The sequence below is a fragment of the Globicephala melas genome, chromosome 13 (assembly GCF_963455315.2).
Source record: "Globicephala melas chromosome 13, mGloMel1.2, whole genome shotgun sequence".
NCBI classification, from domain to species: Eukaryota; Metazoa; Chordata; class Mammalia; order Artiodactyla; family Delphinidae; genus Globicephala; species Globicephala melas.
Genome location: NC_083326.1, coordinates 17,521,098 through 17,761,535, shown reverse-complemented (window position 1 = coordinate 17,761,535; position 240,438 = coordinate 17,521,098). Strand labels below are relative to the sequence as shown.

Sequence of the window (240,438 nt, the reverse complement as noted above, 5' to 3'; positions counted from 1 at the left end):
GTAGACTGATTCCTCCCACTTTTTTTTTTTTATGCTTTAGCTATTCTAGTTTCTTTGCCTTTTTATATAAATTTTAGAATAATCTTGTCTATAGCTACAAAAACAAATCTTGCTGGGATTTTGATAGGAAGTACATTGAGACAGTATATCAGTTTGGGGAGAACTGTCTTTTTCCAAATTTTTTTATGGTGATAAAATACACCTAACATGAAATTTACTACCAATCATTTTTAAGTGAACGGTTTGGTGGTATGAAGTATATTCATATTGTTGTGCAACCATCACCATCTTCATTTCCAGAATTCTTTTAATCTTGCACAACTGAAATTCTGTACCCATGAAACCGTGACTCTCCATGACCTCCTCCCCCAGCCCCTGGAAACCAGCATTCTACTGTCTCTCTTTTCTTTTTCTTTTTTAAAAAATTTTAATCTCCCCTTTCCCCCACATCCAGACTCTGGTAACCACCATTTTGCTCTCTATTACTTTGAGTTTGGATTTTTTTTTTCTTTTAAATTCCATGTATACGTGAGACCATGTAATATTGGTCTTTCTGCGTCGCAAAGTTTCTGTGAAATGTTTTCATATATCACTTGGTGTAATGTCCTCCAGGTTCATTCATGTTATCACAACTGGCAGGATGTCCTTATTTTTTAAGACCGACTAATATTCCATTTTATACATTTACCGCATTTTCTTTATCCATTCACTCATTGATGGACATTTAGGTGGTTCTAAAACCTGTTGGTGAAGTCCCAACACGGACTACAGTTCTACAGTTCGGGTGAGAGGTGCTGGGGCTACAGAGGTTGACAGAATTAAGGTGAAAGGTTGGATGAAAATTGGAATGTTGGGGCAGACTCTCTGTGAAGTGGTTGTGTCTCCTTTACGTGAATGTACTCTGGGGATGGATTTTGTGTCTGTTTGGGGAAAGCTTCCCCTACCTCGCACTGTAAATCAGAAGGCAGGTGATTCTGCCCTTCAATATTGATTGACCAGGCTAAATGGGAACCAATAACATTGCCTGCCCCACACAGGCTGTTAATTGTAAACAGTATGGGAAGGAATTCCCTGGCGGTCCAGTGTTTAGTAGTGCTTCTACTGCCGGTGGCCCAGGTTCGATCCCTGGTCTGGGAACTAAGATTCTACAAGCCTCGTGGGGAAACCCCCCTCAAAAAAAAAAAAAAAAACAACCAGTATGGGATACCTGGTTGACAAAACATGTTATAAGACCGGTGTCTAGTTGGTTTATTTGAATTTTGGAGGTGCATATATTTCCTCATCTGGAAATATTGCTAGATCGTCTCCATAAAACCATTTGAAAGAAATCCTGGAATCTTTCCTCAGACTGGGGCTTATGGCAAAAGGCTGTGAGCACCACCTGTCAATGGCTGCTGAGCTTTTAGACCAGAGAATTGCCATTTAAGGGGCAATTACTAGCTTGCTATTGGACATTAATGGAAACTGCCCCAATGACTGAAGTACATAAAATAATCTTGAAACCTGAAATACACATGTTGTCTTGGGTGATGTTAAAGAAGCACTCTAATGGAGAAGACAGTGCCCAGAAGGGTTCCATTAGAAAATGGAACCGGTTTTGCAGGCACACGGCCCAGGGAAATGCAGAGAGGTGCACATGTGTTCACAAGCAGGTAGACTCTTTTGCCCTAGGACCGACTTTGGAACCACTTGAGGAATTGCTGAACCTGTAGTTACCTGGGCAGTGCCGTCTGAGTAGCTCTCTATTGACCAAAAAGGAGCTGTTTTGTTTATGGATGGCAGTTTCGAGGTGAGCAGACAGCATCGCGTTGGAAAGGCTACAACTCTGATTGGAAAAGATGAAAACATCAGCTTGGTGGGCTGAGTTACCTGCTGTGAGTCCCTAGATTTGGGTTTTCAAACCAACTCATAGGCAGCGGCTAACGTCCTGTCCATATGGCTGGGTAGAAGGGCAACAGAAAACTGGCCCATTAAAGAGACGCCTATAGGGGGCACGGCCCTGGGGAAATCACTATGGGAGTTTAAGGGGTATGTTAAAGTAGAGCATGTCACTGTTCATTAGAAGAACCTCCTTCTAGGATCAGAAGGTGATTGGAACCAGCAAGTGGATATCCTGGTGTGCCCACTTGAGGTGGCCACCTGAGTACCTGAAAAGAGTGGGTATGGGGGGCTGCAGCTCAAAGATGGGCTGAATCTAGACATTGTCCTCGTGTACCCTCTGGGGCACAAAATGCCAAGAACTTTTTTTTTAATCTGCCAACAAGAATGGCAGGGGCTGCAGATGGCTATGGGGCAGATTCCCCAGGGGGGAAGGCTCAACACAGAGCTGGTGTTTGGACTGATGCTGGTAGCCCTGGAAGGCTACAGATGGGTCTTGACAGGGATAGACATACTCTGGACTGAGCTTTGCATGCCCAGAGGTAGACGCAAATGCTCAAAATACTATGAAAGGACTGGACCAGAAGATATTGCATGAATTTGGACTTCCAAGTTACATTTCTTCAGATCAAAGAACACACTTTATACTAAACCCATAGTGTCCAATAAAATAAAATAAATTAAAAAATTTTTTTAATGGAAAAAAAAGTAAAAATAAGCCCATAGTGTCCAACGATGGGCAAGGAGCTATCACATCAGATGGATGTACCAGGTTGCGCACCATCCTCAGAGTAAAGGTCTAATAGAGAATTGGAACAGGCAATTGAAACGTTTGCAGTCTCAAATGGGGGTGGAGGGGCAGATTTACATGCCTTCATGAGTGTGTGCTGACACTTACCATAAGGAAAACCAAGAAAGGGTCCCCAGTAGGTAGATTTCTCCACTTTTCTGGGGGTTCCAGAGGCGAAGGGGTGGGGGAGAATGCTGCTATGCCTCTGCAGTTCTTTCCGTGGAAACAAGATGGTGGTACGACTACACTTTTCTCTTTTTTCTCCACATTGCCTCAACTTTCTTATTTTTGTGCCTGATGCAGTGGTCCCAAGCACCAAGGCTCCAGCTGTGGATGCTGGAATCAGGGATGATCCCCAAGCAAGAAACTGTAACTATACTTTTAAACCTTTACACCAGAATTCCTAAGAGACTGATGAGTGATTATGCCTTCACTCTACCTGACACAGTTGGGATTGATCATGAATGCAGCTGTATTGCCTAGTGGTTGGCAAAGCCTACTCGCTGTGTGCCTGTGTCACCCTGCCCTATATGATGGGTAGGAGTGGACTGAGAGGAGGATTTTGCTGGACTAGTGTTCGTGCCAGCAGTCCGGAACAGCAGAGTGCTAGGCTGAACATAATATCCTTTCCAATGGGGAAAAGTTTGAGTAAAAGTAAATCACAAATAGAAGAATTGGTAGGCAAGGGGAAAGGAATGAATAAACAGATGATGTGACAAGGAAAATCCAATGCTACATAAATGCCTTGAGCAAGAGATGATACAGTCTCTGAAGAGAGCTCAGTTAGAAGATGTCTGAATGGGTGAAGATCACTCCTGTTTTGGGAAACGCATAGAGTCGGATGGAAACTTGCAAACCTGAGTGGCGTTGCTTTGGGAGACATTTTGATTGAATGATATGCTAAGCTTGACCAGTTGTTGATGACTGAGTGAAACTCTAGCAAATGTGCTGCTATCTTTTGACTCTTATTTTTCAGGTTCTGTTTACTACTCACACCTCGATATGATGTAACACTGGCATCGTCTTAGCAGCAAGATTGCAGTACTGATATTGATGGTCAAATCTGTTGGGAAATTGAATTAAGAACCTCCTACTCCACACTGCCTCCTTCAAATGTTAGGCATATATTTGTTTTGTTGTAGAAGAGCTTTGGATGGATGGCCTTGCCCCAGGAGAAGGTCTGGCCTTTCCCGTTGGCTTCTTGGAGGTATTCTATCTCAGACCTGATAGAGGTGTCCTTTTTAGATGAGGGCTGGCCAAACTGGATTTTAAGGTGGTCATGCCAGAAAGACCAGTCATGTGATTTAGGTGGAAGTCTCCTGTCATGCATTATCAGCTGACCTGGACTCTGCCTTTAGCCACATGGGCAATCAATCAATCATGCCTAATAATGAAGCCCCAGTATAAACTCTGAATGCCAGAGGAGCTGCCCTGGTTGACAACACTCCATGGATACTGCCACACTCCAGTGCTGGGAGGGTCACATCTGGAGCTCTCCAGACTTTGCCCTGTGCACTTCGTCCCTTGGCTGACATTCATAAACCATAACCATGAGTAAAACAGATCTCAGTGAGCTCTCTGAGTCCTTCTAGCAAATTATCAAACCTGAGGGTGGCTTGGGAGACCCTCCTCCAAACTTGCAATTGATGTCAGAAGTCTTGGGGACTGTACCCTCAAATCTTGCAATCTGGCTAATTCTGGGCAATAAGTTAAGAAAGAAGGAAAACTCAGATCAATTCCTTTGTTTGTTTTTCTAAAAATAACTTCAAAAAGGAAAAGCAAGCAAACAAAAATACGTGCCTTATGCAAACCAAAACCATAATGAAATGTCACTTTACACCCAGTAGGGAGGCTATAATTAAAAAGACAAATGATAGCAACTGTTGGTAGGGATGTGGAGAAACTGGAACCCTTATATACGGTTGGTGGGGACCGTAAAATTGTGCAGCTGCTTTGTTAAAGTCTGGCAGTTCTGGTTAAACAGTTACTAGAAGATCCAGCAATTCCACTCCTAGGTATATACTCAAGAGAAATGAAAAACTTATACATGAATGTTTATGCTCACAGCAGCATTATTCATAGTAGCTAAAAAGTGGAAACAGGGCTTCCTTGGTGGCGCAGTGGTTGAGAGTCCGCCTGCCGATGCAGGGGACACGGATTCGTGCCCCGGTCCGGGCCCGTGAGCCATGGCCGCTGAGCCTGCGCGTCCGGAGCCTGTGCTCCGCAACTGGAGAGGCCACAACAGTGAGAGGCCCGCGCACCGCAAAAAAAAAAAAAAAAAAAAAGTGGAAACAACTTAGAGGTCCACCAATTGATGAGTGAATAAATGAAATGTGGTGTGTCCACAGAATGGAATATAATTTGGTCATAAAAAGCATGAAGTACTGATACATTGTACCACATGATGAACCTTGAAAACATTATGCTAAGTGCAAGAAACCAGACACAAAAGGCTACACATTCTATAATTCCATTTATATGAAATATGCAGGATAGGCAAATCTACAGAGACAGATTAGTGAGTGATTAGCTAGGGCCGGGCCAGGATGGGGAGGAACTGGGGAGTGACTGTGAACGGGTAAGGATTTGTGTGCGCCTTTGGGGGTGTAACTAAATGTTCCAAAATTGACAGTGGTGACAGTTGCACAACCCTGACTATACCAAAACCCATTACCTATGCACTTTAAACGGGCGAATTGTCTGGTGTGCAAATTAGATCTCAAAAAGCTTTTTATCTTTTTTAAACCCTGCCTTGGTAAAGGAGATGAACTCTGAGCTCAACGAAACTAAATGATCTGGGCGATTTTTAAAACTCCATGTTAAGGCTTTCCCGGTCCTCTGCAAAGCGAAAGTGGGCTGTTACCATTTTCTAAGTACGCCAAGAAAATACGAAATGGAGCCCGGGATTTCAGAGCTCGATCCCCTGCCTTCCATACACTAACGAGGTGACGAGATCCCGGAACCGGGGCTTAGAAGGCTCCGACCCGCCTCCTCCGGCCTCGGGCGGACGGCACCCGGAGCCAAGGCGCGGAGCGGCCCGGCCCCAGGAGCGCGGCTCGGGAAGGCCCGGCACCCGCTCTCCGCGGTCCTAAGCAGCACCCTCGCCACCAGCCGCGAGCGTCACCCAGGGCGCGCCGCGGGGCGCCACCCGGGCCCCGTCCGCTGCGCGCTCGAGGCAGCCCATCTCGCCGGCGGACGGTGCGGGACCCCGTCCCGACGCTGGGAGCTCGGGGACCCCCAAAGGACCGTCCGCTCAATCGGGCGGCAGCCGCCGCGACGCTCTAGCCACTGGAAGCCCCACCCCCCGCGGTCGCGCCCTTCGCAGGCTCCGCCTCTTCCCCTCCGGCCGCCGCCCCGCCCCGCGCCGCGAACCCAAACACCGGGCTCGCACTGCGCGCGGCCGCGCGTGATCGCCGGCGCAGCCGAGCCCTGTGCGCCTGTGCCTGCGCCGCCCGCCCCAGGCCCCGGCCTCGGCCGAGCGATGCTGCTGCTGGCGGCCGCCTTCCTCGTGGCGTTCGTGCTGCTGCTCTACATGGTGTCTCCGCTCATCAGCCCCAAGCCCCTCGCCCTGCCCGGGGCGCATGTGGTGGTGAGTGGCCTCCTGTTGCTGCGCCGCCGCTTCCCGGCCCGCTCGGTCGCCCCGAACCCCGGCGCGCCGGTCCGCGACTCAGGCCGGGCCGCCGACGTCCCCTTCTCCAAATGGAGGGTCACTTGCCGCCCTCCGCCCCTGCACTGTCTGTTCGGAGGGCCTCGGGGACCCGCCCTCCGCTGCCTCTGGCTCCTCCTGGGGCCGGAGAGCGGGGCGGCGCGGGCAGCGCCAGCGAGCTGGGTTCCCGCACTGCAGGGGCTCGGGAGGCTCTCGTTAATCCCCGGGGCATCCCTGGGATCTGGATATTTTTGTCCTCGGGTTTCCCGATGAGTCAACTGAAGAACAGAGAGGCTGAGAAACTTTGCCAAGGACACCGCGGTCGGTGGCTACGCCGGGCAAGGCGCGCGGTCCCGGCGGGGTCGCAAGGAGGCGGGCAGCGGGGAACCGGGTCCCAGCCTCCAGGACCCGCCGAGGCAGCTGGGAACTGGAAGGTGGCCTGTGCGAGTGACAGTTGCCAAAGGAATACAGGAAGTGACTCACCTGGCGGGGGGACGGGATTGCTCTAAACCCGGTGGGCTGGCAGTCCTGGCTAGCGGTGTTGAGTCGCTTCTGTACAGTCTACACTGCCTGTCTCTTGTGAGCTCAGCCTGGGGTCGACTGACTGCTGTCCCAGTGCAATCCTCTGCCGTCGTCTTGGAGTCAGAGGGATGAGCAGAACGACCTGGCTAGTTAGTGCTTTAGGAATGAAGGGGATGTGGATGGATTTGGTTTGTTTCTTACCAGAAGCTCATGTCTTCAAGGATCCCTTTTCTGCAGGTGGGGCACCTTTCTTAAACAGAGGGAATGCCTTCTTACCTGCGCCCAGCACGTCACATTTTGCTGTGGCTTTCTGGTCCGTTTTCTTACTTGATTTTCTCACAACCCCGGGGACATTGAGGCGGGAGGTTATGAATAAGCAAAATTTGTTACTAAGCTGGCAGTGCAAATCCTCCTGGTGCCAGAGGTGACATACGGGTGTCTCCGCTAAAATCCGAGCCTCTTCACTGAACTGGGATGGGATGGAATGGTCATTGCTTTTAGTGTGCTTTAAATCGGGACAGAGTTTGTGAATGGGAACATATATTTTCTTTAATTTCTCTCATAAAACTATTAGTGTTTTTCCAAATCCTGCTATTTCTGATGTGGAAGATAGAGGAGGAGGTGAGTGTAAATTCATTACAGAGGGAGAGAAGAGTAAAATTTTACAGTCATGCTAAAGTCTGAAAGTGTCACATCTGCAAGAAGACTTCTGCCTCAAAAGCGTGGCTTTAAAAGTTGGAATTTTCAGAAGTGGTGTTTGCAGAACATAACTTGTAAAAATGTAAAGTCAAAGCAGTAATGAAAAACTTCATTCAGTGTTTATAAGGGACTTTCAGTTGATGTTGACTCTGGTCCTACCAGCCCCATCATGCTTCTGCAGGCTGTAGATAAGATAATAAACACATCTCCTGGGGTAGATCCCGAAGAATTTCTTATTTTCACCATCCCGTTTTAATATGCCACTATAAATAATGTGAGGATGACATGAATAATACACATGATGTCACCATCTGTCTTCTTTTTTAATGTCATAAAAAGTGAAAGTGTAATTTTTTTTCTTGAGATTTGTTACAACTAGACCCAGTCGTGTTAGAAAAGGGGCCAATGTTTAGAATGTCTTGCTGATGGGGAAGCATGAGCAGGCTTAGGTCATAACTCGTTTTGTTTTTAGAGCAATTCTGATAAACTAGTGTTATCTCTCTAATTACAGTGGTAAACCTATTCAGCAAGTCTTACACAGTATATACTTATTTAAATCAGCTGTTTTTTTTTTTTTTTTTTTTTAAAAGCTGTTTAACTGACTTGTGAGAACTAGAAAATCAAGTCCTCCCTTTTGGAGAGATGGGTGGGAGCAGTTGTCCTTGCAGCAAAGCACCCCTTCTCTTGCACTCAGTAAGAGGTATATGGTGCAAATAAAGAGATAGTAACATTTAAAACAATATTTGCAATGAACAGTAAGAGGGAATGACAAAGAAAGGAATTAAACTGTTATCTTTAGGGTCTCACATCTCAATTTACCAGTGGCCGGGCAACTCAATACATATTTACCATTTTTCTCAGCCATTAGGAAAATCTCTTGTGTTTTCTTATACCAATCAAGAGTAACATAGTCTAGATGGACTTATGTATATTCTTAGATACCTTTTATGAATTAGCTGACTTGGCCTAGAAGGTCAGTTTCCCATGAACCCTGACCCAAAAGTTGAAGTCTTATTCTTGCTTTTATGGACAAATCTTATAAGGTTACCCCTGTCCTTGGCTGTGCAGGAATTTTACATAGCTTGCTTACCTATTACGGTCTAGAAAAAACGCCAGCAATAATCGGAATATCTACATGGCCCTTTAGAGCATATAAATTTTCTCAATAACCTCATCACTTCAGCTTCTATCAATTCACTGAATAACAAATAGTGAAATTTTACTTACAAGTTTTTTTTGTATTTTTTTTCAGGGAAATGGCATCGTACACCATTTTGCAAATTAATGTAGACAAGTATTTAGCAACTGCTTATGCAAAGTGCTGTGCTAGGAATGAGGGAGATAACTTGGACTTGGTGCTTGTTGTCGGGGAACTTAGAGTCTGGTAAGGGAGCTAAGGCAGGTACAGAAGTAACTGCATGAAGTAGAAAGTGACAGGCAAAGGACAGGACAGAGGGACAGAGTCCGGAAAAAATTCTTGGAGGAGGAGACATTGGAACTGGCCTCTGCGAGTTAGGTAGGATTTGGAAATGCAGCTGTGTGGGAGATGTTGAGTGGAGGGACCTCTAGGCAGCAGGAACAACATCATGAAACAGCTAAGGACATTTTTAGGGACCTTGCTAATTGCTATGGAATTGGAATATCTGGTGAAAATTCATAAGCCAAAACTACCCATGAAATATTTCAATAGCAAGGAGGTCCTCAGAGGCAACTGTTAGCTGGGGCAGCAGGTATATTTTTACAGTAACCGGTAGATAATTGGTTAATTTTCCCAAAGAAATCCCTTCATTAGTGAGAAGTCGAGGCTCAAGAGAAAGTAGGGGCGTCCCATGGACATAGGTGCATTGTGTAGGAGGATGTCATGATGATTTTAAAATCATGTGATCGATTGGTCAGAGATATTCTTTACAGCATGATTTATATCTAACAGTAAAATATTCGAAATAATCTAAATGTCTAACAATAGGGAAATAGTTAAATATTTTTTGATACGGCTGTTTAATGCAATATTGTAAAGCCTTTTAGTTTTTTAACCTCAGACATTACAAAATAATGTTTTTTAGAGTAGGATGCAGAAGCGTGTAAGGACAGATGCCCCTCTGACACTTGCTTTCTCCCCTCACCTGACAACTCCAGGCCCCCTACTCCCCTGGCCCATGTTATAAGATGTGTGTAGGGAAAATGACTAGAAAGGTAATGTTACATTCATATTATTAAATAAAATATATATTGAGTCCTTCCTGTATGCCAGGCACTGTACTAAGCGCTAGGGATACAGTGGGGAGCCAAGATAGAGTTGGTATTTTTATGGAGTTTACGGGGTGGTAATGGAAGAGATGGTTGTGAATCAAATAATCACACAAGTAAATGCATGGCTGTTTGGTTATGGAGTGATGTAAAGCAAAGAAAAAAGAGGATGCAATGCTGCAAAGTGGGTTGCGGTGGGGTAGAGGGGAGTCCATGAAGGCTTTCCTGAGGTAGTGAGGTAGAGCTGAGATTTAATGGGTGAATCGATGCCAGTTAGATGAAAAGAGGGGAGGAGAGCATTCCTGGAAGGGAAAATAGAATGTGCAAAGGCCCTGTGGTTGGAGAGAGCATAGAACCAAAAGACAGCTAGTATGGCTGAGCTATATTTGGTGAGGGTTAGACTAGTGCAAGAAGAAAAGCTTTACTTTTCAGTATTTCCATGTGATCATGTATTACTTTATAATAAGCAGTCATTTAAAATATCGTAAGTATATGCAAGTGATTATTCTTTTCATCTCCTGTAGAGCTGGTCATGCATAGGAGATGTGTAGTAAAGAAATGGTTCATTTGGGTTTGGACTCAAAGGCAGACTAGTGTTTTTTATTTTTACTTTTTATTTTATTGAAGTATAGTTGACTTACGATGTTAATTTCTGCTGTACAGCAAAATTTTTCATATTTTTTTCCATTACGGTTTATCACAGAATATTGAATATAGCTCCCTGTGCCATACAGTAGGGCCTTCTTGTTTATTCATTCTGTATATACTAGTTTGACCTGCTAATCCCAAACTCCCAATCCATTCCTCCCCCACCCCCCTCCCCCTTGGCAACCACAGGTCTGTTCTCTGTGTTTGTGAGTGTTTCTGTTTCATAGATAAGTTCATTTGTGTCATATTTTACATTCCACGTATAGCGATATCATAGGATGTTTGTCTTTCTCTGTCTGGCTTACTTCACTCTGTATGATAATCTCTGCGTCCCTCCATGTTGCTGCAAATGGCATTCTTTCTTTCTTTTTCATGGCCAAGTAGTATTCCATTGTATATACATACCACATCTTCATCCATTCATGGATGTTTAGGTTGTTTCCATGTCTTGGCTATTGTAAATAGTGCTGCTGTGAACATAGGGGTGCATGTGTCTTTTCGAATTATCAGACTAATGTACTGTTTATTAGCTAGATGTACAGGGCATTTCCCCCTCTCGTCCCCCCCCAGCCACAGTGAACTCAGAAAAATATCATAGGTGTGCAATTGATAGCTCAGTACTGGAAACAACGCAGGCCCGGCTGACAGTGTAATCTTTCCACGTCTGCACTTAAACTGCATTCATTAGGTCTGGGATGAAGATGCTACAATAGCTGAAGATTTAGTTCCTGTAGGTTGGGTTTTAGAGCCCATCATAGTTATTTTAAATAAACTTCCCACAGAAGGGAAATTTCAGGTGCTAAGATTTCTTAATTTCTGCTTTTTTAGGTTACAGGAGGCTCCAGTGGCATCGGAAAGTGCATTGCTATCGAGTGCTATAAACAAGGAGCTTTTATAACTCTGGTTGCACGAAATGAGGTAAGTCTTCTAGGTTCATTACTATTCACCTACTAATTCATCGTTACATTAGTCACAGAGGCTATGCGACCGTCACAGTGTTCACACCTGTGGGGAAATCGCTCATGTCTGTGGTTGGAGGTGTGATTCCTGAACCACTGGTTATTTCTTGTATTTGGGACAAAGACTTCTTGGCTGAAGTCAGGTTAGTTCCACAGATATTTTTTCAGTGCCAGCAACTCTTAGGCAACATCATGGACACTGCAGATCTAGGAGCGGCCAAAACCTAGTTAAGCACACACCTGGCCACAGGAAGCGCGGGGCCCGCCACCTCCCCGGAGGTGCCGACAGCAGCCATCGTGGGGCTCGTTCCTAAGTCCTGAAGGATGACGTGTAGGTGTTTCTCTATAATTTGCTTATGACATGAGCTCCATCTCTAGTGAAACCCAGACCCTGCAGGGGAATCTCACTCTTCCCCAGCAGTTTAGCAAAACATGTGTCTTTCTGTACCGAGTCAACACAAGGTCTGTTTTTCTTTCTTTCTTTTTGTTTTTCAAGTGTCTGTTATTCTTGCCAGAGCCCAGAGCAGTGACACTGTATTCCCACGAGCAGTCATGGCGTCCCCTTGCTCTATGCGCGGGGGAAGGACCACGGCTGTCCTGTCCAGTGCTGTCGTTCTGTGCTTGGCCTAATTGCTTGGGTCACAGTGGGTGCTCCAGACATCTTTGTTGGATGAAGAGATGAAGGGAGGGATGACGGAGAGAGTGGGTGCTCCAGGGCGCCATCGTTGATTGGGGGATTTGGCTTCACCTGTGAATAAGGAGGGCGGTAGTGTGGTGGCTGCCAGGTAGGGGTGCACAGCTGAGCGGGGCCCAGTGAGGAAGGCAGGTCACGGGGGGCCTGGGGGAGATGCGTAAATAATGACCCAGAATTAGGCTCGGGCGTCCATCATTTCTTTTAAAAATGAAGAAAGGCAGAATTAGCTACCTTTTATTTATCCCCTGACCCCTCCAACAATGCATCTGCTTTGACGTTGAAGCCACCTTCCATGACTGAAAACACGACTGTGAGAAAATGGCATTTTGTGAGATTTAAACAATGCTGATATCTGACAAAAGACAGATGAAAAACGAGGCAGGGAGGCCAGCATTTCAGGTGCTCAGAAGCTCTTTCTGTGGTCCTGGCATTGCTGGAGGTGAATGAGCCTTCTGGCACTGATAAAGTCTTTATTTTCGAGTGTAATTTTCTATTCTGATTTTGGCAAAGTCAGGTGGTGCACATCTTTATTAATAGAATAATATAATTTTATTATAGGCACATTCTTGTTTAGAAAACCCACGTGTCTTTCGGAAGGATTCCCCCCTTTTGTTCTTCTCTGCTATCATGATGTATTTAAATTTCAGCTTTTATAGCAAATTAAGGCACTGTAAACCGATCTCTGTCTTCTTGAAAATGACTAAAACAAGCAGAATTGAGACCTTGGAAGAATTACACAATTACATGGGTTAGCTTTGCTTGTCCTCAGAGTATCTTTGAAAGTATCCAGGCATAGGTTTACCTAGTCCGTCTAAAAACTGATTTTGACTATATTTGCTTTTCAGTAGAGGAGGAAAACGTTGGACGATCTCGTAGGAAAGCATTCTTGACATGGAATCACATGTACCCTTAAGTTTGGGAAGCACTGCATATCAGCGTGGTTGTTCTTGTTTCATATCTAAGTAACGTCAAATTAAAACATTTATTAGAATTGATAGGGTGACCTTAGCAATTAATACTGATAGTAGGGATTTTGAGGTTCATTAATTTTTATTATCTTTCTCTGCAGTGAATTTTAAAACTTGCCTTCACTTAGCCATAGCTTAGCATACTTTACAGCTATGTGTCCACCATAGCTCTGCAATATGGGTGCTGTCCTGCGTGTTTTTTGGCATTTAATAAATCCTTGTACAACTAATTGCTTTTTCTCTCCTTTTAAACAAACAAGTGGACAAATAGACAATCAGTAGAACTAATTGTTCTCTGTTACTTTCAGGACAAACTGTTGCAGGCAAAGAAAGAAATCGAAAAACACTCTATTAATGATAAACAGGTAAAAATCACTGCCCTCATGACGCATTTTCTATACTAATCAACACAGGTGTGCAGAGGAAGAGAAGAGGTACTTCAACTGTGAATAGTTCATTGAAAGCACGTAAGCTTTTCCTAATTAAAATACATATTAGGCTGTCTTTAAAAAGATGAAATTATTTGAATTGTCTAGGATTTCATGTTATTACCAAAAACAGTGTATAGACTCTAACACACATACACACACAAATGATCAAATAACAGAATGCTTTCCTAGAAAATGATTTCATTTCCATTATTTATTCAAATTAACTTAAGGGGAAGGAGGTATTAAATGTTTTTTTTGGTTGTGGAATTTTTTGATGAATAAAATGGTATGTATATATATACAATATGTATTTTAGTATAAAACATAATAATAAATTGATAGCCACACACTCATCACCAGCTTAAGAAATGGCATTTACCAGGGCCCCTGAAGGCTCCTCTGTTCCCCCCATCCGCCTCATCTTCCTGTCTCATTCCTAGAGGCAACCCCCAACTTGATTTTTGTGTTACTTCTTCCATTGCTCTTTAAAAATAATTTGTCCATAAATGCATGTGACACTGAGAAGAGTATTGTTTACTTCGGCTTCTTTTTGAACTTTATGGCATCATTCTTATTTTGATAGCTTTATTGCGATATAATTCACATACCATAAAGTTCACTGATTTAAGGTGTACAATTCAGTGGTTTTTAGCTTATCCACAAAGTTGCACAGTTATCACCAGAATCAATTGTAGAATACTTTCATCATCCCATAAAGGAAGTGTATATTCATTAACAGTCACTCCTTGTTCTCTCCCAACCCGCTCCTAGCCCTAGGCAATCACTAACCTACTTTCTCTCTCTAGGTTTATATAACATCATTCTTTGTGTACTCTCATGCAACTTTATTTCTTCACCTGATACTATTGTTCAAATTCCTCTCTGTTGCTGCATAAAGTAGTAGTTCATTCTTTTTTTTTTCCTGCTGTCTAGTGTTTTCTTGTATGTATAGACAACCTTCCATTCATCAGTTCTACTGTTGGGTGGCTACTTAGGTTGTTTCCAGTTTTTTTGTTAGTTTGCTTTGTTTCTTGCTATTACTAAAGTGTATCCCTTTGTGCACTTGTGCAAGAGTGGAACATACCTAGAAATGGAATTGCTGAGTTGAGTGTATGCATCACCAAAGTGTTTACACTCTCACCAGTAGTGGTCGTTGACTCTTTGCTAACACTTGGTATTGGCAGACTTTCTAATTTTTGCCTTTCTGATGAGTTTTAAGTGGTGTTTCACTGTAGTTTTAATTGCCTCTTTTCTTTCCACGAGAATATATTAGAGAACTTTGCATGTCAATATAAATGAGTCGGCCTCATCTTTTAAAACTGCTATGGCATAATATTGAGTACCCCAGAGTTTATTTAACCTGTTGCCTCTCGTTGGCTATTTGTATTTTGTTTTCTTTTGCATTCTATGCTGCACATAAAAATCCTCATCCACCTCTCTTTGTGCACCTATGTGAGTTTTTCTCTAGTACCGTGGCCTCTGCCTGTATCTCCTCTGAAGCCCACAAACATTAGAAAGCTGCCAGCTCAGCAAATCTCCCCAGTTTCCTGTTTTTTTAAATATCCCTGTAACTTCTGATAGAGAATGAAACATCAGAGCCACAGATCTGAAATGTCCTGGCTGAAGGCCAGTCACGCCTGCTGCTAGCGCCATCTCTGCTCTGGGCTTCTTCCTCATTATCCCCACTCCTTCATCTATCAGGAGGCTTCAGGTCATGTGGAAAGTTCTTGACTTGCACATCAAGGAAGGCGAAGATCATTGGGCTGGGCTGGGCAAGTGGGGGCCTGATCCTGCCGCTGGGCCCAGAGCTGGCTTGTTACTCCTCTTAGCAAAAGCAGTGCCCTGGGGGCATTCTTTTTCCTGGGAGTTTGTAAACATTTTTTTTGAAATGTTACTGACCTGTGGTATAGGTTTTATTCACAGTAAGTGATCTAATACCGTATGAAAAGGCATGTTTAAAATTAATTGTATGATTCCTACTCTCTTTTTTAAAATATGTCTTCTGTATGATGATGGGATAGAATTCAAGGACAAGCCCACTAGTCTGGAATATTCCAGGTTACGTTTGCGAAGGGGCTTGTTTCCTTTTCATGGGAATTTAGACCATTAGGATGGGGTTCCTTCTTGCATTAAATACAACTTCCTGCCTGATGTTATCAGTCCTAAGGCAACGGGGCTCTTTTTATCCAACCCTTTGGCCTCACTTCTCACATTGTGGCTTCTTAGAGCTGGAAGGGATCTGGCTCGTCGCTAGCCTGTGACGCTGTTACTGTACAGATGAGACCACTGCAAACGTCTTGGGTTCCGCTCAGCTGGTGAATGAAGGGACAGGATTGGAACCCCGGCTTCCCCAGTGCCGTGCCTGTTCTTCCCACCACAACACACGGCCTTGGACTTGCAACTGCACCTGGGTGCATATCGTGGGTGTGTGCTCCCTTCCGTACACACACGCTCTGTCTTCCACTTAGCTTGGCGGCCAGTCTCAACAGGGAGGAAACCATGGAAAGGCTGAGAAACTGCAAACACCCTTCTGCTTCTCTCAGTGACCTCCCTGGGAACATAGAACATTTCCTATGTCAGAGGCCTAAGCTCTGATTTGAAAACATTGTCTGAAAAGCAAAGTTAAAACGGTAGCTTGGGCTTCCCTGGTGGCGCAGTGGTTGAGAGTCTGCCTGCCGATGCAGGGGACACAGGTTCGTGCCCCGGTCCGGAAGATCCCACGTACCGTGGAGCGGCTGGGCCCGTGAGCCATGGCCGCTGGGCCTGCGAGTCCTGAGCCTGTGCTCCGCAACGGGAGAGGCCACAACAGTGAGAGGCCCGTGCACCGCAAAAAAAAAACAAAAACAAAATCAAAAAAAACAGTAGCTCACTGTCCCCATTAGTGTTCTTAATTTCTATTTCATAAATTTCTATCAAAGTAAGCACTGAGGGACTCCCCTGGTGGTCCAGTGGCTGAGACTCCACACTCCCAATGCAGGGGGCCCGGGTTCAATCCCTGGTGAGGGAACTAGATCCCACATGCATGCTGCGACTAAAAAAGATCCTGCATGCCGCAACTAAGACCCAGCACAGCCAAATAAATAAATAAATAGATAAATAAATACATACATTCCCCAAACAAAGTAAGCACCGAGATACATGCTTTTCCCCCCTTTTCCCCTCCCTCCCTCCCTTTTCAAAGACTAAATGGCTGAGCTCTTCCCACCATCCCTCTGTGCTGTGCATCCCTAAACATGGCCAGGTTTGTACTAGGTGGGCTTGGACTCAGCTTGGTGACCCCTCATCTAGAAAATCTGTAAATGGCAGTTCAGTCCAGAGTCAGGGACCTCAAGCAAACCTCAGAGTGAACCAAATGTGACTTGGTTTCCCCCCCGGCTCCCACAGGCCCAGATCTGCCCTTGGCCTAGTAAGATGATTCCACCAGCTTAGCCTCCCAGCGCGGCTGGTCTAAGGAGGCTTCTGGAAGTAGATCCTGTTGACTTATCTCTTTATTCCACCTACTGGTATTGAATCCCAAGAGGGCAGTGATAGCTCTGATACTGCTCTGATACTCTGATATTAAGTTTGCTATTATTTTTTGACCCCTTTATTGAGGTAGGATTTGTGTACAATGAACCACACCAATTTAAAGAGTTCAGTTGGATGGCTTTTGACGGATGTATCACTAAATGCTTGTGAAACCACCCCTGAAATCCAGACACAGAGCATTTCCATCACCCCTGGAGTTTGCCCTGCCCCTCTGCACCCCGTTTCTCCCTCTACTCCTGGGTGCACTTGGCTTGTGATGTACTTCCTGTCACTACAGGCTAGTTGCGTTTTAAGAGGAGAGTTTTTACATTTCTTTTCTCTTTCTAGCTTTAGTGAGGCATACGTAGACAAAAATTGTATATATTTAAGGTCTGCAACGTGACGATTTAATATATGTTTACACTGTGTAAGAGTGACCGCAGACAAGTGGATTAACACGGCCAACACCCCACGTAGTTACCGCTTTTGTGTGTGTGGTGAGAACACTCCAGATCTACTCTCTTAGCAGATTACAAGTCTACAGTACAGTATTAATAACAATAGTCACTATGCTGGGCATTTGATCCCCAGAACTTATTTATCTTCCACCTGAAAGTCTGTACCCTCCAGCCAGCATTTCTTAGAACATTCTTTTGAGTTTGCTCAAAAGAGTTTTTTTCAAGAAAGTGCACCCCTGACCCCATTTGTCTCTCCGAATTGCATTGTCAGCAGATTTCAAACCCTGCAATCTGTACCTCCAAAACTGGACTCCTTCTTTATTGGAAAAAAATTGCCTTTAATTTAAAAAAAAAAAAAGTTCTTTTGAAGGTAGTTTCAGACCCCTGCATAGCTTTGATTATTTTTTTCTCTGTCTAACAGGTGGTGCTTTGTATATCAGTTGATGTATCTCAAGACTACAGCCAAGTAGAGAATGTCATAAAACAAGTAAGAGGTTGGGTTAATTGGAATTAATCCGCTCGCCTTTCGATTGGTTTGCCATTTTGGTGTGTGGCTTGGAGTTGACATATCTTCCTTGTAGATTTAATAGTTTTATAGATTTTATTTATTGGCATTGATTGGCTACTAAGGGATTCTTTTCTTCTCTTTCTTAATGCCCACTCTGATACATTTTTCCAGGCACAGGAGAAACTGGGCCCAGTGGACATGCTTGTAAACTGTGCAGGAATGTCACTTGCAGGAAAATTTGAAGATCTTGAAGTTAGTACTTTTGAAGTAAGTAAACATTTGTTTTTTCCTCATTGGGGTAGCCCATGCACTAAAAGGGAGGACTCATTCCTGGCTAAAGGCTTTATGAATGAAACAGGTGAAATGCGTTCAGATTTAACAGAAGCTTTAGAAAACTAGAGGATGGACAAGATTTTAGTCACAGTGACCATCCAGCCTTAGAAATTTAGACAAGTCTCTGGACCTTGGTTTCCTCAGCTGTAAAATGGGAATGAAACCTCCAACCTGACACAGATTACTGCGTTGATTCACTGAGGTCATATCATCAAGAGAGCTCTTTGTACGCCAAGAGAGGCTGGATTTTCTTGTCAAGTATCAGTGTTTTGAACAATGAAAACCCAAAAAAAGTGAAGAGCAGACTCTAGAGTTTTGAAACCAAGAGACAAAGATAATGCGTCATATTCATATATTTTTTAAAAAGGTGAGCCAAAGAAACGCACATCAGATCTGAAGGCTTTCTTAGGTGCAAAACATGTTTTTCTTTTGTTGACATTGCATCAACCATCTCTTTCTTACTGGTCTCTAGAGCCTTCCTGCTAGCCATGGGTTTTGAATGATGTGCTCTGTGAAGTTAAAATGCATCCCCCTCTTACGGAAGAGGAGACTCCAAGAGCAGCGGTTTGGACATCTTGCTTCTGGCGGACTGTGGGAAAGCACCGTAAACTCTGTGATTAGGCGAGCTAGGCGAGTCCAGATGGAGAGGGAAGCAGAGGGATGCCGTAGCAGGGACTCTAGTGTCTTAAGGCTCCTTTATCAACTCGGCATAAAAGATAGTTGTCTTGACCTGTATGCCATTATCTCTAAGTATTGACAGGGAGATTTTGAAGATTTTCTCAACAGCTGTGTAAAAAATCAGTTGTGGGAAATAGTTGTAGTCTAGGTATGAAATGATGAGGGGAGAGACTTCAGAGGCGGCCAGCGAAAGAGAAGTATGTGTGCGTGCATGCATGCGTGTGTGCGTGCATGCGTGTGTGCGTGAAAGATGATATAAAGGGAGAATCAGCAGACTCACCTTGACCGGCTGTGGACGGCAAAGAGGATGGAGGTGTAGGTAGCTATGTGGCTGTAATAAATAAATGCATAGTTGTAAAGCTAAGACCTCGGGACGTGGGGTGTGTCCAGGGGCAGAAGGGGAGGGATTGTTTCCAGTTGTGGGTCTGATGGAAGTCCGAAGGTAATGGAGTGAATGATTTGTGGGGATTTATAACTGAGAAGAATAGAAGAAACTGAGAGTATAAGACCAGGTGACTGTGTGGGACTTCCTTGGCGGTCCAGTAGTTTAGACTCCGTGCTTCCACTGCAGGGGGTGCGGGTTCGATCCCTGGTCAGGGAACTGAGATCCTGCATGCCACTCGGTATGGCCAAAAAAAAAAAAACAGGTGACTGTGTGTGGGTATCAATGACAAGGAGAAAACGTGAAGCAGGTGAGATGAAGGAAGAAGTACAATTCATGTATAGAATATGAAGCATGCTGAAATATTTTAAAAAAAAGCACAAATCTAATCTTTTTTAAAAAACTCACTTTATTCTCAACCTTCAGTCTCCAGCACACTATCTCCTTCCTTCTGTCTGTCTGTCTCTCATTCTCTCTCACTTTCGTTTAGAAAAACAATCGATTTCTTTCCCACCCACACCAGTACCCACGCACACAGACTGTTTGTTGCTCTGTCCCCAGCAGCATGGGACAGTAGGAGCAAAGCTGGCCTTTGGCATCAGACTAAACCAGTTTTAAATCTTAGCACAACTGGTTTCAAGTCTAACCATTTACTAACTGTGATCTCAGGCAAACCGTTCTTCCTTCTGGCCTCAGGTTTTCCTCCATCCTCAGCCTGCATCTCTGTGAATGGGACCTACGGCGCCCAGGGCCATGAAGATGAAGTAGCATAATTCGGTGCATAACGCTCAGCTCAGGGTAGCTGTGTGTGAATATGAATGTCCTTTGTCTTTTATTCATTCAACCCACCAATATTCGAGAAAGCCTCTAGTGAATCGAGTGCCATTCTAGGGCCCGGGGATGCCGTGGTGAGCGGGAGGATAAAGGCTTGGCCCAGCTAGGGTGGGACAGACCAGGCGGGATCCAGCTTCTCAGCAGTGTGATTACAGATGCGTCAAGTAATGATTCTCGGGGGAGAGGACATGGGAAAGGAAGAGAGGAGGCTCTTTTACACATTGTGGAAGGTGACCCGAAGGGCAGGTGCAGAGACAGCAAGAAGGAGATCCAGTCCGGAGAGCCAGTGGCTGCAGGGGCCCCGAGGTGGGAAGAGCCGGGCAAACTCCAGGAGCTTGACCAGAGGCCAGGAGGCCAGAGCTTCCTGAGCCCTGGGCACGTGGGATGGGGCCACTGTGGATTTCAGCTGAAAACCTCTGAAGGGGTTGAAGCCAGGCTGGGGAGTAGTGAGATCTGCATTGCAGCCTTTAGAGGCTCCTTCTGCCTGCTGCGTCAGGAGACTGAGGACTGTCAGGGTGATTAAGACAAGGGTCGGCGGTGTTGGGAAGTGGATGCAGCTGCCGGCGTGGGTCACCGTGGAGTGGGGAGAGGTCAGCACGGCGCAGGGGCTTAAGCAGCTGACAGGGGATGTTGGAATTGGCCTCACCTCCGAAAGGACTGGGCTCTAAAGAGGAAGCCTGGTTAACCCCAAACCTGTTGCTCTATTCCAGTGACAGGGCCTCATTCCAGGGATGGTTTGCTGTGGGCCCCGCCGTCTCTGGCCATCGCCCCTCTACCCCTGGCTGCCCTGAGAGGAGGCAGGAGGCCACTGTGCTGCAGAGGGCGTCCCCTTCGCAGGCCATCACGTGCCCCTCTGCTCTCTCCCACCTCGGTCTGGTCACTTGCCTCGTTCTGGTCAAGTCCAAGTGTGGGCTTATCACCGACACCCCCTGTTAGAACACACACTACCACGTTTGATGCATTTTCTGAAGATAAGAGTTCCTTTTTCTTTAAGATGAATTCTATCTCAATTATGTTCTTTGGTTTGTTTGGAGTATTTTTCATTTTAATTTTGCTGACGTTCACATGCATGTAAATCGCAGGTACACAGTAGTTTGTGCTGTCGTGACTCATTGCCGGGAGACTTAAATTAAGCATGTCCTGTGTGGCTCCACGGGGAGAGGGCTCGTGGAAATGTGCTCCTGGATTCCCCTGGACTTTGGCCGGTGCCTTTTGCCCTCGCTGGTCTCGCTTTGTGTCCTTTCACTGTGATAAGCCTCAGTCGTGAGCACAGCCGTGTGCAGAGTCCCCTGAGACCTTGCAGCGAATCGCCCACGCTGGAGGTGGTCTTGGGGAATACCAACACTTCTCTTAATTTTCCTTTTCAGTGGTTTTCTCTGTGGGTTCTTGGAGGTGTATCTTGTTTTATCCACCTGTAGCTATCAATGAGAGCAGTTTTTGATGGGGATTACACTGCTGCTGTAGATCCATTTGGGGAGAACAGACATCTTAATAATGTTGAGTCTTCTAACCCTTACAACATAATATATATCTCCATTTATTTAGCTTAAGTTTTCTTTAATCTCTGTCAGCAGTGTTTTGTCATTTTCAGCATATGGGTCTTGCTCGTTGTTTTTCAGTATTTCATGTTTTTTGATGATAGTGTAAATGGTTTTTTTCATTTCAATTTCTGAGTGTTCATTGCTAATATAGAAAAATACAATTGATTTTTGTGTACTGATCGTGCAGTGTTGCTGAACTCCACTATTAATTCTAGCACTCATTGGACTTTCTACATCCAAGGTCGTGTCATCTGCAAGTGTTACTTCTTCATTCCCATCTGCATACCCTTATTCCATGGGCTGGAACTTGCAGTACAGTGTTGAATAGAAGTTGGTGAAAGCAGACATTCTTGTCGTGTTCCTGACCTTAGGGAGAAAGCACTCAGTCTTTTACTATTAAGTATGATGTTAGCTGTAGTTTGTTTTTGTTCTCTTTTTTAATTCTTTTTTTTTTGGCTGCACTTCACAGCTTACAGGATCTCAGTTCCCTGACCAGGGGTTGAACCCAGGGCCACAGCAGTGAAAGCCCAGAATCCTAACCACTAGGCCACCAGGGAACTCCCTGTTTTTTGTTTTTGGTAGATGCCCTTTATCAAGTTTAGTAGTTTATCCTAGTTTGCAGAGAGTTTTTATAAGGAATGAATGTTGAATTTTGTCAGATGCTTTTTCTGCATCTATTGGGATGATCACAGAGTTCTTTTTTAGTTTGTTAATACGGTGAATTACATTGACTAGTTTCCAAATGTTTCCAACCTTGCATTCCTGGGATAAACGCTGCTTGGTTGTGATTATTATTATCCTTTCTTTGTTCTTGAGGGATATTAGCTGTACTGTTTAGTAATGTTATTTTGTGATTTTTGTATAAGGGTCAGGGTGGCCTCATAGCATGAGTAGGGGAATATTCCCTCCTTTTCAATTCTCTGGAAGAATTTGTGTAGAATTGATTTATTCTTTTTTAAAGGTTTGCTAGAATTCACCAGTGAAGGCTGAGGTTTCCTTTGTGGGAAGGTTTCTAACTTTAGTTTCTTTAACAGATGAAGGGCTACATCTATATCTTTTTACCTGTTTCTTTTGGAGTGACCTTTGGTAGCTTGTCTCTTTTAAGGAATCTGTCCATTTCATCTACGTCGTCGAATGGACGAAAGTTATTCATCATATTCCCTTATTATTATTTTAACATCCGTAGAGTGTGTAGTGGTGTCACCCCTCTCATTTTTGTTATTGATGATTTGTGTTCCTTCTCTTTCCTACCAGTATGACTACAGATTTATCAGTTTTGTTGATCTTCTCAACAACCAGCTTTTGGCTTTATTGATTTTTCTATTGGTTTTTTTTTTGTTTTCTATTTCATTTATTTCCTTTTATTTTTATTACTTTTTCTTCTGCTTACTTTTGTTTTAAGTTGCTCTTCTTCTTATGATTTCTTCAGGCGGAAGCTGAGGTCATCCATTGAAGGCTTTTTCCCTTTTCTAACACAGACACTTAGTGCTGTGGGTTTCCACCTGAGTTCTGCGTTAGCGGCATCCTACAGATTTTGATAAGTTGTGTTTTCATTTTCATTCAGCTAAAAATATGGTATAATTTCCCTGTCCATTTTCACTTTGACCCTTGGATCATTTAGAAGTGTTACTTAGTTTTTAAATATTTGGGGGATTTTCCAGAAATCTTTCTCTTTTTGATTTCCAGTTGAATTCCATTGTGGTCAGCAAACATACTTTGTATGAGTTGAATCCTTTTGAATTTATTGAGACTTGCTTTATAGCCCAGAATATCGTTTATCTTGTAGCCATTCCCTGTGCACTTGAAAAGAATATATAGCGTCAGCCCCGCATATCCGAGGATACAGACAGCTGACTGTACCGTGCCATTTATATGAGGGACTTGAGCATTTGCAGGTTTTGGTATCGGGCGGGGGGGAGGTCCTGAAACCAATCGTCCATGGATACCGAGGGTTGGTGGTATTGTGCTGTTTTGGGTGGAGTGTTCGATCAGTGTCTATACATTGTTCAGGTCTCCTGTCTCCTTCCTGATTTGTGTCTGCTTGTTTGTCAATTATTGAAAGTGGGGTACTGAAATCTCTGATTATGACGGTGGGTGGGTTTGTCTGTGTGACTCTTTTAAACAGACTCAGTCCACATTCCTGTCCTCCAGCCCCACGCCTGCCCTCCTGCCCCCAGCGGTGCTCGGTGTGCTGCATGGGCCTTTGGGGGCTTCTGTGGTTTAACCTTGCTTTTTAGTTTATCTTCTCCTCACCTCGCATTCAGCTTTCTGCCAGGTTAGTTCTCACTCGTCATTCTTTTCAACGTCCGAAATGTCATTGCTGCGATTTTCTTTGCTCACGTGGATTCTTGCCTTGAAAAAGATCTCTATTGAGATTTTAGTGGGGTCTCTGAAGGGAGCTAAGGTTTACACATGGCTTCAGTATGCCTTCTTTTTTTGTCAAACCAATATAATGATATTAAAAAACATTTGGGGGGGAAAAATGGGAATCCCAGAATCCTAACATAGTCACTCACAATTTTCTACATTTCTTTGGTTTTGTACCTGTGCACATGTACTTTTATTTAATATTCCAAATAGTTGCAGTCACGGTGTAAATACCGTCTGCCCTCTGCTTTTCTTTCTTTCTTTTTTTTTTTTTTTGCGGTACGCGGGCCTCTCACTGTTGTGGCCTCTCCCGTTGCGGAGCACAGGCTCCAAACGCGCGGGCTCAGTGGCCATGGCTCACGGGCCCAGCCGCTCCGCGGCATGCGGGATCTTCCCGGACCGGGGCACGAACCCGTGTCCCCTGCATCGGCAGGCAGACTCTCAACCACTGCGCCACCAGGGAAGCCCTGCCCTCTGATTTTTTTAAACTAAGTATTTCCCCCTGGCCTGCTGGTGTTTCTGGTCATTGTTTCTAAAAGTTACTTAATGCTGTTGAGTTAACATTTCATGATGGACTTAAAGTTTGCCAGTGAAGTGTTTGGTTTCACATGGTGATAGATCTAGTATTTTTACAAGACTTTTAATATAGAAACATTGTAATGCAGTATCCTGAGACTTTCAGGTTGAAAATGTAAGGTTTTTAAGAGCTCCCAGGATGAGGGGAAAGTAGATCTTGGTGCCTCTGTGAGTCCTTACCCATCATAAGAGCCGACATTTATTGAGTAATTGCTGCAGGTCAGGGGCTGTGCCAGGCGCTTGCCTTGTGTTTCTTCTTTCAATCCTTGCTGCAGGCCTGTGAGATCACACCCATATTAACCCTGTTTTCACTGAGGAAATAAGTAGAGTGTCTGACTTTTCTGTTCATCATCAAATAGGCAGTAAATGGTAGAGCCCAGGCTTTACACCACAGTCGCTGCTGTCAACCCCGGTCCCCGTCTCTTTGCGGTCTTCCTGTCACTTAGAACTAATAGGGCTGGAAATACTTGAAGCTCTTTCCTCAAAACTGTTTCTCAGAAAGTGTTACCTGTAACATGCAGTGTACTTTTTATAAGGAGAAGACTAATTTTGACCGGTCTTCAGCAAAGATGTAAGTGCTGTCGTCGTGAGAATGTAAGGCTAGATTGAAATAGGCTCCCAGTGGTAGGTCCTGTGTGTCACGGTCACTTACAGGATCATTAGGCCTTCATTCGTTCAGCAGATCGGCTGAGCTCCCAGTCACTTGGGCTCCACTGACGAGCTCAGACTTGGTGAGAAGGCAGGACGCCCGTGGGATGCAGCCTTGGGGCGTTGACCTTGCTTAGTTCTCGTGGCCTCTTTGTTCCCTGCAGAGATTAATGAGCGTCAACTACCTGGGCAGCGTGTACCCCAGCCGAGCGGTGATCACCACCATGAAGGAACGCCGCGTGGGCAGGATTGTCTTCGTGTCCTCCCAGGCGGGGCAGTTGGGCTTATTTGGTTTCACAGCCTACTCTTCGTCCAAGTTTGCCATCAGGGGATTGGCGGAAGCTTTGCAGATGGAGGTAAGAGCTGTCTTCAGTCAGCCCAGCAATATATGTTCCCCTTTAGTCTGTAACTTCCTTACACGTGTCATTGTATTAAATTAGAGATTTGTAGATTTGGCATTAGTGAAGGAGAATTGACGCAACCCCTGAACTTTGCAGTTAACATGCTTTTCATTGCATAAAAATTTAATACACAGTTAGCACTACTAACATCTTCGTAGCATTACAGGCATACCTCAGAGATTTTGTGGGTTCGGTTCCGGATGCAATAAAGTGAATATCGCAATAAAGCGAGTCACATGAATTGTTTGGTTTCCCAGTGCATATAAAAGCCACGTTTACACAGTACTGTGGTCCATTAAGAGTGCATAGCATTATGTCTAAAGAAACAATGTACATTCATTCCTTAATTAAAAAATACTTTATTGCTAAAAAACGTTAACCATCATCTGAGCCTTCAGTGGGTCTTGGTAATAACATCGAAGATCACTGATCTCAGATCACCATAACAAATGTAATAATAATGAAAAAGTTTGCAATATCGGGAGAATTACCAAAATGTGTCTTAGAAACACGAAATGAGCAAATGCTGTTGGAAAAATGTTGCCAATAGACTTGCTCAGTGCAGGGTTGTCACAAACCTTCAACTTGTAAAAAATGCAATATCTGTAAAGCGCAGTAAAGCAAAGCATGATGAAGTGAGGTGTGCATTTACTGGCCTAATACTGTGTGAGTGTTTGTAAGATATTTTATTCTTTAACTTTTTGTTGTTGTTGTTCTTTAACATTTTTAAAGATACCCGTTTAACAAAAAAGGTCTGTCCTTTATGACTGACTAATAAAACTAACGTGTTTGAAGAAAGAGCTACTGTGTAGCTCTCAGTTTTTAGACAGATTCATTTAGCTTGATCTCAGTTTCCTTGTTTGTAAAAATGAGAAACTAAAAATTGCATTTGTCTTTCCTGATACTTATATTTTAATATCCTAAAGAAATATTGAATGTGAGTGCGTTTTATCTTCACAGTGAATAGAACATCTTGTGGAAGGAGGATGTGGTTAGGATTAGCATAAAATAAGCACTTGTCAGATGTGTATAACCTTCCTCCTCAGCTGCGTGAAGTAGACTTCTGCATTGTTGTCACATGGGGATGCTTAGAGAGCATCGCATGTATCTTTCCAAAATCACGTACTTTAAGGTAAAATTCTTTCTATTTCTATATACAGTTGACCTTGAACATCACACGTTTGAACTGCGCAGGCCCACTTATTTGTGGATTTCTTTCAATAAAGACTATAGTCCCTCATGATCTGAGGTTGGTTGAATCCGTGGATGCAGCTCTGTGGGTACGGAGGGCCTCCTGGAAAGTTATACGTGGAATTCGATTGTGCAGGGAGTCGGCGCCCCGACCTCCACATTGTTCAAGGGTCAGCTGTATACTGAAATATAACACTTAACACTTAGATTCTTAACATCATGATGTTAAGAAGCCCACAGGAAACTTCACTGTGGCCAGTCCTCTTATAGTAAGAGTGTGATTTGAGAATCCCATTTAATGATTAAGATCAAGGGTGGATAAATTTTTTTCCTGTAAAGGGCCAGAGAATAAATATTTTAGCCTTTGAGGGCTAGATGGTGCCTAATGCAGCTACTCACATCTCTTGGGATAGCAGGAAAGCAGCCTTGTGCAAGATTTAAATGAACGGGTGTGGCTATGTGCCAGTAAACACACAGGCAAAGGGCCATAGCTTGCTGAGCCCTGATTCAGAGAGCCCCCAGAAGAGCCCGTGACGGTACATGGCAGAGTGCCACGCTGCCCAGATATCGGATGAGCAATGCAGTGCAGACGTGTTCTCGGGTCAGTGACAGAATCCCGACCTGCCACTTAGGGACTGGTAGACTGTGCTGTTCTCATCCCAAAGGAACCAGCCACAAATTTCATTGTCATCAATGTCCTTGATACTCTTAATCAATGACAGGTCATTGTCATATATGCTTAGCCAATGGGCCACGTATGCCTGTGAAATTTCCAACAAGAACACCGGTATTTCTTTTGTAGTTTTTACGTTGAAAAGTCCCTTTATGAATAACCGTCTTATTTTTATAACAGTTTTGTGAAATATACGAGGCAGATGTTGTTATGTCACATTCTAGATAATAAAACTGAGTCTTCAGTAAAGCCATTGGGTTGCTCAGAGCCACGTCATTACTCTGTGACAGAAATAGTAACAAAGTCCATGCCTTCTCGTTCTGCCTTTTGGCTCCCTGTCTGCCTCTGTAACGTGTCTATAATTCAGGTCAGGGGTTGCCTCACCCCTTCACATCGGTCTCAGAAACCCAGTAGGAGAAGGAATAGTTTGGAATTGAAAGGTCTGTGCACGAGGGCTTTTTGTCCCCGAGTCTTGTCTTGCAGAACGACTTCAGGATTCACTCATTTAGGGCAAAGTGTATGATCCAGGCAGCCTGGTTTCCTTTCGGGTAGAAAGAAGATGTTGATAAAGCAGAGGGAAAAGACAGGAGCTGCTAGTCCAGACGAGTCCCTGAGGCCTCCTGATGACACGCGTGATTCACGGGCTGCAAGTGGCCGGTCTGGACTTGCTGGTCAGCTTGACTTCGCTCCGTATTTGGATTCCATTAAAAATGCCCTCACATAGGGCTTCCATGGTGGCGCAGTGGTTAAGAATCCGCTTACCAAGGCAGGGGGCACAGGTTCGAGCCCTGGTCCGGGAAGATCCCACATGCCGCGGAGCAGCCAAGCCCGTGTGCCACAGCTACTCAGCCCACGCGCCTAGAGCCTGTGCTCCGCAACAAGAGAAGCCACCGCAATGAGAAGCCCGTGCACCGCAGCTAAAGAAAGCCTGCACGCAGCAACGAAAACCCAACGCAGCCAAAAATAAATAAATAAATAAATAAATTAAAAAAAAAACAAAAACTAAACACGTACATGGAAAGTAGGTTTGAGGGGAAGTAAATTCAGTAATCAAAATCTAGTTTGTTCATAGCAGAACTTGCATCAAAACAATTGTTTCCTTACAAACTTATCCTGTTTTTGAAACCTGGATCATTTGGTCTGTTTGGCCAAGGTGATTTTTGTGTTTTTGTGAATGAAACCTTCTAGACTTAGTCAGACTCTAAGTGCTGTTTATCATTCTTTTTTGGTTTAATGAATTCTTAAGTCTTCCTCTCCACCTCAGCCCTTGACCCTCAGACTAAAGTTGGACCTAGAAATGTTTTACATACAATTACTAAATTTGAAAGAATGCTTTGTTGGCTTTTTTTTTTTTTTTTTTGGTCGTCCTTTTTTGACTCAGTCTTTTAGGTACAAATACATCATTTAAAGATTTTAGAAGTTGATCTTTTTGGAAAGCAGACTTCTGAGGTGGGGTGTAGCCAAAGATGTGGTAGCAGACACCAAGTAAAAGAAAACTAGGTGTCCCCCTTTCTATTTCCCTTGGCCTCATGCCCCGCCCCCCAGCCCTGTCTTTTCCCACCGTGGCCCACAAGTAAGCCGAGCTTTAGTTCTGGAGCTTCACGTCAACAGCTGTAATCCTTTCTCCAGCCCCCATGCCTTGGCTTTGGTGGAATGAGGAGCAGCACACCTTAGGTGAGATAGTTTTGGTAATAAGCCAGTTCTTGAGCACATAGGGCGTCTTTGTGATTGAGAACGAGGCCAGGTAGAAGGGAGGGAATGGTAACAGGATGGGACTAGGGCAGAGCAGTGGGGGAGACAGAATGGTCAGTGAGCAGAACAAGGAAACGCAGACAGGGGCTACGTAAATGGGAATCAGTGAAGTCCTGGCTTATACATTCTTAGCAGAAGTGGGCTTGAGGAGTCAGCACTCGTCTTAGCAAGAACCAGTGAAGCCAAATGAACCTCATTTCCTTTTCTGCCGGGGTTATGGGATCAGTCAGTTAAAGGAAGATTGTAGATATAGTTTATATAGATTTTAACAAATTATTGAACCAAGGGTTTCAGGGGACTGTAAGCTCCACGAGGGCACAGTAATAATGCAGTAAGTATTTGTTGGATAAATAAATACAGCGGTTAGGTTACTAGCCACTGGAGGTATCCAGCCATAGGTTGAGAGGGTCATTTGGCTCCATGATTGTAGGTAGGATACCAGTACCCAGAAAGGGATTGGACTGGTTTCTCCCAACCCTGACAATCTGTGCCCACCCCGGGAAAAAGCTGTTCTGGAAAGCTGTTTTAACCATTTGGAAGCTCAGCCATAACCTTGCCTTTGAGAAACACTGCTTTGACATCCTGTCTTATGTTAGCTTAGTACCACTGTCCTGGGTCATTGCCGGGGAGGGAGCAGTGCAGAAGCGACCGCGTCTGAGCAGTCAGCTTCAGGCTTTGGGTGGGCTGTCTAATTACTGCTTATTGGCTTTTCTTTTTTTGGTGGTGTTTCTCTCTGGTCTGTGCACAGCAAAGGGAGACAGTTTTTAAAGTCAGTATCTCAAAAACAAGTGGAAGAGGAATTGCTTGCTCATCAGCCTCACTGCCGGGCGAATCCCGAGCTATCGACGAGCACGGCCGGGCCTTGAAGCCGCAGGCCCCAGTGATGTTGAGTGAATGCACTCTCACGCCCTAGGTGCGCGGAACCGAACCAGCAGGGACACCGTCCTCTGCTCTTGCACTTCCTGGGCTGGCTGGCCAGGCTCTCCTGCCCGCGTGCTTCTCCTGCCCCTGTGGCTCCTCTGCAGCCCTGAGGACCGTGCTTCACAGAAGGAAGTAGGGAGAAAAAAAGCCAAATGTAACACAGGACCCTGGGATGCTCTCAGAGGCTGATACACGAGGAAGCAATATAATATTGTCACTTGCAGCTTCCTTAAGACGCACAGTGGTCTTCCTCACGACCAGCTGCCTGTCCGCTGCCAACTTCCTTAGGCGTTTCCGTGCGGCTAAACAGTGAGCCAGAAGCAAACAGAAGTCATGGCAGAGATTCTGATGGTTTAATCCATCCTGCTTAGCGTCCCTAAGCCTCAGGGCCAGATACGAGCGTGGAGCACGGGGTCAGTGGGAGAGGTGTGTCCTGTCCGACCAGCAGGAGAATCTTCTAGAATTGTCGGAGGTGTGTTTATGAGTGAGGAGACCCCGCAGTGAGGTAAACAAGCCTAGGATTCTGTTCCAGAGAGAGCCAGGGAGCTGGGAAGAGAAGCTGGGAAGGAGTTTGCACGTATAGATGTGGGATGAGATGGTTCACAGGTGAGGTTGTCCTGGTCTGACCTGGGGGATCCACGCGGGGGAGCGTCCTGTCTGCTGGCCTGGCGGAGGAAGTGACCCCTGAGCCCCTCATTGGCAGGGGAGTTCCTGAACCAGCACACTTCCCAGGGGATGGATATAATTCTAGACCTGGGTCTGGGGTGGCACAAGAAGGGCATTGGGGAAGGGATTTGAATGATCTCAATATATTTTGCAAATGAAATCCACATAACCAGGGTTTGAGAAGCAGCCGTGAAGGAAAACAAACCCCTCTTGTGGAAAACAAACTTGTTTTCCTTCCTGATGGCCGAGGAGTAGACCTGTCCCGTGGCCTTGGCCACCGAGCCCAAGTGGTGTGCGGTGGCAGGGAGGACGAGCGGATTTCCCCTTAGCATCATCTGCTCTCCTCACGGGCAGCTCCCAGGCCCCTGGTCAGCGGGAGTGGAAGAAACTTAGAAGGAGGCGAATCTCCCTAGCTCAGGGCCAGCTGTTTTCTGGAATCGAGGTTGGGTGAGCTTTTTGCCTTTACTTCTAAATGATCTTCAGGGCTAGGAGTTTCCTGATTCACCTGGTGGTAGTTCTCCTCTTACAGAATCACCCTGTTGGTCTCACCACCTTTTGAGAAAATCAGGGCCGTGTTTAGAACGTCTGCCTGGCAGCTAGTGCAGGTTGATAAGGGAGGATGCGAAATTGTATCTTGTTTACTGAAGGGGTCGATGTTGTCTCTGAAATGCAGGTGAAGCCGTATAATGTTTATGTCACAGTTGCCTACCCACCAGACACAGACACCCCCGGGTTTGCAGAAGAAAACAAAACCAAGGTAAGTATGCCTCTCTGTGCCCTGTTTCGAGTTTTGAACGTAGGAAACCCGTTTTCCCATTTTCTGTCTTTCCACCCTTCGGCCTGGGGGCATTTTCATCAGTCAGAAAATTGAGTTCCTTTCAATTTATGTGCTTGCAAGAGGCCTCCGAACTTTCTGGAACTTTCATTTAGAGTCTTGGAGGATGTAGCCCTATTTCCAAAGGCCATTTTTGCTAAGAATCTTCAAGCTTTAATTAATAAGGTGTTTGCTTTCTGATTGAGAGTACAGCTTGTATTTTAACTAACAAGATAATACTCTTTAAAAATAATATTTTCTCCCCTGGCCTTAAATACATTTAAACACCTGAAATGGTTGCCGATCCGTTGTCTCCACACGGGGGTCTAATGGGCGCCTAAGACTTAACATTTGCAAAACGAAACTTGCGATTCCCTCTCCTTCCCCCCTTATTATTTTCCATCTCATTACCCGGCGCCCGCCATTCCCCCAGCTGCTCAGGCTGGAAACTGCGAGGCCAGCCTTGATTCCTCCTCTCACACCACACATCCAGCTGACGTGCACATCCTCTGGGCTCTGTTCTCAGAATTTATCCCAAATCAGACTTTTTTTTTTTTTTTTAACTGCACGTGTCACTACCATCCCAGCAGTGAGAACCGCTGATGTTTTTGCCTGAACTTCTCTCATGGTCTTCAGCCTGGCCTGCCTGCTCCTTTTCTTACCCCGCTGGGGTCTGTTCTTCATAAAGTAGCTAGTGATCCTTTTAAAGCCCAAGTCAGGTCTTGTCACTCCCCTGGTCAAACCCCTCTTGTGTAAAAAAAAAAGCCAAAAAACAAAACTGAAAAAAAAAAAAAACCCAAAAGATCAAAACCTCCTGTACAGCACAGTCCTGTAGAATGTTCTAGAATGGTGGAAATGGTCCTGCGCGCTCCTGTATGGAAGTCACATTGTGGCTGTTGAACACTTGCAGTGCAGCTAGTGGGACCAAGACACTGGATTTCTAATTTTATTTCATTTTAAGTAATTTAAAGTTAGAATTAAATCGCACATGTTGGTGTTGGCTGTATATCAAAGAGTGCAGCTCCCCTAGCTCCCAGCGTGCCTGGAATAGAATCCAGAGGCCTCGAGCCTTTTGGGTCCCACACTGTCTGGACCTCGGCCACCTGTCCGCAGCATTTTCTCCTCTCCTTGGCCTTAGCCACACCGGAGCCCTGTCTGTTCCTTGAGCTTGCCTGGCCTGTTCGCACCTGCAGGCTTTGCTCTTGCCATCCTCTCTCTGGATATTCAAATGGATCTTCCTCCTGTGTTTCTTTCCATCTCTGTACAGCCTTCATCTTGGAGAGGACTTCCCTGACCCTCTGTTATCTCAAGTATCCCTCCCGTGAGATGTGAATCCTCTTCCCTGGCCTTATTTTTCTCTATAGTGTTCATCACCTCTGGACATTAACATTAATACAGTGACTGTCAGTCATCCTGAGCTGAATGCCAGCTCTGCACTTTGTTCAGATGAACCTGCCTTGACACGTGGTAGGCACTCTCTGAGCAAACAAAGTGGGGGAGAAAGGAATCAATCAGAACTTATCCCCTTGAACTTGGTATTGATGTGTTTTCCTCTCTTTTATAGTGATGCTTAGTAAGTGTGAATCTGCACAGCATAAAAATTGGCACTTATGCTCCATGGGCTGTATATTTGCAACAAGATGTTTATGATTTAGAAGCTTTTTCTCCTATTCATTTCTCTTTGGCGCTGCCTCTTAAAAATTACTACTATTTCAAAGAAGTAAATTTAAGCCAAATGAATAAGGGGAATCTGCTAAGCAGATTTGCAACATTTGATAAATGGTCTTTTAGGCAGAAGCCAAAGCTGACAAAGGACGGTGATTTCCCTGTGAAGATTTGATTTTGTTGTTAAATTGGGGTTTTTGTTTTTCCTCCACTAAAATGTCAGGCTGACTTCTTTGGGTAAATAAAATTCTACCTTGATCTGCGGGTCCCGTAGGGGGCGCCATAGTGCCTTTAAATCTCCTGAGTATCTGGCCACACATGGTTATGTTAGCCTGGGGGTCTGGAAGAATCAATGGTGGCACCTTCAAAAGGGCTTTTCTGTGACAAAGTGAGAGAGTGGCATGGACATATATACACTACCAAACGTAAAAGAGACAGCTAGTGGGAAGCAGCTGCATAGCACAGGGAGATCAGCTCGGTGCTTTCTGACCACCTAGAGGGGTGGGATAGGGAGGGTGGGAGGGAGGGAGACGCAAGAGAGAAGAGATATGGGCATATATGTATATGTATAGCTGACTCACTTTGTTATAAAGCAGAAACTAACACACCATTGTAAAGCAATTATACTCCAATAAAGATGTTAAAAAAAAAAGGGCTTTTCTGTTAATTTAGGTTCATCAAGAAACACTTGACTTTTATGAGCACTATGCTATTCTATTTTAAGAAAATATGTTCTGTTTTTTATTTTATTTTATTTTTTCCAGCCTACATGGTAAATAAAATTTATTGTTTCATGCCATTTAAGGCTTAAGTTTTGAAACTTCTAACTGGAACTCCCTTCTAAAGAATTTTTGAGCACATGTGTTGCATGTCGCTCCAAAGAAGATTTTTTAAAAATGAAAATAAAGACAGGGCAAGGTATTTTTTTTTCATTTTTTAAACTTAAGCTCTGATGGTCCTCATTGGAACTGAGACACATCCCACAGAGAGTAGCTGGGGTCTCCTTGTCTTGCTTCAGCTACGGGGCTGAATTTTGTACAGTAACCAGTAATCAGTAAACTGATTTGAAATCTAGATAGAGATAATTCTAAAAACAGGAATCAGTTCAAAGGCAGAAAACTGGAATTATGTATAAATTTGGGGAGGAGAGCTGTAAAATTATTTTTTAACTCGGGGGGCAGTAATAGTATGTCTATTTTTTTCACCTTTAGCCTTTGGAGACTCGTCTTATTTCAGAGACCACATCTGTTTGCAAACCAGAACAAGTGGCCAAACAAATTGTTAAAGATGCCATAGTAAGTAAAAACCTTGTTTCCTTTTATTAATAGTTAACAGTACTGTATTTCCAAAAAGGTATTTTTCTCAGGGCTTATTTCAAAATATAAATTATTGGGGTTTTGTGGTGAGTTAAATTCATCATATCTAATATTAGATTGTACTTTTCTTCCCTTGTTGATTCCATGTTGATTAGTAGGTTCTGGAAACTAGTAATATATCTTAATCTCAGGAACAGATTGATCAGTCTGAGAACTTCGGTTCTTTGAAAGGAAAATGAGACTTAACCTGTGATGTGTAAACGGTATGTACTATATACTGTGTGCGGCATGTTGTCCTCTTCTTTCCTGCAGTATTTTCAGTTTTAGATTATTTTAGGTGTCTTATTGCCAGATGTGTTGATGAAGGATTTTTCTTTCACCTTCCTGCTTCCCAGTATCCTTTTCCCAAATGTTTACTAATAAGAAAGTACCACAAGCCCACTGGGCCATCATCCTGTCAACTCAGCTAATGCACTTCCAGGCTACCGAGTTTATTCTGAGTCAGAAATGGTATTTTTAGAAACCAGGTGCTATTCTGTAGGACAGCGTATGTGCCGCAAGCTTTTTGGCAACATTCCCATTAACCCACATGCAGAAAAGTATACATGTACAGGGGATGTCTGTAAACCTTAGGACCCGTTGAATTTAGGAAATTTGGGGACGATTGGAACGAGAAGCGTCAGGAGGCTGGGCCTTGGCCTGGAAGGAACGTCCGTGCCGTTGCATGTTCAGGCTGAGCCGAGCAGAGTACAGGAAGCATCGAAGGCTATTAAAATATCTGCAGAAGTGGGGAGAACTTTGCCCTGATTGTGTTCAAAGGCATAGAAAGAGGGCACCAGCAGATTGGGCGGACTTTGTTTTTCCTGCTTATCTCAAGTCAAAGCAAACACACTCCATGTTTTTAATGATCCGAAGCAGCTCTTCGTATTTTGGCAGGATTCATTTAATCTGGCGGTTCTCACGCTTTTTCATCTCTTGACTCTAAAGTTGTCGACAGCCCCGGAGAACTTTTGTTTCCATGGGTTATATATTTGCCGTATCACAGATTGAAACTGCGCCATTTTAAAAATATGTATTCATTTAAAATAACAATGGTAAATCCATTATATTTTAATGAGCATTTTTTATAACAAAAATTATTTTTCAAAACAAAATGTAGTGAGAAGGGTGGTGTTGTTTTACATTTCACTGGTTCTTTAATGTCTGTGTTAGTAGAGGACAGCTGGATCCTCATAACTTCTGCATTCGGTCTGCTGTAACATGTTATTTTGAATGACGGATATAAAGTAGATCTGGCCTTACGGAGACATATAGTTGGAAGAGGAAGGAATATGTTATAGGCTTCTCAGAGAATTGTGCACATTCTTATTTATTTTTTGGGAGGGACATAAAACCTAAACTGGATGAATAGTAGTTTCTTAAAGGTTAGTTGCAATGTGAAATTGAAACTCTATCAATGAACTTCTTGTTCTCTGTTACATGTTACATTGGCCTGCCTTGCACTTCGAATGTTTTGTACCCTTTCATGGTTTTGTAACATTATGCATTAGTCATTTGGAAAATATGGATTCCTTGAGTTATCCAAAAAATGACATTCATTACTATCACTGCTGATCTTATTATAAAAGTCTTTCTGTATTGGGAAGCTGACAGTCTCAAAATGGCAGATGTACATTTTCCCAATTCTTAATTTTTCCTTGAAATCTCAGATCTGAACATTGATCACAAAAGCTGCCAGTTTTCCTGGAAGCGACAGTCCTTTCATTCATTTTCTGCCAAGTATCTTCCGGATACCCGTGTTTGAATAACCACAGATTGTCAGTCCATGGTTCTTGCATGTAAAAGTAGTGTTCTGCAGAGAAAGCAGGACCTTTCCTGAATGCGGGTGGAGGAGGGCTCTTCTTCCAGGCATCTGTCCCCTTCCATGTGGATTTGTCACAGAATATTAGGACATGTCCTCAAGGGTTGAGATTTAACAAAACGATTAATTTTACTGCTTTATCAAGGGCATTTTTAAGCAAAACTGACATTTCAAAATTTTTTGGAGATTTAAACAATTTCTGTTTTCTTTGTGTATTTATTTATCACTGCAAGTGTGTGTGGCAGTGGAGAGGCACCACCAGTGTGGTCTGTGCTAATGAGACAGCAGTTTTGCCTGTCAGTGCAAGTGTCACTGGGTGAAAAAGGCATTTCACGTCTTAGTATCATCATGACAATCGTGTTGTCCTCGTGGAAGGGTCTCAGGACACTCAGGGTCCATGGACCCACATTTTGAGAAGTGGCTGTTCAGCCATCCCAGCCCATCTGCTGAGGCCACGTTCGGCTCTGAGCTGCGACATGTGCTTTGTTACCCTCTCCTCCTACCTGAAGTGAACAGACACACGTCATTGTTTCCAATGTGACTGAGTTGATTCCTTCCCGTGTCGCTACTATTGCCTCTGTCTTTTCTTTTCCTTCTGTTTTAGCAAGGAAATTTCAACAGTTCCATCGGCTCAGATGGGTACATGCTCTCGTCCCTGACCTGTGGAATGGCTCCGGTAACTTCCATCACTGAAGGGCTCCAGCAGGTGAGCTGAGCTGTGCCTAGGCCTCCGGACCGATGGACACACAGACAGACAACAGGCGCCTCTCAGTGAACCTCAATGAGAAAAGGCTAAAGGAAGACATAGCAACTTTACATGAGGATGTGAAGAATTTTTATTGAAGTATCAACTTTTTTCTTCCTTTACCTGGGAGAAGTAAAAAGGAAGTAGGTTAAAGCTGTAACTTGAGGAATTTAGTCTGGGAAGAAGACTTTCATGCTGGGTACTGTGGATATAGAGAGAAAACACTGTCTCTGCTATTGGGGTGTTAATCTGGGTTCTCCTCTGAGAATCACTCATCTTCTGTGTTTGAAAAATGGAAATCTCTGTCACTAGGGGGATGGGGTGGACTTGCCTGAAAGTCCTGGAATATTAGACTGGAACAATTTGCTGTGGGTCAGGCCACAGAAGCTTAGGGAGATAAGTCAGGGATTCAACGCAATCCCTGCCCTCACGGAAATTATAGTTCATCCAGAACACACACAAAAGTTAACTGCTCCTTGATGAGCCGGGTGCCGTGTTTGCTACTGGAGCATCAGAGGTAAGGCAACCTCTCTGACCTCAGGGGGCTTGCAGTCTAGAGGGAGAGACTGATAAGAATGGTGAGGCTAGTACAGTGCAGCGTAATGAGAGTTATAACAGAGGAATTGCTCTAGAAAGACCAAGCCGAGGGTGACGGAGGGTAGGAGGAGGGCAGGGAGGGGTGGGAAGGCCACTGAGCAGGGGCTGCCCCCACTAGCGGGCAGTTTATGACAAAGAGCTACGCAAATGTGCAGTCGCTGTGCAGTCGACCACGTCCAGACGGAAAGTCCCCGGGACTTGGGTGTTGATTTTCCTCCCTCTTCTCTTCTCACTGTGATTCTCTCCTAAGAGTAGATGCTAGGGACTTCCCTGGCTGTCTAGTGGTTAAGACTCTGCTCTTCCGCTGCAGGGGGTGCGGGTTCGATCCCCGGTTGGGGAACTAAGATCCCGCGTGCCGTGAGGCCAGGAAAAGAAAAAAAGGACGAGCCACTACATTTCTTTTAGATGTTTTCCCTGGGCTGTGACTTTACGTCTGAAGTTCAGCACGTCCACAGGAAGACTTTATAGTATTTTCCCCAGCATCCTGCCCCCTGCCTTCTGTCAGCAGTTCTGTATTCCCTGCCCCTGTGATCAGTGTTCACGTTCACTTCCGAGACCAACCAGAAACGGGCGTGTCATCGCCCACCCAGCTTCTCCTGCCCCTCACATCGGGGCAGCTCTGTCCACCCGCCCTCTCGTCCTGGGTCGGCCCACTTTCCTGGCCCTGTCACTGCTCGTGCAGCTCAGACCGGGACACTCCGTGCCTGAGGCTCTGTGCGCCAGAGGTTGTGAACCGGGGAGCCACGCGCCTGTGAAACGTTCTGTTTGGTCCATCTGGTATGAGCCTGCGTGTGGAAATAGAATAGTTTCAAAATTAGATTTACATTCAAAGTCGAGATTTTGGACTTTTCTTGGAGACCCAGCAGCCCAGGGTCTGCATTCTCACCTGGCATCACCGGCTGGCACAGATGCACAGGACACAGACTCCCAGCCCCTGTGGCGCGGCCCTCTGACCTCCGGCCCTGTCACCCCCTCTTCCTTCTCCTCTTGCCCCTCCTCTTCTTTCTGCCACTTTGTCATTGTCCCTCCATCCCCACTTTCCTTCGACCAACTTCCAACCTTCCTTCAAGGCCTCACCTTAAACGTTGCTTTTTCCAGAAATCTCCGTGACTGGGTGAAATGCCTTGGACTCACCCCTATTTTAGCCTCTGATTATGCTGTAGTATAATTGCTTTTTTCTGTGTTTTTTTTTTTTCATTTCCTTAAGTTAAAAAAACAAAATTTGACTTCATTTATTTATTTATTTTGCGGTACGCGGGCCTCTCACTGCTGTGACCTCTCCGGTTGCGGAGCACAGGCTCCTGACGCGCAGACTCAGCGGCCATGGCTTAACGGGCCCAGCCACTCCGCGGCATGTGGGATCTTCCCGGACTGGGGCACGAACCCGTGTCCCCTGCATCGGCAGGCGGACTCCCAACCACTGCGCCACCAGGGAAGCCCTGACTTTATTTTTTAGAGCAGTTTGAGGGTTATAGAAAATGTGAGCGGGAATTAGTGAGTTGCTGCAGACCCTCTCTTCCCCTTCCCCCTCCCTATTATTAACATCTTGCCTTACTGTGGCCGCACTGTTACAATTGATGAGCCAGTATTGATACATTATTACCAACTGAAGTCCATAGTTTGCACTAGGGTTTATTCATGGCGTTATCCATCCATCCTGTGGGTTTTGACAAATGTAGAATGACACGTATCCACCATTGCAGTGTCATACAGGCTATTCACTGCCCTGACGTTCCCCTGTGTCCCCCTGTTCATCCCCCACCCCCCTTCTGAACCCCTGGCAACCCTTGATCTTTTTACTGTCTCCAGAGTTTTCCTTTTCCAGCTTCCCTTTGGTTTTTACATTTTTCAAAATTATCCTTGCTCACACTTCAGAGAATCAAATTGTTTTTAAGACTCATTATGAGAAACAGCAAACCCTCACCCCATATCCCACGTTTCACCTTTCTCAGGAGCAGTCAGGCTGTCCTCTTAGCTGGACCTTCTGACCTTCACCTCCTTATCTCTAGGCAGATACTTACGTGGCCGCTTCCACTTGATTTCTCAGTTCGGGATCAGGTACTAGCTCTGCTCTGAAGGATGAGGATGGAGCTCTCCTTTTTCCACCCTGTCCCACCTGCTCACACCCGCCTCTCCTCCATCCCCACCCTCCCTTTTTAGTGATATTGTGATTTTGGTTAGATCTGTATTGAGATAACCATCCTTAGGGCTATTTAAATGCCCTTCACAGCTGAGCTATGTAATGCACATAACTAATTTTCCTTTCTTATACAACCTTTTGTTTTCCCTGAAACTATTGTTGGCCTTTTTTATGTATTATTTCTGTGTATTATTCCTAATGACTGTCTTCATCTCCTCTCAGAAATATCAGATACTCTGTCAGTTTCACCACTGGAAGGAATGCCTCCTGGTGCCTTCTGACCTGCCTGTCAGGAGTGGCTGCCCCCAGTCAGGTGCTTAGCTGACCGCGGCCTCCCCTTCACGGTCATCCTGGGGAACCCGTCTGCCTCTCTTGGGTATTGGGTCCCCTGCCTTCTGCGTCACAGGACATTGCCTTTCTTTGTTGACACCGCTCTCTTTGGCTGTTTACCTCTTCTGGTAGCTTCCTAAAAAAAGGGTGCTGGGGAGGCAAATTTTTTGAGGCTTTGTGTATCTGAAACTATTTCTTTTTAAAATTTCCACTTACAGGTGTTGTAGTGAGAGTTCTTTAGTGGAAAGAGTGAAAATTAATGGATATGGTTAATTGCTGTCTTAACCCTGAAATAGTAATTGCCCTTTTTCAGTTGCTTGTCTGCCCTGGTACGGAGTGTGCGGTGGAGGCCAGCCCTGGGCTTTCTCACCACAGTGCTCTCAGCACCGAGTGTAGGGTCTGCCTTTTATGATCAGAACATAAACCTTAAACCAAAAAGCCTTGATTGTAGCTTGGATACTTGAGGTGCTGCGCTGGATCTACCCTAGCTCAGAGAACCCCAAGACTACTAAGAATCCCTATTTTGTTCTTTGTATAATTTGCATATGTTAACTGGACAAATGTTTTGTCGTTACCTGTCTGGCAGGCCCTGTGCTGCCCAGTGGCTCAGAGCAGACAACTTCTGTTCTCCGTGTTCTGCTGGCACTTACAAAGTTTTCATTATACGTACTCATCCCTGGAGCAGATTGGAAGATGCGTCTTAGAAACTATTTATCAGAGACATATCCTAAAATCCCTTGACATGGATGATTGTGTCGTCCTGTTGCATGAGCTCAAAGGTCTCTTTGTCTTGCAGGTAGTCACCATGGGCCTCTTCCGTACGATTGCTTTGTTTTACCTTGGAAGCTTCGACAGTATAGTTCGTCGCTGCATGATGCAGAGAGCGAAATCTGAAATTGCAGACAAAACTGCCTAATTCTTATCCCTTGGAAAAAGACTTTCTAAATAATTTGACCAGCTTGCTGCTAAACGGGACGCAGTTTTTGGCCTGCAGACATTCATGTCTTGCTTTCGAATCTGTGAGATTGGACCAGTGCTCTTCAGAAACCTGGCTGCAAGCAGGGGGATAGACGTTCAACTCCAGAGAATATTATTAATACTATGCAAATTGGGAGCAGGAGACCACTTGATTCTCCGAGGCGGAGAAGTGATGGTAAGGGAATTCATAGCGTGTGAGCAGGGTAAATGACAGGATTCCAGAGTGATCACTGAAAATTTTTTCTATTTATTCTTTTTTTTCCCTGGTAGAGATCAAGTCCAGAAATGTACTTTCCAAGCACTTTTTTTTAACCTTTCATGAGAGGCAGTTTATGGGTTCCTGGGGCCTTTTTCTTTTCTTTTTTCTTTTTTTTCTTTTTAACTTGGTGTATTTTATTCCAGATGCATTTTATACATTGCCGCTGTGTCTGAGTGCATAGTAACGTCCCTCACTTACTCTGTTGCTGGTGGACTCTCGTGGCTTCTCTCTCTTTGATCCCATAAAACTACAAGGGGGATGGGAGAGGGCAATGCAGTGGAACAAAGGAGATAAATATTTTCCAGTCGGAAAAAATAATGCTTTCTTGTCTTCTTTAGACTCAAATGCTTAGGGCACTGTTCATTTTTCATTCACTGGGAAAGGCAGGCTCCTAAAATGTTTTCTGAAGAGAAGTCAAATCTTAGAAGCTTAAAAGTTTACAATTTCTTCAATAGCCATGATGACCTGAAGCTCACCCATGCCATTGTAGTGTCTTATTCTTCCCATGTCTTCCTTTCCAATTTTGCTTATACTGCTATAATATTTTTGTAAAAAAAAAAAAGAGAAGACCAGTTTTTTTTGACTTGACTTTTTAAATTAATTAATGAATTTATTAAAGCAAATGAAAAAATTAGAAAGCGTGACCTTTGTCTCCTCGTAGCATATATGTAGCTTTTAAGAAAGGGTGATGATAGCATGTTTCAGTTTTATTCATTAAGAAATAACATGTAGGACGACAAGACCGATGTTGAAGATACTCGTTTTTGAAATAAAATGATCACCCTGTTCTTCCTATGACTCTCCCACTGACCCTGAGAACATCCTCTCTGTACCACATGTTAAGAAAGCCCAGCCATCACTCTCACCGTAGAGACCTGGGAATCCCGTTGGTCCCCTGAGTTTTGTTTCGAGATGCCAGGCTCCGTTGTCCATTGGTTGGATTTCCACAGCAAGTGCCTCTGTTGAGTTTTAGCCACCGCCACCTGCTTTGCTCTGTCATTGTATATGTTCCTCTGACTTGAGGGCAGTCACCTCCATTGTAACGCTGTGTCCCCTCCCCTCTGCATACACAGTAAGTTTATACATTACCACCTTCCAGTTCCTTTTGGGGAGGAAAGACCACTGCTTTTGAAGGAAGAAACTTTTTTTTATTGTTTAAAAAAAACAACACAAAAGGTTGTTTCGGTAACAGTACAAAACAATACAATTCTACAAAAGATTAAAGACCTAAAAATTATTGCAAATCTTTTTTGCTTTTGAGTTTTTGAACTCTTGACTTTAAAATGACTTAATTTTTACAAAGTAGGATGTCTAATGGCTTTAATCCATGGTGTCTTTTTAAAAGACATGAGAATGGCACATTTTCAAACACTGACAAAGACAGAAGAAATTATTATTTAATATATAAGGTGCTTGGGATGACTTCATTGCAGTTTATGGGAGTGGTTTGAACCCATAATGGTTTCATGAATCTTTCAGCCTTAGAGAGCCATCATCTGCAACGTTGAGTCATATCGGGCAGCCTCTGAAAGGGAGTAAAGGCTGTGTTCTCCTAATTCATGGATACAAATTAATAGCTGGGTGCTTCTCAATTTTATTCTTTTCTCATAAATGTTTCTCGAATGTTGGCACCTTCTACTGAAGGTCTATATTAAAATCTAGTCCCAGGTGATGCCTCATTTAATAAAATTAACTATTTTACAATAGTTATTTCAATATACATTTCTCAAGGTATCCTCAGAGAGAACACTGTGACTCCAGGTCACCTACTGCATTAACAAATTTGCAATGCCCTGTTCCACGGTGGGGAGATATCCCCAACCCAAATGAAGCTCAGGCATGAGAGCAGATCTGTGGAGGTTATAGTATCAGGGAATGGGGCTGCTTTGTCAGAGACGGCAAAGGTCTACATTCTTATAACCAAAAAGCTTTGAAAACTGAGGTGTTCCTTTTTTTCTCCCTAAATTTGGTGCCATAATTCATTTGGTAGCAAAACCTGACTTGAACTGACTTGAGATTATTATAGTTTTTATTTATGCCACTCCATGGGCTGTTCATTAATTTTGTCCGAAGAAATACCAATGAGTTTGACTTACAGGGATTGCCCCAGACTCTGTGGGGATGTTTTGTAATATCCAGTATATGCCCCATACTACCTTTTTAAATGCAAAAAAAAAAAAATGATGAATTCTGAAACACATCTGACCTGAAGGGCTTTGGATGAGGGATTGTAGACACTTAAGCAGCATCACATAACGATCTGGCTTCATCCAAACCATGAAAATATTACAAGGCAAATTCTATTTTTTATCCTTTTTGGCTCAATTCTTGTACAACCTTTTTTTATACCGACTTGCTTTTTGCTCAGGGGAAGAAGAGAAAGCCTGAGTCAGATTGTTAGGGAAACTACTGGCTTTTTTTTAAGGATTGCATTGATTCCACACTTTCTATTGTACCCAGGAGTGGGTATGTCTTACTTGTGGCAGAAGAAGTTCAATCATAATTCTGTTGAAATGTGGGTTCTCTCTGTGTGAGACATAGGTTATTATGTGAGTTTCAGTTCCAAGTGTCTGCCTCTGCTAGGTTGGGGTGTACTGTTTTATTATAATGTATTTGTGAGTATATTTATTTTAAAATGCTTAACGTTACTCAGCCTTAGAAATTCCAAAATATGTTCAAGGACCCTCTATCATTGAAAAAGGTGTAGAAACAATTCTCATTTATTTTTACAAAAACAAAGTCAAGAGAGTTGTTCTTTATGTTTTAAAATTTAACTTTCACACCTGAAAGGAGAAGAAACTAAAAATGCTGTTAGTGATGGTCCCTTTATACGAACCCATATATGTTTAATTATGTCTCTATTTGGATCTGTTAAGCCATATGTTGTTGATTCTTAGAAGTAAACATTTGAGAGACCATTTCTAATATTTAGATGACAAGAGCATTTTGATCACAGTTGCTTAGATGCAAAGAATTGTATGTCTTTGTCTTTCTAGAAGTCAATACCATAATAATTTTTTTTCTTACTGAATTGTATCATCAACAGATTTAATTTTATTACATCATATTCCACTTTAAACGTGTCTTAACTCACTTGAGGACACTTAAAAGATTCACACTTTTTGACATAAAATGTTTTGAATCTTTCTCATTTCCTTATCTTCTTAGTGACTCAGCTTTGAAAAAATACCTACTAACCATAACCTTCCATATTCTGGACTAAATCTTGTTTAGTTCAGACCAGTGATGGCAGATTTGGTATTTTGAAGAGGAGGTAATAGCTATTATATTTTACACTTGCTTGATATGACAACTCTAAAGACATTTTTAAACTGTTAAGAGTGCCTATGGCTATTTTGATATATATTAGAACCTGTGTTTGCTACTTTAGAAGCTTTTGTGGCAGAATTGTAACCTGATTTTCATATCTTGTATTTCTGAATCACAACAAGAAATAAATGGGGAACACGCTTTACAGATTCAAAAACTTCTTTTTTAGCAATGTCCATTTTTTTAAAGAGATGTTTAAACAAACACAAACCTCTTTCATAATGTTATCCTAACCTTGCATCTTAAACACTTGACAAGGCTTGATTTATATCACTTTTTTAGGAAGTAATATGATCACGGTAAGTATTTCGTATTCTGGGCCCTCGTTTCAAATGTGTTCAGTGTTTGTTTGACTCCAGTGTGGGATATATGAGTCAAAGAGTAAGAAATGTGGAATTTAATAAAATTTCTTAAGTAATTATGTTTCATACACAAATAAATTGATTTCCCATACTTTAAACCTTCATATTCCAACAATGAAATATCTCCTAGACTCTTGAAGGGCATAGAAGAGAGATACGGGAAAGGACACGCCTTAATATTTATTTCTCCGTCCTTAAATAGAAAAATTTTGGTCACATTGAGAAGAGATGCTTTGGATGTCTTGATTGGCAAACTTAACCTGTCTTTAAATTTGAGCAACTTATATATGTAAATGGCGTAGATATCACTTCTATAATTTTTTATGTTTGGACGTTTAAAAAGAGAAACATTTCCTGACCTCTGTTCCACTCCTGATTTTATACACCCCATTTTTCCTCCTTCAACATGTATTTATTGAGTGCCTGTGACGAGCTCGGTATCCAGGCGCCAGGGATATGACTTTGCATAAACAATCTGTCCCTCCCTCGTGGCAATTACATTTCTTATTTCCCTCCCCCCTTCATCCCTCTGAAGGCTCTTACAAGCCTTACGAGAGGAAGGGGAACCACTCCCCATTCCTTTCTTCAGGCCTCTGAATTTTATGCCACAATTATTTGAATGCCAGGCACTATTCTAGGCTGGGAATGCACAAAGGCAAATATGGTCCCTGCCCTCAAATAGTTTATAATCTAGGGAGAAAGACACACGTCAGAAATTACACGGTGATCCAACAATAGCTATGATTAAGGTATCATAACATTTGAAAACGTAACCCGTGCTAGTCACTGTTGTGAGTGCTTTGCATTTTACTCATTTAAATCATCCACTAACCCTACCAGTGGTACCTTTATATCCCAATGTTATAAATGAGGGCACAGGCACAGAGCGGGTGTAGTAACTAGGTTAGGGTCGCGGCTGCAAAGCGATGAAGCCAGGATCCACACCAGTTTTCTGTCTTCGAAGCTCCTAGCCTGCATACGAAACCTCTTCTAATGGCATAAGTGGAATCCTAGGACTGCCCAGGATAGTCGGGGATGATCTCACAGTGGAGAAAGTTGTTGAGGTAAACCTTGAGGAATGAGTATGAATTTGCCACAGGAAAGTCGGGTTCCTTTCAGGGAGATGAGCAGATGTGCAAAGGCAAAAGACACGTGAGATCTTGGCGTATTCCAGAAAGCACATAGAGGTGATGTGGCTACAAGAAGGGAAAGTGGAAGGATTGGGTGGGTGTCCAGGGGGTAGGCTTGGGCCACATCATCCCATGCGCAGGAGTTGAGATTTCGGCCTCTGAAGAGCTTTGAGCAGAAATATGAAATGGCAAGATTTAGAAAGATCATGGTTCCCTTTGAAATTCAGGCGTTGCTGAGCCCTTGCACCTTGGAATAAACATTTCTCATTACTTTGGAAAAAAACATATTAAGATAGAAGATAAACATATTGTTAAGGGTTGAATTGTGTGTCCTCAAAAGATGTTGATGTCCTAATCCCCAGTACCTGTGGATGTGACCTTATTTGGGAATGGGGTCTTCATAGATATAACCAAGTTAAGATGAGGTTATTAGGGTCTTAATCCAATGTGACTGGTGACCTCATAAAAATAGGAGAAAACAGACACACAGGGAGAATGCCACAGGAGGACGGTGGTACAGATCGGAGTGAAGCAGCTGCAAGCCAAAGATTGCCAGCCCCCAACAAAAGCTAGAAAGAGGTAAGGCAAGATTTCTCCCCAGAGCCTTCAGAGGAGCATGGCCCTACTGACACCTTGATTTTGGACTTTGAGCTTCCAGAACTGTGGGAGAATAAATTTCTGCTTTAAGCCACCCAGTTTGTGGTACTTTGTTACTGCAGCTCTAGATAACAAACATGTTAACCTTGATTTTTCTAAATGTGTTCATCAACAGTTAATGTCTGGGAGATACTGTGCTCTGTGCTAAAGCGTATAAGAGAATAAACATTAGTTATGGAACATAAGAATGTATATTCTTTGCCTGTTTCCCCTCAATACTATGGTGATTCATGTCAATCCAACAAGAGCAGTAAACATTTGAAACGTATAAGACAAGTTCCTAATCTCAGTTGATTCACTTTAAATGCCAAGTCATTAATTTGAATGGAAAAAATTGCCACGACTGAGTTTATTGTGCTTTCCTTTGTAAACCACACGTAAACGTTATTTGCTGGCTGTTAAACTTGCGCAACAGAATGACTTCCCTGCACTTCGTTGCTTGGTTTCAAAAGTTGTTGCTTGGGGCTTCCCTGGTGGTGCAGTGGTTGAGAGTCCGCCTGCCGATACAGGGGACACGGGTTCGTTTCCCGGTCCGGGAAGATCCCCACATGCCGTGGAGCGGCTGGGCCCGTGAGCCATGGCAGCTGAGCCTGTGCGTCCAGAGCCTGTGCTCTGCAATGGGAAAGGCCACAACAGTGAGAGGCCCGTGTATCGCAAAAAAAAAAAAAAAAAGTTGTTGCTTAATGATTCCAAACATTTTTTTGAGGCTTAGGACCCACCAAAAATTAGCCAGGTGGGTTTTTCAGTTAAACCAAGGCTTGTTGGTTTAGATTTGGTAAAAGAGTTTCCTGATGAGGACAAGGATGGTTTGAGAGCACACAGTGGATTACTTGGATGCGATCACACTTACAGAAGAGGGGCTCTGGAGCAGAAATGAGTCAGGAACAGTACTACTGTTAGTATTACTAGTAACTAATGCTAATAGGGAATTAGTATTATAATAATAACATTATTTTATAATGTTTGCCAACAACACGTGTAAACTGTCTTAAAGCATATGGCCCTATTTAACGAAAGAGTTTGTAGTATATAAGATACTTATGTCAATTATATCTCAATAAAGTTGGAAACAATAATGTAGAAGATACTTGAAATTGGAAATTAGTGTTTTGGATTGCTTATCTAGGCCTGTGGGATGTTATTTTTTAAGCAGTTTCTTTTTCTTTTATGCAGGCTATCTGCTTGTTTTTACTCTCCCTACTCAGTTCATTTTGTTGATGGATTTATTTTCACGTCAGTTTGCCTAAATGGTTTGGGGTCATGTTTTATATTTTTAACTCTTTCATCTTACCTATTAGTTGTCAGTTCCCTCTCAGTAAACACTGTATTTCTATCCTTGTTTTAAATAAAAATTTTAATAGTTGGGAAGATTTGATATATACCTATATTCAATATTAGTATTTATGTTCAGGTTAGAATAATGTCCTTTTGAATTTCATAAACTTTGGGAAGATTTATATTGGTGATGGATGAAGAGAACCTTCTGAATGATACTGTTAAACATCAACCAGTAGGTGGCAAAAACTGGCAATAAAAAGCTTTTTGTTTGGCAGATTGGAGAATAAAGAAGGGAAACACAGGCCTTTCAGACCCTTGGTACAATCTCCATTCCCTGCATCTTGTTCTTTTCTCTTCCTGGTGCCACCCTACTGCTAGAAGCCAGCCAGGCAAAACCACGAAAAGGACCATCCATTGGCTCTAAGTGGAAGACGTCTTGGGAAGTGAAAAGCCCACAGTGCCTACATTTTGAAGGTTATCGGAAGGTCTCTAGATTCGCACCTAGGACTCCTGACTCAGACCAGTGCTCCCTCCGCTAGCTCACCAATACTCACAGACAAATAGTTAAGTCACACACCTCCAAGGAATACTTGTCCTTACATTTTGGGTGGACTCTAATAAGCATGCAATCTGAATGGAGGAACAGTTTCACTCTTTTGATTGAAAGAGTATCCAGAACATTCCTAGGGAATATATGGCCTTAGTCAAGGAATAATGCAGACCTGTCTGGAGAATGTTTGGTTATGGTCAAGATGCCACTTAAGTGTGGAGGAATCTGTAAAGTGAGGCTCTGTGGAGTAAAGGAGAAAAAAAGGCAGCTTTCCTTTTTCTGGGAATGGGATATCTGTTTCCTTCTGGTCTCCCTCTTTGCAGAAGTACAGTCTTTTTTCCAGCTCTGGCCTCTCATTTCCTCACTGACATGCTAGGTCTCAAGCACTAAGGCTTTCAATTCCTCTTAAGTAATTTTGGGGGGTTAGGACAAGGTTCTGAGGAGATCCCTAAACCATGATGTGTGGCATTAACACGGGCTTCTGCTATTCTGTGAAAACATATATCCAGGTCAGTCTATACCCAGTGTCTCTCTCCAGGCCAGCACACCTCCCTGCCACTGCCATGGATAAAAGGGGACTTTGTTACAGCAGTTGGAAGGCGAGAAGGACCACCTTCCTTCATTCCCTCTTGCCTGGATAAGACATTTGTACCAGGCACCCATTCCTATATGCAAGAGGTTGGCATGTTGGCCGATTGTATTTGATAAAATGAAGAAATGAAAATAATTTGCCGTGCTTATTTTGCCACAGAATGAATGCTTTGATTTTAGACTAGGAAAGAGACAAAATATAGTGTGAGAACATATTTGTACACATGGCAGTACTCACTTGTCATGTTTCTATGACCTCAACAGGCCAGTGTCCCTATATGTTTGTACTTGAGTCCTATTAGGTGAGCCGCCGTGCTAATTTTTTCCTGGCACTTTATTTGTCAGACTCTTGGAGATAAAAATAAACACATGCAACTTGTTTGCCCTATGTGCTTTTCTCCTGGGAGCTATTCATCCTGGTGAATTTTTTATGAAAAATGTGTACATATGTATGTGTAATATATAGGTTTGTGTATGTATAGATAACTCGAGAAGGTGCGAACATCTAAGATTGGCTGCTAGGCGACCGCGGAGGCCTTTAGAAACCCACCCACCCTGGCTGGGGGTCTGCGGGCCTGAAAGTTGCCCTGTAGCCCCCAGTGGCGTCCAGCCCTCACCCAGTGCCGAAATTGTTAGGAGCAGAGGAAAAGCATTTACTTAACCACTCGAAAGGCCTTGGTATCCCTCACTAAGCCCTCGGCCGCGCCACTGAGAGCTCTGTGTGGCCTCGGTCACGCATGGTGTCTCCGGAGTGTATGTTGTGCGTGGACACCTAGGAAGCAGCTTGCACGTAAACACGATGCTTGGGGCTTCCCTCGCGGATGAACGTGCAGCGTCGCCTCTCTTGATGGGAGGGCAGCGCTGAGGCCCCTGGTAACACGATGTGTGGACACACACACACACACACACACACACACACGCACACACCGCGCGCGCGCACGGCTAGAAACGGTCGAAGTCCTTGGTAACACGATGTGTGGACGCGGACACACACACACACACACACACACCCCGCGCGCGCACGGCTAGGAAGGGTCGAAGCGATTCCCGGCGCTCTTCCAGCTCTTTTTTTGTCGGCGTCCCCCCCAGCTCCTGGCCCCGGCAGCGTGCGGCTCCCCGGGCGCCCCCGGCCCCTCGCGGGCCCCGGAGACTCCGAGCGCGCGCCGGGCCCGCCGCAGGCCCGACGAGGCCCCTGGCACACCCACCGCGCCGCGGCCGCGCGGGAGGCCTGCGCCGCCCGCGCCACCCACCGGCCGGGCCCAGCGGGCGGGCGCAGCGGGCGGGGGCCGTCCCGGGCGCTCCCTCCCCGGCCGCGGGCCTGCGCGCCATGAGTCCCCGGCGGGGCGCGCCACTCCCGGGCCGGCCGCGGCTCCTTTAACCCGGCAAGGGGAGCGGGGCGGAGGGGGCGGAGGGGGCGGCGGGGCGGCACCGAGGAGGGCTCTTTCTTTCTTCTTTTTTTGAATGAACCGTGTGACGTACGAACAGGAAACCAGTCGGTTCGAGAGGAGAATGAAGAGGCCAGGCCCCCCCGCGCCGCGCCCGCCCCCTTCCTCCTCGCGCCCGCCCCCGCCCCCGCCCGCCGCGCTCCCGCCCGTCGCTCTCGGTTTCCCCGCCGAGCCGCCGCCGCCGCCGCAGCCGCCAGCGAAGGTGCCGGGCGCCGGGCCCTCCCCGCCGGCGCGGCCGTCATCGCCCGGAGCGGGTGCGCGGCGGGAGCGCGGGGGAGGCGGGCGCCGCCAGCGCCGCCGCGCAGGACAGGAGGAGGAGAAAGGGTGCGCAGCCCGGAGGCGGGGTGCGCCGGTGGGGTGCAGCGGAAGAGGGGGTCCAGGGGGGAGAACTTCGTAGCAGTCATCCTTTTTAGGAAAAGAGGGAAAAAATAAAGCCCTCCCCCACCACGTCCTTCTCCCCAGCCCTCGCCGCACCACACACAGCGCGGGCTTCTCGCGCTCGGCACCGGCGGGCCGGGCGCGTCCAGCCTTCATTTATCAAGCAGCTTTTCGGAAAATGCATTCGCTGTTCGGAGTTTAATCAGAGGAGGATTCCTGCCCCCGTCCCCTGCTCGTCCACCGGCCCCCGGTCCCTGTCTCTCTCCTGTGGAGGCGTGAAGCGGTCCCGCGGACAGAGATCCATGTCTGTGCTCGCGCGTGTGTGTGCGCGTGTAAATTGCCGAGAGGGGGAAAATCACAGGACTTCTGCAAATACTGGACTGAAAATTGTAATTCATCTGCCGCCGCCGCTGCCTTTCTTTGCTCGTGCTCTTGAGATCTCCGGTTGGGATTCCTACGGATTGACATTTCTGTGAAGAAGTCTGGGAATCAAACTGGAAATTCTCCTAATTTTTACACCCTCCGCCCCCAACTCCTGATTCATTTGGAAGTTTCACAGCAGCTATCACTGGAGAGTTCTGAAGATTGATGGAATCTTTGCCTTATGCATTTGTTTTCACAGAAAAGGAAACTTGACAGAGGATCATGCTGTCCTGAAAAAATACAAGTAAGTTCTTTGCACAGGAAATGGGTTTCATGTAACTTTCAGTGGAAACAGTTGAGATTTTAACTTTAAGTGCATTTGAGTAAGTTTAATTTCCAGGCAGTTTATTATATTATTTTCAGGTGTGTAACTTGTAGTGTGTGTGCCCTGCTTTCACCCACTGTATAAAGGGAAATGCACCTGATTTTGACTGATTAGTTTTTTTAACCTTTCAGCATCACGGAGGAAGTAGACTGATATTAACAATAATTAATAATGTGCCTCATGAAATAAAGATCCGAAAGGAATTTAAATAAAAATTTCCTGCATCTCATGCCAAGAGGGAAACACCAGAATCAAGTGTTCCGCATGACTGAAGACACCCCCTCATCCAAGAATGCAAAGCACATCCAATAAAATAGCTGGATTATAACTATTCTTCTCTCGTGCGGGGCCGTGGGGCGGGAAGCGGGGGCGAGAGGTGCTGTTGGTACCCGGCTGCTTTTCCGTGGGGGAAGGATGGCGCACGCTGGGAGAACAGGGTATGATAACCGGGAGATAGTGATGAAGTACATCCACTATAAGCTGTCGCAGAGGGGCTACGAGTGGGATGCCGGAGTCGCGGGCGCCACGTCCCCGGGGGCCGCCCCCGCGCCGGGCATCTTCTCCTCCCAGCCTGGGAGCACCCCAGCGCCATCCAGGACCTCCCCGCCGCCGCCCCAGACCGCTCCCGCCGCCCCCGCCGGGGGGCCTGCGCTCAGCCCCGTGCCACCTGTGGTCCACCTGACCCTGCGCCAGGCCGGTGATGATTTTTCTCGTCGCTACCGCCGCGACTTCGCCGAGATGTCCAGCCAGCTGCACCTGACGCCCTTCACCGCGAGGGGACGCTTTGCCACGGTGGTGGAGGAGCTCTTCAGGGATGGAGTGAACTGGGGGAGGATCGTGGCCTTCTTTGAGTTCGGTGGGGTCATGTGTGTGGAGAGCGTCAACCGGGAGATGTCCCCCCTGGTGGACAACATCGCCCTGTGGATGACTGAGTACCTGAACCGACACCTGCACACCTGGATCCAGGATAACGGAGGCTGGGTAGGTGCATGTCTGATTGAATGTGAGTCTGGGCTGGACCTCTCGGGTCTGTGATGCGGAGGTTGGAGTCTGGGTGGGCTACTGGGCCAAGGGAGACCGATGAGCCAATGAAATAATATCAGGGTTGTGGCCTCCCTCCCTCTTTCCCTGTACAGAGGTCTCCCTGCCAACCCAACTGTGATCATTGCTTCCCGGCAAAATTGTTTCCCTTGCTTGCCAGACATTGAGGTTCAAAGATCCAGCCTTTGCTGTTCAGTAGGATCTTGGGGTAAATGGCATCCCTTCAGGGTTTCTCAAACTGGGGGTCCAAGGATCCCCCTCATCACGGTACCTGGCCTGAGTAGCCTGTTGAAATGGGACATTTCAGGGACAACTCATAAACTAGATGCCAGGCTGGGCCCTGGCAATCCGCATCAGAAATAAGCTCCCCTGGGGGTTTCTTCTTTGTACTAAAATTTGAGAACCATCCAGTTGGAAGAGCAGACTCCCCCAGGGGACCAAGGGCATGCCTTTTCTGACTCACTTGGTAAGATCTACCCAAAGAGGAAAACCAGTGTAGCCCCTTTCCCTGGAACACCTGGATGTTTGTAAAGAGGTGAGCTGTGACAGAATTTGCGTTGGCTGCGTACCTTGTGTTCTATTTCTATAACTTGTGTGCGATTTTGAGGTTCACTGGAATTTTAGTATCTTCTACTTTTCACCACCTAGAATCCGCGTGATTTGGTGGTCCCCTCTGCTGGCAAAACTTGCATCTAGAGTATCTATATAAAGTGTAGAAGAATTGATTCGTAGCTGTGGATTCTCATGCTCTGGCTTTAGTTGAAGTGATTGATGCCTGTATTTTTGAAGAACATCTGTGAACTGTTTTTTTTCTGGTCCTGTTGTGCTAGATAGAGCCTCTATCATGTCGCCATAAAGTTCTTTTTGTGTGTGTGGTTCTTTGGGGGAGGGGTACAGATCCTAAGACTGAAGAAGTGTAATTGACATCTACACTTTATATCTGAAGTGATTAATTTGTGAAAAAGTGCAAGAGGAATTAATTCTTGTCTTTTAATCTGAAGAGCTGTCTTTGAAAAAGGATACAATTCGTGCTTCCTTTCACAGTCTCCAGGGAGAATTACTAATGTTATTATTTTATAGGACCTAACAGGAGCAAAAAGCTTAGAAGTCACTACAGGTGTATTCGATTTCAAGAAGCACGTTACATACTTTATTTACTACAGTTTACAAAGTGTGCTAATGGTAAGGGGCCAAAAAGAGAAAAGCCCAAGAAAAGTAGATGACTGACATGAACATCTGATCCCACTTGACCAAAGTTGACAAAATATTGATGCCACTGTTCAGTGTTTAAAAGTAAAACATCCCCGTTTAATCTCTAAAATTTAAATGCTTTTTGTGAATTGTTTGTTTTTCGAGATCTCATATTATCAGATCTTTAGTAATTCTTGAAGAATTCAGTGAAGTGTGTAAAGAATAGTTTTGTTAAATGTTTGGTTAAGTAGGTGGTTTTATTTTTAACCACCATAACCAAAGAGGTAGGGACTTCCAGACGCCCAAAGGATCATTTTAAGACCAAAGTAGAACTAATATAACAGTTTGACTATTACATATTTTTGTGAAAATAATTTAAAAAATTTTCTTTCTAGTTGAAAGAAATCCATGGTGGTAACTGTCATGTGTCAAGTAATTTAGTAAAAAGATGGGAAATGGAGACATATGTTTATGATAGAAATTAAGATATAATCTTGATCTTTATTGTCGAGTTGTGGTATATTAACATCTCATAGAGTTGAATTTTCTTTTTAAGTGAAGGCTCACCTTTTCCTCCTTTCCAAATAGAGTTTTCTCAGTAGAGCCTATCTTTGTGGTCAACAGGTATCTGAGGTTGATAAATGTGGAGGCTACATTTTATGATGCCAAACCACAATGACGTACCGTAGAACATGATAAACTTTTTTTGGACAAAACCTCTTATAGTAAAAATAAATCATATAGAAGCACAAATAGCTGATGGTAAAATGTGTAGCTTTCAGGACAACCTATAGATGGATGACTAGGAAAGCAGAGGACTTTGGCACAAAAAAAAAAAGTATATATCAGGAAATGCAATCATAAGTGTCCACTTTGGAATCATAAAAGTGGTAGTACTCGAGAGCCTGACGCACTTCTCCTTTCAAAGGTGCATCATGAACCTACATTTTCATTTTGAGCACTTGGCATACAGACAGATTTTCCTCCAAATCTGCATCAATCAGTGTTGCATCTCTAATAATATGTTGCGTCTTGCAGTGTAAAGGACTCAGTAAGGATGGTAAAATTTCAGAAGAGAGCTAGCACATTCTTTTAACGTTGGACAATGTTGTACTTGTACTGTTTACAGGGCTTGGTGGATCAGCTCATCTACTGAATCTATTCTTACGGGGGCTTTAGATTCTAAGTCACATTTTTTTTCTTTGCTGCTGCTACTTCTGAGGCCGAGGAAACACAGTTTGCATTCCATGTTCCATAACTTGGAGAAAGCAGGGCCTTGGATGATAGGTGTCTGAGAGATGGTCCTAGAAGTCTACAAATTATATAAAGACTAAAGAAGAGTTGGCGGTGGAGTGGAGTATGGCTTTATTCCTAAGTCTGAATAAGGCTTCCAGAGGGAGGCAGGTCTAGATGTCTGAGACCCTGCCACTCCAAGTGTGGCTCAGGGACCAGCAGCCTGGGCGTCACCTGGGAGCTTCTTAGAGATGCAGAGTCTCAGGTCCCGCCCCAGAGCTTCTGAGTCAGAATCTGTGGTTCGCACGTCTACAGGTGTTTGTGTGCACGTGAGAGTTAGAGATGCTGGCTGCCCTCACCGACCATCGATTCTCGTGGACGCCTTTTAGGAAAAACGGCAATCTGGGATGGATGCTACAGTGTACCTTTCCAGTGGCCCCGTGGGTCCATAATATTACCTAGGATGCTGAATATTTCCCATGTGTCCGCTAGAGTGATCTGACCCTTGGAAGAAATAGACTGGAATGCAAGAGAGACAGGAGAGAAATTGTTATAAGCTCCATCCTCTCAAGAATGTTTTGCGTGGTAGCTATACAATTTGTGTTGGCATTACAGACCCCATGAAAGTAAGATAGCTTTTCTACTCCAGTTAAAGACAGGAAATTTAGCTCTTTTAATAGCTCCGTTTGGTATTATTTGATCCCCTTGTAACACAGTTCAAATTCTGTAAATGAGTTTAGGGGCCCTGAGACCGCTTCATGACCAAGGGGCTCTTGCAAGCAGAGGGTTGAGATTGGGGGAAGTTGATGGTGAATGAACATTGATCGCGCCCTCTGAACTGAGAAATGTGACAACATTTCGCTTCATGTCTTAGGAGAGAGTGAGATGTTTGACAGCTGCAAGAATGACATGCCGTAACGTGGATATTGGATTCATTCTGTTGATGACATGGTGGTGCGACTTCTTTTGTGTGTTTGTCATTTGGTCTTTGTGGTTTAGGAAGACAGGAACTTACTTCTCCACATCCAGTAGAGGTTGGCTTCCTTTTTATTAGTTGGTCAGCAAGCAGTTTCTCTTTTCTGTACATAGTCCACATCCACCCAAACGTTTGATTAACTGGAAAGCAATACTCTTCTCAGGCCAGTGTACAAAATACATGAAAAAACATCAGTTTTCTAGTGGCTGAGTTTCAGCTGCTTATAGCTAATTTTGGCAACAAAATGATAGGATTAAAAATAGCCTGAAGATGATCCAGTCTTAAATAATATATTTAATGATGAACTTTCCTTGGGAAAGTGCATCTCCCTGCCTGCTAAGAATCACATGACCCCTTTCAGTAATTTATTTTGTAGAGAAAGATACATTATTGCTCCTAGAGTTTGCAGTTATGTGCTGTTGAGCGATTGCTTTTGTAAAATTTTATAGTTCACTCAGTTCTCTTTTCTGTTTTAGGGCCTTTGTTGCTGTTTAATGTTGGTGGAAAACATGGCTTTCTTCTGTGCATCCTGTTACTTTTAGCTGTGCTTTCTAGTGAGAACTGATTGATCTCTTTAGCAATCCTTGATTGAACCGGTACATTTCAGAATTGCTAAATGTTATTAGGCTACACAGCACACCAGGTAACAGAAAGCCACAGATTTTTTTTTTTTTTTTAGCCAAACTCTTAAATAGTTTTTCTTTATCTCGACTCCCAGTCCTAGTCAGCTTTTTGGAGGATGATAAACCGACTCATAAAGCAGGTGTGCGGTGCTGTGTGTATTAATGGTGGTCTCTCCCACTCAGCACGTCCCCGCACCCATTTCTGAGGTCATCCATCGTGTCTTCGCCAAGACTTTAGCAAAGCAGTATTTCAGCAGAAGTGCATTTGTGCTGCAAAAACAACACTGTATTTGTAGTGTGCAAGTAAAAAGGTTTTTTTTTTTCCTCACAGAGATATATCGTATTTGAGGTTCAATTCAAACAAAATCAGTGCTTGACGTTGAAACGTGGTTAACGATGAGAGTCAGCCAAGGACGGAGACAGTTATTCAACAAACATGACTGCAAGTCTTCTATGTGCCCGGCCCTGGGTTAGTTTGGGGGTCCAGGGAGGAAGGCTTTTCCCCTGCTCTGGATGCCCTCACAGACCAGGGCTGGAGATGTCGTCGTGAACTCAGTTGCCACACAGCCTGATAAAATGATTCTAAACTCTCAGATTTAGAGGGAAAAAGAAGAAACAAAACAAAACAAAACAAAACCCTAAGGATGTGTTATTTTGCATACACTTCAATCTTTGTCTGAAAAAGTTATTTCTAACCATATGGTTGTTCATGTGTGCATTAGGCCTGATTTAACTAGGAAGAGAAATATAGATGATTTAAAAAATACTGTGTTACACGGACGTACGCTTAAGAGAACTGAAAGGCAGGGGGAGTTCCCTTGGTAAATATTTACCCATTAGGTGCTCTTTCTACATATTATGAAGACTTAATAAACACTAGCCTGCAGTTTTTAAAGTATTTCATTAATATTTCTTTTTTGGTAAAAGACACCCGAGACTCTGATGAGGTTGATTAGAATAGATTAATTTGAAGAACTATCTTTCTTAAATCATTCTGGCATGCAGACAAGTCCAAGTCGATTTGAACCAGAACAGGGGAGAGATTAAAACAAAACCTTTTGTTTTGGTTTGGTTTTAGGTTCTAGCACTGTTCTGTTTATTAAGAGGCTTCTCTTCCAAAACGCTACTTAGAGAAATTCCTAGTCCACTGAGACATTTGTGTTCCTGAAGAGCAGGTGTTTACCATCTAACATCTTTTATGCGTGGTCCTCTTTCTCTAAATGGAGGTTGTTAAACTTTTGAAGTTACGACAAAGCCATTTTCATTTCTAAAAGTATTTTCGTAGATTGCTGCGTGTTCTGATCTGTGCTCGATTTTGTAGTGCCAACACGATTTCTCTGCTCTTTATTTGCCAGACAAAAGATAAACCCAGCTGTCCTTCAGTGAGAATGATGACGGAATGATTGTTTCTCCAAAGCCGTGTGGGCTTTCTCGCCCGGGACCCTCCCCACTCCCGCCAACCTCCATCACTGACCCCTACCTGCCCATCACCCCACCACAGGGAGACCTTCAAGGGGTAGCTCCTTGTCACCTTGCAACATGTTAAGGGTGGGATTCACCTGAAGGAAAGAGCATTATGTCTAGATAACCAGCAAGAGGGGGCAGAAAAGGGGTCTGCCCAAGCTGGAATATTATAACCCTTACTCCAATCTTGCTAGAGGTAACCGGGCAAGGAAAAATTCTGTCATCAGATATGATGCTTTCCCTCCAGAGATCATAAATTCCAACGCTGTGCAGGGAAAACATAGAATCTGCTGGAAGAGTTTGTACTAGCTCTGATCTCTGCAATGTGAGAGTAGAGTGAGGGTTATACTCTAGCCTTAGATAAAGTTTGACTAACTAAACAACTAAAATAGCTTATACTAAAGATTACTTCCCCAAACGCCCTCTTAAACACGTTAGAAAGAGAATCTCCCTGACATGCTGGCATGGCCATTGGTAGCAGTTACAAAAGCACTAAGGGCTACTTGGCTGATTTTCTTAGGCGATGGACCAGATTCTACGAGCAATTTCACTGGCATCAGTATTTCCATTCTGCTCCTTGTTTTGCCTTCAGAATTTCAGGGATGGAGCCATATCCCATTTTTAGTTAATAATTGGCTAATCAGCTCTCTGGAGCTTCAGCGTAATGAGTCAGAAGCTTATGACTGCCCCCACTCTCCTTCCTACTCTGTCTCCTGAAACTAGCCCAAGGACCCACTGGGTCAAGTGAAGCTTAAATTTTCCAAGGGAGATTTTACCATTGAGACCAATACATCTTTCTTGTGACAGTTCCAATGACTGTATTTCTCTATTTTTTAACTGTCTTTTCTTAAGCTGGGAAAGAATATGGAGAGTTTATGACTTCTAATGCTTGGAGCACCAAACAAGGCATGAATGTTGCAGGTTGGCTTTTCTTGACTTTTTCTAACTCTTCTACACAAATACTAAGATTTCTTCTGCTTTACAGTACGATGAATGTCATACCTATGTATTACCTTTGAAATTCAATTGCAGCCGAATATTCTACTGAGATGCATTAGAATTTTCAAAGGGAATATGGGACAAAAACTTAGTCTTCTTAGTTCAGTGCCTTCTTACAATTAGCATAGGAATAAAATTAATTACAAATTATATCATCATCTTTACATATTGATATTTTATCTCTTTGGAAAAAAAGAAAGTCTATAAAGGATGCCAGTTGGCACCTGTAAGTCTAAAATTTCAGGACTATCTCCTAACTGTTTTCCTTTTTTTTTAACATCTTTATTGGAGTATAATTGCTTTACAATGGTGTGTTAGTTTCTGCTGTATAACAAAGTGAATCAGCTATACGTATACATATATCCCCATATCCCCTCCCTCTTGTGTCTCCCTCCCACCCTCCCTATCCCACCCCTCTAGGTGGTCACAAAGCACCGAGCTGACCTCCTTGTGCTGTGCAGCTGCATTCTACTAGCTAGCTATTTTACATTTGGTAGTGTATATATGTCCATGCCACTCTCTCACTTTGTCCTAGCTTACCCTTCCCACTCCCTGTGTCCTCAAGTCCATTCTCTACGTCTGCGTCTTTATTCCTGTCCTGCCCCTAGGCTCCTCAGAACCTTTTTTTTTTTTTTTTAGATTCCATATATATGCGTTAGCATACGGTATTTGTTTTTCTCTTTCTGACTTACTTCACTCTGTATGACAGACTCTAGGTCCATCCACCTCACTACAGATAACTCAATTTCATTTCATTTTACGGCTGAGTAATATTCCATTGTATATAGGTGCCACATCTTCTTTATCCATTCATCTGTCAATGGACACTTAGGTTGCTTCCATGTCCCGGCTATTGTAAACAGAACTGCAATGAACATTGTGGTACATGACTCTTTTTGAATTATGGTTTTCTCAGGGTATATGCCCAGTAGTGACATTGCGGGGTCCTATGGTAGTTCTATTTTTAGTTTTTTTTTTTTTTTTTTTTTTTTTTTTTGCGGTACGCAGGCCTCTCACTGCCGTGGCCTCTCCCGTTGCGGAGCACAGGCTCCGGACGCGCAGGCTCAGGGGCCATGGCTCACGGGCCCAGCCGCTCTGCGGCATGTAGGATCTTCCCAGACCGGGGAACGAGCCACACATCCCCTGCATCGGCAGGCGGACTCTCAACCACTGCGCCACCAGGGAAGCCCTATTTTTAGTTTTTTAAGGAACCTCCATACTGTTCTCCATAGGGGCTGTATCAAGTTACATTCCCACCAACAGTGCAAGAGGGTTCCCTTTTCTCCGCACCCTCTCCAGCATTTATTGTTTGTAGATATTTTGATGATGGCCATTCTGACTGGTGTGAGGTGATACCTTATTGTAGATTTGATTTGCATTTCTCTAATGATTAGTGATGTTGAGCATCTCTTCATGTGTTTGTTGGCAATCTGGATATCTTTGGAGAAATGTCTATTTAGGTCTTCTGCCCATTTTGGGATTGGGTTGTTTGTTTTTTTGATATTCAGGTGCATGAGCTGCTTGTAAATGTTGGAGATTAATCCTTTGTCAGTTGCTTCAGTTGCAAATATTTTCTCCCATTCTGAGGGTTGTCTTTTCATCTTATTTATGGTTTCCTTTGCTGTGCAAAAGGTTTTAAGTTTCATTAGGTCCTATTTGTTTATTTTTGTTTTTATTTCCATTTCTTTAGGAGGTGGGTCAAAAAGGATCTTGCTGTGATTTATGTCATAGAGTATTCTGCCTGTGTTTTGCTCTAAGAGTTTTGTAGTGTCTGGCCTTACATTTAGGTCTTTAATCCATTTTGAGTTTATTTTTGGGTGTGGTGTTAGGGAGTGTTCTAATTTCATTCTTTTACATGTAGCTGTCCAGTTTTCCCAGCACCACTTGTTGAAGAGGCTGTCTTTTCACTATTGTATATTCTTGCATCCCTTATCAAAGATAAGGTGACCATATGTGCGTGGGTTTATCTCTGGGCTTTCTATCCTGTTCCATTGATCTATATTTCTGTTTTTGTGCCAGTACCATACTGTTTTGATTACTGTAGCTTTTTAGTATAGTCTGAAGTCAAGGAGCCTGATTCCTCCAGCTCTGTTTTCCTTTCTCAAGCTTGCTTTGGCTATTCGGGGTCTTTTGTGTTTCCATACAAATTGTGACATTTTTTGTTCTAGTTCTGTGAAAAATGCCAGTGGTAGTTTGATAGGGATTGCATTGAATCTGTAGATTGCTTTGGGTAGTATAGTCATTTTCACGATATTGATTCTTCCAATCCAAGAACATGGTATATCTCTCCGTCTGTTTGTATCATCTTTAATTTCTTTCATCAGTGTCTTATAATTTTTTGCATTCAAGCCTTTTGTCTCCTTAGGTAGGTTTATTCCTGGATATTTTATTCTTTTTGTTGCAGTGGTAAATGGGAGTGTTCCCTTAATTTCTCTTTCAGATTTTTCATCATTAGTGTATAGGAATGCAAGAGATTTCTGTGCATTAATTTTGTCTCCTGCTACTTTACCACATTCATTGATTAGCTCTAGTGCTTTTCTGGTAGCATCGTTAGGATTCTCTATGTATAGTATCATGTCATCTGCAAACAGTGACAGCTTTACTTCTTTTCCAATTTGGATTCCTTTTATTTATTTTTCTTCTCTGATTGCTGTGGCTAAAACTTCCAAAACTATGTTGAATAATAACGGTGAGAGTGGACAGCCTTGTCTTGTTCCTGATCTTAGAGGGAATGGTATCAGTTTTTCACCATTGAGAACGATGTTGGCTGTGGATTTGTCATATATGGCCTTTACTATATTCAGGTAAATTCCCTCTGTGCCTACTTTCTGGAGGGTTTCTATCATAAATGGATGTTGAATTTTGTCAAAAGCTTTCTCTGCATCTCTTGAGATGATCATATGGTTTTTCTCCTTTAATTTGTTAATATGGTGTATCATGTTGATTGATTTTCATATATTGAAGAATCCTTGTATTCCTGGGATAAACCCCACTTGATCATGGTGTATGATCCTTTTAATATGCTGTTGGATTCTGTTTGCTAGTATTTTGTTGAGGATTTTTGCATCTATGTTCATCAGTGATATTGGCCTGTAGCTTTCTTTCTTTGTGACATCTTTGTCTGGTTTTGGTATCAGAGTGATGATGGCCTCATAGAATGAGTTTGAGAGTGTTCCTCTCTGTTCTATATTTTGAAAGAGTTTGAGAAGGATAGGTGTTAGCTCTTCTCTAAATGTTTGATAGAATTCTCCTGTGAAGCCATCTGGTCCTGGGCTTTTGTTTGTTGGAAGATTTTTAAACACAGTCTCAATTTCAGTGCTTGTTTATTCTGTTTATTCCTTGTTCAGCCTCAGAAGGTTGTGCTTTTCTAAGAATTTGTCCATTTCTTCCACGTTGTCCATTTTATTGGCATAGAGCTGCTTGTAGTAATCTTTCATGATCCTTTGTATTTCTGCAGTGTCAGTTGTTACTTCTCCTTTTTCATTTCTAATTCTGTTGATTTGAGTGTTCTCCCTTTTTTTCTTGATGAGTCTGGCTAATAGTTTATAAATTTTGTTTTTCTTCTCAAAGAACCATCTTTTAATTTTATTGATCTTTGCTATTGTTTCCTTCATTTCTTTTTCATTTATTTCTGATCTGATCTTTATGATTTCTTTCCTTCTGCTAACTTTGGGGCTTTTTTGTTCTTCTTTCTCTAATTGCTTTAGGTATAAGGTTAGGTTGTTTATTTGAGATGTTTCTTGTTTCTTGAGGTAGGATTGTATTACTATAAACTTCCCTCTGAGAACTGTTTTTGCTGCATCCCATAGGTTTTGGGTCGTCGTGTTTTCATTGTCATTTGTTTCTGGGTATTTTTTTATTTTCTCTGATTTCTTCAGTGATCTCTTGGTTATTTAGTAGTGTATTGTTTAGCCTCCATGTGTTTGTTATTTTTACAGATTTTTTCCTGCAGTTGATACCTAGTCTCATAGCGTTGTGGTCCGAAAAGATACTTGATACGATTTCAATTTTCCCAAATTTACCAAGGCTTGATTTGTGACCCAAGATATGATCTATCCTGGAGAATGTTCCATGAGCAATTGAGAAGAAAGTGTATTCTGTTGTTTTTGGTTGGAATGTCCTATAAATAGCAATTAAATCCATCTTGTTTAATGTATCATTTAATGCTTGTGTTTCCTTATCTATTTTCATTTTGGATGATCTGTCCATTGGTGAAAGTGGGGTGTTAAAGGCCCCTACTATGATTGTGTTACTGTCGCTTTCCCCTTTTATGGCTGTTAGCATTTGCCTTATGTATTGAGGTGTTCCTATGTTGGGTGCATAAATATTTACAATTGTTCTATCTTCTTCTTGGATTGATACCTTGATCATTATGTAGTGTCCTTCTTAGTCTCTTGTAATAGTCTTTATTTTTAACTCTATTTTGTCTGATACAAGAATTGCTACTCCAGCTTTCTTTTGATTTCCATTTGCATGCAATATCTTTTTCCATCCCTTCACTTTCAGTCTGTATGTGTCCCTAGGTCTGAAGTGGGTCTCTTGTAGACAGCACATATATGGGTCTTGTTTTTGTATCCATTCAGCCAGTCTGTGTCTTTTGGTTGGGACATTTAATCCATTTACATTTAAGGTAGTTATCGATATGTACATTCCTATTACCATTTTCTTAATTGTTTTGGGTTTGTTATTGTAGGTCTTTTCCTTCTCTTGTGTTTCCTGCCTAGAGAAGTTTCTTTAGCGTTTGTTGTAAAGCTGGTTTGGTGGTGCTGAATTCTCTTAGCTTTTGCTTGTCTGTAAAGCTTTTGATTTCTCTGTTGAATCTGAATGAGATCCTTGCTGGGTAGAGTAATCTTGGTTGTAGGTTTTTCCCTTTCATCACTTTAAATATGTCCTGCCACTCCCTTCTGGCTTGCAGAGTTTCTGCTGAAAGATCAGCTGTTAACCTTATGGGGGTTCCCTTGTATTTTATTTGTTGTTTTTCCCTTGCTGCTTTTAATATTTTTTCTTTGTAGGTGATTTTTGATAGTTTGATTAATATGTGTTTTGGCATGTTTCTCCTTGGGTTTATACTGTATTGGACTCTCTGCGCTTCCTGGACTTGATATACTATTTCCTTTCCCATGTTAGGGAAGTTTTCAACTATAATCTCTTCAAATATTTTCTCAGTCCCTTTCTTCTTCTCTTCCTCTTCTGGGACCCCTATAATTCGAATGTTGGTGCATTTAATGTTGTCCCAGAGGTCTCTGAGACTGTCCTCAATTCTTTTCATTCTCTTTTCTTTATTCTGCTCTGTGGTCGTTATTTCCACTATTTTATTTTCCAGGTCACTTATCCGTTCTTCTGCCTCAGTTATTCTGTTATTGATTCCTTCTAGAGAATTTTTCATTTCACTTACTGTGTTGTTCATCACTGTTTGTTTGCTCATTAGTTCTTCTTGGTCCTTGTTAAATGTTTCTTGTATTTTCTCCATTCTATTTCCAAGATTTTGGATCATCTTTACTATCATTACTCTGAATTCTTTTTCAGGTAGACTGCCTATTTCCTCTTCATTTGTTAGGTCTGGTGGGTTTTTACCTTGCTCCTTCATCTGCTGTGTGTTTCTCTGTCTTCTCATTTTGCTTAATTTACTGTGCTTGGGGTCTCCTTTTTTCAGGCTGCAGGTTCGTAGTTCCTACTGTTTTTGGTGCCTGCCCCCAGTGGGTAAGGTTTGTTCAGTGGGTTGTGTCGGCTTCCTGGTGGAGGGGACTGGTGCCTGTGTTCTGGTGGATGAGGCTGGATCTTGTCTTTCTGGTGGGCAGGACCGCGTCCAGTGGTGTGTTTTGGGGTGTGTGTGATCTTATTATGATTTTAGGCAGCCTCTCTGCTAATGGGTGGGGTTGTGTTCCTGTCTTGCTAGTTGTTTGGCATAGGGTGTCTATTACTGTAGTTTGCTGGTCGTTGAGTGGAGCTGGGTCTCAGCATTGAGATGGAGATCTCTGGGAGAGCTTTTGCCATTTGATATTATGTGGAGCTGGGAGGTCTCCTGTAGACCAGTGTCCTGAACTCGGCTCTCCCACCTCAGAGGTACAGGCCTGACACCCCGCCAGAGCACCAAGACCCTGTCAGCCACACGGCCAGGTATGTGGGGAGTTTCTTGCCTTTGGGAAGTCTGACGTCTTCTGCCAGCATTTAGTAGGTGTTCTGTAGGAGTTGTTCCACGTGTAGATGTATTTCTGACGTATTTGTTGGGAGGAAGGTGATTGCCACGTCTTATTCCTCCGCCATCTTGAAAGTCTCTCCTAGCTATTTTCTTTATGAATTCCTGCTGGGATATGTGTCTATCTACCTCTCTCTCTCTCTCTCTCTCTCTCCCTCTCTCTTTTTCTCTCTCTCTTTTTCAAGCTGAAAACTTTTAGAGGTGGTTTGGAGCTATTTTCTAACAAAATTTTAAGTATAATGATGCACAGCCACTTACTAAATATTTAAGTGACAGTATAGGAAGAAAACGATGTGATAAGAATCTGCCTGCCAGTGCAGGGGCCCAGGTTCAAGCCCTGGTTCGGGAAGATCCCACATGCCATGGAGCAACTAAGCCCCTGTGCCACAACTACTGAGCCTGTGCTCTAGAGCCCATGAGTCACAACTACTGAGCCCGCGTGCCACAAGTACTGAAGCCTGTGTGCTTAGAGCCTGTGCTCCACAACGAGAAGCCACTGCAATGAGAAACCCGCGCACCGCAACCAAGAGTAGCCCCCGCTCACCTCAACTAGAGAGAGCGTGCATGCAGCAACGAAGACCCAATACAGCCATAAATAAACAAACAAACAAATAAATAATCCCTTCAAAAAAAAAAAAAAAAGGAGAAAACAATAAGAAGTCTTAATCAAGGAAAATGAGCAGTTGTTTGCAAATCTTAACCCCAAGGTGTTCCTAGCAACCAGGGCAGTGATGGGAATGGAAAGTATTATAAATATCTTGTTATTTTGTAGAGCATGCACACTACCTTTTTCCATTGAGAAAATGTTTATTGAGGGCCTACTATGTGCAAAGCTCTATGCCAGATGTTTCACTTGAGTGAAAAATGTGGACTTTAACCTTTGCCTCTAAGGAACTTGCCTACCAATAGTGAGACTAAGACAAGTACTGTGTAAAGTGCTGTAATCCTTTACACACTTTAGTGGACAGAGCGATCCAGGCCAGCTAGAAGGGGATCTGGAAGAGCTTTATGCAGGAGATAATAGTTGGGAGATATGGGGAGAGGGCATTCCAGGTAGCTGGGCTGGAGAGCAGGCAGGAATGCATGAGGCGTTGCTGGGGTCTGAGAGATCTCTGGTGAGATAAGACTGGCCCTAAGTTGAGAGGGTGGTGTTTAATTTGGTAGATGTTAAAAGGATATCGAAAGGGTTCTGGGACAAGGTGGGATGTGTGGGCTTGTGGAAGATTGACAATGACTGAGGCTGGACAGTGGGAGGCCAGGCAGGAAGTTGGAACCATGGCAGTGGGGGAATGGGGACAGGTGTGGGGGGCTGGTGGAGAAGTGGACCCAAAGGACTGAGAACAGATTGAACGTGAGAAATGAGGGAGGGCAAGAAGCAGAGGACACAAGTTCAAAACCCAGCTGGCTCAAAAAATGATACTGTCCTTCAGAGAGAAAGGAAAGATAAGAACAATGACTGTTCTGTGGGATACACGTGATGAACTAATTTGGACATTTTCAGCTTGAGCTCCCAATAGGATATCCAAGTGGGAATGCCCAACAGCAGTTGGTCTAAGGATCTAGAAGAGAGAAGTTGGGACAGGAATACTCTATGCCTTTTCCCCAGACCATGTAGATTTCCCATTTTCCTCTTTATTTCCAAAAGTGGTCCTAGCTGCCCCTGCTGATTCTACCTTCTTTTATTACTGCTGTTTCTACACCGCCTTTTCCCCAAAGTCCTCTGAGGACTACTGTGGATTGAATGAAGGTGAATTAACTTGAAGTTTTACTGTTCAGATCTTGATTCCCCACAACCAGTTTGCCTGCTTAAAAGATAATTCACCTTGAGTCAGATTAGTGTCGTTTCAACCTCCTAATAGTGTCCTCCCTTTGTAGGGGTCTTAAACAGTCAAGGTTTTGTCTTTCACTGGCACTTCCTTACTTAATACAATAGTCCTGGGACTTCCCTGGCGGTCCAGTGGTAAAGACTCCGAGGTTCCACTGCAGGGGGCGTGGGTTCGATCCCTGGTCGGGGAACTAAGATCTCACATGCCGAGTGCCGCAGCCAAAATATAAATAAATAAATAAAAATAGTCCTCCTATTTCATTTAACCTGCACCCAGCATAGTAGATAATAGGTGCACAGAATGATTGTTGATTGAATAAAGGATTATGATCACTTTGGAAATCAAACTCACCCTAACCAACTAATGTCCCACCCCACTTATTAGATAGAGTATGTGTCCCACTCTATAACATCCCATTATAGGGACATATGTGTTCCAAATGTCCCATCCCACTGATCCGTTAATATTTAGTAGCAATGAACAAAGAAAAATAGCTGAAGTATTTTGATTTCATCCTTCACCATTGAATTGAAAAAGTTTGTCATTCATACCTGAAAAGGAATCTTCTAGATGTTGTTTTATAATAAACATTCAACTTTCATGAAAGTCCTTAATGCTAATGTTAGAGACTAGCCCATTGATTGTCACATTGTTTCTGTTTATACAAAAAATACATGCACACAGTCTGCATATATGTGTGCAGTTGCTCTCAATTCTCGTGTTTCTCGTCTCAGGCCCAGTTCAGACAGTCAAAGTCTTGACATCTAAAATTATTCATTATTTTTTTATCTTATCATTAAAAATAGCAGGGCTTGTTCATGGTTCTCACGGTGGAGACAAAGTGGTTTTTCCTCTCTTATTATTGTTGTAGCTAAAGTATAAAAGAACTATAGCATAAAAGTCACAAGGATAAATGGTCCCCTAGTTATTCTCCCCTAAAAACAAGCAGCCATTACAAGGTGGGAGTCGGTGCAGCTCAGTGTTCCCAGAAGAAAGAGAACCTAGGATTTCATTTCTGCAGACACTGACCAACAAGAAGACCACCAAGGGTGGCATGGAGCAAACCACTGTCCTGGCAGCTTTGGGCTAAGTTCTCTGTTCTTGTTGAAGCAAGCATCACAGCCTTTTTGTGGTTAAGAACTGGTGGAATTTGCATTTTGAGAATCCTCGTTCCTTGGCATGAAGCAAACTCAAAAGCATCGTTGCTCATCATTTGCCATCTGTTGGAGAAAGACTGTATGATTTGTTTACTTGTAATGAAGCTTGACCATACTTCTCCAGGGGCTTTTTCAAAAGAGGGATGTGTCAGCTTACAGATCTGTCCCCATGAATGAAACCACAAGCAAATTCTCTTTTCTCCCCCATCTTCCATTCTTCCCTGTCGTTTCTTCCGTGGCCATCTGTGCATTATGTTACCACTGCCAGACCCTCTTCAAGTGGCTTATCTATGAGTGAATTCAGAAACTTCAGATTATAAAGGACACCCAGATAATTGGCCCGTTCTCCAAAGTATCTGTCCCCTATGCTGCTGCCAGATTCCTTCTTAATGAATCCATCCAGTGACAGTGGGATTCTTGAGCTCCTCCGGATCCGTGAGAAAATGAGCTTCCCTGCTTTGTAACAGCTTGCGGCTCAGGGGAAAAAAAATGACAGCCATTGCACAAGTTTCCTTTGAATGTAGTTTTCTTTCCCATAAATGATACTTTGAGAATACACTTAAGGGGTTATTAGTTTTCTATTTCATGCTTGGCCTGTGTGTGAGAATAACACAAGCTGTCACTGCAAATCAGTAGCTAAACACGCTTTGTCCGGTTAATGTGAGCATTTAATATTTGGCTCAATTAAAAATTAACTGATGAAAGTACATGTCAGATGGAATTTGAAAATACCTTTTGTAGGGAATATTGAAAGGGCATGGCCAATGAGTAAATTAGTGGTTTTCAAATGTGGAACTTTGGGGAAATTTAATACGAGTTGAGACACTTGACTCTTCCTTCAAAGCTCTCTACCTGTTTGGCTCGGAATGAAGTTGAAAAAGATGTCCTCGTTCATATTAGGAAGGGCCCACTTGCATCTCTGTGTTTTCCGGAAAATCGTTGCTCTGTGTGTGTGTGTGTGTGTGTGTTGGATCACACAGTTAAAGCAGACAGAACAGGAGATGGGTTATTCCTTTATCGCGCACATTTTTTCCCCATTGGCTGCATGCTGTAGGCCAGCCTGGGGAGGTGAGAGCTGCAGAGAGCTGGCTTGCAGTCTTGGCGGGGTGGAGTTCATGAAACAGCAACTGCAGAAGAGTGGCGTTGGGGTAGGGGTTGGGGAGGGGGGAAGCTGGGGGGTGAAGAAGTGCAACCCCAGTCGGGGCATTTATTAGAGTCAGGGAAGTTTTCCCAGGAAAGGGAGCTGAGGCCTGGAGGATGGGCTGGAAGTAACCTAGGGATGTGGGGAGGAGGGGCAGAGACGGCCCGCAGACAGAACACGGAGAACAAAGGCCAGAGGCAAGAGAGCACGTGCGGAGCTGCAGGGACGGGGAGGCCCAGCCTGGCTGGCACGGGGAGTGCCAGCGAGGGGATCAGAAAGGTGAGGCTGGAGTTGTACCACCACGGCGGGCTTTATTCTACAAAGGTCACTCTGGCTCCACGTGCTTAAGGATACTGGTGATGTTAGCGGCAGGTGGGAGGTTAGCTCAGGAAACGAGCAGACACGTGTTCCTGATGAAGAGGCACGGTAGCGAGGAGGGAAGGGCACTGCTGGCTTTGAGCGATGATTAGGACTGGAGTGGAGAGGTTCTTAGGAAGATGCAGTGGTTGACCGAATGCTTCAAAGCGTTGCTCATTTCTTCTTCAGTTACAGCGGTCTTTCTTCTCTCATCGCTTTGAAAAGAATACAGTCAACGTTCTGGTTATAGAAGAGTTTTTTTTTTTTTTTTAATGGAAATGCATTTCTTTTATTTATTTATTTATTTTATTTAATTTTACTTTTGGCTGTGTTGGGTCTTCGTTTCTGTGCGAGGGCTTTCTCTACTTGCGGCGAGTGGGGGCCACTCTTCATCGCGGTGCGCGGGCCTCTCACTATCGCGGCCTCTTGTTGGGGAGCACAGGCTCCAGGTGCGCAGGCTCAGTAGCTGTGGCTCACGGGCCCAGTTGTTCCGCGGCACGTGGGATCTTCCCAGACCAGGCCTCGAACCCGTGTCCCCTGCATTGGCAGGCAGATTCTCAACCACTGAGCCATCAGGGAAGCCCTAGAAGAGTATTTTTTAAATTTGCCATTCTCTTAAATTAACGCTGCCTGGTTGAAAACTTAATTTTATTGGAATTCACATTGCAATGAATCTTCATTAACAATCAGTTAATAAAGGTGTATTTGAAGAAAGAATTCAGTTATGAAAGGCAGTTTCCATAGAATTATCTTCCAGGTGAAAACATTACAACAGTAGTCTCTTGCCTTGATGGAGGATTTTAAAGTTTCTGAAGGAATGCGGATCTGTTGGCCCATTTGATTTTCACAAAACTCTAGGTAAGGCCGGTATTATTGATACATTCCCACTTCTCTCTGCCTTCCTCTTCCCACATTCTTTTTGTTACTTGTCTATTCACACGTGAAGAGAAAACTTGGACTAACAAAGCTATGTGAGAGCCAGTAAGTCAAGAGAAGCGGGAATTCGGTGCCAGACTCCAGGATATTTCTTTATACTGTGGTGCTTCTCAGGGTGTGTTTTCATAAGGACACTGATTCCTCAATAGAAACCTAATCAAGTATATCTAATTTTTATCTTTATCTCAAACATTTTCAGGAGAATTAAAATGTAGTCTCGCGTTTCAGGTTATTTTCCTTCCTTTGATACAGTTTTGAGATGTGTTTTGTGTTAACGGCAGAGGGACATCTAACTGTTTGCCATGTGATGCCCTTGGATGGGCTCGTGCGCTGGGCGCACTTGACCTTGAAACGCCTTCTAAGGGGACGGTAGTGTGGTGGATGTGAGAATTTGCTAAAACTCCACGTGAGGGTTCTGGAGAACAGCCCCTTTCAGCAGGGGGCAAGTGGAATTATATATAAACGATTGTTTCTGATTATTGGCATCTAACTAGCAATCTATGTTTTTATTTACTTTTAAGATCGGGCTCCTGTCTTTAGGTAACCAACGTAAACTTGGTGAGTGAAGTGGTTTTTGAACTGAAAAAGTGGTGGAGCTTTCATCAGTAGGATTTCCTCAGTTCCTAAAGGGCATGTGGCTTATGCATTAGTTCAGCTTCATTCATTCAACAAATACTTTTAAGAGTGCTGGGGCTATAACAGAAAACAGAACAGCTGTGGACTGTCTCTCATACCTCGTGTGAATCCAACATCGTGGGGAGGTCAGAACAGTAAACAGGCAAATAATTAACAATGTAATATTGGGGCTACAACATAACAAAAACAGGGGAATTCGATACAAGAGTGTGATGGGGCAATATTAACTTCTTATATTCGTTCTGAGGTTCTTCTAGTAGTATCGCAATTTACCCAGAGGAGGTTGAAGGGCTTTTTAAAAATGAATAGCTGAAAACATAGTGTTCTGCCTTAGAATTAATATATTAGTATGATACAGCCCGTACATCAGTTTAAAATGGGTTACCATGCTCAGTATAGGATTAAAGAAGACCTACTATTTGGGCTCAGATGTTTGGAGCACTTTCCCCATTACCCCTACTGACCCTACCAGATCCCCATTCCCGTTTCCCACAGTGTTGGTCATTGGCTCAGTCACTGACAGTCAGGAGGAAGGAAGGAAACTAACATTAATTGAACCCCCAACATGTGCCACACTCTGGGTTTAACACTTTTATGGATAGAAGATTATTTGACCCCAGTAACCTCCCCCGAGGGTAGGAAGTGGAATTACGGATGAGGAAACAGAGGTTCTGCAAAATCAAGTCACTCTGCCTAGTAAGAGGCAAAACCAGATGCTTTTTTAGGCCATCCAAGTGGTCATTGATGTCCTCTGAAACTTTGAGAAAGTTTTGAAAATTTAAAACAGAAACCTATGAAAAGTAACAATTCGATGCATGTGACTTTTGGGTTTCTTTTGTGTCTCTTTAGGAAGCCAATTAGCCGTCTTTACTTTAGTAACTAGGAGGTGAAATCTTTCACTACATGGACTTTTTAAAGTTCTTTTATAGTTAAAAAGAAAAGAGAGAGACACACACACAGAAACAAAATGTTTCTGTCTCTCTCCTCTTTGGCTCCAATAGTCTGTATAAATAGCCTTTGAAAAAATAAGTAGTAATCACTGCTTCATACCAAGACCAGACACCTGATTCAGAAACTCTCCCCGGGGTCAGTGTGTGTGTGTTGGAATAACAAACCCACAGTGCTTTCCTGGTTCAAGAGAAATGAGCTCACTGTCCAACTGTAACCTGCCTAATGCCTTAATCAAAAGTGGGAAAAGTCTGCGGTTTACCCTGGTGTGATCCTCGGCCCTTCACTGTTCTTACTTTAGGCATGACCTTCGTGTTTTTTTCCAAGAGTCCAGAGGAGGAATGACATGTTACTCCAGTTTATAAGATGACGATGTATCTGTTTTTATATTTAGCTGTAAATTTTATTCTACTCATAAACAAACCCACCTTCAGCAACCACGGTGCATCAAGGGACCGTTCTTTCCATCCCCCTTGGTTTAATTTGGGTACATTTGGCCTAGAACAGCACAGTGTTTCCATCATAACATTTGAGCAGGGTCTGCAGGGCTCAGGGAGTGTCCTCATGGGCCAGGAAACTATTTTCTTAAAAGAAACTTAAACACCAAATTCTGACAAGATAGGAAACTCTTACCAGGCTCCTTAGTAAGCAATCTCTTTTTTCCCCTGCAGTCTCATTAATTTTTATATCTCTTGGTGTTATTAAACACATATAGATGGAATATTTACTTTTAGGCTCATGTGCAGAATGAAGTAACTCAAATTCAGGAGGGAAAAAAAAACTGTTTTAAGAGGTTTGTTTAATAAAGCATATATGAATTTAAAAATTAAACATTTCTCCCAGGCACAACATGTATAACTTTTAGAGTAGAACTTCATGGTGTTTCATAAGAAAGCAAAAAAAAGGAAGGGGAATTATTATTCAGGCAGAGGGACAACAGTAACCTTTCATTAAGCGAGACAGAGTTCAACACCAAACTCCCCAAACCCTGGGTTCTGTGTTCACTGAACTGAAACCCCACCAGCTATACCCTCTCTCTTCTGTGGACCAGACTGCTTTAAAAATATTGGTCCAATATAACCTAAAATGTTTCATAACCCAACAGTATAATATTGAAAAGGATGCCTTATGTATCTTTTACAAATCCTTAAGATTATTAGGATCTTTGCTCTTCTCACAGCTAAGTACGTGACCCTGGGGTTTTCTGGCTTGATCTCAGGACAAGAGAAAGGTTTGGAATCTGTGCCCAGGATGGGCTGGTTGGTATCCGGTGTGAAGAGAAAGCCCTCCTTTCCTCTGTCCCAGCTCCCTGGGCTTATTCATAGTGTCCACATGGAAATAAAGAGTGCCCCTTTGTCACCAGCATTGTCATTTGTGAATAAACGGCCTTTATGACCGCAAAGTCCATTAACGCCTTCAGAGATCTCTGTTTAAGCAATTCTGGTAATCGTCAATCCAGCTAGGAACGAGGAAGTAATTTCAGCCTCTGCTATGCAAAAGGATGTCACAAAGTTCACGTGCTAAATTAAAGGTCACATCCATTACTCATAAGAGCGTGGCCATTCTTAACAGGTTTGCTTCAAATATATATGTGTGTGTGTGTGTGTGTGTGTGTGTATCTAGTGACAAAACATATATAACTAAAATTTCTCAAATAAGTGGAATCATACTTGTCCTTTTGTGTCTGGTTTATTTCACCTAATGTTATGTTTTCAAGGTTTATCCCTGTTATAGGGTGTGTGGGAATTTCATTTCTTTTTTAGGCTGAATAACTTTCCACCCGATTCAAAAAATACACTTTCTCACGAGATTAGTTATCATTTTTCCGCAGCCAATAGAAACTGTAAATAGAGTCTATTAGTACTGAGCTGGCAGAGGAGGCCAGCAAATTATTAAAAAATTATAAGAGTCTGATCGTAAGAAATAGGATAACAACGCTATTAACACAGCCATGTGAGGCCCCTCTGTGTGGGACAGACAGTAATGAAGATCTCAGCCGCCCTCGAGGTTAACAGTGGGGTGTAAGCAGGGGACAGTCTTACTTATTCCTAAGGATGCTGCTGACTCATCAAGACAGGCTTATTTTCCGTAGGAAGCGTTAGAGAGTTCAGGGAAAGTGGGTAATAAGTTTCAGAAGTGTCTCCATTCCAAATGGTTAAAAATTTTTTTAAAAGTTTAGGCTTCAGTCATCTGAAAAATCCACTTAAGTGAAATGATTCATTCCAGAGGATGAAAGAGAGGAAGCAAAGCAATAGTAGTGTGAAAAAAATTAAGTTAAAAATAGACCAAAAGACCTTAAATGATATTTACCTGTTACCTTCCTTTTCTTCTCCTACCTCACTTTTTTGAGTGGAGAATTAATAGGAACTTGACCCAAGTGGATACGGATGCTGCGATTTCTGGGGGAATTTGTGCTGTGTTGCTCTACCTACAGTTTCCTCACTGTGCACACATCACACTGTTTGCATATTTAGAGTAGCCGCGTGACATGCAGAGTGGCTCATATGAGGAGCTGCCTTAACTCTGAGCATCTGACTGAGGACTTCAATCTGAAACCATCCTACAATAACATGTGGTCCTTTGTTCATTTCACATTCTCTGTGCCTGCTAGGCATCTGGACCGTGATCTCTGGCCTTGTGAAGGGCAGTCTCCTGGGGAGGCAGACACACAAACGAATATGGAAATCCAGTGAGTTTTTTCCTGAGAAAGTTAAGGATGGTTTCACAGAGGAAGAGCCATTTGGCCTGGGATAAGTAAGCGCTTGCTCCGTGGACAATGGGAAAGGCTACCACGTGCAAATCTACAGAGTCAGGGAAGGGTGTGACAGGCTAGGCAGTGGTACAGAGGTCAGCGTGGCCAGAATAGAGGTGTTACGGGGTGGAGTGAAGGAGGTGGAGCTGAGGGACAGTTGAGGCTGACTCGCCAAGGCCCTGAGTGTCTCCCTAAGGAATTCAGATTTGATCTTTCATGGCGTGGAGAGCTGGTGAAGGTTTCTAGCAGGATGGTGGTGGTGGAGGTGGTGGTGGTGGTGTGGGTGGTGTGTGTGTGTGTGTGTCTGTGTTGCGGGGAGGCAGCAGGGAGGCAGATGGGAAGATGGGGCGGGTGTCCATCTTGTGATGGAGCTGGGCACCTGCCCCTGCACACGTGCCCCATCTTCCCACTGAGATGGGACAACCGTGCCAGTCATTTCAAAGGTAGAGTCAGCGAGGTTCATAGGAGTTGAGGAGTATGGATGCGACTTGACCATCACTGAGTACTCAGGGCTTAGCCCAGGACAAGCACAGAGTAGGTGCCCAGTAACGCCAGCTGACTGACTACATGGACAGCTGCCCGTGTGGACCTACTACGCAGTACCAGCAGCATTAACGGGGCGCCCCAGCTATACTCGTGGTAAAGCAGATGTTCCTAGGATGCCTACTCCGTGCCAGGCACTTGCTAAATGTTCTGTCTACATTAACGCATTTATTTCTTCTGACAGTCGGAGGAGGCTGGTGCGGTTTTGTCCTTTGTCTGGCAGATGAGGCTTGGAGAGGTGACTAATTACAGTTGCTTTGGTGGTTGAGCTGGGCTTTGAACCCAGGCGTCCATGGAGTACTTGGTGCTCTTCCTCATGACTCTCTGTCACCTCCCTTCTTCTGCAGTTTCCAGAAAGCTGCTTCTATCACGGCCCCAGAAGTGATGATTCGGGCCAAATGTAACCCGCGGCAGGATGCGGAGAAGCCTGTTTAGGAAACCATTTATCTCCCGTAGACGTAGACATACCATCTGAGATGACCTTAGTAGAAGTAACAGTGCAGTAATAGCGCCACAGTCTTTTCCCTGGCATGAGAAACCCCTTTTGTAATGAAAATGGAATTTCTCTGGGAAATCGTCCTAGAAAGAGATAGGCAGCTGAAATAAAATAACAGAAACGTTAAATAGTATCAAATTGTTTTCCGGGTGTTTTCCCCTCGACACTTGCCTGCCCAGTTGTGTCATTTACTTTGTTCACTTGCCACCTGCAGCCTGGGCCCCTCGGTCCCAAAGGAAGAGAGACCAGTGTGTGCGTCCAGAGTCACTCCTTTACCTCGAGAGTGCCCTCCATACACCTGGCTGAAGCGAGAACGGGGCCATTAGGGTCAACACTGCTTTCGGGGTGGCAGCCTGTGGTTTTCTGGAATGAAGGGTGGTGAGTTCAGTTTCCCCGGTGGCCCACGAGCCAGAATCTGAGCTCCACGACGTTCAGGTGTGTGTGCCTGCCTGGATCAATACAACCCCAGCAGAGGCTGTGTTTTCAGGCCACAGGTCAGAGTCATAGAAAATAAACTCTTGTCATAACAAAGGAGGCAGCAGCCAGATTACATCTCAGAGTTCCTTCACTCGTGTACCCCAGAGGCCACTGATTTCCGTGGCAGTGTGGGGAAGGAGTACATTTTTATGCTGATTCTAACTGGGGGTCTGTCCTGTTCTCCCACCCTCATAAATAGTGATAAAGCATGGTGGCTAGCGCAGCGTGGAGGAAGCACAGCCTGGAAAGCCAGCCAAGCTCTCTTGGCTCCAACTTTATGCAAATTTGCTTAACAGGATGCAAATGATTTCGCAGGAATATGGGACCCAGGGATAAGTGCTCATCTGTTCTCAGCCCTCTCCCTGGGCTTTTAGCAGCGGCCGCTTTAGAGGCAAGGACAAGTCTGCAGTGAGGCTGGTTAAAGACAGTTTGGGAAGCAAGGGCTCATAGCATCGGTAGAGACCTCGCCTGGCATTTCGTCCCGAGTAGCAGCGTTTCCTCTGGCAGCCCGAGAACCAAGACTTCCATGTTGTGAGAACAGGAAAAGGTCAACACAGGCTAATGCCTTTTTTATTTGTTTATCTTTTGGCCACACCATTCGGTATGCGGGATCTTAATTCCCTGACCAGGGATCTAACCCGGGTCCCTGGCAATGGAAGCGCAGAGTCCTAACCACTGGACTGCTAGGGGTTTCCCAGACTAATGCCTTTTAAAGCCCTTTATTCTTCCTCTCACCCCAAAGATGTTCCATGATCCCAGTATACATCCCATGATTTACGCATCCCACACATTGACTCACTGCAAGACAGTGTGCTAGGCACTGATCAAAGGCTCACGTGAACCGTCAAAGTGTGGAACCCAATTGCCGTGTCTAAAATCTGCCCCTGTACTGTCCAGTTTGGTAGCACTAGCCACAGGTGGCTACGGGGCACGTGAAATGTGCCCAGTCCGAACTGAGATGTGATTGGAGTATAAAGTACACAGCAGGTTTCAAAGAATTAGTATGAAAAGATGAATGCAAACTATTCATTAGTCATTTTTCTGTTAATTGCGTGTTGAAATGATAATATTTTGGATATATTGGTTGGAATAAAATATATTCAGTGTGGCTACTAGTAAATTGAAAATGACGTACGGGGCTCACATTATATTTTTATTGGACGCACTGGTCTAGACTGCTAACTGTTTATTCCACAGTGTGGTCCCTTCTGATTCCCAGATTTGGATGTTATCATAGAAGAGGGTAGAAAGACTTTTTCTGGAGTGCAGCATAGACAGTTTCGTGGCACATTGTGTAACTTCACCAAGTACGTTCACACCCAGGTTCTAGTTGATCCCATTGTCGGTCCACTGAGGTAGGGAGGGAAGGCCTGGCCACGCTTATTTTATAGGTGAGTATTTTTCAAGTATAATTTCAATCAAGTATAATTTCAGACTTTTGACTTATAGTCCAATGCCAGTAAGAAATAAAATTACCCATGGAAATATTTACTTGTGTTTCTATACCAAAGATAATAGAATGGGGTCCAGTGTAGAAGTAAATATGTGTGTGTCTGTGTATGTAAGTGGACACGGGAATATCCTGCAGCCTCATATGATGCTTTAGTCAGAGTTTGTAGCTGATATTCAATGGAAAGATTGGACTCATGTTGAAGTTTTGCATCCATCAGGTCAGGGTCAGGGAGGGTTAGGCCATGTTGTCATGACAAGGAGATCTTTTCTTCTGATGGAAGTCAGCTGTTGTCATGGTCAGCTATTGTCCTGTCAAATTCCTGTCAGCACGAAGCAGGGTTGGTGGATCTCACAAGTCAGGAAGGTCTGAGATTGAGTTCAGTCATTCACAGGATGGAAGGACAGTCATCCATGGGGTGGAAGGACAAAGCAGGACCCTGGACTAAAGAGGCAAGGGCTGAGATCCAGGAAGCCACATCTGAGGTATTTTACTCTCAACACTTCGAACAGCAAACATGGGGGGTTTTTCCTTACACCAACAAGTAATTCTCAAAATCTCTGGACATCAGCGAGGCATCCTGCACTTTAGTTGAATTTGGACACTGACCACCTGGAGTTAGCGTCCGATCCCACACGTTAAGGGCTCAGTCCCGCAAAACTGCCTGACTTTAGATACCACTTGAAAGTCTGGGCCACCCAAGGGTTCCTATAACTCCTTCCTCATGCTCGATAATTTGTTAGGATGGCTCACAGGACTCAAGAATATACTTTACTTACTGTGACTGGTTGGTTAGAAAAGATACAACTCAGGAACAGCCAGATGGAAGAGATGCATAGGGCAAGGTATGGAGGAAGGGCTGTGGACCTTCCATGCCCTCTCTGGCTGTGCCACCTCCAGTGCCTCAGTACCCTCACCAATCTGGAAATTCTCGGAACCCCATAGTTTAGGGGTTTTAATGGAGGTTTCATTATGTAGACATGATTGATCAAATCATTGGCCATTGGTGACTAACTCCATCTCCAGCTCCTCCCCTTTCCCTGGGAGGTCGGGGGTTCCAACCCCCTAATCATGCCTTGGCCTTTCTGGTGACCAGCCTCCATCCTGAAGTGATCTAGGGGCCCCAGCCATCTCATTAGCAGACAAAAGATACTCATCACTGGAGATTCTAAGGGTCTTAGAAGCTCTTGTGTCAGGAACTGGGGACTAAGGCCAAATATTATAACAGAAGCTCCTCTCACCCCATCACTCAGGAAATGACAAGGATTTTAGGAGCTCTGTGCCAGGAACTGGAGACAAGACCAAATACCTATTTCTTATTATGTCACAATGTCACACACCCAATATGGACAAAGGATGGAGAGGTACACTTCTAGGGAAGAAAAGAGGAGCTGTCAAGGTCAAGAGCGGAAGGTGGGTATGGCCAGTGAGATTAGTGCAGTATTGAGGGCACTTAGGGCCAAGGGTCTTGCGTTGTATCCTCCCCGTCTTCCCAGGAACCTGCTGTTTGTGTGAGTCACACACTACTCTGAGTTTCAGTTTCTTCATCTGCAAACCAAGGAGTTGGGTTAGAGGGTCGTTCACTAAACTTTGGTGATTCTATGAGTTTTGAAGGCCAGAGAATCAGCAGGTATAGTATTAACAAGCTATCCATCATAGCACAGGGGTTTGGTTTCTACCACTGTTCTTCCTTTTGTCTAATATACTTGGGGCCACTGAGATCCATGGCAAATACAGTCCTTGGTCTGGACCATTCATTTGGCCCCAGATGAGACGGGTTGAGTCTAGGGTTACCTTACAACCATGGCCAGTACACACGTTTTGTAGTGGAATAGCTAAAAACATGTATACTTATTTGTCTCTCTTCGCCGTCTGTGTTCTCCTCCTGATAATTTCTGTGATTTATAATTATTTCTCATCTCGTATCTTGAGAGTCTAGTATTACACAGGTAGCCGTTTTCCCACATGGATCATAGGCTTTAGTTAATCACTGCTGTTTTCTGTCTGCAACTATTTTCTCTACCCTCTACTTCCTGTGAATTAAAAAGCTTCTGGGCCACAGATGAACACCGTAAGAATTTAACTACATTTTCTTCGCAGAGACGATATTTCAATTGCTTAGTAGGTGTGGGAGACAAAAGCCCTTGGGTCTTGAGATAGCTTTGTATTTTTTGAGCACGGCTCCAGGGGCACATCCTCCCCGCCCCCGCCCCCCCCCCCCCGAGGGCCCCAGCCGTCTCTCCTACCTCATCTACTCTGCTCAGCACTGAGAAGCCTGGCACGGTTTCTGTTGGAATGAAAAGATTGGCTGAGCCGCCCTAGACAACAGTCCCGCAAAACACTGTGGCAGAAGGTTTGGTCTACATACCAAGGCAGCCAGCGTATTAATTGCATTCTCTGTGATCACAAAAAAGGCGCTGAATTATTCTCTTCATGCTTTAAGAATGACAGGCTTTTGCTCTGCCAGCTCTAAGCATCACGGTATCACATGGAAAGGAGATGTTAGATTTGACTTAAAAAAGTGTAGACCTGACGATCTCTGGTCGGCAGGCAGCTTGTTCTTAAAAAAGACGTAAAGTTGAACTGTTCCATAACTGGTACCTGTAGAAGGTTAGGAGCCAGGTGAGGAAGGGTTTCCATGAATTGACGTGAGCTACGAAAGCATTTCCCATTTTGAAATCTTAAAATTCTGAAGTGGGACTTTTCGGGTTGCCTTGCTACAGTTGAATCCCATTCTCCTTTGTGCTTGTGTGTGAACAGAAGAAAAGTGGTCCAGGTGATTTCCCTGTGTACTTATCTTCCCCCAGGCCCTGTACAAACACACTCGTGCGTGATCCGAATCTCCAGGGTCCTCCAGACGCCGTGCCCTTACCTGCTGCGGCTCCTTTGAGCCCCGTGTCCCCTCTGCTGGGAGCATCCCCTTGTTCACAGCCCACACTCACCAGGCCTCCGCCACCCCACGCCCGCACGTTTTCTTCCTGGTCACTCTCACCTCTGAACCTGTCGAGGCTTTTTCGCTAAGAGCCGTTTGTGATGATTGAACTCTGTTGGGAGGAGAGTAGACAAAGCAGGTGTCAGCCCGTGTAGTGGGGATTTTCCTACGCTGAAAATTGTTATTCTGTGCAGCACCCCGCCCTCCCTTCTCAACCCCCAAAAAAGAGAAGTAGAGCGCTGATGTTCGGGGTTTGAGTATGTTTTGGTTTAAAATGTTCAGTGGATCAGAGAAGATTTCATTCTGGGCAGTGCGGCCCAGAGAAGTATTTTGATTTCCTCTGATTAAACTTTTTCTTCTCTTCCTTCCTATCTCTGCGGCTCGTGTACTGTCTTGCAGGGCAGAGGGGTGGGGGGAGGGGGACGGCCACTGAGACCCTGGCTTGGCCCTGATGGGAGGAGGGGTGGGTCCGACCAGGGGCTGGCGTCAGCTCGTGCGCATGTCACGTGTTCACGGGAGGCTTGGAGTTCAGCATGACTCTTCTTTTCGGAACTTCCCCATCAGAGCCTACCTCCAACCAAAGGGAGGTTCCAGCAGCCACCAGGTCGTGGTATGAGAGCCACTGTGGATATTACTTGTTACGTGCAACAGGAGGGAGATGCCCAGGGCCTGAGAGTCTTCTGTCTGGGGGCCCACTTGCCTACTGCACGCCGTAGAGCTTGCTCTTCTCTCCTAGTGCGTGGTGTGAGAGGACGCTTCACTCAGTAGAACCTTCTGCAACAGAAACCTTTTCTGACAGTCCTTCCCCCCACCTACACACACCTCTTTCACTCACAGAATCACCCAGAACTTTTAAGCCAACCCTCGGTGGTGTGTCTTGTGGCTGAAGGACCATTCATTCAAGACACTGGTGAAAATGGTTCTGTCTTTGCTTTCTTTCAAAGACCTTTCTATTTGCTGCCCAGGTACCGAGCACCTGCTGGGTGCCACCCGTCTATGTGTGGGCCCCGCTCTTCATTATCAGACTGCAAATCCCAACTACAATTGTATATGTAAGTGCAATATAGGAAGTCTGGATTATTTATTACATATATTGCACAGTCTGGAATTTTCTAAAACTTTTTTGTTTGTTTGTTTCAATGTTCACCTTAACCGATTAGATTGCCACTCTTTCATATCTAGGAAGACCATAAAATTTATTGTCCAAGCTGAGATACTTCTGAGAGTGAAAAGAGGTATTAGGAATTATTACTGTGGGATATCAGGGTAAACTGGGAGGGTCCCAGGCAAACTGGCACCTATAGTAATAACACTGGGCATATCCATCTTTTTAAGGATTGGACATGATTTTTTTTTTCCTGTTTTGTGCTGAGTCCTTCCAGCATTTTTCCGAAAACCAAATGAACTGTTTCATAGGTTTCTGCGTCCTTATAAATCACCTTCCAAACTTATTCACTGGAACGACCGTAGCTGATCTGTTCAGTCTTTTACTAGGTCTTATCCGGACACTGCACTTCCACCCTCACAATGCAGCCACCTCGCATTTTCCCACTGCATTGCTCCCCTGTGAGCTCAGCACTGCTTTAAAGTGGCTTCTAGCCTTCTTGGACTGTAATTGAACTTCCTTCCCATGGGATTCTTCTCTTATACAAATCCACTTCTTTGTTTAGGAGTCTAAGAATAGGAGGAAGAGACATAAGCTAGACTCTGTGTCTAACTGTTTCAGTGAGGTTGTCTTCCACCTTTCCTACATGAGAAAGGAATGCATCTGAAAAATCCTTTCGGCAGTTTTTTTCTGTTTTACTAAGGGGGGAAAAAAGAATACTCATGAGTACCCCAGGACCTTGTTAGTGTGACAGAAAGGGTTCCAAACATACTAAGTAGTTCCGAGACTGTTTGCGTGTCTTTGTGCTGTGGAACCTGCCCCTACTTGCCCTTTTACAGGTTGGGATAGATATTCTTTGATTTAAATTGCAAACTCCAAGGGGCTCTGTTTGTTTCACTTTCTGTGGGTGATGCCCGGCGCAGGGCCGTGAATCCGTATCACTGTTGGTTTCCAGCGCTAATGATGATCTGCTGAAGAGCGTCAGGCCCTATGTGACAGTAGCTGCCCAGCTAGGTAATGTTCCCATCAACACCGTTCTGTGAGTCTTTGATAAGAATGAGTGAGGACTTTTTGAAAAATGTAGACATTTTCTTTTGTAACCACAAACTTGCATCTGCCCAGTCAAAATAATAATACATTTAGGGAGCGATTTAGAGATTCTTTCAACAAATTAAGAAGAATGGAAACCAAACCAACATGCCCCAAGCATTTGATACTGGAAGAAAATCAGCTTCATCCTCCTAAGTAACTCTTGTGAAAACCTTATCCATTTTTTGTTTTTTTGCACTTCTCAATCTGCAGCTGAAGTAGGCCACAGGAAAAGGATGGCGTACCTTCAAAGAGCCAGTTGGGTTGGCTACGTTCTTTGTATTCGTGGAAAACAGCTGTGGGTGCCGATGGTAGAAGTCGGGCTTTTGTTCCGCGCGAAGGTGGGAAGGTTTGCTCTTGAGACGCTTCGCTCGTCTGTGGAGGAGGAGTTGGCAGATGTTGAGCTGCCTTATCAACATCTTCGAGGTGTTTGATATGTGTTGCTAATTACCTGGGAAAGAGAGATGGGCGGGATGACAGTGGGAGGAGGAAAGAAACATTCATCCTACACGCTACTCTCACATCTTCTCTTGCTTTTGTGTCTGTGCTGTGGCAGATTAAATGAATTGGGTTATTTGTTTCCATTGCCTTCTACCAAGTAGAAGTACTGGTATAAGCCCTACGTTACATTTTTCCCTGCCAACTGAAGCGTGAAAGAAGTCTGTGAAAGGAGAGCTGTCCAGAGCAATGGGTTTTATTTCCCTCCTTCCCTCATGCTCTACTCTAGCGAAATGCCAGCAGCGGAGTTTACTTTTTTTTTTTTGCGGTACGCGGGCCTCTCACTGCCGTGGCCTCTCCTGTTGCGGAGCACAGGCTCCAGACGCGCAGGCTCAGCGGCCATGGCTCACGGGCCCAGCCATTCCGCGGCATGTGGGATCTTCCCGGACCGGGGCACGAACCCGTGTCCCCTGCATCGGCAGGCGGACTCTCAACCACTGCGCCACCAGGGAAGCCCAGCAGTGGAGTTTAGCCTGAGCTTTGTCAGAAAGAATTGCAGCTCTCGCCCTTCTTATCAATGAGGTGTTGAGGTGTTTTCTTTATTTCAAGTTAAAAACGAGTTTTAGGAATTCTCTTTTGCTTTGAAAAACGTGTTCTGGAGGAAAATGTTGAGTAAATGGTCTGGAAGGTCCCTTCATACTGCTTACCTTGACACAGCTCTGCGTGTCAGTCTCTCTCTCTCTCTTTTTTTAACTCTTGCGAGCGGCCTCCATCCCCGCAGCTTGAATATCACCCGTATGCAGCTGCTTCTCAGACGGGTGTTTCCGCAGACTCCAGTTCTGCTCATATAGTATTTCCTGATGCACCTTTCCACCTGGGTTTCCTGTTGGCAGCTCACATGTTACGTGTAATCAAAATATTTCATTCAGGCCTAAGCTCACCGTTATCCCTTCGACGCCTTTCTTGGGCTCAGTGATTTCTCTTCAGTTGACCGCTGTTCTCTTGGTCTCCCAGGCGCAAAGCAGAGGCTGCATCTTCCTGCCTCTTCTGCTCACTCACTACGAAGTTCCTCACTCATCTTGCGCCCCTAATTCGTGCCCAGGCAATTCTGTTAACCCGCTTCAGTTTCTCCTTACTGCAGTTTATCTTATGCTTTGTAACAGATTTGATCAAAATTCTTCCCTGATTAAAAAAAAAAAAAAGGCTCCTCCTCTCCTCCAAGATAAAGGATTCTGCTGCTGAAGAACCTTTTTTAATCGTGACATTTCAGCATTCAGCAGCCCCTGCTGCTCTTGAGCAAGATTTCCTACTCCTTAAACCCATCCTGTCTTCTCGGCTCTGGGCATTATCTTTTCCTGCTATTTTTACATCCCAGAAGGCTCTGCTTCCACCCAAGTTTTCCCGAAAGTCTCTATCCCTTCAGGTTCAGACCTCCTGGAGGAAGGTAACCCCACCGCCTTCTGCATCTCTACTACCTCCTTCCAGCCTTTGTTGTGAATCCCTTCAAAGCTTTGTGAGATGTTCTCTGATATGGCTTTGATATACAAACATTCGCTATCTTTTCTTTCTTCCTTGCTGAGGTCGTAAACCTGTTGATGTCTTCTGCGTTTCTGTATCCACAACATTGCCTAAAACTAGTCTCGTACCTGGAATGATATTTGCTGAACGAATGAATGAACAAATGAAGTATAGTAGCTTTGCCATCTCTTATTTAAGACCTGTTTACGTCTCTCTATGCTTCATTCATTCTTTCAACAATCATAAATTGAGAACCTGAGCAAAACAAAGATCCCTGCCCAGAAGTTGCTTACATTCTAGCTTCTTCCTAGAACAAGCCATCCTTGAATTCACCGTCCTCATCTCTTGAAGAAACAGGAAGCAGTCATTTTAAATGTGATTAACTTTATAGTTTGTTGTTCTGTGATTAAACTTGGTTTCCAAGCACATTGTGCCTTCTTGGTCGTTTGCAGCTTTGAGGATCTGGTTCTTAAAATTGGTTCCATATCCCAGTGGCTGTAAGGATGTTGAAAACTCTCCTTTTCCCCACCTTCCTGTGAAATCGAGTCATTTTGCAAATTGCTCTGAAACAGTGACACAGGTCTCCTAGATTTCAGTCTTGTCTGCAGCACTGAAACTCTTGCTAGGCTGCTGCCGGTTTACTAGTAGCAAGTTGGTGTTCATCTTCCTTTGGTTATTTGCTAACATCTTATAAAACAAAAGCAGAAATAAAACAGCAGTGAACTATATCCTGGCATCAATACAATGGAAAGCAACTGGTTTTCAAAGTTTGATCTGTATGTTATAGATGAGGAGGAAAAGACTGTTGTGTGGGTCCATGAAAATATGGTAGTGTTAACGGCAAGTGCATTAATGGAGAACGTGCCTAAAATCTGGATTGGATCAGGACAACTCTATTTGTGATTTTCAATGACCGTGGGTCACACACTCACAAACTCAGACTACTCTAAAGTGCGTTTTCATGTAGGACTTTATAGTCATGAGTTCTTTTTTTATTGTAACTGCAGTGCAACTGTATTTGTGGAGAGAGATTGCTTTCAATGCCAAAACCCAACAGTTTGGTTTTCAAATTCCTGAAAACTAAAAAAAGAAATCTTGGTGACATCAATGTTCCAAATTCAAAATATCCACGAGTGGACTCATCAACTTCCTCCTTGAAGCCGCTGTTCCGTCTCTGTTCTGTCTGGTGAATGATATCACCATCCACCCAGACAGAGCCCAAACCCTTAAGTCACTTCCAGCTCAGTTTTCTCATCTGTAAGGTAGAGCTCCCCTGGAGGTAGACCTTTCTCTTAAGATCCTTTCCAGCTCTAAATCCCTGTACATCTGTAGTTCTGTGATTCCTTCTTTATACGTATGCTCCAACGCTTTTGAATCCCACCTCTGAAATCTCTCTCACCTAAGTCCGCCCACCCCCTGTTTTTTTTTTTGTTTTTTTTTTTTTAAATCCTGCTACTGCTGTGACTTAACTTCTCATTACTTATTGACTATTCTGTAATCTCTCAGCTGGTTTCCCTGTCATTTTTTAAAAAATATTTTTAAATCGACATACAGTAAAATTCACTTCTGTGTACAGTTGGTGATTTTTGACAGATGGATAGAGACGTGACCCCCACCATAATCAGGACGCGGAACAGTTTCCTCACCCCTCAAAAAATTGTCTCATGCTGCCCCTTATAGTCAAACCCTCCCCCACCCTTAGCCCCTGGCAACCACGGACTCTTCTCCATCCCTTTTCCAAAATGTCATATAAATTGGTCTTTCTCTCTTTGAGCGCCTGTTCCCAGTGCATCCCTTCTTTTCATCAATGCCATATCTTCCTAAAACACATCTCTGCCCTAGACCTCGAGAAATCCTTAATTTCTCTGAGCTTCCACTTCCTCGTGACAGGGCAAGAGTATAAAATGATTAGCCTGAAGAATTCTAATACTTTCTATGAAGGTTGGCACCTGACGAAGACCCTTTGTCTTGCTAATTTTTTTTTTTTTTTTTGGTGATAAACGGAACAAAAGTTTTATTTTTATGGACACTCATGGAAAATCATATTGTCCTGCTAATTTGAGTGACTGATGCGGAGGCCAGAAACGCAGTTAAGTTGCTCTGAGTAAGAAATGGTGCCCTGGAGCTATTGGGGTAGAAGAAACAGAGGGACAGATGGAAGCAGCTACCCACAGGCAGCAGACCAGACCGCTGGGGGCAGTGATGTCTGCAGAGGAAGTTGAGGATGAGTGTCGTGGAGTGTGCAGGTCATCTCCCGGTGTCCTCAGGACCCCTTCGTTAGAGACCTACGTTCCCTCGAGTCCCCCAGAGCTGGTGGGGTGCCTTTTGAATGGGTCTTCGTATTGAGAAGGGAGTCAGGGGACCCAGGTCTACAGCAGGAGCAGTAACATCCACTGCACAGGGTTAGCATGAAGGTGTCAGGGTTTAGTGAGTGGGCGCCGTGCCTGGCCGACTTTGGATGCTAAGGAAATGTTGGCCCTCTTCCCGCAGTTCTGTGCCATCTCCCACCTGTCCTGCCCCCCTTTCCCAAATTGCCCCAAATCCCAGATAACTCTTTAGCTTGGTGGACAGGGACCTCCTGGACTGACCTCCTGGGCTGGCACCAGGTCTCCTCCCAGCTCACCTCTCTCTCCTCTGCTGCCTGCCCCGATCTCGTGCTCCAACTGCGTTCACCTCCATTTTGATGAATCCTCTCCCCCCTTCAATCCGAATTAATCTCTCCTTTGTCTACATTCTTCCTCTGTTTTTATAAAGTACACAGGTTTTGTATCATAGTTATTCATCTATGTCTCTCTCCTCCCTCTTGAGCTCTGTAAAAGGGTCTCAATTCATGGCTGATGAAATGAAGTTAATTCCTAAATAATCAAGGCAACTTTGAGAATAGTGAAAGGAAAGTAAGGCATTTTTCCCCCCATTGTGCTCCCATTTTTATGTTCAAGTAGCAGGCCTGTGATGGGGCAGGCTGTACTCTTACAGATTCCCTGCAGTTGTGAGTACATCAGGCGGTCTGCTTTCAAAGAGCTGTCCTACGGTCAGAGCTCCTCAGGTGACCCTTTAATGTACCCAAGATTAGGACACAGTCCAGGGAGACCCAGAGAAATAAGGGTATCCTTGCACTGACAAAGCCAGGCAGGCTGCTCTTGCAGAAGGTTGGGGGAGAAGGCCCCCTTAGGACTTTGGGAACCTGACGCCACGGCCCCTGCCCCTACATCCCTGTCCAGTCATGTGTGTGCTGTCAAATTTAAGTTGCCAGCAGAAGGCAGGGAACATAGAGACGTGCTTGCTAAGGAAGTTGAGTGGGTGACCTTCCAGTATCTCCCAAGCCCGTGCTGAGATACAGAGCACCCCCATACACACACACACTCACCCTCCGTGTAAACTGGTACCACCTTCACTTCACTGTCTCCCCAGACACCATGAGCCTGTCTGTGAAACCCAAGCTCAGGATTGCGTTCCTGGGTAAGAGCCGTAGCACATGGCTGACATATGTTCAGTCTGCAGCCCAACAGGCCTCTAGAATACTTCTCCCATCCAGTGCCTCAGCACCAATTACCCATCTCGTATTTGCATATGTTCTGTTTCCCAAGATTGTGGGGAGGATACAGTCTGCAGCTGCCTCCCACCCAGATCAGCTCCAGCGAAGGCCATGCATCCTCGGGGAAGTGTCAGGGGAATAGCAAGGGCTTCTTCCCACTCTGGGGCTCGATTCCAGAGGTCAGCCAGAGAGAGAAGGCAGCAAGACAGAGACCCCCCTCCCCGACATTTCTCTTCCTACCCCACGCATCTCCAGGGCAATGGTCTCCAGTGGCGAAGAACAACCCTCCTTCCTTGCCAGGGGAGCTGAATACACGCGGCTCTTGAATGAATGAGAAGTTCCCCTAATGATCTTTATTTTTCCATTTAAAAAGAATCCTTGCTCCAGCCTCCTTCCCTCTAGCAGCTCACAGAAGCCCCACCTCAGTCCCTGGGGTGGTATAGCTGCAGGTGAGCTGGCCGTGGTGAACCCTGAAAGACAGAGCGGGGCGGGGAGCCTGGGCTGAGAGACCTCTGGACGCTCCTTCCTTAGGTATGCTCTGCAGCCTCTTGCCAGAAACACCTTCCCCTTTTTTCCTGACGTCTACACTCGCTGGAGTGGAGTCTGGGGGGAGCCAGCCCCTGTATCCTTCTAGGATTCTCATAGTCCGGAGCCAGAGCTGCTTAAACCTAACTTGGGCCTGGTGGGGGAGGAGGGTAGTTTTGAGTAAACACTCACATTTCTCCCCTCCTTCACCCAGAATACACTGCAACCAAAAATTTAATCAAGATGCTCCCATGCCATTTTGAAATAAGATGCTCAAACTACCAGGGAAGCACAGAGTTCTCTGCTCTGAAGTTTTATGCTATTGAATCATGGATCTGAAGCTAGCTTTTTGGATTTAAAATTTCAAAATGTTAAATACGGTCCCTGTTCTTCGTTGGGAGCCCTGCCGGGTAAGCGTTGCAAAGGCTGAGTCTGTTGCAGGCATCCAGGGCCCAGGGCCCACCCTAGCAAAGACCACCTTGTTGTGAATGACCCTTGTGAAGAGTCTGAACATTTTTGGTACAACTCAGATCCCAGGAATGTCTACTTCTGGGGCCCCACATAGGGGAGAGCGATGGGCACAATATTTGGATCCTGCAGGACTATTTGTGACCCCCTCCACCTGCCCCCGAGCCCCCGCCCCCCTCGTTTGGGGGATTCTTGGCCTTCTTATCTGGGAGGAAACCGTGGCTGATCGCGGGATCTTCCCCTTCCCAGCAGCATCAGCTCAGCCCTGGTCTCATTCATCTCACAGGGTTTCCATAAGCTCCGTGCCCAGGGGGCACCCCCACTGGCCCATCCTACAGCTTATTTTTCAATGGCCTGGGACATCTTGACCACATTCTTGGTTGCTACAGACTGAACATTTGTGTCCCCACCCCCGAATTCATATGTTGAAGCCTAACCCCCAAGGTGATGGCATTAGGAGGTGGGGTCTTTGGGAGGTGATTAGGTCATGAGGGAGGAGCCCTCGTGAATGGAGTTAGTGCCCTTAGAAGAGAGGCCCCCCCCACAGAGCTCCCTCGCCCCTTCCCACACGTGAGACACAGAAGACGGCTGTCTGGGCACCAGGCAGTGGGCTCTCCCCAGATGCTGAATTTGCTGGCTCCTTGTTCTTGGACTTGCAGCCTCCAGAACTGTGAGAAATACATTTCTGTTGTTTATAAGTCACCCAGTCCATGGTATTCTGTAATAGCAGCCCGACTAGAGTAAGACACAGGGGTTCTCAGCCCTGGCTGCACATTAACATCGCCCAGGGAACATTTAAAATCCCAGTGTCCAGGCCACTTCTCAGACTAACTTAGTCAGAACACTGAGGGGACAGAGGAGAGGAGGGTGGGACCTAGGAATCAGCGTATTTTAAAGCTTCAAAGATGCTCCCCCAGGCAAGGCTGACCCATCACCTTCATCAGGGCTCTCAAGTGGACGTCATACCCTTTTTGTTGACCTGCCGCAGTTCCTGTGACAACTGGGTTCTGGTTGCCCAGGAAAGTAAGGCTTCTTTTTTGTCACCGCAGAGTCTGAAGTCATATTTTTCCACTGGGCTAGGAAACAAACGCCAAGTTTATTTTAAAAGTACTCTTGATCTACCTAAAACTAGGAAGTATAAAGAATCCTGTGGGAGCAGTTTGGTCTCACATTTGGATGTGTCTTTGCCTCCTCTGAACCAAGCCTTGTGGTTTTATCCATCACCAAAGGGGCTGTGACTTCCTAGGTCTATAATTGAACTGAAAATTCTGGGGTCGTGCATTGGGTGACTGGGAAAGGGATTGAAACAGTACTTTTCACCAGACAGTGAACAGTCATTTGGAGAGACTACGGGTCCCTATAAACAGCATTCTTTTCTGTCGTGTTTCTAGATGGGGGATACGTGTCTCACAAGCAGAGGATTGTTCCTGGTTAATTATGTCCAGTGATGGTTTGTTTAAAACTTTAAAAGAAGAAGAGCAGATACAGTACATTGGCACTCAGTTAAACACACAAACATTTTTAAGCTAAGAAAATAAACAACTAAATTGGTTGTTTGTTTTATTACCAAACTGGTCAAGTTGCAAAGGCAGGAAAGAGTCTAGCTCCCAGACTGGTAAAGGTTAAGTATTCTTGTCAGGGAAGACTGAAAACGCAAAAGGCTTTACTATTGGTTGAATTTCACTGAAATCAGAAAGTGATCCGTTTGATACCTACCGACCAAAGACCTTTACCGGTAACGTGGAATATTTTTAAGTCTGAGAGATGGGCTTTTCAGAACGCTGCAAATGACATTTGTTTTGGCGTTTGGCATTTTTGGTGCCATATTTATGGCCTTTAGGTCCTAGTGGGAGTAGTTTTCTGCTCTTAATTACCCAGAAGGCAAGAAAAACAAATCACTCGAATAGAAAAAAGGGGAGGGGAAATATGTCTTGAAAGTTTCATTAATTGCAAAATGAAGTTAAATGGAGCATTCACTAAAAGGACTTCTCAGAACCTGTGGAGGGTTTCTCAGAAAGGACCCATTAAAGCTGGATCCTCTAAAGCAGTGGAAATCCCAGGAACAAAAGCCAAATGCCTGGGAAGTGAGTTTCAGAAGAATTTCCGAATTGGTGCAGCTCAATAATTTACAAAATAGAATGGAATCACTGACTGTTCTAAAATCTGTTCAGCTAAAATGAGATAAGACATTTAGCTTACATGGACCATGCACATTCAACTCTTGCTATTATAATATATATATATATTTTTTACTGCCATTTATTAAGCATTTTTCTGTGGGCCAGGGCCTGTGTTTTGACATCCATGATCTTACTTTTCGTGATTACGAAGATTCAGTGCCTTTCATAGAAGTCATCGTGGAAGGGTCCCAATGCCAACTCTTTGGTGTTTGGAGTAAGTATAATCTGTATTATGATTCTGTAAAATCTGCCGTCTGAAATATTATCTAGATGTATGTGAAAGCTAACCTTGAAAATCAGATTTCCATTCTATCGACCTGCTTTACAAATTGGACCTCCATTCAGGAGGAAAAAAGAAAAATAAGTGAAGTCCACTTTCTTTTTAGCTTAAACCATGGGTTAAACTGGGTGTTTGGACCGATTATTTTCAAGGCCACTGTAGGCTATAGCATGCAAATGTGGGGTTCTGAAGATTGGAAGCAATTCTGATAAACTTCCAGGGTAAATTCTGATCCTTCGGCACGTGAGAGAAATAATTGCTAGCTGCATCTCGTGGATTAGAATTGCAGTTTAAAGATAATCAGAATTGCAGTTAAATATCATCAAAGGGTGACTTGGAGCTTAACTTTCTTAATTAAACATAGCAAGACCTTGGGATACCAACCCTTATTGAATTGAGTGATTAAGTCAGGTAATATCAATGCCCTTTTACTCAACTATAATCTTTGATTTACCTGATCAGCATTGAGCTCACCTTAGCTAATGAAGGCTACAATCAAAGTACAAATAGAATACTTAGTAAATCTGATAGCATTAGTTACTGCTATGGACCAATTTTAGTTCACACTTCACTGTAAGAAACTCCTGTGTTGGTATTTATGTTGAGTATGGGATGGAATTAAAAAAAAAAAAAAAGAAACTACTGACAGCCAAATAACGGTGAGCCCCTGTGGATGTGCTGGCTTCTCTCTCTTGGGAATATGTTAAAATTAGCTTCTGGTTTGGGGATGTACCTTACAATAACAGTTGCTGCCATTTCTTTCTTTCATTTGCCCAAAGAGAAACTCTGTACCCATTAAACACTAATTGCCCATCTTCCCCTCTCCCCCACCCCCTGGCAACTGCCGTTCTACTTTCTGTCTCTTATGAACTGACTACTCTAGGTACCGCATAGAAGTGGGATTATATTTGTGAACTTATATGTGTTCAAGGTCCATCCATGTTGTAGCTTGTGTCAGAATTTCCTATTTAAGGCTGAATAATATCCCATTGTATTTATAGACCACGTTTCTGTTGGGTACCAATCAAATGGTAGAATTGCTGTAGATGTAATGCCAAACAGTCTTGCAAAATGTTTGAATTAGTTCACACTCCCGCCAGGTGTATGAGAGTTCCTGATACTTTGCTTACTCTCCAAACTTAGAATTGTCAGTCTCTTTATTTTAGCCTGTCTGCTGTGTTTATAATGGTATCACAGTGTCATTTTGTTTTTGTTTCTGTTCTCTGTGTTTCTCTTACTATCAATCACTGATTACTAATTTTTTTCATACATTTCTTGACTGTCCTCTTTTGTGACATGCCTATTCAGGTCTCTTAGCCATTTTTCAGCTGTGTTGCCTTGTCTTTTACTTGTGCATTTGTAAGCGTTTTTTACATCTTCTGGACTGAACCTTTCACTAGTCGTATGGGTTGCAAATATCTTTCCCCCCCTCTGTGACTTTTTACGCTCCTAACAGCATCCTCTGATGAAAAGAAGTTCTTAATTTTAATGTAGCCTCATTGATCATCTTTTCCTTTACGGTTAGTGCTGCTTGTGTCCTGCTATCCCAAGGTCATGGAGATTTTTCTCTAATATTAACTTCTAAAAGTTGTATTGTTTTGCCCCTTAAGTTTACATTTATATAGCACACCTGGAATTGAGTTACATGAAGGTTTTGAGCTGGGAGAGCGAAGTTTTCTTGTTTCCCACGTGGTTAGCCAATCAACTCAGCCCCGTTTACTGGGGAAAGCATCTTTTCCTAATGCTCTGTGGTGTTAGATTTTTCAAAAATTCGGTGTCTCTGTATGTGTGGGTCTGTTGATGGGCTCTCTGTTCTGTTCCATTGGTCTGTTTGCTTCCACTTGTGCCAATGGCGCACTCTCTTACTTGTTATAGCTTTATAAGTCTTGACATCCAGTAGAGTAAGTTCTTTGCCTCATTTTCTTTTTCTTAAGTGTATCGTGGCTGTCTCTGGCCTTTTGGCTTCCGTATGACATTCAAAGTCAGCTCATCAAGTTCCACAAAAATACCTATTGGGATTTTGATTTGAAGAGCATTACTTCCTGATAATTTCTGAATACAATTCATTTCAAAGAACAGGGGGGTCGGAAATGAACAGAAGAGTAAAGGAGGACACACTTTGGCCATCACCAGTCAGGATCTAGCCATCTTAAAATATCTTTTGGTTTGAGTTGCGTTTATTGGGTATGGAATTGTAGAAGTTGGTTCTTTTTTGAGGGGTTTTGGGCTCTTCAGGAATCAAACCTTTGCCTCCACAGTGTGTGTCTGTACAATGGGTAGAGAGGATGGGCAGGTTGTCCTGAAGATTAGGGGGAGTCCCCTTGTTAGAGTCCATGCCATACAGCTTGTCCTGCAAAGATGGTTATTTAAAAGAATTCACCCTCCTCCTTTTCACTGGCTTCTTTCTCTTTTACTGCTCTTTGGCTAAGAAAAAGGGTGCAGCGTGAGAAACATGGCCAGTGGAAGAAAGAGCACGTTTTGCAACACTGGTCATGGGAGGATTTGCTATTTCCCAGGGAATCTGAGCCCCTTGGTAGGACTAAACTTCAGTTTGTCTGTTGTTACTTTATTTGTCAACAGATGTTAATAAGTGCCTTCTCCGTGTCAGGCAGTGTTCTTGGTGCTGGGGAACAAGATAGGTCCTTGGTCTCACAGACTTAATTCTAGTAGCAGAGAAAGCCAATAAACGATGAAGGATAAAATTTAACGTTGAGCAATGATAAATTCTACAGAAGAAAAAAGAGAGTAAAGGGATGGTGGAAGGGAATGGAGGAAGGTAGGCTTGAGGATGTCTGAGAGACATGCCTTCCAGGGAGGCCAAGGTGAAGTCCTAGGGCAGGAGCAGGGCACCTGCAGAGCCTAACAGAGGGACTCAGAATGAGGGGAGAGGTGGTGCGAATTGGCCCTGGCCAGACCCAAACCCTGCTTTTCATGACAGATATTTAGTAACACTCCTTTTACTCTCCTGCAGTGAAATTTGTAGAAAATACAACCTGTCCACCCACATAAATTACAAACCATCAATATAATGCCTTAACCGTACTATAAAGAAAATACAAAAGGACAGTCACTTATAATAAGCATCTCAACATGTCAGCGGAGGCATGACTACATGGGAAGGCGTAACAGGTGGTCACATTTTTACACGTCCTTGTAGGATCCCTGGGAACGTGGCAGCAATAAAGGCAGGGGCTGCTGATGTGTTATATCGCGATTCAATGACAGTCAGTGTCGCGATTAGTGATGTGCTATTTCTGATATGGTGAATACTTCTTGGTCAAGTTCCCAACAAAACAAACTATGTTGTTCCCTGTTGTATTCCTAGCATTTGGGTGCTCCTGAAAATCGTGGACAAAACTCTTCACATTGACATGAAGTGTAAAATGGCGCTGGGAATGTCCAGGGGGCGTTGGGAGCTCACAGGGGGCGTGGGGCGTTTCTGGGCTGTGTGGGACCATCCCATGCGTTTCAGGTTGTCCACCCCCAAAGCACCACTAATGACCCCGGTTGTCATGTGACGTCCGGAACAGCCCCTACGGGTTCCTCCGGTGCCCCCAAGGGCGGTTCTGTTCCCGTCGGGAACCACGGTAGGGCCTGGTAGACCCCGGCAGGGATTTGGATTTTGTTTTGTGTGTGATGCGAAGTCAGCGGACAGCTTTGAGCAGGGAAGTGAAGTGATCTGGGTTTTAAAGGAAACTCCTGCAGAAGAGCAGTCGGGGGAGACTGAGGTTTCAGAGTCTCTCGGCAAGAGCTCACGCCCCCTTCACCCCCCAAGAGAGCTACAGGGGTGCGAGCTGACCTTAGTCTTTCCAGCCCAGAGTCTGTCTGTCTGTCCCAGAGCATCTAAATCAACCATGCCAGGGCCTCTGTAAAGCATCTCAGCAGAGCTCTGCTGTCCACTGCAGGGTGGCATCCCTGTGTGGTCCTCTGAGCCCCAAACCCTTTGTAAGTACAGGTGTTGGCTGTCCCCTCAAGCAGCTTTCAACAGCATCACCCTCCCATACACACCCCTATTCCGTTTTCACTCCCCTTCCTACAGTAAAGAGCAGATCCACGCAAAGTGGTTGGAAGTAGCTTTGTAGTTGAACTTCACACTTGGGTTGTTTTGCCAGGCAGCCTCTCCCTCCCAGCCGGACCCCCTCTGGCGCATACGCGCCTTCTGGCTGAGCCACCATCTGCTCCCGGGTTTGCTTTGGGCCTGCGATTGCAGAAGCATTTCCTGTAATTGGAATCTCCTGTGCCAGGCCTACCAGACAATAGGTAGATAATTGGATAAGTCCTAAACTGGAAACTGCAAACAATAACAAAGAAAACTACATGTACTGTAGTGTGTGTGCTTCTCCGAGCCGCGATGTTTGCATGTGAAACCACTTAAAACTTGTCCTTTATTTCTCAACAACAGGGAAGCTCGGTCAGTCGTGAAACCCAGGGCACTCTCACAAAGTGTTCTAGAAAAGTCAGGGCTGTATGGTATTTAGCACCAGAGTGGAAGGGCATGTTCCAAGTTCTCTTCCATCTTGTGGCCCCATGGGTTTTGGGTTGAAGGCCAGTAAGGGTAGTGCCCCTTGGAACTTGCCATGCTTGGGTATAGGTGGGGCAGGGTTTGGGGGTCAAAGGACGCCACTGGGATGCCACCCTGCAGTGGACAGCAGAGTTTTCATGAAATCTAACATTATTGACCATGGCCTCAGTAACTGAATGGTCTTCAGGTCACCCAAACTTTGGCCATCAAAAATTATTTCCCGGTTTTTGGATGTAAAAGGATATTGGAGCCAGAGAGTGGATGCGTATACCATAGTAGTTGAATAAATACTTCCTTGAGGACCACACACGGACTTTCGAAGGCAGAACCTGTTTCTGTTCTTGAGTATATTGGTGAACGAATGTTTGGGTCCTAGAATGTAATGATAGCAGGGCTACGCTCTTTACGGCTTGCGTGTAGCTGGACTTAGAATTTTCTGTTTTAAAAAATCAAGCACTTATTTAGATGTACCAGTTAGGTTGACAAATACCTGGATTCAGCCAGGAGCCTGGAAGCTTCTTCTTTTGGGGCAAGGTGGGCCTTGTGGCAGAAATCACTGGCGGCTCCGTACACAGGGCCTTCACTTACATGTGGCAGCTTGAAGGAAACTTTACTGCTCCAAAAATAAGGGTGGGAAGAATCCAGATATCAGCCTTTGTGGATATCCAGTGTGGGAAAAGTGTTGTTTAAAATACCTTTACAGAAGGTCCAGTCCATGGTAGGTGGGCCTAGTCAACGTTTACCAGGAGGTCTCAGAAATCAGTGTATGGAATGATAGTCATGAAGAAATGATCCCCATTTGGCTAAATCAGAAGATAGTGAGAAAAAAATTCTCTGTCCATCTTTCCTGGTCTTGTGAGGGATGGGAAATAAGAAGAATCAGAGCCTCAAAAATCGGGCCTGAGGGAGTAGAGTGTGAAAATGTCCTCTTAGATCCCTTCTTGAAAAAGGAAAAAAAAAAGCCCAGAATTTCCAGAAGTGGCTTTGTCCTCCTCACAAATATGTTTTTCTTCCTTTTGGAGGCATGTCATCTTAATCATCTTAGTTCATCCTTTGGACCCTCTCCTTACTATTCATCTGATCTGAGATGTTTGTAAATCCAAGAAACGGAAAGCATCTTGATTAGGAACGTCTAAGAAAGATCTCGTTTTCGTCTGCTGCCGTTGCTGCGGGGTCCAGAAAACCGTGGAGACCGAGCCTCGGAAGAGCTGAGTCAGGCGAAAGGCTTGGGATGGGGGGGTCAGAGTGGGCGTGGGCACAGCCTTTGATCACAAACCATGGACGGTTAGAGCTGGAAGGAACCTCAGTCACCTTGCCCAGCTCCCTCACTTCATAGATAAGAAAAATAAGGTCTCAAGAGTTAAGGAGGCTGCCAGGGGTTGAGCCAGCTAATTGGTGGCCAAGCCAGCAATCTAAGGGCAGATTTTTGATGAGGAACTTTCTGAAGATAGGCTCACAGAACTGAAACGGAGACAGTAGAATGGACTTGAAGGATTTTTTTTTTTTTTTAAGCGTAGGCTGATTTAATTCTTTATCATTGACAATTTATTTTGGTTTGCCTTTGACCTTCACCACCCCAGCTGGGCAACGTAAATTGTGGTGGTTAATTTGCTCTCCTTGACAAGTTTGTGAAGGCCTCTCTTTTTAAGGAGTTAGCAGGGTTGAGAAGGGAAAGTGTTTGCTGTACCCTGCATACCTCTACTCTGTGATCCAGTCCAGAATGGCCTTGGAAGTTCTTAGTAGGCTGACACAAAGCAAAACGCGGACTCTTGTCTGCCAAAGTTTGCCTGATGCATCTCCAGGTGCACTGGTTGATTGGTTTTTGCAGGAGAATCTCACCAAGACAAAGCATTCTGACACTGGCATTAGCCTCGCTCTTTATGCATCCAATTTACACGCTCTACATTGTCTATAAAATTTACCGCTTAAAAAGAACTATCCTTTCATCGAAAGTGGACTTGATTTTTTAAAAATATATAGCATTATGGAAATGTTGCTGCATTACCAAACCCTCCTAAAAGGTTGGAAAGCTGATTTTTATTTGATCCCTGTCTTTCCTGTGATTTGAGACCGGGTTGTAAACAAGCCATAATGCAAGGGGACCTACCAGGAGACATACAACAGAAGCAGGCTCAGAAATAGAAATTGAATTTATAGGCAGTGAAATAGGATAATTAGTTTTTATATTTAAAAATATCCTCAAACCAGAGGGGTCTGTTGTCTCAGATGGAGAAAGGAACTGAGTTTGAATCCAAATACTTCAAATAATAGCTTAGTGGAAACTGTCTGCTTTGTATAAAATAGATACATAAATCTGTGTATGTGTGTATATATGTATGTAATAAATGTATATTCCTCTCAAACACAGGAATTACATTGTCAGTTTAAATCCAAAAATTCAGATTGCACAGATCGTTTATACTTATAATTCCTGGCCTTCAATGTTGTTCATATAGCTGGTTACCCCACTATGTGCATTTTTTCCTCTGAGTAGTTATTTGGAGTTCCAAAATCAAACAAGCAAAAACGTTTTCTGCTTTTTGCCTGGAAAGCAGGAACTGTATCTGGTGTTTACTCCAAGTTTTATGTTTTTTATCCAGCTGTTGTTCACTACAGAATGTACATTTAAAACCCTAGATGTAGGTAAAACAATAAAAGACAGGAGAGTATGAAGTGTCAGCTGATGTTAAATATATATCAATTCAACATACCTTCTGTAAGGACAGTGTCTTAGCCACTGGTCTCTGTCGTTCTGAATTGGCAGAAACCAGATCCTGGTTTTGGATCCTGAACAGATTTTTTTTTTCTTCAGGGTTGCATCACGACTTTGGGAGGGCATCCTGTCTGAAATGTGCCGTCTCCCCAGTCTGGGTCAATGGGGACAGAGAGAAATAGCATCTGTCAGCTGGGCTGAAGTCTCCCACATGTGGAGTCAGTCACTGGTTCTTTGCTGAGGGTTCAGCTAATGAAACTGCCACTGCTGTGGCATCCTTGTTTCCACAGAGAAAAGTCTTAAGAATGGGATGAACTTGTAAACAAGAGGAAACCGTGCCTCCTTCCTTACTTGGTCTGCCTTTGAGCAAAGAGAAGGCAGGAGCACAAACCCCTTGGTACCCGCTCTGTGCATCACAAGAGGGTTTCATCAACCTTGCGATCTTTGTCTCTTTCTCTGCCTCCTGTCATAAATCTCTGTTTCAAAGGAAAGAAAAGAGAGGGTTGTTAAAGCATAACTCTCTAGGTCAGCTCTTATTACATCAAACTCCAAGATGATGTCCAAAGCCTTTAGTTGAACTGAAATGCTAGACTGATTTGAAAGGAACTGAGCCATCCGTTGCCTGGGGGTAGGAAATCTTTCTGTTGTAAAAAGGTGGCTGCGTGGTTGGTGTGTGGGCGTGGTTGGTGTGTGGGTGTGTTTGCCTATGTAGACAGTGGGATGGGCTTTGGACTAGTATTTGCCTCGTGGGGACTGAACACAGAAAGCAGCAACTCCCCCCCCCCCAAATGCACCTAAAAACTAGAGAAAGTTAGATAGGTGAGCTCGTTCGTCTTTTTAGAGCAATTTTCATTCAGGTACAATTTCTTTCACTTGCTTGAAGTTTTCAGTGTCAGATCAAGTTTTCTGTCTTGCACCCCAATACCTCATATGCTTGTTTGCCATCTGTTCATTTCCATTGCAAACTGCTCTTTACACAATGTTACTCGGTGTTAATTAGAACATGTGTCTCTTTGTCATTCATCTGGGGAAGGGGTTAATGATGATTTATGTCCCTTTAATTGGTTTTCCTCCAAACTGTTATATGTCATTTACTATTTTATAAGAGCTCCAAGAGAATAGAAAGAGGAAGATCACCTCATTTTTGTTCTTCATAGCATTGTTTTAAAAACCCAATCTTGGCCTAAATGTTTTGGTGTTTAAAAAATATGGTCCTTCATGTTCGTATTAAGTAGTAATACATATGAGTGTGTATTTACTGCTTACCTGTCAACAATTTATTATTATTTATGTTTGTCAAATTATTTTTGAATAGGTAACATGTTCACATGGTTCAAAATTCAAAAGGTCCCAAAAGGGACTAGCAGATGCAAACTATTCCATATAGAATGGATAAACAACAAGGTCCTACTGTGTAGCACAGGGAACTATACTCAATATCCTGTAATAAACCATAATGGAAGAGAATATGAAAAACATACATGTATATAACTGAATCACTTTGCTGTACACCAGAAACTAATACAACATTGTAAATCAACTGTACTTCAATAACAAATGAACAAACAAACAAAACCCCCAAAAGGTCCCTAAAGGTATGCAGGGGAGGGACTTCCACTTATTCCTGGTTCCACTTGCACCTGGTTGCCTTTCCCAGAATCTGTGTTATCAGAGTCTTGTTATGTGTGTGTATATTTATACTTACGTATACACAAATGTGTCCGTATATATGGGTATACATATATGTACACGTATGCATACGTATGTGAATATACTTATTTTCCCCTTTTTTATATATGGCAAACATAAATGCTGTTCTGCGTATGGGCTTTTCGCTTAAATACAGTCTGGAATTCAGTGCCTATCAGTAAGTTGAGCGAGCATCCTCTTTCTTTGTTACTGTGGCTTATTCACTAGTCCCTTACTGATAGATATTTAGGCTGTTTCCAATTTTTTCTGGGACAGATAATGATGCAGTGAATAGCTTTGTATTAAATTATTTTGTGTGTCTATAGAAAGAAATCCTAGAAGCAGAATTGCTGCAACCAAAAGTGAGTGTGTTTGGCATTTTGATTGGTTCTGTCAAATCACCGTCCATAGGAGTTAGCAGTTTACAGCTCCACCAGCTGTCTGACTAGCCGTCAGCCTTTTTTACATTTGTGAAACTAATAGGTGAAATAACTCAGTTCATGGTTTAATTTATCCTGTCCTTTCTCTTATTTTGAGTGATGTTGGGTATAGTGAGCAATTTAAAGATAAACGCTAGTGTGTGCATATATATATGTATAAATTTCAAAGATGGAAACCTATCTGTGCATCCCGTCAAAACACCAATAAATTATATCTGGTTTCTAGTAAATTAGACAGCTAATTTCTATATTGCTGTGTGATTAACAGCAAATGCTCTATGAATGTTGTAAGATACCTAATATTCTCCCTTATATGATTACCAAAGCACACTGCTGAAATCAGGTTTTAACTGAAATTATTTTTGAGGATGATGCATTTCAAACTAATCTAATCCAGGCTTTGGTTTAAGAGGGTACATTACCTGATATCTTTTAAGATACAACATTTTAAGTCAATTAAACTCTGACATATTGCTTTTTACTAAAAGTACACAGATTCTAGGGAAATCACATTTTGACAGACAAGATGGGAAAAAAACTCTTTTTAGATAAAAAATGGCCGCTTTCTCCTGGTTGGTTTTCTTTGTGTTGAGCTCTACATGAAACCTCTTGTGGCTGTTTGTGCTGTTGCCTTGCTATAATAACTGAATGCATCTGGATGATCCCATGGCTTCTATGGGAGAGAGAAGGCAGGGAGTCTGTAATCAGGTTAGGTCTCCCCGTTCATATTCCTGGCTTGTTCTCACAAGTCACATAAATCTCTGTAAGTGGGAAAATACATTGTCCATTTCTTGGTAGACTGACTACCTTGCATTTAAAAAGGCAGGCCTACAATTTACATAGTTAAAGACTGAGTAGTCATCCATGCCTTGCATGGCATTTTTCTCTCCCCTCAGAGTCCCTAGCTGTGGTTTCTTCAGGAAAAGAGATGGTTTCTTTGGCCAAGTATGAATCTGAAAAGTGAGTGGCACTTGCTGGGTTTTAACAGTTGGGGTTCCCTTTGGGATAAGTATATGGGCCATTGCAGCAGACTTGGTGGATGATAAAATTGGAATATTTCTATTGTCCAGTCAGGAAATCAACTAATCTCTAAAACTGAAGTTGCCTTAAATGTTTACTGGCACGTTTGAATTGCGGAAATAGTCCACACTGTCATGAGACCAATTTCCATCCTCCCTCCAGTCTAGACTTTGCAAAATTTTAGAGCCGGAAGGAGATTTGGAGGTGGTCTAGCAATTGACCCCGATTTTGTAGGTGAGGAGACCAGAGCTGAGGGAAGTTTAGGATCATGTGAACGGGTGAGTGAGTGAGTAACAAAGCTGGAAACTCCTGAATCCTGGCCCCAGGATCCTGCCCAACTTGTTCCAGAAATCTTGCTTAAACATGATTTTACTTCTAGTAGAAAAGTAAAAAGAGCGTACTTTTAGTATGCTCTTTCAGAAGTCAGTTCTAACGTCTCTTAGTAAAACCCTTTGGGAGGCGGTCTTTTAGTAAAACCCTTTGGGAGGTGGTCTTTAAGTGGGATTGGATTCACTGAAGCCCCTCAGCAGCAGAGAAAAACCACAGAATGTCCTTTCTAAGAAGCACCTAGACAGTGCAGCCGTTGAGACAGACACTGCAGCCGTTGAGACAGACACATGGGAAAATAAGGTCTTCAGGGATGCTCCCTGTCACGTGGAGATGCGTCTACAGGACAGTGACAACTTTCTAGTGACTTCTGTGTGTAAAGAGAGAAACAAGAGCAGGGCAGGAATGTTGGAAAAAATAAAGCCTTCGTCACCAGTTAGCTGGGACTGTCGGAAGTGGGTTGCTTCATGCGAAGCATTTAAGGAAACCTCTTATGAGAACTTTTTTCCATTTTTAGGAAGGAAGGGGGGGGGAAGAGAGAAGAAGAGAGAGGAGGGAGTATAAGAAGGGAGAGAGGGAAGGAGAGCAGAAGAGAGGGATGCAGGGAGGAGCGTGGGTCTTACCTGCATCATAGGTCATGTATCTTCTCAAAAGTCTCTCCCTTGGACCAAAGGGACCATTGCCATTTGGTGGCAGCTGCCTTGACCATAGTCCAGAGCCTTTCAGTATCACAGGTTTGTCTGGTACCTCCCAAAGCTGTATGTGCAGCCAGAGTCCATCATCTGAGGTTTAGATGCCTGTAGCTAACCATGGATTACCCAGGAGACATTTGAACCTCAACAAACCTGGGACCTAACCTACCATCTTACCTCCACCCCCAACCAGCTCCTCTTCCTGAGCTCCTCTTCTCACTGAGTTGCGTCTTGGGCTTCCACATAAGCCAAGTCAGACCTTTGGGAGTTATCCCTGGTTGCATCTTCTCCACCCTTTCCCCGGCCAGCTCCACAAGCCAGCTGGATTTGGCCTCCTTTGTGTCTCCCGAATCCTTCCTCTCCTACTTCCCCACTGGCACCATTTTGGCTCACAGCCGCCTCATTTTGCTGCAACAATGGTTAAGTGGCCTCTCTGCCACCCAGTTTGTGCCTCTCTCCAACTTGTCTTCCTGACGGTTGCCAGAGAACTCTTTCTAGGAAAGCCTGTCCAATCATGGAATTCCCCTGCCTGAAATGCTCCATTTGCTGCCCATCCCCCGCAGAGGAACTGTCCGGACTGGTCCACGCTCACTCCTTTAGCCCCTTCTCTTCGGTCCCCGCTCCCCTCCAGGATGCCCTCTGTACAGCAGTGTGCCTTCCTACCCCCAATCTTTGCATGTGCTGTTCCCTCTGAGTGGCACATTCTGCTTCCCCCGCTTCTGTCTTCCTGGTCTAATTCCTGTGGGTCTTTCTGATTTCGGCTTACATGGTGGTTGTTTAACAGACACTTGTGTACGTTTGCTGTGTGCCAGGCACCGGTCTAAGGGCTTTATGTATATTCATTCATTTACTCCCCAAAAGCACAAGAGGAAGGAAGGAGTATCCCATTTTATGGATGAGGAAACTGAGACTTTGGTGAGGGAGCTTTTCTCACTAGCCCACTGGCTGCAAGGCTGGGCCAGAAGCCAGCTTTTTTGCCACTGCTTGGCACTTGATTTTGATTTGTATGCAGTGTATCTCTATACGTGTGTGTGTATCACTTGTTTTTTGAATAGGCATAAGTCCATGTTGTTAAATTCAAAAGATACAAAGTATACAATGACAAGGAAGTCTCCCTCCTACCCTTGTATTCCAGCCACCCACCAACTTTCTCCCTGGAAGAACCTAGTGTAACAAGTCTCTTGTGTGCCTCTCCATGGGGTGCACAGAAATACATATGCATACTCTATATAATTGTGTTTTGACATTTGTGATAGCATATTCTGCTTGCCAGTTTTACTTTGCTTTGTTTGCTTAGCAATATTCCTTGGGGCTTGTTCCAGATCAACACATTAAGAGCTTCCTCTCCTCTTTGGTGGCTAAATCATAGGCCATTATAGGGAGATGCCATAATTTACTTAATCCTTCTCCTTTGGTTGGATATTTCGGTGGTCCTCAGACTTTGCCTGGTACAAACATTGCTGCAACTATTGGCTTTCTATAGGCATCACTTTGCCTGTGTATGATTTATCTTCAGGATAAAATCCTGGAATTGGAATTTGGGGTCAGAGGGTAAAGACAGTTATAATTTTGATAGATAGCACCAGATTGCCTTCCTAACGGATGTATCCATTTAGTCTCTCATTAGTAATTTATGAAAGTGCCTCTTTCCTCATATCCTCACCAACGCTTGTAGAATGAAACGTTTCAGTGTTCACTGATCCTAATATATTGTTTAGTCTGCATTTCTCTTATGAGTAAAGTTTAGTATCTTTTAATGTGTTTGTGAACTATTTTGATTTTCTTTTCTATCAGCTGACTGTCCTTTAGGTCTTGTTGGATGTTTTCTTATTGATGTATAGACATTCCTTATATATTAATAAATTAGCCTTTGCCTATGATTTATGTGCCCAATAGTTCTCTGGTTTGTCGTTTGTCTTTTGTCTTTGTTTACGGTGTATTTTTCCCAGGCAGAAAATTTTTATTTTCATGTAATCAGATTTATCAGTTTTTTTCTTTTATAGCCTCTGGGGTTTGAGTCATAGTGAGGCCGGCCTGCCCCACACCTAGATTATAAAATTCTCCTCCATGTTCATGCATGTATGTATGAAGTTCTGATTCTCAGAGAGAGAATCAGTTGAGTATAGGAGCTTGGAAAACGAATTCTGGAGTCAGACTGCTCTGACTTTTAGCCGTGGTTTCATCTTTAACTAGTTCTGTAATCTTGGGTGACATCTTTAAATGGGTTATTAATATCTACATCCTAGGGTTACTATGACGATCAGATGCAACAACACAGGGAAGTGTCTTGTGTTTGATTACTGATGGCTGCCTTTATTGTGTTATTGTTTCTCTCCGAATTCCATAACAGTTGCACGAGGACAGAGGCCCTTTCTCCTCTCTCCTTTGCATTCCTCTGGCCCCGTCAAGCCCTGCCCTTACCCGCCCCACTCCCAGCCTGAGTCTGGGGCTCTGCTGGAAGCGCATGTGTGCTTGTTTGATTGCTTCAGTGTTTATTTTGATTCGAGCGGGAGAGGGCTGGAGTTCTGGCTGGAGCCACCTGGAGCGTCACAGGTGCTTCTCCATGGTGTCCCCACTTGTCACACATCTGTTCTCCCAGCCCCGGCGCCTCGCCGGATCTTGAAGCTTTCTTTCTCTCTATGGGTCATCAGTGAGAGTCCTCGCTCTTCCTTTGAACCACCTTGCGGCCCCTGCACTGTAGGTCCCTCACCTCTGTGCCTCCCCCTCCATGGACAGTCTTCCCCTGGTCTCGTACGCAGTCGCCTCCTCTCCCTTTGCTGTATCTCGGTGGGCTGGTGCCTCTCCTGTTCTCACTCACAGGCGGAGAGGACTTGATACAGTGCACTCCACATGCTACGTGCCCAGAAAAGACTGTGACCAAGTGGGTGGGAGAGTTGTAGGTATTGATTGTAAGAGCCGTAAGCCACTTGGTGTGGTCTCCATTCCCATGGACCATATAGAAAGGATAATCCCAAGTAGTAAGGTTTTTAGTGGATGATGGCCCTAAAAATTTCCATCATGTCAGCTTCTGTTAATATTTACTGAAATTTTAGTTAGTTGTCACAGATGCTAGCTCCTAGATGCTAACTCTCTAAACAAAGGCATGAGATTATTTATGCAAGCTGTTCAAAGACACTGGTACTTTGGAGGCAGAGCTGAGAATTGAGACTTCATTTCCTGACTTGCATCTCTGTCGCTCTCTTTAATTCCTCCTTTGCCTCTTTAAGTATTTCCTTTGTGTACTTATTTTAACATTGTCCCTTTGACATTCCAGTGGTAGGAGATGAGCAAAGCGGTAAGATCATCTCATATTTGATTTTGCCACTATCCTTGCCATTAATAAAATAATGCTTGGAGTACGGTGAGCTGTACCAAATTTTAGTCATGACTGATTGGAAGCGTGCTGGTACGCTGCCCGGGAGAGGGTTCAAGGGCAAAGTGCTCTGGGGGATAGATACCAAGGCGAGTGAGTCACAGCCCCTGAACCCAAAGGCAGGACCTACTGTGTGTAGGTACTTCACTTATAATTGTACATTTGAGATTTTCCTCAATCCTAGAAGATGGGCATCTTTATTCCCAGTTTATGGGTAAGGAAGTTGAGTTGAAGAGAAGTTGACACTGACCGCATGGTGGTCGCAGAGCTAGGATTTAGATGGTGAACCTGGTCTCGAAGCCGGGGGTCTTCGTCCATTTTGCATTTCCTTCCAGGAACGTCCAGCCTGGTAAAGCGGAAGGAGGGACAAACAGCGATGTGACTGTTTTCAGTGAAAAGTAAAAATAATGACGTGAAAATAAGAGAAACCGACTGATACCCTTGCGTTCTCTTTCTGGTTGGCGACTTTGGCTCTAAATTCCATCGTGCAGCTCGGATGGTGAACATGCCAGAGAGAAAGGTCACTCATCCGCTGTCCTGCTCCCCAGCTCCCACCTTGATAAAAGAAGGTTCCTTACCACCTGACTTCCCTGCAGGTCACAAAACAGGTTTTTAAAATATGTACTAAAGAAGCCCTGCTTGTTCCTTCCTGGCAGCAGTCCCGGTGGAAGTACAATTACACTGGCACTGCCTGGAACCCCGGGCTCAAGGAGTTAATTTTTAAAAAAATGCTTGAGGTTCCTGGGTTCCCATGGCGTGTTACTAGAATGTTCTGTAGCTTTAAGAACTTCAACGCTCATTTCCCCCCCATATGTTAGGGGACAGGTCGGCTCACCATCCGCACTGGACGCCCCTAAATGCTGACACTGGCTGTGCTTTTTCTTGGAAGGATTTCAGCTCCTCTGTGAAAGATTTTAGTTATCTCCTCTCTTGCTTCCAGAAGTAGCTTCTTTACCCCAACTGGAAAACTTGCTGTAGTCCTAAGTGTTTTGGAAACAAAATGTACAGTGGGAGAATTCCTGCTTTGTGCATACTGGATCACTTTGTTCCCTGGCACAAGAATCTCTCCTTTGTATTAAACATCTGAGAACAGAAGTTCTCAATAACATTTTTATATTCCCTGTTGATATGAGTTCTTTGTTTGGGGACAACAGTTTGGTGCTGATTCTTCTGTCAAGTTCTGATGTCCTTTCCCCTTCTTAAGTGACAAGTGTGCTGCAGACCCCCAGCCTGGAATTGCACTTGTGTTGTGGGGATGAGAGGGTGCCTCCCCCCCTGGGACTTTCTTACTGGGTCTCTTCTGTATCCAGTGAGTGGTCCGTGTCGTAGTGGGATGGATGGCTGGTCAGAGCAAAGGCACCTCATCTGCTGGCCTGACCTTGAGCTGAGTGGCTGAGCTAGCCAGATACAAAGGGACCAGATGGGCAGACAGACCGAAATAGCCCCTTATCCACCTCCTGCCTGGAAATGCAGAAGGGCTACCGCAGAGGTCCAAGGAGGCCTAATTTGGTCAAAAAAAAACCCGGCAGTTACCCTGAACAGGAGGTTGAGTCGTGACCCGGGCGTGAGTTCCCAACCTATAGCGTTTTATCGTCATCAGGTTCATTAGCACGTTCTCAGGTCCATCAGCCAGATCAGCAACAACTAACTGGTAACAAATACCCTGAACAAGAAAGCACTTCTGATCATTTTCCTTTATTTTGTACTTGTACGGGGTACTTGTACTTTTACTCCAAAGAAGAGAAGTATGTGCTCTCCCATCTTTAGGCAAACCCAACATTATAAAAATTCAGTTTTGTAAGACAAAGTAGGATGGAGGTTCCTTAAAGAACTAAAAATAGAATTACCATATGACCCAGCAATCCCACTACTGGGCATATACCCAGAGAAAACCATAACTCAAAAAGACACATGCACCCCAGTGTTCATTGCAGCACTGTTTACAATAGCCAGGTCATGAAGGCAACCTAAATGCCCATCGACAGACACATGGATGAAGAAGATGTGGTACATATATACAGTGGAATATTACTCAGCCATAAAAAGGAACGAAATTGGGTCATTTGTAGAGACGTGGAGGCATCTAGAGACTGTCATACAGAGTGAAGTAAATCAGAAAGAGAAAAACAAATATCGTATATTAACACATATATGTGGAACCTAGAAAATGGTACAGATGAACCGGTTTGCAGAGCAGAAATTGAGACACAGAAGTAGAGAAAAAACATATGGTCAACAAGGCGGGAAAGCGGCAGGGGGTGGTGGTGGTGGGATGAATTGGGAGATGAATTGTGGATTGGGAGAATCCACACTGATGTGGATAAAATGGATGACTAATAAGAAAAAAATAAATAAACATTAAAAAAACCAGTGTGAAATCTAAGGTATTGTACATAGATTAAGATATCTGATTACTTGTACATTATAAATAAAAAAAAAGACCAAGTAGGACAGTTTGTTTTTCAGAAAATTTACCACCATGCTCAAAATGGTACAGATAGAATAATAAAAATATGATTTATTCCCCAAGAATGTTTACATTTCTGTGTAAGTTTCAAGGCTATCCCCTTTTCTTATTTATTGGACTAACACACGTTGAGTCGTCCTATGCAAGGCAGGTCTGCCCTGCGTGGCTGTCCTGTAGCTAATACAAGGAGCTCATTGGCTCTGGTACTTTATCTCTTTGGGTCAGAGATCTCTTTCTTGCCCCTCATTTCTTCAGTAAATATGATTTTTGTGCTTCCTTTGGGCCAAGCACTGCACTGGTTTCCTCCGAGTCTGCCTTGTTCCTGTTGGGAGCGGTTGGAACAGCAGTGCTGTTTTCGCCCTTGGAGGAAGGGGCGATGTCTGGTCTAACCCACAGCCTGGCAGCCGGTCCTTGGTACAGCCAGGAGGGCTCCTTGGAAGCTGATACACCCACAGAGGCCCCATGAGCCTTAAGCACTGGGGTAGATTGTATTATCTTCTAAGTGAAAGACACTCTACTCCTATTTAAGCTTTTTCCTTGCAAACTAAAATGGGAAAATCACTCCCTGGACAGACCAGCTCAAGTGATAATAAAAACTATCCTTTGCTAGGCAGGCTGACAGTACCTGCATTAGTGTTTGGATAAGAACAAGCCCCTCGAGGGGCAACGGAGCCCTACTCTGGACCTTAATTGATATTTGCGTTTGTTCTGCTTCTTTTAATTCTTGATGGAAAAGTGATTTGCAGTGCAAAGTGGCTTTCCATGTTATAGGTGCTGGATTATGTAATACCGTTCTTATCAAAAGATCATTTCTGCTTGTTTTGCCTTTTTTTTTTTGCTCCTGATACAGCTCATGTTTATTTTTCTTTTTTGTTTTATTTCTTCTCGTTTATTCAATTATTGTTCCTCTTACTGCTCCCACTTCGTCAATCCCCATCATCGGCCAGGGGGATGGGAAGAGAGAGGAGGCGCTTGGTCCTTTTTTTTTTTTAAATTTTAAAAGTCAATTGGCTGGACATCTTTAAGAAATAATCACCTTTTCCCTAGTGAGTTTGTTACATAATGTGGAGCCTCATTAGTTATAAATCTGACCCCCAAGAAGCTGGGTTATGTTCCTTCCTAGCGATTAAGGAAGCGTCCTGGCTGGGTTGTCCCTTTGGGGTCTGTGTCATCATCTACCCCTGCTGACCAAGGTGAGCCTGGCTCATGAAGGGGCAGCTCCTTACAGAGGTACCCTGTAGTGTAAGAATAGGAGCTACCAAATTCTCTTTTCGTAAAATGAGGTTGTGAAGCCCTCCGTTATGTGCCTCTTAAACAGTTTACCTAATAAAGCCAGAACCTGGTGATCCAAAGGGTATTGGCATATCTTCAGTTACATTGCAAGGGAACTCCACCTGTGTCCTCATGTGGTACGTTGCTGTGTGCGTGCGCGTCTGTGCACACATGTGTGCGTGTGTATGGATTGAGCAAAAGGAGACAGTCCAGTATTAGGTGCTATAGGGCAAGACTTGTTAGGCTTACATCATAACTAAAATGACAGTTTGTTTATGGCAGTATTGATGTGATCAAGAACAAGGCAGATGAGAAGGAGCTAGACATGATCAAGGCACATCTAATCTCTCAGGTTTCTGGAACATCTGAGTCTCAGGGTTTGGTCTTCATTATGATATGTTGAGAGGTGATGTTTTAAAAGCAAGAAGGGGGGAAAGGCCAGCTGTGGAGAATGTTAACTGAGACAGTGAGAAAGCAGATGTGTGCGCTCTCTTCTGTCTGTGGGGCTGGAGGGAGAGTTCCCTGGAAGGCCACGTAATAAAAATCGAGCTAACCTGTTCCTTCTGTTCAGCATAGATTCACGCATGCAGTGGCTTTGCCAATTGTGACTTGATTTCTCGTGGGCACAATTCATACCTGTCTTGGGAAGTCCACTCGGGGTGACCTTGCCACTTGTAACACGTAAAGAACGGCAGCACTCGCTGAGTCTGGACCTCTGATAGCCAGGAGGGCAGGGCAGGTAACCCCCTGGGCCCCTGGGAGGGGTCACCCGGAAACTGAGTGCTGGGATGGAAATAAAAGCAAACACTTTCCCCCGGAGGCAGGGCATTGACCACAGTCAGGATCCTCGTCCTGATAAAACGCCGCCCCTTTGTTCCGCTCCCTGCGTGTTTGTCCATGTGATGGCTGGTAGGTATTTCATTCAGTGTTCATCCACCTGGCACGGCTTCAGCGCCAGCACATGGCGAGGTGCTCCCCAGTTGCCACGGGAGCCGCGTGCCCATGGACGTGAGTGGAGACCTTTGGGACACACACGCCGTATTTGTCTTCTGCTTTGTTTCCCTCCCTGGGCGAGCTGGGAACACCGCCCCTTCTGGGACGGGGGCTGGCGCCCTTGCACTGGGTTCCACAGTCATCAATAGGCCTATTCATGTGGGAGGTGACTACACACTTTTCCACAACATCACAGGCTGCTGGGCTCAATGTGACCGTTCTTCTTAGAGCGAGCAGAGGGCATGGGACCTCTTCCGTCCTTCTGTCCCTCTGGGAAAGTCATCGCTCGCATCACAGATCGAAGGAACTTGATCCAGGCCACCACGGAGCACTCGGCATTTCTTTTTGCGGGTTAAATAAAATTTGATGAGCAAATGATTGTGATTAAGCTCCATTGTGAGGTTTTCCCATACTGTGTAGCGTAATCATGGAAATCTTTGTCAGGCATTGTTTTGCGTGTTAATCTGAGAAGGAAGCCAGTGACAGGCTTTCTGAGGTTCTCCGTTTTCATTGTCGTTGAGTTTTAATCATCCAAGTCAATAGGGAAAATTACTGTCATCGATGATACAAACCCACAGAAAGTCCAACAGTACTTGAGAGGGGGCCGGCAGGCGTGTGAGCGCACGTGCGTGCAGACGTTCAGCCGCTGTGCGTCCCTGAGGACAGACAGGGACGGTGTCCAGGGAGTGTCCACCGCAGGGGTGAGGATGGGGTCGGGCGGAGGGGACGGTCATCAGTCCTCAGAGTACAGCATCGGCTGTGGAGAAAGCTGACCAGGTTTCGCTGGGATGCCATCCCAAGGCTATTTTATTCATACTTTTTAAAGGTCAGAGTAACCCACCTGGGTGGTTAAAAAGCCAAATACTGCCGCAAAAGGCATTTGATACAAAATAACGGCCACTGTGCTGCTTCCTCTCCTCCCTTAGACCTGCTTCCCAGAGGCAATACCTTTTAAGCCTCCCACACTTTTTAAAAGTTCTTAGGGTGATTACCTTCATCTCTTTAAATAATATATATATACCATTTGGACTAAGGTCCTAGGGCTGCCGTAACAAAGTACCACAGAGAGGATGGCTTCAAGCAAGAGGAATTTATTCTCCCACAGTTCTGGAGACTGGAAGTCCGACATCAAGGTGTGGGCAGAGACATGTTCCCTCTGAAGGCCTCAGGGGGGAATTTCCTTGTCCCTTCTGGCTTCTGGTGGCAGCTGGCCATCCTTGGCCTCCCTTGGTAGGCACCTGCATCTCTCCAATCTCTGCCTCTGTGGTCACGTGCCTTCTCCCTCTGTCTGTCTTCACGTGGTGTTTCCCGCTTCTTGTGAGGGCCCCAGTCATTGGATTAGAGGCCACTCCAGGACCTCATCTTAATTTGATTACATCTGCAAAGGCTTCATTTCCAAAAAAAGGTCACATTGGCAGGTACCAGAGTTAGGACTGGAATGTATCAAAAGGGGACGCAATTCAACCCCTAACACCACTCTTTGGCAGTTTGTAAACATTTGGTTTTGTTAACTTCGTTCCAGGGTAAATGGCTTTTCTCTGCCTTAATCAGCCCCATTTCTCCCACCAGCATCTTCCCTCCACGGTTATGTCATCCTTCCCAGTCCCTCACCTCAAAGGACAGTGCTTAACATTTCAAACACAGTCTTCATTTCTTATTCCATTAATCATAGAGATTGTCACTTAATGATCCATTAAAAAATGAGAACATTAGCTCTTCTGACTCCCTTGCCCTCTCCCACCTCCCAGCCTCTGTCAACTAGTGCCAAGGTTGGTAAGACCTGGGTTCTTTTTGGTTAACTGAATGGTTAAATCCTTTGCCATCTGTCCACAGATGCAGAATCGATGTTTGTCTATAGCTTCTATAGAGAGGATCTACAAGTGGCAAACCAGTAAACAGAGTTTTCATTCTTTATTATTATGCCTGTGTCTGTTGGATTATATTGTCTTTGTATGCCCTCTGGGTTTTAACGAAAGTGCTTTCTACCTTTTGAAGGATGACAATGTAAGTGTGTGTTTTATAGTTCTTGAGAATCTACATTTCATTTGATTTTAGATGGCAGCGTACTTTTCTAGCTGAGTTTGGAAACTCCATGAGTACACTTGAAATCCTTTTGCATTACAGGTTGAAATGAAGCTTTGTGCCTTATTAGGAAACATTTGATCACATGAAATAATACCCACTCTTTATGGATCTCTGCTCTTTAAGAGTTTCTAACAGCAGGTAACTCATTCTCAGTCAGAGCTAGCCAAACCTGTGGATTTCAAAAGTCTTTTTATTTTACTTTTTCTATGTAAGGGCCAATACAGAGGTGCTAACTTCTTATTTTGCCAAGTTGGGATATTAAGAAATCAGCTACTATTTACTCTCGCTGGTAAAATAAAGACTATTTAACACCAAAAATAGGAAGGGCATCATCTTAGAATAAATTACACTATTTTAAATGGAATGAATTTAACTTTAAAAAAAATCACTACCTTCCCTATTTTCCCCATTTTGTTTAGACTGGTAAAACCAAACTGGACGGAGGGTATCCTAGATCAACCTTGTTTCACGGACACACGTTTCATTTTAATGGATGTTTGAACGTAACTGTTTTTTTATATACATTTTATTTATTTATTTTTGTCTTCGTTGCTGCGCGCGGGCTTTCCCTAGTTGCGATGAGCGGGCTTCCCGTTGCAGTGGCTTCTCTTGTTGCGGAGCACGGGCTCTAGGCACACGGGCTTCTGTAGTTGCTGCGCGCGGGCTCAGTAGCTGTGGCTCGCGGGCTCTAGAGCGCAGGCTCAGTAGTTGTGGTGCATGGACTTAGTTGCTCCGCGGCATGTGGGATCTTCCCGGAGCAGGGCTGGAACCTGTGTCACCTGCATTGGCAGGCGGATTCTTAACCATTGCATCACCAGGGAAGCCCTTGAATGTAACTGTTAATTTCTCCACTTATTCTTGGCTGGCTAGGTTGGTTCATTAGCACCTGCTATGAAAAACACTCAGTTCCTAGGGACAGGCTCCATATGGGGTGACAAGGTTATGCTCCCTATTCTGTGACCCCAAGCTAGAAATCAATCCCTGTATCCCTAACTGTGTACCCCTAGTCCAGGCCACCAGAGCCAACTCATAAATGTGGGTGTTGAGCATGAGAGCAAACAGGTGGAAGGGATTTAAGTCCACATATGCAGATCTGGCACTTGTATGTAGCCCTCGAGTGAGTCACCCTCTAACCCTGCCTTAATTTCTTTTTCCATAAAGTGGTCACAAAACAGTATCTGCCCATCTGTGTTCTCCCAGTGTCATTTTGTAACTGAGGTTCTGTAACTGGCAAACTTAAGTATTCGATGGTTGCACAATGACAGCATTTTTATAGTATTCTTAAACTAAACGCAACCTAAAACAGAATGAGATTACCGGCTATATTTGTCCCATTAAATAAATTTGATTAATTAACCATCTGGTTAAGTTCTTTCTCTCCTTGAAGCACTTGTAGATTGAATATCACCATTGCAAGGTTTTAGTATGTTCCCTTGCTACATACAATTGAATTTAGTTTTCGGAATGTTAATGTTTTTAATATGACATTTTGTGAAGTCCCTCAAGTAAGAACAGAATTAATTTCTTGCTGTGAGGTTTTTTTGTTTTTGTTTTTCTTTTTGGGAAAAAATGTTGGTGTGTGTGCCCGTAACCGACCACAGACCATCATAGTGAGGGTAACGTATAGCACGTTGTGCTGCCCTAGGACCCTGTGGTTTAGAACACTGATTAGGTGATCTTTACAACATCCCTGAGAAGCAGTTAGACAGTGTCTTCCCACATTCTTTACACAGGGGAAATCCAAGGTAGACCAAGGTTAAGACGCGAGTAGGCCAAGTTGACTCCACAAGTCAGTTGCAAAGTGAGAAAAGGAAGTCCAGTCTCTTGAAACCACATTGCCCATCCTGGCTAGCAAGTGGTGTCTCTTGGAGTCCATGTTCTCGACTTGCATGATTCACACTAGACCATTTTGGTTTTTGAAGAACTGAACAGCTGACAGTTGAATGAATGAATCAAGCATGGCTTTCCAAGCAGAAGCACAGAGTTGTGTCCCTGGAGGTTTCGATGCTCTAAGAAATGGAGGGAGAGCTGGCTGTCGTGCTCCTGAGGGCAACCCAGCCCCCATCGAGGGGAAAGGGGCTCTAAACTCGCTGCATCACCGAGCTTGGTCTGGTCTGTTTATTAGGAGGAACGGCCTAGATGGAGCAGTCCTCATTACCACCCTGTTTCATTGGTGACCAGTACCAGATACTACGGAAGAGATCTGGCTATAATTTATGGAGCTGAAAAAGGTGACAGGCGCTGGCCTTACACTGCTCTAGCTCTGTGGCAGTTGGCTCTTTTGAACCTCAGCTGCGCCATCCGTAAAATGGGAAAGTGATGAAAACGATGAAAGCAGAGGATCAGACCAGACTTTCCCACTGTATGTACTTTGATTCGTCCAAACGCCCCCAAGAGGCATCAGACTTGCAACCAAATGCTCTTCGGGTCTAAGCACTCAGCAGCCGGGGTCCCCACCCTGAGGACCAGATCCAGGTACAGGTAGGGCAAGCCTCAGTAGCTTCGCCTTCTGCTCCTCTGCGTTTCGTCTCTGCCTGAGTTCCACGTGACCTTTGGAAGACCTCATCCCTCGCTGTCTTTTTGTTCCCATCGCATGGTTTTTTGCTGAAATCCAGGGAATGTGCCGCAGGTGTGCTGTCAGGATGGTGCCTTGTGGCAAGCTACCTGAAGATAACGATCTTCACTGGAGTTGAAGTCAAATTCTTAGCGTGCAGAATGAAGACAGTGCAACTCAAAGGTTTGGACCACCTCATACTGCATCTTTTCCACAACCCATATTTGGAATATATGTATTAACTCATAATACAAACATTGGGAAGTTTCACATAACATTGGACTATTTAGAAAAACAAACTGGCATTGATTATCCTGATCCCAATTATGAGACGTGCTCATCAAAGAAAGACGGAATTCAGTGCAAGCACATTTTAGTTTTTGTCCAGTCATGTTGTACATGGGAATTGTTATAAAGTAGAAAAACCACCAGGCATCACTTTATCTCCGAAGCAAACATTCTAAATAGTTGGGAATTTGCTGCACATAAAAGGAAGCTTTCTCTCACGCCAAAGCTGGCCAAACCAATTGTAACTCCTAAAAGTAAAGCCCAAGGACAGAATAATTTAACCAAGCTTTCAGTGGGTGGAAAATAAACGTTAACTTTATATGTATTTCAAAAATGTAAAAGACACAGGTGGGAACTGAATCCTCCTTGATAAGAAAGAAATGCTTAGGGTAGAAAAAAAAAAGAAAACATTCAGTAGTTTTTGGAACTGTGCAAGTCCAGACAGTTTCTTTCTTTCCTTTTTTTTTTTTTTTTTTTTCTGGTTAGCTGCTCATAGCCACAAATATGTATATTATTTCCTTCTTGCCCACAATTATACTAAGAATCACCTTTCTAATATACTGGGGAATCCCAGATAAAAATCTCGTTTTCCTAAAAAACAGACAAGTCTTTAACTCTAGCAATTAAATTATTCAGTTATTCACATGTAGAAGGTCAAAGAAATAATCAAATTGTTATAATAACAGAAGTCTCTAACGTTCACCTCAAATAGTTTTCTCCCCAAATTTCTACTGTAAACGGCTGATGTTCTTACGGACGTTTGGTTTGCCCCGGTCACTGATGTTTGGAAATAGCACTTAGAAACCTCCTTCTCTCCAGTGATTAGGCTGACCCAGTTATGCGACGTAGTGGTAGAATCACAGGATATTTTAACCCTTTCTTGTATATATATTTTTATATGGGACGTGATTATTAACTACTTTGAATGTACTTCTTATGCAAGCATGTCAGAATAGGAAACCCAGCTTAAGCTCCGTAGTTGGTGGCAGGTCTTAGCAACATGGACCCAAGACAGCCTGCCTGGATTCAAGTCTCAGCTCTGCCCTTTTCGACCCAGTTCTCGATGTTTCCTTTTGCTCATCTGCAAAGTGCCAATTATAATAATAACACCTCCTCATAAGTGCTGTTGTGAGTTAATGTGAGTCAAGAGCTTAGAACAGTGCCTGGCATGCCCTAAACCCTATGTCAGTGACAGTTATTGTTATTTTCCCCATGAGGGAAACAAGGAACTGTGTTTTCCTCCAGGGATGATTCTATTTGCCATTATAATATGTTTTTGTTTATAGAATTGGTAACTGTTGTCTATGCATTCATGTAAAGAAAAACAGATCTGAAATAGCAGATGCTAGGAAGCTATTTATTTTGCCTATTCTGCTTCCTTCTTAATTTCTACCTGCTGTACCTCTTTTCTTCTAGAACTAGATCTGATAGATTTCCTAAGCAGAACTTCTCTGTGCCGGACCTACACAGAAGTGACCCGTTCAAATTTACTTGGATATGGGAGGAAGTAAACACTACTTTATTTAAAAAATCAATTTATTTATTTGGCTGCACTGGGTCTTAGTTTCAGCACGCAGGATCTTTGACCTTCGTTGCAGCATGCGAACTCTTAGTTGCGGCATGCATGGAGGATCTAGTTCCCTGACCAGGGATCGAACCCAGTCCCCCTGCATTGGGAGTGCAGAGCCTTAGCCACTGGACCACCAGGGAAGTCCCTAAATACTACTTTTTTTTTTTTTTAAGTCTTTTTTTTTTTTTAACTTTTATTTACTTATTTTGGTTGTGCCTGGCCTCCGTTGCGGCAGGCGGGCTCCTTAGTTGCTGCTTATGGGCTCCTTAGTTGCGGCATGTGGTATAGGCGCTTTCCCACTAAGACATGACTTGTGCATAAAGTGAATAAATAAAGCGTGTTTGGAATGTTAATGAAGCGATAGAGTAGGTGTTGGCAATTTGCTTGTAAGTAAATTTTCTGTCGATAAACTATGACACGAATGATCAAGATTTAACAAATTCTGTTTCCTTGTAAATTTTTGCTTCTTATATCTAATAATCTTAGTGAATGAAGATCTCATGGATGACTTTTTAGAGATATAAGAAAAACTAGCATTTTTCATATTTGAAGGATAAAAGATTGGTAGAGGCATAAATTCACTCTTGTAACTCATTTTTGTCTTTTGAAAAAATCTCCAGGTGGTAAACCTAATGAGTGCACCATCTAACACTGACTAAAAAATGTATCTTGACATTCAAGTATAAAATACCCTCCTTAGTCATTCTTTTTCTTAAGGTTACACAGTCATGGTTGACTTTTATGTACTAAAATTAAAAATTTCCCCTTCTACCAATATGGAAACTCCACGTTATCCATAAGCTGAGTTGCACACTAATTATTATGAAGAGCAATATAAATCCTCCCAGGCCAGTATTTTGTCTAATTTGATTTTTCATGGATTTGTGACTATTATTATTTGTTGTCAGTTTATTGTTGTCAGTTTTACTACTTGGACTTATGGACCACATGTAGCTTCAGAAGCTTCCCCATAGACACTACTTCCACTAGTAAGTGGAAAAATCACTTATTAGTGTTCAAAATACCTCAAAAATGCAAATAAAAAGTTTTTGAATTTTTAAATTTAGATTCCTGAGAAATGAATGTGAGAAAGTACACTCATATTTATCAGTTGATTATATCTGAAAGTCTTCTTTCTTCATTAGAACTATAAGAGTTTTGAAGAGTGTATGTTTTTGATATAAAATGAAAATATGTCACCACCACCATCATCATCGTAGTAACTGGGCTTGTGCCCATCGTAGATTTCATGAACTATAACCAAACAGTTAATGAGAGAAGCCAGTAACTTCTAACGTTAAGTGGTCGTGCAAAACTTTGCAAATATATTATGTGTGATAGTCAATACTAGCAGAATGTAGTTCTCATTACTTGATTCAGTTGGTTCAGTTTTCATTAATTAAAAAAATTTTCACTTCGTTAACAGTGAATTCAGAAATTCACTCTCTCCTTCACATTCACAAGTGATGGAGTCTTTTGATGAAACAAAGGCTTGCTGTGTGTTCTTTCTTCCTTGCAGCACTGGCCATAGTCTCTGCCACTAATTTCAGATATGCAAATTCCTGGTTTTGTATGTAATTCCACATGCTTTTCTTGAGGGCCTCTTTGTGGAGGGAGTGTAATACACTAGCAGGAGGATGTGTTTTGGAGTCAGACTGTTCTTGGCTCCAACCCTGGCACAGTTTCTTGCTTACTGTTTGGCCTTGAACTGCCTCGTCTTTCAAATACCTGACCCAGGAGTTGTTGAAACTTTTGAGACAGGACCTGTTTAAGAGTTAAGTGGGAGGATGCCGGTGGAAGGGTATGGCATTCGGAGGGTTCTCTAAGACTTCCCTGCTTCCCTCTCCTTCTCTCCCCCAGTGGGGACCTGCTGCTGTGAGCCCTGACTGCAGTGTACCTAGACGGCAGAGCACAGGTGCCTGAAACCACCCTTGCCTTTAGAGAGCCAAACTGTGTTGTACCGTGACATCTTTGGCCGGTCCCTTCACCGTAGGGGCCTTGGTTAACAGCTCTGTTAAATTCAGGGGTTGACCTTTACTCTGTGATTCTTTTCTAAGAGCACTTCCAGATCTGACCTTCTGTGAGTCGATGATATTATGAAGCAATAGGTTAAAGAAGAGGAAACTCACAAGAGGGTGTTAAATGGGCAGGATCGACCACAATAACGTATCGCGAAGGAAGAGTCAATTAGACTTAAGGACAGATGAGTTGTGATTAGACATGAATCAGAAATTGCTCTGAAGTCGAATTCCCCAGTACGTCCTCTACAAAACACTAGTCCCTCAAGACGGTGACATGTATGAATTGAGAAAAGCTTTCGGAAAATCACATGGGAAATGCTGCTCAAATGCTTTCTGACTCTGAAATGGGGGAATATAGTCTGAAGCTTTTCCAAAATGTATTTCATCATAAAATCAAAATTATTTTGCACCCAGGTAACCTCTTGCTGGACTAGTATTTCATGGGAGGTATTTTGCAAAATGCTGCTCTATGGTTTTAAACCAGGAATGTGGAAGAACACAGGTACCATTGACTCAACCTGCTGAGCTGAGTATACACTGAGTGTTGACCAACTGCAAGGCCCCGTGGAGGCCAGAGATGAGTAAGATCCCGTCACTGCAGCAAGTCTGGTGACTGGGCTTCAAGTGTGGCATTGGTGGCATGGCTGCTGCAGGAATGGCCTGAAAGACAGTATCCCAGCAGGTTGCTGATGCAGAATCAGTTGAGGCAGCATCCTGAGGGTGAGGAGTCCTGGTTTATGCCTTGTGTGTATTTTTCTCTTTCTCTAAAGCTCTTATAATGGTATTTTTTATTCTGTTCACATTAGAGAAATTCCAAAGGGAAAATGAACGTTCGGTGCCCAACTGGAGTCAAACCAGTTGGAAGTTCATTCAGGAGATTTTACAAAATTGACTCTGAGCTTCTTTGAGGACAGTCATCCCTCGGGGGGATTGGTTTCAGGACCCCTCCACGGAACCAAAATCAGAGGATGTTCAAGTCCCTTATATAAAATGGCCTAGTGTTTGTATATAACCTACCACATCCTCCTAAACACTTAAAATCCTCTCTAAATTACTTATAATACCTAATACAGTGTGAAGGCTGTGTAAACAGTTGCCAGCCTACGGCAGATTCATGTTTTGCTTTTTGGAACTCTCTGGATCTTTCTTTCGGAATATTTTCCACGTGCAGTTGGCGGAATCTCGGATGTGGAACGCGCAGACACAGAGGCCACCGGTGCCCGGTTGTTTCACCATCTCATTGACACTCGGCTCTCACGTCAAAATATAATCCAAGGAGAGGAGCCTGTAAGAACAAACAACGCACGTAGGCAACCGATTCCTTTACGCGAGGCGTGGTCCTTAAGTGTCGGTTGAACCTGATGGCATCACCTGCCTGTGCCTTTCTAATGGATGAAATGCGAACTAGGGCCTCGTAGCAGATTTTACTGAGATGAGCCTTTCAGCCTCTCACAGTCAGATCTGTGGACTGTTTCACCGCTGGATTGTTCCGCCGGTCAGGCCTTAGGAAACATCTTGGCAGGTTGTGCCGTTATTTTGCTCATGTTGTGAGTAGCGTTTCTCTTGACCTTTTGTTATTTACTGAAACAGTCCGGCCTGTCTTCTTTTAAGAGAAGCGTGAAATGAAGGGGAGTCAGCACAGGCTGACTTTGGTATCAGAAGACGGACTTCAGGCTGCTTTGGCTTCAAGGAGACTTTTCAAGTGAAGGGGTCATTGGCCTCCTTGTTTCTTATCCCCACGATTTTGAAGGGTCTTTTGGGGGGAGTTTTTTTCCTCACTGAAGCAGATGTATGTAAAGTTACTCATTTATTTTAAAGATTTCACCACCTCTAAAAACACAACCCTCTAAGAGTTTTCTTCTGACATCTTGGGCATGGTGGGTGTCCATAGCCTCTCCTGCTTTGAACAGGAATGTGACATGTTTCAGGGGAGGACAACTCTGGACTCACTCCTGACCTCTCCCGACTCTTGTGTCTCACGTGTTTCTCAGTATCTCACAGGGCTTCTTTCTCCCTTCTTTCTGCCCACATGTGCTCTCCACACCTGTCTCATTGGTACTTTTCTGCCCTGCCCCTGGAAGAGGACTCCCCATTCACTTCAGGTATAGGAAGTACCAAGATCCCATTACATCACTGAAGACGAGAAAATGTGTGTGTGTGTGTGTGTGTGTGTGTGTGTGTGTGTGTGTGTTCAGATACACGTTTGTTCCTATCTTCCCATCTATTTACCAACTACTGGTCTCTTTCAGCCTCAGAGAGAAAATTCGACAGGAAATCATGTCTTTTCGTTGGGATCCCCATGGCTCTTGAAACTCAGCTGCTCACTTTAAAAACATCAGTCACATTTTTGTCATGTTTATTCTCTTAGCCAAACAGAATGACCCTGACATCCATAAATCAGCCTGAATGATTTCTGTGTCATTTTATAATGACCTGTGGGTTTGAGAATGGCCACAGTCTAAGAATGGGCCTTTGCTTTGGAGATGTTTCATTCACCCTTCAGTCATTCAGTCAACAAATACCCACTGTACTTTCCTTGGTGTTGGGATTCACCGGTGGACAGAAGCCACAGGCTTCTTATGGAGCTCATGTGTGAAGGCAGAGATACAGATAATACATAAGTAAACCAGAAAGTTAGGAGCAGGTAGACATCAAGAGTAACGCCAGGTAACGCCAGGTAGGGAGAGTAACGCCAGGTAGGGAGAGGTGGACTGGTTTAGATGGGAGCGTCCCTGGAGATGTTGTTGGACCCCAGCCCTGTAAGTTGAGGAGGAGCCATAAACGTCCTGGGGGAAACTTCTGGAGACAGAAGGAAGAACAAAATCTTGGCCCGGTTCCACCCCTCTCCCCTCCCTCCCTGTTCCTTATCCGGTGACCTCAAGTGTATGTTTGCCGCTTGAGGCTACGACCTGATTGCTCTTTAAACCCCTGTGTCATTGGGAATACCCAGGAAACAACAGAAGGACGCTGTCTTATTGGAATCCTGGTCGTAATACACAACCTGCTGGATCCAGTATGAAGCTTTCAGAAACCTAGTTACCCCTCCCCACGCCCCCAGCTCTCTTATTCAGACAGGCTGCAGATCAGAAGCTAGGTTGACTTCGTTTCTTTTCTGTTGTGGTTATTGTTGAAGTATAGTTGATTTACAGTGTTGTGTTAGTTTCAGGTGTACAGCACAGTGATTCAGCTATACATACATATATACATATATATCATATATACATATATATCATATATGTGTATTCTCTTTCAGATTCTTTCCCCTTATAGGTTATTACAAAATATCGAGTATAGTTCTCTGTGCTATACAGTAGGCTTCTTAGAGAAAAGTTGTAGGAAATCCTTTAAAATCCTCTGACTAGAAAAAGAAGCAGCCTAGAACTTCAAAAACAATTAGGCGAAGTTGCGCAAGCTACTGCCAGACAAACACGAACTTTCTCATCATGGCACTTTTTAAACTTTTTATTGTGCAGTAAATATAGACGCAAGAAGTTGCAAAAATATCACAGAGAGGTCCCATGTACCCTTCACCTTGCTTCCCCCAGTGGTAACATCTTGCATAACCATGGCATAGAGTATAATGTTTATAGTATATACATTAGCAACACCAGGAAATTGACATTAGTATAATCTCCAGGCCTTGTTCGGATCTCGCCAGTTTTTACATGTGCTCGTTTGTGTGTGTGCTTGTATGGGTACTTTACCCCGTGTCCAGATTCCTGTAGCTGCTACCACTGCCATCAGGATACAGAGCTATTCCATCACCTCTAAGAAACTCCCTTTGTCTCATGGCACTTTCGTGTATGAGAAACAGCAGAGGGTATCCTGCTTCTCGTCTGGATCATATTCTGGATGAATCCGCAGTGAGAGAGGTTGGATATATCTCTGAAATCTATCGCTCGGTTTGGCTGCCGTGGAATCTGCATAATTGACTTACCAATGGGGATCCTTGGTCTGACTTGTAGGAAGAGCATGTATAAGCCCAGAACAAAAAACCACAGGTTTGAATAAATAACCCCAACCTTAGCAAGGGAGCCCGTGAGTTGATTTAAAAGGCTAAGACCAGTCATGTGACCTCAATAGTTTACTTCTAAGAATAAAACCCTTTTTGATGCCACGTAACTTTGGGGACTTAAGCTATAGGGGACTTCTAGTAAAATATTTCTTGAAGATGGCCGAGTAAGGAAACACACCGCTCGTGGGTATACAGGTTACCTCATGAGTGGATGTATTCCTTCTAGAAAAGAGAAGAAATTGTAGAAAGATGCCCCTTTGTATGTGGAGGGAAGAAAACTTTAGGACGTGCAGCTAACGAGAACTTGAGGTGCAGGCCGAAAGGGAAACAGCTATAAACAGATTGAGGGAGAGACAACGGATTTAAGGGAAAACATCTGCCTGCATCTGACATCCAAAAGCTGCATCTGTGGCCTAGGATCAATCTTGTAATGCTTAAAAAAGGAATGCGAGGGGGCCCGAAGCGGGCTCTGGAAGTTTCTTTTTTTTCCTCGAGATTTTCTGTTTGCTTTGCCCAGAATGCTGCCAGGGTCTGATCTGATGAAATAACTCATATGGTCCTGTTTCATGATGCTGCAGTAGCATTCCTTGGAAGCTAACTTTAGAATGATAGATTTAAAGGACATTTTACCTGGATTGTTCTAGACACACTAACCAGAGGAGCCCATTTCCTTTGCTAAACAAAACCTCTGGAACTCTCCAGATGGACTTTTAAAGATTTCGTATTTCAAGTCGAATTTTTCAGTATTAAAGAAGCTGGAGACCAGAAGTAAGGAGCAGATAAGTTCTTGTGAAGCTTCAGAAGAGATGAAGAGCATCTGTGTCGATGCTAGACTGAACTTCAAATTTGTCAGATAAGTCCCTGACCTAAGTATTACTTTTTTTCCATTGAGTCACTTGTTTGTATCCTGTAGGCACAGCCCAAGAGGCTGGTTTAAAGGGAATAGAGACACAGATGTTGAGAACAAAAGTATGGACACCAAGGGGGGAAGGTGATGGGGGGAGGGGTGGTGGTGGGATGAATTGGGAGATTGGGATTGACGTGTATACACTAATATGTATAAAATAGATAACTAATGAGAACCTACTGTGTTAAAAAAAGAAATAAAATTCAAAAAAAAAAAAATTCAAAAAAAAAAAAAATGAACAAAGGGAATAGAGATCAAGTGTTCCCTGTAAGTAGGCCCGTTCTCGGTTTCCCTGAGAGGAAGCCAAAGAGGATTGTGAGTAAAGGGTCCCACTCTCCACTCTCACACGTCACCTTTCCTCCTCACCCAGTCTGCACAGCAGGACGCCGATACGTTTATACTTCACGTTCCAAGATTTTTCCCTTGAGGGACGTCAGGGACCTGATCCCCACTACCGGAAGATTGTCATAACTAAGATGGAGGAGGTTGCCCTCCGTTATTGTCAACAACCTTTTGGAAATTTCGCAGTAGCTACCTTTCCACTCCCCGCTCAGGGTCTACTCCACGTGTTCCCTCTTTTTAACTCTTGTCTTTATTTTATTTTTATTTTTATTTGGCGGTACGCGGGCCTCTCACTGTTGTGGCCTCTCCCGTTGCGGAGCACAGGCTCCGGACGCGCAGGCCCAGCGGCCATGGCTCACGGGCCCAGCCGCTCCGTGGCATGTAGGATCCTCCCGGACCGGGGCACGAACCCGTGTCCCCTGCATCGGCAGGCGGACTCTCAACCACTGTGCCACCAGGGAAGCCCTCTTGTCTTTAGTTTTATGCATATTACTCCCAGCCAAGATCGCAATGGGCTTTGCACGTGCCACTGCCACATATGTTGTCAACAATTTGGAATTGTATCAAATAGAAATTAAGTTTGTATAAATGATATCATTTCACGCACGCGATGCTGTTCGCTAGAGCTCCGTTCTGAATGACGATGACAGTGGCCTCAGTGTTTGGCAGCGGCGGGTGGGGGTGGGGATGTTGCAGTTAGAGTGACTGATAACAGGCCTGGTGGCTCTGGAGTGTTGCAGACAAGCAGTAAGTGATGATCACCAGCTCTTTGTGCTCAGAATCTGTGGCATATTCATTTTCCACTCTCCAACGCAAGCACTTGCAGAAATAAATCGGGCCAGAAACAAGAGTATCCCCTGTTTCCCAGCTTTCTCCTCTATAACGTGGATGTCCTAGCCCTGTGTTGAAAGTTAGGGCAAGTTACAGTAACATCAGAGCATTTGCCTCAAGTCACGTAGATGACTTGAACTTGGTAGGTGGTAGATTTGAACTCAATATTTTGACCCCCGCCATGGTACCTTCCATTTGCAAGTCAGAGGGTCTGATTTTCTTAAGGCACAGAGTCTTTCTACTTGTGTGGTCTGGGTGTTGAGGAGACGCTTGGCATAAGGGAAAGGCTCCAATTTCATTTTTCTTTCTTTCAAGAAATCTCTAGAAGGGTACGTGACACCCTGGCGATGACTGGTGCAGTCTGGAGATCCCCACCTGAGAGCAGCCCGTCTCACGGGTTGTCAGCTGGGGGTGCTCATTGCTATGTTGTTTGCTGTGCGTTTCCTCATCCCTCGAAAAGCGCTAGTTGAATTTTTCCAAACCAAGCAATTGACCTTAGCACTTAGCATCCTTTGAGTTTACACCATAATTCAAATCCAAATCCTTTTTAAAAACACCCTATTGGGACTTACCTGGCGGTCCACTGGTGAGGACTCCGTGCTTCCACTTCAGGGGGCGTGGGTTCGATCCCTGGTTGGGGAACTAAGATCCCTCATGCTGTGCGGCCAAATAAATAAATAAATAGATTGCAGATTAAAAAACAAAACAAAACTGTATCACACACAGAAGGTGGGCTGATAGTGAGGCAAAGAGTAATGACGGGCAGGGCACTCTCAAATCAGGCCGGGTGACAAGCTGGACATCTTGTTTCCATCAAATTCTCGTAGCTGCCCCCTACTACTCTGTGTGTTTGCCGGGCTTTTCAGATTCTGTTGTGCTCTTTGTAGCTGGATGTTTTCCAGAGGGTCATCAAGAGAAAGGCATATCCTCTGCATTAATAACCTTTGGAAGGATTTTAGCAGTAAAATCAGAGACCAGATGATGTGGAGAACAGGAATGGCGGTTTTGCTGGGTTGCGGCGGGGGGGGGGGGGGGGGAATTTATTCACCCTTCCAGGAAAGTGTCAAGTTCACCATGCCCCAGCACCAGACCCTTCACCCAGTAACTCTGAGATCTCATATCAAGTTTACTCAATACTCATGATGTAAATGGCAAAACTGCTCCCCTCATTTGGGGAATAAGAATTGTTCCTGTTAAAGGCGTACAATGTACAAAATAAGTGACTCCAAGCTCTTACTTGGAGTAACAGCTAATTTCTGTATGTGCTTTCCTATTTTTTTGCTTTTAATGAATTCATTAATGTGGAGTTCCAAAACAACTCTTGAATGTTTACATCTAATTATTGAAAAGTACAGGTGCCATATGAAACTGGCAAAGATAAGCACCATAGACGAGGACTCAGAAAACTATGTACTGTGGGCCAAATCTGGCTTGCCACTTGTTTTTGTAAATAAAGTTTTATTGGAATACAGCCATACTCATTTGCTTATAGATTATCTGTGGCTGTTTTCCTATTATAACAGCAGAGTTGAGTAGTTACAATAGAGACCAGATGCCTTTGCTCTCTGGTCCTTTACTGAAAGTTTTCCAACCCGTCAGAGACATCTCTATGATATTTATTTACTCACTCATTCATTTATTCATTTGTTCAGTGAACACCAACTTTGTTAAAGAAATGTGAGAAATGTAGAGATGAAGAAAGCAGGGGGAGGGTGGGTGGGGGAGGGATGGATTGGGAGTTTGGGATTAGCGGATGCAAACTAGTATATATAGGACAGATAAACAACAAGATCCTACTGTATAGCACAGGGAACTATATTCAATATCCTGTGATTAGCCGTAATGGAAAAGAATATGAAAAAGTATATATGTATGACTGAATCACTTTGCTAGGCAGCAGAAATTAACACAACATTGTAAATCAACTATATTTGATGAAAATAGATTAAAAACAAAAAAACCTAATACGCGTTGAACAGCGGTGGGGAGAACAGGCATTTCTTGTCTCTTTCCCAATCTCATATGAAATGGAACTGAACGATGCTCTTCATCAGATTCAAGGTGTTCTCTCCTAGTCCTGTTTGGCTAAGAGATTTTATAATAATGGGTGTTAGATTTTATAATTTTTTTGCATCTCTTGAAATAACCATATAATTTTTCTTTCATTCTGTTAAATGGTAAATTAGAATGATTTTTAAATGAGTCACTTGTTTTAAATTAATCTTGCACTTCTGGAATACAAAAACTTTTGAGGAATTAAAAAAGAAGAAAGAAAAGAAAGCAGTCCCTAATGTCCAAGAGCTTACCATGTAACGGAGACGAGTCGTGGGCCCAAATTGCCACCTCTGGCAACATGTATGCGAGACGAGAAAGAACTAAATTGCTGTGTAGTTCAGAGGTGGCGGAGGCCCTGGACAAAGGGAAGGAATTGGGATCAGAAAAAGGATATCGCTTTCATAACTGTGGCTCCCATGACTTCCCAGTGGAAACTTCATGAGGAATAAGAGTCATTTCCTTCATGGAATTTTATAAATTGTAGTATCCAAAGGGTGGAAATGATTTAGGATATTACTTAGCGTCCAGATTTCTTTATCTGGAAGCATATTTCCTCTGTAACTATGAGGATAATCGTATTTCTAGAAAATTTTTAAAGACTTGAAGGAAGGCTTCCTTCTTCAGAGTGGGAAGACAGAGGGAATTCCTTTTCTTTTTTACTTTACTGTTCCCTGAAGAAAGTAATATTAAATGGTATGGGTCTGAAGGGAGGGATCTTGGCAGGAAACCCCTCAAATATCAGATGGATTCAAAACAAGGTGCAACTGTAGACCCCCAGCCATCAATAAGCGTGACTCAGTGACTCTCAGAAGGCCACAGCCAATAAGTGTGAAGGGAGCTTCGGGTGAAGGTCTGGGTCAAATGCCACCTCACCCGGGAAGATTCCACGCGGGAAGCCTTCCCGAATCCTTCAGTTGGGGTTAATGTCTGCCTCTTCATTTGTGACCTGCTTGAGGGCAGGGTTCCCTTTCTGACTTCTGTATCACCAATAGCACCCACTCCACTATTTCTGTTTCCCAAGGATCTATTGAGTTAGCGCGAGTTGGATGCCGACTGACACTATGTGTGCAAAATCTAGCTGGCCGATTTGGGTAAAGGACCCAGGAATTGCCGGTTTATCTAAAAATGAAGCGAGTGATAATCTTTCCATTCTGCTGCCATCAGAGGATCCAAAATGTTGGCTAAATTCTGGCCACCCGTTCTCTATATTCATAACAATAACGCTGCCCCCGAGCGAGTGCAGCTTATCTAGGTCAGAACACAACCCTGGGACGTTTCCCCCACTGAAATCATAATATTTTGACTGATAAAGTGGATAAAGCTTTCGGTGAGGAAGCTACTGAAAGAAAAATGATACTGGAGCCCAACAGGTAATTTTAACCTTAGGAAGCACCAAAGCCGAAATATTTCCTGTTTCCTCCTTCTGAGTCACAGGGCCCCTGAAGTTTACTCGCCACCCTGACAGCATCCCCTGGGGCTCTGGCCTCCCGTCACCAAGGAGCCCAAATCAGCCTTCCATGTCCTCGAGGGTTTCCTCAGTGCCCGGCTTTCACAGTAGCCTGGGTTCCAGTTGACAGGGGTGTCCCCAGCTAAGGACTAGAAGAGGGAGACGCGTTCTGGAAGCTCATCTTGCTTGTCCCTTCCTCTCCCTCAGCCCGAAGAGGAAAATGCAGCCTTGGTGTATGAAGAACACACTTTAAGGCATTTACTGGCAAATAGATAAAGTCACTGCAGACACATACGGGTGCTGTCTTCTATCAAAGCCGTCTGAAAAAACACTGACTCTACTGTCTCCTTCAAGCCCCGCGGTGTATTTATGAATGGGATTGCTTCCTCATTTGCTTTTCGTGTCAGTAGCTGGGAAGTCAGAAGGCATTACCTCTAAAATGGGGAAAGAACACTGTGAATCCATACATCTGCAGCCAGCTGTGGCAGGAACCAGCACACAGAATCACTTCACCATGTCCCTACGGGATTTTTTCCTGAGCTTCTGATTTTGTAACGATCACTTTCGAAGGCCTAGAAATGCTTAGGTGAGATGAAATTACTGATTCTCCTAAAGTTCTGTTTGCACTGGAGGCTTTCTGGACGGCCGCTGGTTCTGTCCTGTTTAAAGCATTCGGTGGCGTGAATCCACGGTTTCTGCCCACATCACCACATTCCTGGGATGCCTTTCACGGGCCTTCGAAAGATCATCTGACAGCCGCCTGTGAGGTCAATGAACTTTATACATAATTAAACCTTCGCAGTTAGGAGAATTAATTTTTTTTCTCCCTGAGAAACGGAGAAACAGGACATGTTGTGTTGCCTTCTGTTACTGAGTAAAAGTTCTGTGGAGTCATCAGGCTAGTTTCACATGATTTAATGCTGAACCGAATAAGAAAGTGGTTGCATCCTCTACTGGGCCTCACAGAACAGTCACCACCCACACTGTTTATTCAGACTCGGATCTTGGCCATTTGGGGTTTAAGCCAGAAGAAAGGGGGGGAAAATCTAACCCTGGAATGAACGCTTTTGAAACTCTGTATTCTTGATGAAATGCGGCCAAGGATTCTTTAAAAAATCTATTTAAAATCAATTACTGGGATCATATTTTCATTTACAGTGGATTGTTAGCAACAGCTAATTTTCTCCGTTTCCATCCAGCTTTGGAGTCTAGGCTGGAATTGGAATCATCGGTCTGTTTTGCCTGGGTATCTGATGCCACCACCCAACTATGTGTGGGTAACTGGGCAACTCTGACCTTTGACCAGCTCTCCATAAAATAACAAGGAAAGGTGTGAGGAGGAAGGAATTGAATGAAAACAAGCCTTAAGGGATTGTAGCAAGTGTGCTCCCCCGCGGGGGGGGGGGAAGGGGGAAGAAAATATACAGGAGGCATCTGTCATATGGAGAGGAAAGAGAAAGCATAGGGCAGGACTGGGTATGCCTGGGAAGATAGGCACCAGGACCATCTGGCAGGATTGCAAAAAAATCATCTCAGATATGTCAGATCGTCTCGGGTTTTTAAAGATCTCCAGAGGAGATGCTGGAACCTCCTTTGGTTACCCACCCTCCTCTTTGGCAATTTGTACTGTCAGGAAATTCTTTCTTGTTTCCAGCCTAAAATGTGCACGTGGTGCTGCTCCGGAGGCTAAGTTGTTGGTGGGGACCACCGCATCTCCCCACAGCATACGTGACTCCGAGGGTGGGATGGGGCATAGGAGTGGCTGCTTAGTTGAAGCCACAATCACTTTGACCTCCATGCCCATCGGTCCCCGGGGCTCAAGAATGGGGCTGGGGCTTGTGGCAGGAAGGAGTAGCGTTACTGAGACGTCCAGATACCAGGTACTGTTACCCAGCATTTTGTGTATGTCACCAGGAAGAGAGGACATTGTCATGACACATCCAGGAATGAGCCTCACAACCATGTGTAAATATTAATACGAACCTCCTCTTTTGAATTTTAAGACATCCAATTTTTAAGGAAAAACTCCTTCAGGGAGATAGACTGTAGAACTTCACTGGCCTCAAGATGGTAGCTCAGCTCCTCAGTTTTATAAATAAGAAGAGCTGAAAGCCAGAGACCATGAGGGACCAATTGCGGACCAGACTTCAGGTCTTATGCCCCCAGCCCAGCCATATCCTGCCCTTCAGAGGCTGGTGCTCTGGGGGCGAAGTGATGCTGGCACTGAGGTCACTTTTCTCACTTCCTCCAGCCCCTTCCTCCTCCTGGGCAGATGCACGGGGGATGGCCTCCACGAGTGAGTTACACATTCATTGAAAGGCTGTCAGATGACCTGGGCAGCCCGCCTCCTTCCCTTTTTTATCGAGTTATGCCATTGCCCTACCTCAGGCTGCGGTTTTTTACCAGAAGGGAAGAGGTCATCTTCCCCTTCATCCGCCCACCCTCATCTGCACTGAGTTCCAGTTCCCTGTGTGTATAGGTTACTGAATGAGTGGCGTGAGCATTGCAATCGGATGAGGAGGGCTGTGAGCCCGCAGACAATAAGCCCTGTGCCCACCGCTCCCAGCCCACCCTCACCTCTTCCTCTGTCAAGTGATCTTAAGAACACTTGCCCTACCTGCCTTAGGCACACCTAGGAACAAATGATCGTATCTATCGATATCTTTAAAGTATGAAAACACGGGGTTCTTATATGGTGAAATAGTTCAAGCAAACAGGAAATAGAGAGAATAAGATGTCAAGTGCTTGTGTGTGTACCATCTCTGTGTCATGTCTTTATGCCGTATTTGCTTCAGATCTTCTTACCTACCTTTAAAAAGAGAGAGAGAGAGAAAGCACTTTCCCAGTCCCATTCCCCTTTTCTGTGAAGCATCAGTTTAACTTTGATGTACATTATTACCATGCACGATTGCATCTTTTACACATATGTGTATCCATAGACATTTACATTTTTAAATGTTTTCAAACTTTATCTAAATGATATCATTGGCTTTGTGTTCTACATTACGTTGGTAAAAGTCATCTGTTGTAAAACATGTACCTCTGCTTCATCCATGCTGCATAGTATTCTACCAAAGGAAGGATGCTAAGGTTGTTTCTAACTTCTAAAATGTCTGTTTGAAGAATATTATAGCTGTTTCTAACTTTTTGGCATTACAGACAGTGCTACAACTGTACGTGTTCTTTGCCCACGTGTGGGAGACTTGAGCTTCTCTGGGAGATGTATCAGTAGATAGACAGATTATAGATACATACATACATTCACACACATACACATATATACACACACACACCCAATAGCAAAGTCATAAAGTTAGCACATCTTAAACTTCCCTACATGTTGCCAAATTGCTCTCCAAAGTGATGGTACCAGTTCACCACCACATGGTCTCTCAGTATGGGTCATCACCATATTTAAAATTATCTTATGCCCATCTGATGGCCGGGTAGGTTTTAGATGTGATTTCCTGATTACTAGCGAGGTTGAGTATATCTTTTCACTTGCTTACTGAAGTCGGGTTTCCTCCTTTATGAATTCTCTCTTCTTATCCTTTGCCCATTTTTCTGTTGGTGTGTTTGTTTCCTTACTGATTTATTGGAGTATATAATGTATTCTTGATACCAATCCCTTGTCTATTATAGGCATGGCATGTATCTTCTCTTGGTTTTGTAATTTTGTTTTGTTGATGATGTACTAAGAGTTTTTCATTTTTCATTTTGTTTTATTCTTATAACAAGTTTGTGAGCTAAATACTATCTCTATTCCTATTTTATAGATGAAGATAGCACCTTTTAGAGAGTTTAAGTAAATCGACTGAGGTCTCACAGCCCCAGTGGTGGGGCTGGAACAAGTCCAAATCTAATTCCAGAGTGCTCTTGAAGACATAAGCACTGTGACTATCCCCATTTTACAGATGAGCACACTGAGGCCCAGAGAGGTTCAGTGATTTGCTCAGTGTCACACAGTGTAGTAGTGTTAGAACCAAGACTATTCTTCAGGTCTCCAGATTGCTAGCACAACTGTATACCTAGATAGAAAGATGGGGGAAATGGGCACATGGATACCACATCCACACATCCTTTTAAAATGTAACTTTAAAAAATGACGAGCTATTTGAAATGCAAAAGAAAAAAGTCACAGAGAATAATGTATCAACCAGTAGTCGCCTTCTACTCACATTTAATAAATGTTGACATTTAGCCACATTTTTAAAAGTTTGGTTTTTTTTGCAGAAAATGTTACAGTTAAAGCCTCTTTTCTAACCCACCCTGATCCCATTCCCCTACAGCTTTCCTAGAGGTAGCCAGTCTTCCAGAGTTGTGCTGTTACATACATGTTGTTGCATTTGGCTCCCGGCTATGTGTCATGAACAATAATTAGTATTATTTTGTGAGTTTAAAACATTTACCGTAGTGTTCTTACTCAGTAATTCATCTTTCTCCAACTTGCCTTATCACTCAAAGTTATGTTTTTAGGATTTATCCTAATTAATGGATGTAGAGCAAGTTTCCTTACCTGCTATATTAATTCCTTTTAATGAATATATCATAATATATCCATTCTCTAATTGATGGAAGTTTAGATTGTTTCCACCTTTTCATTTTACAGACAGAGCTGTTGTGTACTTCTTTGGGCTTGTTTCCATGTGGACATGTGAGCGTCTCAAAGGTATAGATGCAGACATGGATTTCTGAGTCTTAGGGTACAAACATCATCTACTTTGGTAGATGTTGCTGAATTGCTCTCAGTTTACACTCCAGAACCGTGTATGAGAGTTCCTGTTGCTCTGCATCTTCTCCAGCTCTTGGCATTATCAGGCTTTTACATTTTGCTAATCTGATAGATTGAAAGGTATCTTATTGTGGTATTTATTCATACTTCTCTGATTTCTAGTGATTTATGCTTTTCTTTATCATGATTGTTGGTCATTTGGGTTTCTTTTTCTATGTATTGCCAGTTTATAGATTTTGCTCATTTTTTGTAGTGGGTTATTTGTTTTTTTTTCCTTACAGTTACCAAATGTTCACTATATATCCTGGATGCTTAAAAAAAACAAAAACAAAAACAAAACTACTGTCTCCATTTCTTGCCTTTAACCTTTGTTTTCTGGTGTCTTTTGTCACATAAGTTTTAAAATCAAATTGGTCAACATTTTATTCTTTTTTTGCTTCATGGTTTGTGCTATTGTGTCATTGCCTAGTCTGCGATTATAAAAATAGTGTCTGTATTTTTTCCTAAATATTTTAAAGTTAACTGTAATTCTCTTGGAATTCATTTTTGGATATAGCATGAGTTAGAGATCTATTTTTTTTCCCTGTAAATAACCAATTGTCCCAGGACCATTTAATAACTAGTTCAGTCATTTCCCACAGTTTTATAATGTCACATCCCAAGTTCCTGTACGCAGAGGGACTCTCTCTATTACGCTGGTCTAGTAATCTATATCTGCACCAATTCTATTGTATCTTAATAATAAGGCTTTAATAAATGTCTTGATATCTGGTAGGACAAGTGTCCATCTTACACTTTTTCAATATTGTCTTGGCTGTTTTTTGACCTTAATTCTTCCATATGAATTTTAAAACCAGCTAAAAATGTTCATGAAAAACCTTTCTGGGACTTTAATATGAATTACATTCAATTTATGTATTAACTTAGGAGGAACTGATGTTGATGTTGAATCTTCTCATCTCTGAGCATGAGATATATCGCTGTTTATTTACGTCTTAGGACTTTCAGTGAACTTTTATAGTTTGCTTTCATTTAGCTCTTGCACCTCTTTCTTTAGATTGAATCTAGGTTTGTCATAGTTTATTGCTATTGCTGATGGGATCTTTTAAAAATTACATTTTCTAATTGGTTGTTGCTGATAAGGACGCCATGGATATTTGTATATTAATCTTATCTCCGGCATTCTTACCAAACTCTCTTATGACTTGTAATTGTTTGTAGTTTCTCATGGATTCTCAATGTAGACAATCTTATGTGCACATAATTCTTCTTTTGTTTCTCTATTTCAAATCCTTATTTCTCTTACTCCTTTTCCTTTGTTTATTGTGGCAGCCAGATATCTCACACAATGATGAGTGGAGTGGTGATATTTGTCTAGTTCCTGACTTTAAAGGAAATAGGTTCCTAAGGTTTATCATAGAATTTTAGTAGAAACTGCTTAGTAAAAACTTCCTTATATTCTGGGTTGGCTAGGTATTTTATTGTACTTTTGAATTGTGAATGGGTACTAAATTTGATAAATGTCTTTTTCTGCATCTATTGTGATGATTAGTTTTTCCTTCTTAATCTGTCAGTGTGGTGAATTACAGTAAGACTTTCTAATGTTGAATCTTCCTTGAGCTTCTGGGATAAACCTTACTGGTCATCACAAACACACACACACACACACAACACACACACACACACACACACACACCCCATATATTTACCATGTGATAAATATGATACATGCAATCATGATATATATGATACCTGAGGTATATCATATCAAAAAACATATTTTAAAATAAATACACATTTGTACACACACTACACTGCTGGGTATGTTTGCTAATATATTTTTTTAAATTAATTAATTAATTTATTTTTGGCTGTGTTGGGTCTTTGTTTCTGTGCGAGGGCTTTCTCTAGTTGTGGCAAGCGGGGGCCACTCTTCATCGCGGTGCGCGGGCCTCTCACTGTCGTGGCCTCTCTTGTTACGGAGCACAGACTCCAGACGCGCAGGCTCAGTAGTTGTGGCTCACGGGCCTAGTTTTTCCGTGGCATGTGGGATCTTCCCAGACCAGGGCTCGAACCCATGTCCCCTGCATTAGCAGGCAGATTCTCAACGACTGCACCACCAGGGAAGCCCTGCTAATATTTTATTTAGGATTTTTGCATTGATGTTTTTAACTGAGATTGACCTATTGCTTTCCTTATTTGTACTCTACTTCTAAAATATAGCTTTAGACTGAACTTATAAAAATACATTCAGGAGCTTTTGTTCTTTTTCTGTTTTTTTGGTGTTAATTTTGGTAACATATTTTTCTAGGAGATTTTCCATTTCATCTGTTTTTAGTTTTACTGCTTTAAAGTAGAGAATCGAATTCTCATGCTTAGAAAAAAAATCTTTAGTTATGGCTCCGTTTCATGCCTAATAGTGTTTATTTGTGCCTTCTTGTGTTTCTCTTCCTCATTCTTGTGGAATATCTACCTATTTTATTAGTCTTTTTAAAGAATCCACATTTGTTTTGTCCCTATGTGTATTGTGTCTTTGTTTTTATTTTATTGATTTGTTATCATCTTTATTATTGCCTTCCTACTACTTTAGCTTTATCCATTTGTGGAAAAAGAATTTTCTCCTATTGTCTTTGAGTTTACTTTATTGCTTAATTTTTTATTTTCTTAATCTAAAATTTTTCTTGTTTTCTGATGTTGCATTTAATGCTAAACATTCCTTCTACTGATATCCAGGGTTTTAATTATTGTTCAGTTCCAAGTATTTTGTTACTTTAATTTTGATTTTATTTAATAATTTAACAGCATGTTTTTGAAATTTCAAGATGTACTGGAGTTTGGGGCCTGTGGTTTTGTTATGGATTTCAACTTTTATTGTATTTTGGTTGATGAGTGTGGTCTGAATGTTAGCACTTCTTTGAAATTTGTTGAGACTTGCTCTGTGGCGTAGAACCTGGTTAATTTTTGTAAACATTTATGTTTATTCTTTATTGTGTGGAGGGTTTCTTCATATCCATTCAGTGAAGTTAGTAATATGCATTATTTACATTTGTCCTCTTTTTTTAGTTTGGTCTATTGATTTCATAGAGATATGTGCTAAAATCTCTCACTATAATTTTGAATTTGTTACCTTCATAGAATTAAATCAGTTTTGCTGTATATATTTGACATGGTGTGATTAGGTATATGGAAGGATTGCTCGTGAATGTATCTTTTTATTAGTAAGCCGTGATCTTCTTTATCCCCCCAAATGCTTTTGGCTATTTTAAAGTCTATTTTTATCCTATTGAGTCATTCAATTAAAATAAATATTTATTGAGCATTTATTATTTGTAGGAACACTTATTATTTGAATACATTTTTTCATGTTTATCCTTCCTGTGACTTGTTTTAGCCTACTCTCTTATAAACAGCTGGAGTTTTACAAAATTCAGTCTGAGGATTTCTGCCTTTTAATGGATTAGTTTAAGCCATTTACATTTATTATGATAAGTCATATATTTGGAATTCATGAGGAATTCGAATGTTTTCCATCTGCCGTGCTTCTTCTTTACTTATTTTTTCTTCCTATCCTGTCTTCTGTTAGATTACTTGAGTTTTCCTGTTGATTTTGCTTCCTCTTCCCTATGCCCACTCCTTGCTCCTTGTGTGGCACTAGGCTCCCCAGCCATAGCCACGCCCAGGGCCCAACCCCAGGTGGTTATGTTTCACAAAGACCAGGGCAAAAGACAGAACCTACCTAGGAGCTATTTCCCCAGGAAGATTTCTGAGTCAGATGAATTTTTGAAGGAAACAGCTCTCAAGAAGCCAACCTGAGCTATCTGAAGGCTCTGTTGGACATCTTGGTGCCTATCCAGTCCAGAAGACGGAGAAGGAGGAATGGAAGAAACAGCAGGAGAAGGAGGATAGGGATGAAAAGACAAAAGGGGAAGATGAAGGCAAAGGTCCTCCCAGTGGCCCAGTGAATGGCAAGGAGAGGCTTGAAGTCCTCCTGCAAGGGCCTGAAGCTGGGGACCACGGATGTCACTGAGCAGTCCACAGGGTCACCACCTGGTTGCAGCTGCAGATACCTCAGACTGAAGATGGGAAAAGTTTTGAAGAAGGTGTCCGAGCTGATGAACACCCTTCACACCAAGCTGGAAGGCTTCCACAGTGAAGTAGAGTACCAGGACCCCACTGATGATCAGTGGAGACCCACAGAGCTTGTGCTGTGTTATATGATGTCATCCTGAAGAACTTCAAGAAGCTCAGGAAGCCCAGGGGAGAATCAAAGGAAATGATGTATTGAGACTCTCCTCTCATTCTGTGATGGGCCCAGTAGAGACCTCCCTGCCTCTTACTGGAGACTCCACACCTCCCCTACCTTTCTCCTGTTGAAGTTTCTCCTTCATCTTGCCTCCCAAGCACAAAAATATAGTCATACTGTTAAGACAATGATGACTGTTTCCCTCTTGATTTGTAACGTATATGTTTTGTTCTGCATCTCAGCTGTTACCCTTAAACCTTAAAAATTATATCTGTGTTCACAGAGTCTAAAATTAAAGTGTTATCTGTATCTCTTTGCTTCCCAGACAATGTAATACAGATTACTTAGAACACTTTAACCCAGCTTTTCTCTCTCTCTCATATTCTGTTATGACACCGTCAGCTATTTTATTATCATCTATCATTTTGTTTCTGTTTTGTCCACATACAATTATTTTTTTACAAATCTACTTTTTAAAATTTATCAAAATAGATGTCATTTTATTCACATTGTGGGTAAGACTATGAAATCCAGAACCAGACTGCCTTAATCTGAATCCCAATCTAATTATAAATCACTTAGAATGGTGCCTGGTACACAGTACAGAGTGAGCCCTCAATAAATGTTATTGATGTTGTTTCTTAGATTCCATTCCCCCTTTCTCAGTTCAAATTCCTTCTTACTGAAGTACATCTTTGAGTAGTTATTTCATGGATTTGGGGATATGAAACTATCTCTGTCAGTCTCTATCTGAAAATATCTTTAATTCACCCTTAGTCTTGAACAATAATTTTCTAGGTATAGAATTCTACAGAAATATTTTCCCTCAGCATTTGAAAATATTATTTCATTGTCTTCCGATATCTGTTATTGATGAGGTGCAGTCAGCGTCAGTCTGTCTTTTGTTTAGAAGTTTTTTTTTCTTTTTTAGTGAAAAAAAAAGATCTTTGTTTTTCTTTTTGTTCCTGTCTTTGATGATCTGCAGTTTCACCACAGTCCTGTGTGGGATTCAGTATATCTCTTGAATCTAAGGATTCTTGATACTCATTGATTCTGAAAAATACTGTCATAATCTCTGAATATTATTCCTCCCAGCTATCTTTATTATCTTTTTCTCAGTCCTCTGTTATAGGTTATTAGATCTTGTCCTTCTCTTCTTCATGTCTGCTAACCTGTGTTTTCATATTTCCCACATCTCTACTTTTCTGTGGTCTATTTCTTTTCAGTCTCCCCCTACCCTTTCCATTCCTGTCCTCCTAAGGTATATAAGGTTAACATCTGGTCTCCCACCTTCCACATGTCTCTCCAAGCTCATATATAAACACACAAAAATCCAATAATACCTTGTGCATTACTTTACAACTTACTGTCTCTCTTAATAGTACATTAAGGATATCTTCCAGATAAGTAATACAAATTTAACTAATTTTTTAAAAAAATAGCTAAGTGAGTTCCATGGTATGGCTATACTACAATTTATTCAGCTGTTCCACTATTGATGAACATTTAGGTTATTTTCAGTTTTATGTTGACACAAACATTGTAGATAAAAACGTCCTCATACATATTTACTTATGTGCTGGTTCCTTAATTTCTATGGGAACAACTTCTACCCCATCCTACTTCCCCTAACCCCCACTTCCCAAAGAACATCACTGTCTCTATTTTAGCTTTTTCTTCTGGCATTTCTAAATAATGTCTATGCTGTGATCTTTTATCAATTTTACTCATGATGTCTTAACTTCCTATTATAGTAAATACAGAGTTAGCTCTCTTACATAACCATATCTGCTGCTTTTCCAACCCCTTTCTCTCAATATAATTATATTGCAATATTGGGTTAAATCAGTTGTTAGTGTTTTCACTCTTTGGTCTATGGAAATGGTGTTAACAGTTAAACTTTTTTATTTTTATGAAGTTAATATCTGCCTTTTAAAAAAATTTTCATTGGAGTATAGTTGATTTACAATGTTGTGTTAGTTTCAGGTATACAGCAAAGTGAATCAGTTATACATATACAGACATCCACTCTTTGTTTAGATGCTTTTCCCATATAGGCCAATACAGAGTATGGAGTAGAGTTCCCTGTGCTATACAGCAGGTTCTTATTAGTTATCTATTTTATATATAGTAGTGTGTCTATGTCAATCCCAATCTCCCAATTTCTCCCTCCCCGCTTATCCCCTGGTAACCACAAGTTTGTTTTCTACATCTGTGACTCCACTTGTGTTTTGTAACTAAGTTCATTTGTACCCTTTTTTAGATCACATATAAGTGATATCATATGTTAATATCTGTCTTGTTTTTTTTTCTTAATTTCCTTAGTGTTCTTTGTCCTTGTAGGGAAAGATGTTCCCCCTATATCTTTCACAGTCTCCCTGTACACGTTTCCACAAGGCCGATCACATCAGAAATCCATGAGTTCTTCTTTTCTCAGTAACATCCCTTTTTTTCTGGACTTTTCTTCGGGCCTGTTGCACAGCTGTCATGCTGGGATTTCTCTTCCTTGTTATTCTAGAACTTTCCTTGACCTTTCTTCTGAGCTGAATCCCCTTTCATGATCTGCTCCATTGAGGAAGCACATCCTCCAGCAGGATCGGAATTACAGCCTGGTGCCCTGGTGGTGGCCCTCACTCTCTGTCTCTCTTGATCCACTGGTCCAGTCCTCTCCCTTTACGACATCACCCTCTTCTTTAGTCCTGTGTTGGATCACATAAATTTCCTCCTTTTCCACTTACACATTTTTGTGGCTCCCAATCTATAAGCAGCCTTTCCAAAATGGACCCAAGGGAGATAGATTCACACTTCGAATGTCCAAAATGTCTTTATTTTATCTTCTCACTGGAAGGCTTGTCCGTCTGGTACAAAGGATACTAGGTCAAAACTAAATTTTCTTCCAAAGGGTGAAGCCATTGCCCTATTGTATGCTGCCTCTCAGTGTTGCTGCTAGAAGGCTAAAACCGTTCTTATTCTTGATGCTTTGTACCTGACCTTCTTTTTCCTTTCTCCTGGGACCTTGTAGAATCTTTTCTTTCCCCCAGTTGTCTAAATTTCACAATGACTTTCCTATGTGGGAGTCTGTTTACATCTATTGTACTGGGCAATCAGTGTGTTCTTTCAGTCTGTTGAATGTGCTTCTGTTAGCTTCTGTCTTTCTTTCCAGAACTCCTATTATGTGGGTGTTGTACTTTCTAGACCAGTCCTCTAATTTCCTCCTATTTTTCTCTCCTGTTTTCCGTCTCTTTATCGTTTGCTCTCTTTTGGGGCAATTTCTTCAACTTCAATTTCCAACCTGTCTATTGGGTTTGCAGTTCTGTTATTGTTTTAAATTTCCTCTTTTCATCTATAAATAGTTGGGTTTTTTTAAGCATTCTGTTCTGTTTTCATGTGTGTGACATTCTCTCAGCATTCTGAAAAAAAAAATTATTCTCTTTTGAAATTTTCTTCTCCATTCATGGCCTCTATTTCCTCTGTGTTGCCTTTTTCTATTTGTTTTGAACTCTGTCTTCCCTATAGAGACTTTCCTTGCGTGTCTGGTAATCCTTGAGTGTCTGGTCATGTTTAAGAGTGAAGAACTAACAAGTTTATTGGAAGCTCTCAGGATGTGCAGGGCTTGTTGACTTTGAGCATTATCATAGAATAACATGATAATGCCATTCTTTGGGGAACTCCTAATGTCAACCCCTAAAGTCTCCTACTGAAGAACCTACAGAGATGGTGAGATTCTCCAGGGAACACCCTTCCAAACTCTCCCATGGAGGGTGAAGCTCTGCCTGTTCCAGTGCTGAGAGCTGAGGTGAGGAATCAGACTGGAGAGGTCAGCATTCAATATACATATTTTCTGCTTCGTTTGATGCGTGGCGTCTCCCAATCCAGGAATCCTGTCTCCAGAGACCATACCTCCAGTTTTACCCATTGGGGTAGAGGCTGCTGCCCAGAAGGGTGGAGAAGAAGAAGGGATCTGGGGGTCTAGGGATATAACTGGTTCTTAAACGGCTTTCACCCCATCTCCTCATTTTAGTCACTCCTCCCTTCCCCTCCCTTCCCATTTCCAAAGGTAACTAGTGCCTTCTGTTCCTGGACCTTCTGAGCATCTGCTACTTGGTTCCTAACTTTCCTTATTCCTAGTTTAGGATTCTGCCTCTTTTGTTCTGCTAGTTCTGTTACCACTTGTCCAGCTGTTTTCCATCTTCTAAAATCTTATTGCTGTTATCCCTTCACTTGTTCTTCTTGTCCTTCTGGGTTTATGTCTTTTAAATGGTCACTTTCTCTAGTTTTAGTGAGGTTTCAGAGAGACCAGTGTTAGGTATGGTGTGTTCAGTTCTCTGTTTTTACTTGGAAGTCTTATGTTACATTTTGGTTGATTTCCTCAAATCTCTTTTTCCAGTTCACTAATTCTATATTTGTGTCACTCTACAGTCTAACTTTTCCACTGAGTTATTTTCAGTTCTATTTTGTTCTTTTTCAGGTCTGCTATTTTCTTTTTTTATTTACTCCTATTATTTCATTATGGTTTTTAGTCTTTTATCACTTTAATAATTTTAAGAAATCTTATTTTGTAGTCTGTTTCAGATTGTAGTATTTTTCCAGTTCTTAGATTTTACCTTAAAAAAAATTCTCTTTATGACTGTCCCTCATGGTAGTTAACTCCCGTGTGTGTGTGTGTGTGTGTGTGTGTGTGTGTGTGTGTGTGTGTGTGTTGTCAAGTTCATGTTCATAGAGATTTCTCTTCTGTGGGAATCTTGTAAGTCCTGAGTTGTGAAATCGGCCCTATGTAGTGGTCACGTATTTGTTTATTCTGGCGATCAACGGCATTTTGATGGTCCTGGAATTGGGTTTATATTCATTGCTTGTCCTACCCCCCCACATGCAGATAATGTAAATTCTGATCCTGCAACTGAATGTGGTTCGTCTTTAGGGTTTTGATTTCTCAGGGGCTCCCTAAGCTCTGGATATAAGGCAACTGTCTGCTCTTCATCTTGAGGTCAGCAGGCAGTGGCTTGGTCCCTTTTTCATGGACGGGTGACTTTAAGATTTATGAAAAGGGCTCCGTCCTGCCTCCCTCCCTCCACCTTATGCAGGACCAAGGCCACGTCTCTTCATGGGCTTTAGAATCTAATCACTATCCCCAGATCCCCAGGGACATTTGTGGAGGTCTGAAACTCCCTTGGACCCCATGGAGTCAACCATCTGTGAAAGCTCTGGCTTCAGTTTTTCTCCATTCCCGGAGCCTATGCTTTTCTCCCTTTCTTCTTTCCTTCTAGGCACAGCATTGTGCTTTTTCTTGAGAATTTTGTATCTTTGTAGTGGAAAGGAACCCATAGGATCAGCCCAGAGTTTGCCATTTTGCTGGAAATAGCTCAACATCCACTATTGAGCTAAATCTAGAATAAGTAAATAGATTCATTAAGCTAAACTAAAACCTGGAATTGACTGTAAAGAGCCAGAGATTGAAAGGTTCTTAGAGATCACTTCATCCAACCCTAGCATTTTATTTAAGGAAACTGAGGCTCAAAACTGATGAAACCACTTGCCCACAGACACATGGCCAGTTAGTGAAAAAGCTGAGGGTAGAAGTCAAGGTGGCCACTTTTTTCCAGCAGCCAGCACTCATCTGCTTGCAAGATGCCCCAGTCTGATGATGGCTGTGCCTTAAATCATGGTGAGACTTTGGGAAGGACACATAGGCCATTTGTGTTGGTTTTGTCATTTTAAAATTTTCTGGACTGTAAAGTAATAGAGCTTATAGAATCACTGAAGTGATTTATTCCTCTCCCAATTTTGGTTTTTTTTCAAAGAAAAATACCTTTTTCCCTCTCCTTTCTTCCTTTTTTTTTTTTTCCCTTTTAGGACCCAGTTCCGGTTCCATCATCTCCCAGAAACCTTCCCTGCATCCCATCGAGGGTTTTTTCCCTTCTCTGACTCCTTTTGAAATTGTCATTTGAACCATGTCATTGACACCAGATTACAAATCTGTCTGACCCTGTTTAATTATCGAATGTGTATGTGCTTTGTCTCCTCAACTAAATCGTAAGTGCTAGTTTGCAGAAGCCATGCTTATGTATCTTTACCATTTCCCAAAGTGATTTTCGTGATTAATTGATGAGGAAACAACTTAGAGGAAATATGTTCCCTGAGATAGAGCCTGGGTTTGGTGTCAGGAAGCCTGGATTCTGCCCCTTTTCTTGGCATCAGCTCCCTGGTGAATTTGAGCAAACCGTCTTACCTTGTATGGACAGGCCGCTGTGGTCTGACAGTACACTCGTAGATAGAGTGGTCATATAATTTATCATTCAAATGGGGACAGTTATGAGAGTGAAGGGGGAGGCACTATTAATAATTTTGCAGGGACAACAGGTGTAAACCGGGACTCTTCCTGACAAGCAGGGACATATGGTCACCTTATGTCATAGATCACCTTGAGCTCTTCAGAAAACTTTGCACAGCTGCTATCAAAATACCAGTCATCAAATAAAAAAATTATCATCCCTTCCGAGAGCTTTCCTCCACCAGCATGACTTCGCAGGTAAGAGAATGTTTAGTTTTCCCAGACGTTCATGTTTTCTCAGCTAATTTCCTGGCCTTAAGTGCTTGTTATAACTGAAGTTAAAGTAAATGATGGGTTTGAGAATTAGTATTGCTAACAGACAAATGCCTTTATTTTCCATATCAACCCATTCTCTGTCCTGGAAAAAAAGAACAGCCCCGATTTTGAGAGCTCTGAGCCTTGTTTTCTTGGGTACTTTTGAAACATAGCATCTTACCTCTAGTACATCCAGTGATAGAGGGAAGGGTTATGAATGGCTGTTGACCCTCAAGACTGGAAATGTCTTCATATAATGGTGTATTCGGTGGCTTCGCATAATAGGCGAGGTAGGTCTTTAAAAAGACATATTACAAGCACCACGGCTCACTAGCTGGCTTGCTCCTGCCAGAGTGTTCTGTATACAGTAGGTACTTCATAAGTGTTTGTTAGCTTGAAATTCCGAGGAACACTTGGAAGACAGTGGTGGCTAGTAACCTCACTTCCCAGCGCTGGTAACTCCATTCCTGCTTGTGCTGAGGGAGTGCTGTTGTGGTTGGGCCATGGTGTTGGAATGCAAAGACAAACAGATACTATCTCTTTCCTCCAGATTTTTATATCTAGAGGCAGCCTTGGAGCTGTAAACAACTAAGTCTAAGAAAGTTCAGGAGAAAGAACAATCAGTTTTGACCTGGGGTAGTCAGGTGGCCTGTGAGCTAGGTTTGAAAAGTAGGATTTTACCCGAGGACAGAGTTGGGTGAAGGCCATTTCGCAGAGCGGGAATGGCATAAACAAAAACCTGTAAGAGTCCAATTGCTTGGCATGTGTGGGGAGAATCAGAAGAAGTCCTGTGTGTCTGGAAGATACGTGTTGATAGTTGGGATGTCCTTTAATGTCAGACCAGGGAACTCGGGTTATATCATGCAGACAACGGGAATTACATAAAGGTTTGGATTCGTGCAGTGATATCAAACAACTCGTGTTAGAACGATAACCTGGATGCAGGGAGACCAGTAATGAAGAGGCTTTGGTGTTCAGGAGAGATATCGAGGCAGGGGAGTAAAAAAAGAGGAGCCAGATAGGAGATAGAGAATTGGCAGCTGGTGGGATGTAGGGTTGACGAGGAAAGAAGAACCAGCCAGGACACCAAGGGACTGAGAAGATGGTGACCCGAGGACAAGACTGTGGAAGGCTGGAGCAGAGCAGAGCTGGGCGGGGAGGGCGCTCCTGATTTCTAGGGAGGTTTGTGAGGAGATGGCGTGAAATAGTACATGAAGAAACCTTGAAAGGGGCTTGGCATGAAATAAATGTTGGATGAACACTACATTGAAAGAAGGAGGGAAGGAAGGAAAGGAAGGGAGGAAGTTCTTCCTCTCTCCGCTCTGTGGGATATTTTTAGGGCTTTAGGAGATCCAGTGGGAATCATGCACTGGGGCTCTTCCCATTAAAAAAACTTGCCGATAATTTCACGTTAACTGAGCGTACAAACCAGGAGGGCACTCAGATAGAATGAAAGACCCGAATTGGTTGGTGTCAGACTGAGGAGAGGTGGGCTTTGAGCCAGACTTGGAGGAAGAGAGGGCTGTGGGGCGATGAATAGCCACACTGAGACCCGGGGGGAGCCGCCGAGAAGGCAGGAAGGCGGCTGCCTTATGGAGAACGGGAAGGATGCCCGTTACCATCAGAGGTGGTCGCAGGCGGAGAAGCGCCCTGGCTCAGCGATGGGCAGCAGCGGGCGGCGTCTTCCGGGGGGGCGGGGGCGGCTGGGCTCTGGCTTACTTTCTAATGAGCCCACCCCGAAACTCTATCGGGAGGACCCTGGTTCTCTGCAACAACCTGTCCAGTCCCTCCCCAGTTTTTTCTGACCATTTGGAAAAACAGCAGAGCAATCCTCTGTGTGATTAGAAACCAAGTCACATCGACTTTTCCTCTTGAGCCATTTCAGGATAACCCTCCATAACTCCTTTTATGGGAAGTACTGGCCAGTACTTCGTCTTACAAAATGCCTTTTGGTTTCTTTGCCTCGGTCTTGGATGTTGGGTAAACATTTTAGTTTCACGATTACGTGGTGATTAGATAGCGGTGTCTGAATTGGCATTACTAAAATCGTTTGCCTTCAGTTATATTACGTCTGCTTCAGGAATGCCAGGAAAACATAAACATGGCTTAGTTAGTAAACTACCTCCATTGGAACCTCTGAGAGAGAGAAGGCACAAAATCCGGCAGTTGGCATGATGTCTCCTCTTGACTCAGAGACTCTTGAAGCTGGGAAGTCCTTTGGAAGCCTTCGACTACCACCTTCTCAAACACGGTGCCGCCCATCCTCTTCCTGAATACTGCGAATGAAGGGGAGTTCTCAGAATGTGCCAACTTTTAGAAAAAAGCAAACCACAATTGGATAAAAAATTTTAAATTAATTTCTCCTAACACTGGTCAGAAACTTTTTAAGTTGGCTATAGTATAAAATGAATGCAAGCCAGAAGTTACCTGGGAATATTTTTATGTGATCTACAACGTTCCAGTGTTTGTTGGATGCAGTGCTTGTCGATGACTTGTCTTTTGGGGGTGGAGGAAAGCTTTTTACATCATCGTATCACAGAATTTCTCCTTATCGCCTATGGTTTCTACCACTTTGGTCTTTTCCCTTGGGTATTGTATCTTTCTTTGACATGGCTTGCAAGGTGTGACTGCATTTAGGGACGTGATATTCACAATGGGTTGGTCTCTCTGTACAATTACAGTTCTCTGTAATTTTGGATTAAATCAGCCGACTGACATCTGCCTGTGTTTTTGCGGGCATCCGTATAAACTTGACAAAGGGCCGCTGAGATTAGCAGTTCTTCTTCAGCAGTGTTTCACTTATTCATCCCTTTCTTTAGAAAACATCTGAGGCCCACTATGTACCTTTCCATTTCCACCATTTCCTCTTAATTGGGGGCCATTATCAACTCTCACTGATACTACTCCTTCATAAATGGCTTTTAATCTCTGTCTTTGGGGACCACTGCATGATATCCTAAAACATCACTCATCATTAATCATTAAGTGACCCTTCCCACTTAAAAACTTTCATGGCATAATTTTTTAAATAATACATTTTTTTTGTTCTGATTACAAAAGCAAGATATGGTTTTTTGCAGAAAATCCGGAAAATAGAGAAAAGCAAAACATAGAAAAAATATCACTCATCATCTACCACCAAAACAGCGGCCTGTTGTTACTATGTTGGTACACGGCCTATAAGTTGTTCTTTTGTCTTTCCTGTTACAGAGAGCCTTCCCAGTCTGGTCCCAGCTTGACGTTGCAGCCTTCTCTCTCTAGTGGCTTCCTCTCTGGGGACCTGTATTGCCTTGCATGCGACTTTTCATATTTCTCTCTCAATGAATTCTTCTGATTCTATAAACAATACAGGTGATTGTAAATATTTTTCAAAATATATATAAGGAGTAAAGTAAAAATTATATTTAAAAACATCTCAACACCCTGAAATAAAAACCTTTGACATTTTGCAGACTATCTCATCATCTTCTGTTTATAGACGTGTGCCTGAGCACACACACATGATTTCCTATAAATGAGATCGTGGCATCCATGTGGTTTTTATGGTTGCTACCTTCTTTCATTTTCACTTATTTCTTTCCTCCTACTCCCTTCCTTCTTTCCACCCTAATCCCTCTCCCCCATGTTGCCAGTGTTATCAACCTTGTGTGTCATCGTTCTGTGCCTCACTCCACTTCACTCATATGATTATATCAGACATTTAGGTAGATAGATAGATAGGCACAGAAACATGTGATTTTGGTCATTACCTTATAAAAATCAGATCATATCATATGTCCCTCTCTGCGTCTTGTTTTCTTCTCACTTCACAGAATACATTGTTGAAATTCCTCCCTTCTTTCTTTTTCATGACTGCATACTATTCCTTAGTTGACCATGGCATAACCTATTGAATGATTTTACTCCAAACAGTGCTGTGGTCATACGGGCATGAGATGACTTTATCAATGATGGTATTTTTGAATTTGGATAGATATTTCCAGATTGCTTGCTAAATGGTATAGCAATTTGTTTCCACCAGCAGTGTATGAAGTACCTTTTTTTTGCATCCTTCTATGTGGCTGTGACAGTGTCACCACCAAGGAGCAGTGCCCCTAAATTGCCAGGAAGGATGGGGGGCCAGGGTCCCTTTGAAGTCCCAAGCTTCAAGACAAACATGGGGCCACAATAAGACTATCACAGTAATATACATAAGAGAATTCATTAAGAGGAGATTATGGTTTTCTAGAATTGGGTTATGGGGAAGAAATATTTATGGAAATGAATCTTATGGCCTGAAGTGTTATTTTATGTTTAGGATGATTTTTTTTTTAACCTGACAGCATTTGGTTAGCACGGAAGCTAGAAATTTCCCTCTTGGTTTTAATTTTTTCTTTACAGTTTTTGGCAGAATTCAAAAGGTGAAACACATCACACACAACTTCTGAACCTTTGCGTTCAAAATACGCAGATGGGGGACTTCCCTGGCAGTCCAGTGGTTAAGACTTCACCTTCCAGTGCAGGGGGTGCGGGTTTGATCCCTGGTCTGGCAGCTAGGATCCCACATGCCTTGGGGCCAAAAAACCAAAACATAAAACAGAAGCAATATTATAACAAATTCAATAAAGACTTTAAAATGGTCCACATCAAAATAATCTTAAAAAATAAAAAAACGCACATGGATGTATGGCAAGATGGGATCTGAGTAAGAGTTCCCGTAACATGGTTTACATTTCCAATGCTTTAAAAATAACCGTCCATGTGGTGTTAGAAGTCCGCAAGCAGTGAGTGGGTTGGATCCTACAGGCCATCTCCTGAGCTGGGCTGTTTGCTGTACCTGCTGTCCTCCAAGATGGCAGCTCAAGCCCTCTCTTCCCTCCCCACTGCCTGTCTTCCTCTAAGTCTGGACTGTCTGATGCTTTCTCCTCTTATCCTGGATGCCAAGGTCTGCCACCACTTCTGTCGTCCTTCTTGCCTTTCTTCTTCTTTTCCCTTCTGTCCGTCTCACTTTCCCGCAAAGAGGCTTGGCGTTGGCAGCCCATGCCTGCCGTTGAGATGGCGCTTTGAGGCCAGCAAGCCGCCCCCCCCATATCATTTTGGATATAACCTCAAGGTCATTGGCCTGTGTTAGCTGTCTCCATCCCTAATTTTTCTGTTGATAGGCTCTCCACCTGACAGAAAGGTTTCTCCCAGCCCCCCCCCCCGCTTTAATTTTTTATCTAACATCATTTTGGGACCTTGAGTCCCTGAGAGCCTGAGGCTTCCCTGTACTTGGAGGTAGAAATAGATTCTGTCTCCTAGAGAATTCTGACCAGCCTGTTCTGCAAAAGAATGTTGGCTCTTGGTGTCAGAAAAGAACCTCTGCATTCATGGGGTTATTAGAGTTGCCTGGAGAACAAACGAGGTGATCTAGAATCCAGTCCCATTGTTCTTCAGTATGGTCTCAGTGTCAGGGGAAGTCTTGAGTAGATTCTGGTTTTAACGTCTTAATTCTGAATTTACTCACCTTCGTGGATGAGGCAGAGCCTAAACCTTATTTTGATAGTGTGTGTTTGTGTGAGTGTGTGTGTGTGTGAGTGTGTGTGTGTGTTTGTGTGTGTGTGTGAGTGTGTGTGTGTTTGTGTGAGTGTGTGTGTGTGTTTGTGTGAGTGTGTGTGTGAGTGTGTGTGTTTGTGTGAGTGTGTGTGAGTGTGTGTGTTTGTGTGAGTGTGTGTGAGTGTGTTTGTGTGAGTGTGTGTGTGAGTGTGTTTGTGTGTGTGAGTGTGTTTGTGTGAGTGTGTGTGTGTGTTTGTGTGTGTTTGTGTGAGTGTGTGTGTGTGTGTTTGTGTGTGTGTGTGTGGTTTAATACATACAGCTTGCTGAACGCAGTAGGTCTGTGGTTTATCTTTTACTGAGAACTGCTTCCCCCCCGCCGCTTTTCTAAGAAAATGCTAGTTTCCTAAACTAAAGTCTTTCTTTTGAGTTTGTTAGCAGTGAGGGGTGTTGTGTGAGGCCCTGTCGGTGATACTAAGATCAAACAATCCCCCGATTCAGGTGACTTTAACACAAGTCATATTGACTGAAATAGTATTGAGCATGTGATGCTGGTGTGTGACATTTGAATATTTGTCAAGAAAAGCACCCAAGTCACTACAACTGGCTGCAAGAGTAAGTGATTTGCCTGTTTTACTGTTTTTACATACATTTTTATTTGAGAATCTGAAACCGACCTTTATCGTTTGGGGAGGGAAAGTAACATATTCAGTCAGCATGAATCTGTTTACCTGCTTTTCCCTTTCACTATGTGTAAGAATTCAGGTCACTTAGTCTTAATCAAGAGCAATGTATAAATTAAGGGACATGTATCTTAACAAGTTTGAATTTCACTCCCCCTTCCTGCAATTCCTTTCCACACTTTTTGTAAAGGTAGTGACCTATATTTGATAAGGCTTGGAATTCAGACCTGAGATACCTGGGTCCCAGTTGTGGCTTGTGGCTACTTATCACTATGAGACTCACTGTCTAGCCTTGGTTTTCTAATCTCTAAAATGGGACACCCTAATTAATGTGCCCATTGAAAGCATCATAACTTCCTTCCCTTTCCTCCTTTCCGTTGGAGAAACTCAGAATTTTCAAAACTATTAAATTCAGTATTTTTAGGGCCACTTAGAAGTTTCCTGTAACAACAGAGAGCAACTAGAAATGCAGTGTTCTACTCTCATAGTCATTAAAATCCCCCACCCCCAGAGCAAACTGGTTACATTTCTGATAAAACTTGTGCAAGGACCAGGAGAATCAGAGATGGTCTGTCCCCTGATTTTCACGATGTAAGAGCTTCCCTCTGGTGCCTCGTAGAAGGGCCTTTGCTTGGCGTGGCTCTGCTGTGTTGGCAAGGGCGTCCTTAGCCAGGGAGAGCCAGAGATCGCAGCTAAGTTAGAGTAACGCCAAGGGTCGTGATATTTCACATTCAGGAGAAAAAGACTATGCCTGTCAGCAACATCTTTTATTGTCAGGTGCCGATTTCACTGTATGTGTCTGAAGGACTAAAATCAGGCCCCACTCCCTAAAATGTAGATCAGTAAGGGGTTACCAAAACTACAGTGTTCCACCAAAGAGAATTTTAGCGAAGGATTAAGGTGACCACTTAAAAAGTAGAGTTGGCTTAAAACTGGAAATAAAGGATGCCACCCACAGAAACTCCCGTGGGCTCAGAAAACCAGAAGAGGAAGGTTTGGGTGGGGAGAACGGGAGCAGCCACTCAGGAGGAAGTTTTCTGAGGCTCTGGAAGGATGCAGAGGAAGCAGCCCACAGCGGGACGGCAGACACGCTGAGGACGGAGCAACGCTCGAGCCTAAGACTTGGTATTTGGGGCGAGGTGGAGAGAGGTAAAGAGAAGGGCCGGAGATTCAGAACTGGGTCAAGGAACAATCAGATCACGAGTGAGGATGGAGCTCGTGGGTTACAAGGAGTGACAGGCAAGGGCCTAGCCTTCAAAGTCGGGCTCAGCACGAAGCAACTGGATTCATTCAGAGGAGTCCTGCAGAAGTGAGTGGCAAGAAATAAGAACCCGCCGCCCGGTCTGAGTGGCAGGGAAAAAAATGAACTGAGGAAAGCAGAAGGCTTCAGGGCAAGATAAGCTCGTTCTGAGACATATGACTGAACTGAAGCCCAGATAAAATATTACCTGTTAATCCAGTATCTTTCATTAGTTAGAAGTTCAATTTCTTTGCGTCTCATTCACAAAAGAGCAACATGCATTTAGGGGAACACGTTTGCTCCCGGTGCTGCTGGAAAGTCCTTGCTGATGAGAATGTTACAAACTAAGGAAGTTTTAACCAAACACACTAGGAAAGTGTGACACAGGAATGAAATTTGAAGCCAACGATAAGCTAATAAAGACTCAATGCTAATTTTGCATTCACTATTTTGTAAAAAATAAAAGACTGTTCTTCCGGGGGCCTGAGTCCACACTGCATCCCTCCCCTACCACCAAGGTTATAACCAGGGGGTGAGCCCTGAGGCCTCCGTGAAGGACCTTCTGTACACTCACATCTGTCCTCTGTTCAATAGTCCAGGCCCTTCCAGGGCTCCCGAGCCTTCCAGAACCTTCCAGAATCTTCCCCATCTCCCCTTCACTGTCCACAAGTGTACTTAGGGCATCCAAATGGTGGAAAAAATTGCCTTTAACTCTGCTGCTCCTTTAGGACTACAGTCATCTCTCCTCCCCATGTTTTTAAGCTTCTTAAAAGCTGGATCGTCCGTCTCTAACCCCAGTCGCCCACCCCCTGCTCCCCCTTCCCAGCACCCCTCCCACCTCTCTCCAGTGGGTCTTCTGTTTCCATCGCTCTCCTGAAACAGCTGTCTTACAAGGAGATTACCAATTTCTGAGGACATCCAGAGCCAGGCTGCTTCACTTTTCTGCCGCACTTGGAACCCCAGGAAACATCCCTCCTGAAACACTAGACTTTCTTGCTTCTATTGCACAAGCCTCATTCTTCCTCCCATCTTGCCGAGCAGCCCATCTGACCAGAGCCCCAGCCTTTCTTTCTCCTCCTACTTGGGTAAATCCCGGCGTGGGGCCTGGTGTAGGCCTTCTGCTCTCTCCCCTTCTCAGATCACGTCTCCTCCCGCCCAGCCTTTCTGCTTGTGTGCAGATGGTTCCAAAACCCCTACCTCCCGACCTGACAGTCCTCCCGTTTCCGTCCCATATTTCCGACTCTCTGCTGGTCACATCCACTGGATGATCCATCCATTTCCAACTCAGCTCTGCCTCTTCTGCCCCGAAACTGCCCCCTCGCCCTGACGTTGCCAGTCTCTGGTCACGGGGGCACCTCGTCCTGGTCCCACGTCTCAGCCAGGTTTGGTTCCACCTTCTCTCTTTCTCCCACACCCAAACCCTCTCACCTCATTTCCTCCACTTCCAACTCTGTCCTCACGGTGTTGCTAGCTGTGAAATCCACAGACAGGCTACTAATTTCTTACTTGATCTGTATAAGCAGAACAGTTCTAGGTCAAGTGAACGTAAGTCAAACTTGAGTCATAAAAACCGAAAGTCATGGCCCCTCAGTCAATTCCCAGACTTGGGCCAGTTTACAGCCCCAGGGCCCCTTGAATGAAGGGGAGGCTGGTTCCCCTTGAGGAAGCACCCTGCTACACTGCCCCAAATTTATACTCTTAATCTTTCTCCCAGCTTTCCCCAAAGGGACCTATAGCCTTTCACCAGGGTGACGGCATATTGGGGAAAAGGAAACACTAGACCTTTTGAGGACTGTTGGGCATGGGCACTGAACTGACACTAATTCCAGGAGACCCAAAGCCACCCGACTCTTGGCCACCAGTGAGACCAGGGGCTTATGGAATCGGGATCCCTGCAGTTTTAGCTCTGATGCCATTCCCACAGCACTTTGTGTCCCCTCCCTCTCCTGGGTGCCCCCCAGGCACCACTGGGACCTTCCTGTTCCCTGGCTCAGATCTTCCGCTGGTGCCCAGTTCTCTGGAAGAGGCCAGCCTTCCTCAGCTTGATCGTTAAAGGCTCTCCACGAAGAATCCCCCTCTCTCCCAGCCTTCACGGCTGCAAGTCCTCAACCCAATACCCTTCCCTGCATCCCCTCCATCCTGGTGTACAGTCCTCCAAACACTGTGCACCTCCCTTCTTGCTTTGCTCTTACACTGTTCCCTACACCTGGAATTTCTTTTCGGCTCCCATCTCTGGATTTGTGTGGTGCCTGTTTTTAGCACAAATATACCATGCCCCCTTTAAAACCTTTTTGCTCCACTTTCACTCGTAACAACCAGGGAAATGAGCTAAAAAGTGTGGATGGATTAATTCACCAGTGTTGGGGACAGAAGGAGTCCTTCTACAACCTTCATAAACAAAAGATTGCCTTGTTTGTACCTGTTCTTCGGAGTCAGCATTTCTTATATCTGCTCAAGGTGAAAGGGTGTGCTTTGTGTTTAAAAATAAAAATCATATGGGAAGCACGGAAGTAAGAAATGTTCACTTCGTTTAATGCGTGAGCCTATTCCACGACAGGCGGCTTCTCGACTTGCACAAATAAAACAGAATTGGTCGGGTGAAACCTATCAGCAGAGCAGACAGGATAACGGCCAGGTGGCAGGCCCAGGAGCAGATGGGGAATATTTACTTAGGTCTTCAGTTCTTCTTGTTAAGAGTCCCTCTAATTAAGTACCTTCCCTCGGATGTGAAATCAACTCCAGCATCTTTGAATACTAGTCTTTTTTTTTTAAAGGTAATTCCCAGGCCAGTTTTTCTCTTTTCAAAGTCAAGGTTAGAGTAACCAGTGTCAGTGGAATCCATGCAAGCCTGAACATCCCAAGTTTCCTTTCAGACTTTTATTCGATGTTACCGGATCTCATCGTCAAAACTGAAACAGCACAGAAATTAAACTGAAAATATTATAAATCCCAGGAATTTTTTTTTTTTTTTTGATGCCAGGTAAGGCAGCGCCACCCTGGGGAGTCTGTGCAGACTTTATGGTGAAGGCAGGACCTCCCGGTGATGGACTCAACTCACCCAGCGCTCTGGGGGACCAGGCAGCCTGGAACCCTTGGTGTGGCCTTGGGTTTTCAGAAAATCATGTAATTCTCCACGCAGCATTAGCCCTTGACCATCTTTCAGTTATTCTTCTTGGACTGATGTGACTTGGATCCGTTGCTGGTTTTCTTCCCGCTTCTCTGACCACCGCATTTCCCCTTCCCTCTCCAAACAGTTAGGAAGCATTCATAGAGCACCGAAGAGGGGCGAGGTGGGGGGGCAGACCACGCCCACTTGCAGGGACGTCTACAAGGATGGATGAGATCGGCCCCGCCTCCGCCTCTGCTTCTTCCGTCCTAACGCTGAGCTTGCGGAGTGATCCCCGAGCCCGTCCCTTTTTCTCCTTTCCTGTGCCTTCGCTCCTCCACAAAGGCTTTTATTCTCATGGCTTCCATCATAAGACTATATCCCCAGTCCGAGTGTCTCATCTGAAGTTGAGTATTCTATTTCCTCTTGTTTTCTCCAAAATTCATTGGGTCCTCAGGACAGCCCACTCCCCATGAGCGCTCTCTGCCTCTGTCAGGAGTGGCATAGGTTTCCTTTTTTTTCCAGACCTGAAATCTGGGAAGCATCCTCCGTCATACATTTCTCCTCTGCACCCAGGAATCAGCGTTCAGGCTTCCTCTGACCCGCTCGTGGATTCTTTCCTCTTTTGCCATTTCCACTGCCTCCGTTCTACCTGGTCCTGATGGCCGCACAGCTGCCTGACCCATCAGTGAGCTCTGCGCACCCAAGCCAACATTCCTTTCTTTAAATGCCATCTTATCAGTGTTCCTCTTGTTAAGTGGCAGAGATGATGTCTTACTCTTTTCTGTCTCTGACAGCATCTAACTCACCTCCTTGCACACAGCGGGCACATAAGCAACACTTGTTGATCTCTTGTGGCAAAAGCATAGCTGCCTTTTAGTTTGTCAGCCTCAGCTTTCCGACCTTCTTTACCTTGTGCAACCTCCAAAGGATGATCCCCGCAGTGACAGAGTCCCCACTGTCGTAGCTGTGGGGGAAATGCAACATGGCAGACAACAGTGGAATGGATCCACAAGTTGGGAGATGAAATCAGAGAGAGCAATTCAGGAATTGGAATTATTTGATATGAGAGAAACAGAGATGGTGAGAACTTACGGGGGGAAGATTTTGGTGCCCTGGCTCTCTTGAGACAGTGGTATACACACCAATTATGCGTGTCCTTTACTACTCAGCCCTGGACTGTCTGCCTTGTATTGCCTGTGTTATTCTTATCTTGGCTTGTGTTAGAAGAGCACAGACAGAGCGCCAGGGTCACCACGGGATGCTGTTGGAGGGCGCAGTCCAGGACGTCCGGGGGTTGGGATGGCCGTGACGAGCACATCTGGAGGGGGAGATGTGGACACAGGGATGGAGGTGAGGTGACCCAGACCTCCTCCTCCAAGAGGTTAAGCTTTCATCAGGTCAGACCCAGAGACAGGAAACCGTAACAGAAGAGGCAGAGGGGAGGGGACAGGAGGAAAGTTACAGGTTCAAAGTAAGTGCCGATTTCCAGGGAGAATTGTCAAGCCCCGAAATGAGTTACAGAGAAAGCCGTGGCCTCCTCTTTCCTGGAAATGCTAGAGTCGGAACAGACAACCTCTTCACAGTGGCCTGAGCAGCGACTTCTCCGGAGGCCTGAGGATGGGGCGGAGGACCTTCTGGCTCCGCATTCCCGCAGCCCGCTTATCTGGACCGCTTGGTTGGCTTTGCAGTTAGTTGGCTGCAGGCTGCTGCTTACTCAACCACAGAAGTGAAATTTGTTGCTGATGAGAAATAATAAAAGATCTTTCTTTTTCTAGACTTCCTCTATGGGTGTTGTTGTTTTCTTTCTAAATGCGGGAGTTTCTTTTGCTTTTCTTCCTTTCGTGGCATTCAAATTTAGCTTTTGTGTATACCCTGCCCAGTAGTTCAGAGTAAGTTGATGAGAGAAGCCAACCCAAAATATGACGGACGCTCACCATTTTCTTCAGAGATGGTGTGGAGTGTGTGTATGGATGGGAGAAGTTAGGCTGAAGATGTTCGAGAACTCACCAGCATTAACAGCGGAGACCTTTGGTGATGTCAGAAATGTTGTCTATTTCTTTGACTCAACAACCATTTGTGGAGCACTTACTCTGTGCCCTGCACGATGCTTGCCAGTTTCAGAAGAAACAAAAATGCATGAGACCTGATTCCTACTCTCAAGGCACTTACAATGTAGCAGGAAAGATAAACTGTGTTAACAAATCACCTTATGTATCACAAAGAGAGGATGATTCTGGTTCAAAGGAACGCTGTTGTAAGGGATGACATCATGGTAGAACTATAATAATCAATTTGAAGTTCTACTTTTTCAACCTTTGTCATTTCTATCTTGGATTAGTCTGATTTTTTTTAAAAAAAATAAATTTATTTATTTATTTATTTTTGGCTGCATTGGGTCTTCGTTGCTGCCCGCAGGCTTTCTCTAGTTGGGGCGAGCGGGGGCTACTCTTCGTTGCGGTGCGCGGGCTTCCCATTGCGGTGGCTTCTCTTGTTGTGCAGCACGGGCTCTAGGGGCACGGGCTTCGGTAGTTGTGGCATGCGGGGTCAGTAGTTGTGGCGCACGGGCTTAGTTGCTTTGCGGCATGTGGGATCTTCCCCCACCAGGGCTCGAACCCGTGTCCCCTGCATCGGCAGGCAGATTCTTAACCACTGCACCACCGGGGAAGTCCCTGATTTTTTCCTTTTTAAAAAATATTATTTCTGACTAGGTAATAGAGTCACATGGTTCGTATACTGAAGCAGTTTAGAAACATTTTCATTGATGAGTTTCACTCCCACCGAGTCCCCATCTACCCCAGTTCACTACCTCCTAACTCCCTTGACACAGGTAGTTATGGATGTTAATTTCTTGAGTACATATCCAGTGTCTCTTCATGCAAAATAAGTATATATACATTTGTATTTAAATTTTTCCTTTTTCCTACATAAAAGGCAGCCTTGTTCGTCACTTGGCCTGTTAATTTATCTCTGTATCTTGGAGACTGTAGCGTGTCAGTGCATCCTTTTTCTTTCTTCATGGTATTTCACTGTTTGGGGAATATCATGGTGGTATTCATTATCTATCACTGCATGACAAGCTACTCCAGAACTTAGTGGCTTAAATTAAAACAATGGTTTTATTTATTCACAAGTCTTTGGTGGGCTAGTTGGACTGAGTGGTTTTTCTTGTGTTTTTTCATGGATTTACTCATACGGATGAGGTCATCTGGGAGTTTGGCTGGGCCTAGGTGCTCCAGGACGGCTTCACCCACATGTCGGTGGTAGATTCCACCACCGGCTGGATTAGGTGTCTCCAGGAGACTAGCCCAGGCTTCTTCCCATGGTGACTGGATTCCAAAAGCAGAGAGGGATCATGCCCCAGTAAAAAAGGGCTTATGAAGACTCTGCTTGCAGCACGTTTGCTAATGTTCCACTACCTAAGCAGGTCACAGGCCCAGCCCAGCATCAGTGTGGCAGGATCTACCCAAGGGAGCGAACACCAGGAAGAGGGATTTGTTGGAGGTCATTATGTAACTATCTTCTCCACATGTTTAATTAACCACCCCTAGCGATGGGCACCTGGTTATTTCCAGTCGTTTGGTACTACAGGTAATGCCTTAACAGGTAACGTTGTTCATCGGTCAGTTCATGTGTGAGCAGGATACATTACCAGAGTGTTGCTGTGGCAAAGGGTAAATGCTTTTTTAATCGTCTATCTATTCTATTTCTGTGGTGTTATTTCTCTGGTTATTTTAAACTTGTATTCTTCTGTCACTTGTGTAGGAGCTCTGAAAATGTGAAGAGTTCAGATAGGAAATACGTATAAACTGAATTAATTAGAAACTCTTTCCTAAAATAAGAAAAAGGACAAAAGCTAGACTACATATCAAATAATTTTGAATAGAGTAACATGTATTTGAATGAATGTGTCTATTATTATAATACCGCTTTACATTTCTGTTGTGTTTACAGTATAGAAACGGTTTGCTTATAGTGTCTCACTTAGTTCAAACAATTCTGTGAGTTGAAAGTATAATTGGCCCCTACGTATATATCAATATTATCATGTGTGTGTAGGTATAACATACATATATATTTATCTTTCTTTTCTTTTTTAAGACTCAGAGAAGTTACATGACTTGCCCCAGTAGCAGGTTATAGCCAGGCTATGTATCCAGCCCTGTGACAAGAAACTCGACCTCTTCCCATGACCTACCTCTCTTTCTGTAGGGACTTGTGTCATGTCTTAGCTTAGCCTCAAATGACATTCATTTGCTCCACTTGTTGATTGATGCCACGTTAATGCATCCCAGTCACATGCGGTGTCTTCTCAGGAGGCTCTTTTTTAAAAGTTAGAAATAGGTCATTTCTAAGCTCTGAATACTTGGGAAACATCCCTCAAGTTTTCTCTTGTTTTGCATGTGACATCGTGAAGTTGAGAGCTGCGTTTCCTGATCTGAGTCACTAGTAACTCTTGAAAGAGGAATTCTTTTTAAGCTCATGTGCTTGCTTTCAGCCTTCAGGAAAGAGGAGGGAGTTATTTTTAAATAAAACCTTGTCTTGGCCCTCCTGCAGCAGACATGGAAAGTAGACTGTTGAGGTTTTTTTTTTTTTTTTCATTCACACTCACACGTTTTCATAGGGGCTTGGTCACGGCAAAGTGGGCCCCACGTACAAACCACCCACTTCCCTGCAGCTTGATTGATGAGCAAAGCTGTTCTGCCCAAGGGCAGCCTGTTTGCCGGAGCCTGGATGATGACAGGTCCGACATGCACAGATTTTAACCCAGGTATCTTGTCCCGGGGCTTCAGGCTGCGGGCCAGGACGTTTGTTCTTGAGGCAGGAGAGAGGAGGAAGGATCCACGTCGGGGAGCAGGGCAAGCTGATTGGATCAGGAGCCACCCCACATTCCCGAAATTCCCGAAAACATGGCAGCTCAGGCCGAGGTCATCGTTGTCGAGAGAACTCCTGCTGGTGCCGGGTGCCAGGAAAAAACCTGCGGAACTGTGATATGCAGGTGAGTGGAAGGATGCTTAGGCCAAGCCTGTGCAAATAGGAGGGGCCCTGTCTGACTAAGACTCTCTGCACATCAAAGAGAGGCATACACTTAAAGGAAGAAAGAAATTGGATCCCAAGTCAACGGAACCTATGACGGAAGTTTGGAAATACAGCCAAGCAATGACACTGTAAACAGGATGCGTCGGGACCGTGTCTTTGCACGTTTGCCTCCTCGTTGCGTCCACCAGAGTGTCTGTTATAGAGTAGACTCCATGTACGTGTGGAATCCCCAAATGCTAAAGTTCAAAGTAACCTTGGAAACCATCTTGCCCAGGCTCCCCATTTTAGAGACGAGTAAACTGAGGCGCACGAAGGTTTAGGTAAAGGGCCTGGGGTTGCTTGCCTGGTAGAGCCAGGTCTTCTAAATCTTAGTAAAGTTGCAGATTGTGCTGCCAACGTTCTAACGAAAGTTAAGGGAAGGAATGAGTAAATTAATTTCCTTTTAAAAGAAACTTACTTAAAAGTTACAGATGCATTCAAGTCACATAGAATGATTCACTTAATTTACTCAAACGTCTGTTGACCATAGAGATCACTCCAGCAGGTACATCCTGTCGGGGGTGGTGGGAAAAGGGGGGTTTATAGGGATGAATTGATTAGTGTCTTTTTTTTTTTTTTCTTTTTATATTGGAGCATAGTTGATTAATAATGTTGTGTTAGTTTCAGGTGTACAGCAAAGTGATTCAGTTATACATATACACGTATCTATTCTTTTTCCAATTCTTTTCCCATTTAGGTTATTACAGAATATTGAGCAGAGTTCCCTGTGCTATACACAGGGAAGTAGGTCCTTGCTGGTTATCTATTTTAAATATAGCAATGTGTACATGTCAATCCCAAACTCCCAATCTATCCCTCCCCCCTACCGTTTCCACCTGGTAACCATAAGTTTGTTCTCTATGTCTGTGAGTCTGTTTCTGTTTTGTAAATAAGTTCAGTTGTATTATGTTTTTTAGATTCCACATATAAGTGACATCATATGCTATTTGTCTTTCCCTGACTTACTTCACTTAGTATGATAATCTCCAGGTCCATCCGTGTTGCTGCAAATGGCATTATTTCATTCTTTTAATGGTTGAATAATATTGCATCGTATATATGTACCACATCTTCTTTATCCATTCATCTGTCAGTGGACAGTTAGGTTGCTCCTATGTCTTCGCTATTGTATACAGCACTGCAGTGAACACTGGGGTGTGTGTATCCTTTCGAACCATGTTTTTCTCCAGATCCCACTCCTGGGCATATATCCGGTTAGTGTCTTTTGAAAGATCTTCAGGAATCTGGCTTTCAAGACATTTTGACCATCTTGTAGAAAGTCTTACATGTCAGTGTTAGATGAAACAAGTGGACTTTCCTTAGAGTGATTTGTTATCCGCTCGAGGTGCAGATAGCCTGGTGGGGAAGATTCAGCCCGAAGCTGGGCATTGTCTTTGTGCCCTGTGGTGAACTGGATATCCGCGCAGCGGAGGAGCAGAAGTCTTTAAGCAAGAGGCCCCGATCTTGTGCTTGATTCCTCTGCAGTGCGGCAGGCTCACTGCCCGATTCAGGCAGAAGGTGCCTGACTTGTCCCAAACCCCTGCTCCATGGGGCCTAGGGCTCAGCGGATTCAGACTTTCAGGCGAACGCCACCCCTTCCTTCAAAGCTTGGGTTTTCTTCCATCACGTGGTGCACTGTCAATTTTCTATCCTCTTTTGCCCTTGACTGTCTGAGACGGCAGGGAGAAACTTTCGCAAGTGCCTTCACAGAGGCATCTGCCCGAATCTGTTGTCATGAATAAATTCTGACACCTGACAAAAGAGTGACGAGACTAACTTTCCTCTACGAGGGGGAAGGGGTAAGTCGTTAGCCCCCTTTTTTGGCTGTAAATCAGGTGTTGTTCTGCCAGCCATTGCGAACATGTTACAAGTCCATTTATCAATACCTACAGCACTGCCTCATATTTGGTTTCCTGTGTCGTAAAGAAAAACCTGCAGATTATTGAAAGTAGGGATTCCAACGAAATGTGGGTTCTACTTCGCTAGATTTGGGGTGAGAGGCTGTGTAACTCTAAGAATACCGGTAGTGGTATCTATCTACGTTCTAAGAATTAGGGAGGCGAGGTTTGTGCCGAATTAAATCACCCTGTCTTATCTGTGGGGCTTCCTGCAGAACGAAGGCAAAAATAAACCCAAACAAACAAAACAGGAACATGTTTGAAAACAGTGAGGTGTGTGCTTCCCGAGCAGTAAAGATCTTGAAACGGTCCTTGAAACTTTCCTTGCAGACCTGCTTGCTTGCTTGAAAGATGCATTTTTGTGGCGGGAGGGTGTTGTTTTGTTGTTACTGTTTTGGTTTTGGTTCTTACTACCATATTTACCCCGTGTGTGGTTGCAGATGTCAGGGTTTTCTTGATAAAAAGGGGAGGGGAGATAAGATGCCACCGCCCGCAGCACGGCGTAGGTGGGATGAGCCCAGCTAGCCGTGTGTGTGTGTGTGTGTGTGTGTGTGTGTGTGTGTGTATGCGTCTATCTGTATGTATGTCTGTGTGTGTCTGTATGCGTCTCTGTCTTGGTGTGTATGTGTGTCCATGTGTCTCTGTGAGTCTCTGTGTATGTCTGTGTTTGTGTGTATATGTATGTCTGTGTGCTTCTCTGTGTGTCTGTGTGTTTGTGTGTTCATGTGCCTGTCTGTGTGTGTCTGTGTATACCTCTGTGTGTGTCTCTGTGTGTTTGTGTGCCCGTGTGCCTGTCTGTGTGTGTTTGTGTATCCGTGTGTCTGTCTGTGTGTCTCTGAATGTTTGTGTGTCCGCCTGTCTGTGTGTGTCTGTGTGTGTTTGTGTGTCCATGTGTGTCTGTGTGTGTTGGCGCGGACGCAGGTACCTAGGATTTTCAGGCTAAACCTTCCTCAGCATCACTGTTCTCTTTTCCTCTAACGGAAACTACTTCACTTTGTTGTGAAAGCAAACACAGTGACTTTCTTACAAAATAAAGACCAAATAATCTGAAACGCTCAAATAAAATCTACCTTATGACCCAATATTAAAAACATAGACATTTTCCATGGAGAAATTCCCACCCCAGGCTGAGGAAGACAGGCCAGTTTAGCTTGAGTTTCTTGCTTGTTTGTGTTTCTTTTCCACCCCCTGCCCCCATTTGCCAATGAGAGATGCTGTCTCACCGACTACACATCCCACCTTTCCATATCTGCCCGGTAATGAATGGCTTTCATTTGAACTTAAAACATGAGGTGGCGATGGGAGAAGGGTGAGGATGAGAGCTTGGACATGACATTATCTCGTGGAAGCTTTCCTCCCTGCCTCCCCCTCTCTCCATCGCTGTTCCTGTCGTTACCCTGGCTTCCCAGACGTGAGCTCGCAAAGGCCAACCCTAGCAGTGATTGTCAGCTCCCAGGCAGTGTCCCTCGGAGGCAGCCCCCAACCCCCCGCCCCCTGCTAGTAATTTCACAGAGAGTTTGGCAATAGTTTGGCTTCCCAACGCCTCCTGCGCGATTGCCGCAGAAGGTGGCACCATGAGAGCTCCCGGGTCCTGAGTTCTCACCACATGATAGTCACAGTGCTAGGGGCTTGCCTTGCACTATCTGAGTCCCGAAGACCGCAGGCAGGTACGGGCATTTTCCTCATTTTCAGACCAGGGGACCGAAGCTCAGAGAAAGTGAATGGTCTGTGGCCGATAGCACAGCTCCGAAGGGCCAGCCTGGGGCTTGAGCCCGGGGTGGACTCTGAAGGCCAAGCTCTCGGGCACTGCAGCATCCTTGGAAGAAGCCAAGCCCTCAGGAGCACGTTCAGGTCTATTTCAGCCCGTATGAATTTGGCAGCCACGTGTCACCAAGCCATAGCTTTCTTACCTGCTTCAGGAAAATGTTACTTTTTCTCACCTGGTTTGATATCCTCCTCCTATTTCCTATTCTAAGAAATCAAAACAAGGGAAAGGTAGATTTGAAGGATTGTTCTTGGCCACGTCTTGTTGTGAGGTGCAGTCTGGGAGATAGAGGTTAGATGCTAAAAAAATGGGATTATATGAATTATATATATTTATATATATATAAATGATTAAGAAGAAGAATTGGTGCAACGTGGACTTTCCAGGAAATCCAAGCCAAGGGGAAGTCACGGCTGTAATGCTTCAGTTTCCTCTGTGCCCCAGCTTCGGGAAGGCCGTTTGGATTCCACCCCGTGTGATAAAGGCCCGTGTGATTCTTTCTTGCTGCCTGAGTTAACGCAGCATCTTAACAGTACGAAATGCTCAGCTCTCGTTAATTTTCCACAGGCCCACTTGACTTCGATCGTTTCATTTGAAGGCCCCAAAAGACCATATAGGGGGAGAAACAATCACATTCTGTCTCTTCCTCCAGTATTTGTATTTCAATCCCTAATGATGCCTTTCGATCAGGAAAAAGGTCTTAGGAACCAAATGACTAAGTTACACAACTAAACTTTCCCCCTCCTCCTTCATTAATAATTATTATTGACTCTCTTCTCGGCTAAAACTCATTTCAAAATCTGCACAGATGAACTTTTTCCATAACTGAACGTTTTAAAGGATATATTTGAAATATCTTGAAGCCTAAGAGAATAGCTTCTAAACAAGTGGCACATTGCTTGCCTCTTACCCTGAATTATTTCTCGCCTGATTTTCCTGAGGTTGTTCCTGAAACATTCTTTGTGGTTCACTGAACACAAAAAACAAGCCGTGTACCAGGTCTGGTGGGCGGTGGAGTGGAGGTAGTTCTAGGGGTTTTCATGGAGCATAACTTTTGTGGAGGAAATAAGACACTTCGACAAATAGCCGAAAGGTAACGTAGAGAATTGTCAAGTGCTGTAATTTTAAAGCTGATTATTACAGACCTAAAAGCTGGTTAAATTACAGTTTTATTGAATGCTAACGAACTATTACTCCCCTCCTGCACAGAATTTTTTAAACTCTTTACTTCCTCTGGCTTATGATTACGGTGACCACTTTTTCCATACCAATAATTAAGACACATGATCTGACAAAGGATTCTTGTACCACTTCTAGGTGTGAGACCACCCATAGCTAGATTTTTTTTTTAAGTAGGCTTTTTGAGGCCGGCTCTATAAAAAATAGAGGTTTGTTAAATAGGTGTGTTTTTAGACTTTTCATTAAAACCCCACCATACAAACAGTATTTTATTTTGTATCTGAATCCACATGTTATGTCCTAAAGCACAATTTTACAGCCTAAGGGTGTGTGTTAGCCTGTTCATAAAAACATACTGCTGGATGGAGTAATAATACCTGCCATTATCCAGGTATAATAAAAAGGTCCCAAGGGGTCTTGCTCCAGGTCTTTAATTTTCCTTTTGAAGATAAAGCTCCTTATTTCACTTTCAAGGTTCAATGTTTTTGAACCTTGCAAATGATTACCGTTGAGGCGTGCCAGATGTGAGCAATTGTGAGCAGTAGTTCTTGAAAAGAGTGACTTTTTCTTCCTTATTTGCTCCCCTTTATCATCTGTGGTTTCTGTATGTGTAATTTTTCACAACAGCAAGGCCATGTGGATGGATACCGGCCGGGCTGCCCTAGTCCAGGCATTGGGACTTTTGAACTTTCAGAGATAAAATAGGCCAGTGTTGATCATTTGAACTCGTTGAAACCAAGGCCTGCTTGGCCAAATATTAAACAACTTACCCGGAGCCACACTGCTTGTTGGTGGCAGACCCAGCTCTCCGACCAGGGTAGGTTTCTCTTCCCCAGTATGATATTTTCTTCTGTTCGGGACTCACTCTGGTCAATTCCCAACCACTCTGATGTCGGGGCAGCCCCAGCCCTGGAGAGGCGATGACAGGAGAGGTGGCCTTGTGGGCACCCTCAGGCTGACCCTCAGCTATCTGGAAGTTGAGTTCAAGGCCGGTTATATTATGGTGGTTCCCACTTTCCTGGGGATCATTGACCTGCTGATCCGGGAGCCCTTGGGACCAGACTTTTCCCATTGATTTGAGGTTGAAGTATCACAATAGATAGAGGTTGAAGTATCACAACTGCTCTCCTCAATAGATGATTCTGATCACTTATTTTGTAAGAAGGCTGCATTTATAAGTTGATTGTCTGAATGCACTTTCAGAATACATCTCTTCCATCAAAAACATACAAGACAATTCAGCTATTAAGATACTTGACCTTTAAATTTAACCTTGTGTCACTGTAACCTCTCATTCATTCATTCAGTGACTATTCATTGAGCACCTACTGTAAGGCAAGCCTTCTTCTGGGTGTTGAAGATACAGCTCTGAACAGAGAAAAATTCCAGCCCTTTTGCTGAAATGCCATTGGATGGCGTTAATAACTGTGCCCCCCAAATTAAAACTCTCAGCTTGCCAAAAATGTGGATTGCCATGGAAGCAGCACACGGAAGGAACAGTGAGCTGACAGTAATTGGGTATCTACAACTTTGCCATGTGCTGTGTTGGGTACTTTATCTCATATAATCATCACAACACCCCTGTGAAAGATGGATATGATTATCTTTATTTTTTACAGATGAGGAACCAAGGTTTAGGAATGTACTCTGTCTTGCTCAAGGCCAGGCCAGTAAGGAAATCAATCTACATTGGTCTCACTAACATGCTAGATTTGATCGTATCATTCGAGAACCATGTATTTGATGTCTGGCCACCGTACTATCATGGAAAGACAGGTTGAGAAACCTTAGGGCACATTTTTGCCAATGTTAATAATATATATCTAGTAATGTTACTTCACCGGCCTCATTGGAAATATTTGAAATTTAGTTATTAAGTCCGTGTTCCATTTATGTCTATTTATTTAAGTTTCTGAATAGCAGTAATCACTGTAATACCCTCTCCTTTCATAACAAGCATCTTTCCCTAGAACACCTCACCCCAGATTAGCTGTTTGATGACCACAATGACATGTGCTTCTCAGATAACACAGGACCTTGCATTTGGCTCAGAACTTAGTGGTTGACTGCTAAAAATAAGTCTTTAATGGTTGATTGGGACATTCATCGTGGGGGGCTGATACTTGGGAGTTTGCTTCTTCGTATCAAGAAACATGTTTATGTATAGCTGCAGAACTGATGAACCTCGTTTCTTTGATGAAATGCATTAAGGATTTCAGAGATATTTTTGTCCCCAGAAGTAGTTAACAGAAGTATGGGATCTGCTGGTGCTTGGGGACCCAAATCCTTCTGTGTGTCTCAACCCAGAGAGGAGACTGGGGCCGTATTTCTGGGGAAGAGTGAGAGGCGGGATTACGTCTGGAAGTTGGGACAGCGGCAGGGGGAAGGTCTTTTGCTGACTTTGGTCTCGACCAAACAAGGGTTGGTATCCTGGCCTGTGCTGTGGCCGTGGTGTCACAGGCTGATGTCATCCCAGGAACCCAGCTGCCCTCAACGCTTCTCACTGATTGGGGGAGGGGGATCCAGAGACAGGGGCTCTTCAGCTGCCCCCTCTCCCCACTGTCTCTGGTCGTCTCTCTAGTTTGGGGTCTTTGCAGAAGAGTTTTTCTTCAGTTCATCTGATCACCCCCAGTACTTCCCGTCACGCTTACGGGAATCCCCAGACTCCTCGTCCTGATTTACAAAGTGTTTCACCACCTGACCCCTTCGCAACTCGCAGGTCCGTGGCTCACGAGCCACGTGGGCTGATTCCTGACCCGTAACAGCAAGCTCACCTCTGAGGGCCTTTGCTACCTGTGTCTTCTGCTGGGATTATAGTCCTCCTAATTGTCCTGGGACTGCTCCTTCTGGCCTTTCAAGTCCCTGTTTAAATGTCACATCCTCAGAGAAGCTCCCCCTGACCACCCGGTCCTCCCCACCCCTATCACCCTACTTTCATCTTCTGGATGTTTTCATATTGTATAGTCAGTGCTTGGCGTGTTTATTCTTTCAGCTCCGCGAAAGCAGGGACCATGCGTGTCTTATTCTCTACAACACCTCCCAGCACCCAGGGCAGCGGCACATAGTAGTTGATTGAACAGCTGTCAGATGAAGGAAGGAGGTCCTCAAACTGTAGGTGACTTAAATATCGCAAGCTGTGTTTTCAGGAGTTTTTTTATTGGAGCATAGTTGATTTACGACGTTGTGTTACTTTCTGCTGTACAGCACAGTGAATCAGTTATACGTATACATATACCCACTCTTTTTTAGACTCTTTTCCCATATAGGTCATTATGGAGTATTGCGTAGAGTTCCCTGTGCTCTACAGTAGGTCCTTATTAGTCATCTATTTTATATCTATCTATCTATCTATTTTATATCTAGCAGTGTGTGCTTCCAGTGTATCCTTCCCCTCCTTCCCCTCCCCAGTAACCATAAGATTGTTTTCTACGTCTGTAACTCTATTTCTGTTTTGTAAATAAGTTCATTTGTACCATTTTTTTAGATTCCACATATAAGCGATATACGATATTTGTCCTGCCCTGTCTGACTTACGTTACCCAGTATGACAATCTCTAGGTCCATCCATGTTGCGGCAAATGGCATTATTTCATTCTTTTTTATGGCTGAGTAATGCTCCATTGTATATATGTACCACATCTTCTTTATCCATTCGTCCGTCGTTGGACACTTAGGCTGTTTCCATGTCTTGCCTATCATAAATAGTGCTGCAATGAACACTGGGGTGCATATATCTTTTCAAATTATGGTTTTCTCCGGATATATGCCCACGAGTGGAATTGCTGGATCATACGGTAGCTCTATTTTTAGTTTTTTAAGGAACCTCCATGCTGTTCTCCATAGTGGCTGTTTTAGGTTATTTTTAAAATAATGCGAAAGAAATAAAAGCCAGGTCCTTTTTTTTCAAAATTGCATACTCACCTCAACATTTAGCTCCTTCTGATTGGTCAGAGATGAATCAGTCATATACAACAGCCTGTCCTAAGGGGATCCAAACACGCTGCTCGTTTACGCTTTGCAAACAAACTATCCTAAAACGGTACTCCCTGGCACTGATTTCAGAATCTCCACTTAATGCATCAGGAAACTGGAGGGCTCATCCTGGACTTCAGGACTGGTTTCACTTCTTCTGTAAGCAGCTGCTCTGTACGGATACCCACAGTGAGTGATTTCCCTGAAACCTGCCTCAGGTGCTCAAATAGAGTTTGATGGATTTGACACACACAAAAAGCACTTTTTCATTTCGAGTAAGTTAGTGGTGACACTATTGAATACAAATGATAAGTTCCTGAATATCCTGGAACCTCATGAAAATTTTTCTGGCTAGAAAGTGGGATACAGTCAAAGATAGGCCTATCATAGACCTACCAAGGGGATTTATAGCTACTAAAAGACAGATTCTTAAAGTGGTTTCATTTGCTGGGACATCCCCATGGTTTCTAGAGCTTGGAAACCATCACCAGGGTCTTGACCTTCAGAAAGGGGGCTGGGAGAAAAAGGCCTTCTTCCCTTGCAGGGGGAAGGGATGGTACAGGGGTTGTGGTCCTGCTTTCTGAAAAATGAGATGTGGTCTCTGGTGAGTAGAGACTTAACTCTCATAATACTGTTGGTGTCTGGCTTCTGATGCTTTATGGAACATGTCTTCGTGCTTGGAGGTGTAACCTTATTAATTTGGGGAGGAAATGTAGATTGAGTTTCAAAAATCTGACTTTTGCAAAACTTTTAGAAAATTAAAAAAAATAAATGAGGGGCTACGTTTATATTAGCAAATCACAGAGAATATATACTGTGGCATAAAATCATTTAGTCAAGCTTCGCATCGAAACCAGTGACTTAATTACTCTAATCTCAGTGGTGTCCTGTTAACTGGGAGATCTTTATCAAGGGTGGATTTAACAAAGCTACTTGGGATATTCTGACTACAGGGAATGATGGGAAATAGCTCTTTTTCAAATTTTTTATCCTGGTTGGCAGGGTGGGTGGGGTGCAGTGGGCATCTGTCCTTTTGCTCAGTTTGATGGTAAAGAAAAGAATGAGAACTTTTGATGGTGAGATCAGGGGTGAGTAATATGGTAAATTCCCGTTTGTCTGAAGTACAGTACATGCTCGCATTAGCTAGAAGAGTGAGGTGTTCTGGTTAATTCAACCCTCTGTTTAACCTAGACCACTTCTTTATGACTAGTTTTTACAGAATTTAATACAACAAAACACACCTAACCCCAAAACTACACCAGACACGCATATATCTCTTTGAATGATTCAGAAGATACTTGAGGGTTTCCCCAAGCCTCGGGGTCAAAACATATCAGTTATGTTGGACGTGGTCGTTGGTAGGGATTTGGGGCTGAGAGAAGGCTGGCCTGTTACTGCTGGTTGGAAATAGCACTTGCATTTCCTTGGGGGAGGGATGGGGGAGAGGGAGGGACATGGGGAGCTTTGAATCATCACTGCTGTTGGCCAGAGGTGAAGGACAGTTCTTATTTTCCCAGGTCCCATCAGGCAATCTGTGAGGCTTTTATTGGCCTTATAAATACAAATACACAGACCCTAAAGTGAGATAACGTATGTGAAGCATTTAGTGCTGGGTTGAACACACAGAGAAACCCTCAGTCAGTGCAGGGTAAGTTGAACACGTTTATCTGTGATTCGTTTGGTTAACTGTTGCTTTTTTCTTCTGGGTGTCGGAGAGCTCTTCCCACACCTCCTTCTTGGCTGGAGGAACTTTATTTGCCTGAGCGAGGACCGCTGGCATTACTTACATTTTCTTAAATGAAGCGTCTGCAGATGAGAACTGCAAGGAACTATCATGAATTTAAGGGTAAAGAGTGAAATCAGTTAATAATATGATTTCAGATTGTACCTTCATCTCTGGGACAAGAGAGAGAATTAGGCAAGTGTGAAAAAGTCTAGGTTTCTTGTTGTTGTTGTTTTCTTCATACTGTTAAAGGAAGGGTAGAGTCTTATACATTTTTTGGAGGGTAATTTGACCTTAATTTTGAAAATACTAAGTTTACGTACCCTTGGACTCACCAGTTTCACTTCTAGGAGGTTTTCCTGCATATATGTAAGGACATCCATTGTGGCATTATTTATTTTGTTTTTGCAGCAAAAGCCAAAAAACCAACAAGCAAACTGGGGGGGGGGGAAGAAAAATATTTGTGTAGGGGACTGGCTAAATGATGGTAAATTGTTTATATGAACTAAAATTCAGCTGTTAAAAACGTGATCGATAGACATGAAGTCACATAGAAAGATGCCCAGTTATTGTAGAGCGGAAAAGTTGAAGTCTCTATAGAGCATTTGATCTCATACATGAGGGAAAAAAATAGATACATGTATATATGCATGTATGCCCATAACATTTTCTGGAAGGATATACAGTATGTTGTTCTGTTATTATAGTATAATTTAATAGTTATGAGTACTGTGAGTTACAATGAATAATTATGACAAATCAATACAAGTTAAGATTAGTTGATATACATCTATTGTTTATTGTAAAATGGGTACTATTAAATTACTTAAAAGTTTGCTCTGGGCTTCCCTGGTGGCGCAGTGGTTGAGAGTCCGCCTGCCGATGCAGGGGACGCGGGTTCGTGCCCTGGTCCGGGAAGATCCCACATGCCGCGGAGCGGCTGGGCCCGTGAGCCATGGCCGCTGAGCCTGCGCGTCTGGAGCCTGTGCTCCGCAACGAGAGAGGCCACAACAGTGAGAGGCCCGCGTACCGCAAAAAAAAAAAAAAATTTGCTCTTCTATGTTCGTTAAGGATTTTCTAGTTTGTCTTCTAATTTGCTTATTCAGACCTTTATGCATGTCACATACATAGTTAAACTTCAGTCCAGCTTAGGGTCATTCGTAATTTCCAGAATGATGCTTTGACTATTTCTCTGACAGTGGAGGAGGTGGTGGTGACCACGCTGGTCATTACTTATCGGACGCCCACCTATGTGCCAAACACTTGTACTTATATTTTCTCTAGACCTCACAAAATTCTGAAAGATGATGAGGAAACAGAGGCTCTACCAACTTAAGTAACTCGCCGGGAAGTTGGAGCCAGGAGGTTTGGGAACCAGCAGTCAAACTGGGTCTAACTCCAAAGACCGTGCTATTTCCATATGTCCTTCTGCCGGATATGTGGCACTGGTGAATTAATTTTTCAGAGAGTCTGTTTTGCTGTTGAAACAGATAATTTTGAAAAAAAAAAGAACAGAAAACATGCTTTGTTTGTTCTTATTCTTGCTTTCTAGCACATTCCACTCATCACTGTTATTAACTATTTCTTCCGCGCTTCACATTTGTCTGAACTTGGAACATATGCTCACGAAGCTGTTGGAAACGTCCCAAGCCTATTTGATTCTGCTGATGTTTCCGTAGTGTGCACCAACCCGGCGTTTTCGGGGCCCAGTGCAGTATGCCATCTGAGAACTACTCCAGCCTTCAGGGTTGGACCTGATTCAGATGAGAATGCCATACCACTGTTTATTTTCTTGAAATAAAGAACAAAGAAAAATACAAGAGCGAAATCTGCTTTTGAAAACATTCAAGTAATGTCCTTTTTATTAGTTGAACTAATTTTAGGCTTGGCCTGGTTTTGCTTCTAGAGATTTCCACAGTTCCATGGGGTTCACCCAGGGTGGCCATGTAGCAGTAACAATACCAGTCACAGGACAGTCCTTCTTGAGCCCCCATCTCCCTTCTTGCTTTTCTGTTGTCTTTCATCCATTCTTTCCTTCAGCTCTTTCCTGAGATCTGGTCTTTATCTGAAGGTGATCCTGGCATTTTCAACCCAGTAAGATAAGTGGGGTTGGTTGGCATAGGGGGCTATGTCCATAAAATGGGCATCTGACCCAGTTTTAGGAAAGGCTTATCATTTAGAGGAAATGATAATGATTCTGAGTCCTGAAAGAGCAATAATAGAGGCGCCCAGTTATCTAGGAAGAGAGATCAGAATGTGTAGAAGCCCAGAGGTTCTCCCAGAGAACTCGGTGTATCTGTGCAGCTGTGTCTCCAAGTGTCTGACCTTCTCTTTTGAATGAGGTTATTGACTACACATTAGGCCCTTGACCTTGTTAAAGGCTCATATCATATCAGTGTGACTAGGGTACAAAAACATTCATGGAATAATTGACTTTTTTTCTGAAAACTCCTACAACATCATTATTGATAGTGTGAGTATTTGTGACTCTTACATCTTCCATATCTGTCCCATCTTCCTAAATTCACATTGGCAGATGACGTACTTGGTCAAGGAGAAAACTTTAGGGACTTGTGTAGAATGAAACGATAACTGCCGATTCTTGAAAAGGGACTGTTGGTATAATATCCTTCTTGCAAAAACAGGGAAATGCCTAAGGCTGGAGTTCCTGTTTTCAGTAAGGAAGATGGATAGTCACAGGAGGAGAGGACAAAAGAAAACAGAATACCCCAGCCTTAGGCTATGTGTTTGGGCTTGCTTTGTCACTGATGGAAACATCAAATGACAGTTCTTCCTTCATTTCTCTTCCTGCGTCCAGCACTAAGGCCTGCTTCTAAACCTTGAGTTGTGTTCACTCCTGGCAGCGCATAAGCCTGGTTTCCCAGTTTATATATGCCATAGTTTGGGCTCTCATCTGCTCTCCAGCAATTCGAGGAAATCTTTCTTTGGAGTTCTTTTCCCAATTCTATTTCAACACCTAAATTTGGTTTTTTGCCCATGAATATGAAAACTGAAAGAGTGAAGATCAAATTTGGAAATGCATGTGTGCCAGCGCACCAGTCAGCCTGAAAAGATAAGAATATATATGCGTATATGTGTGTGTGTATATATATATTCTTCAGAAAGTCAGCTGAGAAAAAGAGGCAATTGTATTACAGCTTTAAACTGACAGATCTATTCTGGTTCAAGGTCAACCATAAGTGGAATTGTAAAGAAATGATAAAAAAAATATACAATTAATATTCAGGGTCAGAATGGTCATATCATATACAAGATGAATTTAGCTAAAAGAGAAACAGTAAAATGCTATTCTTTTAATAGACAACAAATGTCCACTAATTATAAATTAAAGAGAATCAGTAGTTCCCTTAGATTAAAAAAAAAAACCTAGTTGGAAACTGAGAATCCTGTAGTAAATCCTAAGCACTGTAGGGTGCGTTAGTCACATGTGTGTAATAAAGACAGTAAATCGACATAAGTACGGCTACGATGAAATGTGTATAAAGCACTTTGAACTCCGCAGAAGTAAGCAAAGTATAAATAGATAGCATGCTCAGGCAGGGAGAAAATCAGTGCTATTTTAGCACTTGGGCTAGTGGTAATTTATTGTTCAGGCTCTTCGGTTGAGCCAATGTTTATATGGTGCTGTATATTAACTGAGACAAAAATAGTCTGTACACATCACTGTCCTGGACAGATTCCTGAGTGATCAGCAGAAACTGTTCCAACCGACCACTCCCCTACAAGCAAGGGATTTATAATATTTTAAATATTCATCCTAAAAATCCAAGCTGTTTTGACAATTTGTTTGGTAATATATCTGGTTCAAAGAGAAGCGGTGTGGCCTAAGTAATGGGAAAAGACAAAAAAATTACCAACTCAGGGCCCAGATATGCCTGGATTCAAAGCCCAGCTCTGTCACTTACTGGCTGTGTTGACCTTGGGCAAGTTACTTAACCTCTCTGTGCCTTGTTTTGCTCGTCAATAAATGGGGTGACTAATAGTACTGAGCTCACTAGGTTGTTGGGAAAGTGAAATGACCTAATACAGTGAAGCGTGTAGAACAGTGCCGGACGCGGAGAGAGTGTAAACTGTCCTCATGTCTTTTCTCATCCTTTCCCTTCCGTGTGGGTCGTTTTCAATGACCATCCCTCGAGCACTTCCCATGTGTCAGGCACTTTGTTCCCACCCCGCTTAGCCTTGCCTGTACCTTATGAAGTCACAAACCGTCAAGCATTTGGACCCAAGTCTATTTGATTCAGGACCCCGTCCTTTTTATCATGACACTAAGCTGCTTTTCCTTAGAAATACCTCTTTCGGAAAGCCTTTTGAGTTCAACTCCACCCAGTTCTGGCTCACTCCTCTATCCGTTTGAGCTATATATTTATTTGTGACATTGCATACGTTTGATCTTTTTAGTTTATATCTCCCCAACTAAATCCTGTGTTCTTTGAGAGGAAGCATCTCTCATAACTCCTTCTGGGCAACCTTTGTGACTGCCTTTCAGTCTGATTATATCAGAATCAGACATGGCTGAAGGATTAAACAGATCTGAATCTCTATCAGCTGTGAAGTTTTCCATACACCTAAGAAGTGGAACAGATGCTCACTGCTTCCGTAGAAATCATGCACAGCGTCCGAGCCCTGTGAAATGCATCCAGTCTTCAAGACTCAAGAAAAAGTGCAGTAATCCAAGAAGTAGCCATGGAAGCCTTTCAGCTATCTGTCGGGCTGTCACCATGGGAAGACCGCGAGTGTGGCCTCCAGGAGACTCCCAAGGGTGGCGTTACTGGCTGAATTCAGCTCAGTCCAAGGTCTGAACTTCATCCTGGCAACTCGAAGATCTGATTTGTTCATTCCTCAAGGACAGATTCGTCTCTTAGGGACCGACTCCCATGAACAGCCCGCTGGACAGGTGTTCAAACCAGAAGGCCAGTGTATTCATTTGTAACGAGACATCGTGTGCTTACCTGCCCCAGCCCATGCTCTCTCTCTGGGCAGGTTTTCTTTGGAAGCCAGGTAGGCTACAGAGGTAGCTTGGTGAGCACAGAATCTGAACAAGGAAAGTTAGGAGACTGGGTTGGTTTCAAGATAATGGCACCGAGGGCTTCCCTGGTGGCGCAGTGGTTGAGAGTCCGCCTGCCAATGCAGGGGACATGGGTTCCAGCCCTGGTCTAGGAAGATCCCACATGCCGCGGAGCAACTAAGCCCGTGGGCCACCACTACTGAGCCTGTGCTCTAGAGCCCGCGAGCCACAACTACTGAAGCCCATGCGCCTAGAGCCTGTGCTCTGCCACAAGAGAAGCCACCGCAATGAGAAGCCCGCGCACCGCAACTAGAGAAAACCCGTGTGCAGCAAAGAAGACCCAACGCAGCCAGAAATAAATAAATAAATAAATAAATAAATAAATAAATAAATAAAATCAAAAAGAAAAAAAGATAATGCCACCGAGATAACGTCCCGTGCTTACTCCTAAGATTGCCTCGGTTAGTTGGCCAAGGCTGGCATGGAAATGACCAAGGTTGGCTGCCCTGGCTCACTGACCAGCAGCTGACACGTCTCCGTTCTGATTGGCAGAGTCGTCTCCTACGAACACCCGTAGGGTTGGAGTCAAAGATTTCAGGATCGGATACGTTCGGTTTCTTTAAAGTGCCTTTACTTCTCTGTTCTGGCCGCCATGTATGTGTGCCTGTACGGCCCTGGAGATGGCGCATATCTGCGGGCCAGGGCCCAGGGCAGGCTCTCTTCCCCGTGGAATGGACTGTTGGTGCCCCTTGGCAAGCCGCCTTCCAGTGCAGCTCACAGTGGGGCAGGAAGAGAGGGGTACAGTTATTCTTGCTGAAATCGGTCACACCACTTAAAGTACACAAGAGATAGGAAGGAGAAGAGAGCAAAGGGATTCTCTCCAGGCAAGTGTTTATTCTTCCAACTGTGCGATTACAGATGTCCATATCGAGTCCTCAGACACGTTTGCTCAAGCCCCCCAACCCTCATAAAAAAGGGTGATGTCACGACTTCCCCTTCCTCTGAACTCCTGCCGCACGTGTCACCATTCAGATGCCACCCCTCGTCTTCGGTCACCTTTTTCAGAGCTGGTTTAGTTCTTGATGTCTTTGAAACTCCTCTCATGTTAGAAGCATGAGCGCTTCAGCTCTCCGAGGTACCCGCGGGCACAGCTGAGCGGCGGCCACGAGGGGGGCCCCCTCTGCAGCTGTCTCTCACGAGGAACAGCTGTCCCGAGCCCACTGTCCCTAAGCATCTCTGTGCCCCCCGCCCCCCTTGCGTCAGTGGCTCAGCTAAAGTGCAGTCTCGTGGGGTCGGGGGCAGGTCCCACTACAGCAGGTCCTACGGGAGGCCTGATTTCCTCACCTGGGGGGCCTGGAGGAGCAGACACCCCACCTCTGCTCGTCTCTCCTCGATCTTGGCCCACAGCCAAGGAGAGGGGTGGCCAGAGGGGTCTTGCCCTGCTCTCGCTGGTGGCTTGCCCTCAGGGCAGGCCCTTGCCCCTTCTGCACTCCCATCTGCCGACCGGTCTCACTACCTGCGGAAAGCCTCGTGTTTGCTATCCTTCCCCAGCACGTCCTGGTCTGTGGCAACTCGTGGGTTTGCGCCCACTGTGGATATTCAGTATGACATGGATTTGCCCAGTCACTGGTGACCTGCGTGCACCAGGCTTTGCACCAAGTGCTGGGGATGTGACGTGCTCTCCGCGGCAGTACCGCGACCTCACTGGGTCGCGGGAGCCTCCTAACGCTTTAGTGAGGCTCTATTTCCGGCCCACTCATCCCTGATGGGCTGCAGTCCGTATTAGATGGGGAATCCTTTGCAATGAGTTATCCTTAGACAAATGACCAAAGTGGGAACGTGAGGCTGTGTTGGTCCGAAAGACTTCCTTAAGGAGACTGGTGCGGAGCAGAGCTCTGTAAGATTTCCTGTCCTTCTTGTGGGTGTGTGTAATGAAACTGGGGAGCTGGTTTGCAGAATGGGTGATGAAGCCAGTTTTATGGGCTTCTTTATGGTGCTGATCTCACCAGGAGAGAGTTGGCACAGTCACTCGTGTTCCAGGTTGTTTGATATGCAGGGAGGCCGTGGTAGCATTGCTTCTTCCCGTTACCCACCCCATGGCCTCCCCGGTCCCAAGGGAGCAGCGTATGTTCTCCCCGAGCCCCTCTGCGGAGACCAGACAAGGCACGCTCTGCCCATCTAGGGGCTGGATCCTCGGCCCGTGTGGTCAGCTGGTGTAGTCAGGTGTTTTCTCAGCGGATGCGGCTGGAGTGTCACCTGAGGCCGCCTCACGCTTCTTCGTGGTGCTCAGTTTACCACAGTGGCCGGTGGTCAGCCATGAGTGTGTTCAGGTGAGCTTCTGGATTCGGCAGGGTGTGTCCGGCAGCTTTAGGTAAGGCTGGGCGCCTCCATCCTAGCTGCATGCTAGAAGCACCCGGGAGAATTTAAAAGCCTCATGCCCAGGCTGCGTCCTGAACAGATTCCTCCAGACTCCCTACAGGTGGGACCCGGGACTCCCCTAGTGATTGTGATTGTGTTAACAAGACCTGGGACCCACTGCTGGAAGGAAAGGAGAGAGGATGGAAGGTAAAGCGAGATAAGAGGAAAGAAGGGGACCGAGAAGGAGAGAAGCAACAAAGGGCTGCCCAGGTGTGGTGGAGAGAGGTGGTCCCTAGCCAGCAAGTTCCCGGTGCTTGCCACGAAAGGGTAGTGTGCCAGCCGAGACCCCGGCCCCCAGGACGTGCATGTGAGGAACCGAGGCCGTGCTCGAGTCAGGTTGTGGTCGAATGCGTCTGGTCTTGCCATCAGACGCACTATTTACCAGCTGTGTATGCCTGGACGTGGGGCTCCCCGAACCTCCCTGAGGTTCCAGGTCCTCTGACCCTCCCTGCAGGGCTGTGGGATGGGTTTGATGGAACGACGGTGAAGTTGGCCCATGCCAGGCGTTCTGCAAGTGTAGCTTCGTAATAAGCATTAGAAGAAATGTCTATTAATATTTCAATAAAGCTTTACCAACTCTTCTCATCAGTTATTTCTCTCTGCTCTCCTGAAAGGCAGCGGTTCTGAAATAATTGGTTTAGCAGCATTGATACAAAGTATAGAGGCCAGGCTCCCAGAAGGACCTGTATTTTCACCAGCCCCCTGGGTGATTCTGGTACAGCCAAAGCCGGGGAGCCTTTCTGAAAGGGAAAGCCAGGTCCTCACGCTCTGTGGTGAGGACACGGAAGGATCACATAGAGGCGCCGGGGATGCTCTGTAACGAAGCCCCACCACCTTCTACTTGGTTTGCTCTCCCTCCTAGTTGCCTGAACTTCCTAATGGTTTTGGTGAACCTCTGCCCCACCCCTACAGAGAAAAGAGGGCCAGCAGGCACACAGCAGGGTAATCTTGGCGAGGTTCCACCTTTCATTTACAAGTCAAACTGAGACAGACTCTAGAACTGGCATCCTCCGAATTAGTAACCCCTCGCCAAACAAGGCAAAAGCCTTTTCCTTTCTGACTGCAGAGGCAAGAATGAGTTGTCTCTCTCCCTCTTTGTATTTGACGGCCCTGAAAGCGTCTCATGCGTAGCCTTGGATCATCAGCTCTGAGAGGGCAAAGTGAAACAAAGCGCGCTCGCAGCATTAATATTTACTTTTAAAGGCATGAGGAGCCCCTTGGACCACAGTGAATCGAAGGGTCAGTGCACTGACACGTTTCCATGGGTGTTGTGAGAATGTCGGTCCGTGGGAGCCCGCAAGGACCCTCAGTGGATTGATTGCTTATTGTTTTTGTTGTAACTATAATAGGAAAAAGGATGTGTCTGCTCATAGGAGCAGCTACTGTAGGGGCCCTGCACCAAAGACTTGGGAGCTGGAGGGGCGTGGAGTGTTGGTGATGGAGCCCCGTAGCTAGAAGAGGGTCTCTGGAGGATGGATGGGAGACCTACTTCCTCTCCTCTGTGGTCCCTGCTGCTTCTCCGAGGCAGAGTTCTCACCAAGAGCAGCCCGGCCACTTGGCTGGCTGGTAGCAAATCATTCATGTGGCCCTGGTCGGCCTGGGAAAGTGGCAAACACCATGGAGACTAAGCCCAATGGGGTGGGCTGACAGCCCGCCTCCAACCCCGCTCCAGGGGAGTAAACGCTGCACTGTCTCACAGGGGAGCGGCCAGTGGTTCATTTTCCATTTCATGAATGGGGGGGGGGGATTCCTGCTGCAGTTTTTGCTTAAGGACAATAATTCTTAGCAGCACCAAGGGCTTCTGCATTACGGGCGGGATTTTAATCACTCTCTTTCCTGCTCTTCGCGATGTGGCCAGGGTACTGGTGTTTGAAAAGCAACTTTATAAATGACCTTTATCTTCCTACTACTAAAACTCATTTCCCATAATCTATCAGGGGTTAATAAAATATCTGCTAGGTATCTTTAGAGGATTTGGGAGAGAGAAGACGGGAAAAGAAGGAAGGAATGTTGCAGACATGTAAGGCTTTAAAAATCATGTCAAAAATTGTGCTTAATTGATAGATAGCATAGATTGCCATATACTTAGTTAACGGGGAGATCCTGGAGTTCTTGCATAAATGAAGGGGGTATTAAACATTCATAAAAATACCTTCTGATATGTGTCAAAATACAGATCTCGTTGAATGAGAAAACAGAAAGCTAAATGAATGAAGAGTCAGAAAAATGGCACTCACGACAGTAATGAAATTTGATATCTACTGAACACCTACTGTGTGCCGAGTTCCATTCAAACCACCGCACATCTTCATAAGCATTCATTTCGTCTTCGTAAGAACTCTAACCTCTAAGTTAGATACTTTTATTATTCTCCTCTTAGAAAGGAGGATGAGCCAACTTGAAAAAAATCTCTGGATTCGAGTAGTCAAGGAATAGTTCTTCAATGTCAATGTCCATGCAAAGACCAATGGTAATATTCAGACCTGGAAACAATCAGGCCCCTTGCTGAGACGTCCTTCCTTCCTAAGGTGGAGTTGGGGGCTCTCCCTCCCACACCCCAACATGTGGTTCTCTGGGAAACAGAGCTATGGGATTCCAACTTCTCTGGCATCACCCATCTTCCCTCACCTTTACAAATGGCGCCAGGAGGGGACGTGTGGAAGGGCAAGATGTGGAACCAGATGAGAGACTCAGGCGCTCTGGAAGCATCCAGGGCCGCCTTCTGGAAGGCCAAGGCGCCCTGTGTGTCTGAGACTCTGGCAAGGTTGCCAAAGCAGGCAGCTTTCCTATAGCTGGTTTCAAACTCTCTAGCCTCTTCTGCCCATGCCTTGAAAACTAGAATACCTTTTCTTTCCCCAACTGCAGCAACTTTGCTGAGCACCTCCCTGGCTCTCAGGAAATGTTCTTTGATGGGTGGACCGTTCATTCTCGATCTCCACTGCAGAATCTTTGTGTGTCAAGTGCAGGAAAGTAGGTAGAAACAGCTGCGCGGCACCCATGCTGTGCTTCAGGAAACCTGTTCCAGGTTCCCAAGCTGGCTCAAGAATGAGCAGAGCGAGCCAGATATCCTTGCTGCTTTACTTTAGTATTATTTTTAAATTACGGGCTTGTGCTTTTCCATTCCTTTTAATTGAGTCAAGTCCCATGACTTTTGTGATTCCCAAATCCTCCATAAATTCACATGCAACTGGCTTTTTTCCCCCTTGAAACCCTCTCCCTTCCCTGCCTGGGAACCTGCCCTTTAAATTGGACATGGCTCGGATTTTAATCTCTCCTCAAAGGCACAGTGACAATTTCACAACAAAGCAGGGAGCTGGGTGGGGGGAGAGTTTTGTTTTCTGCTCCCATTAAGAGAGCAACTGTTCTCTCTTTGTCCCACGGGGCCAGCTCTTGGCAGCAGGCTGGGGAGACCTCGAATTCGGTGTCGCAACATCCATCAGACCCAAGTGAGTCTGGGCTCCTCGAAGGTGAACTGCAGCTGTTTGGATAAAATTCTAAAATCTTGTTTGTGCGATTCTCAGCCCTTGTTTTACAATCGCTCTTCCTGGCAGAGAAACCAGGAAGTTTTACTTTCCCAGGATCCCAGGCAGGTAATTGTTTTCCCAAACCGCATTTTAATCTTGGATGGAAATGGACATCCTTCGCCCTGAGAACCTTTGCCCACACCTTGAAACCGTCTGTATTCTCCCTGGGCCTTGGATTCAACCCTGAGACGGGATTCCAGATCATCCCTCCCTCCCCCTAGATGCGTTTCCCTCTCTGGGTGTAATTGAAGGCCATTTACATTTCTAAACAATGCTTATGAGCCTTTTCGTCTCTTGGAATCTTGGAGTGCTTTCCTATTAAGCGGCCAGTAGCCAGGTGGCCTGTGATCTCCGAAGAATAAGAATTGACAAGATCTCTTAGGCGGCGGTGCCACTAAGTACCATAATCTGCCACTAGCTGGTGCTTTATGCCACAGCCGTGTGTTCATGGCCCCTGGTCTCCTGTTGATTTATCGTGAGGCCCCTGGCGGACCCCAGCGTCCCCAATTCTCTTGCCACCCTGCGACACTGGGACTCAGCGCTTTGGGAAGCGGCTGATGACCAAACACTGTTTAGGGGTGTGGCCGTCCTACACGGCCACGCCGGTGGGCTCGGTGGTACTGTTCTTTGGCGGAAGAGGAGGGGCGGGTTCATTTTCCAGTGCTGTCTCTTCCCGGCCGGGAGGGCATGCCCCTCCCTGGTAAATGGCCTGCAGACGGGGAGGCCCGGAAGCTGGACCCCTCAGACACGTCTGGTGGCCCTGGTCCTCCAGCCCCTCTGAGAGCACATCACCACTGCTCACCCCAGAGCCCAGGGCTGTGTCCTGAGGGTCACTGAAAACGTAAAAGCCTAAACTCTTTTTTTTTTTTTTTTTTTGCGTTACGTGGGCCTCTCACTGTCGTGGCCTCTCCCGTTGCGGAGCACAGGCTCCGGACGCGCAGGCTCAGCGGCCATGGCTCACGGGCCCAGCCGCTCCGCGGCATGTGGGATCCTCCCGGACCGGGGCACGAACCCGTGTCCCCTGCATCGGCAGGTGGACTCTCAACCACTGCGCCACCAGGGAAGCCCAAAAGCCTAAACTCTTGAAGGGCAACTCTAACTGGCCAGAATGCCTTTGTTATTCATCAACAAACATCCATTCGTCAAACCTGGCGCTAGTTTCTCCGACACTGGCCAACTCACCGTCCAGTTTAGAAGGTGAGCAAAGTTGCCAGTCCGAGGCCAGCACTCGGGGAGGTGGGCGGTGAGAAGTGTGGCCAGGAGGGCCTCTCGGGCGACGGGGAAGTGGCCCGTGGTCTCCCGAGGTGGGCTGTTTAGGAGAGCAGTGAGGGAGAAGAAAGGGATTTGCAGGCTGAGCGGACAGCGTGACGGGGGAGGTTCAGGGTGGATTCTCAGCGAAACTGCAGGGAACCCTCTGGCATATCGTCCTGGAGGGGACCTGTACCTAGAATCAGAGCCCCCGGGTGAGGTTTTGGTCTTTTAAGGGTTCTGTGCACTATTCTTCATTGTGTGGCAGAGGTGAACGAGATGAGATGTGCAAAGGCGTGGCTGAACAGTTAACCCTTCACCTGCTCTTAGCAAAGGCGTGTTTGGCACATTCTACCTGAGCGGGTGGCTGGGGGGGGCGTCCCAGGAATTGACTGAAGTCTGGGTGTTACTACCCTTACCCCTTACCACACACCTACCACTCACTCCCTCTTTCACTCACTTATTCACTAACTCATTCATTCATTATTTCAGTTACTCATTCACTCAATCAACAAACATTTCCTGAGCAAGCGTTTACTGTGCACTGGACACTGCTAGGCAGACAAACCTCCCATCACGAGCCAACAGTAGGAAGGTTTTCAAATTCCAGTCCTCAGACGCCTGACCGCCCGCCTTGGCCTCCGCGGCCTCCGTCCACACACTCAGTGGGTCCCTAGAGTCAGAAAGGTGTGGAGAGAGGACCAGAGGCAGAGCCGTTTCTCCGGCCAGGGCTCATCATTATGGAAAATACTGATTAGTCTGCAAGTGATTTTATCACCAGGGTTCTCAGGACACTGGTTTCCATTCCTGCCCCTGCTCCCTGTTTCAGTAGCGTGATGTCCTGTTAGTGGACCGTGCAGAATGCTGACGGGCACAAACTGCACGGCTTGTCCGGGGAAGCACACAACCAGACGAGAGTGGCAGAGTGGCGCGAGCGGAGATCATTTCGTTCGACTTAGCTTTGCTTGAGAATGCCACAGCTTTCCCCCGCCTTCCCATCATCCCACATCAACTTCATTCCCATCATCCAAGTCAACTTCGTTCCCTTTAGCCTAAGTCAAATCTCTGGTGTGAGAACTTCCCTTGGGAGGCTGCAAGGATTCCAGTGAAGTGGGTGCTACTGACACAGCCCCTGGTCACTCTGTTCTGAGAGGTGCAGGCCCCACGGAAACCTCGAGAACAGAGTTCCCCTGTCCCACAGGTTCTAAAAGCGTGTCTAAATAGATCATCTCCTGTGTGGTCCCAGTAGCTTCATGGTCCCACGTGGCATGGGCTCCAGGCAACCTAGTCTCCCTGGAAATATTTCTGGTCACGTGTCATGGGAAGAGGAGACAGCAGGGGTCAGAAAATCTGAATCTGAATCTTATCTCTACCATCAACTGGCTGACTGGGCCAGGCCACTTCTTAACATCTCTGAGCTCAGCTTTCCTCACCTTTGAGTTTCTTCTTAAACCCATTGGTAAAACAGTTTAGTACCAACAAGGGACCTCAATTGAACTGAACAGGGCTGGAATTCACCTGGGATGCCCCAGCATAGCTGTGCCAGCTGTGTACAGCCAGCTGAAGTCTATTCTGATTGGCTTGGGTGTACACCATGCTGGTGGTTAAATATTTTGATATGACTCCTGGAAATAATTTATGTGAAAGAGCCTGTAGACAGTACAGCACACGAACAGCTAGTTTGGTGATGGCGTTTGGGTAGTCACCACTGCCAAGTTTAACTTTAAATATATATTTTTCTATATATATTTTTCCATCATCTGACAGATTAGTAATCTTCAAATTAGCCTCTACCTTTTAAGGTTCAACAAAGGAGAAGTAACGTGACATTTAGGTTCAAACATTCTTATCTAGTATTTTTTCATGAGTCCTAAGAATTTGGCTTTCTGATTTTCCAAGGGATGAACCACTTCTGAGCCTCAGAGAGTGACGGAAGGACCACTCATGTTGGCCTTTTGAATGAAGATTATATTTGAGCAAGGTGACTTTTGACAAAATATGATAGACTTCTCTAGAATGTCAGGACACGCCTTCACTTTGATGGGTGGTTCAGCATGACATCTTAGGTGAAAGGGCAGACAATAAACATTTTTAAAAGGGGGTATGGGGACTTCCACTGCAGGCGGCACGGGTTCAATCCCTGGTCGGGGAACTAAGATCCCACATCTCTCGTGGGGGTGTGCTCTGTAGTTCTTAATGGAATGCCATGAAATTCAGCGTTTAGCTAGAGATGACAAGAGATGTGATTACATTTAAGGAGGGCCACAGAGACCCTCTTTAGGCCACTTATAATGGAAAATGATGTTCCATTTTTCAGTTGGGTCTCAGAAAAGAAATGCACGATTTGGTGCTTAATTTTAGACTAGAATATAATCAACAGGAGACACATCCATGTGCATCAGGAAGAGAAGAGTTAGGGAGACAAAATAAAAAGCAACACGGCCATCCCCTTACTCCCACCCCCCATCGTGCCGAGGCACCTGCTAGAAATTCTGAGTTCCAACCTTGTCTCTCAGTGAGTAATGTTTTGGGTTCATAGTCTTGTTTGGGTCCCTTAGCTTTTAGTGAAACAACTGCTACCCTAGAAAATAGGTAATCTGGCTTTCAGAATGGACTGTGCTACCATCTGACATATGACTCTGGACAGGTCATTTACCTCTGCTAGGCCTCAATTTATCACCTATAAAATGAGGGTCAAGTAATACTGACTCTATAGGGGTTTTATAAAGAATTAAATGAGTATATGTGAGTGTATGTACATGATTATATATATATATATATATACACACATATATATATATATATCTATATATATCTCCCTTGAGAATTAAACTAAAGCTATGTACCTTCTCCCCAGAAAAATTCACAAACACAGGAAACTTAGGCAACTATTGTCAGGGAATTTATGGACTCCCTGAAGCCATAGGCATCCTAATAAAGGGTTCCATTATCTAAGGGAAGAAACCCTGGATCGTATGTCCCTTTCTCTGCTAAAATTCTTATTATGTTTTTCTCACTTAAAAGGAAACTGTAAGTCCAATTTGACTGTAGTCCATATTCTACAATAAATCTTTATGATCACTACCCCCTAAGATTTCTAAGCTCAGTTAAGAATACACCAAATGAGGGAATACCCTGGCAGTCCGGTGGTTAGGACTCCGTGCTCTCATTGCCAAGGGCCCAGGTTTGATCTCTGGTCGGGGAACTAAGATCCCACGTGCCACTCAGCACGGCCATAAAGAAAAGAATATACCAAGTGATGAAAGGTCTGGTACAAAAAAAGGCTTTATATAATTACTATAGTTCATAGTAACAGGGTGTGATATATAATAACAGGAAGGACTTTTATATGGACGTGTATTAATTTATTTCTAAGCTTAAGTCAATATGGGGAATATTTTTGCATTCCTCACTTGCATAGGGTGGAGATGTGCTTTTTTCTTTCAGTTTGTTTTTCCACATCTATTTAGAGCAACCAAAATAGGAAAACCACTACACAGGTCCTAAAATGCACTTCCTCCTTCCGTTTTCTGTACTCTGCTCCAGGTCTGATGAATATAACTTTTTAAACATGTCATTTATTTTTATTTTTATTTTAGTCTAAATGTCCCTTCAGAAACACCAGGGGGAAATATTTTTAGCTTAACTAAGAAAACAAACATGTTTAAACAAATAACACCCAAAATGTTCAGGTAGAGTTGGTGTTTCTGGCGTTTGTGCATTTTAACAGTGAGCCCATAAGGTATACACTAGAACAGAATTTTTCTTCATCTTAGATGTGTTAATTTCTTCCAGGAATAAGACAAAGAGAACAATTGAGCCCAACTTTTATATTGAAGCTAATGTAGCTTTGAAAGGTAATTTCAAGTTAGACAATATACTGCCTTTTTTTCCCCAGTTTTTTTTCCCCCAGTTTTTAAGTGCTATTTATAGACATCCTGTGCAGAGCCAGTGGAAATGCTGATAATGGTGTAAATGAGGAGAAAGATGAGCTAGAAGAGGAATGAATGCTGAGTTGAGCCCCGTTTGTGCAAAGATAGACTTTTCTGCCCTCATGACCTCATAGGAGGCTTTTTAAATTTTCAGGTAGGATTGGTGGTTTAGGATTCATCACATTCAATGTTGATCCTTACTCTGAGAGCGTGATCCTCGGTTCCCTGCAGATCCTAGGTGGGAAAATGATTATCTTTTGATTAAAAAGCAAGATGCATCTCACCAGCTCTTCAGGGCCAGCAGTCGCAGCATCCTTGATGTCCATATTTTTCCTGCTCCATTAACAGATAAGTGAGGACTGATAAGAATGAATTAGTAATTACCTAGGGAGGTGCTCCCTTGGCTTCAGAACACGTTCATTCACATTGCGTTCATTCGCTGGGTTTTTAACTGCATAGACCTTGAGGAAGCCCAGTGTTCTTCATCTTGAGGGTCAGTGGAAAAATCTGTGCCTTGGATGCCTTATCCCAACTGCAGGTCAGAGTTGAAATCTCGGTTCTATTCATTATACGTATTATCTCCATCTCCTAGAACTTGAAGCATGTTTATCATATATAGTTGGCTAGCTTTCTTCCAGAGGTTCTCCAGTTTCATTTTACCCATTGCATTGTGTAGTGCTTTTGCGAATGCACTTAACTAGACTTGTACAAGAATAAATGACGTTATCAATCTGTTGGTTGTTGTCAGTAACATCCCTTCTCATCTCGTGATTATAAGTGCTTTTCTTTTGCAAGTCTTCTGAACCCTACTGGGCCCCCAGTTGCTAAGCATTTTCATTACACTTTAGCTGAATTTATCAGGGTCTCCTAACCTCCCTAACTGGGGCAGTGAACTGGGCTCATTCACACTGTGCTTGTAGAATTGCAAGATGGACACTGTGAAATGTATTGGTGGACTATTTAAAGCCTTTCACTTCCCAAAAGGTTAAAAGGCCAGATCTTTGAAATTAAAGGGTTTTTTTTTGGGTTTTTTTTGGTAACCCATTAGTCCAACATGGGGACTAAAACTTGAAAAGTACACATTAAACCATTGGCAGGGTGATAGCGCCACATCACACATGGTTATAGATACATAGGCAAAAACACAGATTTTAGACTTATACAAAAAAGTTCACTTTGAGTTCACAGTAGAAGAACACATCGATTATAACAGTGAGAAAATCCCACAGAAACTCAGTTTGTAATATTTTATTAACATTATCTCAAAGATAAATTAACCCTTTTCCAATCTTCTCAAAAAAGTCTATTTACCAAGAATACCTAATGAAGGGTTGTCTTCTGATTCTCAGTTTTTGGAAGAAGGCACCTGATTGGTATAATTCTCTTTGTACCGATGCCCAGCCAGCTGCCAGCAGCAACACAGTGACCTTTGATGACAAGCCTGATTGATTTCATACACCCTTTTCATGTTATCATTTGTACCTGTGTTTCCTTATGTGCAAAAGAGAAGTACAAGTGGATGAAGGTTTCAGAGGGTGCAGGTGGCCGCATGATTTGAAGACTCAAGTATAAAGAGAGGATGTGAGGGGAAACTTGTAGAAGGACAATGAAGCAGGGAAAAGAACCCCAAGATGGGACCCAACTTACTGGTCATGTATCAGACTGTGACTCTGCACCTCACTGTGTTAGTGGAGGATTCCCCCTGACCTGGCGCTGGGGGCTGGGCCTTTTCTGAACACCAGGGATGGCAGAGAGGAAGCAAAATGTGATGCCACAGAGCTCTGCAAGGATAAGACAAGGTCGAAAACAGCAGATCGAAATAGAAGTAGGTCCCAGCTGCCCGGGGTATAAATGGCTAACACTGCACACTTACTATGCGTCAGGCACTGTTCCAAGCTCTTTGCTGTATTATTGTATCTCATCTAAAATCCAGATTCATGGGAATTCCCTGGCGGTCCAGTGGTTAGGACTCCACGCTTCCACTACCGGGGACCAGGGTTCGACCCCTGGTTGGGGAACTAAAGATCCCACAAGCCTTGTGGTGTGGCCAAAAAATAAATTAAATTACATTAAAATCCAGATTCCTAGATGTTGCCCTGTCTGCTAGGTGTTGATTAGCTCCATGATTGATTCATTCTTAATATAATACTAGCTAACATACAGCACTTACCATGTGCTGGGCCAGCACCGCTTTAAGCATATTACATACAATGAGTCATTTAATCTTCGCAAGAACTTAATGAGGCAGGTACTGTCATTATCCCCACTTTACAGATGAAGTAACTGAGGCCCAGAGATGCAGTTAGCACCTTGCCCAAGATCGTGCCGTAGGAAGTGGCTGAGCCAGGATGAAACCCATGTTATGCTCTTAGCCACCGTGTCAGGCCTCCTCTCAGGTGCTGATCACTGATGATACTCGTAAGCCGGCTGTTGGTTATATGAGTTTGGTCATTGTGATCACAAAGAGGACATCGAAAAGTGTAAACGAATGTAAACAGGTCACCTTTGCTGTCCCCAAAAGATCAAATTTTAAATAGGGTTAAAATTACTTTGATGATGTCCGTTGGTATCTATCCCTAAAAGAAAAGGCAACTCTTTGTCTGCATTTAATTGAGAAAACAGGCCCAGTTCCTTTTGACAACTCCAAAGAAGTCCCCCATGGAATCAATTGGGGAACTCATGTCATTAGACATTATTGGGTGTCTACGTTGCCTAGAGACCTGTGGAGCCCTTGTCAGCCTTTCAGGGTCAAGAGCTGGAGTTCCTCCGAGACAGTAAACCAGGGCCTCAGAATCAGACCCGTGGATTCAGTACTGTTAGGCCAATAAGCAGTTCTTATCAAAGATAGTTAAGACCCCAAGATAAAGACTCAAGCCCACTGAGGCTTCCAGTGTGCAGGATGCCACGTTGTTTGTGTTTAGCTGTTGAGGGTGACCAGCCCCTTTGGTTTGGATGCAGTCAAGAAAGTGCAGTAACCACTGGCCAACAGTGTCTCTAGATACCACCCTCGGATTTCCTTTCCTCTTCCCATGGATATGCAGACCACCCAAAAAGCCCTGCTATCCCAGGAAGACTTTATACTTAACAGAAGATGAGGGAACCTGTGGAAATTAATGCTACAGAGGCCGAATTAATTTACCAGCGAATGGAGCAGTCTCCATTTCCTTCCAACTGGAAACAGATCAGAAGCTTTAAGGCATTAGAAAATGCAAGCTGCATAACAAGATTCTGAGTCCAAGCATCTCATGGATTTTTGGCTCTAGATGTCAGCTAGGAATGACTGTAACCCAGGTGTGACTCTTAATGCAGCGTTGGCAGCCTTTATTAGAACAGCAGCCAGCTGCAACAGTGACCTCTAAGAATATGGAAACAGACCCTCCAGGGCTGCCGTTTCTCAGCTCAGCTTTTGGCCTGGGCAGCCGGTCCCAGTGCTGAAAGGGTAAGCAGCTGCTCATGGTCTAAGGACACTTAGAGGCTCTTGGAAACAGAGGAAACAAGGACATAGAGGAGCCCTTGAAATGTCCTCTAGTCAGCCTGGCTGCCTTTAGGAGAAGGAACTCCAGACTCCCTTTGTCAACTTTCAGTTTAGCAAAATGATCTTTGGTAGCTAGGCTGTCCTTGCAGCAAGGATAAGAGCCTATCTTAGAAAGTTACATGATTTAAAATGTTATAGATGGATGGATGGATGGATGGGTAGGTAGATAGATAGATGATAGATAGATATAGATGATGGGTGGAGAGAGGTAGATAAATAGATGATGGAAGAAGGAAGACAGAGAGGGAGAGACAGAAGAAGAGAAAGAGTGGGAATAGGTGATTGTGAAAGACAGCTAAACCCCTAGCAATGAGACATAAGAGAAATATTTATTACAGAATTATTTGCCAGGGAGTCCACTGAAACCCATTCAAAGCAGATGCCACCTTCTGTCATGCTCCTGAAGCATTTCCCACATGCCTCTATCATAGCACCTTACGGTGTGGCAACATTAGAACGGGGTAGCTGTTGGTCTCCCTAGCTGGAATGTGAGCCCTGTAAGGCAGAGATCATATCTTACTCTCCTCGTTAGTCTCAGCATTTAGCCCAGTGCCTAGCTCCAAGGAAAGAAGGGAGGGAGGGAGGGAGGAAAGAAGGAAGGAAGGAAGGAACGAACGAACGAATGAAGAGACGGAGGTAGGTAGGTCAACCAATGTGATACATAAACTTCTATCCTTTAAGGAGTGCGTCATTCCTAATGCTATAATCATCGACGTTTTCCTACCCGAACTTAACCTGATGGCCTATTTCCCCTCAGTTAGTGGTTAGCTATCACACTCAAAGTCAATACGATTATATATATAATCTGCCTGGTGTTGGAAGGGTTTGTTAATACTTAACCCCATTTAACACCTTTCTAAGGAATACCAATTCATTATGTAAGGTTTCTCTCCGCAATAATTTTCTCCCAAATGTATTTCGTTAGAGCTCATTGTTTATATATGTATACGTTTTCCACAGTTCTGTTGTATGGTCTCAGCCAGTGAGAGCTGGTGTGACAAACGGTAAGGTATCCTCTCGGCCAGTGACTGTGAGAGTACCTTCTACAAATGTCTTCCGCCAGTGAGTTTTGTCTGCGTTTTCTATTGTTGAGTATGTTCTGTTTTCTCTGACACTCTGCCTTTGACACACGACGGCTAACAGAGGCATGGGAGTAAAAGGACCAGCTCCAATGCCATCGTGGGAAGTCGAGGGAAATGAAGCAAAGGTCAGCTGGAAGTTCAGGTTTGCTGGGAAGTCCTGTGACCTGGCAAGGGACATCATCAGTACCATTGGAACATGAAAGGAACTGAGGAAGAATCAGGGCTGGGGGTGTGGCATGACTTGGGGGGAGGGTCTAGGAGAATGAGAAGTGACAGTGTGATGGTGGGGACATCACTGTGACCCTATATGCCCGAGATCGTGTCGCCGAGCCAGTCAAGGATACGCATGTATGATCCCTCCCCCTGCCCCCAGGGCTCCTAGCAGCTAATCTGTCTGGGTGACTCTCCTTCCTTTTCCCCAAATCCAAACCCTCTCATCGTTCAAGGCTCAATACAAGGTTTGGTTGGCCAAGTTTCTCCTTCTCTGCAGAGTATCCTTCTCCTTCCCTTGGAGCCGTCTCTCCTCTCCTTAGCACCCCTTTATGTCCCTCTGTCCCAGTGACTGTCTGTCTGGGGCATCATACTGGGCAGTCTGTAAAGCCCTGAGTGGCTGTCACCCCCATGGTCCCTTCTGGGGAGGGCAGCCAGCAGCTTTCTCACAGCCGGGGGCCAGGCTTTGTGTCTTGTGGGCCTGCAACCCTGACCATAACTGATACGGGATTAAGGCCCATGGTTTAACAAAAAGGCAACGGGCTTGCTCTAAGGTAGAGAGCGTAGCTTGGCAGGAGATCTGGTGCAAGAACTCTGTTCATTTGATAACTGGTCCAATTAGACCTTCCCTGGGAGTCATCTCTTATTTTTTAACCTTGTTTTGTAGTTTGTTTGTTATTTGCCCTTTCCCCTGGGCTGAGGTCTTTTTTATTCCTTTATTAGATCCAAAGGTCCTCGAGGACAGAGTCTTACCTAATCTTTCTTTTCTCCCCATCGGTACCTGGCTCTTGGCATTCAGTAAATGTTTGTCGAGCAGGTGAATGTGAAACACCTGGGCCTGATGCCTTCACCCAAGGAGTAAATTATTCCCGTGGTTTCTTTTCAGGTGTACAGCCCACAAGAATGAGAGAGATTTGGGATCAGAAAGGTCTCCCAGCATTACTGGCCAGTGTGAACAGGGCCACTGAGCAGGGCAGTAGAGGCAGGGGTAGCAGGTGGCCGAGGATGTGGTTGGAGGGATAAACACAGATGGTGCCCTGTGGGCTACCCAGACCCGGGAGGTCTGAGGCTTGGGGCCTGGGAGATGGGGACAAAACTGTCCCAAAACAATGAATATAGAGCCAGAGACATAAAAAGTGACAGCGGCAAGTCCAGGGAGAGGGACAGACGGAGTTATACCAAACACATTCATCCCAACGAGACGACGTCTCCCAGCACTGGTCAGCCCCGAACTCCTGTCTTCTCCCCTGGGTTGTAACTTCCTCGTGAGCAGGGCTTAGAGTTTGTTCATCTTGGGATGCTCAGGGCTTGCAGGGCCTACAAGGGGCCTGGCACATAGTAGGTTCCCAGGAATCGTTTTTTTGTTTGTTTGTTTGTTTTTGTTTTTGCGGTACGCGGGCCTCTCACTGCTGCGGCCTCTCCCGTTGCGGAGCACAGGCCTCGGATGCGCAGGCTCAGCGGCCACGGCTCACGGGCCCAGCCGCTCCGCGGCATGTGGGATCTTCCCGGACCGGGGCACGAACCCGCGTCCCCTGCATCGGCAGGCGGACTCTCAACCACTGCGCCACCATGGAAGCCCCCAGGAATGGTTTTTAACCTGAACTGAGTTGATAAAAGAGGACTTCACAGCCTGTTTTGACAGCATATCCAGCGGCTACCAAGGTTTCTATCACCTTGAATATTATGAAGTTCTCTCCTTAAATCTAACTGTGCTTTCCTGACACAGCTTAAGTCTATTTCCTCTCAAATGGCTTAAAATGCATGGGATGATTCTTCAGCCATTCGGGAAGAAGGAATTTTGTGTATAAAGCCTGGATTCAATAAAACCAGATTTTAAAAAAATAGCTCTTAGCATCTTCTACTACAGACACTGGTCTGGGCAGGGCTTTGTATTTTATTGAATCCAGCTGAATAGCTTGACTACATTAATAATGGGGCTTCATTTCCAACCACTGGCTCACAATCTTTTCCCCTAAAAGCCTTATGGTACTTAAGCAACTGCTAATATATGAATAATTGCTGGTGGCATCATTTCCTGCTATGATTTGACCACCAGGATGAGGTTTTTCTTCTTGTACCTAATCTGATGTGTTCAAGAATGCCATGTGTGGGTCTGCAAGATCATATTTAAAATATAGTAAACAGATCTAACTGCAGCTGTGATTTGGATTGTATTAGGTTTCTTTATGTTGAGAAATTAAGGATTTGGGAAGATGCTGTTGGGTGTATAGTAACATTGGTCTGAAGGGGATTCTACCTCAAGGTTGCCCAGAGGTTTGAACCTGGAATTTCTGCTGAGCATGGTCAGTGCCATTCTGTGGGGTCCCCGGGATAGACTGGCAGATTTTATACCCTTCACTTTAAAGATGCTATTTATTTAGCTCCCACATAGCCATACTTCTTTTTGAAGTTTCCGTGCAAGATGACATTTAACCATCAGTTCTGTTTACGTTGGACTTGAGTGATGACAGTTTTTAGTATACCTAACTGGGACAAGATAGCCCTGTAGAAGATGGATACCTAAAATGCACCTGTTAATAGGAGGACAGCATAGCACCTAAGAGCACAGCCTGAGGCCACATGAGCTGAGCTTGAATCCAGCACTTTCTAACCATGTGGCTTTGGACAAGTTACCTGTTCTGCCTCAGTCTCCTCCTGTGAGAAGTGGGGTTAATAACAGTACCTACTGCATAAGTATGAGGTTCAGATGAATTGATGTTTGTCAGATGCTTAAACGCATGCTCGAACATAGTGCGCTGTAAATGCCTGTTACTGCCCATGTTTGTCATTTTGTTGAAAATTCAACAAAATATTTATTTGTCTCCACATAGCCTCCAACTAGGATGAGTAGTAAAGTTTCTCTTTCAGCTGGCATGCAGTCACATTGAACAGAGAACTAAAAGTTTGGTTAGACCTTGCATACAACACCTTTTTGGCAAAAATAAAATATTTCTTCTAACTGGGAAGTTCACGTTGCCCCTTGCTGTGGGGCTCGGTACTGTGGGGATAAATGGGAATGAGATATGTGATTTCCCTCCCCAAAGAATTTGCAGTCCAACTGGAGAAGCATGACTATCGTATATCAAGTAGCAAAATAAAACTGGAGGGCAGACAAAATGAAATATGGGAGGAGTTCAGGAGATGTAGATGCTAAGACAGCTGGAATGGTCCAGCCAGGCTCCGTGGAAGGTTTTCAGGTGGGATGAGCTGAGGTTGAGGACTGGGTGAAGACTCAGGTGATGGAGGTAACAAGGTGCCATGGGGTGGGAGAGATGGAGGGTGGTGATGAAGGGTGTTGGGAGGTCAGAGGGAGTGGGTGAGGCTCTGGGGTGGGACCGATTCAGCTCATTGGAGAAGCAGTGAAGACACTCCCAGGCTGTAGCCGCGGATACGTTGCACAGTTAACATAGCGCCGGAAAATACAGTGAGAGAGGCCAGACTATGGAGGTCTTCACAAAGCAGGCAAATGAGTTTTTAGATTTGGTTTAATAGAAAAAAGGAAGTGAGAAGGAGGTAGGAACCACTACCTGGTGCGCTCGGCAGCTGTGTCACCCGACGTCCTTCCTGCAGCAGCAGTGTCCCCAGGCTGGGCCCTGCGCTTCTCCAGTGGCAGAGGAGTGAAGACAAGCTGGGGAAATTAAAACATTTTACTATATGTGAGTTATCCAGTCCAAGCACAACACATCCCAGGAATGTTTTTCTGTTTTAGGAAATGAAGTGGTGGGCTGTTTGGAGGCGGTGAGGGTGCGAGTTCTACCTCTTTACATCTGAACCTCCACTGGAACAGAAAGAGACGCGGTGGTTTTTGTTTAGATGAGTTCCCATTGTATTAGATGTTTATGAGTTTTTCTCAGAGCTCCTTGATCATCCACTCATACGAAAGAAATGTATTAGCTCGTCTGCCTGTCCCTTTCCTCCACTGGTCTCTTATTTTCCCTTGTTGGACGCTGTGCTTTGGTTCTGCATCATGGGCCCATTCCAGGCTTGAGTAAGGGGCAGGCGGTCCCCGGCAGCTCGTCTGCATCATCGCTCGGCCCCTGTGAAGTGGAGGGAAATAAACAGCACGTGGGAGGGGGGAATCTGTGTTCTAAGAACTGCTTTGGTTTACACATCTATAGATACACTCAACCAGCACTGCGGGTCACATGGACCGGCTGGTGAAGCTAAGCATGAGTCACTTTTAAATTACTCATAGAGAAAGAAAGATGTTTCTCAAAGCCAAGCACCGTTGGCTCACACATGGAGCTGGGGGAGTGAGCACTCGGGCCTCCCGTGACAGCTGGCGTGCACAGCGCATCTGCTGGGAAGCGTGCGTCCCGGGCCTGAGAGCTCTTGCCGCGTGTTGTATTTGGAGGTGAGACTCTCCATCAGTGGGAGCCCCTGCATTGGAGCAGTGGGTGCTTGGGGTCAATGCCCCGTTTAGACAGTCTTTCTCTCACCATCTCACTCTGTAATTGGCACGAGAACTCTTGACGCAGGCCTTCAGTAACACAGTCTAGTGGTGGAGACCAAGCCATGTGAGCCTGAAATATGGAGAAGTATGTCAGTTCAGCGAAAGGTCAGGTAGGGAAGGGCCAAGGAGAGGAGGTCCAGGAGCATCATGGAGCACATGAACTTCAGCTGGGTCTTGAAGGGCTTAGTTCCTCGTGAAGGAGAAGGAATTCCATCCCAAGCAAGATGGAAAAACCATCTGAGCCAAAAGAAAGCATAAATGACAACGGCTACACCTTCATTTTATCCGTTGGGAGTCTAAACTTTTTTGACACACGAAAATAGAGAAGACAAGAGAACCGTCACCAAGGGAGGCCAAGGCACTGCTTACTAAATTGGTCCAAAGGAGGGATTTCACCAAATGCAAATTGAACAAAGAACAATATGTGTGACTCAAAATATCCGTTATGCTCTTAATGTGAGAGGGTGTGCGGCAGGGAGGTGACCTTTGAAAGGTTTTAAAGTTGTAAACTTCTGTGACCATATTGTTTTGATTGCTGGAAGATTTAAGAAAGGATTACCTTGCGGCACCATCTTGGAAAAGTGATTAACAGGAAAAAAAAAAAAAAAGAAACTGCTTCCTACATAATGTTTCGGGACTTTTTTCATTCTGTTTTACCTTTGAAGATGTACAATTCAGACATCCGTGAAGTAGCTCTACCTTTCCTGAGAAAACAGAAGTCTAGAGGTGTAGGCGCCTGCCCCATCTGGTCTTCTGCTCCTGGCCCCTCTGCCAGAAGTTTGGTTCCCTGGACCCAGTGGAAGCGCATTTGGCCTCGTTTCTCCCCCCAGCCCCGCCCCTGCCTTGCCAGGAGGGCGACGTCATAGCAAAGTGGAGCCACTGTCCCTCACCCTGAATGTGTGCCTCTGGGCCAGACATTCCCTGAAGGTCTCCTCGGAAATTTGGGAAACAGGAAATGTGAAGAAAATTTCTAATTTGCCTGGTCATGTGAACTCCTCTTTCGATGTTGCAACAGAATTTTGGAAAGGAGTGCTCTGAGCTGGGTTGAACCCTCCTCATCAGAGAGCCTTTGCTCCTTTGAGAATTTGGTCGATTTGACTATCCCGCCTCAACTTCCCTCTTTCTAAACATGTAAACCCTGATGCCTAAAGAACAAAATCAGAAAAGAAACCCACTGGGTCTTAGTTGCACGGTCAGGTTGCCAGCTGGGCTGCTGAGAGGGGCCCACGTGCTTGTCCCTGAAAAGCCCCTTGGCATTTACTACAGGCTCCCATCCCTGCAGACGTGTCTGTGCAGGCTCGCGCAGCATCTTCAGAACCTTCACAACCTGTGTTTGCAGTAGATGATTGATGAGGAGGCTTTGCTTCCCACACATTTGGCTCTGATAATCTCCACGCTAAAACATTCAGATGCAAATAATTGTAAAACGAAGTGGCTTCGAGGGATCTTTCCGGGAGGATGGAAAAGGCTCCATATCTTGAGAGGGGAGTGGGTTCCAGGGGCTTTTGTCAAAATTCATCACACTGTGCACACACACAAAGTGTTCCTTTTGCTGTCTGTAAATTAAACCCCCATGAACAGTTTTAAAATAATAAAGTGGCTTGAGCTTGGAAAAAAAACTAAAAGTGACTCCATTCAAGGGATTTAGAAACGTTAAGAGTCAGCCGGTAGAAACTAAGAAATAGTCGTGGGCAGTCCCCCCATCCTCCCTACCGCCGTCCGGGAAATCTTTGCAAGGTGAGCAGATTCAGCCCAGCTTGTAGAAACTACAGCTGGTTCTGTGCCTGCGTCTGTGTTTTCATATGTGGTGTTTTATCTTGATGTCCATTTTTGTTTGGCTTATTTCCCTGTTTAATTGGATTTTTTTTTCTATTTCCTGAATATGAGTCCCCCATAGTCCCAAATATCCCAGGCCCTATAAAAAGTGAATGCCCAATGATTGTCCACCCATGCCCTGAGATGCAGTGCTTCCCCCTGCTCTGGAACATTCTACTGAAATTAGCCAGTGCATGTTGGCCTTAAATGCATATGTAAAAATGGAAAGTGAAAGGAGAAACATCCCTACTTGCACTCGTTTTCAGAAAATTCCCAGCTATGTCTGTTTCTAAAAAAAAAAATCCGTTTCAGAACTTTTACTTTGGAAAAACTATTTTTGCCCCATAAGAAAAATAAGACATGTGCTCAGTAAGTAGTGCTGTTTATTTTAAAGTAAGAAAACAGGGTTCATGATTCTGTCTGGATGTGGGTGAATGGGGGCAGACCTTTCCTTTGCTTTCTCTCCCTCTTTTCTCCTCTTCATGGCCACTCAGAACAGGTGTGGAAATTCCCACAAGTGTAAACTGTGACCATTTACACGTTTGTATACGGAGTTTCACGTTTTTTTTTTTTTTTCTGACAAGTCAGTCTTTCTGTCATCATCTCATCTTGAAACTAGAGAGGAAGGGAATGGACGAGCAAATTGCTAATATCAGAGGCTTCTGGAAATTCCCCTTTTATGGTACATGAGTCTTTCTTAAGAATAGTTCTCTTTCAGTTGTGTTTTTGCAATTTTGGTGAAAATCACTTGCTCGGCCCTACCTCTGCTTTGCTTAATAAGCCTGATCCCAGCTCTCTTTAGAGCAGAGGCTGGAGAAGGCGGTAGGGAGGATAACTTGATTTTCACTGCTTGGGAGAAGAAGAGCCCGACTGAGATCCTTTTTTTTAAGTAGATAACGTGAGTATAAATCGATAGTCACATACTTTTAAATAATTAATTTCTCCAGTCTCTTTTATAAACTGATGAATCTCGCGTGCACTAATGACTCACCCATGCCTGAATGGTATAAAATACTCCTGGCATTTTGTGTGTTAATGGATACCCTTCAGTTCCAGTTACACCCTGGCTGAATGGAAGCTGACCGACCTGTTTTCAAGTCAGTACAATACAAGGTGATTCTCAAGCGAAAAAGCTTTTTTCCCACACTGCTTCAGAGGATGCCTTCTTGAAGATGGATGTAGGCCTTGGATCCTGGGGCTGGGACAGGCTTATGTCCGATGTGCCCGCAGGTGGAAGGGCCCCCGGAGGCAGGCAGGTCTCACCGCAGCTTTGGAGACCAGCTGGCAGGCTGCCTGGGGGGCTCGGAGGGCCCGGCACAGACTGAGGCCTGGAATGTGGGAGAGCGTGTGACAGCCAGTCCCAAGGCCGGGCTAGAGGGACTATGCTAATTAGCGAGATGCCTGCTAGGGCCGGGTCACTGGGCGGCCAGGTAAACAGTATTGGGTTATCTCTGCGTTGGCAGAGGGGGGCAGTGGCTCAGTGCCTTCGCTGCTGAGTTGCTCTTATTAATCGCACCTCAAGGCACCGCTAGGTTAGACAAGAAGAATACTCCTCCAGGAACCCTCTGCCTGTCTCCCTCCCCCAGCATCCTTCCCATCCTCTCCTGCAGCGTGGGAACCAGGGGGGACCTCCTAACTGGGCACTTGTCTGGGGACAACTAGCTTCCCAGGCCTCGGGGGGCCACAGCCTGTCCCCACCCCAATCACAGGAACCTTAGACTCTAGGCCAGGTGAGTTTAGGCTCAGTCGGAGCTTTTCTTATGAAATGTCTTGACTTCTGAGTTTCTTTTTCCTGCTACGTTGAGCCCCGAATATGTTTGTTTTCTTTCTAATTTTGGCTTTTGAAAAAAAGAAAAAAGAATGTTTGGTAGAGTGTAAAAGTTTTCTCATATCCAGACTGGAAACTCCCTGGTCACCCTGAAACCGGGCAGGTGCCTCTTTGTCTCTCTGTCAATAAACAGTGCGTACTTGGCCTGGACGACCTCCGATGGCCACGGTGGGCCCCGGCCCGTCTCGGTATTCGAGGAGGGGCGAGCCGCCCTGAGTTAGAAGCCAGACCTGCCGCTTGCTCTTCTTTTTTTTCGATCTTCTGATAGAGACCACATAGTGTTCTCTTCACGGTATTTTGATGACATATGACGTATAAGCCCAGGTGTGACCTTTACACCGTGCATGGCCTTACGATTATAATAAGTGAGAGAAGATAAAGCCAGCTGGAGTTCAAGGTTAAAGCCAAAAGCAGCTAATACTAATTTTCATTGAAAACTGGGTCACAGAGCCAGGCACAGGTGCCCCTCTGGGGGGACTCTGTTCAGTTGTCACTTGTGTTATTTTATAGACCAACCCCAGGCACAGGGTTTCCATGAGATAAGCCATCTCTCGAGGTACAGACGTACTGGTGACACACACTCTGAGGACCTCCCTTCCCCGGGGCCACCCTCCGCATCATGAGGTGTCTGGTCCTGGCTTCCATGCTGGCTGACATTTCACTTCTCTGGGACTCAGTTTCCTTACTTAAAAAGTAAAGGGACTTGGCTCCTTTTCCTTCATCTTCTTGCACTCTGTTTTCTCCAGATAGGGGACGCCAACCCCCAACTGAGTACTTAGTTCCTCAGGAAAAAAACTGTCCGACCCACAATTAACGTAATTGTTTATTTGCGTAAAGGCTTTCTTATTTAGCTCGCTGTCTACATGTGCTGGAGGATGGCCCCGGGCTGGGGCTCACATGAGTCGCTGCTGTGTCTTTTTCTCACAGAGCAGCCAGCTCAGAGGAGAGAAAATGGAGGAGATGAGGGAGGGCAGAGTCTCCACTGGTTTACTCCTCCAGCCCGGAGGGAGCTGCCTCTGGGCAAACGCTTTGACTCGCATCTCTGGTCACCCAAGAAATCGAGAGACCAGCACTCTGGGTGCAGAGCCCCTTGGGGTTATGAAGTCCACTGATTTGCAGATCCTGAGCAGAACAGGAGAGGGGGCCCCCCAAATCAGGACCTGGAAAGGGATTCCCTGGCCTTGTTTCTGTTTCTGAGTGGCAGGTGGACGTGTAGCATCCTTGTAGCACTCAGGTCAGGGCGAGATGCAGGGGGAAGCACAGCTCCGGGCATTTGGGTACAACCTCCCAATGCTCTAAGGCAGGGCTTCGCGAGACAGGGCACAGTGGCAAGATCTGGAGACGTTTCTGTTGTCCCAACTAGGCAGGGGTTTCCACTGGAATCTAGTGGGTGGAGGCCAGGGGCTCTGCTGAACATCCTACGATGCCCTCTCCCAGCAAAGACATATCTGGTCTAAGTCCCGAAGCCTAGTCATATTCTATAAATTGAAAACACTGGGCTGAGGTGAATGGGAAAAGTCATTTGCAATTTTTCCCACAAGGGACACTCCCTCTCTGCTGCCGGAGGGGGCTTGGTGTTAACTCTTGCTTCCTTCACCTTTTTGTGTGGCCCCCGCCTCCGTCTTCTGCCCCCTCAGCCTTTTTTTTTTTTCCCTCAACAAACTTCATGAATATTAACTGGGGCATTCAGGGCCAAAAGGGCTTCTGGTCTTACTTGGGGAATACCCTCGGGCAAGACAAGCAGTGAGACCAGGAGGCCCAGGAACGCTAAGGGCACCTTCCTGGGTCACACCAGTGGTCCACACCAGGGTCCTGGGAGACCCAGGTGACGAACCTCCGACCTGCAGAGAGAAAATGGGGAGGGGGGAGCGAGGGCAGAAGAGAGAGGCTATGACAAGCACTCCAGGGACAGAAAGGAGGAGAGGGCCGCAGTGGACCCTGACGGGCCCTGCTCTCTTCCCCACCTCCACGGCCTGCTCCCTGTTTCTTCCCTCCCCTCTCACTGGCTTGCCCTTCTCTGTCTGCCTCTCAGCCACCATCCTCCCCTTCCCTCTCCACACCAACAGGGGGCAGCAGACAGCAGCAGACAGAGCCCACCAGCCACAGCCCCAGTTTCTGAGCCAGCCCCTCACCTGGACTCCAGGGCGCCCTGAGGCTTCCATCCCAGCAGGTTGGGTCTCTGAGGCCCTCCTCTTCCACCGGCGTCTCTCCTCACCCTCAACCCCCCGAGACGTCCCTCCCCACTCCAAGCATCGCGCAGCCCACGCCAGCCTGGCTAGGGGCTGTTGTCGGCCTCATGACACATCTGTAGTATCGGCTCGCGGTATGGTTTCTCAGCCTTTCCAGCGAGGGTATTGTGCCTCTTCAAGTTGAGCATCCGCCCCTTGAGCACTGAGGCAGGAGCTATGCTCTGCCCCCACTGTTTCCCCACAGACCTCAGGGTCTGTGCTCAGTTCTGCTGATGCACGGAGAGGGCGCTGACGTCTGCCTCCTGCCCACGGCGCCCCCTCCGAGGGACCCTTGGCGAGCGTTATCTCACGGCATTCTCACCCCAGCCCTTGCAGCCGATGCTGCCACCCCCTCATTTTTTATAGATGAATAAACTGAGGCTCAAAGGGATTAGACCTCTCAGCCAAGGTCTTAAAGCTGTGACGTAGCCGACTCAGAAATCCATTTCAGGACTCTAGACTCTACCACACACTACGCTGCTGTTTCAACTCCAGACGGTCCCGAGACTCTTACAATGTGTCATGAGTCCATCGTCCTTGAGCGTGGCACCATCTTTTTGGATTGTGTTGTTTAAATCATTTTGATTTCAATTTATTTACTTATTCCTCCCACAAATGCTTACTCAGCTTTTATCCGCGGTGCTGGCACCGTTAGAACCTGGAGGACAAAGAGAACGATGACGCAGGCCCTGCCGTCGAGGGGAGGAAGCAGACGCGTAGTGGAGAGCTCAGGAGCGAGCAGAGATGGGCAGGATGAGAAGTGGGTGTGGTGGGCAGGTGATGGGGCTTGGTCAAGAAAGGCTTCACAGAAGAGGTGGTGTTTCAGCAGAGTCTTGAGAGGCATCAGGATGTGGTGTGAGCCGGGGTCAGCGGGAGGTATGAGGTTTCAGGCTGATGCTGCCAGTAGCACAGGGAGTTGAAGGCAGGAGGTGGCAGTGGTGGCGTATGGGTGGGGAGGGAAGAGGGAGAAGTTGAGGAGAAGTTGAGGATCCGGGTTTCCAGCTGGGTGGTAGGCTATCAGGGGAGCTCACTGGGCTTTTAGAGACAGATTTGGGGAGAGCTGAATGAGCTCCCTTTGGGGTGTGTTGAGTTTGAAGTACCTGAGTTACATGTGGATATATTTGATTCTAAATTAGGGTTGAAGGCTCATTAAGAGATTTGGGAACCAACAGCCTAAGAGCCCCTTAGCAAGGTTGTAGCTGAAGTCAGGAAGGGTGTGAGGTCTCTACTCCTTGGGGAGGTATGTAGCCATTTCCATAAATCTGTGTGGAATAGTATTGCATTATCTTTGTTCATAAACTAAACTTTGTCCCTAAACTCCAGTAGCCCAGAGTTGGAAGGTTCAGGTATGTGATGAATAAGTGATTTTCATCCTTTCTCTGCACCATTAAGAGTTCATGAATATCTCCAGCATCTGCATTCAGGCTTCCCCTTTCCAGGGCCACACCTGATTTTTAAATATTATTGTCTCATGGAAGGTTCTTCTCCCCTTGACTGTGTCAGCTGTCCATCTCCCTCTGGACCTGCCATTGGCTTTTTGAAGTAGCCGGCTCTCATAGAATATTCCAGATGGGGACCTCATGGCTTAGTACAAGGTCAGAGGTTCTTTCTCTTGGGTTGGAAATCCCTTCCTGATGAGGACAGGCTGGCCCTTCTGCACCGAGGTTGTGAAGGAATAGCTTCTGCGGACTCCAGAGCTCTTCCAGGCTTGCATCTGATAGCTCCAAAGTATTGAGTCTGGTTTGAGTTGTTTTTTCCAGAACTTTCCTTGACTAATGACGTAAGTAAGTAAGATCCTCAAATCAAAAACTACAAATCCTGCAAAAAGAACTTTACCAGCTTCAAGCTTTTCACACTGCTATTTTCATATTTGCATTTCCTTTCACCTCCCAGAAAGGAAGGGGAAATTGAGATCTCTGACAGTTAAATGGAGAGATGAGAAGAGTGGAAGGGAGTCACAGTGACTGATACCCGTCCCTGCGCTACACGCCTCACGGAAGTCATTTATTCTAATGACAACTCTAGAACTATTTTCTGTATTTTATGAACTAAGACATGGAGGCTAGGAGACGTTGAAGACCTCATCTACCGACTTAGATTAAAGCATTCCAGGGGAAAAAAGGAGAACAATGAACTCATCCAACTCATTGACATAGCTGGGAATGTGCAGAGTTGAGGTTCCAGCCCCGTTCTGTCTTATTCTAATGTTTGTGCTCCATCCTCTCCATCAAGCTGCCTTCTGAAGGGGTGGAAGTGGAATGGCAGAATCAGAGGCCAAGTGAAATCATTTTTCAGGTGACAGAGAGTGGCAGGCAGTGTGGCTCTTCATGCGAGCAAATTGGATGCCAGTTCTGAGCTGAGGCTATATGGGTATGCTGGCCTCCTGTATCCACTGCTGAAGGAGCCATGGTCAGATACATAGGTAGAAAATTCCAAAACTGAAGACATGATGAGGCATTATCACCTGACTATCCACCATCCTGATACAATGGGTATCCTACAGTTTCACCAAACCCACATAATTATATCTTCCAATGAGAAAGCAGGTGCTGACAGTAGGCACGTGAGTTGTTATTATCTTTTTGCCTCCCAGGAACACTTTTTGCACTTTGTAATTTAACAGTAAGAACATTTAGGAGTAGCGCTTTGTAGATAAGTTGCTCGGTTAGGTTGACAAAAGCTGATACACAAACGCTAGGAGATTAAAGAAGAGATTCGGTCATCATAATCCCTTCTGCCTTCACGTGACTTGACAGTAAAATCTCTGGCTTTTGGACTAACTTTGGGGAAGGTTTTGACAAATTAATGACAAAATCTGTAATTTTAGAATTTCTTGAAATAGGTATGTTTTTAAATTTTCAAATACCTAGAACTGGGCACACAAAGTGTTGCCAAGTGGCAGCTCTGTTTAGCAAATAGTGACCACATCAAAACAGCAGGCTCAGTCTGCTTGCTCTGTTTCTGCGCCCGTGGCAGTTACATCGCTTTGGTGTCAAATGCATGTTTTTAAAAATCTTGAACACTGTTTTCTCTTAGTTAGATAAACAAAGTCCTTGATGACTATTTATAACTATTCGTTAGTGAGTCTCCCCTAAGTTCTACAAAGCAGTGAGAACATGAAGGGGATGTTTTGCAGGTTGGCTGTGGAGTAAAGACCATCTGTTTTGATCAGTCTATCTCCCACCCAAGCCCCTACTTGAAGTTCTGAATTTGTATTTCTCAGATTGTTGTCCGAAGCTGTGCGGCCAGCTGCCGTAGATTACATCTGCGGGGAGCAGCTACTGAGCCTCCTACTTTCTGTGTAGGAGCCTGGCCTTGAGAATTCACCGATGGGCCCATTTTACGCTGTTTTCCAGCTCGTTCAACCAAGGGCTCAAGGCACCACTGAAAACCTTCATATCACAGAGAGCCAGTGTTCGAGGGGCGTTTGGTTTCAGCTTGCTTGTGTGTGAACATTGATATTTATAATCATGCTAATGTCTAAGGCACTCACATCACATTAAGAGCTTTAGCTCAGGCTGCCAAGGAAATGAGCACGTATCCACATGGCTGGGAAGGATGAGAAATTGGGTTGGGCCTACAGAAATGGAATAGGCTCTGACGTTCATTTCAGTGATCTTTTCCATGAGATTTTGTTTGGAAAGCCATGCAGCCAGGCGTTCCTCATGTACATGTGTCCCCTCCCCCTCCAGCGTGTGCTGTCACTCTCACCCTGGGCCCTCACTCACTACCGGCCACCTTGCATGAACTGTGCCCCCCGTTCCATCTTTCTGGGAACCCTGCTCAGGGCCCAGGTGTCTGTGCCATCCCCTCTGCCACCTAGGGCCTTGCTCCTTGTGTCTTCCCTCTTGGCTTCCCACATAAACTGGACTCCAACTAGAGCGAGTGGACTGGTGATGGTCTCTTGAGGCCACCCCAGAACTGAGGTCGTGCTGCTCACAGAGCTGATGCCTAGTAAATAATGCAGGGCAGACGGGCAGTCTGGCAGGGGGTGGCTTGGTGTGGTGGGAGGGGATGAGCCACGAGGGGAAGTAGCTTAGGGTCACTACAGACACCGTCGCTGTGGGGAAGGGAATTTTGGTGGAAAGTCTGAACAGGTTAATTTGACCCAACTCTTAGGCTAATTTATAGAAAAAGCACAAGAAGGGGGAAAATTCCCTTTGAGCGATGAGAGAGGTGAAAGCGAAGCAGGGAATGTCCCTTATTGCATTACAGAAGAGGCAACCCAGATGACTTCTCAAGTAGTTTACTGAAGCTACCATGAGAGCTCGGTTAGTCAGGATGAAAGAGGCCCGTTTGCCTTCTCGGTGGACGTATGGCTTAGGACTCTTTGAAGAGTGTTGCCTGTCAAATTGGAAGAATATGACCGGAGTCGCCCAGTGGAGGTTGGAGAATTCATCTCCATTCTTGCAATCTGGGTAACTCCTTCCTAAGCAGTAAATGTTACGCCAGATTCCAACATTCCTAGAACGTTTACTGCCAGAAGTTCTCCAAAACGTTGTTCACTAGGCTTCAGCGTTTTTAGAACTCCCCGTCTAAATCCACCTCTTTATCCCTACATGGAGACTGTTGGTGTATTAGCCTAACACTAGACGGCTGAGCAGAGTCTGGTTCTAGAGTTTGTGCCAGGCTGTGGGAGTTCAGGAAAGGCTCAGTAATGATAGTTTCACAGCATAGGGAGACTATGCCTTGAGAGAAGATAGATGGGAGCAAAGACAAATGCCAAAAGAAAGTGGGAGGACGGCAAATTAAGAGGGATAAAGGAAGGAAAAAAGGAGCAGATATACATAGCAATAAAAGAAGAAAAATCATTACAATGTGCAATGGACAGAAAAGTGACTTTCCTGTTTTTCTTTGGGCCCTCCTACACCCACCACTATTGCTAGAAGGTGAGAGCAGAGGGCTTTCTGTGGAATCCACTCTTGAAAAGGAGAGAACCCTTAAGAATCTTTCTTCCAGCTCTCCGTGTCTTCCATTTTCAGGCTGACTCAAGCAAAGTAGGGAAAAATCACGTCTGGACAACGGAAACTTATTTCCTCAAATCTAAAAGACTTATGTCAAGAGAACCCTTACTGTAGAGAGCCATAGCATTAAACACTGAATTTGATTCCAACCAATAATTAGATAAAGGGTTAGAAATCAATATTATGTGTGCCATCTCCTTCTTTCCTCACTGCTAACCCTCGGCCAGGCCACTATAATAACAGTGTTATTTTTCATGCCTGAAAGGAAAATCAGAGACTTCATCAAGAAAAGTCTTTTAAAGGAAGGCTGTGTTATTGCAATATTATTTGGACTCTCCCTCTGAATATATGAATGATTCCAATTTCTCTTAATATGGGTTGAGGGTGGTGAATTAAATCTCGCTGGGTTAGAGAAGCAACTTAGAAACAAGTCAAAGGCCCCTAATGTCAGCCAACATTTATGTTATAAATGAGCTTGATTTTTTTTTTCCTCATACTTTTTACTTTTTCGAAGAGACAGAGCTGTTATAAATAAGCAGGTCGTGGCTGTATTCAACTTATGACATCTTGGCTCTTTGCAAGCGCGTTTAGCTGGGAGTCATAACTTCGTTCAGGGAGGCCGTGTGAGAGAGTGGAAGGGCAAGATGCTTTATGTCAGGATTCTGGGTCTGAGTCCTGGTTCTGCCATCAGTTAACTATGCGTCCTTGGAAAATTTACCTATTCTTGGTCATCTGTAAAGTGAGGGTGACAAGAGTCATGACTTACCTGTGGCTTGATGAGAGGATCAAACCAGTTGATAGATATGGAAGAATTTTATCAACTGCAGTGTGCCCCGTGAATATTCGTTTCCTTTTTTTATATATATAAATTTATTTATTTTATTTTATTTATTTTTGGCTGCATTGGGTCTTCGTTGCTGTGCATGGGCTTTCTCTAGTTGCGGCGATCAGGGGGCTACTCTTTGTTGTGGTGCACAGGCTTCCCATTGCAGTGGCTTCTCCTTGCAGAGCCCGGGCTCTAGGCGCGCAGGCTTCAGCAGTTGTGGCTCGCGGGCTCTAGAGTGCAGGCTCAGTAGTTGCGGCGCATGGGCTCAGTTGCTCCGCATCATGTGGGACCCCCCAGACTGGGGCTCGAACCCATGTCCCCTGCGTTGGCAGGCGGATTCTTAACCACTGCGCCACCAGGAAAGCGCTCGTTTCCATTTTTAATAGGTACCGTTATATTAATGGGAAAGAGACAGTTATGGTTTCATCCTCAATATACATTTGCTCTTTATTTAATAACACTTTTTGTGTCCTACTGTGTTTCAGCCAGCAAACCAGAGACTAGGAGGATTCCTTTGCCACTTCCTAGAATCACACTGCAATGGTGTGAGGTTTACTCCTTATCCAGCACCAAATGAAAATTTTTGGCCTTTAAAAATAAAGAGAAAAGGCCAAGAGCCAGAAAGATTAAGGATTAAGTTAATTTTTAAAATAAATCTTTCTGCATATTCTCTTCTCCTTTATATGGTGCTGGTAATTTTTAAAATTAGATTTTCCTTTGGGCATTTCATACTAAAAATGATGAAGTTCCCTGTCCCTTGTAATTGCACTTCTTTTGATTTTCTTTTATTATGACTTGCATATCACTGACAATTTTCCCCTGGAATGTTAAAAGTATACATCATCCAGCTAAAAGGAAAAAATACTGTCTTAATAAAAATGGAAAAGACAGAGAAAGTGGAGATTCCTCTCTTTTGGTTCCAAATAAGACAAAGTCTTCATTCCTTATTCTTCATACATGCCAAGGTTGATGTCATGGAACCAAACCAGTTTTGAGTTATCTGAAATGAAAAAGAAAAAGAAAAAGAAAAAAAAAGCAGTTCAACAATCTTCTGGATTGAGAAACAAATTTTCTGCAGCCTGATAACCCAAAAATGACTTGAAGGCATTTTCTCTGTAGCTTCTTGGGTCGGGGGTGGAGGGTGGGAAGACATTCTGGGAAAGACTTAAGGAGGAGAATTTCAGTTCAAGGGTTGCTCTGGGAGATCCAAGAAGTGCTGGAGGGGCCACAAAGGAATAACACTGAGTACCATAGGGATCTGTAATCCACAGAAGAGGGACGAGAAAAGCCCGTATGATTCCTTTGGTTGATGTATTAACATACCATTGAAAGTTACCACTAATGAATGTTATTTATGAGTGATAAGCAGGATACATCCAGGGAAGGTGTCTGTTAGTTTTTCACAAAATCATCTTCGCGTTATTGAAATCCAGCTTTCATTCCATTTGAACTGTAGTCCTAAACCGCTGTTGCATGGAGTCCTAAGCAGGAATGGATAGTGGGAACTTTAGGAACCCTGCCGGGAGTCTCATTTCTGGTGCCTTGAAGGTCTTGTTTCTGTTGATGCCTAGAATAGCAGGCACATTCCTAGCTTCCCTGTTAGGGCTGTGGCTTCCAGTGTCTTCCACTGTAACCAGCTGTAGGATTCAGGCCTCCATTGCACCCAGAATAGATGGAATGGCAACTCTGGGACTTTTAATGAGAGCCAAGAAGGCGCTGGTGGACTGTTTCTCCCAGTCTGCCAATTATGTAACCCCTTTCCTCCCTGCTTTTGAGGCACAAACACAAAACGGAGTCCCCGAATCTACAAGTTATGAACTTTAGGACCCAAAAGGGCCTTCAGAGGACAGGTGGGGGCTTTCTCTTCCTGTCACAAATGAGGCCCTTGAAACCTGGCCAGGTGACTCCCTTGGTAGCAAGGAGCAGGGCCTGAGCCTGGGGTAGCTGACACTCAGACCCCATAGCTTGCCCACTGTGTGGGTTGTCATGACAACAAGGATGGTGTGATGGGCTTCTGAGCCAAGGCACAGCTCTGCTCAGACTCTTGTCTTTGAAAGGGTGTGCTCCCTTGTCCAACATTAAAACTTGGAATTTCTTACTTTCTTACCAAAGGCCTTGTGGACTTGATGGCAGTGAAATTACATATTTTTTAACTGACATGATTGATGTAAAACATTATACTCGTTGCAGGTGTACAGCAGTGATTATGTATATATTGCAAAATGATCACCACAATGTCTATTAACAATTCATCCATCACCACACATAGTTATAACTTTTTTCTAGTGATGAGAACTTTTAAGATCTACTCTTTTAGCAACTTTCAAATATACTATACAGTATTATTAACTATAGTCACCATGCTGTACGTTACATCCCAGGACTTATTTTATATCTGGAAGTTTGTATAAAAGGTCTTGTAGACATGATGGCAGTGACATTATAATTTTTAACATTTAAAATGACCCTTAAGGGCTTCCCTGGTGGCACAGTGGTTAAGAATCCACCTGCCAATGCAGGGGACACAGGTTTGGGCCCTGCTCCGGGAAGATACCACATGCCACGGAGCAACTAAGCTCGTGCGCCACAACTACTGAGCCTGCGCTCTAGAGCCCACAAGCCACAACTACTGAGCCCACGTGCCACAACTACTGAAGCCCGTGCACCTAGAGCCTGTGCTCCACAACAAGAGAAACCACCCAATGAGAAGCCCGCGCACCGCAACTAGAGAAAAGCCCGCGTGCAGCAACAAAGACCCAACACAGCCAAAAATAAATAAATACAAATAAATAAGTTTAAAAATAAAATAAAATGACCCTTAATAAAATGACCTTTTCCAACTGATGTACCAAGTAGTAAAACTTACCTAATTGAATCTGCAAGTCATCAACCATGAACTTATGCCCGGGGGTCAGATATCCTTGAAAAACCCTCCAGGTGTGAGTGGAATAACCTTAATATTTTTTTTTCCAGTTTTGTGGGTTGTTTTAATAGGTGAGGATTACCTCAAAAGACATTTAAGTGATGTTTCAGGTTCAAACGGAAATGAAAAGCACATAAAATTGTAAGACAAGAATTTCAAGAATTTGACAGAGGTGAAAACTCACAAAGAAAATACGCAATTAGACGTTTTCGTTCTGCCCATTTATCCTACTCAAATCCCTCTCCAGTTGCCCCACCACCACCCCACCGGCATTTAACCCTGCAGGGGTTAACAGATTCCAGCCAGGATCTCAGGCCCGGCCTCCTATCCAACTGCCATGGTTGGAGGGCAACAAAGATGCCTCGCCTGACCCTGCACCATCTCCTGCAAGCTTCGGGCCCATTGGTGCCCATGACCAGGGTCGTTCCCCCAGGTAATTCCATGGAAGGTCCCCATGTAGCCCTTCCCGTGGCTGCAGAGACCTCACCAAATAGCCCACGTGCAGCCCTCTACACATCCGAGAGGGTGGGGACTCATCGTCTCCCAGAAAACTCTGAGCAGTCGTGTCCCAGAGAAGCGCAGACAAAGGGAGACCAGGAACCAAAACATTGGAACTAAGAAATGAACCTCAGCCGATAAAACGCAAGACAAGGAGAGAATAGCAAAGCCACACAAAAGGCCAAGGCAAAGGAGAAAAACAGAAAGGGGACTTTGGGGGAAAGGGCTCTGGGATGGAAGGATGGTGTCCTGCCTGGGTTGGTGGAGCTCCGAGGACGAGCTCAGGCCCAGCATCTCTAGCGCCCGTCCCTCGCGCCCCACTGGTGGGAAGTCAGGTCCTGTGTGCTCAGGGGGGCTGAGCTCAGAGCCACCGCGTATACAAGCAACTCTTCCTCCACTTGCCGTCTTTAGCTTGGTGTGTTAGAGGCCTTGCCCTGAACACATGCTCTCTCAGCTGCAACTCCTGAAACGTTTTTTTTTTTTAAAAAAAGGCCATTCTGACTAAGTTTGGCCTGACTGTGGCGATCACAAACTCACCTCGCAAACTTCCAGCTTTCCAGAAACAAACCGAACGTGAAAGGATTAAATACCCAGCGAGCAGGTGGGTTTTGTAAAAAGCTCTGTGGGGAGGCTCCTAGGGATTTAAAGGCCTCTGGCTTTGTTAAGTTCTGAACAATGTCCAAGTTGAAGTCAGCAGAGAAAACTGTTAGTGGTCGTGAGATGGAGTGGGTGATGCCTGGATCACATAAGAGCTCTCGGGCAGGGTTTGGACCACATGGCTGGCTCTCCTTGCCTCTCTCTCCGCCCGAGACCGGGGTCAGGGGGGCGCTGCTGGGGACACTTTGATTCAGCAGGAACCCTTGAGCAGAGCCCTTGGAAGGGTCGAAATCCACTCCCCACCATGGAGGCCCTGGAGTCTCCTATCTTAACATCCTAAATAGGCTTCTAGCTGGATTTGCTTTTGTGATGCAAGGAAACGTTCTCCTTCACCTTCCAGATGTCCTGGTGAAGCAGCCCCATACGTAGGCGGGCTTTTCCCGAACACTGTGGGAGGAGTTTCTGCTTTGGGGTTCACATCTCTGTCTACATGTCATTTTTAAATACTCTTGAGGTGACGTGTGCAGGAGCGGCCACCGAGGCCGAACCACACAGCGAGGGAGTCCAGAAAGCCGCACGCGTTCCTGGGGGATCCAGACTGCAGAGCAGCTGGGCTCGTGGGGGGCTTGGGACCTGCGTGTGCTCCCTGATCACGGAGGCTTCTTCCCTCCTCTCGGCCGCACCTGCACACACGAGCCTAGCCGCCACGGTGTGGCCCCGACCCCGACCTGAATCCCTTGCCCTGAAACACCAGCACCTCTTTTCTCCCCTTACGCAAGTCCTTCAGGCTGGGCTCCTGTCTAACTTTGTCCCCTCCAGCCCATCTTAAAGACTGCTGACGGGTTTATCGAGCCTTCCCTGTCACCCTTCAGGACTTTCTGTTTAACCTGTCTTACTGCTTGTATCCTCAAGGCCTGGACCTCCTACTTCTTTTCTGTCTCCAACAGGAGAAGCAAAGTGAGTTGAAAAAGCTCATAACCAGGAGTTGCACAGTTCAAACTGCAGCTGTGTGACCTTGGGCAAGTCATGTAACCTCTCTGAGCCCAGCCTCTTCTGTGTAATATCGTTTATGAGAGCCGCCTCATGAGGGTTGGTGCAGTTAGTTCTCTCTTCTCATCCCGGAAGTAGACACTAAAGAAGTACTTGGATAAGTGGTTTGACTGTGGTTGGATTGCTTGCTTCAGATGTGTCCGAAGGAGAGATCAAAGTGAGAGGAGCCAGGGCCGTACTCGTGAAAAAGCCCCATGTGGGGCCACCAAGAGCCGCCCAAAGCGTGTGACCGTGCGCCGAATTTATCGTGAAAAGCATGTTGCACGTGGATCCGAGGTTCATGCACTTGGCCAAGGGGTTCCCTCGGTGGAAATAACAATTTGTTAGAACTAAAGTCCCACCTGAAGGCTTCGCCAGCCCAAACTTGAACTTCTCCTTATGACCTTAGGGGTGAGCAGTGTTTCCAGTAGGACACTGCCATCTCTGAGTCATCCCACTGGGAGAGAGTTTGCTGAGTCCTTGATTTGAGGCGCTGTATTGGGTTGGAGGAATGCATTGTCATACAGATGCCGCGGTCCCCGCGTTTTCCCTGGGCGCTGAGCGCAGTGCTGGGCACGGAGCAGCTGCCGGCTGCATGCCTGCCTCGTGGAGATCAGCTGCAGCTGCCCTGCTCCGAGGCACCAGTGACAGGAGGAGCTGTGAGGCCTGGCCTGTGAACGGGGCACTGGCCGCTGACCTGCCAGGGCCACCTGGGGGTCCTGGGCTGGCCCCTCGCCAAGGAGGAGTCCAGGGCGTGGTTCGGAGCCCATCCTAGGTCCAGCCAGCAGATGCCCAAGCGCCTCTGCAGGTGGGTCCCACGGGCTCCGCGCGGCCAGCTGCACGTGTGTCTAAGCACGTGTCGGGAGTGCCGGTGGCCTTGGAAGTGGAGCTCCAGGGGCGTGGCCTCCCCCTCTCAGTGCCCACTGCCAACGACACTGACAGGCCTGTTCAGGGCGCACACGTCATAGTGCTACCTTGCTGGTGTCCAGAGCAGGCTTGCTTCACTGTGAGGGGCGTCCTTGTGTGGAGTCGGCAGTCCCCTGGAAGCTGTGCTGAGGGAAGATCCAGGGTTGCTTTCAGGACCTCTGTCTCTCCCTGTGAGTCTCTCTGTGTCTGTCTCTGTCTCTCTGTATGTCTCTCTCTGTCTCCATCTCCCTCTCTCTGTAACTGTCTCTGTCTTGCGGTCTCTGTGACTGTCTCTGTGTGTGTCTCTGTCTTTCTCTGTGTATATGTCAGTCTCCTTCTCTCTCTGTCTCTGTGTGTCTGTCTCTGTCTCCCTCTATCTTTCTCTGTTTCTGTCTCTCTCTTCTCTTTCTCTGTTTGTCTCTCCTCTCTGTCTCTCCCTACAAGTGTCTCTCTCTCTGTTTGTATATAAGGCCCTGAATCGTTCTGGCAACAGAGAGCACACACTGTCAGATGTCCTTCACCGTGAGCATCTATTTAGATGAGTGGCCGCACCAGCGTATCTGGATCCCTGTAATAAGCCGGAATCCAGACCCGCAGCGCTGACCTTGCCCGGGTTTGTACATCTCAGTAGTAATAGCTGCTGCCGTGAACGGAGACTTTGCGTTTTCCTTGTGATGGAGAGGTCTGCTGTCTTCCCTGGACGCAGGAAGACTGTCTGATGTGGGAGGAAGAGGGCTGTCAAAGAGCCAGGCAGTGCACCTTGAAATGCATCTGTTTTTATTCCCATTGAGTCTTTCCAGGTGAACTGAACTCAATCATAAACTACAAAGTGAAAGCAGATTTTTCCTGCGCACCCACATGGAGCCGACTGAGCACGTCCACCGCCGTGCCCACCCTCTCCCCAGGCGTGGAGGACGGGCTTGCTGTTCTCTTAGTGAGAGGTGGACGGCTCCGTGGTGTGCGGGAGACGCTTCTCTCATGGGCCGCTTGGGGATCCCCTTGTCATTCTCACCACCATACAATGACTCGCGAGGCTGCAGAACCGGGGAGCTGGGAACCAGGGTGCGGCTTACTATATCCCGAGGTGCTTTGCAGCAGGATGCTAGCTAGCATCCTGGGAGCTTTAAGCAGAGCTGGTGACTCACTTGCTGCAGACTGAGAACACCAGGACCAGCAGCATCACAGGGGGCAGGCTGGGGGCACGTGAGATCCTGGACAGATGTCTAAGCCTGTCATCAAGGCAACGGCCAGTGTGGTGTGGAGCTTCCAGAAAAGATGCCCGTGCTGACTTCTTAACCGGTCCTGAAAGCAAGCATCAGAGCAGGCCAAACCACACAGTGAGGGAGGCTGGTGGAGCCCCGCTCTGGATGGCGCCCTCCCAGCTCACTCCGCTTTGCTCTTTTCACTCTGACACACCCCCTTCAGGTCTGAGGCCACTTTCAGCAAGTTCCTATTAGGAAATGCAGGTTCTTTGTACTCTGCCCTACCACCATCCTCAGTCAACACTTGCTGATTTAAACAAGTGAGGATCAGACATTCGGCCCTCGACTCTGGTCCTCCACGACTGATAAATGAAGGACCCTCTTTCACCCCCTGTCCCCCAGCAGCAGTGTCCTGATGACAGCATTTAGGCCAAGCTGCAGGACTCAGCAAGCATCTGCTTTCAGTTCCCATTTTTGGTATATGAATTAACTCTTGCAGTGTGGCAGTGTGGTGGGGAGAGGGGTAGGTACCCTGGCCATGCCCTGCATTCACAGACCACGTGGCAGGCACAGCCCAGACAGTGACCTCCGGGGAGCGCCGGCGCTAACCTGCTGCCAAGCGCACGGGGGTGAAGTTCGTGCTCACATACAGGTAGGCCTGGACACTGGCGAGGGGGCCACACCTGTGAGCAAGGGTTACAGAACAAGCGAACTCTTCTGTCCAATTCCGCATGGCATAAAAATAGTTTAGTGCCCTTCTTCGTGTACTTGTAAAAAATATAATTTTTTAAGAATAATTGACGTACCTTAAAATTCAGTTCAAAGTGGTTGACTTACTGGTTTTTGGTTTTTCTATTCATAAGGTTGTACAATCATCACTGTTCCCTAATTCCAGAACTTTTTTATCACTCTGGAATAAAAAAGTCCTGTACACGTTAGCAGTCGCTCTCCAGTCTTCTCTCTCCCCAGCCCCAGGCAACCACGAATCTACTCCTGTCACTGTGGATCTATTTTGGACATTTCCTAGAAATGGCATCATTACAATATGTGACCATTTACGCCAGGTTTCTTTCACTCAGCGTAATGTTTTCAGGGTTCACCCATGTTGTAGCTTGTATCAATGCTTCATTCCTTTCTATGGCTGAATGATATTCCATGGTATGGATGGTACCACCCTTTGTTTATTTGTTCATTAGCTGATAGACATTTGGGTCATTTCCACTTTGGGCTATTATGAATAATGCCGATGTGAATATTTGTGTACAAGTTTTTGTGTGAACATATACTTTCAGTTACCTTGGGCATATATCTAGGAGTGGAATTGCTGAGTCATGGGACAACTGGCCAACTCTTTGAGGAACCACCACCGTTTTCCACAGAGACTGCGCCGTTTTCTGTTCCCACCGGCAACGTGCGCAGCCTCCAATTTCTCTTCCTGCTTGTCAGCGTTCGTTATTGTCCACTTTTCACTTTAAAGCCATGCCTAGCGGGTGTGAAGTGATATCTCGTTGTGGTTTTCATTTGCATGTCCCTAATGATGGATGAATGTCTTTTCTTGAGCTTACTGGCCATTTGTATATCTTCTTTGGTGAAATATCTATTCAAATCTTTGCCCATTCTTTAATTAGGCTACTTGTCTTTTTATTGTTGAGTTGTAATAATTACACTTTTTTAAAAAATTGTTTATTTATTTATTTATTTTTGGCTGTGTTGGGTCTTCGTTTCTGTGTGAGGGCTTTCTCTAGTTGCGGCGAGTGGGGGGCCACTCTTCATCTCGGTGCACGGGCCTCTCACTGTTGAGACCTCCCTTGTTGCGGAGCACAAGCTCCAGACACGCAGGCTCAGTAGTTGTGGCTCACGGGCCCCATTGCTCGGTGGCATGTGGGATCCTCCCAGACCAGGGCTCGAACCCGTGTCCCCTGCATTGGCAGGCAGATTCTCAACCACTGCGCCACCAGGGAAGCCCTAATTACACTTTTTTTGCTCAATGTACTTTCGTCCTAACAAAATATCATAAGGTGATGTTTCCCCCCAAACAGTGAAAATAGCATAAGCCCAAAGCAAGAAGAGGTCAAGCACCAGAAAAGGCAGGGCACTCTAGCCAAAAGAAAGTAGTGGAATGAGGAAGGTCAGGAAGAAAAATGAAGTAACTTTGTTTTAAAGCCAAAACACTGCAAGGCGGTTTCCTGTGGCCTCTGTGCCTGTGAGGTCCTGTGGAAGGCACCCTTCAGAGGAGGACAGCAGACTTGGTCTCCCCCCTCCTCCCCAGAGCCCTGCAGGGTGTACGCACCTACACACACGAAGTGTTTTGAACGTGTTTAGAGAACTCTCAAGCTCACCAGAGCTGCTGTGAATGCGTGAGAATATCGAGGAGCAATTCTGACAAGGCAGGCCTGTGTCTTATTTAGCTTTAAGAACCCTCAGCACCTCATAAAAAAATGTTTGGTTCCCGAATGCATCAGCAAGTCAAAGATGAGATTGCGAGGTCTCGTACAGACATGGCTTTAGTCTCGTTGTGGTTTATTATCCGAACCTGATGAACCAAATGACCCAATCATTTAACATAGTTTTTAGCACCTTTTGCTATAGATGCATGACTTTTCCCAATTCCACAGACATCTTTTGAAGCTCTGGACTGGTCTCGCCTCCTGGAAGGAGGGACCTAAGCCCACAGGTGGCCGAGTCCCCACTCCCTGCAGTATTTGCATGGCTAGTGCCGCCGGGAATTTGCCACCCTACTTCTCTCCAGATAGCAGCGTACCCCAGCCCCAGGGCGATTAGACCAGCAGGTGGACAGGGCCAGCGGCCTTTGACCTGGCCCTGTGGCTGCAGGGTCCCCAGAGCAACAGACTCCTTTGCAGATTACTTTCAAACTGTGCCCTGCTCTAGAAGGGAAGGAACCCTTGGGGTTCTCGTTTCTTCTGCCCTCCCTCCCTCCTGAGGGCCCCTGCCTGATTTGCATCCTCAGCTCAATTTGCATCACAAAATACACCCAAACTTCCCTGGACCCGCTGTGGTAGGCAGGCAAGTTGTGTTTTTTTGTTTTGTTTGGGTTTTTCATCTCCTGCCATTTCTCTAGCAGGTTTCTGGTTACATCCAGATGACACTTAGATTAGGTTTCATTTTATGTCCTTGGCCTATGATTCAACTAGCCCCTCCCCCTGGGCCAGAGTCCCTCCAAGATCAAGCCCCATTCACTGGAGGGGACTCGGGGGGCAGCCCCTGCAGTCCTTGTGGAAGGGTCATCCTGTTTCTCACGCTCACTGGGCACCTCGATCTGCAGGCCAGGCAGCTGCGCGTCCTTCAGTTATATGCTCTGGGGTTGTCGGGGTTTTTTTTCTCCTTCCTTTTCCCCCAAACCCGGAATCAATATCTTGGGAGTAAAGGGGATGGGGAGGCCAGAGGAAGAGCCCCAGGGGACAGAAGGCTGCAACCGCCCAAAGCAGCTCTGTTCTCCAGACGGAACCCTCCAGACTCATTCAGCACCAAGTGGCTGCAGAGGAAACCCTGCCGGGCCAATGATAAGGGGGAAATGGAGTCACTTCCTTACCAGCTGCTTTATTCAGGTAGAAACAGTCCTCACTTCCTCGCGTGTGCTGTGCTGGCCACCGCTCCCAGCGGCCTGGCCGCCTGCTTCCCCTTTTGATCTCAGCCACGGTGGGTGTCGGAGCATCACTGCCTCCGGGCTTTAGAGAGATCCCTCCTCTCTGCTGTGTGTGTGCCTCCCTCTCTCCTGGGGCTTGTACGTCAGTTGGCTCTGGGCATTGGAAAACCATAGATCGTTTTTACGGGGAATGATTCCCAGACCCCTTAGTAGAATCCGAGACTGGTGACCACCGGCGGTCTTTATGTTCCCATGAAGGTCCAGGATCGACTTGGGGCCGCTGATCATCTCCCGTGTCTTGTACAACAGGCACCAATGCTGCCCCTCTTGTTGTGCCCAGGATTATTGTTTTTTTTCACCTCCAGGCAGCATTTTCAGTCTTCATAACACAGCTGGAATCTCCCTGACAGAGGGATAAATGGTCCAGTGAGTTTGGAAAATGCCCGACAGCTTATCCCTCCGTTGGAGACTCACAGGGCATACGGGTGGGATGATATTCAAAATAGTTAACGACCGACATGGCACAGACACTGACCAGTCAGATCTGACGCTGACCGTTATGAACCGTCTGAGCATCAGTTCCTCACAGGAAGACCCTAGAGGCTGCTGCTACAAAAAAAGGCAGCGGCTTTTGTTTAAGCCCATCATTTATTTGCCCTTTGAACATGCTCCTTTTAAAAAATATCGTCTCTTAAGATACATTTGGAAAACCTGTTCTCTAGTAAAAGAAATCAGTGTATTTCAGTTCCACAAACATTTGCTGAGTGCCAAATATGTGACAGACACATGCTCCAGGGATCCAAAGATAAATAAAACATGGTCCCTGCACCTCCAGGTGCTAATCAGTGAATGGGGGAAGACAGACATGCAAACAGGGACTAGCTGAGGATTATTCAACTCAACCCACGGGCTTGGAGAAAGTTGCCTGCAAAACATGATTGCACTGAATTCCTGAATGAACTAAAATGAACTTACACGTGACAGAGCTGAGCAAGAAACGAGGTTGGGGCAGAGCACTGGGAGCCTTGGATGTCATGTCAAAGAATTTGGAGGTAAGTATGGAAGTGACAGATTTGATTCTGAATAGATCACTCTGCCTGCAGTAGCAAGAGGAGATTGAAGGGTAGGGCATTAGACTAAAGGCAGAGAGATCAGATGGGAAATCCTAGCAGTAACCCCGGGGAGAGAAATAGTTAGGTGGTGAAATCAGTGGTACATATACCGTCCTGTGGAATCCCCTTGCCCTTACCACTTCAGAGCTCTCTAGCGTGACCTCCAACTACAGGAGATACAGCATCTGAATCTCTTGCCCCAAGGGCTTTCTCTGGCCTCTAGAGCCCACTTTACCTGTGCACGTGACTGGCCAGAAGTGCTGGGATATTGATACCTCCATAGGAGCAACCCTCAGCCAATGAATGGAAGGAAGTGGTGTATAAATATCCCAGCTCCCTAGCCGCTTACTGGAATAACGAAATGTGCGTGTTCTGCACTGACCCCCAGATTTCCCAGCAGGATTCAGTTCCAGTTGCCAGCGGCAGTAACTTGCTTGGCAAGGTAACTCATGGCCACGTTCCCTTTTCTGTCTCACTTCCCCACTCTCCTGCTAGTGTTTCCTGGGATCACCTCCCACAAAAACTGCTTACAGTCCAGTCTTTTTCTTAGGGTCTGCTTCTGGGGGAACCCAACCTAAGACTGTGGGATTTACCTGTGAATGAATGGATGGGGGAGAAGAGGAAATATCTATCTAGGAGACTCTCAGGGTGTGGGTTTACTTGAGAGCATGGACGCTGTAAAGGTGAGAAGAGAGGCCGGCTTGCTGGAGGGGCTTTGATGGCTCCAGTCTGGACAGGCTGTATTATAACTTCTGGTGGGTCATCTAAGAAGACGATTGGAATAGGAATCTGGCTGTCAGAGGAGCCAGTGGGGCTGGATACAAAGGTTTCAGAGATATCATCATGGGGGGGGGGGGTGTTTAAGACCATGAGAGTGAAGATTAGCCGAAGAGAGAGAAGACAGTCCAGGCTGCTCAGGGAGCATCAAGTACCCATCAGGGCAGACAGAAGAGGAGGTGCCCATGAAGAGATGGAGAAGAAATTCTCCAGGAGGCAAAGGTTTACAGTGATCTCAGCATCCAGTGTGTCAAAATGTTCAGTCAGGTATGATCTGAAAAGTATTCAGTGGATTTAGCCACATGGAGGGTATTGGTAGTCTCGGGAGAGTGGTTTCAGAAGCGCAGTGGAGGACTTCCCTGGTGGCGTAGTGCTTAAGAATCGCCTGCCAGTGCAGGGGACACAGGTTCAAGCCCTGGTCCGGGAAGATCCCACAAGCCGCGGAGCAGCTAAGCGCATGCGCCACAACTACTGAGCCTGTGCTCTAGAGCCCACGAGCACAACTGCTGAAGCCCGCGCACCTAGAGCCCGTGCTCCGCAACAAGAGAAGCCACCGCGATGAGAAGCCCGTGCACCGCAACAAAAGAATAGCCCCCGCTCGCCGCAGCTAGGGAAAGCCCACGTGCAGCAATGAAGACCCAACGCAAACAAACAAACAAAATCAATTAATTAATTAATTTAAAAGAAAAAGTTTCTCTCTTTAAAAAAAAAGAAAAGCGCAGTGGAGGAAGCGGCCAGGCTGAATGGATTAAAATGTGGTAGAAAAGCAGCTGATGAGAGTAGGTTAGCAGTTTGTCTTGGGGGAAAAGAAGAGAAAAGGTAATGTTTAGGGTGGAACCCAGCATCAGTGTGGACATTTTGAGGAAATCTGAATGTTTATATGCCAAGGAAATAAGAGACAGAGGTGGATGAGGTTGACATTGTAGTTGGGAGCTGGGACAACTGATGGAGGAAGGTTCCAGAAGCAACAGGAGATGGTGGAATAAGGGAGCGGGGTGTAAAGAGCAGGGGAGGACAGATAGAGATGTGAGTTAGTGGGTGCTCCCAGACAGGAAACTGGGGTGATTCTCACCCAATGGCCCGATTTTCTCAGAGAAGAAAGAGGTGACATCAGCTGTTAAACAGTGAGGGGACAGATGAGAACAGTGGTGGCTGTTTGGAATAGTCATGGAAAGGAGCAGAGCCAAGCTCTGACCCAGGGGAAGGGAGTGCTCAGTGCTTTCTAGAATTCACTGAGTCTGGAGACCATGAATTTACAGCAGCCCCCATCTGCCTGGCCAGACGACTTTCAGTGACGCTTGGAAGGCCAGAGGTGACTGGGGGGCAGGATGGGGTCAAGGTTGGATGGGAGGCGCAGGGTGAGGGAGGCAGGGGGGAGGGGAGCAGGGGGACAGAGCCAAGTGCCTGCCAGGGTCCTCAGCCACTGAGCACAGGAGGCCGGGGATGCGGGCGCAGCCTCTAGTCCCTTCTCCGCCTCATGGCAGCTTATTAGTACACACTGTGAATGACTTACTTTCCCAGTCTACATTTCATTTGCCTCATTTACATAAAGGGCATTATCATTACTAGGTATTACCACACAAGCGCAGGAGATCTGAACTTACCTGGAGGTAACTGCCCACTCAGTTTTGAGTTACTATATTTTGCCTTTTCCATTTTCTTTCTTTTTTATAAATTTATTTATTTATTTATTTATTTAGGGTCTTCGTCGCTGTGCGCAGGCTTTTCTCTAGTTGCGGCGAGCAGGGGCTGCTCTTCGTTGCGGTGCACGGGCTTCTCATCGCGGTGGCTTCTCTTGTTGCGGAGCACGGGCTCTAGGTGCACGGGCTTCAGTAGTTGTGGCACGCAGGCTCAGTAGTTGTGGCTCACAGGCTTAGTTGCTCCACGGCATGTGGGCTCTTCCCGGACCAGGGCTCGAACCCGTGTCCCCTGCATTGGCAGGCAGATTCTTAACCACTGCGCCACCAGGGAAGTCCACCGTCTTTTCTATTTTCTAACCCTTGCCCTCAGGTTGTCATGAGGGAGGTGATCCCCATGGAGACAAAATGATAAAGCCATGACAAATAGAAAATATCAAAGGCATTTGATAGCAGTGTTCAGTTTCCTGTTAGCACCATCTGATTTTCTTTGGGTTCTGCCGACAGGACCTCCTGCTCTGTGCAGGTAGAAAATGGCAGCGCGCCTCCATTTGATTTAGTTCACTGTGCACAAAGAGGCATCCCCTCTCTAGATTGCAAGCTCTTTGATAGCAGGATGACTTCCCCCGCTTAGGGCCTCCCATGATGATATAATGTATCCACAGAAGTCAGCTCAAAGATTGTGGAACGTAGCTGAAGTCCTAATTTGTCTATAGCCAACCAAGACCACATTAAATTTCCCCACGGTGCAAGGAGCAATGAGAGCCAGCATGGAGCCAGGGGCCTGGACTTGCGGACGTTGGTTTTGTTTCACTCAGTGTTATGTTGAGAATATCTCTCCTTGCCAATAAATATAGGGTATAATTTTTAGTGACCGACCCATATTCCATTACCATATTTTCAGATATTTTTGTTTTCAGGTTTTATTCATTTTTTCAAGGTAAATAACTAGAAGTAGAATTACTAACAAAACGACAATATTTTTAGAGCTTTTGCTGCACATTGCCAAATATGAAAGGTCTCTCCATTTACCTGTACCTGGGAGTCTATCAGTTGTGTAAGAGTATCTGGGGCTCCCACCCCCATCCCTACCCCATCCTTTTCAGCAGAACTCAGTATTCTTTTTCAGTTTTTGCCAATCTGATTCGTTTTTAAATCTCGTTTTATTTGGAATCAGGTTTAAACGAAACTTTTTGAAGGATTCTGAAGGGGAAAGGAAAATTTTGGAGGGTGGGCTGCCTTGAGGGACCTGTATGTGTGTGTCTGTGTCGGGGAGGGGGGCAGGAGAGAGAGAGAACTAGAGGAAGAGGGGAAAGGAAGGAAGGGAGGGAGGGAGGGAGGGAGGAAGAGGGAGAAGCGGGTGAGAGTGGTCCCAGTGCAGGAGGACGATACTTTTACCGCCTCCCCCCAACTTTCCCTGGCTTAGGAGTCTTGAGTCTGGTCTGTTCCCATCCGTCTGTCCCGTCCACATCTCCCTGGCTTACTTCCAACCCTGCAGCCAGGGTCCGGGGTTGGGATGTTGGCCGCCCTGCCCCACTGATGCCAGCCCTGGGTGGAACTCAGACTCAGACCATCTGTGGCCTCTGAATTTGTAGTTTGTGGGGAAGCTGTCTGCAAAAGAGCACGCAGAGCTGGGGCACTGCCTGCCTTCTCTATGATGTGAGAGGCCAACAGAAGAAAGGACCCTTCCCTGGGGACTTGCTGTGCCCATCCCTGAGGTCAGGCAGAGCCCTTGCCAGTCCTGACATGAGCAAGGGCTGCCGTGCCTTCTGAATATATAGGCTGGGATTTTGTCTGAATCACATGACGATGGCCCAGGTTTTCTTTTTCCCTCTTTGTTGCTTTTAATACATAAAATGAGCATGTGTTTATTTAAAACAGCTTTCAAACTTAAACAAATAATGACAGACTGTTCAAACAGACTTCGGAAATCACCCTAATCAGGATGTTTGAAAAAGCAAGAAGACTCTCCATGAAAGTAGCTTTAGGATCTTCAGTCCTGAAACAACAGGGTCTGCTCTGCACTTTAGAATCACAGATGGGCAAACCGTAGGAGCCAGATTCCATCTCAGGGGGTTTAAAGAATGCCCCTCAGCCCTACAACCTGACTTAATAATTTACGAGGAAGTAGAGTTGGGCGTGTGTTATCACCAGAACACATGACAGGTACGTTTGAATTCACAGTTTCTATAGAAATCACCGAGCATCTTCAGAACCAAAAGCTGACACTTTATAGAGGGAGCTAGTAAATTGTTTCTGGAAATTAGCAGGCTCGGTAGACCATCTGGAGGGAAGGGCAGTTTTAGGAGGGATGTAGCAGGTTAGCAAGAAGACAGGCCAGAGAACAAGGTACTGTTTCCACTAGTTCACACTCTGGGCCACATTTACAAATGGCTTCAGTCACCTACGTTTATCTTCACAACAACCAATTTTATGGGTGAAATAAATGAAGCTCAGGGTTGGGTAATTTGTTCAAGGTCATAAGCAATAAAACGTCAAACTGGGATTTCACCCAGACCCTGTCCCCCGAGTTCAGAGCTAATTCCCAGATCCCTGGGGCTGCGTCATCGTCTCTGTGCTCATTCTTTGGGTTAAGAGATGCGTCTTTAGCTCATTCCACTTTAGAAATGATTTTTTTCTTTATACTGCACATCAGAAATGGGCCATGAGGTCCATTAGAAGCATAGTTATTAATGTGAGGGGCTGGGTCTTGGGAGAGGGAATTATTCTGGCCCCAGAGAGTTGGGGGTATTTGGAGAGGCGTTTCTTCTCCTGCTGGTACTGTGCACCAGACAAAGCAGCCTGAGTTTGTCGCTGCTTCCTCCACTTTCCCAGGATGGCTCCTGGTCTGGAAAGGTCAGATGGCCTAGGCCTTAGCCTGTTTCATATTCTGCCACAGAAAACTCAATTGATAACTAAAGGGATGCTGGGTCCAACCACTGACCCCTCTCAACATCAAGCCAAATTGCATACTGCCCAGTGTTGGTACTCTGAGGAATTTGGGGTGCCCTTTGGCTGGGCTCTTGCGGGTTCCGGCCTGCCCATCCCTCAGGGAGAACAGCACAGAGGGGAGGGCTGTTAGACGTTTGCTGTTGTGTCTGTGGGATCCTGAGATGCACTTTGCAAGAGGCAGTTTCTCTAAATAGGTCCTGACCCCTTTCTGCCCCATTTATCCCACTTACATGTAGGGAAGGCGGGAGGTGTCTTGACAAACAGCCGTGAGTGTTAGCTCAGCTTTGCGCTAAGGGCACTAAGCACATATCTCATTTATGTCTACTGCCTTGCTTGCTAAGGCTCAAACTTTGAAAATGTTAACAATAGATTAAGAAAGAAGAAAACCCTTGCGCCCTCTCCTGGTAAAAGTTAATCTAGTACATCTGAAGGTACAGCTCACTCATGGGGAGAAGTTATTTGTCTAGACTAAGTAATCTTGTACTAATTCGACCAAAGCTGTTGACACACTAGATGGACCACTGGGTCTTCCTTGGGCCGTGATTACAGAGTTTCTTCCAAACCTTTCTTCGCCGGGCTCCTCAGCCTCAGCACTGTTGGCGCTTTGGGGTGGATAATTCTCTGTGGTAAGGGCTGTCCGGCGCCTTGTGGATACTGAACAGCATCCCTGGCTTCTACCCATTAGATGCCAACAGCACGCCCATCCCAGACCATGACTACCAAACATGTTTCTAGGCATCGCCAGATGTCCCCTGGGGGACAAGACCACCGCACTGAGACCCACTGCCCTAAACCCACGTCTGCCGGTTTTTTTTTTCTTTTTTTGGCTACACCTTGCAGCTTGCAGGATCTTAGTTCCCCGACCAGGGTTTGAATGCACGTCCTCGGCAGTGAAAGTGCCGGGTCCCACCCACTGGACCGCCAGGGAATTCCCTCGTTTGCCTTTTGTAAAAGGTGCCACTGGTCACAGGGCAACCAGTGAGGATGGCTCCACACAAACCTTTCGTGACTGTGGGGGGCAATTCTGATGATTGGTCAACTGAGTTCACCTCTGGGAATCTGTCTAAAAAAATCCAAACAAGTAGACAAGAATTTATGTATAAAGCTGTATCATAATGTTGTTTATGAGAGCAGAAGTTTAAAACAACCCAAATAAAGAACTGGTTAAATAAAGTACAGCATAGATATAGATATATAAACATATATTGTGGAATACTATGCAGTCATGAAAAATAATTGTGTAAGTTTATATTCAATAACATGAGAATATTCCCTAATGATGCCTTAAACTCTCGAGACTACTGCAAGATGTCCAGAGGTTTCTGTATACAAAAGGAATAATTTCAAGAAGGCCGAGTAAGCATCTAGGTGAAGTACTAGGCCAAACACAGAATTCAAACCAATGTTCGACTTCAGAAAACTTCACTCTTTAATTGAACAAACATTTCTCAAACACCTACATGTATCAAGACCACACATAGCACTGGAGAGACAAAGATGATACCTGGTCCCTCTACTGCAGTACTTGCCCCAAACAGACAAAAACACAGTAAACATCGTCAGACCCTCCTCCACACAGTGATGCGGGACGTCTCCGTATGTCACCATCTCCCATAGTGAAGGGCCTAACTGGAGCTACATCTTGTTTTCCTCTTCATGCCTGATTAACCACACCAAGGGGACATTTCACTTACTGCTTTATATATTCAGATATATTTAGAATTGTCCAGATACTCATTGGGCCCAAACATGGAATCTAATCCTCCCCAACAAATCTAAGAAATGAGCATTCAACGGTCTCAGCTTTTTTCCTACAGCACAAGAACAAAGAAAATGAATCCATAAGATGGGTATGAAGAATAAATAAAATAATGCATGTCAGGCATCTGTTTATATAGCAAGCACTCAATAAAGGAGTAGTTGGGTTTTTTTAAAAAATTATTTTTACAAATGGTCATGCTAGCTAAAATTGCAAAGCCTCCCGTATTTCTAACTGCCTTTGCTGTTTTATCTTTTCCCTTAGCACCTACCACTCTCTAATACACTATATGAAACATGTAGTTTTGTTTACTGTCTATCCTACTCCACTGGGTCAAAGCTTTTGCGCTTTTAGCCTATTTCATTCACTGCTGTATCTCTACAGTGTCTGGTATATAAGTAGGGTCTCAAAAAATATTTCCTGAATGAAAGTGAAAAGAGTGGGTCTGAAATCATTGCCCCCAAAGTGCGTTTGACCTTTCCCCTCACCCTCCTGAAGGTGCCCAGGCACTTCAGATGCCTTTCTCCCTGTCATCTGGCATTCTGTCTGTGCCGCTCTAATATTCTTTTCCTTCCCTCCTCTTCCCACTGCAGGATGCCTTTGTGGAGCTGTACGGTCCCAGCATGCGGCCTCTGTTTGATTTCTCCTGGCTGTCTCTGAAGGCACTGCTCAGTCTGGCCCTGGTGGGAGCTTGCATCACCCTGGGTGCCTATCTGGGCCATAAGTGAAGTCCACAAGCCGGCCACAAACACATATGCAAAAGGTTCACTAAAGCAGTAGAAATAATATGCATTGTCACTGATGTACCATGAAGCGAAGCTGTGGTCTCTTAAAAACAAAAACAAACCACCACCAACAACGAAAAAACAGCTTTCAGGCTCAACGTCGAATCAGCTACTTACTGCCAAAGGGAAATACAATTTATTTTTTACATTATTAAGAAAAATAAGATTTATTTATTTAAGACAGTCCCATTGAACATGTCTTTGGAAACCCTACTGCTAATTACTAAGCCCCACCTGGATGGCTCCACCTGGTCTCCTGTGCCTATAAACACGGATTTCTGTTCCATGTTGTTGGCCCAACTGACTCACCATCTGAAAAGCAAACAAATTGACAAAGGACTTGACTGTTCCAGAAGCCGGGTTTCTGGCTGCTGGAGGTTAGGAAGAAGGTGTTCGCTTTCTTTGCCTTTTTTTTTTTTTTTTTTTGCCCTGGAGGCTGTGTTCTTAATAGAGGGAAGGTACTTGGAGGGGAGACCATTCTTCCCTGGCCTGAAGAACAGGCACTTTGCATATGGTACACACCCGGTTGGAAGAAAACCATCGGAAACTTCAGATGGATTTGGTGTTTGCCAAGATCTCCACCCCGAAGGACAGTGACGGGAAAAATGCCCTTAAACCATAGGAAAGTATTTTTTTAAGCTACCAATTGTGCCGAGAAGCATTTTAGCAATTTATACAATATCATCCAGTACCTTAAGCCCCGACGTGTATATTCATATATTTTGGATACGCTCCCCTCCAAATACTGGCGCTGCCTGTGTATGAAACAGAATCCTCTGGAATGCGAGGAAGTGAACGTTTCGGTGACTTCTTCGGCCTCAGGAAGCATCAGGCCGCCACAAGTGCCTGCTTTTCCGCAAGAGGCCGCGGTCGGCTCTGCCTTGCCCCAGCTCGGAGACCTCGTCCTGGAACCCAGCCTGGCCACTCGCTGGCCTGCTCGAGGGCTTTTAAACAGAGCGGTGTGGTCTGCGAATGCCTGGAAGCTGACGGAGCTCAGAATCGCGCGGGCAAGGAAAGACGGCAGGAGGCCTGGTCCTGCTACCCTGGGGCCCCCTGGTTAGGCGCCTCTCCACGCGGAGCGTGGAACCCGGGAGCCAAGGCTCTTCGGGCGTTGATCACTGTGGAGGGAAGGAAACAGGCACTGCGCCTTTGCTCGCGGAGGGAGGTGGCGATGGCTGAGGAGCCCGCCCCCCAAGGGAGACGCTCGCGTGCGCCTTGGCTGTGCGGTTGCCAGCCTGCCTGTGCAGCTTAAAGCAAGATTTTAAAGACTTTGGGGAGGGTCATAAATCCTAAAGGAAGCGTTAAAATGGATTAACTGACCTATGTCTGTGGAATTACGATGTAAAACATTATCTTGTCATTGTAGTTTGGTTTTATTTGAAAAACCTGACGGAGGGGGGAGAAAAGTTCCAGGTGTGGAATGTGGGGATTATCTGTACATCCTGGGGCGTTAAAAAAGAAAAAAGAAAAAAAAAATCAGTGCTGGAAAACGCTAGAGAAGTAGCAAAAGAAGTGAAATCTCCAGTTCATAAACTAGAAATATTTTTTCAAGTTTAGAATCAGCCTTGAGACATACGTGGAATAACTGTGGCATTATTGCATTATATACCATTTATCTGTATTAACTTTGGAATGTACTCATGTTCAATGTTTAATGCTGTGGTTGATATTTCGAAAGCTGCTTTAAAAAAAAAGATTACATGCATCTCAGCATCTTTTTAAAAAATTGTATTTAGTTATGGCCTCTACACTATTTGTTAGCAAAAATGATCATTTTTTCCATTTGAGGTTTTTGGCTCTTAATTCTTTAAAAGCATTTCTGAGGAGGTGAGATAAGCCCTGGGTCTCAGCTACCTGAGAAAACCTGGAGCATGCTGGCCACCCAGCCACTTTGCTTGAACCGAGTTACGTCCACTTCCATGTCAACAGAATTATTTATTGTGAGGGACGTATCTGTTGTCCCTTTGACCTAGTTGCTTAGGTTTACTTGTCCTTGGCCAAATCAGAATTTAACTCACATCATTTAGGATTGCATACATGTTTGGTTAAACCCATGAGGTTCATTCGGCTGGAAAGCCAGATGGAAGATGACCAGGGGATTAAATTCTGGCTCCGATGGTTTGCCCTTTAGAGATGGTTTCCGTGCCCGTTTCCACGGAGACCTGTCTGGAGCCCTCCCACCCTCCTTCCATAGGGCCTTTCTCTGTGGCCGTCCTCAGGTCCTTCCTGAAATGCAGTGGCGCTTACGCCCCAGACGGAGAAAGCAAGAAACCCATGGTATGAAGCCAGACCTCCCTGGAGGGCCTCAGGGAACAGGACGATCAGACCTTTGAATGATTCTAATTTTTAAACAAAATATTATCTTATGAAAGGTTTACATTGTCAAAAGTGAGGAATATGGAATATCAAATTCTGTGCTGCTATCCTGCCAAGATCATTCTAATGGAGTCGGTTTGCAGTACACTCCAAGTGGCGAGATCCTCCAAGCTGCTTTAGAAGTAACCATGAAGAACACGGACATTTTTAATATAAAGCCTGTTTGTCTTTTGTTGTTGTTGTTGTTATTGTTCAAGCTGGGATTTGCAGAGTGTTCTAAAAATGTACATATAAAAAAGGTCACAGGGGCTAATTTCTGACTGGTTTCCTTTTGCTGTGGGGTTACATTATCTGGTTTTAATGATAAATGTTCCCGGTCACCTGACCCCAGAACTGTACAGTATTGTGGCTACACTCTCTCTAAGAGTAGTTGAAGTTGCATTTTTCTTGTTGTTAAAAACATGTTAGAAGCAATGAATGTATATAAAAGCCTCAACTAGTCATTTTTTTCTCCTCCTTTTTTGCATTGTCTCAATTACTTTGCAGTTGGACAGCAGAGACCCATTCCTACCTAACAGGTGTGGAGGAGGGATTCACACCTGAATTACCATCAGCGTGGTGCACATGTTGGCCCAGGTCAGGGTTCAATAGAGCACGTGCACTTTCCAAATGGAGGTCGAGGGCTCTAAAAAAAGCCACAAGGAGAAAAGCACCCAAGAACCTCCTGGGTCCTCCCAGGCCCTCGCCGCACAGACAGCCCGAAAGAGAGATCAAAATGACAGCTCGTATCTTCTGCAGCAAACAGCTCATCTCAGATTTTGCAGGCTTAAGATGTGGCTTAAAGTCACATTTCGAATGAAGGAAGCACTTTGCTATAGTTCAAGCCAAAAACCAACAGCCTCTGCCCCAGCTCACTTATCTCTGTCTGTTCAGATATGACCTTCCATTAAGATTTGACTTTATTTCATTAGAAAATGTTTATGCTTATCATTTAAAGACCTAGTCCTGGCCCAATGTGGGAAATTAGGAAGTGATCATAAATCAAGAGGAGTTCTAATAATCAGGATTAGACATAAATATGTAGGACAGTCCCAACACACGTCTGGGTGTTTTGCATCGAGGATCTATGGGATAAACAGAATTGCAAATTGTCTATATTGTAATTAAACTTACGCTAAAATGATGAACTTATACATGTGAACTTAAATTCTAATTTCGACTGTACTTCTAAGGCAGCGGCTGTTTTTATACTTCCTTATCACTTATAGTTAGTAATGGACACCTCCTCTATCAGAAAAAAACAGGAAGGGCTTGAAATGTAAGCCATTCTAAGGAAATTAGGGAGTCAGTTGAAATTCTATTCTGATCTTATTCTGTGGTGTCTTTTGCAGCCCAAACAAATGTGGTTACACACTTTTAAGAAATACAATTCTACATTGTTAAGCTTATGAAGGTTCCAATCAGATCTTTATTGTTATTCAATTTGAATCTTCCCAGGGATTTTTTTTTTTTTAATTATTATGGGACAAAGGACATTTGTTGCAGGGTTGGGAGGAAGAATTTTCAAATGAGCAAAACATTCCCAAGATTGGATCAGGGTGCGGAGGCTTTCAGAATAGCCAAGACTGTAGGATGTGAGATGCAAACAAGTGAAAACTTCACTAGGGTCAGTGTGATGCCTCCGTGAAGGACCTTATGCAACAAACAAGAAACATTTTCAAGCTCTATGGTATATTTAGCTTCTAGAGACAACAGGACAACTCAAAGTCCAGCTCTGTGCGGCAATGCAGATGAACCAAAACTCCTGTAAACATCTGCCATCAATGGTAAGGATTTCAGTTTCAAGCCTGGGCGTGTCTAATGGCCACTTAAACAATAAATTTGTAATTTTAACCAACAGGATATTTAATGAAAACCTTCTGGTTGGTAGGGACATCTATTTCTAAATACTTGTTATGCACAATACGGGGAGAAGAAAAGTGAGACTGAACTGGGTAAGTAATAATACAAGTTCCTTATCCTTACCCAAAGATTCATCCTGTTCCATGTCTGTGCTCATAGGACTGGCCTTAGACAACCATGAAATATGCATCCCACGGGGCACAAAGAAAACCAGATGGAGTATGAATGGTATTGCCCCAATTCATCATGACTACCCCAGAAAAATAACTGAAAGGCCGTATATATCCTATCGATGACAAGGTTGTTTTGGGTCCCAAGGTAAGCTCAGCAGACAGAAACACTTGTGGAAGATGGAAAGGCTTAATCAAAAAATCCCAGGATTGTTACTAAATATGACTATAGTATATTAGTAACTCTGTGTCCCTAGACCTTTTAGGGAATCTGCAGTGAGCCTTCCAGCCAGCTCATTTCATTAAGTTTTTGCCTCTGGGGTAGCATTTAAAGGAGTGATAGCCGATCACATTTCTTTGGAGGAAGCTTGTGTTTATTATACTATCTTCTTAAGTTTTCAACCAAGTTTTGCTTTTGTTTTGAGTTACTGGGATTATTTTTGTTTTCAATAAAAATAAGTGTATAAAAAGTGGTTTTGTATTGAAAGCTTTTGTTATCAAGATGTTCACACTTCTCCCTTCCATGGGCTGTTTTTAAGATGGACACTTCTTAGGGGTGGCTGATATCCTGCAACACTGTACACACACAAAAAACTATATGATAAGTGTACTTTAGATAGTTAAGATAAAGTAAGTCTCTGCTTGGCCAGCATTAAATATAATAGCATTTTCTTTGTATTGTTGGGGAAAGCCACACTGACATTCAACTTTCTCTGTCTGTCCAGTTAATATTGTGAAGAAAAATAAAGTACAGTGTGAGATATCGGTTGTGCCCTGGAATTGTTTGTGATGCGGTGATGTGATTTTGCCCTGTCATTCAAAGACCTTCTTAACAAGCCAGCAGAGCCACCGGGAGCCTGACTGGTTATGAAGCCCTGAAGGGACCAGGCTATGGGATTGCTCAACAGGTGAAGCCACCTTAGAAGGAGGTTTTGTTTCTTCATTACTAACCCTTCTGGTTTGGTTCAAGGTGGACGAGCCTTGAGTTCTACTCCCATTGTTGCTGCCGGGTGTACTCCCTCAGACCAAGTGAAGATCCCAACCTCTGTTCCATAAGATGAAAGATGGTATAAAAAGGAGAGAAAGAAGCTAAAAATTCTGGTTTGAAGTGCGCATTTTAAGATAACCAAAGCAGGGGCTTCCCTGGTGGCGCAGTGGTTGAGAATCTGCCTGCCAATGCAGGGGACACGGGTTCGAGCCCTGGTCTGGGAGGATCCCACATGCCGCGGAGCAACTAGGCCTATGAGCCACAACTACTGAGCCTGCGCGTCTGGAGCCTGTGCTCTGCAACAAGAGAGGCCGCGATAGTGAGAGGCCCGCGCACCGCGATGAAGAGTGGCCCCCGCTCAACGCAACTAGAGAAAGCCCTCGCACAGAAACGAAGACCCAACACAGCCAAAAATAAATTAATTAATTAATAAATTAATTAATTAAAAAAGAAGATAACCAAAGCAGTCACTTGTTTTGGAGCACAGAAATCCTAAATAGCCGGGCACCTATGTTTCCCTCTTATACTGCTACCCTAGGAAGGCATCAATCCTCCAAGGATCTTCCCTTCAACTCAATTAAAAGGACTCCGATAGCAGCATCTGCTGGCTGCCAGCCCTGTACACGTAACACCACCAGTTATTACCTTGGAAGGTGGGTATTGGCTTCTCCTATTTTATAGACGAAATCTGAGACTCATAAAAGTTAATATGCCCAAGTCCTCAAACCTCGTGAATTGCAAAGGCAGGATTTGAGCTTGTGGTCCGGCTGCCTCCCAGGCCCTTGCTTCTCTTCTCAATCAGTGGTCTTCAAACGGCTGCACATGGAGCCTTGGGGCACCACATTTGCAAGGGGTAAGCAAGCTTGGAGTGTTTAAAGGAATCAACGTTCTTGGCATTGCAGGGATGCTCTGTCCTGAGGTCAGGCCAGTTCTCATCTCCCACCTTCCCTTTCACAATCATCTGTCACAGCTCACAAAACAGAGGCGCACATAGAGGTCCCTCCCGGAATCTGGCTGTGAGGCACTGTACCCTGTGCTGGGCTCCCTTGCCCTGGCCACGGGGGCCAATCACACCCGTCTCTTCCCAACTCCAGCGAAGTCAAGTTTGGTAGCTTGAAATCGGCCGTGGTGGAAGTATTTACACCATGGAAACGAGCACAAGATACAAAATAGAGCTTTTTTCCCCCCTCTTGTTTCTTTTTCTTTTTTTTTCCCAGAGAGCCAATTTACCTGCACACCTCTGGGCACTGTCCTGGGGATTTAAAACCCTTCAGTTACCAAAAGGTATGATGTGAAATCCTTGGGCTGTATTAGACACTAATGACTGGGAAACGAATCCTTTTGCAAATCACTTCTCCAATTGGTTGCTTTCAACAAAGGTGAAAGAACACCTAGTCAAGAGGGCCACGTGTCAAGCTGGCAGGATATGGGTTTTTTTTTTTTTTAATATGATTTCAGAATATAACTCAGAAATCCAGAGTTGTGTAACATTACTGTACAAAACTCCTTCCACTCCCTCGTACTTGGTATGTGAACAGCTCTCCTCGAAGCTTACATCCATAAAAACAAAGAATGAGGGCTTCCCTGGTGGCGCAGTGGTTAAGAGTCCACCTGCCGATGCAGGGGACGTGGGTTCGTGCCCCAGTCCAGGAAGTTCCCACATGCCGTGGTGTGGCTGGGCCCGTGAGCCATGGCCGCTGAGCCTGTGCGTCCGGAGCCTGCGCTCTGCAACGGGAGAGGCCACAGCAGTGAGAGGCCCACGTACCGGAAAAAAACAAACAAACAAACAAACAATGGGTTTGATGGTGAACCCTAGCTCTTTCTAGTAACAGGTCATTTCTATTTATAGATACCTGTCCTTCTTGGTGGGGAGGGGGAGGATGATAAACCAGCCCCATTTATCTCATTAACACTTGTATTTCCAATAAAATTTAAAATTTAGATTTAATAACGGTTTATCAAAATGTGTAATATATTTGTACATTTTTATTAGTTGGGTAATAATAATAATTGTAATTATTCAATTATTCAACCTAGGAACAAAAAAGTAAAGCCTTATGGTCACAAAAATTCATAGTTTACTTTCGTTGTAGAAAGTTATGACAGGTTAACCAATTTTAAACTTTCAGTTGTAAGACATATCATATTAGGATAAAATGGAGGGTAGAAATATGAATTTTAGGGAAGAAAAGGAAAAATGTAAAACTTCCTGGGGTCAAAAAATAACTTGTTCCTGTTTTTTCATGTAATTGATGCTGAGTATTATGCATGATTATTGTTATGGTATTTAGATTCCACTGTCTATAATGAAAAAGTGGTGCAACAAAGTTATTTGTACAATGTCATTTGCTAAAATAACTTCTCAGACAAACTTGTTATTAGTATGTGTCAAAATTCTATTTCAAACTGGCCTCAATTCAGGGATTGTCAGAGACAATCCAGAGGGAAAAAAAGTGGTCCCACCACCAAAGAATGCCCAGAGCCTGACTGATGTGTCTTAAGATAGTGAACGGGGAAGCCTAACTTCTCAGGATTTCTTAATCCCATTAAAGTCTATCTGGAAGTTACTCAAGCATTTTATCAAGAATCATAATTACTTCACGGAAGGGGTTATAAATTACATCATACAAAAAAAGTTCTGCCACAGATAGTTTCGGGACAATTTTCTTTCCCATACTATTCACAATGCATTGGAAAGAAAATCCTTTGCAACTATTTATATTTAAATTTTAAAAGTTAAATGTCAACTTGAACATGTGGAAGGGTGGTAAATGCCTTTTCAAACTCCTTTTAATGGAACATCAGCAACTGCTGGAAGACTCCTGCCCTGCCTACCCCTCTAGGCATTCCCCCTGGACTTTATTGGAAGCTCCAAGATGGATGGGGGAGGGGCAGAGGATACATTCCCTCCCCCCAGGACCCAGCAGGTAATTGGGTAATGATAATTGTAATAAATATTCATTCCAGCAACAAAATAAATAAAAACAAAGCCTTAGAGTCACAAAAATTCAATTAAATGCACAGGCTCACTTCTGTCATAGAAAAGCATGAGAGGCTAGTCAATTTGAAATGTATTATTTTTGTTGCAAATCTGTGTTTTAAAATTCCTTTTTTTTTCTTTCCCATTAAAAACCCACAGAACTGCAGCTCATTGCCCATCTTACCCCACTTGTCATTTGTCTGTATGTCCTTGGTTGTATGCTCCTGTATCATTCTTAATCTATGCTGCTGAAATATCTGAGCGCACATCTATAAGGAAAGGCAACTCCCAAAGCAATCAGGGCCTGTTCTTTCCTTCTTTCTTTTCTCACCCCCTGGAGAACTCTGACTGTTCTCCTACAAGCTGATGAGTGGATCCAGTGGTCCAACAAACGTCTGTTGAGCTCTAGTCCTAGGACAGGTGTGCAACAGAGCTCTAGGATTTAGGAATTATTAAGACCCAGTCCTTAGCCTCAGGAACTCTCTATCTAGTGTCTTGTCTGTTTGGCTTTTTTTTTTTTTTTCCTTTTTTTCTTGATAAAATATTTATCAAGCCCAATTGAATAAGCTCCTTGTTTTCTGGGGTCATCTTACATCAATCAGGCTAACTTGCTATTTATATCACTACACATTCTCTTTCAAAGTGGGTTGTTTAGGGGCAGGTTCCCACAGACAAAAAAAAAGTAAACATTTCTCTCTTTCTAGCCAAGATTTGGAACTTTCTGTCTGAAACAACTGGCTTAGATGCTACGTAGCTGTGGATTTTTTTCCTGCATTCTCTCTCTGTTTTTCCAAACTTTTGAGCCCACTTCATCTCAGAGCCCAGCAAGCAGGAGGGAGTAGAAGCTGCAAAGACCGTGAGGAGAATTCAACAGCAAGTAGACCCAGGGAGGCTTTGATCTTCTCTCCCAAGGGGAACATCATCTCCTGTGTCCATGTGGAACTCCTCAGCCAGGGTACAAAAGAAAGAAAAGGAGGAATAAAATATTTATAGGAAAATTATTTCTCACAAGCAAGCATTTGTTCTAAAAGTTTTTAGAAATATAATTTGTCTCCTTCTTGGGTTTTTCTGTTTTTAATATGAGACACTTTCAAGTCCCCTAGTTGAGTTTCCAGGAAGCAATAATCCATGTTGCCTTGGGTGGAGTTTAGGAAGAAACTAGGTCTCAGGAGTGAAAATGTTTCCATTGAAATTGCCACATAGAACTCTTGCTGCTTCTTTAATGTTCTTGCATAATAAGGCCCCATTCCCTAGGGCAGGGTGGACCAGCTCTCCCCTGGCCCTCAGCTGTAGGACTCTCTGTCCTCTTTGAGACCCAGATGGACTCCTGGCCTCACTTACCCTCACCTACCAAGTCTTATCCAAACAGGAAACCTCTGGACCAGTGCCATCCAACAGAAATAAAATGTGAGCCACATTTGTGATTTTTCATCTTCCAGTAATCGCATTAAAAATTAAAAATAGTACATGGAATTAATTTTAATAACATTTTATTTAACCCAATATATCAACATATAATCAATATGAAAATGACTGAGGTCATTTCCATCCTTTTTTATATGAAGTCTTTGAAATTGGTGTGGAATTGACAGCTGGAGCACATCTCAATTCAAATGAGCCAGATTTCAAGGGCTCAATCTCCGCACGGGGCTGGTGGCTGCCACGTTGAATGGCTCCACTCTAGACTCCGTGTACGGATGTTTTAGCGCCCACACACGAACAACATGCCTGTAAAATGCCTTCCTCTGTCTGCCCCCATTTCCCCTACCCCCATGCTAATTAAGTTGGGAAGGCTGAAAAGCATCTTTCTCTCCGACTGCCTCTGTTAGGGGAACCACTGACGGAAACCGCCCGCCCTGGCCAGGCACAAAAGCAACCACTTGCATGAGTTACTTTACACCAGGAGCTCCTGGTAAGGAACGCGGAACTAACAAGCTACCACCAACAGAAGAATTTCAGAAAAGTCCAAAGGAGAGAGGACACGCCAGTCCATATGTCCTACCAACTCCCAGGATCTTCCTCGCTGGAATCCATCTTGGCTGAGCGATGTGCACGCCACCAGGAAGGACCCTGAGTCAAACTACGGGCCAAGCAAGATGACTGGCCAGAGACAACCCGGAAACGAACCCCATTACCATGAAACCTGAGACCGCGAGCCACGTGGCAGAGCAGTCCTGCTGGGTTCACTCACCCTGCTGCTCTCCGCCCAGGCGCCCCTTCCAAATAAAATCTCTTGCTTTGTCAGCGCGTGTGTCTCCTCGGACAGTTCATTTCTGAGTGTTAGGCAACGGCCCACTCTCAGGCAGGCCCTGGAAGGGGTCCCCCTTCCTGCAACACCTCAAACCCTCTTTTCCAGACTTTCCCAAAAGAATTCTTACTTTTGAAACATCTGCTGTTAGGTCAGAAGGGAAACCAGATTGCGGTATGTTCAATGAAAGTTATTTCAAGCCCTAATGGTGGGCTTCGAACACTTGCTATCAGAAGATCTGGATTCAAATTGTGGCTGGCTAGAAGTAGGAGCTTGGGTAAAGCATTCCACCTCTTTGAACCTTAGGTTTCTCCTCAATTCAGCAGAACTGCACCGTTTGTCCTGTCATGTCCTACCAACCTGCTGAGGCAGCGGCGTGAAGATCAAAATGGTGAATGTGAAGGGGCTGAGGTGCCACCCAAAATAGAAAATCACATTATTTATTATTCCAAACTATTAAAGGCTGTGCAGCCACGGAAAATAACGGCCCGCAATATTTACAAAGACAGAGTAAGGATTTATATTAGGAAGCTGAATCAAAGTAGCAAATTCCTATAATTACCTACAAGGTCAACAATTTTCTTAATTATTCCCAAACCTTGACTTTTCATTTCTATTTACTGAGAGAGACACAGAAAGGGAGAGAATGATACATGACCCCCAGGATAATAATCAACTGTGGTCCTTGGAGACAGGTACTCATCATGAGAATCCATCTTGATAATGCCTAGCTATAAACTTAGTAACGATCTTGACAATGACACTGCAGAGAACATTGCACGTGGACCTTATTTTCAAAGACCAACAATTTGGGACGTCTGTGGAGAGTTCCTGCAATACCTCTACCCCATAACCGCCTGGATAGTTCCTTGCCCCGATAGCTTTCAGATTAGTAACATTAGCTTCTAACATTTCCCATGACACCACTTAAAATTTACCTTCTCGGGCTTCCCTGGTGGCACAGTGGTTGGGAGTCCGCCTGCCGATGAAGGAGACACAGGTTCGTGCCCCGGTCTAGGAAGA

At 44.6% G+C, this 240,438-nt stretch overlaps 2 protein-coding genes and 1 pseudogene across 3 annotated transcripts; all 3 read left to right on the top strand.

Annotated features, from left to right (window-relative positions):
- The first annotated feature begins 6,057 nt into the window (after positions 1-6,057).
- Positions 6,058-47,712, top strand: KDSR (3-ketodihydrosphingosine reductase). Its single transcript, XM_030868123.3, has 10 exons — positions 6,058-6,257; positions 11,259-11,348; positions 13,360-13,416; positions 17,869-17,934; positions 18,127-18,222; positions 25,479-25,670; positions 31,592-31,675; positions 34,609-34,692; positions 37,179-37,280; positions 41,183-47,712. The coding sequence occupies exons 1-10, from the start codon at positions 6,150-6,152 to the stop codon at positions 41,300-41,302; spliced, it is 999 nt and encodes a 332-aa protein (XP_030723983.1). The 5' UTR covers positions 6,058-6,149; the 3' UTR covers positions 41,303-47,712.
- Positions 47,713-51,298: 3,586 nt separating this feature from the next.
- BCL2 (BCL2 apoptosis regulator) lies at positions 51,299-233,947 on the top strand. Of its 2 annotated transcripts, none has more exons than XM_030868121.2 (3): positions 51,299-52,011; positions 52,224-53,073; positions 228,620-233,947. In XM_030868121.2, exons 2-3 carry the CDS (start codon positions 52,507-52,509, stop codon positions 228,752-228,754), a joined length of 702 nt encoding a protein of 233 aa, XP_030723981.1. In that variant the 5' UTR covers positions 51,299-52,011; positions 52,224-52,506; the 3' UTR covers positions 228,755-233,947. The 2 variants fall into 2 exon arrangements, with proteins under 2 accessions (XP_030723981.1, XP_060166710.1); XM_060310727.1 differs by having other exon boundaries at positions 52,224-53,095; positions 228,620-228,753.
- LOC115859197 (proteasome activator complex subunit 1 pseudogene) lies at positions 132,511-139,244 on the top strand (annotated as a pseudogene).
- Positions 233,948-240,438: the final 6,491 nt, after the last annotated feature.

Bases quoted from the DNA above. Each gene is read 5' to 3' on its own strand.
- KDSR (XM_030868123.3), top strand. From the start codon at position 6,150: ATGCTGCTGCTGGCGGCCGCCTTCCTCGTGGCGTTCGTGCTGCTGCTC. The intron at 6,258-11,258 runs GTGAGTGGCCTC...CTGCTTTTTTAG, and splicing joins TGCCCGGGGCGCATGTGGTG to GTTACAGGAGGCTCCAGTGG. The intron at 13,417-17,868 runs GTAAAAATCACT...TCTGTCTAACAG, and splicing joins ACTCTATTAATGATAAACAG to GTGGTGCTTTGTATATCAGT.
- BCL2 (XM_030868121.2), top strand. From the start codon at position 52,507: ATGGCGCACGCTGGGAGAACAGGGTATGATAACCGGGAGATAGTGATG. The intron at 53,074-228,619 runs GTAGGTGCATGT...TTCCCACTGCAG, and splicing joins TCCAGGATAACGGAGGCTGG to GATGCCTTTGTGGAGCTGTA.